The following is a 234,583-nucleotide window of genomic DNA, read 5'->3' on the forward strand; positions in this document are numbered from 1 at the left end:
ATGGCACAAATAGACTCATTGGCTTTTAGCACTTCAACCCCACCCATGAAGTCTTTGCTCTATGAGTACATCTCTCCATTGATTTTTATCAGGCTGCTAGTAATTAAGGTTGTTGATGTATATAGTCCCGCTTCCCCAATCCCTGTTTGCTGTGCCCATTGTGGAGCTCTCCCTGAGCATGCACAGTCCCTTCTCTATGCCTGGGAAGTTCTCAGCACGCTTCAGACACTGCAGTGAACAAAGCAGCTAATTTCAGCTAATCAGGCTGTGCTGCCATGAAGGGTAGGCAGAAACTGGCCCTTGGTCTGCAAGAAGCTCAAGACTTAGTTGGTACTTGGGCAGGTTGAGCAAGGTGAACTGTGTTCCTACCCTGCATTGCTTGCACTGTGCAACCTGAGCTGGAAAGCTCAAAGCCTTAAAGAGAAACACCTGTGCCCATATTTATTTGCAGAAGAGTGTATGGGGCATTTACCTGTCAAAGCAGGATTCATAGCTGGGAGCTGTGCTGCTTTGCAGGAGGCTACACATCATGAGCTCTTCATGTTTCCATGACTTTGACACAGCTTTCAAGATAAAAAGCTGATGTGAAGAAGCACCCATCAAAAACCCCTGGGAGATGCTTTTTGTGATTTCTAAAATAATCCTCTGCAGTTTCAAATTATGATCTAAGCCTGAGCTGTGGAACTCATGCATTTTTTCAAAGAGATGAGCCTAATTTAGAAAGAGTGTGTCACATATTAGACATAGCATCTTTTAACTGGTTGTGTTTCCATGCCCGTAAGACATTTCACTTGCTTTAAGAAGTTTACAATACGCTTCAACTCAAACAATATATTCATAATTAGTCATACAGCTTTAATTGCAAAGAGGGCTAACCACACCAAGACATAGAATTTTTCTAAGGTAGGACAGTGATGCTCCTTTTTAAAATTACTTGGCATTATTTTAAAAGCTAAACTCTCAGGATATCTACAGTAAAGTTTCATTTATCAAATTCCACTAAAAGTTCAACCAGTGCAATTCTGATGAAGACCACTGCATTCGGTAAAATCACCTTGGGTTCCAGCCCTCATCTACCCTTTTGCATCCTGCTGTCCGTCCATCCATCCTCTTGCTATCAAGGCTCCCAGCAGCTTCTGAACAAAGCACAGGCCGGACACATTAGCTGTACATGCACCAACCACATATTGACACCGAGGTGGCATTTGCTAGTTGAACACACTCCCTAGGGAGGCAGGCACTCCAAAGCCTGTCCAGATCTCCAGTTTCTGATCTTTGGGTTCTCTAAGCCCCTAGAATTACCTCTCTCTTGAAACTATGGAGAGTCTGTGGTCCCAGATTTGGTTCTGCAAGTTAGGAATTTAAAATATAAGAAAGATGAGCAGAAGTTTCTGTGACTTCTTGGCCCCGCAGACTGAAAAACACACCTGCAAACACTGATGGCAGACCTTTATGTCAGCAGGTTCCTTCACCTGCAAGAGTGTGACTCCACTGCACATCCGTGAAAGTCACCGCTCCAAAGCACCCACTGGGTGAACAACTACTGTCCTGGAGTTTTCAAAACAGTGCCCAAGTAGTACAGAAGAGTTTGTCTAAACCTCTCAGTGAATTTGCCTCCAAATTAACTCAGCCTTCACAACAGAAAGCTGTTGGGTTTTTTAGAGTTGGCTAGTCAGAGCTCCAAGCATCCATTAGTGAACACCGTTAGCGAGAGCTAACACCAGGGCACTAGGTCACAGGAACTGAAGAAAAAAACGAAGTAGGTCAGACTCACTGGGAAGGCCAATTCAGACTTAACTGTTCATCGCATCAAGCACCTCTGACATTCCCAGGACATTCCTGCAGCTCCTTTGAGAACCTATGGCTCACAGAGCTGTCTGGTGGTCCCAGTTAGGGATACACAAATTAGAAATATCCTTATCTCTACTCTGCATGTCATCCCCTTAGGTGTTAACACTGCAGACATTTGGGATTCTAAAAGGGAAGAAAGTAAATTATAAAGATAGTAGAAAGAAGGGGAGAGGGAGAAGGCGAATAGGGCACAAGGATGTCCTACTACAAGAAGAAGATAGAAACATTGGATGGAAAAAAGTTAAGGCAAAGAAAATGAACAAGGACATAGTCATAAGCACTGACCCAGAAAATGTATAAAGGGAGAACAATTAGAGTTATTACTTTAAGCTTAATATGGAGTTAGGTACAAGATCTTAGACTACAGTGGGCTTGGCTGCACTGGCTGAGATTCATTTCACCCCATTATTATTATTATTTTTTTTTTAACTATTCAGAAATAAAGTCTGACATAGCATAAGATGTCAATAAAGGCTCATTTTCGAGCAAACAGAAAGGGAGAACTAGAGGGAAAGGAACCTCTCCCATCCAACAAGAGGCATCAGAGCAAGACGGGATGAATCCTGTGAGTGCAGAAGGAAACAAACTCCCCCTGCTTGGCTGGATGCCATCAGCTGGAGTTAACCTCTCCCTGTCAACAGGGTCCTGGTCCAGGAACATTACTCTAGGACACCACAATACAGATACCATCAGCAGATGGGACTGATGGGTTTACTGGAGGAATGAGAAACACCTTGCACAGATCCGTTTGAAAGATATCTCCAGAGCTCACATTCATGTCAGCAAGCTTGTGGCAGGATGAGCCTCTGTTCTATACGTGTGCCTAGCCTATTATAAGGTTTGAATCATCTCATGCCAAGACAGTGGCAGGCCAGCTTTCAAACTTATATTTAATTTATTTCTTGGCCTGCACAACGATGTTGGAGCTTGGTGATCTAGCTGACCCATCAAAATCTGCAAGAGCTGCTTCCTCCTCAGAGCTCTCTTTCATTGCTTTATCCAGAGCATGAAGTGGAGATGGTGAAGTCTAAATTTAGACTAACTTGAGCAGCACGGTACATCGATCCATGCTTGCATTCCATTTTCTGAAAAGACAATGACCAAGCCAAATCCAAATTTCCTTTTAATCTTGCCTATTTTAAATCAACCTGAAAAGAAATATATTAAAGCTGTTACTGTGAAACGTGCTTCTTCATGAATTAGTAATTGTGTTTACCTTCTACATTGGGATTTTTTTTTGCCTGTGTTGCTGTTTCTTACTGCCACTCAATGTGAGGAGCTTTTATTTGAATGAGACTATTTCAAAGCACTTTTACACTCACGTAGAGTCAGGGACTTATTTATTTTCTGACAGTTATTTACTTCCAGTAAATATTTCACAGCCACAGGATCTCCCAGATGAAAGCAGAGTTTGCTCTGCGCTCCTGTTCAGGAGCCTAATTAAAAACTGAATAAAATGTGAGGGACAGAGCCTAAGTGCTAACTGCAATGGATGTGTCTGGAGGGAATTCAGCAAGGAAAGTCTGTTCTCCTTGGCACAAGCATTGGAGCATCCACATAAAAGCAGAAAAATAATGTCCAGCACATGAACCAAAAACCCTAAGATAGATAAGTGTGTAGTGGAGAGGCTTTCAGAAAGGCTCCTGCTGACACAGAGCAGTCAGTGCTGGTTGCCATCACCAAAGCCAACCTTTTTCTTTTGCCTGAACACCCCTCTCACAGCACATGCAAAGTCATGGGCAGCATCTCCCAGCACCTGCAATCTCTCCAGCCCAGATCCACTGCCCTGGGGACAAGGCTGTCATGCCCCACCTGCAAAAGCTGAACCTCTCCTCTGGGTTTACAGAGGTGCCATGATAAACCCTTACACTGGGATAAGGGTCTTTCCACAGGGCAAAATCACACTTCACTGTGTTTCTCACTTTGTACAACCAGAAGTAATTACAGAGCTCTACATTGTCTCTAGCCATAAAATGACTACATTTTATTTTCAGTGGCTACAAAATGCGAGGGAATACCCTCACCTGGGGTAGATCGCTAATGCCGTTGATGTCCAAATGCACCTTAGCATCTTCAGTGGCTACAGGACATTTAACACAACTGGTACTTTCTCCAGGACATTAATCATTGCAACATAATGATAGGCACTGCAAAGGGCCTGACGGCTGTGCTGCCTCTGTATTTGGATAACTTCCCACAATCATTGCTCTAGAAAAAGCCAGGGACTTCAAACTAATCAAATAAAGGAAGAAAATAAAGATCAAGCATTACTTTCACTGTTATTTCAGAAATAGCTTGTTTGCTGTTGGTTAAGGAAAGATTACTTACCACAGCTGTCTAGAGGGCAAAAGCAAATTGTAATTTGCTTAAGGTTTTGAGGGAGCATTTTTTGCTTAAAAGAGTGCATTTGGAGACAAGTGAGATTATGAACAATCCTTTAACAAGATCCTCAAGCCATCAAGCTGTTTAACATTATTGATCAGTGCAGCCAGAGCACATTAAAAAAAAATAAAAAATAAAAAAATCTCTCAGATCAAAATGGAAATAGCTTTCTTGTTCTGACTTCTCATAAACTTAATTTCGCTTTGCAGCAGAAAGCTTCTCTGGAAGATAGGCAGTTCCTAGGCCCATGGTGGTGGCCCTGATGGGAACATGATGCCCTGCAGCCCTGCCAGCTCCTGCACCTCCCTGCACTGCTGCATCTTCCAGCCCAGCACACTGACCTCAAACCAAGCCCTACCAATTTTGGGTAGGTAGTTCTTCAGGCCAGAAAAGTTCATGCTGCCTTCCAAGAAAAGTTTTGCCTCTTCCTTTCCAACTGTGGACACCTAAAAAGAACCTGAATTCCAACAGACAAGCCTATGAGACCCAAAAACAAAGAGGGAGGCAGAAAAGTGAAGCGCTGTGCTACCTCAGCCACGCCAGCACCGTGGGCTCCCCACAGCCCAGGCACGGCAGCAGGCGTTCCAGGGAGTTTGGCAGGTGCTGAACCTAAACATCCTGGTGGGGACACACTGGGCAAAGTGCATTTCTCATCAAAATATGCCACTCGGGAAGAGCTGAAATAGTTTAAACTCGTGTCAGCTTTACTCAGACAGAGCTGTTTCTGTGTTCCTGACTCGTGTCACTTCCAATGGATGAGAAATTCAAGCTGAAAACTTTATGTTTTTGATGCAAAAATGAACATTTTGATGCAGGTGCAACTTTGAAACAATCACATGCCCAGCAGCTACATTCACAGGAAGGTTCTGTTCTGACAAAAACCCAGGATGTTTCAACCAAAAATAGCCCAAAGCCTAACAACTCAGACTAGAAGGGACATCTCCTAACAGCTCATTGCTACAGAAAGCCTTTCAATAGGAAGGAGCATGACTTGGTTGTGCATTTTCAATAGGCTTCTTTTGAGAACATAGAACACCAAGTCAAAACAAACCCAGATAAGGTATTTAATTGATGTCATCCACCTAAACAACAAAGCTTTCATCTCCAAAGTGCTCATTGTGGCAATCACAACTCTGGGGATTTGTTTTTCAAACTAAATAAAAATGAACACTTTGCTTTCTGTTTGGTGCCCCAGAAGTTGACAGCAATAGTAGTAAACAATAGAAATTATTTGTATCAATAGCCTTGTTTATTCTAATGATGTTGGCATTTTCTGTGAAGATTAATTAGCAATAATGTTGCAAATACTATTACACGTAAAATATACACCATAAAACAAAAATAATTTGACTGACCTATGTTTTAAAGTAAAATATTTACAGTAATGAGATTCTAATTATCCTTTGTTATGGCAGGCCATTCTCTACACTCTTCTATATTGATAGGAGATGTATTGTTTCAGCATTTTAGCTCAATTTATTTTCTCACATTTGCATTTTCTTATGCACAGAAAATGAGAGATGATCATTACCTTCTTCACTTTGCATTCAATTTACATCAATAGCACATTACCTCATGCAAACTCATTTATCTGCCACAGAAATTTGATAACAAAAGCTGCTGTCAGTGATGAATAAAGATCATTTCAAATGGAGCAAGAGGAAACAAGATGAATTATAGATTTCGAGACCTTTTGTTTACTCAAGAAAAAGGAAAATAAAGGATTTTTTCCCATCCAGGCAGCACAGATCTCACAAGGTTGTAGCTCAAATTCAGCATCCCATATTTACCTACAGCTGCCCTTTCTGCATGCAGAAGTAACTCCAAATACCCACACAACCATAAATATCTCTCACATTTAAGGCACGAAGGAACGTTTTTAAATTTTGGACTTAGCGCACAGGATTTATGTTTCATAAGCGCAAACTCTCTAACAACTACCCAAGGGCTATTGTATCCTCTTAGCAACTAATAGCTCTCCAGCCTGCGAGACGCAGGCACATCCAACACAGAACGCCCTCTGCTTCTCACCAAGCGCAGCCAGTCTGTTTGCGAGCGCTTGCGGCGCTGGGAATGGCACTGTGGGATTCTCTCACATTGACAATAGCACAATATCCATCTTGCTTTGCTGGAAACTAGTGAGACCTGCCAGCTTCTCTCCTCTGGTTCTTCTGCTTTAATAAGCCATCAGGGCGTGCGAGCATCTCCCCACTCTTCTTTTAAATGTGGTATTAGAGTGAATTCAACACCAAAAGGCAATAGTACTGACACCATGCCTCTGTCATGCATGGATGCAGTGATGGATTTCAGTTCTGACATCCAGAAATCTGAAATTCACTCCCCAGAGTGGAGAAAATGCCTTCAGCCTACTTTCCCTACAACTCCTCAAGGAAGGAGAAGGGTAAAGGGGTGCGTGTGCTTATTTTGACCTGTCCAGAAGTGAATGTTGCTTTTCTTTTTTTTTTTTTTTTTTTTTTTTTACAGTGTTCAGTATTTTCCCAACAGAAATTCTTCAGTAATGTCACCTAGATAGGAGTGGGAAATGCAGTGCTCTGAAGAGGGTCACAGAGGCTGGGTTAACGTATTCTTGTGTCTTGCTCAGCCTCCAAACAAGCAATCCTATAGGGCAGAAGATGACCCCAAGGACTGCAGTTACCTAACAGGTTTCTTATACGTGGATGTGCCTCTTCAAATCTCATCCCAGCTGCCATTTCACGTGTCAGCAACGGCACATCTGGGGACCTTAAATTAAAGGGTTACCCAGCGTAAATAAACAAGAGCTTGCACTTTGGAACTATTGACCGAGTTCCACCACCTGAACAATTTGTTAACGAGAGGTTTGGGCACTGGGAGGACGATGGCAAAAATCCCCCTCCTACTCTCCATTTGTCTTCTGGGAGCTTTTCTTGGTGCCGAAAGTACAGGTGGGTTCTTTTAAAAACCTAGGGAGTCTTTCACTTTTAGCAGGGGGGACTGGGAGGAGTTACAGGTTCGGGGACAGTTTGTCACTTGACGCAGCAGCAACTTGTGCTGCCTCGTGAGAGACAAGGGGTCGGAGGGACGGCAGCATTTGATATCTTCTCTATTTAAAGTTCTGACTCTTTTATCAGGAATAAAATAACAGCTTTTATGCTGACTTTACACAAAGTGTCACAGGGATTAATTTTAAGAATGGTATTTCTCTGAAATTCATACAGCATTTAAGCTTTCAGAGCTCGATTCAGCCATTCTGGAACACACACGCAAAAGGAAAAATGGGAAGCACGTCACTGGTGGAGTAACATCCACAGCCCCTGTGCGCCATTGCTTTGTCCCGGAATACAAACAAGTACTTGCATCTATAAAACAGTCATTGGGCTTGCCAATGTGAGAAACGTTTAAAGCCAAACCCAGCATGAATTTAACAAAGACTGTAAGGTGCAGTCAACACTGTAGACAAGATAGAGGAGTTGATGGATGTGGGCAATTGCACATAGTAATGCAGGCAGTCGCATGATTTATCTGTAGCAGCAACACTTCCAGCAGAGGCTGGTTTGCATCCAGTGCAAGTACTTGTCTGGTGCAAGGCTTTCTTCTTTCATTAAAGCGTTGCAAGTAACAGCTTAAAAAAAAAAAAAAAAAAAAAAAAAAAAAAGTGAGCAGACTTTCAAGTATATCAGCACCGTCATCCACCCAGGGGTATTTCCTAGAAAACACTACATTCACGTGGCAGAGCAGGTCTCTTCCCCAGCCCCTTGGCCCAGAAACCCATCTCACTCTCTCCAGCACTGGTTTAGAAGTTGCTAAGTCACACATGAGTGTGTGCTTGGTGTGAGGATCGCTTCCAGCCAGGGTGAGTGCAATGCTCGTGACCCCATGGGACCTGCCACCTTCAGTTCAAAGCAAGTTTGGCTTGTAAAGTAGCATGTGGGATCGGTAAGATACCAAGAAAGCCTAGGGGGATCTGATGGAGGTAAAGCTGCATTCATTAAAATAAGTTTTCAACATTAACTGGGTTAATTAGGGCAGATGCCTGGCACATCCCACTGGGCAGAGCTGAAGGAGCAGGCCTAACGCACTGGTATCACATCGTGCTGGGCCGCGTGCAGCTGTGCCCATGCCTGGCTCCCCCAGTGCTAACCACACAGAGAGCCCAGCAGCGCCACAGAACCAGAGCTGCTCTGTCCCTCTCACTCCAGACTTTTCTGCCCAGCTCAGGCTGATGCTCACGTTGTAGGGAAAAGGGTTTCCTCCAGTGAAACTTCCTCCTTCCTTCATGTCCCACACATGAAACCCAAGACTTGTGGCTCTGGTCGGGTTTCAGCAGACTACTCCATGGGGGCTGCAGTGTTTAAACCAAGCCTGGCTTCTTCAGAGGCCAGTGCTTTACCCATCAATATCTACTGCCAAACAATTAGATTAAGGTCAAGAGTTTAATGCATTCCCCTTCTTTTTTTTTTTTTTTTTTTAAAAAAAAAAAAAAAAAACTGAAAGCGTGAGGAATGCAGAGGTGCAAGCCTGCTTTATAATGATTAAAATCATTGCAAAAACAATTAGTAGAGTCTCTGGCAAAGAAAGTGCTAGGAGAAAGGCAGGATTATACTGCTGGTGGCATGGTATAAATAAAGCAACCCCTCCTGGGCTCATGAGAATCCAATTAACCTCTGTGGCTTTGGAGAGGCTGGGATCTGGTCTCAACTGAGAGCAGAAGTTATGCCTGAGCAGCAATGACCTATACATGCCCAAAGCCCTTCCAGCACATGGCTCACAGACAAAGACCCATGTCCCAGGAGGCCACCACCAACTCCAAGAAGAGCTGCTCTGCCATGCCATCTGGTGACAAAAAGGGACACGGCTGTGAGTGCTAAGGGAGGCTGGAGAGACAAAGCAGTAAGCCATTCTGGGCAATTCATGTCTTTTCTGGAGCGGTGGTAGGGGGAAACAGTGCTCAGCAGAGGCTGGTGTCTCTGGGAGGTGGGGCAGAAGTTTACAGAGGTTCATAACCTGACAGGTAAATCCTCCAGTGGTTACAGACACAGAAACGCCTCCTCCAGCTTGGGGAGCAAGGCCAGTGCCAGCTGGGAGAACATGTGGTGGCACCACGATGGGACTGCATGTCCTTGTAGCCTTCACGAGGTGGCAACCACAGGGAGGCTGGTGGCCACCACAGGGAGGCTGGTGGCCACCTGGACATCCCCTCTGACCCAGGGACAGCAGGTTGGAGTCAGCGGGGCACAGACCTCCTCACCTGCATGACCCAGCTGCCTTCCCCTGAAGTGCTGAGGAGGGCTTGTGTCACCCTCTGGCCAGCACAGCCACAGGGACAGTGGTGCCAGGGCACTTGGGCAAGAGTGAGAAGCAGAGTGAGAAGCACATGGCCCCAGGCTTTCAAGAGCCACAGCTGCTTGCAGAGGTAAACGGCCTATTACAGCCAACACGGGCACAGAGTTTAAGTAGGATAATTTCTGTGTTCAAACAAGACCTCACTAAGCAGCAGCATGAAAAAGCCTATTATTCTCCCCTCTTGAATAGCTTATTCCAGTCTGTGCATCTATGATAGGAAGTATTCACACCATCTGCTTCAGGGTATTTTAAGCATCAAACTTCAGTGCTCCTAATCACCCTCTCGCCATCAGCCATTTCTGTCTATTGACTGCTTTGACTCCAGGTTCCCCAGATCTGATCCCCTGGATTGCAGTTACGTTTGACACCAAAGAAATCTCAAGTAGATGATGATAACAGTCCTGAAATGTCCCTGGCCATGGGGCAATAGGGGATGAACCCATGAAAAGGGCTTGCTTTCTGGGAGAGCAGAGCCCTGACAGCCCATCCCAGCTGCATTGCATGGTGCGTGCTCCTCTGTAGCCTAAATTTCTTTTCAAATTGCAGTCTTTATCGAGAACAAAGAGGCAAGTGCAGTTCTGCACAGGCAAAGGCGAGCCAATTCAAACAGACTGGAAGAGGTTATTTCTGGGAACCTGGAGCGAGAATGCATAGAAGAAAAGTGCAGCTTTGAAGAAGCCCGAGAAGTATTTGAAAACACAGAGAAAACTGTGAGTATCTCTGCTGCAAAATGGCAACACCTTTTTCACCCCAGTCCTCACTCACATGAACAGTTCAGGCGAGGCACAGAGGGAGAAGGAGGAGCAAAGAGCAAGGGGGAAAGGGGCAGGAGCCAGGTGTAGCATCCATCACTTCTTGATTCTCAGTCACGATCCATCTGTTGGACTGGGGAAAAGCTTTAGAAGCTTGGTCACTACCAAGGCTACTGAAACAGTTCTTTTCCTTCAAGGTTTTTGCTTTAGCTTTGGAGTTGTCCCTTTACTACTCTAGCCCAGGAATTAGAAATTGAGTGAAATTTTATTTTTTTTTCTTCTTTGCAGATGGAGTTTTGGAAGACTTACATTGGTAAGAGCTGCTTTCTTCATGTTCACTTGCATAATATTCATCTCTCAGTGCATAAGTAGCAGGTGCTTATTGAAATGTGTTTCAGAATTCCAAAATTGTTTTATCACAGAATTGGTCAGAGTCATAAGCCCTAAATGCTGTAGCCACCCAGCCTGTGCTTGTCTCATTTGCACACAAATTGCAAGGAAAAAAATACTTAGCATTTTCTATGTCAAGCAGGGGTGTTTTTTTGTTTGTTTGTTTGTTTGTTTGTTTTGTTTTTTTTTAACAAACTGCCCAAACCTCACAGAACAAAACCAGTTTGCACGAAGTGCTGGATCCAACGAGCCCAGCTCACATTCTGGGCTTCTAGTGTCAGCCAGAGCGCAGCGTAGAACAAGACATTAGTAATTAACCCACCCCTGCCCCTCCAAGTAGTAAACGCTCTGCTCTCAAGCACAGGTCTCCAGATATGGCACAGCTTCATGCAAGCACAGTGTGAATCCCTGGAAATGCCAGATTAAAGCAGAGCCTCAACATGATCACAAACAGCATTGCAAACAGTTGTTTGCAATTCACATCATTGGTCCCAAACCTTTACTTCTCCACCATTTTCTTTCTGGTATCTATTTTCTTCCCTTTCAACCTCAGTCCCCCACGACTCCTTGGTCCCTTACAAGAAAGATTTCAATGACTACTAACACCTCTGAAACAAATTTTAAGGACATTTTGGTAAATGAACTGCTTTGTACACTGGCAAAGCGCCCAGAACATCTCACTATAAAGCCTTAAATAATTCAGATTAGTCTGTCCAGACTATAAAACAAATAAATTAATTGAATTTGCGTTTTAGGACTGTCCTCTGAAAAACTACCTGATGAAACTCAACGCTGCTTTTGTTTCCCTGTCACTGTAACCAATTAGCCCACCAAAAATAACGAATGCCATCTATTTCCCAGTCATTCAGAGCACCTGTTCAGCTTACAAGCTGTTGCTCCCAGCACGTGCAGCCCACAGGAGCTCATCCGCTTCCACCTTGGGGTACCAAAGCCCGATTGTCCTCACCAGGCAGCAACAGCAGCCACCACACAAACCTTATACGCAAACCCTGACATGCCTTAAGCAAGACAAAACCATTCTGTCCCAGTTTGCAAACTGCCTTCTACGTTCCAGTACCTCAAGGCATCAGCAACAGCCACACTTACTGGTGGGACACAAACGCATCAGGATGTTCCACTTCCTCGTTGCTTTTGCATCACCATTTCAGAGCACCTTTCCCTGTGTTTTAACATTACTGATTTACTCTTTGAAAGTGTTGGAGCGCCAACTTTGCAATACTGGGAATTTTTACTCTAGCCTCAGTTACCCAACTGTAGGCAGCTGTGAAAATAAAAACCTTGACATGTAAGGAAAAATCTAGACCAGTTAATAGTAGTAAAATATTTAGAAAGAAAGAGCAATGACCTAGACTCACAGATCTAATAAACCGAGAAGTCTCCAGACCCAACCTGCAGGGAAAGTGGAGGTTTAGTGAAGGACTTGTTAGTGTTAGGTCAGAGGTTGGACTCGATGATCCTGAGGTCTCTTCCAACCTAGAAATTCTGTGATTCTGTGAAAGACTGGAGTGTCAGAACAATTCAGATTAGGAAATCCTAATCACTCTTGAGGAAGCAAGTCTTCCAACTTCAGCTATCCAACCTAGCCAAGACATGAAATCCTGCTAAGATGTCTTTAGGGAGATGAAACAAGCAGAATTAACCCATAGGAGACAGTGTATGTAATTGGGCCTGCTGTAAAGCACTGCTGCTGCTGTTACCCTAGCGCTGATGCTGGCTATTATGTTTTTGTGTGCCAGAATGTGATTTATTTTCCATTATGAAGATGGAAGGCACACAGCCTTCTGCTCATCTTTAGCAGGAGGCTTGCACACAGAAGGCTCCAGTGCTTGGCTGGCACTGGCTGTGGTGGACACTCACGTTTGTTAATTCTCCTGTCTTCTCACCAAGATGGAGATCAATGTGACCCCAATCCATGCAAAAATGGAGCTGTTTGCGAGGATGCCGTAAGTTCCTACACATGCTGGTGCCCAGCTGGGTATGAAGGCAAGAACTGTGAGATAGGTACGTATGGGGGGCTTATCCTGTGATTATTTTGCTCTTTTTGAAATCGCACCTCATCAAAGCGGGCATAAAGACTTTCATCCTACTCAAGGGCTGGTTTGGACACACATTGCCTTGCTGTGAGACACTGTGTGAATGTGCAGATGTAGCCCATTGGCAGTGGGATAGCAGGGGGACACACCTTGGGATACAGGAACAGATGTGTCCCTCCTCTTCCATCCCCAGCAGAGCCCCAGCTCCACCTCCACCAAGCCCCGCGATGCCTGCTCGTACGCAGAGCTCAGCAGAGACCCAGGCTCAAGGTCTGTTCGGTGTGCTACAGCTGCCAGAGCACATGTTGACACAGACCTTCCTTTATCTCCCCAGCACAAGCCTTTCCAGGGCTGTTCATCAGCCAGGGATGACACACGCCCACTGAAAGCAAGAGTTTTACACCAGCCCCAGTGCAGCCCCCACGATTTCACTCCTCCTTCCCGTTCTCACACCAGGTGCTGAGGGGGTAGGACTAGCACAACTTCCTCACAACGGCACTCTGCTAAATTCATAATTATGATTATCACCAGCAACCTTGAGTCTACGGGCAAACAAAAGGCAAATATTTTCCTGATGGGTTGAGGAGTTTATGAAAACCAAACAGATGATAATTTAAACAAGAGGGATATTCAGCTCTTATATTTATAATATAATCAGGGGCTGTGCAACTCACATAGTGTGCTAGACTCACTGCACTAATAAAAGATTCCCTTTCTAGTTGTGCTTCTGCTCTGGCAAGAGAGGAGTGTACGTTAAAAAGAGCATTTCAAAGCTGCATCAAATTTAAATAGTCTCATTGCAGATTTCTCATGGAAGTGAGACAGGAGCAAAAATAGCACTAGAAGTGAGGCGTGAAAAGGATCTCAGTAAAAATAGTAAATGATGGCATTAAAATGGCTACAGGAAGGGAGGTGTCCTTGAGGAGGTAGGAGTGGAGTTAATCTGCTGTGAAGCTATTTGAAAACTCCCTGAGAATTAATAGGGTACCTGCAGATTAGTGGATTTCCACTTCCAAGGGGTGGTGTTCCCATAGCAGAGCGAGAGGTGGGATGGGAGAAGGCACACCCAACGTGCTGGGACTCTCACTGAGCCTTGGGTTGCCCTACAAACACTGGGAATCATTGCATCAAAAGTCCTGCTGAAATGGGTCCTCCACGTCAGGCTGCAATGATTTGTAGGTATGTCAGGACGAGCATGTGGTTTTGCTTGAGGTTTCAAATTCAGACACCAGCAAGAATCCCGAGACAAAGCTTTCCTGGGGCTCAGGCTTCGCTCCCACTGGATATGCAGTGCTCTCCACTGGCATCTGTGCCGCGGTTGGATTTCCGTGAGCAGAGGGGAGGAGGGGAACATGATGGTGGGGAAATCACATGGCTCGTAACCAAATATTTGCAGCAGTCCTTGGGGGTCAGGCTGCCAAATTTCAGGCAGCTCTGCAGGGCTGAGCAGCGCCAATCACATCGGTCTGTCACGCAGGGATTGCTGGAGGTCAGAGGCTGTGCCGGAGCTGAGAGACACCTCACGTAGGACCGTGGCCATTTCCTCATCCTGCCTTCTCAAAGAGGTGCCTGGCCCTGTGTCAATATGAACAGGGATGGGATTTGCAAAGAAGAGAATTCTCTTTGCAAACAAGCATCCATTTTGCAGTCTAGAACAACTGGAGTGAGCTATAGGCTGAGCCCAAAAGCCCAGGTACAACGACCCTGATCTGTCATATGTCACAGGTTTCACATTTTCTTTTTAATTTCTTTCAGACTTCACTTGTGCAATTAAAAATGGAGGCTGCAAGCACTTTTGCAGGCACGACCCACCGCAGAAAGTCGTATGCTCCTGCGCCGCTGGCTATAAACTTCAGGAAGATGGAAAGTCCTGTGAACCTGCAGGTTAAACTTTAAAGCATTTTTAAGAGATTTGGGTTAAAGTTTCTAAGGTCTTCTCCTGGATTTAGACACATGAATCTCACAGAAATGCTATATACAGGAAGCCAACCTTGTTCTCTGGCTTAGCAAACGTAAAGAGCCTGATGCTGCACTTTCCTAATGCCAGATGTAGGGTCACACTGGAAAGATGTGATCCGAGCCCCCTTTTTTTAGCCTAGGTGTAAAAGAGGAGGTTACGTATCTGAGACTATTGCACACAAGGCAAATTCCTGTTTCAGAGGGCTGCTCACATGGGCACATCTCACACTTGCAGCTATTCTATAGTTCCAGGTACGGATCAATAGTTTTCTGCCTGAATACTGTCCTGGAGGTCTCTCTGCTGTGAGCTGTGCTGTGTCCCATAACTACTTGAGTCCAGCAGAGACAAGTGAAGCTTTTTGGTGGTGCTGCCCTCCTGTCAGCATGAAGACACACACAAAGACCCTCAACAGGAATTGCACTGTGTGGGTCACTTGTGGTGCTAAGGAGCAAAACGAAAGCAGCCAAACAGGGTGGAGAAATACAGTACTTGAGGTTGCTAAGGAATAACTAGTTCTTGTCATATTCCCCCCTGACTTTCAGGGATCAGACTCTCAGCCCAAGACACTTGCAATGCTTTCTGCTAATGGAGATTATTGAGATCTAGGGCCTGTGTTGCCCCACTTCCAATGGGCCAGAAAGGTTTACTTTTAGCAACAAGATCACCTTCCAGGTTAGGTAATTGCCATTTCTTCAAAAGCTTAGCTTTTGTTGGCTCTGAAACTCCCATTTTGTAGTCTAACTTCACGACAGTGCCTTCCCTCACTGAGCACTTATTTGAGCCCTACTCCTAAAGTAGACTGTTTAAGGAAATGCAAAATCTCTGTAGGCCACACTTACATCTGATTTTACACTAATGTTTGTTTGCACAGTGCTGTCAAAAGCTTTTCAGATGAAAGACAATGCCTGATGCTATTTACTATTTTGACTGCCACTATCAGCAGGGATTTGGCACACACTGCGTAGGAGAGAAATGGGAAGAGCTCGTCTAAAATGAGCTTACAGATGAGGTCTTCATTAACAGGAAAATCTACAGCCCTAGCATGAGTTTATTAATGTTTTCCTCACCTTGGTGCCAAGCAGGATTATCTGTACAATTGGCAGATATTATTTCCTGCCCTCTCCCAGCTGGACTTTTATTGTTCTGGAGTAACTTGCTGTAGAAATGTCAGCCAAACAGCCGGGCTGCCCAGCACAAAAAGCCTCCCGGGCACGCTCCTCAGCATCCCACTAAATAAAGGCACAGCTGCACCATCCCATCCAACATATCCCCTCTCTCACAAGCTTCCTTCTTTTTAAAAGCTGTTCAGAACTCGTATCTAAGGCCCGGGAAGCCTTTATGCTTTTGCTACTCTTGCATATTGATTGCACTGCTGCTCTGGGTCCTGGTCAGTTCATTTACACACCCACTCATCCCCAAACAGGGTGCTGGGAGGAGACAGCATCTGTCTCCTCTCCTGCTCCTTCAGTTGCTGTCACTGTCAGTGTGATACACAACCAAGGATAACCATGTCCATTTCTCTCCCAGTGCCATATCCATGCGGGAGGATCACAGCTCCTGATGTGAAGAGAAAGCTCACCCGAACCATAAACACCTTCGAGTACTGGAACATCACCACCAATGATGAGGATGACATTCATGATGAGGCTCTCAACATCACGGAAACCCCCACCGCTGCCACCACCAAGAAAATCATACCGATAAATAAGACGGACACCCGGGTGGTCGGGGGATCAGACAGCATGAAGGGCCAGGTGCCCTGGCAGGTACTGGCTGTTTCTGCCTCCCCCTCATAATCCCAGCAGTCGCTCTGTCTAGGCAGTTCTGAACTCAGGATCTTCTTACTTTGACATACTCGAAACCTGTCTTTGAGGATAGTTTAGCAATAGATCTCAAGTCTACTAGGAATACAGCTTCTTTTTGTACATGGTTTCATGCCACAGCAACAAAACTTGCATGGCTGGAGGCCTACCCTAGAAGTCAGAGTCAAAGCAGTTTCCTCTGGGGAGCACAGCTTTGCAAGGAAAAATGCAGCTCATTTTTCAGTGAAGCCACACTGAATGGTTGGGAAATACCATTTAAGTGCAATATTCTGATTCTGTTCCATTGCAAACCCTGGCATAGACCGACAGCGCTGATGGCAAAGGAAAGTGGCTTACGCAGGGAGGCCCATTTGTGCAGCTCAGACAAGAGAAGAACCAGAAAGTTAAGTATAAGAAATCAGACCCTGCAACGAAAGTCAACGTGCACGCTAGCAGCCCACCAAGCCTGGCGAGAGCTGGCTGTGCTCACGGAGACCTCCACCTCTCCAGGCACCCCCCAGGACAGCTCTGCTTGCCCAGATGAAGAAGCCTGGCCTGCGGGGGATTCGGGCAGAGGGGCTGATGCCTGCTCGCTGGGGTTGGGGCTGCGAGAAGGGTCTCGGAAGCCGGGCAAGGAGCAGCCAGGGAATGCTGCCCCCCAGCCGGGTGCCCGCAGCAGGGGTGCGGTGCTGCCCTCCCGCGGCCGGCGCTGCGCTGGAGCTCGGAGCTCCACCAGCCGATGATGCCAGGGCATGGGGGGCACCGGGCAGCTTACAGGGTACGAGCAGTGCCACTGGGAAGGGGCGAAACGTAAGGGAAATCTGTTTCCAGACAGGCCGCCGAGGTGGCTGATCGATTTAGTTAGAGAAGTTTCAGCGTAAGGGATGTTCTGGCTTGTGCCCGGGGGAGCTAGGTGCTCATGTGGCATGGGTAGTCAGCACCTTGCCCCCAGCTTCACCAGTCGGTAGGTATGGAAGTGAATGGATTTGGGAAACTCCATGTTTTAAGCTGAGGTGTGTGTTTGGGCCATCTGCCCCCCCCCCAGCCTGGAGCAGGGAGAAGCAGAGCAGGACATCAGCTCGTGCGCAGGACAGCATCGGGCACCCCTGCACAGCACCGAGGTGGGAGCATAGGGGCTCCTCGAGGAGCAAAGCCTGGCACACAGTGAGGTGGCTGGGGCAGCACTGGCTCCGTACAATTTAAATGCAACCCACCCTACAGCCAGACCAACGCTGTGCATCTCCCTCTTCCCCCCCCTGCCGATTAGCATGAACCCCACAGCTGTGGTTTCCCTCTGCTCCCGCAGGTTCATCTGGTGGACAGCGAAGGCTCGGGCTTCTGTGGCGGGTCCATCGTCAACGAGAAATGGGTGGTGACAGCAGCACACTGCCTGCAGCCAGGGGACAACGTCACGGCCGTGGCAGGTGAGCACCGCAGGCAGCATTGGGACAGCATGGGCAAGGGACAGGCCTCAGCACCAGAACCACAGGCTGCTGGCCCATCTGGCAACAGCTCAGCGTCACTGCAGAGAGGCCAGAGAGAAACTGAGGCTGCCTAGAAGCCCACTAGGCACCAGTGAAGATGCTGCCGATCAGCCAGGGTGGTGTATGTTGGTCTCTGCTGCCGACACGGGACCTCAGCAGGGATTTCTGCTCTTCCCGGGGTCATGCCGAATTTCCACTCGACTCTCAGAGAACAGTTTAGTGTGGATGGTGCAAGAGTGGCACTAGCAGCCTGACTAACTCCTTGCAAACTGCTTTTGCTCTTAACTCTTTTAGAAGTAAATAGAATTATGGAATAAAGTAGAGAACCCAGGCTGGCATGTGGGCAAGCGTGCTTTTCCAGCAGGCTCTCTGGGGAGTTAGGCAGGGGCAGCATGACCAGACCACACAGCAAGGAATGGTACAGCTTTGCAAAACAAATGTATCTTTGCTGGAAAAATGGTATTTCCCTGTGATTCTTGTACCCAGCTGCTACAGGCTGCCTGCTGATAATTCAGTGCAGGGCCTTGGCAAAGTGGTGCAGTGCAATGTTTCACAGCTGTGCCAGAATCATCTTCCCAAATTGTTTCTTCCCTCTATGAATACCTAGTATAGGAGGCACACTGATAGAGTTGGTAATAGCTACGGGCAACGTTTGCAGGAGGCGGGAAAGTATTTCACTTTCTGTTTAAACACTATCAAATGTATTACTGATAAGAATGAGGTTCTACTTGAGCCTTGAAACACAGAGTTCATATCTACATAAGTCAATTTATCTTGGGGGCTCCATCTGCACCTTCTGCCACATTGGCACAGCTGAGCTCTTGGCTGTGCCTGGTTGGCCTGCAGAGCAGCTCGCCATAGGGCTGGGAACCCCCTTCCCCGCACTGACAGGATGAGGTACACAGCTTGTTTTTGCTACTGACTTTCAGGCAGCTCTGCTTGAGAGCCCAGCACAAACCCACAAACATGAGACAGTACAAAATTCCCGATACAACAAGAACCATCCCCCAGAAAAGTACGTTTCTGCTAGACAGAGGTTTTGCGTCTGCAGCATCTGCATGCAAACAGCCTCCCCTTTCCAGCTTGCTCACGCACAGCACACCCCTCTCTGCTCAGGATCCGCTCCCAGCCAGCCCCCCTCACACTACCTGCACACTGCTCTGCAGCACAGCAGCATCTCCAGGGCAAGGTTTGGGGCAGGCAGCAAGTCAAGAAAGCAAAACACAGTTTTACAGGGCTGGTTCAATTTGTGTTCATACAATATATGGATAATATCTGAATCATTCACCTCCATTCATGCTAGGTGTTCAGCTTTGTTTGTAGCATCCTGGGAGGCCCAAAAACAATAGCAGGGGGTGGAAGAAGCATTCCAATCCCTTGTCCTTCTTTGTCTCTACACTGTCATAACTGAAGCATATTTCCAGGTCCCCAGCAATAGTAAGCAGCTGTAGCACACACACAAAAAAACAAACCTCTCAAACTCTCCCCCACTTCTGTCTTGCACTTACACTCTAGAAACACAGCCTGCAAGGAAGCTGACATTCACACTCTGCTGGAAAAAAAAAAAAAAAAAAAAAACCACTTTCAGAGAGCACAGCAGCAGCACCAGCCGCCAAAACCGCCTTCACCAGGCGACAGCCTCCCCATAAACACAGAAAGCTGCCTCACCTCTCTCGGCAGGGTCCTCGCTGCTCCTCGCAGGCAGATGCAGCAGACACAGGACACAGCCAGGGCCAGGGGCGCTGCAGATATTGTTTAGAGGAGATCGTATATTCTGGAGATTACAGCAAAGCGTGTGGAAGTACTGCGGCGGGGGTTAAACACACCCTGCGCCTCTTGGGCTGCAGGAGAAGCCATCCTGCTCACAGCCCTCGGCATCACCAGGTCGTGGGCAAGGCAGGGACTCAGCTCCAGGCACAGCCCAGCCACCAGCCAGAGCCCCCAGAGCTTCCCTCTCCCTCTACCTGTTGTCACAGGACTGGGAAGGGATGCAATCAGCTGCTGGCAACTTAATCACGGGGCTGGCATTTGGGGCTGGCTGCTGATGCCATCCCTGAGTCCTGTGCTGCCCTGCCATGGTGTAGGGTACTCTGTGGGTTTGGAAAAGGGATGATCAGGTTCCTTTCCACTAATCGGTGATGTTTTTAAACACAGACTTTTAATTCTGGAGGCTTTCCCCTTGGATGCCAGGGCAACACATGCCTTGCACCCTGTGGAAGTGCTAAATCCCGAGAACAGCCACGCTGCTACAAACCTCAGCAAAGGCCCCTAGCCCGTCTGTACTGTGAGGTGCTGTGGGTCTCGCAGCCACGGTTGCTGCCACATGCAGAGGGGATTTGGTGCTTGCTCAGCCACTGCGTGTCCAGTGCCACATCCAGCAGCTGTGGGGACCCAGTAGGTGCTGCTGCGTGAGGCCCCCCAGGGCTAGGGTGTACAGAGCTCATCCCCCCTGTGCTAGGCTAGGGTGCTATTGTATCACGACAGCACTATCACAGTGTCAGCTTGGCCAGGGCCTGCACACATCCTCTGCAGCACCCTCACACTACTGGGGTGACCAGCCCAAGCCCATTTTTCTCTGCAGGTGAATACAACACGAAGGAGGACGACAGCACCGAGCAGCGGCGTAAGGTGGTGAAAATTCTCCCACACCCCACGTACAACGCCTCTGTCAACAAGCACCACAACGACATCGCCCTGCTGGAGCTGGACCAGCCCCTCACCTTCAACAGCTACGTCACCCCCATCTGCATCGGCAGCCGGGAGTTCACCAACATGCTGCTGAAGCACGGGCAGGGCACGGTGAGCGGCTGGGGCAGCACCCTCTACCGTGGCAGGCCCGCTGTCGTCCTCCAGGTCCTCACGGTGCCCTTCGTTGACCGGCTGACCTGCCTGAAGAGCACCTCCACCTCCATCCAGCAGAACATGTTCTGCGCGGGCTTCTCGGCCGGTGGCAGGGACACCTGCGGAGGGGACAGCGGGGGTCCCCACGCCACCGAGATCGAGGGCACCTGGTTTCTGACGGGGGTCACCAGCTGGGGTGAGGAGTGTGCTAAGCCGGGCAAATACGGCATCTACACCAAGGTCTCCAAGTATGTGAAGTGGATAAAAGAAAACACGAGGCTTACCTAACCCAGGCGACATTCCTGGTGGATGGACTGGTTAGGTGGAGACCGCAGCCATCGCTGCCTGTTTTTCAGAAATCATTGCGTTTTAATGATCATTTCTAAATGAACTAATTTCTGCTTTTTGAAGGCAACAGTTGAGAAAACTCAGTGTAAATGTGGTAACAGGGAAATAAAAAGCCTTTTTAATCACCCGCGACTGCATTCCTGAACACACCGACACTGCTGAGGTCAGGTAGATCCCCAAGCCCTGTGTGCCCACAGCTGACACACAGCCTGGGGCTGCAGCACAGGCACCAAGCCCCCCTCCCTTTCCACATTCCTCACCCCTAAAGGGGCTGTCACTGCCTGCCAGTGCCCCCCACGGTCCCACTGCAGCCAGTACCCGGGATGGGACGCAGGGCAGGACAGTGATGGAGACAGCCTGAGCCAAGGCAGGACTGCAGCAGCCGCCACTTCAGTCTTCTTGCCACCACATCCAGCAAGGAGTTAACCAGATCATCTGCCACTACTTATTTTAAAATCAAAACATATGTGCGAATGTTATATTTACTCCAAAGAAATTAAATAAAACCAACACTGAGATTTTTTTCTTTTTCAGAATTGTAGCAGAGGTGTCTTTGGAACAAACTGCATATTCTCGTATGAATTTATTTAACAACTTTTTAATCTTTAAATATAGATTTAACACATTTTTTACAGGTACATATACAATATAGTTCATTTAAACTTGCAGTCAGAAAATTCCCTACTGTAATTTATAATAACATGTACATGAAGAGCCTAGTTCAACAGCATACTTAAGGTAACATACCATGTCATGTGCAAAGTTTCAAATGTTAAAAATCTCAGACTGTACATTCAGATTTGCAGAACTAATCAATCTCATAAATTAATAAAAGCTTAGATTTAAAACTATGGAAGACAAAAAGATTAAAACCATTTAATATGCAATGTGTGCTATGCTTGAGACAAGTATTTACAGTTGTACCTCAAAATGTGTACTGTTACCACAAGAATTGTTACCACTATAAACAGCCCCCATAACTTCAGAGAATCCTACTTTTCCACCTAACAAGTGCATCATGACCAGCTTTAAAACAGACAGAAATAAACTTCAGTGACTTAAAACCTCCCTGGCTTGATTTCCAGTGGCTGAAGAATACTGGGATCTTTCTAGGTCTTGCAGCGTTGTTCAGCTCAGACTCAGCTGGTCTCGTTTTTGGCGGTGTATGGGGGTTGCCCACAATGCTGGCCACCCACACTGCAGAGATGCCCACGGTGGTGTGGCAGCGTGGCAGGGAACCCCCGGGCAGCAACAGCCAGGAAGCAGTTCAACAAGTCCTCTGTACAAAAGTGGTCACCAGAAAAAAACCCAGTATGTTTGAACTTAACAACTTGGTACTGCAGCTAAGAATTCATGGTTCACAAATCAAAGTCAGATCACAAAGGTCCCCCTTCAGTCCGTGGTATAAAACATTTTGTTTTGACAGGACAGAGCAAGTCCACTACCGCATGCATACTATTAACCCTGTTCTCAACATAGTCAGATGCTCTTTGCACACATCTGCTTAAAAGTCAAACCACCTGTACTTATCATCTACAAAAGCAAATCTAGACAAAGAAACACAAAATTAAATTGAGTGTTCAATATTCTTTTTCTTTCCTGAAAATTCAACTGATGCATTACTGTTAAAGATGCTGAAAAGTAGTCTTGTCACAAGAACATCCTTAGTGCAAACATGGACATTTAACTTTGATTTATGGCACGTGTTCCAAAAGTACATACATTAAATGTAAACTTCAACACTTGCTTGATACAGGTTTCAGTTTTGGGACACTTTGGGACCCTAAGCGATTGGCGACAACCCTGAGTTGTCAGTTTGACCTGATCCAAACCTCACTGAAATCAGTGGGACTGACTGCAATGGGCTGGATTCAGACCCTAAGTGCAAAAAAAGGATCTTTAGCATTATTGCATCTTCGCATGTGAGTCAGCCAGATGATGCTCTTACAGAACATTACATTCACAAAGCTGAAATAGATATTTATGAAAAATCCATCCATAAAATCAATTAAGCAGGACATACAGCTCTTTGATGGTTTTTGTTTGTTTTTGGTTTACCAAAACTCAACTGTTTGATTTGAAATCAACTTCAGCAGTTGTCAGCTAGTAAGTAGATAAAGCCTTCAACCTGTAGAGGAAATTTCAAGCATCTAAACCAAATGTCAGGAAACCGTAGTGTACTTCTCTGATGAAACGTGATGGATGCCATGAAAAAACAGCAGGTAAAAATAATAAAATACTGTACTTTCCATAGTGAGAGAAAAAAAAAAAAAAAAAAAGGAAAAAATAAAAGAGCAGAGAATGGCTTCCTTTATGACTATGAGAAGCTGCTTAGGACCCCGGTCCCGTTCAGTGCAGATGAAGCTGTGGAGCTCTGTGAATGTGATGAATAGTACTGGACAACTCCAACTACTGTGCTATTTCTCTGTAACACTTAGTTGAAAGCTTCCAAGAGCATCAAAATCAGGATGCTACTAGTTCACCCTTAATTCAAGGGGAACTAAACTTTCTTGTGTTACACAGGGCAGCATCTATAAAGTAATGAAGAATGATGTTAATATTAAAGCATCTTATTCCAAGAAATACATTGTTCCCTGTAATCACATAACATTTGTATAACATTAAAAACAGCACACTCCTGTGGTTCTCCCTAAAAGCTGAACGCCCATTACCTTCAGTGAGAGCCTTGCCTGAGGCAGGACCACAGGGTTTGACTCGTTTCCATAACCTATCGCTTGATTATCACAGCATGGTCAGAGGTTATCTTCTCTAGACTCCTTATTTTGTCAGGCTCAAAATGGCTTTCTACACAGTTACAAAATAGCTGTTCTATGAAGCTGGCTGGCATCACAAGTTGTGAAAGTAGACCCTGTTTTATGTTTCAAAGGCAAAAAATCAGCATTATCTTTAATGGACCCTGCATAATAATTCTGCTCACATAAAGCCTGCGGCTGCAATAATTAAAGTGCATGAGTAACAGTGCAAACAGCTGTGCTACATCTGCAAAACTACAAGTGGCATTTTAAACAGAACTTACACAAGACTTGCACTTTTCAGCTAGCATGCTTATGCCAGCTTGCAAGAACTCAAGAGTTCAGCCATGTACAATATTCTGATGAGGCTAATTAAACCCACGTGGCCCAAGACACCAGGTAAAGGGTTGCCTCAAGCTCACCGTAATCAAGAGAATGGTCCCAGTGCCCCAGCCAGCCAGGGCACAGCATGCATGGAACTCAGTCCTTTGGGTGCTAGAAGTGAGGGAAAGCTTTGCTCTGCTTTGCATGAAGAGCACCCACACACACGCACACACACACACGCCTAGGGATGCCCTTAAGGCTTGGAAGAGATGATCTGGCAAGTGGGATGTTGAATAAAACTGGAAGAGGGTCTGGCATGTAACACAGGAGCAGAAACCTGGCCAGACCTACAGCACACCACAGAGTGAGAGCATTGCTGCTGCCTGCACCCTCCTTGAAACAAGCGGGTGTGTGCATTTGCCCTGGCAACGGAGCATTCTCCCATCACAGCTCTGAATGCTCCTTCATTTTGGGCTCAAATCAAATTCTGCCATGTAACTTTTTCTGCTGTTTAGAAAGACTTAGAAGTTGCAGCAATATTTATTTTTTATATATAGTCTAATAAGTAGAGGCATTTATCACTGTTTATGTTCTTCACTTGAATCTTTGTATTTTTTATTTTTTTTTTTAATTTGGGCTGCTCTATTTCATGCTCTCTTCTAAAAGAACTGTCTCATGCAACGTTCATGCAGTGAGTGAAAATCAGAAACCTGCCCTTCTCTCTGTCCTGATTTTAAAGGTCAGATGAAAAAGGCTGAAAATTTATTGGCCTCATTTTGCTCTGACGTGAAAATTCTGGAGTGAATAAAACACTTCCTTTGCTTGCACTTGTTTACCACTGCTGAGAGAAAAGAAGAGCAAAGCAAAAGCTTAGCCTCCATGGGAGGGGAGCTGTGGTGCTCCTGCAGTGAACACTGTGTCACTGAGATGAAAACGTCACACATCTGCTTTAGGTTTTGGCAAGGACCTCATCATCTCTGCTCTCCCAGCTTTCAGTTTGCTGAACTGGGTGCTGCAGCACAGCTGGGAGGTGATGTGATTTGTCCTTCAGTGACACAGGTGCTGTCAGTTCTGTAAATCACAGGAGCAGGTGATCTTTGGCATATTAGCAACCTGGGAACTTGCAGAGATTTTTTGTTTCCTGCCCTGCCGTGGAAGAGAAGTTTGGATACTAACACCACAGCCTTGACCTTTAAAAGAATGTGTCTTACACAAGGGACTACTTCTTCTTAATTCATACCAAAGTCAAGTCAGTTAACCAGGCGATACCTGACCACTTCAGCAAGGCATCTTAAACTAGCAACACACGGTTAAATTTCAGCAGTAACTATTTTCTTAATACTGCTTTTTCTGAGCAGAGTTCTCCCCAGACTTTCTCTGAGTTTTACGTATTATCACCTGCAATACAGAACTGTTTCTATGGCATGCACATTAAAAAAACACACCATAGATTGCACAGGAAACAAAATAAATCTATTCAGAAGACAGAAGCAAGGACTAATCTCAGAAATTATAGCTAGAAGCATGACAGAGGGGAAAACTGTTTTTCAAAATGACCTCAAAGCCTTCTGAGTTAGGTCCAGGCCAAGATTTACACAAAGTTTAATGAGGTTTTCCATCTCACCTTTGCAATAGAAGATTTAGATGAAAATGATGAAAAACCGTGACATGGCATTGTCAATAGGAACCACTCATCCATAAGGCAAAATAACTATGCAACCAGGTAAGTAAAGCAAGAAAATCATCTGCATTGTCAGGATTCATATGGATGTTTGAAATTCTCCCTTGCACAGAAGATCTTCCTTGGCAGGCCTGGTGCAGGAGGACGGTGTATTTGCAAAGCTGACAATGGCAGCGTAGTAGGACATTTACCAAATACTTATCAGATAACTTCAAATGGGCAGAAAAGTTCTCTATAACTTCCTTATGCTTTGTAATAGTCCTGCATTGGACCAACTGGCAGGAAGTGAGAGGAATAGTATGTAAGCATGAGTAAAATTAGCTATACTGGGTGGGAGGTTTTGGTAACAGCCACAGTGTAAATCAAAGAAAAAACATTAAGGTAAGGGAATCATTTAATCTATTCATTTAAAGACTTGGCACTGAAAAAATAGACCTCCGATTCTTCTCCATGCTGACTGTGAAATTCTGTGATGGGAGATAAGTTTGTTATTGACTGTGGGGACTGGGAACTGAGCACTACCAGAAGCACCAGCCCCATGAGGGGCTGGGGCTGCCCCACATGCTTTGAGATCCTAGGGACCCCACACCACTTTTATCAAGGTTACTCCCTGACGTGTCAAACAGCACTTCTACACAGCCAGCTGAGAAAATCTGAAGGTTACAGTATGCCCTCCTGCCCCTACTTTGTTCTTCGGCTGCCAAATTTTGTCTCTACTATATCAGGATTGGCCTGTCTTTGCTCTAAGGAAGACCGACTAGAAGATCTTCTTGCAGCACTGGAGCAAGAGCTCCATCTTCTGAAGAAGCAGAAAACAGCCCAATGCACACCACATCCCTGAGCAGTTAGTGCTGCGAAGTCACCCACAGCATAAAATGATCAATCCACAAAGGGAATGGCATTGCTAAATACAAAGGTGCTGCCACAGAATCAGTTTTCAGAGTGCAAGGTGCATGACGGCTGTAAGGACACGTCACTGAAAAGCTCTAGGAATAGCTCTAGGAAACGGAGAGAAAACATCCTACATCATCCTACAATGTTGCCTGAAGTGCATGTAAAATTAGAACCATGCCTAGAGACTGCATACACAATCAGCACCAGAGTGTAAGATCGAAGTTAATCTGAACAGGGAAAATCGAATGCCTCAGCACTGCCACCAGACCCTGGCGACACAGCTTCAAAGCATCTGGGCAGCAGTGTGAGACTTACAGCAGCAGCTTTCTGGGGTTTTGTCTTGTGGAATTCTTCTCACTTTGCACTCAGTGACTCTGTAAACTAGCTTGGAGCTGCAAGTCTCTAGGAACTGGGGGATGTGACCCCTGGCAAAACAAACCAAAGTTCAAAGTCTACTGGCATCCCATGTTCAGGGTGCTTTTAGGGTTGGAGAAACCTCACGCATAGGTTGTGGTTTGGGACCAGTGGGAAGCAACAGACAGCCTTCCTCTCACCTGTGTGGGGCAGCTGTTAGACCACTACAAACTGTCCCAGATGTAAAATCAGAAAGAAGTCTGTGAAATTTGACTGCCCTAAAGAAAATGAGATAAAAAATAACTTCCTGCATAGCAAGGATTTTTCTGAAAAATACTGGAAAGCCATCAGTGTTTTGTGATAAGGGCTGACTAGAATTTTAAGCCTTTCAGAAGGCCTTGTTCATATTCATCAAAATAGGAAATTTTTACCAAAAAAAATAAGTATTTAACAATAAATCTACTCAAAACATATTTCACATGGTCATACCTGGTGGTTTCTTTTTTTTTTTTTTTTTTTTTTTTTTTTTTAACGGACTGAATCTGTGTGGGTTTTCTCTGTATTTTCTGAGCCACAACCACCAGCCCCCTACTTCCAGCATGATGATGAATAAGCATGGAGCGGTGATACTGAATACATGGCAAGGGTGACAGGCTGCTCTTAAGGCATTTTCTGCTATGCTTCTATTTCTATGTGTACATTTATGACTAGAAAAAGAGAAACACAGATTAAAGACTTTTTTAAGACTAAAGCCTTTTGCTAAAACCTGGTAACCTGTTATAAACTTTATTCTAACAATGGATTAACAAGCAGGCCTGCAGCAGTCAGCAGTGAGTGCAAGAGTGAGGCTTGGCCTGGTGCAGAACCGAAGCATTGCAATTCACGTGCTTAGGATCAGGCCACGGCGTCTTTTGCAGCACAAGGTGTTTTTTACTAGGTACATCCTATTCACATGGGGTTTCAGCTACAGCAACAAGAAAGCAGAAACAGTCACAGGAATCCTTGATCAGACTCCATTTCTTCTCCTAGATCTTCTACCCAGTGCTCTTGCAATGAAACCTACATTTTAAGTGCTCCTTTTTAATTTACTAGTGCCCAAAGTTCTTAAGGTGCTAACAAAAACAAAAGTAAAAAAAAAAAAAAAAAAGAGCAGGAGCTTAATTTACTACTTTTTGCAGGCTTTATGGAGTAGCTGCTTTTTTTTTTTTAACCTGCAGAGGCATATACAGCCAGATTTAATACATCAAGTATAATACAAATGGCTTAAGAGACCTGAATCGAGTTTTCAGCTATTTTTGCTATGCGTATTATATGATACCTGCGACTTTGGCATTCCGAAATCTACAGTCACCGACTACTATCTGCAGACTGTGGACGGGAATCCAGCCTTCTTTTCTTCTGTTTAGGTTTTTCACCAGCCTTTGAACAACAATGGTATAAGTAAAAGAAACAAACCACGCCACGAACATTTTTGTTTCAGCACTGGGCATGCTTTTCACCACTGTCAGTGCAACCAACAATTTGTTCAAACCAGGGGAGCACTGTAACAGAAGCTGTGCATGCATTTAAGTATTCCTCCCCACTAAATTTAGGCACCTAATTAAAAAAACCACCTTGGGAACATGGTTGCCTTGGGCCCCTCTCTAGTTAATTGAGGGGAACAGTCTCTCCAGAGCATGAGTTACCCTACCTGGAACCTGCATCATTCCCCAGAGACACCCATTTCCCTCCACTGGCTGCCAATGAAGCTGAGAACAATTACTTTCCTACTCATGTAGTGAAATCTGTGCTAAGAAAAAAGCTTGGTACCAGAAATCTTTGCCTGGCACTGGCCAAAACTGCCATGAGAGGTGGTGAGCATTCACCAAAACTGAGATGCTTTATATCTTCTATTTGCTAACAACAAACTGAATTTCCCATGAAGTGTAAGGTTCTGTAGTTATTGGCCAGGAATCCTCCATGGGGCAGTTGTATCTGTGCATTTACAGGCTAGGCCCTGCACAAATCTGATTCAAGTAACTGCTGATATTGCCCTTCCATCTCCAGAAAAAAACAATGGTGTGCTGCACTCTTGCACTCAGGCCTCAGGGAGAATGTGCAGGGCTGGCTGAAGAGAGCTAGTCAGAAATCAGCCTGAAAAAGAACAACAGGCAGGAATCTCAGCCAAATTGCTGGAAAAATCAGAAGAGGGCATGCTGCCCTCTGAGACAGTGAAACTAATGGTTCAACAGGCAAGACACGGCTATGGTAATTTCCCAGGCAATGCTCCCAGCTATAAGGAGAGAACCAGCTGTGAGTTGCTATCCTGCAAGCCACAGCTTTAAATACAACTGAAAAATAGTCTGCAGCCATTAACCAGTTAGCACTGGTTCAATACAGCCGTTTGAGGGAAGAAATTGTCTTGTAATTACTCAATATTGCTATTAATAAACCCAGATGAACAAAGCCAACAGCTGAGCTGGGGAAGGCAGTCAGTGGACGGAGTTCTCACTCAAATCATCATTCTGAGCTAGAAGAATATGACTGGGGTTGTTAAGAAGTTAATACAACAAGGCTCACCCAGACACCCATGGCAAGGGAAGTCTAGACATGTTTTCCAAGGCTAAACCAGTGAGTATGGCCTCTAGCCTTGGCAAGGGAATGAATTCTCTAGCTTTCTGGAATAGACTGAAACCTAATCAGAAGCTGCAAGGAGTCCACAATCAGGCAGGCGAGGCTGCATGGCACTGCCTTCCAGGCTTGTAGAGATAAGGCAAAGTAATCCTAAAATACCTACCACTGTCCCTCACCATCTTCATGCAAAAGCTGGATTTCATCCCCATTTTTCACCAGCAGGTCCTCTGATCCTCTCTTCTTGCAGTCTGCAAGAGCTTTATATCTTCCTGGAGACTGTAGTAAAAAGAAAAAATTATCTTACTGAGCTACATTTGATATCATGCAGCTATTATTTCTGACTGCCGCAGAGAACACGATAGAGCACTAACAGCTACCTTAATTAAAATTATTTCAAGAAACTGTGGCTGAGACTTCTCCTCATTCTCCAAATTGAGATATGGAAAAACTGAGACATGGAGAAGATACACCCATTATCCAGTGAAGCTTAGCAAAGCAAGACAACCAAAATCAGCAGCACCTCCAGCTTTGGTGCTACTGCACTTCTGTACTAACCAGCTGGTTCCCTTCCTCCTCCTCGGTGTCTGAGCAATTGGACAGGTACTGGTTACCGGACCACTCCTCTAGCCCCTCACAGATTTCCAGGGACTGTGACATTCCTGGCCAGCCTGCAAGATAGCATGCAGCTCAGGTTGGGGTACCCCAGAGCCTGCAAAGCACCCCAAAGGAAGGGAGATGCCATACTTCTGTGGGGCTTGCTCTGGGGAGACAGGAGCACACTGTCCAGTGGCACCGGGCTGGTGCGCTCCGAGTCATTCTCTTCTGAGCTTATGGAGGCTCTCTGCTGCTTTCTGAAAGATTAAAAAAATAAATAAAAAGTAGAATACATCGATCTGAGTTTTAATTTGTAAATTAAATCAAACTCCATGAGGCTTTGTAGAACAGGGTTATAAATAATAAGGGTACTTTCTAACATATGCTTTTATAAATGTAAAGGATCTTAGTGACCAGTTTTGACTTTTTAGGGTAGGTAAAAACAAGCTGCAGCTCAGGTCACACTGCCCAACAAGTGCTCCATGGTGCTGCCCACCTGGGGCTGTTTCTGGGACTCACCCGTCACTCAGCTGGGAGGAGAGGTGGAGCTGGTCCGTGCATGAGCCAGGTTGCTGCTTCTCCACTGCAGGGAGGTCAGACACCAGTTTAACATCTTTTTTTTTTTTTTTTTTATTAGCAGCCATCACACTTGAAGCATTATTTTAAAAGCAAGACCTTTTGCAGAACTCTAGTGATTATTGTTTAGAGAGAACCAGACCTAAACACTATTGTGAAGCACAGACTGACTTATGATTAAGATGGTATGTTAGCACAAATCCAATAGCAAGCATGCCACTGAAGTCTATGGGACTATAATATGCTTAAAACAAGGCATCTGCTATGTATCTTGTTGAATTAAGCCTATGAGAACAAATGTGAAATAACCTCCCATGGTAACGACAAAAAGATGTACTTCTGTAACTCATTTCTACATGAGTACCTGGCCTTTACAGCTCTAACTTATGTTATTTCCCTGTAATATAAGACCTCACTCCAGTATTCTGCTACTAGGCTTCTTCTGAAAATCAATTCTCTAGTGAGAATTAGTGGATTTGAAGATTAGTAATGTGAAAATGGGAAAAGTCTGCTGCAGAGTGAATGCCACAGAGAAATTGGTCAAATGTACCTTTTATAAGCTCCTGCTGCTTGAACAAAATTTTTCTTATTTCATTTAACCACGCCATCTTCAGATCTACTGTTTGAGCCTGGAAAAGAAGAAAATTGTCTGAATTTTGAATTATGAATCACCATTATATCGTATGAATAGAATTTCACTTTTCAATGCTGCAACTATCTGAAATCTTCTTTCATCCAAAGCCACCATTAAATTTAAAACACTCTCAATCTTTAAAAATTGATGACCCCCACTACATCCAGGCAACACAGTGAAAATGGTGGAGACATCACTACAACACAAGAAGTGCAGGCAAAAGCACATTTGAGCTTGTATCTTGTCTCTTCTTAAAAACATCCAAAGGGTCAGACCTGCCTTTTGAATATCTGCATACTCTGCTACATACATCTGCTTTATGAATTTAAGTTGGCTACTGTGTTGTAACATGGAGGAAAAAAAGCTGGGCAGACAACTAATTCAAAAAAATGTCAACCACTAATATTTTCATAACAGGTTTCCTGTGAACACCTCATTAGGCAAACATTTCACCTTCATAAATTTCTATTCAAAATGCTACAAAAGGGGAAAAAATAAACAGAAAGAAATTAGGCCAATCAGGCTCCTATTTTGTAGATGAGTTGAAATACTACTGGAAATAGCACCACAGAGGCCATGCTTTCGCTCTGGGAGTAGTTCTGACATCTAATTGTAGTGGAACATGTGGTTGTATTCATTAAAGAATGAGGCCCATTTCCCAGCTCAATTCATGTAAGCTGTTAAGCACAGTAAAATGTTTTTTGTTTTTTTTCAACTACTGGCCTATTTGAGATTTCATCTGGAATAAAAGGCTCTATTTCCAAGGAGCAATTCTGTCTCCACTTTAAGATAACTTTTGCAGTCCTGGCCTGGACACTGAGGGGCAGCCACTTGGACAGCTCTGTAAACACAGGCATGGTGAAAAAGGAAGAAGAAATACAAGCTAAATGTCTGATAATCTTACATCACATAAAGATCAAAGAGAGATGTTTCTGTAACACTATTACAAGGATGCACAAATATTGAGATTCTTGAAACTACAAACCTGCACAACGTATACTTCTTCTCGTCCACTATACCAGATTTCAAATTTTCGATGATCTCCTTTCACATTCTCAGTTATTCCAACTGCATTCATCTGCAAAGAAAAAAGACCAAAAAAAATTACACATGCTACAAACCTTTTCCTCTTACTTATGAATCCAGACATCTTGCAACATGTTAAACAAATCTATTTTCATCCAATTTAACACATTTAATCAACTTTAATTTCAGTAGCAACTCAAAGTCATTATCTGACTTATTCCCCCCCCTCCTGATGTTCCATCAGCTTGCTGTATTTGCAAAAGCTTTCTTATATCATCCAATAAACCTGAGGGGACTTTTCATTCAGGAATCCATGGAACTGAAAAGGCATGTCATACCTCTTTCAGCATAAAATTTCTCAGATGAGGTATATGAAGCTTTATAAACACATGGTGCATTATTTTTCCACATACTTTATTTGTGCTGCATTATTCTTTATTTACTTGCTGAATTCGGTATTTCATTCTTTCATTGATCTTTAAAAAACATATGTGAAGTCTTTAGCTCCTTCAGGAATTTCAGTTCAATGTCTTTTATCTCTGACCTTTCAATGTAGTTGACACATTATTCCCAGGTTTTCTAAAGAAGGATTAATTTTTGGATATGCAGACTGAGCTGCCATAAATCTGGCATTGAGGAAGCAGGCAGATTTCAAGCTAGATGTGGCTGAATGCTGCTGTATGTAGGTACCCATTATCACAGCCCATTTTTGATTATTTGAATGGAAGTGCCAAAGGCACAAACAATTCAAGACCTGCACAATGTGACCCAACTGAAACAGTAGCTCAAACTATGATTAGAGACCAAGAAATTCTTCGGTAACAGGAGACCTCTGACCCATCTGCTAAGTATGCCATGCATTTACTGCCCCATTGGCTTTGTAAGCTGAAAAATACCTTAATTCCCAATATTACATAAACCTGCTTCTTGTTTAAAGCATAGCTTGCTAGCAACTTATCACTGATTAACAGATGGTCTAGAAAAAGCTAAGTATCCCACTCAAATGTTTTAAAACAAATCTAATAATAATGGTATCATATATCACAAATTATTCACCCAGACTATATTAGGTAAATCCAGTATAAATATAAATAAAGCCTTAGAAAGAACATCTGTTAAACACTGCTGTTCCTGTTTGTTAATGTGCAGACTCAGAGCTTTTTGTCTGAAAGGCTGGAACATTTACAGATGGGTTCACCTAGGCAAACTCTTTGTTACTACTTACTTTTTCAAATGCTAGTACCCATTTTTAGTGACTATGAACAGCCTCGGGAAAAAGGAAGCAAGTTGCTAATTAGCTTTCCTCATTTCTTCACTGGTATAAATAACAGAGCTCTTCTGAACTTGTGAGAAAGCTTTTGCTTCCAGATTTATAAAGGAAGGGCACTGAATAGCAATCAGTATTTCCTTGTCCCTCTTTGCCTTGCAGCTCTCTCTCTCATCCCAGTCCTGCACATTCAGGTTTCACAGAAGTCTAGAGATCTGCACTGATGCTCAGGACTGAGATTGATTGCAAGAGTGTGACTAAAGCCAGAGCCTGTTCACACATTTACAGTTTTCCACATATCCATTTCTATCTTAAAATGAATACATTAAAACCTGCAGAATAGTCTTGTTATGAGGGTATGAAATTTTTGAAAAATTTTGGCCCCTGCGGTATAGTGCTGTAATGCTGCAGAAAGCCAGATCAGGCTCTGTTCTGACTTTAAGAAAATGCAACACTAAGATGTTGAAAGGGCAGCCTAGAGAGCACCTTATCCAGATGCTGCAATTTTCAGTTCTGTGCAGCTCTTTTGGCTTGGTGATTCATACGGTGCCTGCTCTAAAATTGCCCAGGCATCAAGATATGAGAAATTTCAGATTATCTACCTCAAGGATGTGAAGGAAAGTGCCAGGAATAGATATATTTAAGGTCTGTTCATTCATATTGGTGTATTTTAGAGTTCTTTTTCCTCCCCCTGAGCAGGATTTACTGTCCCTTCGGCTGTGGTTCACTGCAATGCAGATTGAGGTGGGTTAGAGCTTAAAGCTCTGGGATGGCATTCATCTGCATCAGCTTCCACTGTGACAAAAGGCAGACCGATCTACTTCACACTGTAGCGAGTTATGAACCTGCATGTTCTAAGTTAGGGAATCTCAGCTGAAGAGATATTTGCTTCTGGCTATTTTATATAGCATGTAAATGCTATCCTGGGGGGTTTTGTTTATTTGCATGCTTGTTTTGGGGAAGTTTTGTTTTTTTGTTTTGTTGTTGGTTTTTTTTGTGTGTGTTTTTTTGTTTTGTTGTTTGTTTGTTTGTTTTTACAGATGGCCAGTTACACAACTTCTGTGAAACAGCTTTATTTCATGCTGAATCTCTGCAAAACATTCTTGCAATTAAAAATAATTCCCTGATACTATTACCAATCAAACAAATATCAAGTTTCAGAAACATGACTTTGCCCTCAGGTCAGCAAATGCATGTGTCGGGAGACATACATGTAACCCTGCAGCATCCATGTATTCTCTAACCCCAACTTCTCAGCTTGGCAACCCAAACAGCTGAAAAATGAGCTAGATAAACACTGGCCAAATCGCCTGGACTCACTTGGAATCACTTGGCAAAACAAGTACTACAGGGAAAGCAAGCTCCCCAGAAAGAAAGTGATGCTGTTTGGGAAAAACATTTAAGTACCTAAACATATGGCCTGGGACTTGTTTTTAATACACAATTTGTGATGGGCACTGGAGCTGAACTTTAACACCTTTGAAGGTATTTGACTACTCCTAGCATCCCTCCCCCCAGACTCCATGGAGGTCAGGGGACCCGCAGCATCTCAGCCTGAAGGCTCAGCCTCTGAATGCCCACTTTTCCACTCTCTCGTACACCTACATTGTTCCTTTATTTATCAAGAAAAATAAGGCAGAGTACTGAGACAAAATGCTCATGTTAGAAGGGCTCATCACACACAATATGCCAAAAGGTCTCTTTCAGAGGAGCAGTTTGTGATTTTTATTGATAATAGTTGGCATTTATACACTTGGGACAGTTGTTTATGTTGCTCATATTTTGCCAGAGACTATTCTCTTTGTCTAATAATTGTACTTTAGCTGCAGCTAGGACTTGCTGAAGGAGAAGGGTGTGGGAGAGGAAGATGAGTGATCCCCATCCTCCTGGCTGGGGGACAGGGCTCAGCAGCAGCCAGGATCCTGCTGGCTATGCAACAGGAGGATGCCAGCCCAAGGGGCCTCCTTGGAGACTGGGGGCATGACGTGCCCCCTTACTGTCCCAGGCGGCTAGGGACAATGTCAGGACCCCCTGTCAGGCCCCTCAGTTTCCTGACCTCACTCCCAGACCTGGAAAGTGGAGTAGGGGAGGGAGAAAGGCATGTTCCCATCCCTGGGACTCGCCCACAGCACTGCTGCCCTGGCAGATGCCATCACATATCCCACTCAGCCCATGTGCTCCCCAGCTGCTGCTTCAGCTACAGAAGTCCTCACAGCTTATTAAAACCACCAGCCTTTCAAAGTCACTTCCATCTGGGGCAATATAGTCCTTTACAGAAGAAACCAAACACCGTGTTAGAGAAAAAATACTTTCTGGGTTCATAAAATTATCAGCTTACAACACACATGGCCATGGTCCCAACGAGAAAGTCCTTACTTTCAAAAAATGCTTAAAACTGTAAGATGAAGTTTTATCATATCCATCTCCATGATCCTCTCGCTTCTTGCAGAAGACCAAAGCTTTCTCGTACAGGAAGAGATGCCTCTGCATTGGCTTGAACCTGGCAAGATCCTTCATTTTTGTTGGACCTTTTCGATGTCCCGTCCAAACACTGAAAGATCCTTGCATTAATACTTTCCCTAGTTCACTCAAGTCGCCCTGGTGAAAATATGGAGAGAAAAAAAAGAAATCAATAAGAGGATTGTCCAAGCAATGAAGGGCAATAAGGCCAGCCCTGTTCCAAGGCACACCACTCTAAGAATAGGTCTTCCTGGAAGGATCAGATGATCTTTCGGGAGCAGTGGCGTGGTGCCAGGGGGGAAGAAGAGGTCTCAGACACAGGCCTACAGCTAGTCTTTGCAAAGAAATACAAGTCAATAATTGAAAGAAATAGGAAACTAAGAAAATTTGGCAGCTCCTACAAAAGTCCAGGTCAAGGGCTCTGGACAAACTAATTTTGTGGGAGGGGACAGATGAGAGTTGGGCCTAAACAGAGGTCTTGGAGAATGGGAAGAAAAGGGCTCTTCGAGGAGGACAGGACTGGGACCGGCAGCTCAGCCATACCCTCGTCCTTCCTTGAAGCTCTAGGGAAGACAATCACCTCAATGGGTAAGGATCAACATCAGCCTCAGGGAGTATTTAATTAAATGTTGAATGAGAAATGCTATGAAGACACCCTGGCTAAATCATAAGGTAAGCCATTAGAGAACTAAGGTGGATGATGGAAAAATGCTCTCAGGAACCACAAGGTGGCAAGTGTGGGCACCATGCAACTCCATGTGTTGTTTGGATGCAAATAGTTTCCAAAATCCTGAAATCAAATGGAAGACTGTCACCTGTAAGAGCTTCCTGATGCTATTCACTTTGTAACTGTTCTAAAGTAGTTTTTAGCTCATACATTCTGGGACACTATCCATTTCCAGTACATCATCCAGCATTGTACAAGGTTTCTTATTACCCAAATCTACTCACATCATATCCTGTTATTGAAATCTGATGCATAGAGTCATTGACTGACTTTAGCAAATCCAACATTGCAACCAGAGCTTCTTGAAGTTCCTGAACTCCATCACAGCTCGTGCTGTACTTTAGCAACTCCTGAAAATAGAAATGCAAGAGCACATGTTTGCACTTGAACAAAGCACACGTTTTTCCATCTCGCATGAAGTTTCCAATGCCCAAGAGCAACCTGCACTCCCTGAGTTTCTTTTTTCACATGTCACCAGAAAGACTCATTCTAAGCAACAGTCAGTATGAGGTGTGGAACATATCTGTGAGGGAGGTGAAGCTTGACAAGGATGAATGCATTAAAGATTATGGGAGTTGCAACGACCCAAGCAGAAGACACATTGGTATAGTGTATTTCATTCATCATGCTCTTACAATCACCTCTGGTTCATTTTTCTTACAAATGCTTCTGTCATTCTGCATCTCTGAACAGATTCAGTCCTTCTCCCCATAAAAATGACTTGTTAAAAGCACACATTCCTTTTTCAGGTATGCGATTTTCATCCTCACTGAATGTCACAATGGAGGGCCAAGTTATGCAATATTTAATCTAAGGCTTGGTGCTGATTTACAGATAACCTTTAATTGAAAAATAAAATGGAAAACAGATCTATCTCCCAACGTCTTTTCACAAACAACTTATGAAATACCTTCAGAAGCAACTGGTATTTTGTCAGGCGCTGCACTGGCTTGAGCAAATAGGAATCCAGCCCGAGTTTGTGCTCTAATTTTCTTTGGCACTCCTGGAACAAAGGACTCAGATTAAGTAAGTCAGGTGCTAACTATAAGTACTTATTCCAACAGCATGAGTGATATAGATTGAGGACTTCACAGGTTTCATGTCAAAATTTCCTAAAGAAATTTCACAAAAACATGTAAAATAATATAATGAATGGTTGTGCTTTAAATTGTTTGTGTACAAGAAACTCCAACTGCTATTTTTGTCAGGCTTCCATGCAATGGTAAACAGAATATGCTGCAAAAACAGTGCAATGCTGAGGACAGTGTTTAGGACAAGTGTCCCAGGATGATGCCTGCCTTGATAGGAACCAATAGCTCACCTGGAAGAAGGTGCTTTCAGAGCACTGCCTCCACAGGGACTCTGACCGGGGCTTGTTCTGACAGTATTTCTCATACATCTGAAAATCCTCTCGCTGTAAGGAAAACCAAAATGCAAGTTAGAGACATGCATGCAAATCTGCCAGGCAGCTAAAGAGGGTGAACACCCAAACTGCAACTTTGCTTTTATCTCTGCTGCCAACTGTAACATCTGAAAGTCACAGAGTTTGGGTAAAAGAACCACTGCTGGGAACCAGAAGTCTCCTCACAGCAAACCACGGTGTAGCCGTGACTGCTGCTTTCCCCCATCTGCTGCTGTCCACACAGTTGCATTCCCTGCCTTGCTGTTGGTATTACATATCAAAAGCACCTCACTCAGCTGACACAACTGAGATGTTGCAGAGTGCAAAGCACAGCAGAAACATTGGCCTTAAAGTCTGCCTTATATGTGAAAATGAGTCACCAACCCTGTCTAGGAAACAAAATCCCACTCTCTCGGGTGCTCCCAGGCAGCTTTCCAAACTGTGCAGGAAAATTCTGCAAGAGACAGGGGAAGAGACAAAATGCAGCTGTGAGCAAGGTACTACTTGGGTATTTAAGCATTATAAGAAATCAGTGTGGCAAAGAGGGGGAACAGAGCCAGCATCATACTTGTTGTGGAAGTCATATATCTCAGGCATGTTTCCAAAAAGGACATCCTTCCTGTTCCTCAAGATGGGAGGCAAGAGAATGACCATGGCAGGGTTGTCCATCTCTGCTCTGTAGCCCTGCAGGAGGCAAAAAAGGTTCATCACTACATTTTTAAGGCCTTGTGAGCAGACTTTCAATAAAATATACTTTGTTTCAAGTTTCAACATCCCTTTTATTTCTGTTTTTGTTTGTTTGTTTGTTTTGTTTGTTTGTCTCTCTAAATGCCTGTCTTTTAGCACATCACGCCTCAGTCCATGGGCATTTGTGGGCTGTGGACGAGCTGGGGAAGGGCTCCCATAGGGTGGGAAAACACCGCAGAGATGCTCTCTGTTCACAAAAGGCAAACTATTGCCACTTGCTGCTCACTACAGCCTGACTGCAGGAGAGAGGTCCTGAAGGAATACTTGTCTGGGTTAAATGCTTCTGCTGTTATGACCATGGGACACAAGTGACATCGTGTTTGTACAGAATGTGCAGTTACAGACACTCTCACGAGATCTGGTTTACAAGGTGATTTGTTACAAAGCAGAGATGGCTTGAGATCCTATACCAAAATCAATGAGTTTTTGCTTTAGCACAAGACACACTGAACACCAGGATCTCACTGTTCTTTGATTCTTGCTGCCTCAAGGATTCCTGTCCTCTCGCTCCACCTGCCTCTTGAAATCACAGCCTCCCAAAAAATGAGCCTCTGCTACGTACCAGGGAAGAGCTGTAAGGGACATTATTACACTACTGACTGCTGGGCGGAACTAGGAAACAACACAAAGCTCCCTGCAGGAAAATCACATTACTACACCAATGCAAAAACAGGTACCAGATGTGGTAAATATCCAACATGAAGAACAGGGGGGAGGCAGAGCCAGAGCTCAGGACCGTCTCTGCAAAGAAAACATCAAAAAGCTATCGGCTCCAGCTCAGGCAGATAATGCTAGTCACCAAGTGCTGCACAGAAGCGAGGTCAATTTCACACAAGTAGCGTATGTTTGCAAAAATTTATTTAGTATGTACAGCGTATCTTCTTTGACTTTTCTAATTAATCTCTTATCCTAATTATGGTTGGAATCAGTACTCCCTCTACTAAGCAGGCATTCTGCAGTTGATTAAGAGTGCAGTAGAAGATAAATATCTGGAAAAGCAGTCAGTCATTTATATTTAACCACTGCAATGAGGCTTCACTCTTTAAAGGAAATGCTATTTTCAGAAAAGTTAAGTCTACCTGTAATTTTTTTTTCTATCTGGACTTGATAAACACAGCAATAAATCTGCATACCTGCCAACTGCTTTATCACATCAAGTGTGGTTTAACAAAATAAAAAACAATCAGTGCAGGGCAATTATGTACAATTACCTGCAGTTGAACAGATTTACATGTTGTTTGCTCTTGAGTCAGAGGAATGTAAGGGAGAAGAGGTAATTAACAGAGATTTGTTTTGGTCATCAGCAAGTGTCATTGTGGAATAAAGTACAAGTGTCTAAAATGGCAGTACAAGAAATTATAATCTGGTTTCTAAACTAAGAAATGTGCTTTATACATTCACAAATCTCACAGCATTGAGAAAAAAACCTTTCAAAGATAAAATACAACTTTCTTTCTTTTGTCTCCAAAAGGTAAAAGAAATCAGGGAGCAGTTAAAAATACCAGCTTTTTGTACATTTTTACAAGCACTGATAAAACTAATTACCAGTGCATTTGTGTACAAACAGAAGGCTTCTTCCTTATTCTAGATGAAAAGTTCATCCTGACACCAACTGTTCCTGCAGATGCCTCCAACTCAGAAATAAATGGGAGAAAACTTGAAAATTCATGACTGGCTGGGGATCTGACAGTTTGGTAGAAACCTGTCCCATCACATTTTTGCTTAGTATGACAGAGTGGCAGGTGCCCTTTTGTACAAATCACCAGGGAACAGTAGTGAGCAATTTGAAGAAGTCACTCACCGTCAGAACAGTGAATAGCTCCTCTACATAAACTCTCTCCGTTTCTATAAGCTCATTTATGACATGGCTATAGCAAAGAAAAAAATAGAAGTATATTATTTCTATGCCTGTAAAAAAAAAGCACAAGCAATCTGCAGTTAAACAAGCCCAAAACATACTGTGATCTCATTAACAACCAATGTGGGGACGGCAGAATAGGCTAAAGGGCAAGAGGTGACATCCAGGACCAGATGGATGGTGCATGAGCTGGCCACAAATAGCCATCATTTTGAGTGATTTAAACAGGGTGAAAGCTTACCCTTTTAGTATATCTAAGTTGTCATCACTGTCTGAAATAAACGATTGTAAAGAATTCCTTTTTTCCTGATAGTCATGCATTACTTCAATCTGGAAAAGAAATGGGATAAAAGAAATGGGATGCACTAGAAAAAGCTGCAGAGAAGTCGCTGCAGGGGCAGGATGAGCCCAGCCCTTGATGTATAGGAACTTTGGGGGGGGAAAGGATGAAATACACTGCCTTTTAAGAAATCCTTTGTGCCACAGAACTTTAAAAGGGCATAGCCTATACTGGGTAGCCAAATATTCCTAGAAATTACTCTGCTACATAAAATCTGGACATACTGGCAACATTCATTCATGCAGAGACCAGGGAACAGGTTCCACAGGGGAAATATTTCTAGATGCGGAGTTTTCCAGACAGACATCACTGTTATGCAAATGCAGGCAATAGCACACAGGAGATCAATATCTGCGACTTGGAAAAACAATCCAAGAAGATCTAAGATGCTGGACAAATCAAATTAAACCCCAGGGATATGAAAGTGTAAATATTATTTAAAAACAAACAAAAAAAGAATATTAAGAAAAAAAAAAAAAGCTTCAAATCCAAAGTGTGAGCTCAATTTTTAGAAGGATTTCAACTGGGATCTTAATCTATGAAACTCGTTCAGATTTCACTAATAATTTTTACCTTGCGAGAACTTGGAGTTTTTCTTGATGTTTTCTTCCCAGGGAGAGACAGGTCAAATGAAAATTTCAAACTGGAATTAAAATCCACACCTTGGGTAGAGAAAATAAGAATCCCATAAGGTACCTTTATAGCGATGGAGATGATTCACAGAGAAACTAGTAAGTCACAAAGGAAAATGGGATACATTTTAGGAACAAATGATTAGTTAGCTAGTACTACAAGCAAAGTGACAAGGCAAAGGGTATCTCAAACAATGATACTGAATACCAAATAACACAGGTCGTGTGGATAGACATAAAGGCCATAAAGTAAAATCTAATCAGAAGAAACAAACTGTACATTTTTACCAAAAGGGAACACTGTAATCAACATCTAACGAAGTCTGTGAAGCTTTTGTGAGTGATAATGATAAAATCAAATCAACTACCAGAATACCACCTAGTGGGATACTGTATTAAAGTCCTTTTATTAACAGAGGATGAGATGCTCAGCTGATATAAACTGTTTGAACAATGCTGATGCAGAAGAGCCATGTTTGCAAAGCAATGAGCAAAAGATGCAGTGAATGAAATAAACACAGTGTAATGCAAACTGAAGTGGGCAGCAGGCACCCAAGCTTCAGCTTGTGCTGGTTAAATACAAACCATTACGTATCATCACACCAACAGGGCTTTAGACCCCCACTTGTGAGCATGCTGAATGCAGAAGGAGCGGACCGCTGGAGAGCAGGTCGGAGATGTGTGTGGGATGTGTCCCACCACAGACCCAAAGACCCAAAAGAAGCCCGGATTTGCCAGGGGTCCTACTGGGAGACACCCACTGGGAGCACGGATAAACAGGGCAGATGAGAGACCCATCAGCTGCAGCTCTGTTTTGCTGGCTGGGGAGCTCCTCCTGCAACAGAGGGACTTTACTACAGCGCTCAGGCTCTGCTGCAGCCTGCCATACTGCTGCCACACACCTCACTATGTTTTATGGCTCAAGGTGGGGTGGGTTTATTTCTTTTTTTTCTCCCCCCCAGAAAAAATAGGTTTCAAACTTAGAACCACACGTAGCAGCTAGGGCTTCAAATCCATGGCAAACATGAAAGAGGAAGTGTCTGTCCTCAGACAAAAAAAAAAAAAAAAAGAATAAAAAGAAAGGAAAAGAGGACGGCTGTAACACGCTCAGACGTGGTTTGGTTTCAATCCATGCCATAAAACTCATAAAACTCACACATCTCAAAGCACTCCCGGTGGAGCCCAGCATGCATCTTTGACACTGCACATCACACCAGCAGGACTGCAGCCTTTTGATGTTCTGTGTCAAACGGAGGCCTTATTAAAAAGCCCTCTTGGCATGATTTATGCAGAGAAGGGCCTTTTGTCTTTCCCCTCTTGCTGGCTATGCTCATTTCAACATATTTCATCACTTCTTTCAGGAATATGATTAATGGAGGATACCTGTGCTTTGCAGGTGATTGAGTGTCTGTGCTAAAAAAGCAAGCGTTGCATAAAGGTGTATTAAATAAGATCAGCCAAGTAATGATGGCCTCACAGCATCCCATGGAGGTGGCCATCCATTTACCCCTAATATTTAAATCACAGATTTCTCCTTAATACTTTCTTGTGTTTAGAAAGCTGAAAAAGTTCTGTTAAGGCAACATTTTAGTTTAAAGACTTGGAACTTTTTTCCTGTTTGAAAGGGGTTCAGAGGGTAGGGAATGTGGTACTGGCTGGGGAAAAAGAAAATCTGGGATTGATTTGCTGCACTGGCCTGTGCTCCATCCCACTCCATCTACTTTCGTTTCTACCCCTCCACCAGCATGGTTATTTTCCTTAGTAGCTCCCTGAATTGGAACCACTTTTACTGTTTTCATAGCACCTACCACAATCCACCATAACTGATATTTATTAATTAATCATAAACATATTTGTATTGCAGCAAATCACCAGTGTTTAACAGTTTTATGCCATCAGATCACCTAAGCTAATGTCCCCTAATAACTTAGCATATCCCTGATTTAAAATATGTGAACATTACTTTAAAATACTTCTGAATTCTGATACGTACAGGGCTGTTAAGGATGGAAATTTTAATGTTATCAATTAAAGCTAATATTGTGCCACATCCCATTAACAAAATCAAGGCAGAACATCCAGTGACATCAGTTCAATCAGAATTGGTACCTTTATGGGTATTAATTATTCCATAATTGGGATTTAAGGAAGACATTCTCAAAGAATCAAAGGGAGTTAAGCATCCAGCTTCTCATTTATGTTCATGAGATTTGAGCTTCTCATTTCTCCAGGCTCCTCTGCAAACGTCAGTCTAATTTTATGTCAGTTCCAGCTCAAGACAATTATGGAGATTGTCACTGAGAATAGGTATATAAATAGGCTTTAGGCTACAGAATAGGCTAAAGAATTTATACTACTTTTTCTCTTTTTGCCCTGCAGTACTAATTTCCCAGTTCATACCAGTAAGATGCTCAGAAAGCAGAAGATGCACGGCTTACAGCTGCCTTTTTTCACTGAGTAGAAAGTGAAAACAAATACCAAGCAACAAATACCTGAGCCAACCTGAGCTGCAAAATGTGCGTGATGCATTTCTACACATGGAGCGCAAAAAACATCGCATTCATTTTATCTACTCATCTTTCTCCTTTCTGCGTGGTCATCTCATACAAAAAAAAATAAAATATCCTAAGAATTTTGGAAGCTCTGATACTTCACGGTTTGGAAAAACAAGCAGCATCTGAGAAACTGCTCAAGCCCTTCTTGTGGCTAGGAAGTGCAAATGAAGCTAGCACAACGGCACAGAGCGGCTCATGACCAACTAGCCCATCCATTCAATATTTGGGTTCCACATCTCATTCCTCACACAGAAATGGAAAGCTGAACACAAACATTTGAAAGATAATAGATGATCTCATACATTTATGATTGCAAAACTCTGTATCTGCCAGAGCAAGGGCTGGCTGGCTCATCAAGTTGCGTTACTCTTCCTAGCTGAAAGCAAAATTACTATCTGAAAATACCATAAACTTGGAGATATTTTACCATGTTTAGGAGAGAATAATGGTGATTTTGATCGTGGAGGATTTTCTGGCCGAGGGGCTACTAACTGGACGGGACGCACGTGTTTATCCAATAGCTTCTTGAAGCAAGACTGCCGATTCTCAAACATGCTTCGAACATTTTCGAGTTTGACCTGCACTGACTGTATCTGGCACTGTAGAGTGAAAAAGATTTCTGTGATCACATAACTACTGTTATTATGCACTTTGACCCAAAACATAGAACTATAAAACCAACAACGCAGTCTAATCTTACTTTTTACTTATGTAATGAGGAATTTGGGGGGGGTTGCTTACCTTTAATTCAGGTGTTAAGACTGACTCAAAGTCATATTGTAGTGCTTGGGGATCATAGTTTAAGTATGATGAAGAGCTTTCTAGAAATCTTTCTATGTCCTGGAGAGCTTTCTGAGCACCTTCTTTAGACTGGCACTTGTCCATCTGCTGGTTGGCAAGCAGGTAGGCACCCTCATCACAGCACTGCAGGGCCTGGGGGCAAACACAGGGAGTGAGACTGTGAGCCCATACTAAACCAAGGTACTTGTGAAAAGTATCATTTACTGGATCTCCATCTTCAACATGGAGATGATTGGTACTCATAAATACTCATAATAGTCAAACTCATTCATGTTTAAAAGAAAAAATAGGGATTTTAAACTGGTCTACAGTTCTACATGTAATGTAACTGTGGTGGTGTGTGTAGGAGTTCAGCTGCCTAGCAAGGTAAAACCATCACAGTATCACATGCAGGTACCAGATGAATGCCAGGCTTGGGGTTCAGCCAGCCCTTGCACAGTGGCACACACTGGTGTGGAGAAGATGATGCATCCAGGAACTACAGAGGACTCCCAGTGCAAGGGCTGTTAGCAGGCAGGCAGCAGGAGCCACACTGTGCTCCAGCAGGACCACCAGCACCAACTGGGAGCGCAAGGAGCCCAGGAGAGGACACCGCCCTGCAGCAGAGAGGCTGCCAACAAATCCCTGCAGATTAATGCAACGTTAAAGTGAAGAACACAGGAAAAAAAAAAAACAAGTTCCTTAATCACCCTAAACAGTGAAATGGAACAGGGTCAAACTTCACTGCTTCTCTCAGTGGCCTTAAGCATACTACAGCTGTGTGCCTTCTGGCCTAATTAGCATTAATTTCCTTAAATGAATTTTTTATGCTGATTAAGATATCAAAGCGTGCTGGAGCCACATGACTCCACTTCCACACTAGCACGCAGCAGCTGCGTCTATCTACCTATCTGTCATCTTAGTTTACAGTCAGCTGTGTTCATTCTTAATAAATTGTTAATAAAAAAGAGATAGTTTATCTGAAAACATTACCTCTATTGCACTGGGTATGGAAACCTTGAAAGTCAATTGATACACCAATGCTCCATGAAAGCTAATTTTTGGCATTCTGAATTGCCCTCTGGAGATGCTCACATCTTTCTACTGAGAATTCATAGGACCAGCAGACACCTGTTTGCTAACTTAGCGAGGAGCAAAGCACTTGTCAGCCTCACAGTGGAGGAACACTTTCCTGAACTGCTGAAGTGAAGTTGCAAATTTCAGATGCTAACCATCCACTTCCCAGGGCACCAAATCTCTGAGCTCTACCTGCTGAAGGCGGGTATGAAGATCCAAGGTCTTCTGCAGTCGCATCTGCTTCCTTTTGATTTCATCAGACAAGACATCAGAATGGTGCCGCAGCTCGTTGCATTGCTGGCAGATTAAGTTGAGTGCGTAGTGATGATTTGCTGCTAGCTGGTGTCCATGTAGTATCACAACCTGAGCCTTCCCTATCAGATCCTTTAGTGAAAGGAAGAGAATAGATTGCACACTTACTGAAGTAATGCCAAAATACCTACATATAACAACATGCACTTGCTCTTCTTACCAGATTTCAGGTACGCATGGAGATGACTGCCATTAGGAGTAGCCAGAATGGGTGGCTTATGCAGGATAAAATGGCACCCATCATCTGGGAAAAAAAAACTTTTGCTATCCAAAAGGAGGATGAAGAAGAGGACAGTATTTCACCAAGCCAGCAATGCTGCAAATGGCTGCTGGCAACGTATAGCTGCCATTTCCAGGAACTGCATTCTAAAAAAAATGTAGCTGATGTCCAGTTTAGGCACAATATGCTCATAAGCATGAAAGGGAATTTGAGCAGCTAGGGTTTGTGGTGAAAACAAACCAGGTTCTTTACAGCAAAGCTTGATGCAAAGAACATGCTGTCTTGTCTGCACTTCCTGGTCAGCATAATGGTTACGTCTTCACCAGGCTTGGCTTTCTGCTGAGGCTGCTTCCCTGTTTGCACACTGTCTGCCAGGCCTTTTGTTCCTCCTCACTCTCTCAACAAAATTTCTTCCAAATGGCCAAAAGTCTTAGATATCTCCTCTCCCATGACTCCCATTTTCAAAGGAACCTCTGGGGGTTGTGCCCAAATCCCTCACATTCTCACTGCCCTGGCCCGCTTGCCAAGCACCACCTTTTGCAGAAGTCACATCCTCAGTTTGGCGCCTGTGAATCATCTCACTTCACCGTTCTCTCTGCTACATCTCTTAGCCTCCATCCATATGTTACGTTCAAATTGCAGACACTTCAAGATAGCAACTTTTTTGCCTCTCCATGTGCCTGGTAACAAGTCTGCCTATTAGCACTGCTAAAAGCACTTAACATATAAATAATTCTTCTTCCAGCTCATTAACTCCCACGCCTCCCCTATGTTCAGACATTTATCTGCTCTGGATTTTCGTGGTGGCTCAGCAATTTATTTTAACTGTGATAATTAAATACCCTGTTCCTGGTTTTCAGCGTGATCACAGTGTTGCTGCACAGAACAGAAAGACATGAAATCAATCCTGTCTTGCAGCCACTTACCAACAAATTACACCAGAATCAGGTCGTTTTAGAAAAACACCTACCACAAACATAGAATGTGCCTCTTTTGTTTCATTAGTGTATCTTTCAGTGGTAGATTGTCTCACCTGAGCCATACCATCAAAATGACTCAAATCCTTGAGCCTCTGTTTCACTTGTGAGACACTGTCTCCAGTGTCGGGCAGTTCCGCCTGCTGACCCATTAAAAATTCAATGGCATTCTTGACCTAGACATGAAAAAAAAAAAGACTGCTGCAAAATTATACAAAGCACAGACAGAAGATCATTCTCAGACCAAAATTAATCACACTTTAGCTGACTGTTAAATCCAGTAATAAAACTAGTGTCCAAGAGCTAATTTCTAAATTCAAAGATGCTTCTGTCAGCTAAATCTATGTGACTGCAGGGCAGTGATACCTAAATTAGCTCTGAATGAAGAAGCACAGTGGTTTTCCCAAGTTAGCTAGCGCTGCTATTCAGACGCAAGGAGCAGCAGCATAAATTAAACACTCAAAATAAAAAGACAAAAAAAAAAATCTCTCCCTTTTCCCCTCCTTTTCTTCCCCAACTACTTCTGCCAACAGAAGTAGTGCATCTGATCATACCTCTTGAAAACTTTGCTCAAACTTCCATAGTTGTAAATATTGCTCCATTTTTAACTGATGCTTTTCCCAGAAACCATCAAATGCAGTCTCCATCTCACGCAACTGACCAAGTAGCCTTGAGTACAGAAAAAGGACAGGATTAGAACAGCTTGTAAAAAGAGGACAAACAGATGGACAAACAATAGGAAGATCATCTATTCAGGACTCCATCTCTCAGGAGAAATCAACAGACATGCATATATGGCTTGTGAAGATCTCAGAGACTTTTCATGAAATCATCTCTGCAGACAACAGTATCTGGGTGAAGACGTTGTTGCCATCTCTGTTTTATCAGAATAATATCCGAGAGCCTTGCATGGGAGAACCCTTCATCTACCCCTCAGCCCCATCATATAAATTCAAAAAAATATCAGATTAAGTCCAAGGTGCTTGACAGAAGTTATCCAGCAATTCAGTGGGTCTGGAGCAAAACTCTGGTATTTCTGTCTGTACCTTATTGATAGGCTACCTAAGCAACACATCTGTATTCAAATAAATTGAGTGTTTCCATTGAAAAACAAGGCAAATTAGCAACATGTTGCACTTACCGATTCACAGTCTCCCAGTCCCCAGGCCTCTCGCGGTGCTGGTCCTGACTGCATTCACCCACCTCAGGCTCTTCTAAACTGCTTAAAAGCAAGTTTCCTTCTTTTGTGACTGCTGTAATATCTTCCTGTATAATGCAAAACATTTCTGGCTCAGGTTATTTCTGTGAGGTAAGGGTAAGTCATTTCACATTGCTCTTGCCTACATTTCCCTGACAAAAAGCAGAGCACTGGTATCCATCAGACCAAAGGACTCCCAGCAAACATTTTAGTTTCCTTAAACCTTGGAGCTGGGGGAGGCTAAACTATGAACTCGTCACCATGCTGGCTGGGAATTGGCATGCATAAAAACATGAAGCCATAAAATGATTCAAGATGCCAGAGGGCAGCATTACTACCAGTCTGTCTTGGTGAGCAGGACGGTTTATCTATCTACAGGTTCATGTTTTCAAGAAAGCATTTCTGCAGGTTAGGAATGTGCTTTTCCACCTAGGTCTTCATAGGAGGTTGCTAGAATAGCATCCCATAGTGGTGTAATGCCGGGACAGAGACAGAGCCTCTATGTAGAGAGGCAAATCAGCACTTTCAATGCAACCTACGCTTAGAGAAAATTCAAAAATGTAGTGTGTTCATCAGTATCAGATGAGGCACTCTGTCTGTCCTGCCATGACCACAGCCCCAAAGCAAACACGTGACAATTTATTCAATTATTTTCAGAAAGAAGAGACCATACGCAGAGATGAGAAGGAAGCAGAAAATAGATGTGGCTGATGAACTGAGCTGGAACAACCACTGAAAGAGAGTGCCACTTCCTGGAGGAGAAAGAGTCCATCCCAGACAATGACCAGATTTCTATTGCAAGAGAAACAATGGCAAAACAATTTTGGGGAGAAGATTCAGAAAGCACCGTCTTACTTAAACTTCTGCCTGCCCCAGATTGCTCACAGCAACCTAAACCTACGAGCATCTTCAGGGCAGCACAGCCTTCTTCCGAACACAGCAGCCCAGGAGTAGATGGCCATGGCCACAGGAGATTCTCCTCTCCTGCATGTGAAGTGTCCACTGCCAGTTTCCATCCCTGTCACTAAAACTTCATGGAAGATGACTGCAAGGAAAAACAACTAATCTTTTTGACACTACCATGCACAGCAGACTCAAAAGGAGTTGCACAGTATTCTTTAGACCATGGGTAGCTGCTATTTCATTGTGTTACACCTCACTCTCAGACACCAAAATTCTGCTTTTGATTCAAAGCCTTTCATTATATGTCAGACAAAGTAGCTGAACTCTCAAACAGGTGCTAACATGATCTTGTCCCATTCAGTATATTAAAGAGGTTAATTTTTCAGTTACTCTGTTTAATTAATTTCTGTCAATTCTTCATTGTGTTTTCAACTAGCTTCTGTTCAGTATCACAGCTACATAAATTATCCTGATCTACTCATTATTTGAATTCAGGAATCAGCTGTACCAATCTTTTGGTTGTAAAGAGAAATACAAAGATCCCATGTCTTGCTGTCACCACAATCTGTGCAGTTTCTCATCTGCTTTCATCTTTCATGGTCTTAGAAGGAACAAAAAAAGAAAAAAAAAAAGTCAATGGAACTGATTTTAGTTGGAAGCCAAAGAATGTTTTTGATATTTTAAATTAATAGATGAGGCATTAAAAGCAACAGATGCTTTGTATTGAGCACTGCTGTGCTTTATATGCAAATGAATACACATGACATGTTTTATTTCACCACAGAGAAAAGTATATATTACTGATTTGTTTATATACAGGACTAAATTGTGTAATCCATATTTCCTCCCTACGCTTTGGACATAATCCTAAGCACAAAGTCTAAGTCAGTCATACACCAACATACGTAGCAGCTGTTTTATGACAACCCTGTTCGTTTCCAAAGAAGAAATAAAGGACCTCTCATTAGCTATAATCTCACTTCCTGTACATATGTGCATGCCCATACATACGTACCTACACACAGAACCCTTCGGATGTCATTTTGCATATTTCTAACTGGTAGCCTCCTGGGAAATCACTGTCACTTGGACGACAAATGATTATAAATGAAAACAGATACACTTATTTGATTTATGTGAACGCATCCTGCCATAAAGCAGAGGACCTCATTCTTCAACTGCACAGCACTGCTATTAGCACAAGAATCATTTTGAAGTGAGGGCTTGGGGACGTGCCTATGCTGTCCCCAGAAAGATGCAGGAGCAGCAAAAACAACAGCGTGATAGCAGCAGCTGGCTGCTCTACAGCTTCCACTAAATCCTATAAAAATTTAATCAGTCAAAATAGTTGAAAAAAAATCTTAAAATATTAAAGAAAAAATGTTGTTTAATATGAAACATGAAGGCTCACAGGGGTCACGTAAGGAGTGCTCTGTACTGTACACTCACAAGAAATCTTCACCTTGCATGCTCTCAAACAGTTTCCTTAAGTCCCCCTGGGGAAGCAACACACAGTAAGTGTGCAGCCCTGCGTGAAGGTGGAGGGAGCTGGGGACAAATCATCCCTCTAGACCTGCTCATGGTCTCTGCTTGAAACTTTCTTCAGCAGTGGGAATGAAGCGGAGGGAACCCCAGCTGGGGCAAGCAATGAAGCCTCCCAGCTGCCTTGCTGCCAGAGGGGCAAGCAAACCCCAGAGGAGCAGCACATTTTAGACATCGTTTTCTGTATCAAGTAAGGAGGCATCTGCTTTCTGGATGGTAATTTACTTGAATGCATGACAAATGCATGTATAATATACAGACAGTCATGCTGTTTTATTTTGTCTCTCAACACAGACACATGCTTGGGAGGGATGGAGGAGCGGGCATCAAACACAGAGGCAGACCAGCCCCAGAAATTCCTTCGTGCTATGCAAACAGCGGCTGAGCTTGTGATGAGACATACCTTGAGCTGGTAGTACTTTTCAGTGCGCAGGGCCAGGATGCGCTCAATTGAATACATGTCGTCTGGTAGTTCGGTCTCTGCCAGCTCCGTGCCAAAAGATTGTAACATCTGTGCAATTTCCTTCACAGTTAGCGCAAAGCTCTCTATTGCCTGGTGGGAGACAATAACTGCAATCAGCTCGGCATTTGGGATATTCCTACAGCTCGCTAAGAGTGCACTAAGAGCCAAGGCTGCCGGTGAGTCTAGCAGCCTGCTCTGGAAGAGGTGGGTGGGAGGTCCACTGCTGATGCATCTGTTCTGTGCTGTGGTGTGCTAGCTAGTGGCCACCAACACACGGCCAGATGGCTTTTAACACAGTCTGAATCCACAGCGGGGACTTAAATTAATATTGGGGACAAATATCCCATGCTTTTTCTGCTGCCTGTTCTTGTGCACTGTGAGATTTTTCCTACCATGCTTTAGAGGTTTGTGGTAGAAGCCACCATAGGATCTGTCTTACAAATTCCTTTTCTACCATCATTCTCCTCTGGTTAACCCACACCTGGAACCACCTGCAGACAGAAGGACTTAGGGGATGCCTTTGGCTTCCTGCTGATGGATGTTTCCAGCTCTGCAAGCCAAAATAGCAGGTTACATCACAGCCACCTCACCCGCAGCTACACCAAGAAGACAAGGGACATCTGTCCAAACAACTAACCCCAGCTTTCTTTCAGGCATGGGCACAGACTTGCCACAGCTACGTGCTGTTAAGATGGCAGAGCTGCCCTGGCCCCCTGGTGAGACCCGTCCCCATTTGGCACTGTGCAACCCCAGCTCCTGGTGAGCTGCAGCCCCAGCAGCAGGGAGCTAAGCCGTGCACTGGAGACAAACTGCAGACACTGACATTGGGATGGAAATGAGTGCTGCTGGGAGCTGTGCACACCAGCCAGATCCCACGCTGCAGGGCGAGGTGGGGCACTCCCAGTCCCGTTCTTTGCTCTGATCTTCCCACTGGTTACACTAAAAGGAGAGGGCGAAACCTCTCGTTGCCTCAGCTGCTACCAGACGGTTACATCAGTGAGGAGCTACCCATCTCCTGCTCAGCTGGCAAAAAATTACTGTTTTGCGGCATGCCTGGAGGGTGCTGCGTGAGACCCACCTTCCATAGCCATGCTACATGACAAGTGGCACGGCTACAAAAACAAATGGTCACCCTGGACTTGAAACCCTGTCCATCAGGAACAAAGAAACAGCTTTGTCTCTACTTTTAGGAACAGGATAATATACTCAAACATAAGTGACTGCATTTGTGTTCCATTTAAACAGCATGTATTTCCCTTGGAAATTTCAGGAAATGTTTTATGAGCACCTTATAAGGACATTTTAGAAGATGTTTTTAATACGGACACTTATCTTAACACACACAGATATGTTCTAGAAGCTCATCTTTTTCTTAGATTAACCCTAGCATTTTTGTCATTCATTTTGTCACTTCTGTCTCAAAGTGTGAGAGCTATGTCATTGTCACTGTAACACATTGTGCAAAAGAACAAAACTAAGAGCCAAAAATCTTAAAAAATCATGGAAGTGGCAATGCGTCAGTGCAAATTGGCAAAAAGTTAATGGCAGAAGCAATAACTTGAACTATTCCAGCAACAATGTCTTGGCCTTTTGTCTTCATGCTGAGATGTACATCCTGTTGCTGCAGGACACGGGGCACAAGGATTAGTCTAGTAGTTATCTTCATTGCTATTTTATTACCAGTAAAGGTAACTGGGAACTCAACCTGCCATTAATCTGATAGACAAACTCACAGTAAAAACTAAGAACGTAGAGGAAGGACAGAAATGCATGGCAAGATGCAGCTCAGGGAATTACATGACCGATTCCACAAACATCCTGGCAACATTAAAGGAAAATTCTTGCAAAGGAAAACAAGAGGGAGAGGGGTGTCTGAATTCAGTATGCAGACAGCATTCTTACTGCCCTAGATCCCAAACACATTTGTGGTATTAATCACATGAAGCAACCATTATAAAAAAAGCCTATTTTGTATCTGCCATTAAGGGAAAGTTAATAAAGATTTAAGATGACATCTTTCAGTAGCCGCTTCAAAAGGAGCCTAGGGGAGCTCACCACCCAATTCCCCCATAAATCCATTAAGAGTCTTAACTCCGCCTGACACCTCTGTAAATCTTATCACGGAAACATAATTGCTCCAGGGGTTACTTTTAGCTATGCAATGCTCATTGCCTTATAGGAAATGTTTAGCATGGTCAGAAGGATCAGTGGATCCCCAATGCCCAAGCGCCCAGTGCCGAGCCCCAGTACGTACAGTCCTGAAGATGACCCACTCGCTGTGGCAGTATTCCAGGGTGCCTCCGAACTCCGGGGTCAGCTGCTGTTCATCAATGTATGTCAGCAGATCACTAACTGAGCTCAGCATAACCACCTACAAACAAAGCAACATCATGAGTTGGCTGATCACTTCCACCTAGGCAATATACAAAGCAAGCTTAGAAATATTTGATGTATCTACAAATTGGGTTTGCTCTATATATTGTTCTACAGCATGGCTTTCTTCTTATGCTTATGGCTTAACGCAGCTTTTATTTTACACGCATGACCATTTTTGTAAGCAAACCCTGATCTCCCAGGTGCTTTCTTCCTTAAATGAAAAGTACAGTGAGATGCTGCAGTACCTAACTGCCCATCAGAGCTGAAAGCAGAGGAAATAAAGGTTTTTTTCAAGAGATAACCAGTAATCTGGAAAAATACACAAATTTTACTACATCACAAAGCATTGGCCAACTTCACCTAAAAACACAGTTTTTAATATGAGTTTCTGTGTCTTATTCTTTCTTGTGATAAGTCATGAATTTCCAAAACTGTGGAAGTGACAATCACTCTAGAGTGAAAAATGCAGTTTGTAAAAATTGTATTATTTCCTAAAGGAAAACATTTGTTTGCTTTTTGGGTTTGTAATTGTGTTAGCCTTACATTCCATAAAAGTACTTTTCTTCCCTAAGTTATTCTTACCATGTCCATTAATCAAGGTGGCTTTAGAAGTCTTGGAAACTTTGACTTCAGAACATGAAACCATTTCAGTTGCTATTTTAGAAACAAATAGCAACACAAAGTTGGTATGGTGTTTACACTGCGATGAAAATTATGGTTACGGGTGGAATTCATAGCAAAAGCTTCTCTGGATGTGTGTCTTGACGTTTCAGACAACAAAAAAAAAATCCTGAGCCTGGCTTTATCTTTTATGGAGGCATGCACCCTCTTTGAGGGGTGAGGATGGGCTGGTGAGCCCACCACCTACTACTACCACTGACATGCTCTGCAGTGAACAAACCGAGCACAAGTAAACACAAAAACACTACAGGAGACATTTGGTAGTAGTAGGCATTACTGGCAGAGATGCTCCAGTTACTCTTCAAGTCAGTGCCTGCAGAGCTGGCCCAAGGCACAAAGGCAGCCACCAATCACACACAGGCAAAACGCCTCTGCACACTCATACCGGTAACTTGAGCAGAAAATCCTCCTGACTAAACCGAAATCCAATGTCAGTGAAGGTGCGCTGGAAAAACCCCGTGGGACGAAGAACCATCACTAAGTGCAGGTTCCCTGGGAACGACGCCTGCAAGAAAACAGAGATGACATTCAACCTGGGCATTCAACACATCCAATAACTGCTTTCAAACACCTTTAAAAGATGAAAAATTATTCACAACTTAGGATTCTTTTTTTCTGTTTGCCCCTGACAGCCTTTTCTGATTCTTGTCTATGCTAGGTTGGACAATGTGTTTCCTAAGGCAGGTGTAACATGACATCTACTGATGTTGGGCCAGCTCAAGAGCTTGCCTGCTGGGCTGCAATCCCACTGCATATCAGCAATTCTCCTTCAGGCTCACAGCTATGTATTTTCCAAATGAGAGGGAGACACTGTAAGTGGTTTAGAGATACAGGATTTCACTGCAGGAGGACTATGCAGTCCCGCTTCCCTTTGGAACAAGCAGTTGATCAGCCATGCACCTTGAAGGGCTGCTGATAATACACTCCAAAACTACATATTGCAGTGAGCATTATAACTTAGGGAGTGAAATTATGACTTAGAAGAGAACAGAGGTCTGAAATTTCAAGGGAAATGACAGACAAATTGGGAATGCAAAATTTATTTCCAACCTCAATAATCACCCCATAGCTGCACCAAGCATACCCTGCTTGTCCCCGCTCATTATCGGGCACCATTTCATTTGTGGTAAGATTTCGGAATTTCCTGTCTATGTTGCTAGCAACATTTTCAAGCATATGGTTGGCAGGTGCTTTTTTAAATAGATCTGTGAAAAGGGTGCTTGAGAATGAAAAAGAATTTTTAAGAAACTAGGAGTCATATCATTAAATAATGGATAAGCACATGATGCGAAGAGCTGAGTTAATTAAGATGTACAATTTTCTCTGAGATCCAGCCAGGCCAGGTTAGATTTCTCAATATGTTCCTCCTCATTTATTTTTTGATTCAAACCTACTTAAGAGCACTAAAGCTGTTAGATCCTCACATATTAAGGTGCAAACGTAATCCATTGGGCACTAAATGATATCAGAGTTCTCATCCTGTATTTTCATATGAAAAGTTTTCCTTGAGCAGATAAACAGCTAAATCTCATGAAAGGGCACTCTGTAAGCCCCCACACACACTGCACAAGTGCAACGTGTGCATGCCAAGAGCAAGACCATATAGGCAATTCCCCATCTCCTGCTCTCCAACTGCAACTACACACCAGATGCGATAGCAGTGCCTACACCAAGGGCAAGAGTACTGCACATATTTAGGTATTTTGCACTGCAGGACACTTAATCTATGCCTTCAAAACAAGGGTTGTTACCATAAACATGCACTAGTGTGTTCAAAAAAGCCATGATTTACAGTTGAGATCTGCTATCCATGAACTGCACTATAACGCACTCACTACGTTTTCTTTTGTAGGAAAGGTCAGGTTGTGGATTGCTCACAACTCATAAACAGTGACTTTTAGGATCAAATAAGCCACTTAGATTCATTACATTGATCTGCAGCTATTTTGAGTAGGAGCAGAAAAACTATAAATGAATGAATGTGAATGAAGCACCAAATTATTACCCTTTGGAAGTCAATGAGAACTGTGCCAGGGACAAAGACTTGGCATTAGAATGAAGAGTAAAGCATTAAATACCCAAGAAGTTTGTGCTGGCTCCAGGCCCTGGGTGCTGTACCCCTGCCACACAGCACTCGGCGAGCACACAGCGTTTCTGAAATGGCTGCCAGTCCCCCCGAGCAGTGATGGTTGCAGCACAGGAAAGCCGAGCAACCTGTGCTCACCCCTGTCAAGCCTGCAGATGGCCTGAGATCTCAACATGGTCTGGCCGTTGCAGCTGGGAGACAGGTCTTGTCTAAGGAAGTGTGGCTGAGAGGCTGCAGGAGATGCAGGTTTGGCTCCCTGCGTCAGTGCCTAATTTCCTTACCTCTGAAAGGAGGATCAGCTCTGCTGCAAGACCACCACAGACAGGCCCCACTAGAGGACACAGCTCTGTCTGAGGAGGGCCACACCTCTGAGACCCTGCTCAGCCTGGGATTTTTAAACTTGAGCTTCCCATATAACTGGGGAGAAAATCATCCCCAGGGTACTGGATATCCCTTGGATATGTCCAAGGACCTGGAGTGGTTCCTCACATTGAGATTGAGAAAAATCTCTATATGGGATGCAGAAAAACTTCACTGAGGAAAGCACCACCAGAAATGGCACGGCCTTGTAAACGTTTTGAATGGACTGAAAATTTGCAGCATGAATATTTCACTGGAAAGTTTTGGCAAGCTCAACACTTATCCTCCAGCGTGTCCCTGAGAAGCTGGCTGCCTCTCCCACCCCACTGCGCTGGCTGCCCGCTGGACCCAGTAAATGCTGCTATTGCTCTGTCCAGGTCTGTGGCTGGTCTGGCTGGTCCTTGACACTCTTCTCGCTCCAGCACACCCCCTGGCACAAGGAAGTCCCAAGGAAGAGGCTTGTCAACCTGTGTTTGTGGCAACAACATCCCTGCAGAACTGCAAGGATATCGTGGCATTCCTTCCCTTCTGCCCTCGAGTCCCCATTTTCTGCATTTTACAGCCTGGTGATTTCCCAACAGGCATTCCTCTCCAGACAGGACAAGAGCAGTAGCCACCAAGAAGATTTCAAAGATATCACCAAGGAGCCACCAGGAGCTGCAAATCCTGAAGGAGTGGACATTTCTGTTCCATGACAGGCCCTGACATGAATTGTCCAAACTGATTTGAGCCAAAGCCTTGTGAGGCCAGCGGTCTTACAGTGCTTTAAAGGAGCCTGGAGGATGTAATTTTAGGTCCTTCTGTATGGTTATCAGTCCCTCATAGGTGACTCCAGTGGTGAAGTCTTGCAGAGTCTGAGGACAGTCACTGTTTCTAGCTCAGGAACACAAAAGAGCGTTCAGGTCTCTGAACTTTAGGCTCCTAGCTTATTGAAAAAAACTGTCAGGAATATCTCTGAGAAGAAAAACCAGCCACAGATGCATCCTCCCCTGGCCTCATCTCCTTATCCCCCAGGAGGACCAGTCCCCTTCAGCCCTGCTTGGCACTTCATGCAGAGATGGGCCTGCCAAAACTATAGTACAACAGGCATAGGGCATTAAACACCCTTCTGAGAGCAAAGGTGCCTTTGGACGCCTTTGGCTTCATGACTGCAGGATGCCAGCACGCTGTGTGCAACATACAAGAAGGGCCCATAGCCTGACACTCACGTCCTTCTGTCATCTCCGCTACAGGGGCAAATTCTGCTCCAACATGACTTTATGGCCCATGCATGCACAGCTGTACCCCTTTTGCTGCTTGATATGCTTTACCTCAGAGGTAGCTGCGTTTCCAGGACAGGTTACTTGATTTCCATTTAGTTTAGAAAGCACTCGGGGAATTTTTAGCTGATCTTATACCTCTAAGTCCTGACCTTGATTTCATAAGTAGCTAAAAAACAAGAAATACAGCTTTGAAAATCATACCTAATGTATTTCCAGCATGGAAAAAACAAGTGAGCAAAAATATAATCTTGCTGAAAGACAGCTAGCAATTAACCCATGTCCTGTGCCTTCTTGCAGACTTAAGAGAAAGGATGAAAGTTAAAAATATGGATAGACAGACCAGTAATGCCCTGGATAACATTCCTGAAGGGACTATATATTTTTAATCACTACTACAATTCCAGTTCATCTAAGGAATGAAGTCTAGAGCAGTTACCTGCAAACTGAGCTCTAATAATACTAAAGTTAATGCTGGGGTGAGGAAGAAAACAAAAAAAAAAAAAAAAAACTTTCCCCATAACATACTGCAGAAAGCAGACAGAAGGGTCCTTAACCTTGCATTGTTTCATCTTATTTTTTATAATGCTATAAAGAATCTTGTGCATAATAAACTACCTAAGAGAACCCTCTAAACCTTTTGCCCTCTGGCATTCCTCTGCAGCACATTAGGGAAGACAAAAAACTATCGGCACGATTCCACTAAATCGGGCACTTGGCAACATTTCACTGCTATTAATTCACTGCCCAAAGAATGTGTTCAGAAAAATTCCTCCTGTCCTGAGGATGCAGATGTGCGTGCCTTAAGGCCCCAGTTCAGCAACTTGTTTAAATGCATGCTCAACTACAACCACACCGATAGCCCTGCTACAATCAAGGTAGACAACTGGGCTAAGGCAGCACAAGAAAGGGCATACCCTGAGAGCATCGCAGTTGTTAACTCCTTAGTGAATATCTCATCTCAACATAGCCAATGTGATTTTTCCTAATTTTAGGCATTTGTTTTGCAGAGAATATTCTTTGCAGTTCCCAGGGCTACGTGTGAGGCTGGAAATCAATAGGCCTAACGAAAAAAGTAGCATCTGTAAGTTCGGTCCCGAGCAACGGAAATTGACGCCGGTGGTCCTTCCAGGGATGCTCAAGTCCATGCCTTTCTCCTGCCCCTCGCGGGAAACACCAACACAACAAAACGCCAGGTACACCTCATCCGAGCTCTACCCTCCCGGAGAGCCAGAAGGAAAACCCCACCGCCTTCAGCCGCCTTGATTGCAGCGGGCTGCAGAATTAACCCCCAAAGCTGCCGGTGCGAGCAGGGAGGGCCTCGGGCTGCGCAGTGCTCCTTTCGCAGAGTGGGCAGACCCCTCTCCGCGGCAGCCCTGCGGGATCGCGGGGCACCCAGCCCGGAGCCCGAGGCTCCCCCGGAGGCTCCCCCGGCGGCTCCCCGCTCCCCAGCCAGCCGCCCTGCGGCGGGGCCGTCCCCGGCTCCCCTCTTTTCCTTGCCGCAGCGCAGCGCCGGGCGGAGCCTTACCGCAGTCCTGCGGGCTCTCCGCACGCCCCGTGCGGGGCTCGCCTCGGCCATGGCCCCGGGCCCGCGGCGGAGCAGCGGCTGCAGCGGGCGGGATGCCCCGGGCAGAGCTGCGGAGGCTCCCTCCCGGCGCTCCCGCAGCCCCCGGCTGGCAGCCCCGCTCCGCGCCGCTCCGCTCCCCAGCGCCGGCTTCGGTTTAAGGTGGAATGCCCAAAATCAGCCGCTCTGCGGGGCCGGCTCCTTTCTGCCAGGGCTGAGCCTGAGCACTGAGTCTACGGCTAGTCGCTTTTTTTTTTTTTTTTTTTTCCTCTCCCTCCCCCCCTTTTTTTTTTCCCCTACTGGGATCTGAAATGTGCATGCAAAAGTTGTTCTGTATTTTGCGTGCGAAGGAAAAGCCCATGGCAAAAGCCGAGGCTTGATCCTGGCACTGGGGTCTCGCTTGCCAAAGCCAACAGGACAAGCAGGAGCCTGTTTTGCCCACGTTGTTAGCATAGCTCTGAGAGGGAACAGCAACATACACAAGGAGTTAAACAAAAATCTGTGTTCTGATCTAAAAAAAAAAAAAAAAAAAAAAAAAAAAAAAGAAAAATCTGGATCAGATGCATGACTGCAGAGCTGCAATTGCATTTTCTTACACTGAAAAAATAGGGCACTGTATTCCAAATGCAGCACATTTGCACTTCTCTATTCTAAATTTGTACAAAGATCAGGAAAAAAAATATTTTTCTATTGCAGGATGGGCTATGATTTATGACTGGAAATAAATCAAGATCTAAACTTTTGTGTTATAAAGGCAAGTCTAGCAAAAGACCTCCTGCAGACAAGGACAGCCTTCTAGGGCTGGACCCTCTATGTTTTAAGGCAAGATTCCCAAGTTTCAAGATTTAGCAAGCACAGATTTCCTGCTTCTCATTCCCCTTTGTACAGAGCTCCTCCACATTATTTACACGGACAGCCCTGATACTACAAAGTCACTTCCCTGTGTGGACACAGGTACACAAACAGGGTGTGTGCTCAAAGGTCACACAATTATTATATTTTCTTATTAAACACAGAAGGAATGACATTTCTGTAGAAGCTACAAATTAGGACAGACAGGATTTTTTCATATTTGAAACTTCCAAACTATGCAAAGCACCTACATCATCCTTAAAGGAAGCTCTTAGTACTAGCACTGGTTCAAGCACTGGCAGCAGAACTGAATTTTGATGATCCCTTTAAAGAATTCCTTTTCAAATGCTGCTGTTTCTCTAATGGTTACCATATGTGGAAATTCACTTTGTAAAGTTGAGGGGAAAAAAATCAGTGCCCCAAATATTGACAGCAGTATTTTATGCACCCTGCAAAAAGGCAATGGGTAATCCTCTCTTCCTTCCACTAGATGCCTATGAGCATTGCCTATGGCAAAATGTCATTAAATCTCAAATATCTTTAATGCCAAGTTCAGCCGGACCAATACCAAATTCTTAAATTAGGAGGAGATCTAACTTTACTAGATCTAAGCAGAATCAGGTAAGAGCCCTCTTTCTCAGTACATATTGTTGACTTAATTCTCTATCAGATGGATCAATGCATGTAACTGTTCAATAGTTACAAGAAGAAACAAAGGCAATAACAATACACCCATAAAATTGTCATCAACTTACCTACGTGGCATGGTCCAGGTGGAAAAGCATTTATCAGTTAGTTCCTATATATTTGTGCACCCATAACAGTGACTTTCCTACACATGCATACACTACTGTAATACCACGCTGTATTTTCTGAAGACACAATGCATTGTTGAGCTGTAAAAACCTTACTTTTGAGTTATGCTCAGACTGTAATGATGGATAGTACATAAACACTTGTAAAAGATATTTAAAAATATGAATGCATACATACATTTCAAGACAGATTTTTTTTTTTTCCACCCATGCCCACAAACAAATGATTGTGAAGCCTGTTTTAAGAATCTAACACTTTCAGTCACCGACAATTAGGTAAAATATAGTCACACTAAGAAACAGTGTCTAGAAAGGACATATATGAAGCCAAATTCTCCACCCATCAAAATGGCACAAAGCACATTTGGACCGCTAAGAGGAAGTACAAAAACAAGCAAATGAATCAGTTAATGCTCAAACAGCCCATTTATGCATTCAAATGAAGCACAGAGCCATGACTGAATTAATTTGAGGGCCATAAAGCAGAATACTACCTAGAGACACAGTATGAGCATCATTGTTCCTGACTCCTGATGTTTTCTGTGATATGTAAGTGATACGTAATGGGAACGATGACTTAGTACACTGAAAGAAACTATCATTAAAGAGGACTTACTGCTATTTTTTGGAGAGTCATTTTGACCGATGTCCATGTGTCCAATCTTCTATCCAGGATTAGGATAAATTTGGTGTCAGGCTCATGTTGACTATGAAATGAGAAAACACCAAGCAGCCAGATAACATTTTGAGGGAATGTGACTCTGTTCCCTGCCCTTCCTCCCCTCCACCCCCATCCCAAATAACCAAAAAAAAAAAAAAAAAAAAAAGCAAAGCCCGTTTTGACATTTCTGCAGTTGTCAAATCCATTCAAAAATATTTCCTAGACCAGACTCCAGCGAGAAATTTGGGAAGCCCAGGGCTAAGCATCACCTCTGACACGGACAACACTATTGGCACTCCGGTGGGAGCCACAGGAGACAGTGCCAGGTGATCAGCCCAGGTTACACGTCCCTGCCCTCATCACTGAGCTCCTCCCTCTGAGGGAGCTTGCTACCCACCTGCCTGGGTTACAGCAACCAAGCAAAGCCCCCTGGTTTGTTTTGGCACAAGGCGGCACAGGCGACAGCAGCCCCAGGGAAGGGCTGTGCCAGGCTGGATAGAGACAGGGAGCTGACAGTCAAACAGCCCTTTGGGGTATCGCTGGCACTCACTGAGCCCTGGTTCATTTTGCAAGTGCAGGCTTCGTGACACCCTTTTTGACACCCAAATTCTCCAAGTCGATTTGAATTCCCCAGTCTTGCTAACCAAGTAAGCAAGCAGCCCAGGGGATCTGCATCCTGTCAGGTTACCTAATGCACAGGAGTCAATAACTCAAATACACCCTGCCTCTAACTCAAACAGGCCCTCATCAGGCTATCTGGTTACAACTCCAACAGCAGACACACAAAGGACAGCCAGAGCTGCAAACCGGAGTTGTGTTGTACGCAGGTAAAGGTACACCACCTTGTAACCAAGCCCTCTGACGGGAGTGTATTTACAGGATGCTTAGGCCATGTTTACAATATTTATTTGGCAGATGCTGGAACAGGATAGCTGTGTCCCGTGCCACCCCACTGGGGCACCACAGTGTCGCAGAGAAGCTCCGGTACCTGTGCTCATCCTGAGAGCTGTGCTGGCTGCTGGCACCAGGCACAACCCCACGCAAGCAGCCTGCCACAAGCACTGGCTTCAGCAGCCCTGGAGTTTGGCAAGTGCAAACACAAGGGATTACTCACAAGTATCACATGGCAGACAACACTTGGCAACTCCAATGCAGAGAAAAGACACTTAAAGCCAGTGCAGGAGTATTCATTCAGTGCACATCTTACTACTCTAGCCACACCTTTTACAAATACATTTGAAAAAAATAAGCTGTGGTGCTGACAGCAACAATGAAAAAAATCCTTTTTGGCCCACAACAGCAATTAGATGAAATACAAAGAGGCATCCGGCTCCCAACCTGTCCTACAAATATACCTTATGGATCTGTAATGCCATACTCAAAGAGCAAAGGTTTCATGCCTATTTATGTATTGTCATTGAGGCATACCAGAAAAGAGCAAAGAAAATGAAATCTGTTTTACACATGGGTCATAAACAAAACTTCTGAATATAATAAAGTCTGAGGTGAATTTATGCATTGTCATCTGGAATTGGGCATAACTTTTCAGCCTTTTTTAGTCAAAATAGTCTCGGCAGCATTAGAAGACTCTGTACATTTATGTCAGCTCCGTGACTTGCCAGCAAACCCCCACCAAGAATTTAACAACAGTGGTGCTGGGAGGGGGTCAAAATGATCTTTTTATATGAGGATCATTTTGATAATGAGGATAAAACTGGTTGTTTTTTCAACATACCCTAAAACTTTACAAGGTAGGTCTCTGTCCAAGGAGAATTAAGTTCCCAACTCCCCATGTTATTACACAACAGGCTGCAATTGAGAAAAATACAGCATTTACACACTGCTGTCATTATAATAAATCCCAAAGAAAAACCCAGAACCCAAGCAATTTAGAGAAAGCAGCCAGATCGTAATGCATTGTCAGTTCGTAAGAGTATGCCTAAGTATGTTATTTACTCAGGACAAGGTTACATTCAGAGAGTAGCCTCTCAGCAAGTAAATTTACTTTTATTGGTTCCATTACAGTCACAAAAAAAGAAAGTTCCAAGCTGTACAAAACCCTTGAAATCTACTATGGGAAATTTTTAATTTATGTTCGGGGAAGTGGACCTAGTCTATGACTACTTGTAATTAGGCCTTGTAGGTTTATCAGATTTCCAGTCCCGCAATGTACCTTTCAGACTGACAATAAAAATAAATCAATGTGTTCTCACAATTGCTTGCAAGGGGCAAGTTCATTTGCATCCGGCAGCAGAAAGATGGAGACAGATCACTGGATCAAGACTTAGTTCTCTCCAGGTGCTTCTTGTCACTTTTTTCCTTACCCCTAATTTTGTACATGTTGCAGGACTCACCAGACTAAAAATAAAGACTTGTGATGTTTTGCAGGAGGACTTGAAATCGGATCCCTGACTCTGCAGCTGTGAGCTTTTTCACAGGGCCGGGAGGCTGCTGGTGAGATCAGAGTATTCCCCAGCACTCTGAATTATCGCTGTTTCACTACTTCGTGTCACCAGCCAGGGCTGTAAATCACTTTACTCCAACGTGATGATGTGAAATAGGCAAAGTTTGTCTAAATACCTAAAAAACTGTAGAGTTGAGATCCCCATCAGGGTTTCCTTTCTGCAAAGATCAGGATCTGCCACTCTCCTGTACTTCTCCTTCCAGCATGCCACCCTGCAGTGCTATTCAACAAAGCCCACCTGAGTGCCAGCGGGCAGCCCCGCGGCACACAGCCCACCACGAGCATTTTGACTGGGGTGCACGGGTCGCTGAATATGGGGACACCCTACTTATTTTTCTGTGCAGCTCTTCCACACAACCCCGTCCTGCAGTGTGGTTCTCAGGAATCCCAAAGTAAAATTAGCTTGCCTACAAGACTCATCTTCCACCTGGCTCTATCATTAACATGCTCACCTTGCTGAGTGAATAGCTTACAGCAGCCATCTGCTTTACCTGCAGTCGTCTCCAGGAAAAAAGTACTTTGTGAAATTCAGGTCCCCATAACACTATAGGCCTAGCATTCCATGTGATTCCCTCAGACCAGTTTCAGCAGGACAACTCACAGTCCTTGCTACTGATTGCATAGGAAAGGCAGCGTGTGTGTGGTTTTGATAAACGTATGCCTGTCCATAGGTATGCAGCAGGGAGGTGTCAGTGCATCTACAGCTGACTCTGACATGCACGTCAAGTATCTCTCTTCTTTAGGGAACTTCTGGCCCAAAACCTGAGCCCCAGTGCCATGCTGTGATGCTGCTGAGGGACATGTACCCAGGGTAGCAGAGCTGACACGTGCCTTGTAGCCCTTTCAGCATCACTGCCATGACACTTCTCTTTGCTCCCTGACACCACCACTTTTCAGACTCCAAAGTGTTAAAATGCACATATTGTTCAGACGGTCGGGCATCGGAGCAGGCTGCTATGGTGGTAGGAAGACCACAGAAGCATGATTAAAGTGGTTTTGCAAATAACATGCTGAGCATGTTTGAATCACCGGCAAGCTTGCAGCTCTCATTAGTTTCTTGATTGAGTTTGACCTATTACAGGGACAGCAAGACTGCTAATCATGCTAATGCTGGGCTGTTTACAGTCACATGGAATAAAAAGCCCTGAAGAAACCAAGCAGAGCTGAGAAGCACGCACACATGGACATGGGCAACCTGCACAGCAAGAAGGTGAGCTGCTGCCAAAGTGTGTGGAGGGGAGAGCCCCCTCTGGCCTGTGCCCACCACCACGTGCACGCAAGCCACGAGCTTGACCCAGGAGCCTACAGAATTTCACAGTTGGTCAAAAGAGAGGATGGAGGAACTGGGGGCCCTTTTTATTCCTGCAGAGGTGGCAAAACATAGTGCTTCTTCCAAAGCAGCTGCTGATGGAAAGCTCCCATCTAGCTGCTGTTAACCTGCTCTCCCTGAAAGAATAAATTTGCCAAAACAGGCATTATTCAATGAAATTACACATGCCAGGTAACTGAGTCACCAGTCTCAGCAGCAAGAAATGGGAGGGCCATTAATCTAAGTACACAGCCCTGCATGTGGTACAGACAGATTGCCAGCTGCTTAACCCTGAGATACAGGAGCATAATGGAGCTGCAGCACGCTGCTGAGCGATCGTGTATAATTGGGACCCCAAATGGTTTTGTTCCTGTAATTATTCTCTTCCTCTGGTTACATTTCTCTTTTTCCACAGTAATGACTCTCTATTTGTAGACGTCAAAATATTACTCTGCAGAGACCTGGCGTATTTAAGTGATGACACATGTCAAAGCTTAGGGAAAGCTTGCTGCTAATTAGAAACTTAATAAACTGAATTTATGATACATGCAGGCTGACAAGTAATAGGGATGATGTCCATTTTGACTCTGCAGATACCGACACATTAAATATCACACTTGGACACTTCAAGAACTTGCAATTAATTGCTTGTTTTTTCCCTTGCTCTGGGAGCTGAAGACATCCCTTGCCCTCACGTGTGGTGTTGCACTGAAGATCCCATGCCCGACCCTGGTCAGACCGACACTGCGCATCACAGGTGAGAGCTGGAAGGGAGCCACATACCTTGGGACTGACGTGAGGTACGTTAAGACTTTAGTTACAGTCTCCTCGGGCACATCGTTGAACCGAGAGTTGTCGGGGAAGGTGATAATCCAAGCCTTATCCTTCCCTCGGCCACCTGGAATGAAGACAAGAATGCTTCCTTGGATGTGTTTTCTAGGAGGGCAGCACCAACACCCAGGTGCATAATTCAGGTCAAAAACCACCCCGAACCCATTAGCCTGTCCTTTTTACAGAGGCTTTTTACACCACCAGAAAAGCCAAAATAGGTCAGATTCTGGAACTGATTTCAAGCACAACACACATACACAGGTGGCAGAAGCAAAACTACCAAGTAGCGAATATTTCCTTTATTTACTGAGCATACTTTACATGAGAAAGAAAAGAAGTTCCAAGGAAAATCCAAACAAGCTATTCTTGAACTTACACATTTCATTGCAAAATGATTGTTAATGCGTTGAGTGTTTTGAAGGTAAGAATATTTTACAGCATGTCTTGAGAGAGAAATTTAATATGCTCTTTCAAACCACCCCAATGTTTTATTAACAACATTTCTAGTGGCAATGGAGACTACTTGATGGATAACATCCCGTATGGAGTATCATTTTGCCAAACGGTTCATCTGGAGTATTTAATTACCACATAGAGAGAGAACATGGAAAAGTTCATCGTACACACCAGAAAGGAAAGCAAACTGTTTCATCAAATCATCACTGATGTCCTTTGCACAGATGGGTATTGCAGTTTCTGGAAAAAAAAAAAATAAATAAAGCAGCAGTCAAAAAGGAAGCAAAACTCCAAAGCAAACACATTTAGCAATGTGTCAACTCAAAGGCAGGACTCAAACCCAGCGCACCTTCCCTGAACTATCTGTGAAAGCTAGTAACAAAGAACATATAGAATCAATAGCAACACCGGAGAGCTAACAGGGCAAATGCCCTAAGTCATTAGTAAATGTGTTCTATCAGGTGTACTCAGGGAGAACTCCTGGGGAGCGGGAGTCTTCTCCCCTCACCAGTGTATTTCTAATATAACTTTTATGTTTTGCAGTTAGAAATTTTGCCCCCATTTTGCAAACTCCTTCAGTGCTTTCCAGCCTTGGCAGTATAATGGGCTGAGGTTTCTGCTGGGAACAGCAACAGCCAGGACTGCTGCACTGCGAACAAATTTGGGGTTTCATATTGTCTTTAATTCTGAGTAAATAAGCTTCCGAAATCAGCCTGGCTGTTTTCAGCTGGCTTGGGGCCACACACACTGGAAAGGAAAGGCTGTTGTTCTTATGCTCGCAATTAGATTTCTTTTTAATTAAATAATGGGAGGGGTTGTTTTAATACCATATTTAGCACGCTGTTACCATTTCAGTGGCAATGATGCACATCAGAACAATATATATAATTTTACCTTTCACTGGGAAAAGCAAACATAAAGCAGACTCACTGAACACAATGGGAGCCTATAGCTGGTGGACATCATTCTAGATTATCTATAAATGGAAAGATAGCTAAAAATTAAACATCCTTGTTCCTGCAAATAGATGTTTTGAAACACATCTATACAGATTAAGGTCATTTTGCTTTCTGATAATTACATTTTAAACACTGATTGTTTTACGGAGTCAGTCCTAGGGAGCAATCTGTTGGCTGTTCTAAATCAGACAGGACAATTCTTCAGAACACTTCACCATAATCAATATTTATTCTATTTTACTTTTTCCCAAAAGCTTTCTGGTCACTTGTACTTTATCTAAGGATTTTTCAAGTGTTTTGTTAGCCGCACCATGACAGCCCTGAGTGCACAGTACTCTGCCTTCTGCCATCCACGCCAGCCACCTGCTGCTCTCCTTTTACGTGTGCATTGTTATTTCTTCTCTTGTAGATAAAAATATTATTTTTGTTCATTAAGGGCTGGCATTCGCAGCAACGTTCTTGATTTTAACAGGCCTCAGAACTGGTAAGGAAGAAGTTTGTTCCGCAAGGATACTTCAAATAGCTCTCCCTTAAATAACTGCCTCACCTAACTGGAGGACAAACAGGGGTGATCACTTTCTTCTCTATTTGTTAATTTGTTTTCCATGTCAAAACTTTCTAACTGATAAAAATCACATGAATAAGTTAATAAGCTCCAACACATGGAATATAATATAATAAACATTTCAGTCTTTGAAAACAGAAGACAAAAGCCCCAAGGCTGTGCACACACATTTGTCTTCACAACATCAAGGAGGAGTGGGGCTGTTCAGCAGCAACGTGGACGTTTCCAGCTCAGTAAAGCCTTTCCCTAAAGCCAGCTCACCCCTGCGGCCCAGACCTCATGTTTGCTTTCCTGAAGATGCAGCCATGGGGAAGCCGGGCAAAGTTTTGCTGGTAATATAATGCCCTCGCATGACTCACATGCACAACAGTAAAACCAAAGACAGTTCGAAGTTTACAATAATGCCACTTTTGTCTGCTGTTCTGTAGTGATATGGAAGGGAAATGCCGGCTTATTAATAGGTGTCCAGTAAACAGGTTGAAAAAAGGAGGTTAATGCACGGACCATTTTTGGTTTTGACGTGCAAAGCATCATAGGACAGGGGCTGTACCATGCTCAGGAGTGACCACTTTGAGCATCGGGGTTTCCAGCAAGGATTTTGCTCCCAAACATTCTTTGTCCACAGAAGGCTTCGTTCTTGACTTCAGCATGGAGGTGGAGACCTAGATTCCTACAGCATCCTCACAAATCTGAGTTCCTTGCTTTTCAAGGGACCACATTTTTGGAAGAGGGCACTCAGCACCTTCAGAGAAATTAGGTCCTTCCGGGCAGTCTCAAGTTGAGCACTCAAAATAACCCATTTGAGGAAGAACTGGGCGGGAGAACTTTGCTTCAGGCAGCGAAGGCTCGGGGAGCATTTCCCTGACAAACCCTCCCCATCTCCCGCGGGCACGAGGCTTCAACGCAGGCCAGAGGAGCAGGAGCACTGCCCTTTGGTAAGGTCAGAGCACAGCAGGCTGATTGTATTCTCACTGGAACCTCTCCTGGGCCAATTCATCCCTGTGCTTGGTCTGCATTTGTCATCAAATCCAGCTTCCTGGACAAACATTAAGGAAAAGCAAGCGCTGGCATCGGGTTCGCAAGCACGTTGCTGTGCCTACAACACATCAATTGGATGTTACCATCCTATACAAAAGAGCAACCTTCGTCATCAAATATTCATCCCTGGAAAAAGAGTGGTGAAAGGCAACAAAGGGCAACAAAGATATCTGCCTCTCAAACAAGGCTTCAGTTGATGTTCGTTAGCAAACTGCTGATTTCTTAATTGACAGACCCTCTTGGGACAGTACGGACAAGACCACAGGGTACTGCCTAGCACTGGCTATGAACAGCTCAGCCAGCCCACACGAGGTGGAAGATGTCAAGGTTTCATGCAAGTCCACTTGTTCCTCTTAAAAAGAGGCTTTGTGTCCACCAGTTAGTGCAGGACAGAGCAGTGCCATTAGCAAATCATGCCTGAACCCCTCGCATTACTGCACCCCAGAGCACTTCACAAACTACACCTGCACAGCTGGTGTGACCTCAGCTTTTAGGGTCTTACTGAAAACAAACAGCTCCTGGGTGATAAATGGCCATAACAGTGTAATAACATTTTTTTATATAGGCTCTAAGGTGGGTGTTTATAAAACACTGCTGCAACTACTACGTTCAGAGGCACATAACTGAAAGGTCCTACTCTGCAGAGCAGACTGTCACCATGACACGGAGTTTCAGAGGATGGGTGAAGCCAAGCAGGACAAGGGGGAAATGCAGAGCTCTCTGCCCTTTGGAGGAAAACTCATGTGGGCTATGCAGGGAACCTGCTGGCTCTATCCTGTCCCCATCATTTGGTTTACGCTGACCAGGATATTTTGCTGGATCCTCTCCATAGCACAGCACCTCACAGCCAGCACACAGACTGCAGGTGTAAGGCTAATGCTTATTCTTAGAGGTCTTCCCTTTTGAGGTGATTTGAGCACAGAGGCATGCTTGCATATAGTAGAAGTCTGCAGTGAGGTTCAGAGAGAGGGTGGCTATCGTCTGAGTCCAAGTTCACTCACAAAACACAGCAGCCAAGAGACTCAATTAAACTCTGAAGTGCTTTGCTCTCTGGCAACTTGTTTTCTTTTCTATTCTAAACTTTGCAGGCTCACTGCATCTGCTAACAGCAGCTGTGCAACACATCTGCCAAGTTGATGTAATAGTGCCTTACATTTTACAACACCGGCCAAACACTGTTTGCAACTATAAAATACACTTGGAGACGGCTTTGTTGTGAATGAAGAATAATAGCTCTTCATTTGAGGGTTGCTGCCGTAGCCTAGGAAACAAAACCGAACCACACCAAAAAAAGCGTAAAGGATCACGTTGAGCTTCTCCATGATCTGCTTGTTCTCTGCTTTTTGTCCATTTGGATGCCTGGATCCAAAGAAGAAGCGGTTATTTGGTGTCAAGGGAGCCTGTAAATGAGCACATTTGTAACCTATGTCCACGCCTCGTGGTGACTCTCTAGGTTAACTGGGGCCATCAGCCTTCATCTGCCAAAGGACACCCCACCGGCTTCAAATTTTACCCTAAGTATTAATCAGTGCAGTGCAATGAACACCCTTTCAGCTTTTCCTGTTGAATTTTTTTCCTCTTTGCAAAATTAAATATTCACAGGGGCAAAGAACTGAAACACAGTCCTACATCCAGGCAGAAAGACCAAAGCACCAGCCTGCAATTTGTCCCTCTAACTCAGTCCGGATTGTTTTACCCCACTCCTATAAAGAAGCACCCAAAAGGAGCAAGCCTGCAGCCCATCGCTCAGGGCACTCACTCTGGATAAGCAGAAGTTTCGCTTGAAATATCATCACCTGCAAAAGCTAAGAGCCCCACCAGGAAGAACGGAAAAAATCCATGCCACAGCAGTGGACAGAGCCTCCCTTTGCTGCAGGAAACCCGAGTCTCCATCGCCCCAGCAGCAAGCTGCTGAGCCGCTCTCGGCTTTCTCACGGAGTAATTTGAAAAGATCTTGAATCCAATCCAACACACGACAAGAACCATCGCCATTCTCTCCACCAGCACATCACGTCCAGAAAGCAAGGTAGAGGGAGTTATTAGGAAAAAAAAAGAATACCTCTTTATCCTGCTTGCAAACTGCCCTACCGTGAACAAGACGCTTGCACGAGGAGTTCTCCCGGCAGCTTCCCCAGCCAGCTTACACCTGGAGAAGGATCCCGACTGCCACCGTCCCCCCCGAGGAGCAGCACCTGCACGAGGCTGAACCTAACACACCCGGCAGCCAGGGCTCCTGGCCACGGGCCAGCCAGCATAAAGCTGGTGGTTCTGCTCGTGCTGTTCAGCACAATGTCTCTGTTAAAGAACATATACTGAAGAATAGGACATTGTACTCCTCGGAACACAAGGCCCATTGTATTTACAAAAGGCTTATTTGCAGGACCAGGTCTGAGCAGAGGACTGACAGCCAAGGTCCCGAGGCTCCTTCCTGGTTTTGAGATGAAATTCTTCAGTAGCTGGGAGTAAATCGTGTCTCCCCCAGCTCCAGTTCCTCGTTTGCAGACAGGAGCAGGCAGGCTGTGGCCACACACTACCAAGACTCGGCACTGCCAAAGGGTCACAAGCATGGCTGGCGACAGGAATGGAAAGGCTGCAGCCCCCATCCTGCTGGCTGATGTAGGAGTTCGTGTCCATACAAAAACCAGCATCAACAGGCGAGTGTTTCATGGGACCAGCTTCTGGGTACATCAGAAAACCAAAGCTCTCGGGGTCAGATGTGAATTCCACCAAACGTTTGTGGCTCCTCCCCTGGGACCTGAGGCCAAGGCACCATTCTCCATAACCAGGTCTGCGGCAAGCGGGCCCACAGGGCTTGTGGGTCACACACCAAGGGGCCTCCAAAATTCACAGGGCAAAAGAGCAGAGGAGCCCGCTAGCAAGACATGTTTCCACTCAGTTCCACCAAAGACCTCGGAGCTGCAGAGCACGTGCAGCGTAACAGCTGGATGGCAGAATTACACCTTTACACCCGGGGTAACCGCCTGACCACAGGTTGAGACCTGCGGGAACTCTTCCCCATGTGCTGAACACCCTGCAATAAAGCAGAGCCTGCATCAAACTTCCTTCTCTCCGCAGCCCAGAAATTCAGTTGCAAAAGGAACTTAGTGACCGGACTCAGCAAAGTGTGAGAACTGCTGCGGTCCTCTTCTGCGTTTGCAAGTAATCAAAGATACTTTGCATTAGCTATATAGGTAACCCCTAGTCAATTCTGACAGCACACAGCTTTGTAAGCTTTGTAAGCACCAGAACACGTCCAGCTGCTCTCGTGACCCGCCCTGACACACATATGCTCTTGCACGAGGACTTCCAGGGAAGCTGCTGGGGGCGAGCGGTGCACAGTCGAGGCACCGTTACTGTAACGGGGGAGCCATGTGGCCCAAATCCACCTCTAGTCACGTAGCTGGAAGTACAGCAGTTTCTGCTGCTGTACTAAAACCACACACATCCAGCAGTTTCCAAGCAGTGCAGCCATTCCCCTTGCCAAGCAAGAGACCCAAAAGACCCATTAGAATAGTTATGGCAGAAGGCTTCAACACCCTTGACTGCTGCAAGCCCTGCTGTCCAGCAGCACCAACACCCTGCGTGGGGACAGCTCGTGTCCTGCAGCAGCCGCGGGCAGCACGGGAGCATCCGTGTCCCTGGGCAAGGGCCTGCAGCCCACAGCTGCCTGCTTCTTAATTAGAGCCAGCGGAAACCAGATTGTCATTTGGAGGGAAAGATTAGCAGTTAGATAAGATTTTTAAATGCCTATTTTTCTGTAAGATGTGATGGATTCATCTCCTCAGCCAGTCCTGTTGATAAGGTGGCAAACCTCCATGTCACATGTGAGCCTAACAGTAAAACCCTGACGCAGCAGACACTCTTGCAAAACCCCTTCTACATTATAAAACAATTCGCAGGCAACTAATCCCCAGAGAGCTTCTCAATCCACGTGGCTCCCACGGGTTTGACAGAGGAAGGAGCCACACACCGGCACGTGTCCAGCACCAGCAGTGGGATGGCACAGAGCACACAGCTGGCAGAGCTATGGGGTGAGACACTCGCTTCCGAGCCCGCGGGGTGGCAGACGGGACAGACCTCACCAGAAGGGTTGTCTCATCTCACAGGTGGGGAGCTGAGGCAGTGACATCTGGCAGGAGCACAACAAAACCGCCCAGGGATTCCAAAAGCCCTACAAAGCCCCAGCAGGGTTAGTGCACTGCTATGTGGGATGCTTTGGTCACCCTGCCTGGTTCAAGGATGCCTTAAATTATCTTTAGCCAGACTGGGGAGGATTTTTTAAGGAAAGGCTTGCTCCATTTGCAAGTTTGTTCCTTTATCTTTCCCTAAGCACCCACCCCGGCAGAGTGTAGGAGGCAGGATACGGCACCAGATGGTCCTCTCTCCTGACCTAGTGGCTGCGCTTCTTCTCCAGGGCCTTCCAGGGTTTATCTGCAAATGATGCTTCAGCTCAGGCACAGATCCCTACCACCCAAACCTGGAAGCATCTGCAGTTACCAGTATCTAAGAAACCACACAGCCAAAAAAAAAAAAAAAAAAGAAGGAAGCTTTTGTAAAACTCGAATGACCTTTCAAAAGGCTGAGATTTAGACAGACTGATGGTAAGCGTAAAAATGTAAAAGAAAATGCTGGGAAAGAAATAAAGGTAACAAATAGGGAGATAATATTAAGACAGCACAGCTGAGGCTTGTGGACCAGCATGCAGGCAGCATGCCGACCCGCAAGGAATGTCCCTGCTGCTGATCCTTACGGGAGGAGCTGAATCATCACCTTACCGTAGGAGGTGCTCGGCAGGGCCGTGTGGAGGCCACCCTGTGCAGAGCAGCACCAAGGATCCTGTAGCACCGAGCCCTGGGCAGCCCTCTGGCAGGGGACGCTGTCCATCCGGACACCCACACATCCTGGCTACAGCCACTCATTAACATAGGAAACCAGCAAAACCTCATTCCTGCTGACCACGGCCATGGCTTTGAGGACAGGCTGCAGCCATCTGAGGCTCTCAGGCAAGGTGCAGCTACCCAAGGACCTGGCACACACGGGAACGCTGTCCTCTGATACAATTTTGGGAGCCAGAGTGAACAAAGAGGTTGCTGGTAGCTGACATCAAGCCGTGCTGCCACCAAGGAGGAGGATGCTCAGCCTGAAATGTTTGGGGCATCCCTGCACACTGGTGACCAAGGGGTTTCTCATGGGTGAGTCTCTCCCAACCTAGAGGGGACAGCAGGCAAACTGCAGGAGCTTCGCTCAGAAAAGGCTAGCCTAGAGAAAACTAAACGACAGCAAGGCTTACAAACTATCTCCTGTTATTGTTGCGGCTAATCTCCTAATGCGAGGAGCGGGATACTGGATGCTCTGATCTGCTCACATCCGAGCAGGCAACCTACTTCTCATATCACCCCTAACTAAGCAAAAATTGGGAAAGATAAAAGCCAGCTCAACTTTCCATGAATTTGCATCTATTGCAAGAAATGTAATAAAAGTTTCTCAACGCCCACCCGTGCGGATTCAAACTCAGTGTGGGAGTTGAGAAAATCTAGTTTCTTGAATTTCTAATACTTACAAACCTCGATGTACTTTTAATTCTCTGCTATTCCCACTTTGAGTCCTTTCTTATTTATGGCAGGCTCCAGGACGAGCACACAGGTGTTTTGCACATCAGCTCTGTGGTGCGCTTGCCAGCTGTGCCCAGCAATGTTCAGCATCTGCCGTCAGAAGGCACCTTCCCAGCCAGTGCCACCAGCCTCCAAAGCAGATCACTTTCAGCACAAAGGACTTCAAAAGCCGAGCCAAATAAAAGCATGCACACGTCAATAGCTTTCACATCATCATTCGATACCACTGAAGTGTTGTTTTTTCCAAGCCAAATTCCAGCCTCATGCACAAAGTAACTCATCACACGTGTAATTGCAGTAAATCCTTGGGCCCAAGGATACCTGCTTAGAAACCCAGATTTAAGATCGCTTAAGTCACTGGAACAATTTATTTCCTTTCACTGCCCACGTAGCCAGGAAACTAAATTGCACAGCCAGGTTCCCACAATGGCAGAACCTGGAAAGTCTGCTGCAAAGTTAAGGAAACTAAAACCAATTTTCCTGAGCTGAAGATGAAAACATGTAATTTTGTCTTTCCACCGATGAGCAAAAGCACATATCCAAATCCAGCCAGCTGCTGTCCTGGGGCAGGAAGAAGTCAGTGGCATGGAAGTGGAGGTGGGGAGCACGCTGCCAGCGCTCGCAGCCTGGCTCACAGCACCCAGCCCTCGGACAGACGTCCAGGCAGCAGCAGATGGATAATTGCACCTTGCAGGTGGCCCAGCCAGCGCAGCTTCCCAGGGAACTACAACTCTGCCCCGGGAGCTGCCGTCAGCCAGAGCTCCTGACTCAGCCGTGCTGCAAAACCAAGCCTAGCATCGCCTGGGAGGAAAGGGGCTCGGGAGCCAGGGCAGCCCCACCCCGCCGCTTCCACCACAACACGGCAATCTGCACGCCGGTCCTCCCACTCCTGCTCCTCTGCCCCCCAATTTGCAACGGCCTTCAATTTGGCTGCGCTGGGGAAGCTGTCAGATGAGACGATTGAGGCTTTTGGCAGCCGAGCAAACAGGGAGAGGAGCGGCGTGGGAGCCAAGCTGCGATTGCCACGCGTGCCGAAGCGACCACCTTTGCTGCGACACGCAGCAGCACGAAGCGGCCCGCTCGCAGCAGGAGGCTGAGGGCACTCGCTTGACTCCTGGCTCCCAGACTGCCCTACAAGCCCCACTTGCCAAAACCAACAGTCGGGCCCTGTTCCAAGTCCTGTGGCGGTGATGTCTGAGCTCCGTGCTCCTGTGTGACCCCGTCCCCAGGAGCTCCGGGGAAGCGACGCGTCTCTAAGCATCCTGCAGCTCCCTGGCGAAGCCAGCATTTTGGAAGACTTTCTTTCCCCCACCGTATTTTACACTTCAGTTCCTTCCCTCCCACACAGCCCTGCTGTCACTTCGCTTTTGTCACTGTAAATGAATGATAAACGATTAAACTGCAGTTGTAGCAAGTGTGACTTATCAAGAGGAAGCACATCCCACGTACTACCGACGCTCCCCCGCTACTATTCCCCTGGGGTCCCCCTGCGGCCGCAGCACCTGGAGAGGCTTGGACCAGTGTGCAGCTCTCAGAGGGTGCTGGTCCCCTGTTCCCAAGCCTCTCTGAGGGAGTCCAAGCCTTTTTGAAGGTCGGAGTAGCTATAAAAGTCTTGGAATGCACATAGGCGTAAATCCCACTGTGAGGCAAGCACAGGGGAAAATCACCTTGTACTAGAAACACCCAACAAGTTTCCTGCACTGATGTGCAAAGAGAAACTGCATGACCCCAGAGAAAAACATGACCCCAGATCGGGCTGAATGCTCAGAATCAGCGATGAAGGAAAAAAACTATTTATTATGTCACGATCTGGAGAACCTTACTCATTTTTTTGTTTCATTTTAAGGATCTATGTATATCCCAAATCATGTGTCCAGATCCCGCAGCTATAACCACACAAGTGTGCCTTTGTGCTTCTGTGGAGATATTTTGATTTCGTGCGAGCATTATACAAAGGTCATCTGCCAAGAGGGGTTAGAAGACAAGACTCACACTCACAAGAAACCCGGTGCCTGCTTTCACCCATTTTCCACAGCATCTCTCCTAGAACATGCTCACCATCCGCATCTCCATCCCTGTTCTGACACTAGTGCAAGGAGGAACAGTTTTTTTGCTTGTTTGTTTTTGTTTTTTGTTTTTTAAACCACACATATTCAAGCAGCATCCTTTGCTACCTGACCACGCTCACCTCTTTCTGCACCTCCCTACTCTGTTTGCAGGTGTGGACGAACAACAGGACCAGTGAAGGCACAGCGGGCAGGCAGCGTCACCAGAAGCAGGTGACGGTCTGATAAGTCCCCACCCGTGACTGCACCCTGATAAATTCCTCCCGCTCCCTAAAATGCGCTTTGCACGGAGGCCAAGGAAACCGGGATTAAGACTGCAAGCTTTTTTGGGTCAGTGTGTCTTTCTTGTGCCTGGCGTGGCTCCAAGCGCGCTGCCAGCTGTGAGCTAATAAGGAATAATGAGCACCTTCGCCTTCCGACAAGGTACGCATCCTCTGGTGGTGACAGAGTCACCCGGGATGCCACCGCCTTCCCCAGGTTATTAAGGGCCTCGCTGCAAAAAAAAACAGTTCTCCCCACAAACACACAAAATAACAACAACAACAACAACAAAAAAAAAAGTCAAGGCTCCAAACAGTTTATGAGCAGATCATTGTCCATCAAAGGAAACATTGTTGAGGCACAAGAGCAGCTTACAGCCCCGGGGTAGCAGATCAGATTGCGTTTGCTTCTCATCAGCGCGCTGCATTCGGGGTGTGCAGCCATATAACCACAGCGGCAGCACCACAGCCCTGGGCATCCCCAGCACTGCCGCGATGAAGTGATGTGGGAAGACCCGCGGATGAGGGAGAGGGGCCGTCTGACAGCCGCACACGCTTTACACACACCCACCGCTTTTCTACTTCGGAAACTAGGAAAGGGCACGTCGCAGACACCAGGCTGGCACGCGGCTTTGCAGGGAAGGCTTCTTTAGTTTTAGACCACCGGCAAACACCCTATTGCTTACCAAAACCTCTTGGATTCATTTGGAGCGACGTTTCCCGGTAACAAAAAGGGATGTCGGCAGCACAGCGTGAAACACTCTCTCCTTTTTTTTTAAAAAAAAAAAAAAAACGAGGCCATTCCACACCGCTAATGCAATCCGCCAAAAAAAAAAACGCCCAGAGCCCTCAATAAGCAATCGCGCTACAAACCCCACCGGCACCGTGCCCGCACAGCCTGAGAGCGGCTCGGGAGTTCCCCGAGGTGAGGAGCTGGGCACCTGTGGGCTCCGCTCGCTCCCCTCCGCCTGGCCCCAGCACCCCCGGCTGCCTCCGGGCTCCCGGGCTGAGCACAGCGGCGGGGGGCAACTCCGAGGGGAAGCCCCCGGGACCCCCGAGCGGGCAGGGCACAGCCCGGCACGGCACGGGACAGCCGGCAGGCACCGACGGGCTCCCCCAGCCCCGTCCCCAGCCCGGACGCTCGGATCACCGGCACCCCCCGGGAGCCCTTCCCCGTGCCCCCTCCCGGTCCCCGCTGGGGGACTCACCGGCGGCGGCGGCCTCCAGCAGCGCGGCGGCCCGCAGCAGGCAGTAGTAGCGCTCCATCTCCCCCGCCGAGGTGCCCCCCGGCGGGGGGCCGGCCGGGGCCGGCGCCGGGGCCGGGGCCGGGGCCAGGGCCATGCCCCGCGGCAGGGCTCCGCCGCCGGCCGCGCTCCGCCGCCGCCGCCCCGGGCCCGGACCCGTGCTGCTGCCGCCGCCGCCGCCGCCGCCGAGGCGGGGCTGGGGAATGGGGGAGCCGCCTCCGCCCGCCCCGTGCCCGCCCCCCCGCTGCCAGCGCCCGGTTGAGGCGGCGGCTGCCGCCCGGTGCCCCCCCCCCCACTCCATGCGAGGGGCGCCCAAGCCGCCGCTGGGTTCCCCGAGTCTCTCCAGTCCTAGCTCGGCATCGCTTGGTGGCATTGACAAAGCCATACATCGGGTTTTCATTGACACCCCCCCCCAAAAAAAAAAAGAAAAAAAAAGTGTTTTCATCCTCTGCAAGAAGCATTCTAGCGAATTCCTTCAACAGTATCTGAGAACCATGCTAAACTATCCCATGGCCAAAGCTGGCCAGCCTTCAGCCAAGGCCAGCCTGACCCATCGCTCCTCAGCTCCCCGATGCTGAGGTTCAAACGATGCCAGCTCATTCTCAGCAGCAGCCAGAGCTGCCCAGGAAGCCAGCGCAGAGAAGTGGATGTTCCTGTTTTTCCAAAACAACCTTTTAATTATGCTCCTTACTATAATAGCAGCCTTTTTCCAACACTTCAGCAGTCAGGGCTATTAATTTAGGACCCAAGGCCTAACCATGGTAATGTGAAAAACACCGTCTTTTTGGTAGACCTTGTCCCTTCTTGCACTGATGCAGAATTTTTCAAGGAAAAACTACCCCTTCAGTCAGTGCTCCTCGTCTGTCACAGCAGATTCTCAGGTTTCACAGTCTGAACAGTTTTCTCTTCGGTCATAAAGCATGTCCTGCACAAAGAGGGAGAGTTCATGTGCAGTTACTCATCAAGAAAAAAACAGCTCGTGCACAGCGCTAAACGTGGTTATAAAATAGCCGTGTGCCAGGCTACAGGCATGGTATGACAGACATGCTGCATTCCTCTTTTATTCGCACCACAGAAATGCTGTTTTCCTCAAACTGCATCAGCTCGTGCAGAACTGAGGCCCGTCCACACAGACCACAGGACCTGGTTTGGGTTGGAAGGGGCCTCCAAGCCCACCCAGTTCCAACCCCCTGCCACGGGCAGGGACACCTCCCACTGCACCCGGGTGCCCTCCGTGCAACCTTGGCTTGAACGCTCCCAGGGATGGGGCATCCACAGCTGCTCTGGGCAGCTGGTGCCAGTGCCCCACCACCCTCATAGTAAATGTTTTCTTTCTAATATCTAATCTAAATCTCCCCTCTTCTAGTGCTCCTTTACTCCGTGTCCTATCACTGCACTCCCTGACAAAGAGTCCCTCCCCAGCCTTCCTGTAGGCCCCTTTAGGTACTGAAAGGCTCCGATGAGGTCTGCCCGCAGCCTTCTCTTCAACCCCTGCTCCCTCAGCCTGTCCCAGGAACAATAAGCAGAGACAGAGGGAACAAGGAGAAGATAAAAAGGAAACAATGACAGCCAGAAACACTGGCGTTTCCTTTTCAAGGATTTTCCTCCCCAGACCTCATAACAACATTCATCACCCTGAGCAGCACATACATGTACATGGCTGTGTGTGAAGGAAAGGCCCCTTTGGAGAGGGGGAGCTCTCATCAGAAGGGAAATCCTGGCAGAGTTTTATTCCATGTGGGTGCTCTTCCTTATCCCCCAGTTTTTGGGAGGTGTAGGGAGAATTCCCAGTTATTTCGTTAATTCCAGTTCAGCTGCTGGGGAAAAAGCAAAACAAAACAACAAACAAACAAACAAACAACATTGTATCACATAAAGGCAGTTTTTGCTGGGAGTGGTACCACTATTTATTTTTTAGAAATTGCCTTTCAAAAGCGTCTGCTTAGTCAAACAGGTATGCTTAGTTTTAGGCAACCACAGGCATGAGTCCTCGTGGTGATATGATCTTTTTGAGATTGTTCTGAATAGACTTATCAGTTATTTCTCCCCAGCCTCTATTTTTATTCTAATTTGGGGAAAACCATAGGTTGTATTTCTGCCCCTCCTGAAAGCTGCTGCTCGCACACCTCATGGCGTGGCTGTGCAGAAAGCAATGGCTGGGGCAGTACGCCCGGCTGCAGCTGCTCCAGCCCCAGATCCGCTTGGAGAAGTCACCTGCTTAGAGGCTTCCCTATACGCCCTGAGAAGTACACCTCGGTCACCTTCAGCCTTGGGTGGCCAAGAGCCCATCTAGCCTCCTAGTCTCTTCTTCAAGAAATAGCTTCTGGTTGAATGGGGTAATCTAACTTGTCACCCTCAGGTCAGACCTCTGTTCAGGTCTCACACACGGTCCTGCAGCTGCACATATCTCAAAGCTACAGGCACTGCTGCCCAGCCCCGCTCTCATCCTTCCAGATCGCCGTTGCTGCAACATATTCCCCTGGCTTGGCCAAATCCCAGTTTCTTCTGCCGCACCATCTGGCAGGCTGCTACAGGCACCTTTGCTGTGCTCCGCCACATCAGCCTCAGCAGCTTTGTGCCTGCAATTCCCCCGCTGAGTCTCTCCTCGCCCACACGTCTGATCTATGAGACCTGCCTGCACTGCAAAGCCCCACGCTTAGCCACGAGCCCAGCCGCTTCATCTTCCACGCCCCGACTCCAGTGGCCAAAACGGGATGGAACAGATTTAATGTTTTAGGGTGGTGCTGGGAACTGGAAAACCTGAGCTAGCTAAATGCCATTTGGAGCCTCCCCAGCCAGGAGAGACCCTGGCCCCTCTGACGCCAGTTTGAGCCTGCCACTGCTTTCATCAGGATGGGATTTACTTCACCTGCTGCCTCAGTGTGAAATACAGAAGGGACTCCCCCGTGCTCTCCTACTCTCACTTTTTTTCTGCCTAAGCCAGACCTACCTTGTTTATTTCTCTAACCCGTTTTTGGACGGAAGCACACTCACAGGTGCACACACGCCCTTTCTCCAGGCCACAGCGTATTTTCCAGCTTAGCAGGTTACCTCCAGACACCTGAAGACGTTAGCAGCAAGCCGAGCAGAGGTCCCTGCTGCCCTCCTGTCAGCAGCCTGACCCCTAAGAAAGTGGCTGTCCTTGCTGAAAACCATCTTACAAAGCTGCATTGCTTCTCCTTTTGAATGTGAGGTGGTACACAGCTGTTTTAAATGCAAATTTGGAGCTTTCTGAAGCAGCTCTGAACCACAGTGCTTACGCTGACTGCTGTGTCCCGTCAGCCGGGACTGCCAGCTCAAAGCCTCCAAGTCCTTCAGCTGATTTTCACCATCACTCCACATAAGCTATTAAGAGTCTTGATGCATGTATCTAGTTTCCAGTGGTACAAGCTTCTTCTTAAAGGTTATAGTTTGTTTTAAATAGCACAGCCATCTGTCCTACAGCGGCTCATGGGAGCTGCAGAAATTAAAGCAGCCAAAACTGAATTTATCAAATTGACTGTCAGTTTTCATTATGAACGTTTCAGTTTGAATCAGACATCCTAAAGAAATAAAGTATATGTTTTTCATGTCTTACACAAGCACTGAGAGACTCACTTTTCATTATACTGTTGGAATCTCAGCAATGCAAATATGTGGCCTGCACTTCACCAGCTCCAGGCACCTTACCAACCACAGAATAAGCCTCATTTATGTGTTTCTAGTCTTTCAACTAAAAAAAAACAAAACAACAAAAAAAAAAAGCGCCTTGGTACAGGTTAGCCATGACACACAGAACCAATGCACAGCATTAAGAAAAAATCATGCATACATGTATATGGAAGCTGGACACATGGACCTGCATTTTATTTTTCACCCTAAATGTCCTGGTCAGATAAAGCTCTGAGTTTAACTCTTCTAAAAAGTTAAATCAATTTATTCACTTAATTCATGGGACTTGTTTTCTTAATTTGACAGATTATTGTTCAGGAAAATTGCCAGATACATGCGGCAGCTGGCACTGGCTACCCCACACTGAAAATGCCCACAGCCCCACTTGTAAAAGCCCACGTATAGATCATTGCAAGACAGGTGTAGGAGCATCCAAGGAGACAAGACACAACAGATATTTATTAATCAGAACAACATACCAAAGTTTATTGATTACTTCAAACAAAAGTTTTCATAATGAAAAAAGAGCAAGTTGCATTCATAAAAGGTAACATTCACATTCAATTTCCTTTATATAAAGCAACATAAATGTATAAAATTGCATTTAAGTGAAAAAAATGTAAGGTTGCAGTCCTTTTTTGCAAGAAGCTGAAAATGTATCTTCTCATTGCCTGTATATAATTTACACTTTCTATATACTATATGTTGTGTTGTTTTTTGTTTTTTTAAAAAAAAATCCATAGCTGGGAAATTGGATGAATAGTGCAGTATTAGGTAAGTTTTTCAACTGTGTGTACCCAAATTCAAATTTAAGCCTGTATGCAATTCCAAGTCATTTATAATATTCTCATAACAATTAGGATTAGTTTTTTGAAAAGTAGCTATGAATACAGCGAGTTTTCCCATTATCACATTACATTTTTGGAGGGAATCTTAATTACTTTGCTTATCTTTCAGTGTCACTAGACAGTGATTAAACTTCAGTGGATTACTATGAAAAACCCCAGCCTTTTCCTTCAAGTTTCCCCACCGATAAGCCTGTACTGACCTTTTAGCTCACTAATGAGCACTGTAACAGTGCAGCTTGTGTTATGGCATATGAACAATCACAGCATTGCTGTCAGATTACTGCCACTGCCCCCAGCCTGACAGCTGATACCTTACGCTTAATATCACTGCCTTTTCTCTCCTTCTGTTACTCCAGCACGTGTGTCCCATTCCCCCTGATTTCATGATGCATCCACAGCAACAGAAATTTCACTTCTGCTGCTGCTGAACAAGGAGGGGCAGCTCTTCTGGCCCATAGCAGCACAGCAGTCCTGGAACTACATTCATACCCTAGCTGAAAATCCAAGCCCAAGAAAACCTGCTTTTCCCCAAAGGAGCTGCTATTTCTGACATTTTAATACCACCCTGCTTTTCAGCGTACATGCCTTGGGGTTGAATTTACAGCTACAGCTATGGCTTGCTCCATACTGAGACTGGATACTTGGAAATGGGAAGATTTGATTCCTAGAAGGCTTCAGCTTAACACAGGCTGCAGCAATCAGCCTGTTTCAGTGGCTTTATTCAGACAGGTCACACGTTGCACATACATGGCAAGCTTCGCTCCGTTCCCACTAACATCAACAGCGAGACCTCCAGCTGAATCTCACAGGAACAGAATTTGACCCTAGAAGTAGAATACAACAGAAAACAAACTGAGAAGCAGGTTGTCAGGCTTGGGACAACTGGGGCTTGGAATGGTTTTGAATCACAGGAATTGCGCGGTTTAGCGCCTGCGTTTTAAAGGTTATGTAAACACAAGTCAGCAACTGTATATTTAGGTAGGAAGGTTAGATTTGGCATAAAGAGCGCATCTTCATTGTATTCATCGCATACTTGATCTGTAGGCACCACCTTTTAGCAGTTAAAGTTGAGAATCGGGAAAGGTCTGCAAGTTGAATTCTAGGTCCGTGAGGTGAGGTGAGCTAGAAAAAGGAAAAAGAAAAAAAGCTTTGCCCATGGGACACATGCTGGAAGCGCAGCTCCTTACTTGCATGCCGCAAGGAGTCGAGCTGCGGTTGCTCACAAGGTGACAGACACCACTTGCGTTGAGGCCAGTGCAGAGCATATAATACAGCAGTCCTGTCCGCAGGCCCCTGCTGTGCAGGATGGTTCAAGGGCAGCCACAGGGACTCCGCCCGTCCCTCTGCTCCTTCCATCCCTATCCCCTCCCACACAGGTAGGGCCACCACAGCGTCCTTGTCACATATGGCAAATGTGCCTGCAGCCTATCCGGATCCTGCTTGAATTTTTTTGAAAAAGATGAATTTTGCAGCCAGAGAGCAAGAGACTCTTCAGAGAATTAACAGTCCACTCTTTAGCAAAATTTGATGAAGGGAATGTTTGATCTAGCCCCAGTTTGTTGTTCCCTTGCACGGAAGCAAAACTAAACCTAAGAGACATAGCAGGAGGTAAAAACCCAGCTGCAGTGTAGAGCTCGTTGCTCCTGAAGGTAGATGTGAGTGTGTATCACAGTATTTCTGCGCAAGCCTCCGACCGCAGGCTGTGCCCACAGGGCAAGGGGAAGGCAGCACGAGGGAGGACCTTCACACGTCGGGCGGTGGCACGCAGGGTGCTCCGTGACTGCTTATGACTCAACACGATGAAAAAGCTGCTTTTTCCACATATGAAGTGTCAGAGAAAATTGAGAGTCAGGCATCTTGCTTCTGCTGCGCAAACTTAAAAGAAAAGTTCCCACTACCTTGCTGAAGGTAGATTGAAAAAGAACATACCAATCAAAAACCAAATGAAGTGTAAAATGAAATCAGATTAATGTACTTTTATTTTTAAAACCAACTTCTGTTTTCTTAGTGCAAATAACTCAAGATGCAGTTTTATGCCTGCAAGTTCACAGGCACCATCCAGGTCCCTGGGACTGGCCAAGGACTGCGCTGTCACTCAGACCTTCCAAGTGTTTCACCAACTGCACGCTGCAGTAACGCAAGCACAGCCACAGGAGCCAGGGCAAACCTGGGCTGGAAGTCCGGCACAGCTGAGCTTTCAAGGTTCTTCCCTCCCCAGGAAAGTTTCCTTACTCCATGAACAGTCCTGGTACACTTCCAAAACAAGGGAAAACCATCCTGACTTCACTTGCCACCAGGAGCAAACCCACCAGCACAGAGCAAACCAACACAGGAGGACGCCCAGCACCACACTGTCTGCACGCTGCCGCTGCTTATGGGTCACTGATTGCTTCCAACCATCCCGGAGGGACGTGTGACTGAACACTGTGCTGCCAGCGGTGATTTTTCCCGAGTCTTCAAGTATTTCTGCCACATGCATCTGGCCACCCAACGCCAGGAGGGGGCAGCCCTCGCGGCACCAGGCAAGATGCTTGCAGGGATGCATCTGGCTTCTGCGCTGGGGGAGCGGGCTCTCCCCTGCGCCTTCGGGGAGCCGGCCAGGGCTGTTATTGGGTTACAGTCTGTGCTACTTCTTTGGTCAGGCGAAGCAAGAGACTTCAGCAACTCTCTGCTGCTCCCAGGCAGATCTGCAGCGGTGAGAGGAAGCCCCCATGTGACGTAGGGAGGCATTTCTCTCTTGCACTTTGATCATGCTGTTTTAGAACAATTCCAGAAGATGCTTTCCCAGTCTCCAAATACCATAGTCTTCTGATTTGGCAGATTTTTTTTTTTTGGGGGGGGCGGGGAGGAGGAAGGGAAGGAAGAAGCAACAAGACCAAAGACAAACAGGTACCGCGGCCAGTGCCTGGCTACTGCTTCATCAGCATGGCTGCTTACATACTTGGTAATATTAAACGGAACTGTTACGTTAAAAAACACGTGGTTTTGTTTGCTTGTTGTTTTTTTCCTACAGGATGACAATATGCACTGTTTGCATGGAGCATTTTAAAGTATCCTGAGGGGATATCTTTCTGCCGAATTAGTAACAGCATCTTCAGTCTTCACATAGCCATTCTCTATACGTTTGTATGACACTAACATAGGCAGATCAAATGGGCCAGTCTGCAAAAATCAGAAGGAAAACACACGCATTGCAATTGTTACATTGCCAAAATCATAACCCTTTTTGCATCGTTATTTTTAGAAAGAGAAAAAGAATTTATGGGAGAGGAAGAATGATTAGAGTAGGATAAAAGTGCCAAACTCCATTCACAACAGGGGGGTGAACACCAGGACAATAAATCATGGTGCAGAGCCCAGCCCCACAGGGCGGCGAGCACCACCTGCTGCCTGCCGTGGCAGCGCCCGTGCAGGGCATGAAGCCCAGCTGTGGGCTGCCGCCCTCGGCCGCTTTCCCTGCCACTCTGATGATGAGATTGGATTCTCTGCAAGCAGGTGGGGGCCACAGAAAATCTGCATTTTAATGCTTGCAGCTGACACCACACAGCTATGTAACATCTCAGCTAAAAGCTACGTTGTGAATTCAATTCGGCACTTTTAATTTTTTTTCTGTAGCAAGAAGACAGCTTTTGGCTTACTACGATGTTTAGAATCAAATAAGCTTGTACCAGGATGTTCCCAGTGTATGTATATGCATACAGACACAGAGACATGCCTGCCATACGCTACGTTGACAAACAGACGAGTACACGTGTTTAGTTTCAATCTATTAAGATGAATTAAAATTTACTTATTTCTATCTGACGACAGCATGCGCCCTAGAAAATTGGATTTTTGTACTATTCAGATGCAATCTGGGAATCATTTTAATGGCTTAGACTTGAATACTTCATTGCAAGCACATCAGTGCTAGCTTTTATAGCCAGTCAGCACAATTCACCACCTGTATTCTCGTGCTGTTAATGTTAGACCAAAATATCAGTTATACTGAAGGATTTGTTTTGAATACAGCAAAGTATTTCAGATGGAGTGCATCTTTGCGTGTATGGGCTTCTGCAAACACTAGATAGGAAATGTCCCCACATTAAAATGCCTCCCAAGTATTGCATCCCCATTTCACAAAGACAGGTGCCCCACACCAATAATCAAGAAGATTACAAGAACCACAGTTTAATTGATTTGGGAAGTTACATTTGGTTAATCAACACCTTTTAAAACCATCCCAACTCCTTAGGACAGGGTACCTGTTACAACACATTAGACTCATCTGAGAATGTTCTTAAAAGGAGTGGTCTGGCAGAAGGTCTGGACGACAATGAATCAGGTGCCTTCCTACTGCTCTGCAACAGCGAGGCAAAAATACTTGTAGCACATGCAACACTTTAACCTACCTAGTGGTCCAACAAGAAACACACACATCTTTTTACAGGCAACTAAATCATACCACAAGGGATGTAACAATACACACTCCCTGAATACCACTGTGATCAATACTGGCTGGGTTTTTCAGTGCAAGGAGCACAGATGGCACTCGGCAAAGAGCTCTGCTTCCCAAAATGTTTACCTTCAGGCTTGGAGGTTTATGTTAGAGGTGCTTTTGAGAGGGAAACATCTTCACTCTCCTTAGAACCAGTATTTTTTAAAACAATGAGTGACACCAGGGAAACCAAGCCCTAGGGGCATGTATCCAAGGCACTTAGCACTGGGGTGAGCCACCTCTGCCACTTGTGGTGTGAGTGCTAAGGCTTACGTGCTTGCCCAAAGGGCAGCTGTAGCGTCAGCAGGAACTGTCTGCTGGGCAAGAAGGGTGCCCGAGCAGCTCCTACACTATCAAACAAGCATATCCAACAAACAACCTGTCCGTTTGCAAGGTCATCCAGTAGGATGATCAGAATTGAGTCCACTTTGTTCTACGCTTCAGTGCAATTTGTATCTAGCCCACTAAAACAAACCTACAGAGGGGAGGGAGAAACTGGGAGACAGATCCATGACTAGACAAAATTATGCAGCAGCACCAATTTCCATGAACAGGAACAATTCACCCCAGCTGAGGACCTGGTAGAAACCCCAGCATCACGACTGATACCTGCCTGAATTCCCCTGAGCACCTAGAGGGACACCGGGCACAAAAGCATCACCTGCACCCATGTCACAGGTGCTGAGCATGAGCAGCTCAGCCACCAGGTGTACAGCTGGACCTGAGCATCTGAACAGCAGGAGGCCAAAGGGGCAGAGACAGACAAAACATTTAAGCAAAAGATTGAAATTAAAGCAATGGGGGGTAGAGGGAAGCAGGCTCTTGCTGGGTGAGCAAATCTAAACACCAGTTTTTAGCAGTTATGCATTAGAAGAAGGAAAAAGCAAGAGAGCAAGCAACACGTACTGACTCAGAAAGGAAATCACCTTATTCGCTCCAAGAAAAGCTGTGATTGCTGGAAGTTTGAGAAAGCATGAAGATAGTGGATGTTCCTGAGGAAGGAAGGCGCTTCGTTACCTAGTTCACAACAGCACAAAAGACAGAAAATTGCAGTACAAGAGAGAGAGAAAGGCAGAAACCAAAGAAAATAAGAATGCGCCTTGCAGTTAAAAAAAAAAACAAACAACAACAAAAACAAAACAAAAAAATTCCACACAGAAAATTTAATAAAAACTGAACAGAGCTGCTGTGTTGTGTCATACAGAAACTCAGTCCCATACAGGTCAAGGGCAAGCTCCTATCAGCCTGGCCTTGGTCCATCTTTTCCTTCCCGAGGGGACCCTGAGCTGTCAAGCTGGGTGTTCAGGCAGCTAAACAAGGACACTGATCTGGTTTTGTACGTAACGCTCCCCTTGGGAAACCTGTATCTATCTTTTCCAATATTAAGCTTAGGATTCTCAGAAAGGATCTCAATTTAAAATCCTCTACCTAGTCTTGATTGCCTTTGAAAAACTGGGTGGCTGACTTCAATGTCTGACAGCCAGCACGGACATCTAGAGCTGGTATCTGCTCCAGGCATTTCATAAAGCTCTTCACTTGAAATGTACTTTTCAATAAGGCTCAGCCTGCATTTAGTTTAGAATGCACATACGAAGAGACTTTTCTAGTTGACACTTGGTGTTGATTTGCTAAACGATTTCACAAGAGCTGTTTTTAACGCATTTAAAGCGCACTTGAAAGCGAGCATTAAATGCGAGAATGGATCTTCTGGCCAAGAGCTGGAAGCAAAAATGGGTCTCCTCTTGGGTAGATTGAGCTGGGGTTTAGTAACCCCCAGGTTTCCCTTCAGGGACAGTGGGCTCAAACTGCCCTATGACTAGAGCTGAGAGCAAATCATTTCTATCCTCCCTAATCAGGGTGTCAATCCAGAAACTATTAAGTCATGCTTACAAGGAAGAAATAACATGGAAATGGGAAGAATTTAGCTATACTTATTTTACGATCTGTATTGCTTTCAAATTTAATGGTTTGGGTGGTGTTTTTTTTTCATTCTTGCAGACACATGTTTTAATTCACTGATACTTTGCCAAGCTTGTACTTCAAGGGTTATGGGGGAAAAAAAAAACTTACTACTTCATTGGATATTTAGAAAAGATTAGCTCTATTAAAAAGTATATGAGTACCAAAAATAACAGGCTATCCCAGGTGAAGAAAGTGCACTGAAACCTCACAGGACCCACCAGCTTCAGGAGAGAAGCCTGTTCTGCACCTGAGTATTTGAAAAATCACCCAGTGTTTTTGTGTGACACAGAGCCCTGCCCAAGATAGATAAAATCAGCTCTGCATAGCCCTGCGGGGACAGTGGAGCCAGTTCAGGGTACAGCTGGCAAAGGAGTCACCTCTGCTGTGCCATCAGCTTGCAGCAATGGAGATACCCAGGCCAAAATGAGCCGTGACAGTGCACACTGCTGCCTCCTGCCCCTTGGGCTGCATCGACAGGCTGTACTCCATTGCTGCTTGAGAAAACACAAAGCTGATGGCAAGAGGGCAGGAGTGGCTGGCAGCTCGCCGCTTGCTGACCTGCTGCAAAACTTGCTAAAATCGCAGGAGGGAAGAGAGGCACTGCAGGAGGGAGGCGAGGCAGACAGAGCGACAGGTGGCAGAGCACGGCCAGGGAGCAGGCGCTGCCCAGGAGGACGATGCTGCAGGGATGCTCGTCACCTCTGGGCAAGCACATGGCAAGGGACAGGGACTGTCTCCATGGGGTCACGCTCTGTGTAGAGTAACCCTGAGCACTACTGAGGAGAGCTGGACACTGTCATCTCACACTGCTGCACTGGCCCCCAGTTATTAGGGAGATGGGCAGATGTGACAAGACCTGCCTGAATTGCTCCCCTGGTGCTGGCACCTGGAGGGCATATGCAAGCAGAACGTCTTGACTTAAAATCAAGTTGCTTTTGTCAGTACACAATGTGGTTTGGTTGATCAGTTTGGATTGGAAAAGGGTTATAGTACTTTTATAAGAGAGAAGCTTTCCATCCAGCCCAGGTAATTAAGGAAAGGCACTGGTTGAGTCTCACCACACTAGAGATCTAGGCTGTATTTTTAGATGAGCTTCGTGACATTTCTGGCATGTGAAAGAGCAAGACGCGACTCTAGCAAGCCTCCCTCAAGATGTGAATGGCACACAGTGCTATTACAGGCTCATCTGGTGCTTAAGAATAGAAGAGGCCTTTATGATACATCACACAGTATTTTCACCTTGCTCCTTACCTGATGACTTTTCTCTTTTATATTTTTTAAAACTATTAGAAGAATTTCTGGGAAAAGGCTGATAAAGATCAGGAGAATTATTGCCAGCCACGTGGAAACAGAAGTCAGCATATGGGCAAATACAAAATACATTCTTTGCTGCTTCAAGAAAGGCCTGAAAAAGAAAAGATAGAAACACATTCTGGTTAACACTGTCAGCCACACGAGTTTCCCAACTAGGTCAGACTGGGATCAAACTGTTTGCAGTAACACCTCCCTTCCCAAGGCAGATGGGTACAGCCTGCACAGAGACAGGCTGCCCCTTCCTCTCCCATCTCCTGCCCTCAGCTGCGCTAATTCTGGAGGACTGTCCAGCAGCCTCCTGGGACTACTCTTATGTTTCTCCCATCTTCATACTGCCTCTTTCCCTCACTTCTTGGCCAAGCCACTGTTCTTCCTTGTTGCAGCAGCAGCTGGACCTGTGCTTTCTCCTGCTTACCTCCCCCTCGGCTGCCCCACAGTGCCGGGCCCTATAGCTCTGAGTCTGTCTGTTCTTCCCTTTCCTATTCCCAGGTTTTTTCCAACATAATTTTTTTCCTTTCTTTCCCACCCACGTGCACAAATGGATGCTGAAATATTTACACTGGCACCTCCCTGTGAAGAAAGCAGCCTCAGCACCAGAAATGCCCCTGTGGGCAGAAAGGCAAACTGCCTCTCGCCAGAACCAAGCTCCTGGGCTGCAAGCGGGTGCCACCTGCCTCCAGGCTGCTGCACAGATCTTGTCACACAACAGCCCTCTTCCGGCAGTGCTGTGTGGAGAGAGCATCCCTTCCCCTCCCCAGGAACAAACCCCACCATGACAGCATTAGAATATTCCATCTGAAGACATAAAAAAGCAAACCTGTGCTGCCTACCACTATTAATCGCCATGATCAGTACTAACTCGTGCTTATCACAGCTGCAAACACCCCGCTGTCCCCAAATCTTTGGATAACCCAAATGAGGAGACATGGCAGTCACATCCAACACAAAGCAGGTGATGGACATTGCCCTAGAAAGTACCATTGAAAGAAAAGATACTTGCCAAATGACTCCTCCCCAAAAGAACGAGAAAAACACATAGAAGGCAAGGGAGCCCCATATCACAAAGTGGTTCATCCACGTCCAGAATCGAGTATCTAATGCTAGCTGTGTAAATAAAAATTAAAAATAAAAATAAACAGGCAGAACAAGCATTACAAGCAGAACATATTCAATTATATTTATATAAAATTTGTCTGCTTTCAGAGTACGGCTGAAGTTTTCCAGTCAGCTACCTCTCTGTGTATGAACACCTGGGAAACACTTTCAATATCTACAGACTGGCACAACATCAACAGGGAGGCAGCAAGTTTCTAATTGCAGCTGATACTTTTTAACAGAATAAGTTTGATGCAACCTCTGATGCTACATGAAACAAATGTGTAAAGGTTGCAGTAATTGTAATTGCCTTCTATCACCACCTGCTGTCCTGAACCAAACATAAAAGACCTATTGTAAGGCCTTATGCAAACTGTTCATTCTGGAAAGCTCCGTGAAACAAAGCAGTTTGGCTGTTATTGTTTGACAGATGTGCTTTTGTGATCCCTATGGTGCTGAGCAGCATCTGAAAGAAGGCAGTCAGACCCGAGTACTCAGTTGTTCCTTTCCTCTTTCTGGAGCTGAAAGCCAAGGGGCGTTAAGCGTGGGGAAAAAAGTCAATTGTAATGAACCGAAGTTCTCAGAAGAGGGCAAAACATAGGGAAATAATTTACCAGAGCATAAGCACTTGTCATAAGCACACACAGACCAGAGGCTACACAAAGAACAGCAGCCACTAAGCGACTTATAAATTCCTGCCTGTCTGGAGGAACAGAAGATATAAAGTGTGGGGGGAAAGGTATTCATAAAATACATCTTCAACATATTCACCCCATGGGGTAAACGCTTTTATACTGCACCATATACACAACATTCAAAAAGGACTGCAAGAAGAAGGGAAGAAGGAGGCTAACCTTCAGAGTGACGGTGAACACCAACACAGTGAAAACAATCGTTCCGAAGGTCCAATTTCCGAACACCTGGAAAACACGTTGAGTTGCCACATGCGCCTCTGTCCACCTCGTTGAAGAGGAACAGAAACGACGACAATGACAACGGTGCAAGCAAGGACAGGGAGGGGAAGGAGGGATGGCGCGACTGCTACTCGGGCCGCGCGCCGGGCGCTCAGCACGCCAGCCGCCCGCTACTCTAACCCTGTGCCATGCACTACCACGGACAAGTGACCCGGTGTCGTGACAGTGACAGGTACAACCTCCTACTAACAGCAATGTTGACTGAGAACACAAGTCATTTGGACCACCTGCATTTCATGACTTCTTGGTCATTTACTCAGTTTCTGCTTTCTCGTGACACAGAACTATCGCAGCACCTCTGGTTATCGTGCCATTTCAGTCCCACTTGCAGGACACACCAGTGGGTGCTTCTCCATACGAGAATACACTGGTTTGGTTTGCAGATACTAGTGACTACGCACAACAAAGAAAAGCAGATACTGTATATAAATCCAAATGATGGCAATGAATGGGACAGATGCTTACCAAAGGCTGTCAAGATCTGAATGCATACATTAAAACAGAAAGTGAAATGTAAAAGTTTTTAAAAAATGCAAAAAAATTAAAGTCAATAGGAGCGAAAAAGGAGTCAATCAAACATACATGGATATTATGAGCAATTGCTGGTAGCAGTTCTTTACAGGCATAAGTGCTTACAAAACAGGACCAAACCACAGGTCTTATTTTAGTGCCACATGGACTTGACCTCTCAAGGCATCTGCAGTGCTTACACGTTTTATTCAAATGCAATCAGAATGGCTATAAATACAGAAAGGCACTGAATCTACAGTACATGTGCGTGACTACACATAGCCAGGGCCATAAATGGTGGCACTGATGCAATGTATGCAAATCTCAGCTGTCCTCCAAGTGTTGTCCCTTAAAAAAATAAATAAATAAATAAAAGCTAAGGTGTTTTCAAGGATCACAAGTGATGGTGTAAAGCTCTCCATCAGCTGAGAACTGCCAACATCTCCCTTCAGTGGAGGGCGTCCCCAGACAGCGCAGACCACCACGTGCAAGGCAGCTGCACTGCACCGATGCTTTGCTCTGTTCTCAGCTAACCAGCAAAAAAATCTTAAGTTCTTTCCCCCTCCCCATCTTTCTATGCAAGTTTGCCTGGGCCAGCTCGCACACCTCGCTCACATGGTGATGCAAACAACAGTCCCAGTGTGAGAGGCACGAACAAGCAGAGAGCAGGGACAAGGAGAGCAGCCTGCTCCCTTTTGACGGCAGCGCTAACTTGTGCTGGCTTCGGCACAGCAGCAAGCTGCCAGCACCAGCCTTCCCCCTCGCAACAGTAAGCGGGGGGCTGGATCAGGCTTCGTGCAGGCACTGTTTTGGTCCCTTGTGGCCTGAGCAGGGTTTCCTCGCTGGCAGGTCCTGCCCTGCACCCAGCCAACTCCTGGGACCACATGGAGGGGTGAAAGTGCACTGTGCAAAGCACAGGCTGGAGACATCACTAGGGTGGAATAAAAGTTTTTTGTAAGACTACTTATTGTGCCTAGAGAGCATAACCACCTCTACACTGTTTCCATGGCGATTTGGAAAATGTCTCGTTTTAAGCATTTGCTGCAGAATCACACCATAAGCAATGCTACACCGTTGGACGAGACTCGAGACACAGCGCACAGACTAAGCGTGTAGATATTCACTGACAGGCATATAAAAGAGGCAGGGCACAAAAGAAACACTCATCTTTCTTTCTTTTTTGGTGTTGTTACCTTTCCGTTATCTTCCAATGATGAATTTTGAAAAAGAAAATAAACCCCAAAGAAAAACACGAGTCCTTCAAAGGCGCCCAGGAAGGTCCAGTACAAGAAAGGCCTCCACTGCAGCATTGCATTATCGGAAACTTTCCTGCCAAGAAAACAAGCAACAAGAAAATCACCATCATGTAGGTCCTGCTGCAAAGCCCAGGGTTTCCCTGGGCTCGGAGCGGGCCCTTGCAGTAGAAGACAAGAAGATAAAACACAAATACCTGCCAGTACACAGGACTTAAACATTTACTATATGCACATACTGGTCCTAAGAAATCAAAAGACACTCAGCATATTTTTTTTATCCTTCTCCAGGTAATGCAGACAAAAATCCAACCCCATCCAAATGAAGCAAGCAGCTGTAATGCAGTCCCAAGCATCTCGTACAAACACCTTGCTGCCTCCCCTATCCACAATTAACAACTGCTGAATTTCAAAACCAGGGCTATGTCGAAGAAGAAATGCGTAAGATGCAAAGAACTTGTGGCACGCTTCCCTCTCTTTTTGTTGAATGTGAAAACTCACTTTTTGGGAAAGCTCTGTGAGTGCTGTTCCTGGAAGTGGTGTTGTTCTGTACAGGCTGAAAATAAACTCCCGAATCGTACCGTGGGTTTTTAGCACGGGGGTTTTAGCAGGAGGCTCTTGGCTGAGAACAGGAATAAGATCTGGCACGGAGGCAGCAGCAGCAGGTTGATGCACGTTGACAGGGCCCTGTGAGGACATGCTCCAAGGCCACTGTCACAGCCACAGAGCTGCAAACCCAGGACCACATCCAGCCTTGGTTCCTTTGGTCCCTGCTGCAGGTCTCCAGCAGCAACCCCAGGGACCTATGCTTTTGACTACACCTCAAACAGCCTGACACTTGCTAGACATGAGAAAGAAATACTGTTCCAGAAGTCTTTCCCCAAAATAGTTGAAAACCGCTGCTTATGCTTAAAAAAGCTTCTTGCATCACTGTATTTTCTGATGACCTTCTTTAAAACTTGAAGATTGATGGGGGATGAAAGCATGTTTATGGCAAAACAAAAAATTCTCTCTTCTCTTTTTTTTTTTTTCTTAACTGTTCAAGCAATACATCTATTATCAGCAATATGCACCCTGTAAACAGGTGTGATGCTGAGCTCCAGTAATTGCAATTTCTAAAGCAAAACACTACTGGAATCCTATGCATGATATTCTCTAACATACTGTAATTTGGGTATGAGTAAGGAGCACAGATAAATCAGACCAAGAGCTATTTTTGCAAGGAGAGAAAATGCAAAGAGCCTCCTCAGTGCAATCTGTTTTGCATTCACATTTATGGCCTGCAGCACTCATCGTAAACAGACTTTTTACTGTGCCTCAGACTAGAGATCTGCACTGCAGCAACTCAGCACTTCATACAGCAGAGGCACAGCAGTCATTCTGTATTCAGCAGCACATGCATAGTCCTGAATATTCAAAGTGAAGCTTTGACTGCACAATTAATCTGTTTTCCCTCAACTCACATACACCAGTGATCAGACAGCTCACCAGGTGAATGCTCAGGGGGCTGCTGTTATTGGTCTATGCTGCACAATATTCAATTACAAATTTATTTAGAAATACGTGTGTTTTGCCATATGAGTGGAGGAACACAGAAGTTTAATCAATCAGAACTGAGTAGCTATTTCAGAAATACTCAAATCCCCTGAAGGGCTGCACTCATGTGCGTGTATGGGCAGGGGTGGGAGGAAGACATGAAGTATTTCAGGTTCTGCGGGAGGTCAGGGACTCCCCCAGTTGCAATGAAGTAGAAAAAGAAGCCAGTAAAGCAGGGAGAGGTCGTCTCCTCTTAACCTCTACTTTCCACCTGCAATGTGGAGGAAACTCTGAACACAAAGAGCATGGCTCCCAGGTAACTCGTTTTGAAATGGAGATTTGGCCTTTGGGGGATATCCATCCAGACCAGCTGAGAAACTACCTGCTTGAGTTGTATTTCATGAGCATTCACTTTCCTGTAAATTAATAGATCTCTCTGCTCCTGAAAGATAGATTTTCCCTCCATCTGTTGCATGCTCCATCACGGGCTTGGCTCACGCCGCCTGGCTCAGAACTAATGTGAGTGAATGCTCTGGCCAGAGTTGCAACTTGCTTTACTATAGAGGAATAATTCCATCTACAGACCCCCCCCTCTTTTTTTTTTTTTTTTAATGCAGACAGAAGGGCAATTTACTGGACCAGATACTGTGAGAGGGCATAAATAGAAATAAGCATTAAACACGTAAGCAGCGGGGACATAAAAAAAAAAATCTTTTCTGCAGTTCCATGGCTACCTTGTCACCATCACAGGGCAGGTACACCAACCAGCTCAAGTGATCCCTGATGGATTGTTTCAGGCACCAACAAAGCTTAAACTGTGGCCAACAAAGCAGTGCTGAGGCTTACCCTGTCCTTTGCTACTTACATATACAATTGTGGATCTGAGGTCAGCGTGTCAATGTTGATGTGCTGCTCCAGGAGGCTGTAAGCCAGGATAGGTAGTGACGTGAAGCAGATGTTGTACATGGTAAGGTAAGCAGCATCATACAGAGGCTGAGAAGAGGGAGAAGGGCAAAATGAGACAGAAACTTGGCTTTAAAAGTCTCCCCATAAACAGATTTACAGTTTCCAGCCCTTGCCTCCATACATAACCCATGGAGGCACCCCTTTGTCACAGACACAAATCACGCCCCGGGCAATGCCAGCGGGGCCGAGGCACCCACAGGCTGCGTGGCCAGAACCCTATGGCCACCGAGGGCAGCCCCACTGCCAGCAGCTCCATACCTGCCTGGGCTGGGCCCCATCTTGACCTCCAGGAAAACATGATTAAACAGTCCTTATTGCAGCTTTTCTGTAGCTGTTCTTGTGCTGCCGTTTCTATTAATACATTTGATGTCTCCTGTGACTCTCTAAAGACTAGACTTTTTTTAGACTATGATTTTTCTTTTCTCTTTTTTTTTTTACAGCAAGTGTTTCTGCTGAGACATGCAGAGAATAATCTCCTATGATTGCTTTTAAGACCAAGCAGACACAAAAGCACACAAGTGAACACAAAACCCAAAGAATTGTCTCCAAACACCCAAGCCCACACCTCACAGAAATCCATCCTTCTGACACTCATTTGGACAAAGCAAGTGTTTGATGACACTCATCATGTGTCTTACTTTAAAGGCTCTGATAAAAGAACAAACTGTTCCTTCTTTTGAAAGACAACTTTAATACAGAGAAATACCGCAGAGAGAAAAAGACCAGGAAGTCTTCAAAAAACTTTTCTCTTAAGTGTAGCAAAATTAGGTGTTGGCAAACCAGCTAAGCCACCCTCCTGTTACTTTGGGAAGGCATCCATCCGTGTTTAAACAACAAAAATGGGTCATGGATGGAAGTAGAAAGCAAGCCAATTTATTTATTTTCAATTGTAGGTTTAAAAATATTATGCTGCAGACATGGTGCTGAGCAAGGTCAATTTGTACTATCACCTAAAGAAAGAAGAGGAAGAGACAGGATGCTCACAAGTCAAATCTCTGCTACAAAGCCTTATGACGTGACTTGCTTTTTCCCTGTCTTTTTAGATATATTACTGGAAGTTACCTGCTGTGAGAATCCACAGAAGAACTGGTATAAAAATTGTGGTAAAATGAAGCAAAGGTTCTAGAAAAATGAAAAAAGAAGGGTTAGCAGGGAAGCATTTATGCACTCAGTGAATGCTTGACTTTTCATTCTAAATCCAAATATTTTTCCCCTATTATCAGATGGTAATACCTGATATTATGATATCAGGTAAAGCAGGTGTCCTGGTTTCGGCTGGGATGGAATTACTTTTCCTCCTAGTAGCTGCTGTGTTTTGGATTTAGGATGAGAATAATGCTGATAACACACTGATGGCTTAGTTGCTGTAGAGCAGTGCTTACACGGAGTTATGGACTCCTCAGCTCTTCACACCATCCTGCCAGTGAGGAGGCCAGGGGTACATAAGGAGCTGGGATGGGACAGAACCAGGGCAGCTGACCCATACTGGCCAAGGGGATATTCCCTACCATATGATGTCATGCAGAAAAATTCATGTGGGGTGGCTGGCTGGGGCTGGGGAAAGGCTGCTCAGGAAAAGGCTGGGCATCAGTCAGTAGGTCGTGAGATATTGCCTTGTGTATCACTTGCTCTGTACATTCTCTTATCATTATCGTCACCATCATCATTATTTCTCATCCTTTTCTGTCCTATTAAACTGTCTTTATCTCAACCCATTAGCTTTTGCTTTTGTTTTCCTTCTGATTCTCTCCCCCATCCCACTGGAAGGCAGGGGGAGCGAATGGCTGTGAGGTGCTTAGCTGTCTGCTGGTTAAAGCACAACATCAGGCCACTGTGTTCAACCAAATGTTATACTAATCCCAGCTTCTACTATCTGCAGAAGACACTGGAAGAAGTAACAACCTTGCATTCCCTTATACATAGCTCAAACAACAGGCACATGGGAGACACACACCCTTTTTCTAGGTAAACACAGCAGAGTATCCTATACATGTTTTTTCTTTTTCCATTTTTTTTCTACTGTTAAAGAAACCTGTATTACAAACAACAAAATGAGCTGAACACACATCCTTACCTTATAGAAGAAATACTGTACAAGGTGTGCTATTCTCACATAATACAAATGCCCATGTGCTAGTAGCAATTTTCTTAAGTGTTTAAACTTTGGGACAGCATAGTCACTGTTTCTCGCAGCCTGCCGTCCTTCTTTGCCTTTTATACCTGAAGACAGAAGAATTGCAAGGGATTAATCCATAGGGGACTGGAATTTGGACTAATGCTACCCGTGTTTGTTCACATCAGTCTGTCTCAAGCCACGATAAAGGCCATACTTCATGCTTGCTTCTACAAGGACTTTACATTTCAAACACTTCCATGCATCCACCATGCATGCCCACTCGTGGCATTTTGGGGACTGTGCCTGCAGGCACAGAGTGGCAGGCAGACACCCCAGGAGAGCAAAACACTAAAGCTCTTCAAGACTTGACATTGCCTTGGCTCTAGGACAATCAGATGTGCCTCTGGAGTTTTTAATTTATATTTAGTTTGCTATCCAATTTTCTATGTAAGAGAATGTGGTGAAGACTATCTAAATCCGATGAAAGATACCTAATTGGTTTCCCCAGGGGCTTGCCTGCATCTAGCAGTCTGGTTATTTCACTGCAGATGCTCAGGCTCCCCAGAAATCCCCTCAGAGAAAAACTCAAGAAAGCCAGTTTTGTTCGCTCAGAAACCACATTCAAATGAACTACAACTAACATGCCATTTCCAACAGCCAGAAATAAAGAGGTTATCCTTTCTCTTCTATCTTTACCCTCTTCAATACCCTTTTTAGTAATATTAAAAAAATATCCAGTACTTTCAGAACCTCTGAAAACAATCTGCAGAAATTTAGACAGTTTGCATATGATGTCAGTCATATGGACAGGGCAGACAACACAGCAGAGCATCAGCCCCTGCAAGATGCATGAGATACTAGCAGCTGCGATCAGCACTGCCAGGCAAACCCAGGTAAAGGATGAAGGCCAGCTTCAGCTCAGCTGAGATAAGCAGGTACAATCCCACTGAAATTCTCAGCACTGAATTTAACAGCGAAGAGAAGACTAGCGGAAATTATGTATTTCATTTAAGCTAGCATCAACCTTGTTTGTGCAGAGGACAGCAGAAAAACTCAGGTGTTTCACCACTGGGAATGAAGGAGGTGTAAACAGGGTCATGTGAAGATGCAAGACAGAACCAAGTCTTTAATGCTTCTTTACTTTTCCCCCTTACAAGTTATCCCTACTAAAGCCTGATGTTTTAACTGTACTGCATTTGCAATGGCTGCCATTAATCACACATCAGTTTGCTACACATGCCTTTCCTTCTGACCAGTAAGCAACTTTTACCCATGATTATGCCAAGTACTTATCTGGAGCAAAACCTTGCTGAAAGCAGCAGCACTTCCCACATTTTTCTGTGGGATCAGTTCAGCTCCCGGCAGAGATGCTGACCGTGCCTCAGCACTGAACCTCAGCAACACCGAGGGACAGCAGACAAGTCGTAGGTGTTAGATGTTTGTTATCAGCGGTCTTACCTATTCCCACATGTGCTTCCAAAATCATACTAACATCATTCGCACCATCCCCTATTGATAGTGTTATTGGGCTCCCTTTTGTGTTCTTCACCATTCGCACAATCTAAAAAATTTAGAAAAGGATAGCAGAAGAAATAAAAACTTCAGAGAAAACAAGAAAACTATTAAAGAGATCCCTGCTGCCTCATCTGCAAGAACACTCCTCAGCAAGTAACCTGACTTCTGTGGCAACAAAATAACACCAAGGGAGTTCAAATTAATAAAAATCCCTCCTTGTTTCCTTTGTAGTCACTAACTAGAGCAAAAGCCAAGACTAAGCTTTAAAGGGCCAAAGGACAGTGCTTAAAAAGGAACCACTCACAGCAGTGTCCTCCCCTTCCCTCCTGCCAGATCCTGCTCTCCTACAATGAAGTGAGTCAATCATGCCCCGGAACAGGACTAAACATGCTGTTTATCGTCCTTTTGATACCATCAGCCAGTGTGAGGAAATCATGGACTACGCATTTAGAAATGAAAAAAAGAACAATCGGGTTTTGTTTATTTCTAATTAGTTTGAGTTTGTGGCTTCCTGAAGGCATATTTAAGACAGGGTTATGTTCGTATTTGAAAGACTGGTGTTTCCATAACACTCTGAAGTTCAGACAAGGCTTATACATAGCCTGGAGAAGTCCTAGCTGATTAAGATGAGTAAGTTTTATTTAAAGCAGCACTGCAGGAAATGTAGCCTCACACCATTACACAGAAATAATCACAGTTTACATCTAAAGGCTACTTCCAAAAAAACATACCTTTCAGAAAAGGAAAGGAGTACTTGGCTACAACTTGTTGAAGGTTTGCTGCTACCTCACAATTCTTCATACTTGCTTCATCTTCCTGCCAAATCTCTAAGTCAGACTGTTACAGCAATACTGCTGCATTTTAAATTGGTGAACTCCTGTGCCATTTGCATTGTTTCCTACTCCCCAGGGAATAACATGCTGCTTTGCAATGCCCCTCCAGGAGCCTTTTCCTGAACATTGATATCTACCACTCAGTGCAGTAAGTTCTATGATGGCAGCCAACCTCTCAAATCAAGAAGCCAGATCTGAACTAGTTTGCAACGTTTTCAGCACCTTCTGGTGAACGAGGCAGCACTTTGTACTTACATTTCTCACAACAGGTTTTGAAGCCCACCTACAGATCAGGTCAAGCCCTGCTAACGGATTAAGGGCATGTCATATCACTTCACGACAGCTTCAGTTGGTTAAAAAAAAGTAAATACCTGTGCTTTCTGCAACGGAGCCATTCGGCAGCAGAGAACTGCAGTACACTTCAAGCAGATTTGTAGAAATATGTTTTTGTAATTACTAGAACTGGAATCCTGTGAAGGATTGAGTATCAGCGACAGCGTTGAGCCATCTATAATCAGTCCATAGTCTTGACTCAACGTCCAGCTTCTAGAGCACAATGAGGAACAGATTTGTGTTATGGGAAAAAAGTTACACTTTAAGAAGTCAACCTAGCTGCTTACAACATCGTAGTAGAAAAGCAACTGCTCTTGTATTAATCTTTTCCCCAACCCTTTTGGGGGGGAGGTCTTAGCAATCTTAAAAAGCTTGGATTTAATACACGCCCTTCAGTAAGGGAACTGCATAATTAGGTTAAAAAACAACTAATACTAGAGACAATGAACAACGCAAAGGAGCCAGCAGCAGCGTGTGCCAGTAGTGCATCCCCAGTGCCACAACATGGTGTAATTTCTCTATCAGGTTTGCATCCGTGCCCAGTACTATAATCCAAATGCATGCAGGCTGGGTCCTCCTCATCACTCACCTCTTCAGGCCACCCCGGTGTTTGGGAACATCCTGAATCAGCTTTTTGTGGTACTCCAGCAGTAGCTCATGGAGCCGGTCCTCCTTTCTCTCGCTCTCCCCCACTGTTTTCACTGTCAGCTCCAGCAGCTCGGTGCTGGTCTGGAAGAGCCTGCAGGCGTAGCAGGTGGACTTGGCTGTTTCCATCTTGTCTCCCGTCAGCACCCACACCTTCATGCCAGCAGCATGCAGAGCTTCAATCGTCTCTGCTGACTGTTCTTGCAGTCTGAACACGGAGAGGAAACGAGACTGATCAGATTTGCTTCGGAGGCAAGGCAGACCCTGGGCAGCTCCACACTGCTGGTAGCATGCCAGAGAGCCCCCAGTGAGATCCCTGGCCAGGTCACAGAGCTGGACTCTCAGCACTGGCCACGTCCTGGCCACCTGGTGAGAGGATCAGCCACAGCTGCGTGCTGATGGACCACAAGCACCCACCTTCAAACCTGCCAGTGCACAACCCAGAGTGCAAAAGCACCATCGGTGAAAAACATCTCACACTTCCAGACAGAAGCAGAAAGAGCTTGGAGCAGCTCTACACTAGGTGTAAATTGAGAAAATATGACGGCCCAGGCAGGCAGGAGCCTCAGAAATATGTTCCTGAGATACAACACTCCATGGGTGTAAAGAGGCTTAGCCTACATTGCCACTTAATCCACACTGCCTCAGTCCCCTCACCCCCAGGTATCCTTATTTTACAGGTAGGAAACATAAGATAGAGAGAAGTTAATTGATTGTCCCCATGGTAATCAGAGTACTGCCACAGGAATAAGGATTAGAACTCGGCAATCCCAATCTTTAAAGTGCAGCCAAAATTCACTGCATTATACTCAATTTGTTTTGATATGCAAATTAACACTGCGTGCATTCATTCACTTTCTGGAAGTGCAAGTACTTCTGTGGTTTCATTAATAAATCCAAACTTCTACACTAGCCAATTTTAGCAACTAGGGCAGTGTGTAATGGGTTGTGCCACAGAGTAATTGCCCTGGACACTTCCAACGTCTGCCTCGCTGCTCAGCAATCACAGACTGTTCTGGGTTTTAATTCCCATGGCTCTCAGGCTGTCCTGTAACCACAGGTAAAGCCATCCCAGGCTGCACAGGAACCTCACTGCAGCTCACGTGAGAGATCGTGGGTGCACCACAACACAAAGTCATGGAGAAACCGTGGGTACCACGGTGCCTAACAGTGCCTGGTCTGTGTGCTCTTTACCTGTCTTCTACAGCAGTTGCTCCAATCAAGTGCATGTCTGCTTCTGTGTCTTCAAAAACCTTTGCCATCTTTTCTTCTCTGTCCTGCAGAGCCATCTTTGCTTCATTAAGCTGTCGGTCTATTTTATCATACTCCTTCTGAGTCAGTTCTTTGAATGCCACACAAAGTGTTCGGTAGCCATCCTTGCAGGAGGGGGAAAAAAAAAAGTGGACAAATGCCCTAAAATCATATTTTCTGAAGCTCCCCACATTAGGCTCAGTACTTTTCCCCACTGTTAGTACTTTCAGTGAGTACTGAACCTGACGGCAATGATGCTTTGTTAGCTTAACACAGAAAACCAATTTGTCTATGTTTATACAGGAGCTTCCTCACATCAGAGTACATTCACATGCACGTAACGCAGCAGACAGAGCAGATATCCTGCACCTAACACAGCAAGTGGGAATCAAGTGTCCCCACATCCAGGACCAAGGAAGGGACATACTCCCACGTGCGACCACCTCTGCCAAAGAGGCCTCCCAGGAAATGCTCCTCTTCCACCTTTGCATACAAATCACAAGTGATTGAAAGACTTCTCCCACCAGAGAAAAAAAAAGTCTGCTATTGTTATTTTCTATTTTTAACTTGCTTTGGAGATGCTTGGACACAACTGCAATCAAGCCCATATAAGTATATCAAAAGTCAAATAAACATGGAAGTCAAAGAAACAAAAAAGGAAAGAAGCCAGGCTTCAAAACAATAAGAAGTGGCACTCAGATTTTCAATACTTCCCTCCAAAGCAAGGTCACAACCCTATTTTTGGCATAAGGCTTTCCTGACCCCAGGAGCCAGCCAAGTTCCATCTGCGTGCTTACCATAGCATTGCGGTCCACATGTACTTTAGTTTGTTGGATTTCTTCTTGCTGCACCCTTGGAAAAATAGAGGAATCTGCTCCTTTACAGAAGAGAAGTAGCTTTCCTAAAAGCAGAGTTATAAATAGTTTATCACATTCAAAAGCCATAGAAAGACTTAACAGACACTGGCTTCAATAGCCAGCTAACTATGCAGAGGAAGAATTCTGTCAGGACTAAAGAAGGAACTGCTAGAAGCCTGGCTGACTACTAAAAGTGGCGTGACACCTGTACAAAACCTGCTTTGACCTCTGGGTGAACCATCTGATGTCTCTATCTGCCCAGAGAAAACTTTCTGCAGAAGGCTGGACAAAGCAGTTTATTTCTCCCTATTTAGAAGCCTTGGAAACCTTTGTGGGGATGGGACAAAGCCTATGTCCTAGAACTTACAGGACTGAACTTTAAGAAGGATGACCCCTGAATTTTTGTCTGCTAACCCCACGAAAACCCATCCTACTCAGGTGAAGGTCTCAGACCTCCTCCTGTAGTTATACCACCAGGCTGGGGCAAGGCAAGCAAAAACAAGGTCCCTGTCCATGTCCCCTCCCCTAATCTGCAGCTGGCTCCAAGCATCTCCTATGAAGAAAATCAACATTATCCCAAGCCAGACCTACTAACAGAATTAATGTGTCTAGACCAGTCCAGAGAACCTAAGAGCTTAGACTCGCTGGGTTACAGTGCGCTGTGTTACACACATTCAGAAAAGAATGAAGGGGATGGGTTTTATATTTGTGCACAGGTGCACACATGTCCACGAGTCTAGAAATGCCTTTTAACTGTACCTGTGATGGTCCTCACAATGACACTCATACGGCGACGGACAGGATCAAAGTTCAATATATGGAGAAGCTGGTACCTTAAAATTAAAAAAAAAAAAAAAAAAAAAAAAAAAGAAAGTGAGCTTTAAGACAACTCAATGCCAACTCCCCAGAATAAGAAGTGAATTTTGATTGTGGGGGCGAGTTGTAGGGGAGCACTGGGATTAGGTAATTCACTCTCAGTTGCTCACATACTTGCAGATATCACAGTAACTGTTACCGAAGCATAAAACCTAATTATTTTGAGTTTGGGAGGGGGAACAAGAAGCCTTGTCACACAGCTTAAGCCATGCCCTGCTTGGAGGTCCAGCTGCTATCCTTAATGCTGGCGACCAATCTCAAATCTGGTGAGCCACCTGTGGTGTCAGGCACTGGGGAAGGAGACACGCAAGGGACTGGGCACACTCAAGGGACCTGAATGAAGGCTTCCGTAGAGCTGACAGCAGGTTTTTGCAAGCAAGCCTCTCAGCCTTCTCTTTGCAAGAAGGAGCAGTGTCTGTGCAGGTCGGTAGCTGGTCTTACAACCCTTGCTGAGCAGTTTTGACCTTGCCCGGCTTGCCACATTGACCAAAGTTAATTAACCCACATGGGAGCCGGTGCTGAGCAGAATCCATTCAATTACCAGCAGCAATATTACTTGGCAGACCCCACGGCACTTACATTTCAGTTTCATTCTTTTGGTTTCGTATTTTCATGAAATCATTTTCAAGTCCTAGAAAAGTGAAACCATACCTGTCAATAAACAAGAGGACAGAACAACAGTGAGAGCACCCGTTGGCACAAATTAATCATTAACTGCGTTCTCATTTCACTTTCTGTACTGCAGAGGAGAGACAAAGAAGTTATCGAGCCCAAGCTAGAAAGCCTGGCCAGACGTTTGCTTGCTCCTTGCAGAGCCAGCTGTGACATTTTGTCATCACTCCTGTAACCCAGCGAGCTGGACACTTCAGTGCACAGATGCCAAGAGGCTCCGGATGTGGTCCCCTGGGTCTCTAGCAGATTTACCATCCACAAGCTAGTACACATCTGCAGTAGCCTCAGTCTAAAACTCAGGGCTGACAACAACATCTTCTAAGGATTGAAACACATGTTTCACAGAAGTAACTCATCTTATTATTTTGCCACTGCACAGAAAGGAAGCAAACTGGCTGCAATGCCATGCTTTAGGGGCTGCTCTCAGCAGTGAACATAAACTTTGGCCTCCTGAAAAGCTACTCAGCATGGCCCTTTGTAGACTTCTGCTTTTTTGGAGAACTCTTTCCAACTCAAATACTCATGTGGCTTCCCAGAAGAGGAAGAAAAACACCTTCACATTCTTACTTTTCTGCGCCTTTCACCAAAGCGATTTCATCTGGGGAAGAGGAGATGTAGGTGTGTTTGCATTCGGGATGTCCTATCAGCCCATCCACCTGGTCTGCTTCCTTGATTTGAACGGTGTGGCACAGGCACAAGGCTCGCAGGAACAGCTCTTCTCGGCTCTAGGCAGGATGGAGAAAGGACTCGTTACCAGCTTCATGCCACGCACCCAGTCCAACTCAAAGCAGCTGCTTACCATCATTGTGCATTTGTATTTTAAAACCAAAAATAACCCCCACCCCTGAGATGTCAGCAGTAATAGATCACATTTATCCAGCCAGGAGCTGCCAATAAAACCCCAGCATTAACCAACGAGCTGATTTCTTACCTTTTCTGCTTTGCCATAGTATTTGAGGGGCCCATCAGTCTGGGAGAAGCCATCAACCTCTGAAATGCAGTCTTTGTACTTGTGCCCGTCTATGCAGCACTCGATGAACTCCATGCTGTTCTCCGTCAGGGTTCCTGTTTTGTCTGTGAAGACGAACTCCACCTAGAAGCAAGGGGACCCCCACCTCGCTGTACTCCCTGCCTCCACTGCTGCACCAAAGCCTCACCAGGGAAGCAGCCCCACAGATGGAAAGGTTGGGGCATTTTGATACATCTGGACCCATTCTGAAGAGTACTTTGCTGCTTTCCTGACCTGGCATCCAAAAACATGCAGGTGCTGCATGGGGGTTACACCAGTGTATGGTTTTACTGTTTCCATCCTCCCTTGTTTTCCCATCCATTAAACACATGACAGCTCCTGAAGACTTAAAATCTGTTTCAAGGCCCTTCAATTTTCCCTCATCCTCTTTATTGGTTACTTTGCTGCAGCTCCCAGTGCTTATACAGCTGCTGCTGCAGGTCTGCTGCCTCCTTTGGGGGACTTCCATTTTGGTGCTGTATATGAGGCAGGTAATTGCTACTCCAAACTGATTTTTTTTTTAAGCAAAATAAAAAGCAGGAGGCACTGTACATACCCCACACTCAGCCTCTCCTGACACAGATAAGAGAGAGAAGCTAGCAGCTCTCTAACTGCTCCAGCAAGGCCTGCAGCAGCCTGGTTGCATGTACATTACATGCCCAGAGAGATGACTGGGCAGTCATTTCTGTTAATCCTTGAAGACACAGAGGATTTTTCATTTTTAATTGAAGTGGAGAAAGCAAGCCACCCTGACATGCAGAGTACTGTGCCTGATTTTCCCCAGTATGGAAACAATTGGCGTGACCCAATTCCTACTCCTTCATACACTATTTATAACCTTATCCATTTCATGCAGCGAGTAGAATCATGTTAAATGGAAAGTGTCACCAGACTGGCTGAAGCTCTGCCCTGCTGGGACAGCCAGTAACTGCCACAATAAGGTTTCTTATTAGGGAAAATCTTACAGGCTCCAGTGGCAGTGGCCCACGAACTGTTTTTCAGAGCTATCAAGAATTGTGGTGTTGGAATAAAAACTGCAATCAATTTTCTTCCTGCCTGTGATTTTCTTCTGCCTTAATTAAATACAGCAAGGCTTTTAATTTCTGTTTAAGGTGCACTGATAAGAAGTAATGTAATAACACTGCAATGCTCAACTTAGGTCAACTTTCCAAATGCTTTGTATATCTTTTTTTTTTAATGCAACATCATAATAGCTGTGGTGGGGAGAACCATCAAGTTGGAGAGAGTAAGCAATGCACAACCAGTGAAGCCAAGAGATGCACAAAGACCACCACAGCCCCACCACGGTAGGACGGGATGATGTATGGTGTGCATGCTGGTAGCAGAAGTGGACTCCTGTGGCCCTCCTCCCCATGCCAGCTGCTCCCCTGCCAACACAGATGATGTTCCTCACAGCAGATGCTAACAGAGCTCGTTCTGACCTGCCCAAGCTCTTCATTCAGGTCCGAGGTGTTCACCAACGCTCCCTCTTTTATTTCTTCATCGTACATTTCCTTGTCCCAAGAGATGAAGAAGGAACCCAGGAACTTCTGCATCTCTACTGTAACATACATGGAGACTGGGATAATAAAATTGAAGAGGACCATAAATGATAAGAAGTCTGTGAACATCCGCAACACCTGCAATGGAGAGACAAGAGGAAGATACAGTCTGTGCATAACTCAGGGATGAGACAGTTTACAACAACAAATCTGAGGTTTTAGACAGCATTTCCTTAAAGGTTAAATAGACAAAAAAATCCTGAAAATAACTGAGTGCAGTTAAGGTATGGCCAAATTCTATTTTCCTTTGATGTAGAAAATCTTGCTGCCTTCTACAGCTATATGAGGGTATAATAGAAGAGCACATCTTACTGTTTCAAGGTGACCAAATCTCCATTTTATTCAGGTATATATTCCTTTTCAGAACATACTGTTACAGGCTGATTCTCATCTCAGATACCTGGAGCAAGTGCTTTGAGACCAGTCAAGCTATGTCAAGGGTACAACCAATTCAGTGACATGTCTGAAGTCCTACTCAACAATCAACTGAATCAGATGACTTCCACCCACTCCCACTCACTCCTTCAGGCTTGGCTGCCTGTGTCTCAGCAAGTTTAAAAACCTGGCTGATGTGGCCTCAATTTATCTACTCAAAGCTGAAAGATAGCTCAAGTTCAGATAAGGATCCAGGTTAAATCAGCTGCTGCATTTATATAATGTCTCTGCATGGTGGAAATGATGTTATCCGCCTGCTGCCAGTAGCCTGCATGTATTCACTTGTCCCCAGGGTGATGGGGATGCCAGTGCACAAGCAGGGTTAGCAGCAAGCCTTGCTACGAGCATCACTGTGCCCCGCTCCATGCAAGCACTGCAGTGCACAAGTATGAGAGATGCAGGTAGTAACTGAGACAGGAGACAAACACAAACACGGAGAGACCGCAGTAAGTGGCAGCACTTCTGAAGAGCAAACAGGCATCACAGGGTTGGCAGCAGACATGATCAGATTAAATAAAACTGTCAGAATAAATAAAGCTGGAGGAGGTGCTGAAACACAAATCCATTTACCTTGAATGTCTCTCTCTCTTTTTTAGTCTTTTCATTGTACCAAGGCTCATCATTAAATGGATTACTCTGCCAGACATATTTCAGAGTCGTGCACACAGTAGCTTTGCTCAATAGGATGCATAAATACACTATCAGGAAAGCGTTGATAGATCTGAAAAATAGGTTTCTTTTTAGAATTCTTGCAACTATTTCTATAAAGAAAATCATGCAAATAAGCAGGAACAGAACTTCCTTAATCTTAAGAAGGGAATTGCAGAACAAGTGCTTTTGACAGTGCTGATACTCAGGGTCAATTCATACATTCTAACATTTCTTTTTTTTTTTTTTTTTTTTTTTTAAATAAAAAAGCTACTAAATGATGCAGCTCCTTGAAAGATATGTTTAATGAAATCCACAGATTGCATGGAAAATCAGAGAGCATCTGAAACAAAAAGCAGCAGATTAGGGGATTATTTTTGTGCAAGTCATCCATGACAAAACCCAACAGCTTATACCAATTTTTGCCTACTATAAATACTCACTTTTCTACAGCAGAGCGTTTCTGAGATTTCCCTTGGTAGTTCAAAGCCATTTTTGTTTCCATACCAGTATAGACTGCCACACCTACAGAGGATTAAAGCAGAGCTCATCAGGGACTCACAAGCCAGAAGGGACCCAGCTTTCACTGAGCCATCGGAGGCATCAGCGTGTACATGGGAACCTGACTCCCAGTTCAAGAAATCGACATTACCCAAGGGCTGCTCAACTGCAGAAAGCTCAGTGGCTGCTAAGTAATGTTAATTGCACATATCCCTGAGCACTGACCAGCAGCCCAAGGGTCACACACAGTTAGAAAAAATATCAGTCTTCCCTACCAGCCTTCATTCTAAATTACTGATGTCTAGGACTGTGATTCTAGCAAAAGTGTTTGGCCAAGGATTTGGAAACAAGTCCCTTTTCTTTGTAACTCAGGCACGAAGAAAAGCTTGCTTAGGTGTATTAACACAACCTGCATAGCATGGCAGCACTGCAGATAGAACCAGCACCTCCAGATTTTACCCTAGAAACTTTTCAAGCAGCTGGCATATAAATGCAACTGTAGAACCCTGGCAGACAGGCTACAGGTAAGTATTTTCTCTTTCTAGATACAGTGATAATGACAAATGAAGATGTTCATCAGAACTATGACAAAAAAAAATGTTCACCATAGATCTTCTTGGTATTTTTGAGGGTAGCACCTTTCAGCAACAAGTTTTCAGGACCCAAAGACCTAAACATAAAAGAAGTTATAATAGCACATCACTAAAAGAACATTAAACCTTCTTTGCTGTTTAAACACAGAGATAAACTATTAAGCTAAACTCATGATTTTTTTAGAGGTGATCACTTGATTTGTATGTTAAATTAGACTTTCCTTATTTTTCCACGTATGTACTTTTATTTCCATTTCACCTTATGTAGACCATCCTTGGTGCTCAGAGTCCCAAATTTAACGGTGTGTTCTCAGTGAAGTTTTGGAGGAACAAGTACAAAACATTCACATGTAACACATTCTAGTAATTATATAAAAACCCCCTGTTTTTAAAATCTTAGAAAATCCATCAATTTGAGCAAAGCTTATCAATAGCACCAAAGACAGCTTATTTTGCTACCACTCCTGTTTTTATTTCTCTTTGAACGTCCCACCCATGACTCTCTGCTGCTTCTCTTTCTTTAGGAGGCTGCTGGCAGGACTACAGTGGCTAAGGAGCATCGTGGGTTTTCTTCCAGCACATGAGCACTCATGCTGGAAACCTCGACCCTGTGTCCTGGGCCATTCCCTGGGGGCTCGACGGGCTGTCACTTGGAGACTGTCTACAGCTCTCCCTCACAGCTACAGAAAGCTTCCCCAGTCCCTAGGTGGGCTCACATGAGTCACCAGGTGGCAGAAGCAAGCAAGCAGAGGGATTAATCACAGGTCTCCTTTAATAAAGGGGATATTTGGAACAGCTAAAGAGAAACAAGACATTCACTAGTGATGGCAACAGGAGTTCAGATCCTTGAAATCCGGGGTAAATGCCTCATATCTTTGAGGGGGGAGACAGCTGCAAGACTAACCTGGCTATGGGCTCTTGGTTACTTCTGTAGATAATAATTCTTCCAACAAATCTGCAATTAAAAAGTACATAAGAAACTTGAAATACAAACATCTGAACATTAAAAAGAGCCACTACAAACACACTAAAATGTCATCATCAGGAGACGGGAACATGGTAATTCATGCACCTGAGAGGTCAAGGCTTCAGAAGGGACAAACCACAGCCCACCACCCCAGGTGTCTCCCCACTACCATCCTCAGCACAGCAGGAACTGACTGTGCCTGGGCACCCCCAGCTCATCTCAGTCACGGCATAAAACACATGGCAGCAAGCCTCCTTCAAAGGATTTAACCACCAAGACAGCTTAATCCTGGAACGCATTTTACTTGGAAGGTACGCTGGCCTAAAAATAGGTGCATGCACCACTACTAGAGCTGAGCTGACAAAAATATAACTCATTATACCACGATGAGTGTTTCATCGGAGAGGCTTTGCTGCAAAGGAACTGAGACCTGAAGCAACCCAGCATTGACTTTGCCACCCTCATCCAGAAGAAGCCCCATAGCTCATTGCTGCCTCCAGAAACCTGTCATTTTCTGACAAGAAAACACCCCTCGCTTTATTGAGCTTTAACTTATATTTACAGAAGTGGTTGAGGCTTTGGTAGCAGGCTAGGAGGAGCAGCGAGGATGCCCGCACTCACTTGTAGAGGTCTGGCTGCGGCTGTTCACACTCAATCGTGGCTGTGAGGGCATCTATGGCTTCATCCGTACAGAGCACGGTGGTATCCCGCACCGCGTAGTGGGTCTGGCAAGAGAAGCACACACTTTTCAGCAGCAGCCCCAGCAATGCAGCTCAGGCTGCAGGAGGGCTTGCACTCAGCATCTCTGCATCTCCCTAGGGGGATGCAGGTGCCCTCAGGACACCAGAGGTAACGAGAGGCCAGCCCCAGCATCGGCAGGCTCAAAGCTGTTTCTAGGCACTGCGAAGGTTCGTCGCTCGCAATTAGCTGGGAAGCCCGTGGAGGATCAGCTCGCTGCCTGCGAGCGCTATTTATAGGAGCTGCTGGCAGCTCCAAACCACTGCAGGCTGTACGACAGGCTGCCTTAATCCGTCTTCATAAACAAAGTCATTAAAAAGCTTCCTCAGCTCATTGCCTTTGTATTCCTCTCATCGTGCATTGCAGGAGGAGCTGCCATGCTACATACGTAGCCGTGACGTTACAGATGCCCACCTTAATGCCTGTTTGGGAACCTGCCTGGGCTTTCATACTGAAAGCACACCCACACCTCTGCTATAAATCGCAGCTTCTGTGAAACCATTCAGAACTGTTCATACAATGCCCAATATCAAATCATGCCCCTGTGCGGAGTTTTGCATCCAACGCTCCTGTCACCATGGACACCGTGCAATTACTGAGCGATACAGCCTCCTAATCAATTCCTCAATCCTCACATCCACGGTCCCTTAGCCTATTTGGACAACACATGCTCTTTCAGATAACATATGGCAGAAGCTTCTTGCTTCAAAGACAGAGCCCTGCCCATTTTATAACCCTGCCCCAGTTTCACGTAACAAGGCATCCTTCACACATGCACAGCCTAATACACACCAGAAAAACATACAACGTGGCAGGCAGCAGCTATTAGTTCAGAGGAGGTTTTATGACTACCTGGGTGTGCTTCCCTTACCCTAGTTTTGCAGCACAGCCTTGTTCCTAATGTTAGATATATTTCCCCAAACAGCATTTGCTTTTCTATTCCCTCCTAGCACATTTTAATTCATTTTCCATCTTCACCTTGTCAAGAAACTCGGGATAGCTCCCCTTTACCTACAGGAATCCACAAACCAGTAAAAATATAGTGCTTAATATAGAAATTTAGCATTCCACTTAAAGAGTCAAGTTAGTAAAAGCCAAGACTGAAAAAGTTACATTAACTCATGCATATAATGCACCTGACACTACTAAGCAACTGCCCATTTAATATGGATATCTATTTTTAGCCTCATGCCACTTCAAAGCTCTTACTAGTATAACCACTCTGGTACGTCAATACTGCACCAGCTCCTACATAAACTTTTCAGTACCAATTAACAGCCGCCAATAAAGATATGAGCTGCAAACCCCACACAGTCAGATCAACACTGGTAATTCCCACTGACTTCAGAGTGTGCCACAATGTATCATGAAATTTTAAAGTAACTTCCACTCTTACTACTGCAGTTGCTAATATCTGTATAAATATTTATCAAACACAAGTGAAAACAAATTTTCATGTCTTATGACAAATGTAATTCTCTTTTTGTCATTGCTTCTTTCCCTTGGAGAAGGGGAAAAAAATAAAGGAAGAAAACACAATAAAGAAGAGATTCATCTTTAACAAGAATAATATCTAATTTCACTTCTTGGTTCAGTAAAGGGGAAAGCAAAAAAATATATGTATAAAAATCCCCTTCCCACCCTCACCTCCAAAAAACAAAAAACAAAGGGTTTTTTTTTCTCACTGGTGAAAAATTCCCCAAATCATACGACTCAACACACAGTGCCTCAGAAAGCCCCAGATGTCACTGAAATAGCTCAGTTAAGTAAGAGAAGTGCTGGCAGGTACTGAAAAGGGAGCTATACGCTGAAGCAGCTGTGGTTGCTGCATTACCTACGCACCAGACTTCGTGACATGCAATAGGAGCAGGGAGCAGTAAGACATTGCCCAGGATGGACGGTAATGTGGCAAAGTCATATTATTATTTATTGATATTGGTTTTTTATTGGTGTTTGTTTTGATAACGATGGAATCAACTTGGAGCAGCGCCAGCAAGAATAGCTGTTTAAAAAAAAAAAAAAAGAAAAATAAACAATCCACAGAGCACTTCAGTGCTGACTCACTGATGAGCAGACGGAGGGAGGAAATGTTAAATATAGCCACACAGCCGTGGGGACAGGTTACACGGGAGCATCTTCCAGTTAATCTCACTCTCTCTCTCTCACACACACACCCCATACAGGCACTAGCTTCAGCCACAGCTGCCCCAGCACACCAGAGCACCAGTCCTGCACGCCACCCAGCCATCCCCATCACCTTGAAATTCGACTCGCCATCCAGGCTCGCTGTAGTGACGTAACAGGTCCCATCAACACTACTTGAGGCCAAAAATATCAAGTCACAGGGGAAGGTCTCATCTGCTTTCACTTCTACGATGTCTCCAACCTGGAAGAAAAGAAACATTTCAACAAAAAGCCCTCTAAGTTATTATTAGATACTCACAGATTTAGCTTCTCTCAAAGCCTAGAAGAAATCACCTTGGCTAAAAGGGACATCAGGGAGTTCAAGATCATGATTGGAGTCGCAATGACTCCAACAACCCAGCTTGTTCCCCCAGGGCTCCCCTCTGAGCATCCCAGCAGCCTGCTGGGCAGCCCCGATGCCCACGGGGTGGGCATGTGTCCCAGCACTGGACCACAGCCCAACGGGTCAATCCCACCCAGCACCAACACAGACTGCCCGTGCAGTGAGGTTATTATTTATTTCTCTGCTGAATCTTGATGAAGCCAGAGACTCTGTACTAATCTGAAGTGCTGGGTGATAAATTTATGTCAAAGCTAGTGTGCTTTCCTGGTGTCCTTGGGAGAGTTGGAAATAGAAGAGGACTGCCTGTCCCAGACAAACGCAGAACGCTGACAGATCTGTCATTTGTCAGCCCTGGCACAGCTTTTGTAAGACAGCCTCTCAAAAGCAGTCAAACAAAGGAAGCTTCACTTATTAACAGGGAAGGGCTCTCAGAGCATCTTGTGCAAAAGCCAGAGACTTTGTGCAGCTCGGCAAGAATGCAGCACAGCCCTCCTGCGGGCACCAGTGCCTATCACCCACCCTAGTGCCCCATCCATTTCCCTCATAACTACATGTGACTTCTCTACTAACGATTACCTTGATTTTTTCACTCTCCTTCTGCACTTGCTTTGCATTTTCAACAATGAAGACAGTACTCTTGTTCACTTCGTTGTCAGCTCTGTGTCTCAACCAGTCCTCATATCCCTAGGCACATAAATACAGGCAACACAAACTTGTAACAGAGCAAGTAAACGAATGAAATAGGATGAATGGAGATGGAGAGAGAGGGAGAGAGAGAGAAAAAAAAGTTTAACAGTCCTAAAAACTCCTTCATGCCTGACTAAACATCAACCAGAGCAGCTCAAACTGAATCAATTTATTTTAAAAACTTCATATGCATATTTGACAGATTCGGAACAGATTAAAATAACATAAAAATAATCTATATGCAGTGCATGCAACGATCAGCTAAATTACTGTAACATGTTTCTATTATTCTCAGTGTTGGCAAGAACAGACTGATAATACGAATAACACACTTAGCACCCTGTGACTCTTTCTACTATGGTAATGCAGGACAAGACTCTTCCTCTTCTGTCTTCACTAAAAGAATAAAACATTCATACTTGAAGCAGATGGATTTTACTCTCGCTCTCCCTTTCTGGCTCCTGCAGAAGAAACTTACTTTATTATTTAATACTTCTGAGTAGGAAATTTAAAACGGCACATGTGCATATGATGGGAGGAAAGTGGTCTCTCAGCACTGCAAGAAAGAGGACTACATAGTTTCAAGACTGAGTTTGAACAGAACCTGTCTTTTCCATTTACTAACAAGGGAGTGGAGCACAGGCTATATTTGGAGCACGTCTCTGTATTCTGCAAAGAGTCAGAGAACATTTCTAAAAAGAGAAGAAAAATTCAAGTAAAGGCAGAACTAGAGAGGCAGCCACAGTGGTAACCTTTACTATCCACCACAGTTTGCTTTCAACAATATATAGAGATGCTTTACATTGCCAAAACAGAATACACACCAGCATCCATATTCAGCGTGCAGTCTCTCTTGAAGAGGACCAATACACACATCTGAGCTCTTGAAGGGGTTACCAAACTTATCAGCCCATTTTGATGATATTCTGAATATATTCAAATATACATTCATCTTTTTCTCCATCGTATGTCCCAAAGAGCACAAGAACATCCCTACAGGAAGGCAATCTTCCTCTCCCCAAATTACTGCTTTTACCTGTTTGATGGCTGTGACGGTGATGACAAAGAAGAGAGGAAGGCCACTGGTTATCGGACTGGTTGGGGTGTCCACTATCACCTGCGGACAGAAGGAACATACTGGTGACAACTTGCTTTTAGGCAGCAGAAGAAACAAAAGCTCTGGCCACTGGTGTAAAAGGGTGTTTGGTACACTTGGATATAAAGTGTACTATCGCACCCCAGCACAGAAGGAGGGAAGGAAGGGGCACACAAGAAGGGCTAGCAAAGGCATCCTGAGGATGCTCTCCTCCATCTCAAGACAGATACACCTTCTCCTGAAGGCCATGGGATGTCCTCACATGGGAAAAAGTCTTTCAGAAGTAGTTTAAAATCTCAGTTTGACCTCACCCTCGTGGGAAGTAAAAGGCTAGATGAAAGGATTGCTGGTGATGGGTTACAAAAATGCAACCACTCAAGTGTTGAGGCAAAGAAGTCTCCTCCTGCCATGGGGTGTGCTGGAGAGGACAAAGGCAGGGAAGAAGGATGGTGCAGAGGCAGCAGCAATGCACGAAGAGAAAAACACCTCAGGAAGACCACTTCTTCTCTTTGGCCATAAAGGGGGGGAACAACCAAACCCCAAAACACGGGCAGTTGTGAGCAGGAGGGCAGTACCAGTCCTCTTGAACCACTGACACTGAGAGGTTAAAAGCAACATGCACCAGCCCAATTTACCAAGGAAATATATTGTGCACATGAATACTTAAGTAAAACAGAAATTAACATTTAGACTTCGAGCTCTGAAACGTGGAGTTAAGAGCGTGATTTAAACAGCAAAAAGACCACGCAAGGGCCTTCAGGTCAATAGTTGGAGTCCTTGAGCTAGATGCAGTGCTTGCTGTACCTTGAGCTAGCGCTGTGGCAAAAACAGTTCCCTAAGACCAAAGCCCAGCAGAGCCCCTTCAACATTCAGACAACCTCTGGGCTGTGGGAAACCAGTGTTTCTATTGACTGCATCATGACTTGGCCTGAAGGGGAAGAACAGCAGAAGAGGTTCATAATTAGGAGGGATTCATGTACGAGCAGGAAAAGCTGCACTGTTTGCCCACTGAAAAGATTCATCATGAAGGTGTCCTCTCCCAAACGACAACACAAAAAGCCTTTCACCTCATGGCAGGTGAGCCCAAGGGTGTTGCCCAGGGCAGGTATCAGGTGCCTGCCCCAGCTGCTCCATGCATGCATCATTCTGGCAGCAGGAGGGCAGCAGCCCAAAAGCAAACAGAGAATTCAGCCCCAACAATTTCTGCGCCGAGACGCAGCCATCCATCTGTGCACATCTCATAGCTCCCTGCCAGCAGGCACTGCCAGCAGTGATGCTTGCAGCGTCACTCAAAATACTGTGCGGGGACCAAAGCCACTAGGGCAGACCCCAAGGGTTTCCCCTGGGGCACCTTTAAATCAGGGCACAAAAATTTGGCCATTTTCCTGGCATCCCCAGAGAGGATGGGAGCATAAGGGGCAGATGCGGAGAGCTATGACGGCAAGGGACTGGGAAGCTCAGCAGAAAGGCTTTGTGTCCCCACAAAGGGACTTTGTCGTGCTCTGTTTGTTTGCGCTTCCCTGGCACGCTCACAAACAGCATCTGCATGTTTGTTGTTTTAGGCTCTCTGTTAAAAGCCACGTTAAGCACAGAACCGCTCTTATCAGCTGGGAGGAAGCCATGTGGAATTTTTTAACTCTTTGAAATGCTGCATGTTGTATTCTTACCCTGCAGGACTGGACCCAAACTGAGAACAGCTACATCACAAGTAGGCAGGTAAGCAGAAGGAGGGCAAACCAAGATAAACACAACAAATACTTCCAGGAACACAACACCCTGCTTCACTCAAATGGATGTAGCATGTTTACAGCCAGAAAGCTGTAGATACCAGACTTTGGAGAACTTCAAGTGAGGATGGTGTAAAGCATTGCACAGACACATCACACAAAGCCCCGCACGTCCAGATGGCCTCTTAGAAGAGGCACCACAAAGTGCAGGTCAGTCAACCAAAATTTATCTTACTAGAAGTGGACAGATCTTGTAAACACAAGAGGAACTTTTAGCTAAGCAGAGCAAGGCAGAGGGAAAGGATACCTACCCTGGGCTTCCTGAGACTCCCACTGCTACCCCATGGGAGTTTTCTGCACCAGACAAGATGCAGCTGTATGTATTTATTTAAACAAACAGTACGATTACTGTCCACACAAATGCTGTATTACAGAGGTATGAACACAAGTACTGGGTAGAGTCCCTGGAATAACTCATTTATACACTTGGAGATCGTTACTGCACTCTGTACGCAGCCTGTGGCTCAACACGGTTCTTCTGCCTGTCACTGCTGGTGGAAAGCAGAGGGACACAAGAGCAGCGTGCCAAAACATCAAAGGCAGACTCCTTTGAAGCTATTTTTGACATGCTTTAGGACTTCAACAGCTTAATTTGGATCCACTTAAGAGTGACAAAATCCTTCTGTTACTTAACAGTTTCTCCCAAATTCATTGTTTACCATACTGAAGACCACAGTCCAGGAGTCATCTTTATCTATCTAAAAGAACACTTTTATTTATTTATTTATTTATTCCTGGCACCTCCTAAATAAGGTGATGGCTATCAGCTTGGTCCCTCTACAAATACACCTTGACCACACTTACTTCACACCATCTGTCTCCTCCAGGAGTTAACTTCGTTTCCTTTGAGTGTTGCAATAGATGGAGCAACAGAACAGTTATTCATATCCCTGTTAGTGCACTCATTAGCGTCTTAGGTTTAATGTGTGTACTTTCTCTTCCTCTCTCTACCAAGAGCTGTATTTGGAGTCACAGCAGGTAGAGGAGATGCAGCAGGCGATGCCCAGCGGGGCTTACTGGGCACACACTGCTCAGCTACAAATCCACCGTGCAGAGAACAGCCCAAGTGCTGCCATACTGCACCCTTAACGCAGCACTTGCGACAATTCTAATAATTTTAAGTAATTTAAACACCAACATTTAAGCTATAGATGCCGTTTTACTAAGGAATAACCCTTGATATTTTATGTGAGTGGAATTACCTTCAGTGCTTTTCTTAGGGTAAGTGAAGTCTCCAGCAGCTCCAGGACAATGTTTACCAAGGGCTGTTAGCTACTTCATGGGGCGGTGAGTGCTGCCAGAGTGTGTTTGGTTGGGTTTGTTTTTCCCTCTCTAATGGAGCATGAGGATTGCTTCCTTATTTTAGAGGCGGTCACAGGTCACAGGATTACAACGAGGAGGAAGAGCAAGGCTTTTATTTCACCTGCATGCATCCGTGTCTAAAATGGGCAAGCAGCTAAACTACAGGGAGCTCTGTAAGCAGGATCAAGAATACAGTGTTCTTACCGACCAGAGGGTCAGCAGACAAAATGCAATGCTGCGTCACTAAATGGCCATCTCCACAAGAAGGGCATTCTGCCTCCAGGGCATCACTTCAGTACAAGGCGAGTTACAAATTCACTCTGACAAAAGGGAGCAGTGCCAGTGAAATCAAGCGATGGCCGAGAGCCAGCTGATGCCAGGGTGAGCTGGCCTTCCTGCAGTGCTGCCAGGAGGAGCCACGCACAGCCGTTACCTCAGGATCCCCCGTTTCTGCGGCAGGCACTGAAATGGCTGTAAACCATAACTCTTTACTGTCAGGTTAAAAAAAATGAGGTCTTTTAAACATGCACACCAGGAGAGAGAGTGATACCCTGAGACCTGAATCAACAAAATTCCGGAGAAGCCGTCTACGATCAGGCTGTTTGCAGTAGCTCTACAGTGCTGTTTTTGAGGTTGGTGGGGTAGGAGTTCGGATGCCTGTTTCTAGTCCTAGAGTAAGCTGTCTACTAAGCCTTGGGTCTGAGTATTGGGTTTTAGAAGGTGAGTGAAAGCACTGTGGTGACTCTTCCAAACTTTCCACCTCTTCCCCCAAATGCATTTTGACAGCCTGCTTTTCTTTTTGGATGACAGAACAAAAAACAAATATTCAGGTTTGCTTAGAATTTGTTCCTTAGCAAAGCCACAAAGCAGAGAGATAAGGCTCATCTGTGTATAAAATCTGTTGTTTTGTCTGTGGAGAATAGCATCCTGAAACTCCAAATTCCCAAAGCACATGCTATGCCTCTTCCAAATTCTGTTGAGTACTGCCTCTCTGCCCTGGGCTGCCCTGAAAGTCACTATAAATAAGATGTATGAACATCACATAACCTGGGAAAATGCACGTTGTTATGCGGCAGAAGTAATAAAGGTGATAAAAAACTAGATCTTAATTCTGCAGCATTAAACATACATATTTTCACTGGTTGACTGATCTTAATGGTTAGAGTTAAATGGTTTTTAAATCATTTCGGCAGTCATTCGAACACTGCCTCAGCCAGGCCCAAATATTTAATTGTTAGTATGTGCTGAATGGCTTACCAGAATTATAACACAGCTTCCAATTTAAAAACAAAACAAAACAAAAAAAAAAAAACAAACACAAAGAGAGTAAGTTTTGAACCTCAATTCTTGCTGTTCCATCTGTGCTTACAAACAATATGCAAATAAAACCACCCTAGCATCTTACCTGCACGAGGAAGATGATAAGGAAGTAGAAGTTGGCAATTCTCCGAAACTGCTCAAAAAGGTTTTTCGGGAGGAAGTTCCAGATTGTGTACTGTGGAGAGAGAGGAGCAGAAGCTGTTGGGCACATTGCAGCTTACCAGATGCCAACACAAACAGACCAAGACACAGCGCTTGATGCAGACTACAAAATGGGAGGTATCTGCACAGAGCAGGAAATGAGTTTTCTCTTTAAACTGAAACAAACTGGTGGCAGCAGGTACACGAACTGCTGCCGTCATCTCCCTGAAGCTGCAGCTGGGGCCACAGCCTCCTCTTCCTCCCAGCAAGGCAAGGCAGCAGGTCCCAGCATCACCAGGCAGCTGCTGCTACTGGTGCAGCTGTGTGCTGCGATGCAGCCGAGCTCCAGCTCCCACCTCCAGCATCACACCGCAAACTCTGGCTCTCTCCACCAGCTCATTACACAGTTGAAAGCGTTTTGCAGTAATGTGGGGCTTTTTTGTTTGTTTGTTTTAAAGTAGTCAACTGCTTCTCTTTTGTTAAAATATCCCAAACCACTCAGCTGGAGACAGTAGAGGAAAAAGAAGATAAACACCATGGGATTTGTTTCAGGAAGCAACTTCTACGTAGGCATTTCAAGAGACACAATTTAACAAAGAAGTAAGGCACAGTGCAGAGATTTTTTTCCAAATTAAATCTTGGAGTTGCTGTTCTGCTCAGAAAAAAGTCATGCTGCCCATACAAATCTGTTATTAGGCTGTGCTTCGTTATCATTTTAAGACGGCTGCTGAATCATTTGCATTGGAAAACATGGAATTGAAGAACAGCGTGGAAAATAACAGGTCTAATATGTGATCTTTCAGTGTGACTTGAATAAACAATGAATAATAAGCAGCCAAGTCTCAAGGCCAACATTCATTTAATTAAAAAATGATACTGGTCAGGTAAGAACAGTCCATGACAAGCAAATAAAAATTAAAAAAGACAATACTAAAAAATAAACCAGAGAAGAGCTACAGAATTAGTGCTAAAACAAACAGTTTATCAGAAATAGAACTGAAGTACTGGAAAGTGTTTTCCAAAGGACTCTCTTGCATGTCAAGGAAAAGTCACTGGGAATGCTACACACGTTAAGGGTGTTTAGACTTCAAACTTGCCTGCAATATAAATGCAGACAGCATAGAGTCTTAAAAAACAAACAAGGTCCAAGTTGTATAAAAAAAAAGGAGTGAAAGAAAACCCTTTCAGCTCATCTACAGTAAAACTGAAGCCTAGCAGTATGCTGAGCATCATGACTCCTAAGCAGCATAACATGCATCCAGCTGTGTTGACAATATTGGATGCCACTTGCTTGATATTTTACTTGAATTGGCTTCAAATCTTTTGAAATAGCTTCATGAATGTCATGGAAAAAAGCTAAGCAGAAGGCAGACGGGTGTCATCACAGTTTTCCACAATAAACAAAAGCTAGATTAATACAGCATGAATGTTTCCCCTTTCTTCTAAAGGAATAAGCCAAGCATGGTTATTTTTGTCCTGGTTGAGGAGAAAAAAAAAGCCACAAAACAAAAAATAGGTGAATCACATGAATCTATCCATTTACAAAATAATCCCCACTCTCTTTCACAAACCTAAATTGCTGTCATCTCACAATCTGTACTGCACTTAACTGGAAAGTAAGATCAGGCTGATGCACACGTGTAGGGAACACACGCATGCTGCCCACCCGTGCAGAGAGACAGCTCACCTTGGACGAGACGATCCTGTTATCGCAGAACTTCTGTGCCACGTATGCATCTGTTTCCGACACCGTCCGGTGCCCAACCACCACGGTGCGCGTACCAACCCGCTTCTCCTCCCCGGCACACTGTTGGGGCAACAGGAAAGGGAAAATTTAGCTTCTGTCTCAAAAAAAAAAAAAAAAAAAAAAAAACACTAATATTTGTATTAACAGCTTACAGCTTCACCATGTTGCTCTTCAGTCCACTTCTCTGCCCCATCAAAAGCAGGAAGACCAAGAGAATAACTCAGAGACACCAAGGCAAAGCTGAGCCAGCAGCCCAGGAACCCCACTGCTGCCAGCCATCCACCCCCAGCCCCCGTGGCTGTGTGGAGACCCCCTCCTGCACACATCAAACCCTTCCTCATGCCAGCACAGACTGCACAAAAGCAGTTTTAGCTCTGGGGCTCAACAGGCTCCAGGCTTCTCCCCAAGATCCCACAGAAGGTGGGAGCTGCACCCTTCTTTGCGCTTTTCTCCTGCCAAACCCTCAAGCCTGCCTGAAACATCTCCCTGCCTCCCTTGGACATACAGACTTCAGACTGAACTTAAAAAAAGGTGTATTTCTGCTGGTTTTGCATCCAAAATAAAAACACAAATAATGAAGCAGACAGTTTCACATCAGAAGCTCACTGCCTGGAAAGCCTATTTTAAAAGAAAAAGCATACATTTTAATTTTTATACACACGCCAGTCATGTCAACAGAACGTCAGGAGAATTAATGGCTCGTCTCCTCAAGCGGCCGATCACTTCAGCATCATTTGTTCTGCACAGGGGCAAAAGCAAGCACGCAGCCCCCATGTGCATCACCCCCGTGAAGGCCAAAAGAAAAAGAGATTAAGGCACAAAGCTGGAGGCAGCCTCAGCACACCCGGGCACCTCCAGGTCACCCCTGGCTGTTGGTGCACCCTGCTGCCGGGTCACACAGCACAGGAGGAGCAATCCTGCTGCTTGCTTTGCCTGTGTAAGTTCGTTTGGTGTTGGGTTTGTGGTTGTTTTTTGGTTTGCTTTTAAAGCAGAATGAGATGTCACAAGGGAATGATAACCTGTCGCCACGGTGTCACAGGGGCTTAACGACAGGCTCTTCGCTCGGCAGTGGCCAGGGGACAGATAAGAGAATACCAGGAAGGGAAGTATTTATAGCCTGGTAGATCCGGGTCAGGCAAGGGAAGAATCCGTGGAAGCCAAGCACCAAGCAGTGCCTGTGCACCACAGACACCTCTGACACCTTGGTGCCAAACCTCAGTGTCCGTGCATGGGGTGCAGGACTCGCTCTGGCACAAACACACATCCCTGGAGCAAGGCAAGAGATACCTACAGCCTCTCCCTCCCCGGGGCATTTCTCCCAGCCCTGCCTGTCTCAGGATGCCTCTGCCCAGGTGGGCATCGCCTGCCTGCAAGGCCTTCTGCTAAAAGAAGGTGATGGAGAGAGGAGCAGCAAACAGCACAAGAGAGCCGCTCACAGGTAGCTGCAGCTGAAACCAAGACAGTTCAACACAATGGGATTAAAATAGTTCTAACCACAGTTCATAACTGTGGTTATGCAGGTTACAAGCAAAGTATTTTGTCCTTCCGACACCCCGACTCCCAGCAGTAGCACCAGACTGACACCAGGGTGTGTTTTGCGGGGTTGGACTTATAATTATAAAGTGAATTTAAAATACCCGTTAAGAGGATATGGAATGGGGAAAAAAAAAAAAAAAGGACCTTATTAGACCAGGCTTAGGTTTTCTTAGAATTAGGTTTGGGGATTTTAAAACAGGAAAGAATTTGTCACTGTTCATAGTCCAAGGGCATTATCAGGCGGCAGGGCTGCTGAAACACCAGCAGATGTTGTCTGTACTCCCATTCATTCCCAACCCTTGATCCTGTTTGTTTTGCAGCCCTACCAGGGCAGGTGCCAAAAATGCAAAGGATGCAGAGGAGCAGAAGCAGCCGGCAGCCTCCCACCTCTGCCGCACAGAGGGACTCCCAAAATGGGATCAGGCTGGCAGCCAGGGCGAGCCTTCAGCTCCAGCCTCCCAGCTTCCCCTCACCACATGCTGGGGTTGGGGGAAACAGCACATCATCTGGACCAGCAACCTCACCAAAAGCCAGGAGCTCCCTGCCTCGCCTGCTGCAGCAGCAGCCCCACGCTGCTGGGAGAGCACCGGGAAACCCAAGAGAGGTGAGGATTTGCCAAACAAATGGCTGAGCACAAGGAGCAGAGACTGGGAAAACTCTCCCAGAAAAATCTACAAATGCAATTACTCTGCAAGATTGTTGGTATTTAGCTATGGAAAACATGGAATATGGAGTGTGCAATGCCCCGCAGCAGAGGAGACCCAAAATCCTAGTTACGGTGTGTTAACTAAGTTAACCAAGTCCAAAAAATGTGAGCCGAAAAATGCTTAGGATAAACACGAGCTGGCCGCTCACCTTTGCTGTCAGCCCTGGGGCAGCGGCCATGCACGCAGGGCAGCACACACAGCAGCACACCATAGGGAATTCGGGTGGGCATCTCTCTTCTAAATATTGTTGTAACACAACCTGCCCGTACCTTACAGTGCCTATTTTAACAGAGATTGACTGACGTTATAGAAAGCCCACGTATTGCCATAAGCAGCAGTTCTGAAAAAAAGGCATCAGGGACAATAGCTGTTTTCTTACCTTGTCCAAATTCTAAAAGCCTATCTATCTGTCAATAAGCCCATGACAGGTCAATTGAGGCTTGGCATTTTGCTACCGCATTTTTTTTTTTGGATGAGTTAGAAACAGGTACTGTCTGATGGCAATGGTCCAGGGCATGGCTGGGGCTACAATAGTCTGTGGATGCGGCTAATTAACAAACGGCATTTATGACTTGAAGCACTCAGAACACAAACTCAAGCCAGAGGGATTAGGTTTGCAGCTCCCAGCGCTCCCTAAACCCTCAGCCTGAATTTGGGCAGGCCTCCCTTGGAACCTCTTTCCCTCTCCATCTGTGCAACTCCCACCTCTCTTCTGCCCTTCCCACTCAAACCGTGACTCCAACACGGCAGGCGGGCCCAGGGGGAGCCGGGAGCAGCACCCAGGAGAGCCCCTTCTTTGCCAGGTCCCCCACACTTGTGGACATTACTGCAGCACCAGTACAGGGCATGGCAACGGTAACCTTGGCAAAAATGAGCAAACCTGGGTAAAAATTAACGGAGTAACCCAGTTCAGCACAAGATGAGCTTGTGCTTCACGGAAATGGGCTACAGAAAACAAGAAGGGAAAACGAGTGGCTCTGCTGCCTGCTTTCCTCATGTTCAGAAAAAGAAGTGGTAAATCAAATGTGTTGTTTGTTTTTTTTCCCCACTATAGTGGCAGCAAGCACCTCAACCAAAAAATTAATCAAAAGGAATTCCTTTCATGTGTGCTGGAGATATCTTCAAGCCACAGAGTAAAGACAAATAACTCACAGAAACAGATCTAACAAAACCCACAGGCATTAAAAAAAAAAAGTCATCTGGTAAACCCTGAGATAATTATACTGTTCAAGTACAAAGCTCAACCATTTGAATGAAATCACAGCTTATATTAAATATATGCAGAAGAAAGATTAAATCACATTACTTGGCTTAGATCTCATGAATAGTTTAAAGTCTAATCTCTCCTGTATTGTTCCATTTACCACAGAAGTAGTGGAGAAGGCAACCTGATTTACAAAAAAAAGAAAAACAGCAAAAATAACAATTCCCAAAACAGCCTGTTCTGTTTCATTTATTCGCTGAACCAAGAAAAACACACGTACGATTTTAAAAAGCTTCCACAAATTTAACATAACCTCCCCAAACCGTCAGGCAGCCTCAAAAAAGTCGCTCAGCACGCCGACTCCCCCACCCGCTCGGTCCTGGTGCCCAACCGATGTATTTTTAATTGAAATTCTCCTTGCCAATTTTTATATTACTCTTTGTACTTAGTCATTTCTCTGCGAGTACAAGCCATGCTTTGACACAACGCTTAATAATTCAGCAGCGAAGGCTCTGCTTACCCACACGGACCACATGTTAGGCAGCCCTCCTGATTTATGGAGAGAACTCCATCGATCCGAATCAATCGCACTCTCCCCTGCATCTGCGGGAGAGAGCTGATAACCTCAACAGTCCTCGGGGGAAAAAAAATGCTGCATTTCAAACGCCGAGAGCCCATAGGTCCAGAAGAAAGTCAGCTGAAGCTGAGCAAAGCTCGGGGCGGGCTTGCTCTGGCTGATGCCCAGGGGAGCAGGGCACAGCCTGCCTGGGCTCATTGTTGGTGAGGTGACTTCTGCTGGGTGTCCTTGAGGGGAGGAGGGATGGCCAGTACCATAGGACAGCAAAAAGCTGGCGTTTAAACAAGTGCCCTTTCTCCTACACGAAGGCTAAAGCTTCTATGGATGTTTTCAGCGGGGAGAGAACAGTGACAGCATGGGGCAAACCAGCTCCAGAGGGGTGCTCAGTGGGTCTGTCCCGCCAACCACCAGACCAAGCACAACAACACACAGGAGCAAAAGGCATGGAGAAAGGACCAACAATCCTTGACCATGAGCGAGGTCAGCATGGTCAACACGTAACCATGCTGCGACGGGGCTTGACTCCCAAACCTTGTCCTTTGTCCCCACCAGGAATGACGAGGCGTGCTCTAGCAGAGCATCACCTACCCAAATCGCCTTTTTCTTAATGAAAGTCCACGCACAGCCAAGTGACACAAAGGGACCCAGCCAGGCAAGCCCATTCCTGCCTCCTCTCTGCTCCAAGGACGTGCCGCCTCACTGCACGCACCCATGGGTAGGTCACTGCCACCTTCAGCAAGGACAACGGGCTGGAGAACAGCAGAGCCCAACTGGCTGAGTTTCCCAGAAAAGTTAACTTTGCAGATAAAGCCAGCATGAAAAGCCCGGAGAGCAACACAGGGTGGAGAGAACAGGGGAAAAGGCTACTTGAAAGACTTAAGAAGGGCGGAGGGAGGAAATCCAAACTTTTTTTTTTCCCCAGATAGAAACTTCACAGGCAGCCAGCCCTTTCCTGGAGCAGAGGAGCACAGCCCAGCCTCCGGGGAGCATCGCACACATGGGCGGCAGTGCCAGCGGCACGGGTCCTGTCCCAGCCACTGCTAAGAGCACGTGGGGAAGCGAGCCGTGCCAGACAGCCTGGAAATAGAGCACTTACAGCTTTGATTAATCTGCTGCAAGAGGAGCCAGAGACAGGCAGTAACCCTTATTTCTCCTAATGATAGCCCCTGGCTGTGTTACCTGCTACACGAGCAGGAGCCAGGAGACGTGCCTCTCCTCCCCTTAGCTGAGGGGTCGCCATCTCATCAGCACACACTGGCAAGTGGGGAAATAAGAGAGTGGAAGAGACTATCCTCTGAAAACACAGAAGGATGGATGGACAGACACAGTGCCCCTAGCACCCAGGAGGGGCAGCTGGTTGGATGCACCCCCTCACAGTCCTCAGTTACCATCTGGAAAATCGCCCAGGAGAAATGGGTCATCTGCAGACCTGGCTCATCTGGGCCTTCTGCAGACACCGCGCATCCACAGGGCAGTGACACCGGTCAGGAATACAAGGGATCACCTCATGGCTCCCAGCCCAGCCGGGGGGACATGGGGCAGAGGGTGGAGAAAGCTCTGCCCAGGCCCCAGGGACAGAGCTGGCGGCAGTGGTGCCCAAGTTACCGGCTCTCACAAATCACTTGCTTCCTCTGAAAGTGCTACATTACCGGGCAAACCCAGTCCCCTCCTTTCCTGGCATCTTGGAGAGCTTCCCCACAGACACGAACTGCTCTGTGCTAGCAGCTGGGGCACCACAGGGATCTCAGCCCTCGCCTACTGGCGAGTCAGCTCACCGCACGTCCCGCAGGAGCTGCTGTCCTGCCCCTCGGTCAGCGGCTCCGCGTGGTCAGTCGCTGCCTTTTAATTAACTCTCTTCCTCCAAACCTGGTAGTTTGACTTACAGAAAGAGCCGGGAGGTTAGAAAAGGGCACGGTTTGTGCAGTCCTGAGTCCTACGTCCCAAGGGAGACGAAGCACCATCCCCTTCGCAGGGATGAAAAAGCCTAAATGCTTTTTGGGTGCTTTTTTGCCAATCCATGAATCACACAACACTGCATTTTTCCCAGCAAATATGCCACATCGTCTGTAATTATAGCTTCAGTTCAGCAGCTATTCGCAGAAAGTCGGGGTAGTATGTGATGCAGAAAGCCAAACAGACCAAAGCCAGCAGATACTGACTGGGAAAGCATTACTTAATTGATGCTATTTTGTGGAAAGTATGTTGCTACTGTTCAAACACAACCACTGCCCTTTGGAAGTTTTCAGGACCTCAGCTCTTCCCCTGCCCTGCTGGCAGCTGGGGTTACGAAACCCTCGTTCACAGTGCTGCAGCATTTTATTTTTTTTTTTTGGCAGACCAAAATAAAAGTTCGACCAGCATGCTGCTGGCATCTCAAATTCAGCATCACAGGAACACTCCAGAGCAGAGAACAGAAAAAGGCTTTTGAACAAGAGCCTAAACGCTTTTGCAGCAGTCACAAAGAAAATATAGCGAGGTCTTCTCTCCTTCGGACCTCTTTCCTCTCCGTTCCCCAGCTCAAGCTGTGCACACACGTCTGCTTGCGGAGCAGCTATTTTAGAAAGGCAGCGAGCTCGTCAGAGCACAGGCAGCGATTTGCCCTGACAAAAATTAGTGTAAGAGCAAAGTGGAAAAAAGAAAGCTCCAAGTTTGCAACTGTCAGTGCTTGCATCAGCCTGAAGAGCTATAATTTGCTGGTTTTCTAGTTGTTTTCTGTTCCTTCAAAAGCCTGAGCTCTTCGGTTATAGAAGCAAACAAACAACAAAATCTGAATGCCACGTTATGCTTCTCTGCTTGGTGACACTTCTTTAACCCCGTGCCCCTGTTCCAGCTCTGCCAGCGGTTCAGAGGTGGGCTGCAGGTGAGCAGCCCCTGTGCACGGGGGGGGGGTTTGGGCATAGCCCCCCGGTGAGAGCAGCCAGGGGCACAGCTGGCTCTCTCTGACTGCTCCATATTAAGTTCTTCCCCCTCCACACAAGCTCAAGCTGTTGCGTTCTAACCTGCCCCTGCTGTTCCACAGGAAAACATTTCTACAGAAGTAACGGGGAAAAAAAGGGGGATGAAATGGAGACATCACCTGGCTCAGCCCTCGCTCCCAGGCAGAATCAGCTCCAGGTGCCCCAGACCCCATCCGCAGTATTTTCTCCTCCGGGTCACTACAGCAACCAGATTTCTCCTCCAGGCTGCACACGCAGCTACACTAGGCAGCGGAGCAGTGCAATTAGCCCAGCGAGAGAGAAACCCTCAACACGTGGCCTATAATAGTTTATCCTCAGGAAATCCTTTTGGCTCTTGTTCCTGTCAGGCTGGGTAATGCAGCCGCAGAGTCAATCCAGCCTAGCACACGTTATCCCATCTGCAGCAGCAGGATCTGACAGAGCCCCCAGGCTGAGCACAACCAGCTGTACGGCAGCCGGGGGGGGGAAGAAATCAGCTCATGCATGGGAACCGAAACCTCCCGGAGCAGGGGACTGAGCCAGCTGCTTGTAGGGATGCTGGTGCACGGCCGTGGGTGCCAGGCTCAGCGCACGAGGGCTTGCGGTGCAAATCAGCCACGGCTGCGGAAGCCAGCGGGGTGCAGGCTGGACTGCTGTGTCTAGGAGAGCGGGGCAGGAGCCTGGCTGGGACACGGCCCCGGTGACTCACGGCACATGCAGCCCAGCCATTCCCACCCTGCCTGACCCAAAAGCCTCTTTCCATAGGCAGGGAAAGGAACAAGGGCGCCGTTATCCTCCCCGTTATCAAGACAAGTTCCTTCACACGCGAGGTTTCCTCTCCCTGCGCATCTGAGCTTCCCACCCGGCACTTACCGGAATGGTATCTGTCAAGTGGAAAGTCCCACTTCCATCCATTCAACTTCATTGGAAGAAGCCACCCTGCAGAAAGCGCTCAGAACGAGGTACTCCACAAAATTAATTTGCCCGACGCAGGGACGGCAGCCCTCTGGCCATCGCAGCCAACCTCACCGCGCTCCCTCCCTGAGCAAACATTCACCAGAAAAGGTGAGCTGGAAGTAAGGGAGAGGGGAGGAAAAAAAAAAAGCAACCCCCTTCCACAACTCAGAGAGCAAAAACCCAGCATGCAAACAGCGCTCTCCGTGCTGGTAAATCAACGCTGCATCCGAGGCTGGGCTGTGCAGCCCCGGCCGAGCATCCTGGCTGCCCCAGCCCCGCAGGACGTTACATCACCGCCCAGCCCCAGCGGCCGTGCTTTGTTCCAGCCCCGGGGAGGAATTACAGGGAAATCATCATAAAAGATGGCAGGGCTGCTCACGAAGTGGATTTTTTTTTTTCCCCTTCATTTAATTTCCCGGCAGTGAGATTTTCCCCTCCCTCTCGCCACCAAGCCAATTGAAACGCAGGCAGCGGAGCACAGCTTCACCGTAGTCTAGCAGCACTTAATTTTTATTACTGCTGAAAATAGCCTGGATCACAACAGCAAAGCAATGCTTTATATCATCTAGTCCTGCTTGTTGCACACCTTACTCAGCTTTTACGTATCCTGGATTGTTCAAGAAAAAAAGTGCTTGTTTTGCAGATCTGTGCATTTGCCACAATATTTCAAAAAATATTTATCTATCAAATAAGTGTTGCCACTGTTTTCTATTTTGTGATAGGCTTATAAAATGTTATAAGTAGTACACGGCATACTTTAAGATAAGGCCAGGTAAGACAACTGCTTGCCTATCCTTGGAAGATAAACAGCAAGAAATTACCAGCCCCTCCAGACATAGCCCTACGAGAGCAAGACTGGGGCTGGATCAAGGACTCTTCCACTCACAAATCCTGCAACCTTCGGCTGAAATCACCGAGAAAAAGCCTACAACAAAGCATTGCTTGTTCAAGGCTACAGAAAAGGCATAACAGGAATCTTGGTCAACAAAAGTAACGAGCCTGGTTCACCCCCAAAATGGCCCACCAGGTGCTTAGCCTCGATTTCAGCTGCAGGAGAAAAACAAAAAGCCCTTTCCAAACAGCCATATCAAAGATAAGTGCATTAACCTTTCATTAAGGAGAACGGAACAAATGTCTCTGAACTACAAATGCTATCAATTACAGCTTAATGTCAGGAGTGGGCATGATTTTTTAGACTAAACTGGCTTCAGTTGAAATTCTACCTCAAACAGAATGACTGAAGTTCTGAAAAAATGCCTGCGGTCAGCAAGATGCAACAGGTCCCCCAAAAAGACAGCTGAACTTACTGCAAATCACAACTTTAAGATATTGCATAATAAGCTAAAAAAGCCATTTACAGAGTACTGGTTCTGAAGAGCAGCCGTGCTCTCTCAGCAGAAAGCACCGAGATGCGAGCATGGCCAAAAAGGAGGCAGCTCCTGTTTTGTAGGGTTACTGCTCCACCAGCCTGCCCCCTTTACTGCCTCACAGCATGACGTGATGAGCAACAGCACTGGTGAAAGCGGGCGAAAAAAGCCAACACCAACAAAAACCAAACACCAACCAACAGACAAAAAAGAAGCGAAGTCACATCCCACAGCAGCCAGGCTGAGCCGTGCAGGGCGCCCCTCCCATGCAGCCAGGGATCAACCCGAAGAGCTCACCCCAAATCACTTTCAGCTAAACCCCTCAGGGAGGCACATCCCCTGCCAGCACACAAACTGAGGCTTTACTAACGGTTTCATTTCTGAATGAGGAAGGAGAGGAGGAAAAACCCGCCCCTGACTGATACCTTTGTACCAGCCCCATCCTTTGCCCGAGCTGCACAGGATGCAACCTGTGTGGTGCCTTACACCAGCCACCAGCATTCACCAGCCTGGATTTCAGCTAAACCGAAGAAGAACCCATAAGCAAATACATCTATTTATTTATATTTAATGCATCTATATTCATATATACTTAATGCATGTATATTTAATGCAGAAAGATTTTTTAAATGCACATCTCTATTGACATCTGGGAGTGCAATCCTGGGGAGTTTCACTCGGAGCCGCTGCAGACGGTCAGCAAACGGGCCCTGCATGGCCCAGCCATGGGGCAGGAAGATGCAGCCCTGCAGAACAGGACCAGGACATTTCGCTGTCCCCCCACACTACACACCAGTCACAGGGAGCCTGGCCTGTGGCAGCTCTCACATGCACAACCCGATCCTGACACACCACCACAGCGACTCACGTTCATCCCACAAAGCACACTGATTTGCAGGGCTCTGTTTTGTGCTATTTCAATTTTTGAAAGGTTAAACTACTTTAAAAGGACTCACTCTTACTGCAGTATTACTTGCACTTATGAAATCACTGGGCTTTGCTCCCCATTTTTCTATGTATTTTTCAAGAGTCAGCTTGCACCGTGGACCCCCTGCAGCAGGACAGGACCACCTCCTCCCTGCCCAGCAGCAGGACACTTGGGCACTTCACACCCACACACTTCAGCAGCAGCTCTATGCCCTCGAGAAAGCACAGGACAGACACTGCTGAGGGGCTCTCATCCCCACAACAGTGGCACGAGGTGTTTTCTGCTCAAGAAAGTTCCCTGTTAAGGCAAATTTCAATTACAGTCTCTGACTGCTGCAGCATGACAAGATACAATAAAGCAAAAGAGTACAGAACATTTTGAAAGCCAACATATTGCTATTGCAGCAACTTCACATCCAGGACAGTCCGTGAAAGGAGATTTTAAATGCGTATTGATGTTTTTCCTTCTCACTTGTGACAAAGCCACTTTAAAGGAAGCTTCTAGATAACTTTCTGGTCACAACCTGGTGGTGCTGGGATCCCTGAAGGCGAAGTCCAAAATCCACAGGACCATCTGCCACCACCCTAACCACATGCCCAAAGGAGGAAAATATAGAAATGATGCTGTGTTGTCTTTTATCCTCCTCTTGCTTTATAAAATCTGTTCCCATGCGCTCATATCCCACTGTCCACTGGAAGCACAGTGGTTAGAGAGCAGCAGGGCTGCACTGCATTAGTGGAGCCATCCTGTTGAGAGGGTGCAGAGCCACGGGAGAGCAAAGCTACAGCAGAGTACAGAGCATCATTGTGAATGGAGTTAAATCCAGTTGGTGGCTGGTCACAACCAGTGCTCCCCAGGGCTCATTACTGGGGCCAGTTTTAATAGTTTTATCAGTGCTCTTGATGAGGGGATCGAGTGCACCCTCAGAAAGTTTGCAGGTGATACCAAGTTGGGTGGGAGCACTGATGTGGGCAGGAAGGGCTTGCAGAGAGATCTGGATGGGCTGTGTCCAGTCGTATGGCATTCACCAAGGCCTGGTGCGTGTGCTGCACTTGGGTCACAACAACCCCATGTGCTGGGGTAGGTTCAGGGAAGAGCAGCTAGGTGTGCAGAGGAGAGCAACAAAGCTGGTGAAGGGCCTGGAAAACAAGTGTTATGAGGAGAGATTGAGGAAGAGGGGCAGTTCACTCTGGAGAAAAGGAGTCTGAGGGGAGACCTCGTGGCTCTCTGTAACTGCCAGAAAGGAGGCTGCAGCAAGCAGGGTGTCAGTCTCTTTTCTCAGGTGACAAGAGATAGGATGCAAGGCGATCACTCAAGTTGCACCAGGGGAGGGGTAGATTAGATCTCAGGAAGAGTTTCTTCACGGAAAAATGTGGTTATAGGTAAGGACAGGCTGCCCAGGGAGGCAGGGAGTTGCCATCCCTGGAGGTATTTAAGACACGTGGATGTAGGGACATGGTTTATTAGTGGACTTGGTAGTGTTAGGTTAATAGACTTGATGATCTTGAGGGTCTTTTTCAACCTCAATGATTTTGATGTTATTGTTGCCATAAGTGACTTAGCATCACCCTTCCCAATCCCCACCCGCAGGACACGCTCTGATGGGCACAGTGTCCCAGAGGCAAGGGGCAGTCTGAGCACGGCATGCTCCACCACAAATCACTGCCACAGCACTCACAATTAACAGAAGCACAATGGTGTCAAACTCCACAGCAGCACCTGCTCATCCCCTGCAGGAACAAGAAGAGCCACAGCTGCACACCCCAAAGCTGGTGGTGGTCACAGCCCTACAATCTCCTAGTAATTCAAATGGTGGAGACCAAGCAAGGCACTGCCTATTCACCAGAGATGAGAGGAGCAGAGGTTGCAGATGACAAGCGCAGTTCTCCCAGCTGGCCTGTGCTGGTATTTAATCAGTTGTAGAGATCAAAGCTCAAATCTCCTGATGCAAGTCCACTGGCTGAGGAGAGAACCAAGCAGCTAAAGTCCACAACTTGTGTGCTTTCAGTGGGCTGCAGCATTGGGGAAACTGCTGGGCAAAAACCAGCCCACCCTTCCCACTGCTAGGCCTCAGCAAGCACAGAAATATTTCCGAGATGAAGTACCAGGAGAAGCAGTGTTCAACCTAAACTCACACATAAGGTAATGCCTAAGCTCACCTCGGGACAGATTGTGCCAGCAGAGCACAAGGGTTGCAGCCTGCTCCTGCCCTGACCCGTCAGCGGGACCGTGGTGGACACTTTCCAGCAGAGGGCCACCGACAGGTGCTGGGAAAGCTCTGCGGCTCCCACCAGCCTCACCACATCCCAAACACGATTAAATACCAGGAACTCCCTTGAAAAATCCCCCAAGATAACATTTTCTGGGAAAGACAAACGGCTTAGCAGCACACTTGAATGACCCCACTTCCAAGTTTCTTGGGAGACAGAAAATCCACCCTTCCTAGGCAGCGTGACCCAAGGGCTACCTCCTGCCTGCAGAAGTCCTCCGACCGCACGCAGCATCCTGGAGAACTGACAGCCAGCAGCAGGGGCTGCTGCACATGGGATCCTGGGGGAAGGATGCTCCCAGGCAGCCAGCTCACATGGCTGGAAGCGCGGTCACTGTCTGCACAGCCCTTGTTTCAGGGCATTCTCAACCAGCTTTGCTTAAGCTAACATTTCAGCATTAAGCCAGCCTCCCCTGCAGCGAGGATATAAGCCGTTACAGACAGAAAGCAGGAGCTTTAATCAGAAAGGAAGTGCATAAACCAAGGGCAACAGGATGAAATTAAAGACAAGTCTGAAAACCCTGCTATTAATAGACGGCCTGTCTGCTTTTACGATTTCCATTGTTAAAAGCAAATTGCCGTGCTTACGGATGCAATTCAGTGCGAAGCAAAGCTCCAAACCTTGTCTGTACAACCCAGCAAATCACTGTTATTCTTTGCAAAATACCAACTGGAGACAGAAAGGGTTTTAAGTGAAGAATAAAATACAGCCCCTGCACACATCTAGATCTCGGCAGAAAAGTTGCTACGCACAATGGACTTCAATTGGTAGCACCACTTTACCCACCAGTGCTTGACCTGTGCTGCCCAGCCCCTCCTCACAGCAGTTTCTTACCTCTCTGGACTTTAACTATACACTTGAACACTTCCATACAGCTGCTTGTCCGAGGCTGGTTTTCTTTGTTTTGTTTGAATTTATTTATTTTTAGACAAAAAGTTGAGCTATTTCTGGGACAATAAGGCTCCAGTTAGGAGCTTTGCAATTTTAAAGAGAAACTGTTACAGGAATTTGAGAAACTCCTGTTTTCCAGGGTATGGACGTTGACAGGGGACTTCAGGCCTGGAAAGAACCATCTGCAGCTGGCAGGCACCGACCCAAAGCAGTGATGCTGTTGCAAGCAGGAGGCTGCTCCCAGCTCTCACACTTTTAGGGAGCACGTGGCCTCTTGGGGCTGCTCCCCATGAGCAGGCTGCGCCCCAGCAGCAGGTGGGAGCCTCTCTCCCTGGTGTCCATAAGCACATTTCCAACAGCCTTCCAGGGAGCAAAGTCCCACCTTGCATCAGATAACAGCGGATATGGCAGTACAACATACCAAAAGCAGGAGCTGGGAAAAATGGGGCTCACTGCTTGACCGAACAGGTCTGCACCGTGGGAGAGCAACACACTCCCCCCCATCCAAAAAAAAAAACAACACAAAGGGAAAAGCAGGAGCCCCAGCATCACGAGCCATGCCAGCCCACGTGGCTGTCCCACTGCACTTGTTCCTTATTTCTAGCTTCCCGATTTGAGACTCCAGTGTCCTCTCTGCGGTAACACGCAGCCTGCGCTGTGGCTGCTGCCAGCAGAACTCACCCTGAGCCATGAAACAGCCTTATCATGTTAAGGACACTACAAGATAAACTCCAGCAACAAAGCTTTTATTCAGGAGAAGTTAGTCGCTTCATTAGAATCCATGCTCTCTTGAAGTATGGGATTTAGTCAAGCAGAACTGCCACTCGGTGTCACAGGGACACCCCGCAGCGCTGCATGCCCAGACCCAGCCTTCACTGCTTGCAGGTTTTTGTCACTTTAATGAGAGCAAAATGCTCGACTTGGCAGTCGTACACAAGGTATTTGACACGCAGCCTCGCTCTCGAGGTGCTAGCACAGCAGAATGGGAAAAAAAAAAAAGCGATTCTCAAGACTTCTTCCTCCTACCTCTGCTCCTCTTTATTAGAATAGGAACTGCAGTCACACGCTGTAGTGTTTGGTTCGCACTATTTCACAAAAAAGGCAAGTGTGAAAGAAAACCGCAGATGTGCTCCACGTCCCGGAATAGACTATTACATATTTGCTGCAAAAACTCGAGATAAGCATGTAATGCAGCACCCTCCGCCCCACGTGCTCCGGCACAGTTTGCACTCCCACACCCCCCAGAGCTGGGCACGGCTGAGGGCAGCAGCACCCTGCTGCTGTGAAACCTGCCCCTCTGTGTACACAGGGGGGTTTATTTTCCTTCTAAGAAGGGACTTTGGGCTTTTTCCTCATTTTCTGCTGTTTCAGTGCATCTCTGTGGGGCACTGCTCTCCTGCAAAGCATCAGGTGAGACCAACCCCAGGAGCAGCACCCACCTGCCCCTGCTCCTTCCCACTACTGCAGGAGCACCACAGCTTCCCAGGCAGGATCTAATCAGCCCATCAACCTCCGGCACACGCCTCTCAGAGTCAACACATGCCTTCTCTCAGGCCTTTCTTCTGTCTTTGTTCTTCCCCAAAGGTGAGAGGGGCTGGGCAGCAACAGCTTCGGTGACACAATGGGACAAAACGCTCCGATCCCAGGGTTTTGTGCCCTGGGGAAGGTGGAGGAGCCTCAGGGCTCTGGGTGTGTGGGGCAGGGCAGCAGAAATGCACCCAGGCTGCCCCCACCCAAACCTTGCAACACCAGACTTCCCCTGCACGCTCCCCTGCTGTAGGTTTAACGCCAACAGCGGGCAAAACTCAGCCTAGGGGACACAGAGCAGGTGGTGGAGCACAGCCAGGGCTGCACGGAGGGGAGCGGGCTGGCAGCCACAGGTGATGAGCCCGGCTCCTGCACACCCATCCTCTGCATCCCCGCTCTGCAGCAGCCTGCACGCGATTTTGTAATTAAATAAAATGAGCCCCAGATGGAAAACCTCCACATTAAAGCAGCGCTACGCACGCAAATTAGAAGTAACAGCCTGCTACAAGGGCTGCACAAAGCAAACCCGGTTACCTTCCCTCTCCAATAACAAGCAGCAGCCTGGCCTCAGGCACTGCACCAGGGACACGCGAGGGACAGGCTGCTTTTCCAGCGACAGGCTGACTTTCCTGAGCTGTGGGCTGCTAGCAGCCATGTGGCAGAGGCAGGACTGAGACCCAGGGAGGAGGCAGGTGAGACATTATCATCACCAACCTGCAGGAAGACAAAGACACGATAAAATTGGTTTGACTGCACAAGGGATTCCTTCTTAAATAAAAGCAAACGTTCTAAGAGCCAACAACAACAGGGTCATGAGTAATTTCTCTGTCTGGGTTTCTTCATTTGTTCTTACAAAGTTCAAACCCGTGCTAACCCCGCCACATTGGCAATCCAGATTCCCCGCCTGCCAGCCACAGCCTCATAGCTGTGGCCCGGAGGTATGGCTGTCTGCAACTTCAGAAGAATCCAGGGAAGGTAATTAAGAGAAAAAGCACGTTATCTTTGATCCGCCACACAGGGACCTGCGCCTCCAACCTCTAGGCGTGCTGGGAGGAAGCTGCTGCTGCTCCTGGACCTGCTGCGCCCACCCCAGTGTGCGTGGAGACCTCCCCTGGTTGCCATCACGGGCACCCCATCCGCTTCTGCAGCCTTCCCACTAAAGGGATGCACGCAGAGCTAGGCTATAAGTGAGACCCCAATGCCAAAATCTGTTCGCAGAAGATAATTGAAGTTGTATTTCTAGTTGACAGTATCTCCTTAAAGTGGATTAACCGTGGCAATCCAATCCTGCCTCCCCACAGCGATCCTGTCCGATTCTCATCCTGACAGCAGTGATCTCACTGGTGTAAACTGAAGCTCAGAAACCAGTTTGTTCCTGCAGGAAGCACACATCTGTATCCTGGAGTAGCAGCACAGCCCCTAACACACATCTCCCCTGTTGCTCTTTCAGCATCCCATTTCGTACCCTATGCAGGATAAGGAAGTTTATAGAAGGGAAAAACAGAGCCACAGAATGGCCATATTGGCAGGGTAAGAAACATTCATCACCCATAAGCTGTGAAATACACCTGAAAACCGTATGTTTAATATCCATTAGCATTTACGAGCCTCTGGCAGAGGCCACACCGGGGAGAAGCGACACCATTTGTCAGAGGATCCTTACGGACACCTCAGTGCCAGATCACCTTCAGCCCTCAGTAACTGCAGTGAGTTTCCCACAGTGCCACAGCCCAAGCATCTCTATGCCCTGTGCTGCCCATGTACTCGGCCACGGGGCTGAGGGCACCCCTGTGGCCTCTAAGGAGATGTACATGGAGCCCTCTCCTCCCAGGGAGCAGGAGGGGCCCTGACTAACCCAGACGGGCTGGGGACAGGGCAGAGCAGAGCCACTATCTGCCCGAGTCCTGGCTGCGTTGGCAGGGACGTGCACCTGCCTGATAACAAGCACAGCACGCTGCCACTCTCATTGTACTTGCAAAGCTGGGAAAGGCGTTCAACAGCCTGCTGCCCCTGAGCTTTAGCAAAGGCCTCCTATTCCTTCACGCACGAGGATGATACCGCCAGGCACCCAGGGATCCCACCGCCACCTCTGCAGCTCCCCAGCACCTGCTTACACCAGGCAGCCACCCAAAGGAGCTTTTAGCTGAACTCGGTAGCACCAGAAGCTGCTTCAGACCTCAAGTGCCTGCTGATGTGTGTTAGAGAAAGCCTCCGACTCGGTACAGGTAGGAAACGCACAGCAGCAGGCAGAGCTAAGCCTCAAGTCAGGAACTTGGGGCACGGAGATCAGGTCTGATGAATTTGTCCCTAGGGTTGTAAAACGCGAGCTGCATTTTCTGCAGGGCTAACCCACAATCTTAAACTGAAACGCAACCTCAAAGTGCAAAAGACAGAAACCAACCATCTGTGCTCCCAGCGCTGCTGTCGTGCAACCTCCCGACTTCAAAGGGAAGCCAGCCCCTTGTGCTAAAAGCACCAACAGCTCTCCCCAAACCATCCCCCAGTACAAAAACTCATTTTCCAGGGGCTTTGCCCCTCGCAGGCGCATTGCCCTGGCAAACACCCGGGTGCCAGGAGGTGCAGGGTGCCTTGCAAGCAGCTCCCGGCCCCCACGGGTGTGTGTTGTGTGTGTGTCCGAGCAGGAGCAGCCACGCACTGCGCAACCAGCAACAGCACGAAACACAGAGGAGCTGCCGAAATGATGTCAAAACGCCGGGTCCGCCACACTCGCTGCGGAAGAGGGAGGGAAAAAAATAAAATGAGTAATTACGGAGCCCGCTCCAAGCAGTGAGGTCACGGTGCGATCTCCGAGCAGCTCATGCGGCCCCGGGGGGGGGTGCTCGGCGTGTTAGCCGGGGACACGAGGCACTCAGCACCCAGCCGGAAAGCATGGGCTGCCGCCGTGCACAGGGAAGTCCCTTTTCGGGGGGGAGAGAGAAAAAAAATGAAAAGATAAAAATATTTCATTTTTTTTTTCCCGAGGGGGGAGAGTGTTTTTTTTTTTTTTTTTTTTTTGCAAAGAGGAAAAAAAAAAACCCTGGGCTCTCGCAGCAAAGCCTAGCACCAGCAGCACGAGGCCGAGAGCCGCCCCACGGCCCCGACAATCCAACGCAGGGAAATAAAATCCCCCCACCACCATCAGCATCACCTCCAGCCCCCCGGCCCCGCACTCACCAGGCGGCTCAGGCTGCGGCGGAGCATCGCGGCAGCGCCCGGCTCGGCTCGGCCCGGCCCGGCTCAGGCTGCCCGCGGGCCCCGCCGCCGGCCGCGCACCATGCCCGCCGCGGGGCCCCGCCGGCCGGCCCGCTGCGGGCGCTGGGCTCGGTAGGGCGCTCCCCGGCCCGGCCCAGCTCGGCTCCGCCGCCGGGCGCTTTCCCCTCGCCCCCGCGCCGCTCTTTTGTCCGGCCGCGCCCGGGAGGCGGAACCGCTGTGCCCGGAGCAGCCTGGGAGCTGTAGTGCTGCGGGGAGCACAGCGCTGCCCACCCCCTTGCTCCGTCCTGAGCCCGCACGCAGCACACCCCCGGCAGGGCCACGCTGCTGCTGCCCCAGCCCCGGGGCAGCTCTCCCGTGCAGCTGTTACCTGCGAGAAAGCAGAGCCCCGATAGAGGAAACCAGCAAACAATGCCGGGCGGCGCTGTAAAATACCGAGTGGAAGCCGAACACAGCAGCCGTGGCTGTTCTTGGAGGCTTCCCAGCGCTCTGCAGTGGGCAATGAGCTGATAAACGACGCCCAGCAAAACTTTAGGACCAGGCCCCTTCGTGCCTCCAAAGGCTATGTCCTACCAGGCTCACCCAGAGCAGAAATTCCCCCCCCCGTGTTTATCCCTGCAGGCGCGGTTATTCAGCTCCCTGTCATTAAGCTGGGAGGGGAAATTGGTCTCAGCAGCACCACAGGAGCAGCCCTGCAGCTACGCTTTACCCTTTGTGACTTGCAAACCAGACGGGGAGCGTTTTGTACAGCATAGCCTGAAACGCTGCTGTCATCATCTTTAAAAGCTGCATTAAAATGCAAGATTCGGGCTGCGATACGGGATTAAGCAGCAGACAGTTCATTTTCCCCAGAAAGACGTCAGAGAAACCGAGGCCATCAGCACTCCCCCGCTGCTGCAGCCTGGCCCGGGGGCAGCAAAAACCCCTGGCTCAGCAGAAGCCGTCCAGGCACGGAGGAAGTGAGGCCATCCCCTGGGCTTCCCCACACCCCAAACAGCCTGAATTGCACTGCTCACGGCCTTCCCCAAAGCACCCTTCCCAAGGCATCCAGCCCCAGAGGACCCCCGACAGTGGGAGCACCTCGGCTGGCCTCAGATGCCGGGCAGGGGGCTCCAGACAGAGGCAACGGAGCCGGGCAGAGCACAAGGATGCTGCACAGCCCCCTTGTCCTGCAGCCCCTGCTTTGAAGTGTGGGCACAGCTCGCCCCCGCTGCTCTTGCACATTGCTCGGCAGGGCAAGAGGAGTCTTTGCTTCTCCTGCCACCCTGTGGCCGTTCCGAGGATGTCCTCGCGGAGAAAAAGCAAAATTGGCCCCAAACCTGCTGTTGTCAATGGCAGTGTGCTGGCTAACTCCTCCTCAAGGGCCATTCCACCTCCTGAGTGCTGATGCACGTTTGTCAGCAGCGTTGTGATGGCCTGGAGCCCATCTCATTAACCCAACTCATCAGGTTCACGTAGGTGCTCATTTGCCAGCAAGGCACAACCTGCTGGTTGACATACAGAGCTCCTCCTTGCACAAGGCAGAAGCACACCACAGCCCCCAGCTCTCAAGGTGATTTTTTTTCCCCAGAGAACCATCCCAGGGCCATCTCCATCTGGGAAGTTCTTGCAGAGACTGGCAGGGTCTGACCTTCCCAGGGGGAGGTGGCCGCATGCCAGGAGCATTTCTGTGCCTTACTGATGGGGAAGGCAAGGAGGAACTGACAACTGTATTTTTCCCTTCCCTTTTCTTGAGAGGGGGCAGATCCTGTACTCATTCAGTGACAAGTGTTCTTTCATAAGAAATGAGAAAGCTTTTGCCAGCAGATCTCAAGCCAGAAGCCCTGTTGAGAATTTCAAATCCACTTTGGGGTCTGTGCTTGCCCTGCCAGCACAAGGCTGACCAACTGGCACAGGCAAGCACTGACCCTGCTGGAGTCCCACTTGGAGCTGCTGACATTTCTGGGTATTTCTGGGTATTTCTGCTCACCTTTCACCAGGACAGGGTGCAGGCTCCCTCCTCCTCTAGTACTCGCCTCCCTGGAAAAAGCAAGTCTTGGCTAGGCTCGAGGGGCCAGCAAGCTCCACATACCACAGTTACAAGGAAGGATGGCTTCATGTTTCCAAAACATGCATGAGGGAAGGAGGTCATGGAAAAGCAAATCTGTCTGTTGAGGGGTTTGCATGCCACAAAATTTGCTTGGGAGTGGTGCGCAGTGCCAGGTCCCAGCCATATCCCACACCAAAACCACCTGCTTTGGACCATGGCCCCCTCTGGGAAGCCAAAGTATGCAGCAAGCACCTCCTGGGGAGTGCCTTAAGGAGCTGGGCTGCCACAGGCCAAGCTTTTTGCAACTGTCACAGAGAAAAGGAAGGAAAAGGCAAAAGTTCAGTCTGTGCTGTGCTCTACAGAGTTGACTCAGCAGCAGCACGCATGCCGCGGTGTCAGTTGAGCAAGGGGATTTACACATGCCTTTTTTTCCTTTGTAAAGTCCATTTCAAATCAATTTATCACTCCACAAGCAGCTTCCTTTGCTAGAGCAGGGCATAAAGTTCAGATGCTTGTAGCTGCAAGCCTGCATCCCAGTAGGTACCTTGCAACCTAAGTACACAATCCTAGCCAAATAAGCAAAAACACCTAAGACCTACAAAATCAACCCTAAACCCCTTCCTGCAGCTGTGCAATGTATGGAGGATGGATTGGAGTGTCTAAGGCAGAGCACACATGGGTAGCCAAAAAAAGACCTACACAACAGATCAGGGATTTGTGCTAGAGTCTTGCTAAACCCATCTGTGCTGAAGTGTAAATGCAGTTTAATAAGGTATAAGCTCTTCCACATACAAGGCATGAGTTCTGATTGCTACAGAAGACTAAAATGAAAACTTTTGGTTAATAAATTAGCTCTTGATCCTTTTTCCAGCAATATTCCACAGCAAAAGCCCTTCTAATTAGTGCACTATCAGCCTTTCTCAAGAGACACTTTCCCCTTAGTCTGAAATAACCTATTCAACTATACAATGACTTAAAGTGATAATCTATGAAGAAAAAAGACTACCAATTTTAGTTAACAATATCCTTTTGATGAAAAAAATTTTGGGGAGTAGGGGACATGAAGCATATTTGGTACACGATGTGATAAATCTATATACCTCAGCCTCTAGCATATTCCCTCGTGCCAGGAAACAAATACAACCATTAAATGTGATTATATCCTTCCTCCTCTTGCCAACAGTAATGTCTCCAATAAGGCTCATTTAACCTAGAAAGGGAAAATTCTTTTATTTTCTAAGTTTCCCGTCCTCATTATCTTCCCTTTCCCTGCAAAGTCTTAATAGCCTCTTTCATAACAATCAGGAGAAGCTTAGGGAGCTACTCTCACCTAATTAAATCTGTGGGTTTTTTTTTGTTAACAACTCTGTAGAGTACATGACAGTAAATAACCTGACTTGTTTTTAATGCAATACAACAGGAGATCTATAACCAATAGCAGAAACTCTAAGGAAACACCGTGCATGGCTGCTCACTATTCAAAGCATGCTGACACCCCCAGGCGAGGCACAATGCCACCCATGTCTGCCAGCCAGCACAGCCCTTGAGAACTCCGGAGGGGATTGATCAGCTGCCCAATATCGGGCACCAGCAGTTCTCAGCTCAATATGCTGAATGACCTTACAGAAAGAGGCTGTGAGGCTGTGCCCTGGTGTGCTCACCCAGGGGAAAGAAAAACAGAAAGAAAAAAGCTGCATTTCCCCACATTTCCGTTTTTATGACTGAGCTAGAAAGAGCCAAAACAGCATGCTGGCACCCAGCCCAGTGGGCTGCCGGTGAGGCACAGGGTAGCAACTGCAAGTGTGAGAAAGTTTCCTTCTCACACAGCTTTTCGAGCTCTAAACACTCCCACTTTGGACATTTATCAACCCAACCGTCCCTTCTGGGGTTTCAGATCCACTCACCTTGCCACACAAAGCACTTACTTGCAGCAATTGGCTTTCATCCACATCCTGAGAAAAAGGCACACACCTTAGCTGTGTTTGAGCAGCACATTTGTGATATCTGCAGCTATAACCCAAAGAATTACAAAGCCAACGCAGCAAGGACAGCACATCTTAGAGGCTAGTCAAGTCCCCCTGAACCTCAGCTGCCCTGGGGCAAATTTTCTTATTGCTATTTTTTTTTTTTTTTTAACCTTTGGTCCAGCTCAGTGAGAAGACAGCTATACAGGAACAGCCTTCACCATGCTCCAGGTCTCACCTCCCTCCCCAAGGAAAGGGAGCTTTTTGCCCTCCCTCTATATATGCCCTACAAAATGTGGCTGGCCACCTGTTGAGCATTAGAGGGATGCTAACAGGGAACAAGGAGCACCTGCAGGCAGCCTGCGGGGATGGGACCTGTTGCATTCACCTGGCAAAACATTCATTAGCTATGATCTTGCACTTAGTTGCCTTCACAACACTAAAACTGTGTCCAGAATCAGTGTCTGGGAGGCTTTCTCGCCAGTCACCTTCTGGATCACTCTTTGATCAGAGTTAATGGAGGGGTGGACAAAACAACCATTGTGCTTCCAACGTAACCACAAGTCCGTGTCCCTCCTCAGGCCTGGATGCTGCTGGACTGTGCCCCCCGCCCCACAGCTCCCCAGTACATGGTGCACCCCACTCTCCCTGCCTCTCACAAGTGCTCCTGCACCATTGGTTTGCAACAAATGAAGCCACAGCATGAGCTGAGGCAGGGCAGCCCCACAAAAATCACAATGGAAGGAGGCTCCAGGTTTTGCCTAACCTGATACTCCTGAGATAAGTCCTCTGTAAACATGAAAACTGGGAGGTGTTAGACAATATACAAAAAAATAAAAACTAAATGCCAAGTGCAGTTATATCACCCAGCTGGCTCCAGCCCTCCTGCAGAAAATGTTATTAACACCATTTACTTTCGGTGTCGGTGGATTGAAGATGAGTCTCCACTGGCAGGTGCTGTTGCATTGCTTCATGCTTCCCAGCACATTTCCCCACAGCCCGGCACTTTGCAACAAACCAGAGATGTGTGGGAGGATGTCACTCTCCACTACCTCATTTCTGGGACACCCACTCAAGCCAAGCAGCCCTGCTTGCAGCACACCTCCATCAGATCAGACATGCTGGGACCAGACCGGGCAGGGCTGTGCCTTGCCTTCAGCAGTGCCATTGAGGCCCGTTCCTTCTTCCCTTGCTATTTATTCAGCTGCTGGGCTGTAAACTCAAAAGCAAGAGGAAAATGATAGGAAAAGCTCTGCATACCTGCTCTGCATGCCCCAGGCGTGCACCCTCCTGGTACAGCAGCTGCTCCTCACATGCTGCAGGAACAGACCGCTACCCAGTGGCATGGAATAACCTTTAATTAGTATCTTTTGGCTTATCTGCTGAATATTTGATCAAATAGGTCTTCAGAATCTCATTTCTGAGATGGTTCTGATTTTGAGATAGAACTTTTTAAACACAGAGTTCTTGCTGCTTAACTTTTGAAGAAGCTGAAAGCCTTATTTTCAGTTGGGATAGGCCAGGCTTGTCTCCTGGTTTGTTACAGGGATTAGCTGCTCTACAGCCGCTGAAACACCAGGGGAAAGGGGGCTGATTTTGAAATATATTTGAACTGCCTATCTGCACTTCTACTTGACATCGTTATTTTATGAATCACAGCATCACAGTACCTCCCATGTTGGAAGAGATCCACAAGGGTCCAACTCCTGGCTCCACACCAGATCACCCCCAAATCAGACCCTGTATCTGAGAGTGGTGCCCAAACACTGCTTGAACTCTGGCAGCTCGGTGCTGTGACCACTGCCCTGGAGCCCAGTCCAGTGCCCAACCACCCTCTGGGTGAAAAAGTGGGGGTCTCTAGCAGGTTTCTTATGGCTGGCTCCCATGGGAAGCATCCTTTAGCTGACCAGTAACACCAGCCAGGCCCTGGACTCTCCCCACTGGCCAGCTTCTCAGGTTGTGTGTTACACATGGCACAAGAGGAGGACTTCTTCCTCTTAAAAAAATAAACAACATCCCGTATCGTCCCAGGAGCTCCACGGAGCACAGAGAAGGGTGTAGTTGTACTGCAAGGGCTGTATTTACACACCGGTGTTAATTTGCTGCTGCACTTAGTCACTGTAGTCACTGGCAGTTGAATCTAACAGAGTTAAACAAAGCTTTACAGCACACTAGCAAGGCAGAATAGCCAAAGTTTTTCTTCTTTTCCCTTTTTTATCCCAACCGAAGGAAGGGCTTTAGCGATATCTCTTGCCCTGGACCTGGCAGGCATGGCCTGTTAATCAGCAACCAGGGAAGCGGCGGTGATTCACGGCCCGGTTTCTGAGCACAGTTCAAGTCCTCACCTTGTTGTGGCCACGGAAGGAAAACTGCTGCACCTGTGACCTAACGTGCAGTGCTCCCAGGTCTGGCAGCCGTTTCTTCGCACACGTGCCCAGCCGCGGCTGCCGGAGCAGGGCAGCAGGGTGCTGCTGCACATCAAAGTCCTGGGGGGAGTGCAGCCCTGCCCAGGAGGGTTGTGCTGGCAGGCAGGTGCTGCTCGGTGTCCTGGCTCAGCCCCGAGCTGAGCACAGCTCTGGAACCACCCTGCAAATGATCCAGGCATCCCCAGCCTCCACCAGGCGGGGAGGCTCCTGATGCTGTGCTGCTGGATGGGGATGGGGATGGGAGTCCCCCCCTGGGAGGGCTTTCCTGGCCTCAGCAGCAGGAAACAACTCACCCAGGAAGCAGGCAGGGGCTGAACGAGTGGCCGAGCTAATCCCCAACCTGTGTTGACAGCTTTGCCTGGGCACGTGTCAATTCAGGAGATGGGCTTTCCCCTTGGGGTATTCACTCTGATCTTCCTCTCTTCTACAGACTCGGTCGTGCTCAGAGCAAGTCCTACACAGATATTAACACACGGTCAGAAAGTGCCTGACCTTTTCAGGAGGGTTTGCAGCCTGGCTGCCAGAGAGGCTTTCTACAAAAGGACTTTTGGCTCGTTCCTGCAGATCCTGATTTTCAAGTCATGCAGAGGATAGAAACGCTGTTCTTCCTGCCCTAGGACCCACTGCCCAGGACTGCCAGCCCTGGCCAAGCACCCCAGGAGCCCTGCACAAGCCGCAGGTCCCAGAGCCACTGCGACACAGCCTGGGGTCCTTGGGAGCTTGCACCCCGCTCAGGGGGCGATGGCAGACGGCTGCTTCCTCTGCTCCTGCCGCATCTTCAGAGCCAGCATCGCCCGGCGGTACAGGTCTGGGGGAGGAAGGGAAGCGGTCAGGCACTAACCCAGGGACTCTAACCCAGGGACTAATCTCTGGGGCCAAGCCTGGCAGCCTGTGTTGAGCAAGGGCTGCAAGGACGCCCCAGACCCCAGCACAGTGCACTCACGTGCCCTTGCTGCATCCCACCTGAAGGCTGCGGCACTCACCTCCCCAGCAGCCCCCCCCTTGCCCTGCAGCAGCATTTGTTCCTGCCTGTGCTTGTGCCCCTGCATCAAGCACGGTGTGGCCAAGGGCTTCTAGGCAGCTCACATCCCGCTGCCAGCAGGCCAACCCCCTGATGCTTCTCAGCAAAATCTGCCCTGGGAAATACCAACCAAAGGTGCTGGAGACCTCCTCCCGCTGCTGCTCCACGGCAGGCTCCTGCGACTTGATTTTATTCTTAATTTTCTTCTTCTTTTTCTTTTTCATGCCCTGCGCTGGATGGAGAAATACAAAATTTCAGACGTTACATTTGGGCAAGGATGCCTCTGACACCAAACCAGCCGAGAGGACGGCTGCTGGATGGTGGATCCGCAGTCCTCCTGCTGAGATGCCCCGAGATGTCTCTCCTCTTTCCTGGCCAGACTCCTGCAGCTCCACTCTGCGCCCAGCTGATCTGCAAGCAAAGCTAAGGGAGACCACGGGGTCTGGTGCTCCAGCACACCACCACATTTCGGGGTCCCCAAACCACCCCTTGGGGTGGCTCTGAGGATCCTGATGTGCCCGTGCCAGCAGCCCTCACAGCCCCCTCTCACCTGGGTGGGGGGCAGCCATCCCGGGGGGCAGAGGTTCCTCCTGCCCGACCCTGTTGGGGGCCAGCAGCCCCACAGCAGAGCTGGCTCGGCTGTCACCCCCTCCTCCTGGTCTGTCCGGTTCCTCGGCCAGGCTTGGCTGCCCCGAGCCCTTCTTCCTCACCTTCACCTTCCTCTTCCTCTTCCCGGGACCCTTTGCGCTCTCCTCCTGGGCAGGGAGAGGAGGGGATGAGGGGAAGGCAGTGGCAGCCCCCTCCAGCCTGGCCCACTCTTGCTGTGTCCAGGGGGGCTCTCACCTTGGGGAGGAGACGGCGGGCGGCCCGGTGCTCCCCCATCTTCCCCACGCCGTCCTGGTTATCCGGGGCATCCCTGGTGGGACGAGAGCACAGCCCACGGGCTGTCCGGGGGCTGGGGTCGGCCATCGGGGAGCGGGTGGCAGGGAGCAATGAGGAGCGCTCGGCAGCGGCACGCAGGAGCCAGCGCAGCCCCTGCAGGGTGCTGCGGGCCAGGCCGGCGGCCGCACACGGCTCCTGGGGATGGGGGAGCTCGGTCAGCCCCTGAGACCCCCCCCAGTGCCCGGCAAGGGGAGCAGGGTCGTGCAGCCTGCCTGCAACTCACGATGCGGCAGGGCGAGCGGTTCTCGTTGACCAGCCGCTCCAGCGCCAGGCGCTCGATCAGCTCGCAGGGCAGCAGGGCGGCCGCCACGTCCTGCTTGTTCGCCAGCCTGGGGCATGGGGAGACAGCGGGCAGTCACCCCCGGCACCCTGCTGCACCGTGTGGGGGAGACCCGCTGCTTTCTCCCAGTTTGGCTGTGGTTGGGTGAAGCATTGCCCCAAGCCGTGCCCAATGCTGGAGCCCCTCTCCAGGTGCTCTCAGCACCCCAGCACTGCAGGGGTCCCCATGTGCTGGCACCCCTTGGTACCACATCCCCACGGCAGCCTTGCTGCACTGCCCGCAACCCCATCCACGGGCTCCCACTCCTCTCCCCAACCCCAAACCCCGCGGGTCACAGCCAGGAGACTCAGCCTTACAGTAAGAGGGGCTTTCCAGAGACATCAGGGTGACTCAGGACACGGCTCAGAGCCTTGCGGGCCTCCTCCATCCGCGCCAGGTCACTGGAGTCCAGCACGAAGAGCAGCCCGTGGGCTGTGCTGTAGTGGCTGCGCCAGGCGCTGCGGAAGCGCTGACCCCCGGGCAGGTCCACCAGCGTCACCTCGAATCTGTCCACCCGCAGGCAGATCTGGCCAGGCTGTGTTGTGGGCAGCACCTCACAGGCCAGGGCTGTTTGTGGGGAGAGGGCAGAGGCCAGTTGTGGGAGCATCCCCACCACGCTCATCCTCTTCCTCCAGCCCCAGCCCTGTTCCTGCTTGCAAGGATACCCGGAGCACAGCCAGCACCCCGTGCCCCAGGCCAGCAGCTTCCCTTCTTCATTTCAAAGCCCAGTTTTCCTCACTGGTACCAGACTGGGATAGCCCAGCCATGAGAGATTTGTGGGGCAGAGCCCCCGGCAGTGATCCTGCTGGGATCCTGGGGACGGTATCACCCGCTGCAGCCCACAGGCACACTGCGTGCAAGGGAGCACAACCTCCCCCCACCACGCTCCTTGTGGGACCCCCCCAGCAGAAGTCAGCTTCCTCACCTCTCCCTATGTCCATGATGACAGAGCTCTTCCCTGCATTGTCCAGCCCCACGACGAGCAGGGTCACCTTCCTGGGGGGCAACAACAAGGGGTGAGCAGCCCGCAGGCACGCTGCGCCCCACACAGCTCTGTGTGAGCCACCATCCTCAGGGAACAGTGCTGCCCCTGGGCAAAGGACCGCCTGCAGCAGCTCTATTTTGGCTGGGAGAGGGGCAGGGCAGTGACATGGGCTTTCGCCCGGGATGGGGGAGAGGGGAGGGATGGTCCCTGGTGCCTGGGGAGACAGCGACGGCAGAGCTGTCAGCACAGCCCTCAGGTGTGTGCGGGCACCTGGAGCCACCCCGACACCGCAGGAGCCCTCCGCACGCTTCCTACGACCACCATTTCCTCTCAGGCTCTATGGGATTAAGCAGCAGTATGCACAGGCTGTTACTTGTATGGAAGCAGTTAATGATTTTTCTTAGTACTCTTCCGCGTTAGTGCATTATGGCAACACACAGAAATAGCAAGGACGTTTTATGAGCTTCGGCCTGGACCCAGGAGGTTTTTCCTGTTCCTCAACAGTCATGCTTGCTCCGCAGTGACACGCTTCATCTGAGCCACCAGCAGAGCGATTTCCCTTTGCTTTACATGTCAACAACGTTAGTCACTTTCAGTATCTTTTCCATAAATATACACAGGAGTCTGCGTGGGCAGCGAGCTCCTCCTCCAGCGTTACGGTACGGCACCGCACCGTCGCTGGTGGGAAAGGACCATAAACCCCCTTACTGCCCGCAACGCCTGCCTGCCCGGCTCCTCCCCGAGAGAATTAGGTCTGGCCTCACGACACACGCAGGCAGCTCGGTTTCACCTTGCCCTGTAATTCGGGGGCCCTCTCACTCGGTGCCACGGGGCCGGTGCCCTCGCTGATAAATGCGCACCCGAGCGCTGAGCTCTCCGGAGAGCCCCTGGAGCGAGCGCACGGATTTACCTGATGGGCTCCTGTACGGCCTGCAGCCAGGACCAGCAGTGGGAGAAGAGGTGGAACATGCTCTGCAGCCCTGCGCCGAGGGGGTGGCCTCTCTTTGGCACCTGCAGAACGAGCAGCCCGGTGTGGCTTTGTCCCCCTGCCCGCAGCCACCCGCACCTTCTTGCATCTCAGGGGTGTGATTCAGCCTCTCACCTGCTTGCTCTCCTGCCCGGCTCCCGCTCGCATCTCCTCTGCGTAGCATCTGCTTAAATCTAATCTGGATTTACACGATTTACTCCTTGCAGGCTCCCTAATCCTGGTGGGTCAGCCCAGGCCGGTGGCCACTGGGAAATGGAGTGCTGCAGCCCCTGTGTGGCTGCTCCTCTCGGCACCTCCAGCAGCAGATGTGGCGTTCAGAACAGAAATAAAGCCCGGCTGAGCAGTGCCTGGCTGGGAGCAGGGAGCTGTTGGGGACCCTGAGAAATACCCAAGAGTTTCTCGGGCTCTACTGAAGGCACTGGGCCGTTCTGCACACACACAGCTCCTGAGCAGGGCCCCAAGGAGGTGGTCCTGGCCTCAAGGCCCCCAGGCACAGATGCCTGGGCACCCCCAGGCCAGCTACAAGGCTCTGAAGCAGAGGAGGGTCTGGCTGAGAGTGGCACAGGGCTGGGAAGCGGTGACAGTAGGGCGAGGAGCTGAGCCAGCAAAAAGCACCAGCTCCTTGATCTGCAGCCCCAAACCTCTTATGAGGCTCTTCGGGTTTCCTGTTGCTTCCCACAGCTGAGGCTGCCTTCTCTGAAGCCAGGGGAGAGGCCCCAAGGGGATTTCCGAGCCACAGGGACTTTCGGTGTGGAGCACAGGGTCCAGAGGGACGAGGACACCAGACCTGGTGAAAGGCACATCGGGGAGCTCCCACAGACTGATGGGGTCCCAGCAGCCCGTGCCATACAGCAGCTGGCAGCAGTGAGCTGGGTTGCAGAGGCAGTGCCGGGCACCCCGCAGCACCCAGGCACTGGGGCACAAAGCGAGGTGCCTGGGAGCTCTGCAGCGAGCAGGGAGCTGCAGCAGGTTAATGATTGACCGAGGAAGTTTCCACACCCATCTCATGGCCAGACAACACAGCCGCACGGTTTGGGGTGACTGTTCGTGTGCCCCACGTACGTGGCACCACCCTAGCTGTGTCAGGCAGAGGGAGAGGTGACCGGGCAGCACCCAGGGCACTGCAGGGCTGTCGTGAACACCTATTAGCTGAGCGTTTGTCTCATTTCTGCATGCCAGTAAACAACCTGCTTCCTGGTCTCCACAGCTTCCTTGCCTGCCCCTCGTGCTCATCCCCTCCTCCTACACCGAGGTGCTGCAGGACGGGTCAGCACCTCTGCCACAGCCCTGCTCCACTTCCCAGGGCCCAGCGGTGGCCGTGTCCCCCGGTCCCCAGCCTTTCCCTGCTGCTCCTGTGCTCACGGCCTCACCGGTACCAGGGGCAGTGCCAGCTTTTGCAGGCAGCACGGGGCTGGGAAGCTTTTTGCTGATCTATCTGTGCCTGTAGTGCACGGGCACTCTGGGGACGGCAGCATCTTCCTGTGCCTGGGGATGGCACTCGCCAGGTGACAGCCGGGCCAGGTGGCAGGAAGAGGCACGACCACGGGTGCTATAAATAGAGGAGAGCAATGTGGCAGACAGCTGCACAGCCTCCCAGGGGACAGCAGAGCGGGTCTCCCTCCCTGCACCAGCACATTTTGAGAGGTCTCCGCTGTTGTAACGCCTCTGTCTGAAATTCCTGGCTGCAGGGACTGGGAAAAACCCCAGGCAGCAACAAAACCACCCCTCCTGACGTGCCCACAGCCAGGAAAACCTCAGAGAAACACCCCCAAAAACAGCGAAACCTGCACTCAGCTCTAGAAAGACGAGAGAGGGCCAAGCCCTCGTCGATGGGCGGTTTGCTCCTGCCCGGGACTTGGCTCGGAGAGCCGGGGCTCATGTTACAGAGCAGGCGGCTGGCAGGGTGCCCGCCTGCGCACCCGGCGCCTTGGGTGGCAGAGGGACACGCGCGTCCCCTCTCCCTGCACGCCCCGCGGCTTGGGGACACCCCCGGGCAGTGCCAACGGGGACCCAACGGGAGCCGTCCGGGTTTCCTTGGTGACTGTTGCCAGGTGAGAAACTCCGAGGCAGAATTTATTATCTTGGTGGATAAGAGGAGATGTTCCTCGCCGGGGCTGCTACCGGACCCTGTCCCGGCACCACGCTGCGCTGGACGCCCCAGTGACACCGGTGACAGCGGGGTCCCCGAGAGCAGGCTGTGCCTGACGAGCCGGGGCTGTGCAGCCCCTGGTATCTCTACCCGGAAGGCAGCACGTGTTTTAGGGCTATTTCTGCCTGCTGGAGAGTGGCAGGAGAGGGAAGGAGGCAAAAACCACAGGGACCGCGGAGAAGCACAGATGGACGTGGGCTGGTGGGCTGCCCTGCCTCGGCTTCCCTAGACCCCGTGAGTATGCACCGAGCGGCTGTGGGTGCACCGGGACCACCACATGGGGCCCCTGGGGTGAGGAGCAGAGCGGGGAGACAGCGGTGGCAGGGCTGGGGAAGGCTGCGCATGGGGAATCACAGCTTGCACCAGGCAGCTCTGACCAGAGGTGACCAGGGCTGCCTTCAGCACTGAGCTGGGGTGGCAGTAAAAACCAGGTGAGGGCGAGGACTGGAGTCCCAGCAAGTGTCTGCAAGCTGTCCTGGTCTTCTTGGGACTGCTTCGTCTCTGGACCTGCCCAAAAAGGCAGGGGCACAGCAACCGCAGCAGGGCAACGACGTGCCTGAGCTCTGGGGAGCTCAGGTGTTGGACAACAGCAGCAGGCCAGTATGCAAATATCTGCATCGCTCCTTTAATCCCCACACGGCTCTGGTGGCTAACGATAAAGCCGATCATATGGGCTTGCAAATCCTAGGAGCTAATTACACCCCAGTGCCTGGCAGTCAGGCTGGAATCGCAAGATAATTGCCACCTCCGCTGTGGAAACCTGTTGTCAGTGAATCAGGGCCCTTGCAATGTTTGCTAGCAGAGTGTGGCAGGCCAGCAGCTGCTCTGCAGCTATTTTAGGAGAGGGAGGCCATTTTTCTGGATCTCTTTTGCCCCCCCCCAGCAGACGGCACGGCTGCCCTGAGCCCCACGGCGAACGCAGAAGCAGGGAGATGTTGATTTCAGAGCAGGCAGGTAAGTGCCCTTCTGGCCTGTGCAAACATCAGCAAGCCCCAAACAAGTTGAAACACGGCGAAGGCAGCTGAACACCGGCTCCTCCGCTGGGTTTTCTCATCCTGTCCCCGCTCCCTGCTGCAAGGGGAAGCTGACAGCTCACTCCTGCACCGTGCACAGAGCTCGGTGATGCCCCTGCGGCAGCTGCACGCGCTCCCCGTGCTTGCACGGTGGTTTTGCTGAGTGCAGTTCAAGGCTGCTGCTCTTTCTGCTTTCCTGCACCAGGGCGTGGGCAAGAGGAGGTGAGCGGAAAGCGTGCCTGCAGGATGCCCCCAGCCAGGTCAGCCGCTGGCAGGGCCAGGCACCGAACACCTGGTGGGAGCAGGGGAATTGGGTAATTAAAAGGAACTTTAAGTCCTCCCACCTGGTTTACAGCCTCTCAGCTGGGACTGTAGCCAAAGGGCCATGATTTCAAAATGTATAAATATCACTAAGATAAATCCACCAAACAGAGGCAGCTCTATTTTCTTGGGAAGCATTCAAGCCACGAGGCAGCACAAGATGCCCCGTGCTGGGACCGTCTCCAGGGCCCCACCGACCCCCAGCAATGCCGAGCCTCACGCAGCCCCCAGAGGACTTAGAGGGGTGAAGTCCTCAGACAGACCCAGGTTTTCCTCCCAGTAAATGCCTGCTTGCAGGGTAAAGGAGTGAAGCTGCAGAAGGAAAATGAAAAGGAGCAGCAAGAGCAGTCACATGAAACTGCAAAGCAAATGGAAAAAAATATTTTCCCAACCAAAAAATATTCCACAGACAGGGCAGGAAAAAAAAATTACAGCTGAGTTCTTGAGAATGCAATGCAAAGTCCAAACAGTTTAAGCTGGGAAGACTGGTCAATTGCAAAGTTATTTCCAAACTAAGTAAAAAGTTCCTGGCTCACAAATTCCTCTAAGCCCCTCCAGCTGCTCCATCTGGCCACTGCAAGGGCACAGAGTGCAGGCTGCTTCTCCTGCTCACAGCACGTCTGGCTGGGAAGCGTTTTGTGATCTCCGTCCAGCGTTTTGTGATCTCCACAGGGTCTCCTGGGGATCCTCATGTCCCCACCGCCACCCCGTGCAGCACCAGCTGGATGTTAACTCCTCGGCACAAAGTGCATCCCAGGGAGGTTTCTGATCTGAGCGGGCAGCGGGGGGGAAGCACTGCCATCCTGCACCCCGAGCAGCTGCCTCCACCGCTGCGTGCAGGGCTATATTTGGGAAGCTGGCAGCGCGCTGCTTGGCATGTCCCAGAGACTTATTGGGAGCGATGTCTGCTCCGGGGTCCTAGTGCGGTGAGGGGGGGAAAGGAGAGGGAACCAATTTCAGGAGCCTGTGGGTAGTTCTCCTGCATCTGGGCTCTTTAAGGGCTGTTGCAAGTTATTCCCTGCCATCTCCATTTTTCTTCTGCTCTCCTTTTACAGGAGCTGAGCTGCTGGGCAGGCATGTGTAAGCGAGACGTGCCTATTTTCAGTGTCAGAGCTGGTGAGGGAGGCTGTTCCTACCTCTATGTATAGCCCGGGCTGTCACACACAAATGCCCTCACTCATCCACAGGCATGCAAGGGGCTGGAAAAGCTGTACAGCAAATCCCGATTTCACACGGTGCATAGGCACTGTTGCTACATCCCCGTGTTCAAAGCGCATTGTGTGAACACTGGGATTAATAAAATAATGAAGTCTGGGATTAAGAGAATAATGAAGCTGGGTTGTGCTCCAGGACAAGGCAGCCGTTTCTGAAAACAGGAGAAGTGACAGTCTCATGTGGGGACAGCGCCCGGGGATGGCACCTTGGGCATCCTCGAGTGGTGGGACACACAAACGGTGATGCCCACAGCAAGGCAGGGGGCAGGACTGCCCGCGGGCAGCACTGCAGTGGCCAGGTCCAGGGTGTTTGTGCCACTGTGCCCACACTGGGTTTGCAGAGGAACTAATCCCAGGTAGAGGGAGTGGTAGCAGGGAAGGATCACCCTCTGATACTCTGCAGACATAGATCACTTTTATGACCTGTTGTTTACCGTGCTGAGCTCTGGACAGGTAGGCTTAGGCTTGAGGGGTGACTCACAGCCTGAACCAGAAAACATCCCTCTGCCTCTCCGTGCTCGAACAGAAAATAGGATAATAACTGGTGTGGGGAAGCGCTGTGAGGCTTTGTCCATCCATTCCTCTGATGGGTACTGAGGCTCTGGGACACGGGACTGGAATTCTTGACTTCTTAAACAATTGCTCTTAAATATTTCATCATGAACCAGGGGAAGATGAAATTAAAAATACGATGACTCTGAGCCCAGGCATTGCTCAGCCGAGGGCTTGGTGACCTGCCAGACTCCTGGGGGATGCTTTTAATTTGGATAAATGGAAGTTGCATAAATGATTTAAATTGCACGTCGCCCTTGCTGCTAATACGGAGGTGTGGGAGCAGTTGGCAGTGCCACAATTTGTGCTGTCACCGGCTGAGCTCCTGGACACGCTGCGTGCTGGGGCCAGCGCAGCCACTGCCTGCGCACAGCTCCCACCCTGGGTGTCCGCAGGAGCTGCCCGGCTGGTGGCAGGCTCGCTCGCTTGGACCCTGCTCCCTTTGCACTCTGTCCTGCTGGTTTTTTTTGGGGGAGGCTCTTTTCCAGAAACACCTTGAAAATATGTAACTATCATACCAGAGCTGAGAGGGAAACATGTAGGCTTCCCGTCCCCTCCGGTCGGGCCAGTCTGCGTGAGCTCAGAGTGTTTGTGGGCTCCTCAAGCAGCTGTTTGGTGCTGGGAGGGAAAGAGTGGAGCAGCCGCAGCAGGCGGGGCTGCTGGTCTGCGGGAGCTGCCATCGGGGAGATGCATCCTCCGAGGTCTCGGGCGGTTTCAGTCTCAGCTCAGCCTCTGATAAGCCCAATAGCCCTGGAAACGCTTCCATCCCGGTAACGTGGGGGCAGCTCTCACTTGTGGGGTTCGTGGGGTTTCATGCTGCAGGGGAAATGAGCTTGTGCTGTGCGTGGGGCCGGGCAAGTGATGGGCACAGCATCGCCACTGGCTGCTCCCCTGCTGTCAGCGTGGGCACCTGCCGAGGGCTGAACACCCAGTTGCTCTTAAAAGATACCTGAGGCTTCCCGGTTGTTCTAAAGCAGGGAGAACTGGCTGACCTCAAGCACTCCTTGCCTCGTCATGTCTGTCCCAGCCAGCCGGCGTGTGCCCAGCCCGGGTTGAGTAATCTGGCAGGCAGAGAGCTCTTGGGGCAGGCAGCTCACAAGCATCGCCGCAGAGGCTGCTGCCTGCGCTTGCACTAGCTCATGGGGGAGGCTGGCAGAGACCTGGGTAGGCAATGGGGGCTCTGGGGGCAGAGCAGGGAGCCCAATGACCACTGGTGTTGGGAGCAGCTCAGCCAGCCTGTGCTTTCCCATCACCTTGAAGGCAATGGGAAAGGCACTCTACTCTAAGCCATCATGGTCTCCCACCTGGATGCTTGCAGGAGCCACATCTCCTCTGTAACATCCGACCCAAATCCTCAGGCCAGCCCTACACACATACCCTGTCCCTCCCAGCCACAAACTGGGGCAGCAGCTGGACTTGTGAGACAGCAAAATGCTCCCTGCCCTGGTGTTGCCCTTGCTCTCACGTACTGACCCACAAAGTGGGGGAGGTCACAGGCAGTGGGTGCCGTGGCCCAGCCCCACGCACCCTTCTCCTGGGCTGGAGCTCATGGTTAGCCCCAGAACTGCAAGGTATTGGGTGCAACTGGCCTGCCTGTGGGGCAGGGTTGGCACGCGTGCTGGGGACCCCGCTGTCCCCAGGACACAGCCTGACACCTCTGCCCTTGGGGACCCCCCATGCTGCTGCACCTTGGGCTGCTGCGAGCTGGGAGGACTTGGTGAATGCGGGTGGTCCCGGGGGGCACCCGAGATGCTCAGGGCACGCAGGGGACAGCACAGGGGACAGCAGGGCTGGGGTTCCCGGGGAGGGTGTCCTGGGCGCGGCAGGGGGGCGTCCCCAGCAGGGATGGGGGAGTCATGGGGTGGAAAGCCCCCGGCAAAGCTAGGGGGCGTCCTGGGGAGGGGGCTCCGGGGCAGAGCGGGGGGCCCGGGGAGGAAGGTCCGCATCCCTCCCCTCCCCGTCGGGGCGGGCCCGGGAGCGCTGCCGGCGCCGCCCGCCCCCGCCCCAACCGGGGCCCGGCCTGGCCCGGCCCGGTACAGCACGGTGTGGCGGGGCCGTGCCGTGCCGGAGCAGCGGCTGCCCGTCGGGGCACCCTGCGGCGGGGGCGCTGCGCTCCTCCCCGCCCCGCAGCGCGGCTCCTCTCTCTCCGCTGCAGCCCGGGATGGCGCCGCCGCGAGGCTGAGCCGGGCCGGGCCGTGCCGGGCCCCGGTTGGGCCGGGATGGACGGTCCGGGAGGGGGGCAGCTGCCCACCGCCGCCCCGTCGCGGGCGAAGCTGCCGCTGGGCATCGTTTTCTCGACGGCGCTGTTCTGCGGGGAGAGCGCGGCGGCCGCCGTCCTCTGCTTCTCCTACAGCCACTCCGACGACCGCTTCTGGCTGGCGCTCACCGTCTTCTTCATGCTCTGCCCCTCCGTCCTGGTGCAGCTCACCCTCATCTTCGTGCACCGCGACCTCAGCCGCGACCGCCCCCTCGTCCTGCTCATGCACCTGCTGCAGCTCGGGCCCATCATCAGGTGAGCGCCGCGGGGACCCCGGCACGGCACGGACCGGCACGGCACGGCACGGCGCGACCACCTTTTCCTCCCCCATCCCCGGGCACCCGCTGCCAGCAGAGCCCCCCCCCCTGCAGCAGGTGCCCAGCACAACGGGACAGCCCCCGGGGGCTCCCCGGTCCCCTCCCCGGTCCCACTCCGGTGCCGGCTGCCTGCCGGACCCCTCTGGGCACAACCCGGCTCTCCCAGCCTGTTGCATGTCCGCTGCCAGAAGTGCTCCTCAGGCAGCTGCTTTTTGGAGATAGCGCTTCTCTTCCCCTCCCACTTTGGGTTTTGCCATCGCCTCGCTCGGGTTCACGCTCGGAGCACAGATGCAAATCCCTGCCGGGGTGTCCGAGGGTGAACAGCAACCAGGGTCCTGCCTCGAGAAAAGGTCCTGGGACTTGGGGAAGGTGGGGGGCTACGGGACACGGAGGAGAGGAGCTGGGGACTGCCACACCCCCGTGGGGAGAGGAAGGCGAGGGGGTGGATGTTGCACAAGCCGGAGAGGTGCCGCTCTCTCACTCCTCGGGAATGCCGCCGTGCCTCCCCAGCTGGCTTCACCCGCCGTGCACGGGCAGGAACATCGCGCTGGCCCCAGAGCTTACCAAGATCCCTGGCACACGGGGCTCCTTTGACATCAGCAGCCACGTTTTGGGGAGCACCGGCAGCAGCAGAAGGGCTGTGGGTTTATGTCGGACCATGCTGGCCCGTGGTGGTGGCGTGGCTCTTGCCACACTGACCACAGCCACTTGGAATTGCTACGCTGGGGCTTGGATGCTTACAAGAGGTGTGCAGAGCTGCTGCAGCCGGCTCCTCGCGCAGCAGAGCGAGCCCAGCCTGCTGAGAAGGTCTGGCAGGGCACCACACGCCCGCTTTGTTGCCCTTGAAGCCAGGCCGCTTGGATGAAATCATTTTCCCGTTAGAGTCTGGAATAAGCCGCGAGCACCGACTCGATGTGGCAAAAGCATTGATCCAAAAACCCTCCTTCCATTTAATGGGTCTGAAACAGAACGACTGCTGCTCTCCTCATAAATAATTACCTCCTGCCGGACCCCGAGCCAGCTTGTCCCGGGCAGAAGCCAAGCCTGCCGCATCAGTCCTCCACTGGTTGCTCCTTGTCCACGCACGCTGCTGGCGTGGGTGTGAGGCCCAAGGAGAGCAGAGGGGCTGGAGGCTGCTGTGCCGCAGGGGCCTGGCATCGGGGAGGCTGCAGTGGAGCAGTGCGGAAGGGACCAGCCTCTCCAGAGACGTGCGGGTGCTCTGCAGGGACGGGCTCAGGAAGCGCCGTGTTATCTGCCCATCGCAACCCCCTTCCACCCAGCTGTCTGCTTCCTGCCTCCACCGAGGAGGAAGCGCAGAAGACTTTTGGTCAAGAGATCAAACACAGTAGCAAATCGTATTTGTTGCCTCCACATATGGAAAGAGGCATTTTTTTGTGCCTGTGGGGTGCACAGCAGCAGAAAAACAGAGCCAGGTGTGATAAATCCCATCCCTTATGTCCCTTTCACTCCCAAAAGAGCTACTGTTCCTGTATCACCTAAGCTGCACCCTCCTCACTGCCAGTCCCTTGTTGTCCCTGCGCCCCCGAGCACCAGAGCAGGACGAGGGGCCGGGGAGCAGCATGGTGACAGTGGCCATGTCCCCGCAGGTGCGTGGAGGCCCTGGTAGTGTACTGCAGGTCGGGGAGGCAGGAGGAGCCCTACGTCACCATCACGCGCAAGAGGCGGCTGCGGAAGGGCTATGAGGTGGAGATGGAGCAGGAGGTGGGCCACTCCATGCGCCGGCTGGCCACCCACCGCAACGCCTTCAAGCGCATGGCGGTCATCCAGGCCTTCCTGGGCTCCACCCCGCAGCTCACCTTGCAGCTCTACATCAGCATCCTGGAGAAGTACGTCCCTGCTGCCCGAGGTAAGGGGGTCGGGGCCATGTGCCGGGCACGTGGGGTGCAGCCTGCTGTCTGCAATGGGCACGCAGGTGGGGAGGGCATGGTGGCACCTCCTCGGCTGCTTGTGGTGCTGTGGCATCCATGTCACACTCCACGGGTGCACCCTGGCCATCCCTGCCTGCCCTGAATGGGGAGCACAACCTGCAGAAGTTGGCACCTGCCTGTTCCTGGTTTGCTTTGGCCGTGCCAGCTCTCTGCTTGCCATCTTGGAGTAAAGCTGGGGAGGGGTGACAAGAGCTAGCTGTGACCGAGGTGCTCCCAGCTCAGGTGCTTGCCCAGCAGAGCTGTGTAACCCCCCTGACACTGTGCCCCATATAAACGCTGTGCTCCTGCCCCACAGGCAGCAGCCTTTGGGTGAGCTGTACCGTCAGCCACCTTTGGAAGCCAGGCTGCTCCTGCTCTGCTTTGGTTACTTGATTTTTCAGGCTATTGCAGGTCCCCAGCACAGCAGCTCAGGGGTTCTGCCACCTGCTCGTGGGGTCAGTAATGTGCTCTGGTGCTCCCTGCATCAGACCCAGCTTCTAACCTCTGCTGCAGTGTGCCAATGAGCCACGTGTGCAGGGGGGCCCTTGTACCTTCTCAGATCTGAGCATCTGGTGAAGAATGCTGACCCTCTCTCTCCTGCTGTGCTGAATGCCCAAATATTTGCACAGACTCCAGAACAGGTAGCAGGGTAGAAACCCAAATAAACCTCATGGCTGATGAGGAGGAAGGTGGTTTCGTTTGTGCTGGCTGCTCTGCTGGGGACCCAGTGCACTGCAGCCATGAGCATCCCCCAGCACTGCCTGACTCCCCTGCCCTCTCCCTCTGCAGCCGTCCTCATGGGGATCTGCCTGGTGTCCGTCACCTACGGGGCGCTCGTCTGCAACATCCTGGCCATCCAGGTCAAGTACGATGACTACAAGGTCCAGCTGCGGCCGCTGGCCTTCCTCTGCATCGTGCTGTGGCGCAGCCTGGAGATCTCCACCCGCGTGGTCGTCCTGGTGCTCTTCAGCACCGTCTTCAAGCACTGGATCATCCCCATCGCCTTGGCCAACCTGCTGGTGGTCTTCTTCCTGCCCTGGGTGCAGTTCTGGCGGAGCGGCACGCGGCTGCCCGACAACATTGAGAAGAACTTCAGCCGGGTGGGCACGGTGGTGGTGCTCTTCGCCTTCACGCTGCTCTACGCCAGCATCAACATGTTCTGCTGGTCGGCCGTGCAGCTCAAGCTGGCCGACCGGGACCTCATTGACAAGTCGCAAAACTGGGGCCTCCTGGCCGTGTACTACGTGGTTCGGCTGGCGGAGAACGCGGCGCTCGTCATCCTTTGGTACTTCTTCAAGACGGACGTCTACGAGAACATCTGCACGCCGCTGCTGGTGGTGCAGCTGCTGCTCGGCTACTGCCTGGGCATCTACTTCATGCTGCTCTTCTTCCAGTACCTGCACCCGTGCCGACAGCTCTTCCGACGCAACGTTGCTGATTTCCTGCACTGCGTCTGCTGCCGGCGGTCCCCAGGCAGCCCGGAGCGCCTTGAGGCGCCCCACGAGCCCGGCGTGAGGCACAGCATCGTGTGAGGCACGGCCTGGGGCTGCAGGCTACAGACAAAAGGGGATGGGGCAGCATGAACCATGCTGAAGACAGCCGCTCCCTGGCCCTACAGTGGCCACGGGTCCAGGTGCCCTCAGCTGAGCACCGGCAGATCCCCGTGGTGGCAGGGGACAGGAGGGCGCCTGCCTGGGCCACGTGCCCTGGCACGCACAGGAGGGACCTTTGGGGTGTCCAGACCCCACAGGGCAGCAAGCGGGGTGCGGGGCATTGGGGTGCTTGGTCCCCACCCTGGTGCCTTTGGTGACCCCAGGGACGCAAGGGCTGCTCCGGGACTGTTTTGAGCAGTAAAGAAACTTTGCTGTGGCTCCGCGTCCGGGTGCTGGCAGGCGGCTGGTGACTCACGTGCGGGTGGGGATCGTTGAGACGGGGCTGGCCTGGGTGCACGTAGCCCTTGCTCAGGCTGCCTGCGGGCCCCAGGAGGGAGCAGGATGCAGCCGGGCCCTTTCCAGAGCAGTGGAGGTCCCACAGCCCACCACCCGTCCTGCCCAAATGCTGCGGGATAGCGCTTGCCCTGCTCTGGGGCTGATAAGGTGCAGGAAGGCTGTGGGGTAGGGAACGGCCTCATCCTGCACCTCTGCCAGCATGGCCCTGGCTGCCGGCCAGGAGCGACCCCGACTCCAGCATGGAGTGATCCTGCCCACGCTGTTCCCACAGGGGCCAGGCCCTGGCACCAGTTGACATCGCTGACACCAGGTCAGGGCCCTGCTGCTGAGTGTGGCCCCCCCAGCAGCCTTTTGTAGGGACACAGCTGTCTGGGAGGTGCTGGGTGCCCGCAGGGGCTCAGCGCCACGGGGCACTCACTGGGAAGGAGCTCACTGCCCTGGTGCTGAGCCCAGGTGTGATCCTGGTGGCAGCATGGCCGTGCCCCTATGACACTTGTCCTCCTTTTGCATTTTTTTTCCTCTTGAAACGTGACAGCAAAGGTCGGCCCACGCCAGCAGGGAGGGCTGTGTTTGCGGAATAGAGCACGTTACTGACCCTCCGCAACTTCCTGGCACCAGGAAGTTCCTACCTTAAAAAAAAAATAATAAATAAAACACTTTGTCCCCAAAGGCCTCGAAGGAAGGAGAGGAGCGGGGCAATGCCCCGAAGCACCCGCCCCAGCGGCGGTGTGGCCGGGAGGGACCCCTCCTTGGAGGGAAGCCCCAGCACCCTGCCCCGCCGGGGCTGCAGCGCAGCTTTCCTGGAAGGTGGCCTTTGAAACCGTGCCGGCATTTCCTCCAAGATGCTGTGGGGGAAAGTCCCCGCAGTGCCGTTCCCAGGGCCGGGGCCATTTCCAGGGCCTGCTGCCTCCATAAAACGCGGGGAGGGCGGCAGCAGGCGGCAGCAGGCAGGGGCAGACAGGCACCTCACAGCATGGGCAACTGGCTGGTCAACCACTGGTTCTCGGCCGCCGTCCTCGTGAGTCCCTGGGGCTTGGGGTGCTGGGGTGATGGAGGGGCAGGGGCTGCGTGTGGACCGGGGGCTTTGGGGGGAAATTGGGGCTGTCCTGGCTCGGTCTGTCAGCCACGGAGGAACAAATATCCCCTCGGTTTGTGCGCGGTCCCGAGGGTGGCGGAGGGGTGGCTGTGGGTCCCATCTGAAGGAAACCGGGAATGAAAGGAAAGCTGGGTCCTGGTGCTCAGGGTGCTGGGTGAAGCCCGCAGGGGTTCTTGAGGTCTTGGCCGCCTGTTCCCAGTCGCAGCCCAAATGCCAAAAATCATCAAAGCCCTACAGCAGGGTGGGGAGGTAGTGCACCCTTCCCTGAGGTGTTCCCCCAAAACTCACGAGCAGAGAAGAGTGAGAATTAAAAATCCCGCTGCTTTTCTCAGCTGTTTTGGCCGGGGAGACTTCCATTTGCATTTTCTTCCCATGTGAGAGTGGGAACCTCCCACACGAGCCCTTACTGGGGCTGGGAGCCTGCAGCCAACAGGAAAATCCCCTGGTGCTGCGCTGCACGGTGCCCGAGGAGCTGGAGCATCCACAGCGCTGCCGCCACAACAGCCAGCTGCAAATACTTGGGAAAAAGATGGGGGGAGGGTTTACAGAAAATTGGGTTATTTGCTTTTTTAAAAGTGTTAAACGAAAACTGAACCCAAGGCAGAGTAGCTGTGGGAGCTCTGCAAAAATTTACCAACGTGAAATAGCCCAGCTCCAGTGCCATACGGAGACTGGCACAGCGGAGCAGGGCTTTGCCACAGGGACAGCAGCACTGTGGGACCAGGGCAGATGAGTTCCTGCAACATTTCCTCCTCCCGGCCCTTTCCCGCTCAGTCCCTGCCACCCTCGGTGCCTGCCCTGGGCCCTTCCCACTCGCAACAGCCCCACGTCGTGCAGATATTTCCTTTATCAGTCTTTCCTCATTCCCCGTGTGAGGGTGATGCACAAGGATGTGAGTGACAAGACAGTTATTTTGCAAGACTTCCCGCACCTCTCCTCACCTTCGCTCCCCCGTCCCATCGATTCCATGCTGATGCAGCAATCACCATAAGGAAGCGGGACGGGACGCAGTCCTGACGTCCTCTGTCTGTGCCGGCACCCATGTGCTGCAGCGTGAGGGGGTCCTGGGGCCAGGGTCCCTCACAAGCCCTTGGCTTCCCCCTGCAGGCAGCCTGGCTGGGCATCAACGTCTTCCTCTTCACGTACTACTTTCTGTTCTTCGACCAGGATGAGCGGTACTTCTACACCAGGGCCATCCTTGGGGTAAGGTGCTCCCGGCAGCACCCTGCCTGTCCCAGAGCCCTCCTGGCTGGGCTGTAGCGGGGCAGGGGCTGTAGCACCCCAAAACTCTTCCTTATCCTATCCTCTACCATTGCTCCATCCCAGTCCCTGCCTTGATCCCAGTCCCTGCTCCCAGCCCAGCATCACTCCGTACCAGTACCCATCCTGCACCCTGCGTCACACAGCCCCAGCCCAGGATCGCTTGGTCCCAGCTCAACATCACTTGATCCCATCCCATCCCATCCCATCCCATCCCATCCCATCCCATCCCATCCCACCATGACTTTTCCCAGCACGGGGCAGCAAGGCTGTAGGTGGACGCACCGTGCCCGAGGCACAGTGACGCTCACCCCATCCGCACCTCCCCTCTCCCCAGTCTGCCTTGGCGTGGGCACGGGCATCGGCCAAGTGCCTCAACTTCAACAGCATGCTGATCCTGCTGCCCGTCTGCCGCAACCTGCTCTCCTTCCTCCGTGGGACCTGCTCGGTGAGTGCCCCGCAGGCAGCCCCCTTGCGTGGCCGTCCCTGTCCCCGTCCCTGCCCCAACCCCGCTGTCTCTCCTTGCAGTGCTGCAGGCGAACGCTGCGGAAGCAGCTCGACCACAACCTCACCTTCCACAAGCTGGTGGCCTACGCGCTGGCCCTGTTCACAGGTACCGTCCTGCCCCTGCCCTGCGTCCCCTCCGAGCACCGCGGGGCTGAGGGCAGCGGGTGACCGCCTGTCCCCCTCCCAGCCGTGCACACCATCGCCCACCTCTTCAACCTGGAGCGCTACAACGACAGCCAGCAAGCCACCGACGGCAGCCTCGCTGCCATCCTCTCCAAGATGCACCTGAAGAACAGCAACAAGTGGCTCAACCCCATCCACTCCAACCAGACGGTGAGCGCCGGTCCGCTGCCCGCTGCCCCCTGTCCCGTGCCCTCGCTCACCCCGTCCCTCTGCCACCCCTGCAGACCGTGGAGTACGTGGCCTTCACCACCATCCCGGGGCTGACCGGGGTCATCATCACGCTGGCGCTCATCCTCATGGTCACGTCCTCCACCGAGTTCATCCGGAGGAACTACTTTGAGGTTTTCTGGTACACACACCACCTCTTCATCGTCTACTTTGCTGGCCTCGTCATCCACGGCATTGCGTAAGGCTCCCAAAATGCTCCCAAAACAGCAGCAGGCAGCATAGCAAGGGGCAGTGGCCATAAATAGCTGCCTGGGGGGCTGGAGTGGCCTTGGCTGCCTCAGAAGGCTGGTGCAGCGCTGGATGGGGTGCAGCAGGGTGGTGAGATCGCCATGCAAGGGGGGTTCCAAGCCTCAGCTAGCTTAAGGCCAGCTGGCCCTATGCAGCCCATGACTGGGGTGGGAGAGGGTCCCTGCGCTCACCCCCTGCCTCCCTGCAGCGGGCTGGTGCGCGGGCAGACGGAGGACAGCATGGAGGAGGTGCACCCACGGCGCTGTGCCGAGTACCTGGTACAGAAGCACGAGGAGTGCAGGCACGTCTGCTGCAAAAACCCCGAGTTCAGCAGCATCCCTGCAGAGGTAGGGCAGCGGCGGGATGGGATTGGGGCTGCGGGGTGCCCGGCTCCCTTAGTGGAAGTGCACAGCCCAGGATGCTCCAGCCCTTTGCTCTCCTCCATCCTACAGTCCTGGAAATGGGTTCTGGCTCCCGTCATCCTCTACGTATTTGAACGGATCCTGCGGGTCTGGCGTGCGCGGCAGAAGGTGGTGGTCACCAAGGTAGGTGGTGCTGGAGCCAGGGAGGGAGGAGACGGTGCTGCAGCCCTCGCTGGGGTGGCTGCACGGAGGTGAGCAGGGGCAGGGGCCGCTGCCAAAGCCCAGGTGGCGCGGACAGGTTGGGTGCTGAGCCCTGCTCCCTGCCCCCCAGGCGATCATGCACCCTGCCAAAGTGCTGGAGCTGCAGATGCAGAAGAAGGGCTTCCGCATGGAGGTGGGGCAGTACATCTTCGTCAACTGCCCCGCCATCTCCCTCCTGGAGTGGCACCCCTTCACCCTCACCTCGGCGCCCGAGGAGGATTTCTTCTCCATCCACATCCGGGCAGCGGGGGACTGGACGGAGCGCATCATTGACACCTTCCAGCAGCAGAAGCCGGAGATGCCCAGGTAGGCTGGGGAGCTCCCAGATGGACCATCCCAAAGGTTCGGGGAGGCCGTGCCTCTCACCCCGGCCCTCCCTTGGCCAGGATTGAGGTGGACGGCCCCTTTGGCACGGCCAGCGAAGACGTGTTCCAGTACGAGGTGGCCATGCTGGTGGGAGCAGGCATCGGTGTCACCCCCTTCGCCTCCATCCTGAAGTCCATCTGGTACAAGTTCCAGCAGGCTGACCAGACCCTCAAGACCAAGAAGGTACCGGCTGCAGGACCAGCTGGCCCCAGCCCATGGGTTTCTCCAAGCTCAGAAGTGCTTGGAAGGGGAAATTCCTCAGCATCACGTCCTTCCCCTGCTCCTGCTCCGCTCCACCTTGAGTAACGCTGCTTCCCTGTGCCATCGCATCCCAGATTTACTTCTACTGGCTCTGCCGGGACACGGGTGCCTTCGCCTGGTTCAACGACCTGCTCGCCTCGCTGGAGCAGAAGATGGTCGAGTCGGGCAAGGCAGACTTCCTCACCTACCGGCTCTTCCTCACCGGCTGGGACACCAGCATCGTGAGTTGGCTGTGGGTGGGCATGACAACAAGGGGGGGACACCTCGTAGCTGAGCCCAGGAGGAAAGGCAGGGAAAGGCTTTGCCTCTCAGGCATTTGGTGCTCCTCCAGGGGAAGGGACTTGCGGGAGGGCTGCTGGTGGTTGGTGTCCTCACCCTCCCCGCTCCGTGCAGGCCAACAACGCGGCGCTCAACTACGACACTGCCACGGACACGGTGACGGGCCTGAGACACAAAACCATCTTCGGGCGGCCCATGTGGAACGCCGAGTTTTCAGCAGTGGCCACGGCACACCCCAGGTCAGAGCTGGGACGTGGGCGCTTGGGGTGCTGGTGTTTGGAGGCCTCCCCTCCTCCCCAGCACCCACAGCCCCTCGCTGCATGCAGGTCGGTGGTCGGTGTCTTCCTGTGCGGGCCGGGGGCGTTGGCAAAGGACCTGCAGAGATCTTGTCACCAGCACTCCAGCCTGGACCCCAGAAAGGTCAAATTCTACTTCAACAAGGAGAACTTCTAAGAGGAGCCAGGCTGGGACCGCAGCCATTGGAGAACAGACAGCCTGCTGCTCTTGCATCTCTTTTTGGAACAAGTCTGCCTGAGCAGGGACGAGCATCAGCCGAAAAACACACGCACTGAAACCAGGCAAGACAGCAAGGCCCTCCCTCACAAGGACAAACTCCAGGTTCCAGGACTGCTGCCTTCTTGACCCAACCTACAAAGGGTTCCTGTGAGGGGAACGAGCCCAGCGCACAGCACAGCCCACGAGGAAACCAGAGACACGTCGTGATGGTGGCACTGGGGCAGCACAAAGGCTCGCACACCAGCCAGAGGCAGGGGGAGTGCCCAGCGGGCTGGGCAGAGCGGGTGGGAGATGGACACGCCGAGCAGGCACCGGGGACCACACCTGCCCCTCGGGGTTTAAACAGTTATTTCCCTACACTGGTAAATTAAACTTGCTTTCCTTTGCGGTAAAAGCCACGGGTGGTGGCTCAGTCTGTGCAGGTAAAGGGGGGCAAAGAGTGGGTGCCCTTCATACAGGGCTGCCATAAAAAGGCAGGGTTTGTAATAAACCTTATGGGGTAAAGTGTAGGATGTTGGGGCTGCCTGCCTGCCAGCCCTCTTCCTCCACAGGGGCTGAGCAGTACCAGCGAGCCAAGCTTGCACAATCCACAAACCAGTGCAGCCAGACTTTAAATGCAAGGGCAAATTCTGCTCGAGCACATGCAGAGGGGAGGGAAAAAGCACCCTCGTGGAGCAGGCAGGTATGGTAAGCGATACAGCAATCGGATATGGAGCCCTCCTGCCCTCACTGGCGGGAACAGAAAGCTGAGCTCTGCAGCAGGGTGCTCAGCCCGTGCCACGGGACGCTCACTGCTTGGGCCCACGGGCTGCCTTCATCAGCCAGACACCTCCTCCCTGCAGTCTGCTTGCCTGGTTCGATGGCAAGTCATCTTCCAGCAGGGAAACACAACAAGACAGTACCTTTGCTGCAAAGAAGCCCTCAGGAAGGCAGACGGAATTTGCCTCCAGCACTTGTTACCCACGCCTGGTCTCCCATCAGTCTCTCCAGGTGACAACTTCAGCTTCCTGCAGGCCGATGTTTTCTACCGTATTCCTAGCGAATATATAATAAATCCCAAGAGTATTTCTGGCCCTATTGCTGGGAAAAGAGTGGTCTGGACTAGCCTGGAGCCAGGTCAGACTGTTCCCAGCAGTCCTCCCCTTGCCTCCATGACCATACAAGGCAGCCTGAGACATGGCTTTACTCAAACCCTCCTCCCACTTTATTCCAAACATCATAAAATATACACACAGAAAAAGGGACGGATGGGAGGGAAAACACTGGGTAGCAAAGAGGAACGTCTCCGAAAACGCAGCATCAACTTGGACAACAACAGGAAGCAGCTGCCATGGAGCACCTTCCATGTCCAGGCAGATGGCATCTCCACCACACACCTGCCAGGCCTGCAAGAAGGAGAGGGATGGGCGTGAGCCGTCGCACGGAGGGGAAAGGCAGGGCAGCCCCGTACTGAGCAGCTCCCTGATCTACTGAAGGAGAGCAGGCACAGGCTGCAGCAGGGTTAAGGATGTCACCTGTTAGGGTGCCCCCGTGGATTTCTGGATTTGCTCCTTTAGAATAAGGATGCTTTGGCGCTGCTCTGGGGGCAGCATGGCGATCTGGTCTGCTGTCAGCTGCAGAACCTGCATGATCAGGGCTGCCTGTGGGGAGAAGGGAGAATCAGAGGTGCTCTGCCTGAGCAGCTATGGGTTACCACAGCCAGGAGGTGGATGCTGGAAGGACAGAGTTTCCTCTGCAGCAGGACTTGCAAGCTGCCCAGGCTCCGAGCAGAGCAGGGCAAAATAACCACCTGCTCTAAACGTGGCAGGATTGGCACCTCTGGAGCACAAACTCCCTGAGGCACAGTGGTCCTCTGATGTGGTAAGGCACGCAGAAAGTGCTGTCCCCAGCGTCTCATCCCTTCCCAACTGCCCACTCACCTTCTCATGATCCTGGGGGGTGACCTGACTCTGTCCAGGACTAAAGCCTCCCGGCTGACCAGCTCCCTGGACCCCTGCTCCAGGAATGCCTCCTCCTTGCATGCCTGCCCCTGCCATGTTAGGAACCTGTGGGCACAAGAAAACGACTGAGGGGTCTCTGGGCTCAGCTCAACAACTACAAGAACACAGAGGAAATGATCAGATGGAGGCCCACACAGCCAGCCCCAACCCGTGAGATGCTGCGGGTGCCCCATCAGCCAAGCAGAGGTGTTGCAGTACCTGGCGGGGCCCCTGTGGGCCACTGGCTCCCATATTAAGCGGTCCAGGACCCTGGATCCCACCAGGCATCGGGCCACGTGGGTTGGGACCAGGCCCGCGAGGCTCCAGGCCACGGGGCTCCATGACCCTGGCCTCCATGGCCCTGGCTTCCAGCACTCGTGGCTCCAGGACCCGCGGCTCCAGGCCTCGTGCCTCCAGGCCTCGCGCCTCCATCACCCGGGGCTCCAGCCCCCGTGGCTCCAATCCTCGTGGCTCCAGCCCTCGGGGATCCCTTCCAACTACAGAGGAAAGACAAGGCAAGCTGTAGAAGGGAGCAGCGCTGGGGGAGGTGGGGTGGGAGCGAGCCCGCTGCCTCCTCAGCCAGGGGGTTTAGTAAATGCCAGGAAGATGCAGGGCCAGGGACAAAGGAGGCATGCCTGGAGGAAGTCCCTTGCTCTGTGGGACTCTTCCTCCTTGCCTTGGGGTCATTTCACTGCCCAAATCCCCTTCCTATGTCCTGCGTTGAGGCAGCGGGCTCCACTCTGCCCCCTCAGCTGTTTGCTTTCAGCCACCCGTTGTTTCATGCCCCCTCTCTCACCTCGAGCATCCATCAAGGGCCCCCGCGGCTCTCCCATCAGTGGTCGGGGTTCTCCCATGGGTCCCCCCCTCATCTCATGGGGGGGGCCACGGCTGTCGTGGCCCGGCATGTGGTGCATAGGGGCTCCTTGGTGGGGCGGCCCAAGGTAACCTCTGGCGCAGAGAGACGAGGAGAGCAAAGCAGGAGGAAGAGAAAAAGCGAGAGTGTGAATCAGACACTGGCTTGGCACGGTCTGGGCAGAGCGCTGGATTGCTCCCAAAGCCGGCCGCAGGGGAGGAGGGCGAGGCTGGCACGGGGACGAGTGCTGTCAGTCCCATGTCACAGGGCTGCTGGCATCACCCTGGGGATGTCCCATCCCCGGGGAAAGGGGGCTGGCCCCTGTGGTCAGCAGCACACAGGCCTCCGAGCGGGCAGATGTGACTCCCGGAAGGCTCAAGCCATCCCTGTCCTCAGCAAGAGGTCACCCTTGGGCAGGGGGCAGTGCGAAGGGCTCTTCTCCTTCCCTCTCCCCTCACCTGGGCTCCACTTCTCCAGTGACTGAGAGCAGCGTCCCTCCGCGAGGGTCATTCGGGGCATCTCCCAAAAGGCCTCGCGGCGGCGGGCCACTAGCAGGTAGAGGTCCACGCTGCATGGGGGCCCTCGGATCTGGCATGGGCACTGCCAGGAAGACACACAAGAACTTGTGAGGATCTGCACAACCAGTGCTCTGCTCAGACTGTCCCCCAGCACCCTCGGGGCCGGGATGTGGACAGCCTCCCTGCTCCCCGGCACAGGCAGATGTGCTGTATGGACTGCCGGGGGAGCAGCCCCTCGCACAAGGCCAGAGCCCTTTCCCTAGGTGCTCAAAACCCCTTTCCCTAGGTGCTTGTTTCATCCCTTTCTCTCCCTCTCTGGTTCTACCTCAGGCTCCTTACAGCACCAGGTGGCCAAACTGAGTGTGGGTGCCCCCGTGGTGATCCCTACGAGTGCGGGCATCAACGCCGTGCTGATGTGGGGCCAGGAGCAAAGCAAGACTTGGAAGGCTCCTGGCAGTAAGGTGTCAGAGGGGGCTGGATCCTAGGTGAAGACCTCCAAGCAGGCTCTCTTTTCCACTGGTGACTCTCCATGCACAGCACTAGTGCGTTCTCTGCCCCTGGAGAAGATCCTGCCTCCTCCTAACTCTGCCAGACTACACAGAAGGGTATGCCAGTCCCCGGCCCTCAGCACAGCGGGGTGACAGCTGCTCTCTGCACACCCCATAACGAGCTCCACGACAGCGGGGAGCTGGCAAGTGCCGGGATACCTTGAACGCGTTCGATAGACGCAGGCCTGGCAGGTCCCACGGGCGAAAGCTGAAGGTTCCCTGGGCAAGCAGCAGGAAAAGAGGGAGAAGAGCAGACACGTAAATAGTGTATGCACACATGCACTCAGCCTCGGGGACAGCGCTGCCTCAGCCTGCGGGGGCCTGCTGAATCACCTCCGCTCCCTGGCGTCCCCCAGGACGCCCATCGAGAAGATGCTGCCTGCTGCCCATCTGGCTGTATCAGCCTCTTCCACTAACGCCACCGCTGTCATCGTGGGCACGGCAGCCAGCTCGGCAGCGTGCCGGACTGGGCAGAGCTTTCCCTCGCTCACCATGTGAGCACGCAGGGCAGGAGAGCGAAGCGCCCTGCCAAGAGAGATCAGCACAGCTGCAGGGCCACGCTGTGCCCCACAGCGCAGTGAGTCAGCTCCTGCCCACAGCTCCCCACGGCGCTCCTCAGCACCAGCTTTCTGCCTGCTCTTCGAAACCTTCTGGGTACCAGCAAAACTGCCAGGAATTACAGGACCGCTCTCAGGAAGATGGTGCTCACCCCGCGAAAAACGACAGGCAGCTGCCCTAAAGATATCTAAGGCTGGAGGATCTCAGAACAGGTTCGCCACCTTCCTGAAACAAGGCCTAAGATACAAATCTAGGCGAGAGGTGTTCGCTCCCTGCATGCCTTACTACTGGAAGAACAGGAACGCCTTGCCTTGTTTGCGCTACCCTCGGCACATGGCTTGATGGGGCAGCCACGCAATTTGTGGAACGGAAAGGAATCCGGCTCCAGGGCTGGGCTGCACAGACCGTGCCTGCAGAGGGAGGGAGGGAGGAAGGGCCAAGCAACTGCTCGCTGCAAAATTCCCTGCCAAGCCTTGCACTCACTATCACAAGCAAAAGCAAAGACTCAGCTCCCTCTGCTGGGCACGGCACGGGGAGCACAGGGAGACACGGGCAGACACCGCGGCAGCACAGCTGCTTCCCAGCACCCAGGCAGCAAAGAAGGACAGGGACTGGAGAAGAGCAAGCTCTGCCTGCCTGCACAAGCACAGGGACAGATGCGGGCTCAAAGAGAGACAGAAAACACAGGCACAACCCACCCTCTGGGGCTCTGTGGGGACTGGCAGCTCTCCTGGTTTCCAGGACATGTCTGCACAACGCAGTGCAAAACAAGCTGGGAACAAACTGGTGCATGGGCTGAAGCCCTGGAAGCAGGAGAGCCGTTACCACAGCCTTGCGCCTAAGCGAACAAACCCAGACGTGGCCCAGTGCTACAGGAGCTGCCCCATCTCCAAACAAGGCTGCAGGCAGGGGCTCTCCTGGTGCAGCACTGCTCAGTACCTGTAGCCTGGGCCCCTGCTGGAGCGAGGCTCTCGTAACACACAGCAAGAACTTAACCTCTGTTTTACCTTGTCCACGCTCCAAGGGCACAGGCCCTCCTCCTGGTATGCCGACCTGCGGCTGCAGCCCACCTGAGAGGGAAAAGGCACGGGTCAGATCCCTCCTTGGCTGTCCCTGCGCAGCTGACCAATTCCTTCGGCCCCAAATACCTACCCCCTCCCAGATCCTGGGGTAGCATCCGGAAGCTTATTTTCTTGCTGTTGGTTCCCCACGGAGATAAGCCAACTGTCTGACCTGCTGCTGGCAGCAGCCACAACCACAGTCCACAGCCACGGGAGCACAAATGCTCCCACAGGGCCGAGCCCTCCGGTCACGGGAAGGTACAGGGGGGCTGTCTGCAGGACCCGCCTGCCCGGGGCAGCCCAGGCACCGTTCAGCCCAACACCACGCACTCACCTCCTGGAGCCATGGGGCCAGGGCCAGGGCCCTGCACAGCAGCTGCCATCTGTCCTGGTGCTGGCACTCCTCCCTGCATAGGTGGCTGCATCAGAGGGGGAGCGCCGTTGACGTGCATGCCACCCTGCCCGGGAGAGAAACCAGGCCTCAGCAAAGCCCTGTCACCCAGGCACACGCAGCCCAGCTGGGAAAGCCAGTGCTGGCAATGCCTGTCACTTCCAGCACGGTGAGTGCAGCTCCGAGGCTCTTACTATGGGCTGAGGCTGGGACGATGGGGTATTCTGGGGGTTCAGCTGGGCATTCGGCCCCGGCCCTGGTCCCGGCCCAGGTCCTGGCACTGGCTGCTGGTTGCCTGGGATCAGAGGAGGAACACTGGTCTGGCGATGCAGGATTTTCTAGGAGCAGAAGGAGGAGAAAGGAGTCTTCTTCCACCCCCGGCAACAGGCTGCCACCAATATCCTACCAGCCCCAGAAGAGGCAGCAAGGGACAAACCAGTGCGATCTCCGGGTCGACGATCCTCATTACCACCTGGGCCTGCAGCAGGGCATAAGCCAGCTGGGGGTTCTGCAGCAGCATGTTCCTGGCTTCCTGGGGGCTGTTCTGGACGCACAACTGAGGATACACACACACAGATCACAGCTCTGACAAGGCACGACATAGGTCGCGAGGGCATGGGCAGCTGTGATAGAAGGTGCTGAGCTCAGGCAGAAAGCAGGGAGCGCAGCCCTCCCCTTCACTCACCTTCATCTGCTTCATCAGCTCAAACATCTGCTCGGGTGGCAGGCTGGCAACCGCTCGGCTGATGGACTCAGGAGCATCTTCAGGATTGACAGGGTCCCCATAGGGTGACTCTATGATGGGTGCACCGGTGCCCAAGCCTGCAACACAGTTTGGGACAGAAGCTGTGATCTCACACAACAACATGAACTATCTTTAACTGTCTGTTCACCAGAAGGGAAGTGCCATGCCATTAAGAAGAGGCAGCAAAAACAGGCAGAACATGGAGGAAACAGAAAACCCAGCTCAGCCCCAGCACCCCTCTAGCAAAGCTGCTTGCTGTGCTGCTTGGAGCATGTTGGCTCCACGAGGCTCCCCTTTCACCAGACTCACGGAACAGGCACCCACTGTAACACCAAAAAGGCCAGAGCCAGCGCAACACCAGTTCTCTGCGCTACCAAATTGAGACTCACTCTTCAGCTCCTCCTTGTTCTTCTCGCTGGCCGCGTTGTCGACACGCAGGGCCCTCCCGCTGAACTCTCGCCCGTTGAGGTTCCGCATGGCGCTGAGGGCCGTCTCCTGGTCTTGGTACTCGCAGAAGCCATAGCCCTTCGGCTTTCCCGTCTCCCTGTCATACACCAACCTGCGCAGCGAGGGGGAGAGAAGCGTCAGCGCTACGGGTGGCACAGGCACAGGCACAGAGCCCGGCTGTCAGGATAGGCCACGCAGGAGCCCTGGGAGCAGCATAAAGGTGGCTGAGACAGCTCAGGGTGTGTGCCAGCAGACCCTCAGCCCGACCCAAAACACCTCCTGTGTGCAGGCCCATGGGTGCCCCCAGGACAGCCCCCAGCTGCAGTGCTGTGCCTCCCGGGGCACCTCCCGCTCCCTGCCTGTCCCTGCGGGGCTCCAGCTGCCCCCGAGCCCCTCATCCACAGCCGTTTGCAGCCCAGCCCCCCCCCAGCGCCTCACCTGAAGCTGACCACGGGCCCGACCTCGGAGAAGATGTCCTTCAGCTGCTCCTCGGTGGCCTCGTACGGGATGTTCCCCACTGCGGACACAGACACAGAAACGCTGCCTCTCAGCCCCGGCGCCCCCTCCCCCCCCCGCACACCTCCCCGTGGCTCCCCGAGGAGCCCAGCCCCGCCACCCCTCACCGAAAACCGAGCGCAGGGAGCGATCCACGGCCGGGTCCCGCACCGCCAGCCCCGCCATGCCGCCCGCACAGCGCCGCCCCCCGCTTCCGCCGGGCCCCAAGGAGGAGGCGGCGGCGGCGGCGCCGTGCTCCGGGAAGGCGCTCCGGGGAGAAACGGAGCCCGGCCACAGCGCGGTCCCCCCGCTGCCCTACGAGCTGGATGCCCCCTCATGCCCCCCGTGTAGGCTCCGCGGGGTCCCTCGGGTCCTCACAGGCGCTGTCCCCAACGTCCCCGCTGCCCCCATGGCCGCCCGGGAGCGAGGTGGCTCCGTCCTGGCGCTGGTCACGGAGCCGCGCTTCGCACAGCGGCTGAGGTGAGCCCACAAAGGGTGGCCCTGAGCATCAAAGCCACTGCTGTGCCCCACGGGGGAGAGGTGCCTGAGGTGGCCTCGGCCTTGCAGGCGGCATTTGGAAGAGGAGCGGCTGCTGGATGCGCGGTACCGGCTGCAGGAGGTGGCGGGGGGCAGCGTGGCCCTGCCGGTGCTGGAGGTGGCGGAGCAGCGGCTGCGGGAGCTGCAGGAGAGCGGGGCCCTGGAGCTGCCCTGCAGGCTGCTCCGCATCCAGGTGGGTGCTGCCCGCACACGGGCTCAGGCTGCTGGTGGTAGCAGTGAAGGATTTGTGGCATTTTTACTTGTCCACGTCCCACCCGCAGAGCCCCATCCCCTCCAAGGCGGCCAGCGTGCGGACGCCCGCCCAGAAGCTGCGCGGCGAGCTGCGAAGGATGGTGCTGGGCTTGGGGGAGAGCTGGTCGGAGGAGCTGGAGCACGACATGCCCCGCTCGTGGCAGCGCCACGGAGACCTGGTCCTGCTGAGCGAGGACAGCTTCAGCGCTGCGCTGTGGACGAAGCTGGGTAAGGGGAGCAAAGCTTGCTCGCGTGGCTGCGGCTCACAGAGCTGCCCGGCCTCTCCCAGCACGGCTGTGTTGCAGGCCCAGCGCTCTGGGAGACGGTTGCCTCCGCTCTGGGTGCCCAGCGTCTGGCCAGGCGAGGACGGGTGCTGCCAGGCGGGATGCGGTCCCCGAGTGTCGCCCTGCTGCTGGGCCAGGACGGCTGGGTGGAGCACGTGGACAACGGCATCAGGTAGGCAGGAGCATGCTGCAGTGTGTTGCATCGGCTCCGGGGAAGGGGCTGCTGTCAGCAGGCTGGTGGTGTCCCCGTAGGTATACATTCGACGTGACCAAGTGCATGTTCTCCCCGGGCAACATCACGGAGAAGCTGCGGGTGGCCTCGCTGCCGTGCGCTGGGGAGGTTCTGGTGGATCTCTATGCAGGTACCAGCCCTCGGGGACAGCAGGGAGGTTTGGCAAGGCAGGCTTGCAGGGGAGAGCAGGCAGAGAGCGGTGATGCAGGTATTGATAGCATCCAGATGGAGGTGAACCATCACGAATTCTGGATTGAAAAATGCCCTGGATTGGAAAAATACTCTGGGATGTGACTTAGAGCTCCTGCCCCATCTGGAAGCCCTTGGGTGACCTGGCCAGTGTCCCTGTTGCCTTTGTACACTCCAGCTGACCTTGTGCTCAGGCTCCACAGCGTGCTGCTCTGTAGTTAGTGCTGGTCAGAGGAACTGTTTGCATCCAGGGAGAAGATTTGCCCTCTTTTTGAACCATGGATGTTGTTTCTGTAAAGCTCCCATTGATGATCTGACTGTATTGAGTGCGATGTGCTTCTATGACAAGCTGGTGATAACTGAAGTGTGCAGATGGTGTGACTGTTCCTGTGCTGTAAGGTGACTGGGGACATTGTGTCAGGCTTCTGTGCGCGTGAAGAGCTGTGTTTTGTACTTAGGGAAGTTAGTGTTTCCAGTCTGTCTCACAGAGAAAGGATGTGGCGCTCACAAAGCTGCTCTTGGTTAATTAAAATAAATGTTGGTCTTGACACTTTTTACATAGGCTGGAAACAGAGCAGGACAGGGTAGGTCTCGAACCAGTGGGTAAAGACTGAACATAAAATAAGTTCCTCTGTAAACATTTTTCAAGATGAATTTTGCTTTTACAAGGATGAGGGAGAAACAAAATTCCATTTTGTGAGCATTTCCCCAGTGTCTAGGTTTGTTCCAACCCAAAAAGCAGATTCATAGAGCCAGGGCAGTCATCTGCACCCTGACCTGCCTCCCTGGAGGAGTGCAGAGCTCAGGAGACACCTGCACCGTGCCCACTGCTGCTGCCACCTCTTCTGCCCCCAGGGATCGGCTATTTCACATTGCCCTACCTGGTTCACGCAGCGGCTGCCTTCGTCCACGCCTGCGAGTGGAACCACCATGCTGTGGAGGCCCTGCGGAGGAACCTGGCACTGAACGGCGTGCAGGACCGCTGCCACATCCACCACGGGGACAACAGGCAGGTGAGCAGCACCCCCTGGACACGGCATCCTTCTCCTTCGTGGTCCCTGCTCACCACCCTTCTCTTCCCAGCTGCGGCTGCAGGACGTAGCTGACCGGGTGAACCTGGGGCTGATCCCCAGTTCTGAGGAGGGCTGGCCTGTGGCCTGCCGTGTCCTGAAGAAGGGCACAGGAGGGGTTCTCCACATCCACCACAACGTGGAGGCTCTCCCCGCACCATCCTGCCTGCAGCCTGCGGTTCCAAGGAATGAGCAGAGACCTCCAGGGGACAGCAGCTCTGGAGAATGGGAGGACGGACAGCGGGAGATGCAGAGTCCCGAGGAGACTGAAGGCGGTGGGAAGGAGATGCCAGCAGCCAGGGTCAGGCCAGAGTGGCAGAGGTGGGCTGAGGCCACTGCAGCACGGATACGGGAGCTGCTGGAAGAGCTGCACGGGCAGCCGTGGCGGACCAGCATCCTGCACATTGAGGCAGTGAAATCCTACGCACCACACGTGCATCACATCGTGCTGGACCTCGAGTGCCGTCCAGCACTGCCTGCCTAGCTGGCTGTGGGGCCTTGGCGTGGCCCAAGGGCATGCGAAACAGAGGTGGCAGCGTTGGTGGCAGGGAGATGTGATGGTTGTCTCCAGAGTGCCAGCTCAGGACAAGCAACACAAGCTCAGGACAAGCAGTGGGCTGGGTCCCTGCCATCCCTGCCCCGCACAAGCTACATTAGGCAAGAGCCAAGAGCTGCACAGGAGCTGTGTCACGGCTGAGCTGGGGCTGAGTGCACCCAGGTCCTACCCTAGCTCTGCCTGCTGCTGCTTAGTGCAGGAGCATCACGCTGGCACCTGGAGCTTCTGCTTTGGATACATGCTGGCACTTTCAGCCCCATTTTCACAAGGAAGAAAGCTGCAGGACCAAATAAACCTCAGCATTCATGCTGGGCTTTGTTTCAGTGCATCAGGTACAGACTCTATTCTTATCTTTACCAGCATGCTTTTTTTTTTTTTTTTTTTACTGAAAACAAGTTTGTTCGTTTCAGTTTCTTCTTACTTTTTTTTTGTTTGTTTGTTTTCAGAAATAAAAACGTTTCCCACATTTCTAGCTGGCGTCCAGTTAAAATGCAAACATGGGTGCAAGTGTGGGGTCCTGCCTGGTGATGCTACCACCTTCTACCACCCCCCCTTTATGGTGCACGGCGAGGAGCTGTGTCCCCACACGCCCAGCCCCACTCCTTGCTGTGCCCCATCTGCTCCCAGTTACACCAGTGGGTCCAGGAGCCACGGTGGCCCTACTGGCCGCCTGCCAGAGCACCCATTCCCATGCAGCCCCTTGCCGGGACGAGGGGATGCAGGGAGGGGGGGGCCAGGAGCCGTGCCAGCCGCTCCTCCCCGTCCCTCGCCCACCTCCCCCGGAGCCCAGCCGGCGGCTTTATGGCTGCGTGTGTGTGCTCTTGGGGAGGAGCCGCCTTTCCGACGGCGCTGCGAGCAGGCACGCCTGCAAACACCGGGGCGAAGCGGGGCGGCTCTGCCCAGCCCTGCCGGAGCTTTGGGGCACGGCAGCGACCGGAGGAGCGCAGCCCCTGCACCGTGCGTCCCGGGACCGGGGCTGGGAACCGGGGACACCTCGGGGACAGCTCGGGGACAGCCCGGCGAGACGAGGGGCGGGCAGCCGGGGGCCGCCCCCCGGGGCCGGGCCAGGCGGGGCCGCGCAGGTGCCTGGGGAGGTTGGGGCCGTCCCCGCTGCCGGGACCCGCAACAGGTACCGGGGGGGGGCGACGTGGGGCCGGGCCGGGGGGGGTCGCAGCTCCTGGGAGTGCGAGCGGGTAAGAGGGGCGACTTTCCCGGGGGGCGGCACACCGCTGGTAGCACCCCCTGCCCCGCTTTCCCTTTTCTCCATCCCCTAAATCTCCAGCTTGGCTTTCGCTCCGCTGCTGGAAGCCCTGGGCTGGGGGGGGTCTGGGGATGCGGGGAGCAGCCCCGCCGGGCCGGCTCCGAGCCGTAGAGCCGCGGAACTCGTTCTGCCCGGCCAGCCGGGGCCGGAGGCGCTGGGCGGAGAGCTGGGAGCAGCAGGCGGCCCGGCACGGCACGGCCCGGCACGGCCCTGCCCTGCAGCCGGGCTGCAAACCGCGCCCGGGCGCTGCGCTGCGCTGCGCTCTGCTGCCCGCACGGGGCTTGCTCGGCTTCGGGGTCTCCAGGAGGGGTCCCGCTGCTGCAGCTCTTCTCCCCGCACTTCTCCTCTCCGGCTGCTTTGCTCGGGGAGGTGGCAAACAGCTTTTCACGCTGCTGCTCCGCTTGTGCGTGGGGTGTGGGTCACAGCCCCTGCGCTCTGTTCTTCCCTCTCCCAGGGTGCTGGGTGCAGGTGGGGATCACAGGGGAGAGCTGGAGGCTCGAGAGCCGTGCCCTGCGTGGTCAAGCAGGAGGGTGATGTGGGCTGGGGGTGTCAGCTGGCTTGGGGACCCCACAGTGTGACTATCGGGGCTGGGGGTGGCCTCCAGCCCAGGGATGGCGGCGAGTCCTGCCCGTGCCACGTGGGGTTGGGGTGTGACCCCGCGGTGTGGTTTGCTTTGTCCCCAGCACAGACGCATCCAGCTCCTTCTGGCAAGGGCGAGCGATTGCTGGGCCAGGTGATGTCGGAGGCTGTGGACCTGTCCTTCCTGTCGGATGTCGAGAAGGATTTGATCCTGCAGGTCCTGCAGCGCGATGAGGAGCTCCGCAAAGCAGAGGAGAGGAGAATCAGGTGGGGATGCGTCTGGGCAGGCAGGGTTCACCCAGGGGGTGGCTGGAGGGGCGAGGACTGCTGCGGTGGGGCTGGCTGGGAGCTTTGTGCCGGTCTCGGGGTCCTCCTGCAGCTCTGACTCTCCTGGTTTGAGCAGGCGCCTGAAGAATGAGCTGCTGGAGATCCGGCGCAAGGGGGCCAAGCGGAGCAGCCAGCGCTACAGCGAGAGGACCTGCGCTCGCTGCCAGCAGAGCCTGGGCCGCATCAGCCCCAAGGCCAACACCTGCCGGGGCTGCAACCACTTGGTGTGCCGGGAGTGCCGATCCTATGGCCCCAACAGCTCCTGGCGCTGCAAAGTCTGCACCAAGGAGGCGTGAGTACCCAGGGGCCGACTGGCACGGACCTTCCGTGTGCTGCTCTGTCCCCTTCCTCTGCTCAGTCGCCCCAACTTGATGCCCCGTGGCCACCTTCTGTAGTCCAGCTCTCAGCTTGGTCTTCTCCACCACAGGGTAGCTGCCTGTTGTAGCTTCCCCAGGCTGCTCAAGGTGGGCAACCTTGGTTGGGCAATTGAGCTGGGCCATGCCCTGCTCTTGGGTCTCCTTTGTGCCCACCCTGCGCCTTTCCCCCCTTTATGTGACTCCAGCCTGTGTTTCATGCAGCCCACTTTCCTCTCTCTCCTTTGCTTCACCTGCCATACAGAACCCCCCCTCACTGTGTTTCCTGATGGTGCAGCTGGCCCATCATTTGCCCAGCGCACAGTCTCTGCTCAGCCTCCCGCTGGCTTTGCTCCTCTTGGCTGGTTCCCAGCACCATGGGCATTTGAAGGGTGCGGTGGGATGCAGGGAACGGCCCCTCACTGCCCCTCTGCCCTGCAGGGAGCTGAAGAAGACAACAGGGGACTGGTTCTACGACCAGAGGGTCAACCGCTTCGCCAACAGGCTGGGCAGTGACATCGTGCGGCTGTCTCTGCGGCACAAGTCTGCAGGTAGGGTGAGGTGGTGCTGTGCCACCAGGTCTTGGAGCGATGCCTTCTTCCCCAGCCTGTCCCTCCAGGATGCTTCAGCTTTCCCTGGCCTGTGCCCAGATTGGGGTTGGCCAGGAAGAGCCTCTCTTTGAGGCTGTGGGCTTCTGTGTTGGGGAACGAGCCCCTCCTGAGTCCTCTCTGCTTTCAGCCAGCAAGAGGGAGACCGTGGGACAAACCCTCCTCCAGAAAGCACAGCTCGGTGATCCCAAGAACATCTCTGCACCCCGGCAGAAGAGCCCCCAGGAGCCGCGGAAGGCCCACAGGTGAGGAGGAGCTGTTCTGAGGACCCTGTGTTTGGGGAGGGGTCACCGATAGCCCATCCGGGTGCAGGGGAGACAGCTGTGGGGACGAGAGAGAAGCTGCCACCCTGCTCTGAAGGTCTCTCTCAGACCAGCTTCCTCGCCAAACGGGATGTACCTGTGGTTTCGTTTGTCTGCAGTTTGTTTCCTGATGCCTCAGACCCTCGGGACGGCAAGAGTGACACAGAGTCCATGGAAAACATGAGCCTGGATGGCTACAGACCTGGTCCTGGTGCTGCTGGGGGCAGGTAAGGGCAAGGCTGGGACTGGTTGTCCATGGCAGTGCTGGCCTGGCAGAGAACGAGGACCTGCATCTGAAGGCTGTCTTTGTCTGTGCGCTGCCTTGGCTTGAGGAGGGAGATGCTGGCTCTTCTTGCCAGCCCGAAACCTCGCACTGGGCAGACAGGTCCTCTGCTCCCTGCACTGTTCCAGGCTTGTTCATGCAGCTCTTCGGAGCTTGTGGCGAGAGCAGTTCCCAGCCAAAACTTGGCTTCCTGGCCGTGCTTCTTTTGGCTGGGGTGCCGGCCCGAGACAGACCTTTTCTGTGTCCTCTGCAGGAGAAACTCTCTGGAGAAAGCTGCTGCTGTCAAAGAGGGCAAACAGGTTGCTGCACCAGCAGGACCCGCGGTGGCCAGCCTGACCCTCCCTCTCCCCTCCAGAAGCGTGCTTTCTGCCTCCAATGGACGGGTGAGTGCCGCTGCTCTGCCGGGGCTCAGGGCTGGGAGCCCTGCGCTGCCCCCTCTGCCCTGCTCTGCACCGGGCTTCTCCCTCCTAGGAGGCTCCCGTGGGAAGCCGCAGCAGCGTGTTGGCGGATGAGCATGCAGCCTTATTCAAGAAGAACCCCCGGCGGGTGGTGAGACCGGCGGGTGAGAGCCGCGTGGAGCCCGGGGAGGCTTTGGTGCGGGTGCACGAGGTCTGGGCAGCTCCTCGCGGTGACGGAGCTGCAGGGCTGTGCTAATCCTGCAGCCTCCTTGTCTTATCTCCCCATCTTCCGTGCAGATTACACCAAGTCGGTGATTGACCTGCGCCCAGAAGACTTTGTGGGTGAAGGCAGCACCTTGGGAGACAGGAGCAAGTCGGTCCCTGGCCTCAACACGGAGCTGGTGAGACCCCCAGTGGTGATGGTGCTGGCTGAGGAGTGGAGCTGGCTGCACTGCTCATGTGCCTCCCTGCTGCTTCCCATGCAGACGGTCTCTGTCTCGTTGCAGGATGAGGAGGAGGAGGACATCGATAACCTGGTGGAGATCCATCGCCAGAGGGTGGCCCGGGGCAGCATGCGCAGCGGCACCTCCTCGGTGAGTCCCGCGGCTTGGCTGTGCCCTGTAAAATGGGGGAGCTCCCAGCTGTTTCCCAGGGAGCCTGCATCTTAGTGGGGCACCCAGTGACCGTCCCCAGCCAGGAAGGGCTGGTGTTGGGCTAGGAGAGGGGCTTTGTGGCAGAGCTGTCAAGAATCCCCTTGCTGAGCACAAACAGGGGATGGTGAGGCTGCCCAGCTCAGGCCAGCCGTGCCTTCCAGAGCACGCTGGGGAGCATGGTCAGCATCTACAGCGAGGCCGGCGACTTCGGGAACATCACGGTCACCGGGGGCATCTCCTTCTCCCTGAGCTACGAGCTGAAAACGCAGACCTTGTTCATCCACGTGAAGGAGTGTCGCCAGCTGGCCTACGGGGACGAGGCGAAGAAGCGCTCCAACCCGTGAGTGCTGGGAGGGGAAAAAGTGGCAGCGAGCTGGGGAGGGACAGGCTGGTGGTGCTGCAGGGACCCGTGGCTCTGCTGGTGGTGCTCAGCAGTGCGTGGGGTGCCCACGGGAGATGGGAGCTGTAAGTGGGGGTTTTTGGTGAGCTGGGAGGCCTGGGCTGTCCACAGGGGCTTGGGGGTGAGGAACTCCACCTGCTGCTCCCCTCAGGTATGTGAAAACCTACCTGCTGCCTGACAAATCCCGGCAAGGGAAGCGCAAGACGACCATCAAACGCAACACCGTGAACCCCTTGTACAATGAGCTGCTGAAGGTGAGCGGGGATGGGCTGGGGGCTACCAGCTCCCCTCCGCTGGGGGCCAGGCAGACGCTCAGCCCCTGGGGATGCAGCTTGAACAGCACCGCGACAAGGGGTTCAGGGGTTCTCCTCTGCCGTGATTCTGCTTTCCTAGCCCTGGCAAAAAGGGGAGCCCTGAGGGAGTGGGCTCCAAACCCTGATGTGGAGGCTTGGTGGGGGGTGTTCTACATACAGACGTTGTGCCCTGAAAGCTGGGGAGAAAAAAAAAAAAACAAACAAAAAAAAACCGCAAACATTTCCAGGCTGGGTCACTGCTGTAGTATCACTGTGGTGCCTGTCCTTGGGTGCTGTGGAGGCACATCTGAAGATGTGTGTGTGTCCTTCACAGCCAGCATTCCTGGCTCCTGCACCATCCCCCAGGGCAGAGGGTGCTTATCCATGGACGTGGCTTTCCCTTGGAGAAGGCTCCTTACCACCAGGGCATGGCAGCCTGGCTGTGCAAGCCGGAGGGCAGCACGGCTGCAGAGGCAGAGATAAGGCAGTTCTGGCCCCAGCAGCAGAAGCACTCAGCGCTGCCCTTTAGCTCCTGGTCCCCGCTGTGGCTGGCACAGGGCGGTGGGAAGGGCTGGCCCTTCCCCGAGCCCTGCTGAAAGGAGGTGGTGCGTCCCGGCACTCTCCGACAGGAAGGAAGTGGGAGCTGGAAAGCATGGTTTGGTTTCCAGGCTCCTGTGGCTCAGCTTGCCCCAGCCCCAGGTTTGCTGAGGTCTTGTGCTCTGACCACCTGAGGCTCGGTGGACTGGCAGAGCTAACCCTGCGGTGGGAAGGAGCGGGGTGGCTGGGTGCCACAAGCCCTGGATGCGCTCTGAGGGCTGCCCACCTGCACGCTGGCACTGCTGCCCTACACCCGGGGTCTTCTGCAGGCTTTCCCCCCTCTGTTCTGGGGGCTGCCTCTGGCTCACCTGTCTCTTTGCTGCCTCTCTTCCCAGTATGAGATCAACAAGTCCCTCCTGCTGGCAAGGACGCTGCAGTTTTCGGTCTGGCACCACGATCGTTTCGGCCGGAACACGTTCCTGGGGGAGGTGGAGATCCCCATGGACTCCTGGAACTTCGACAGCCACCGGGAGGAGTTTCTGCCCCTGCACGGCAAGGTACCTGCCGCAGCCCTCCTGTGTCATTCCTGCGTGTGAGGATGGCCCTGAGCGGGCAGAGGGGTGCAGGCATCTTGGTCGAGCTCCTGAATGGCTTGTGCCTAAACAAGTCTTTGGAGAAACAAAGACCCCAGGTCAGATAGCAGCGCTGTCAGAGTGAAAAAGGCTGATCTAGGCTTAAGCCTGGCTTCTCTTTTCCTCAGTATATCCCGTGTGATGCAGTCAGATGTCTCTCTGCCCAGTCAGGTATTTTTATTCAGTTTGCTTGTTTGCTCCAAGACTGCAGCTCTTCCTGCCTCCCTGCCCCAGTAAGGAAGGATGGGAGCCAACTTCAGGGAAACAAATAGGGGAAACTGGGCTCAGCATCCTGTTGTGGGCTGCGGAACAGTGCAGTGAGAGGATGTTGTGCAGCTGGATGGCAACAGCAGATGCTTTTGCTGTTGGGACTTACTCAGGAGCCTGGATCTCTTGATGAGCTCCCGATGCAGACTCGGCCCTTTGCATCGCTGGGACTCAAGTGGCTGCTGAGCTAAAAGGGGTTTCCTAAAGGATGCAGTTAAAGCAGAATAATCCCAAAGGAGCTGCTCTCTTAGCCTGAGCTGGTGACTGCTGGAGAGGGCCTGCAGGCATTTGTGCTGTGGTAACCTGGTCATTGCCTCTTTGCAGACTGGGGCAGATGCTGCTGGCCTCCACCAGTACAAGGGGGAGCTGGTTGTCTCCATGAAGTACATCCCATCCTCCAAGCACCCTGTGGCTGGCAGTGGCAGAAAGGGTGAGTGCTGGAGCTCCACCATCTTTGTGTAACCTGGCAGTGTTCACTGCCCTCTACAACGTGCTGGGAATTCCCAGCTCCAGATACCTTGCACTCCTCTGGGAACTGCCTGTGGGCGGGCAAGCTGGGTGGATTTGTTGGGTTGTGCAACTTGAGGTGTCTGAAATGCCTGTGAGCTGCTGGCTGCTCTGGGTCACAGCAGACCTGGCTGCCCTCAGGCTGCCTGAGCAGCTCCAGTGCTTTCCTGACACTGGACCACTGTCACCAGTGCTGGTCCCTGGTCCAGGCTGGACTTTCGGGCCCCACATGGAGCTATTTGTCTTGGCAGTCAGGGCCAGCAAGGAAGGAGGCAGGAGGAGTTACCACCCTGGGATCTGTACCTGCCTCTGAGCTGGAAGTCCTTCTGCAGAACCTTTTGCACTGGGGGTGAAGCAGTGGTGACAGTTGGTTAAATCTTGCTCTGCTGTTTTGTTTTGTTTTTTGTTTTTCCAGGCAAAACAGGAGAAGGTGGTGAGCTCCAGGTCTGGATCAAAGAAGCCAAGAACCTCACAGCTGCCAAATCTGGGGGGACATCAGACAGCTTTGTGAAGGGGTGAGTGTGGGTACTGGATGAAATGGGTGAAATACTGAAAATAATGGGTGAAAGCACTGCCCTCCCTGGCTGCCTCCCATGACACTTCCTGGAGCTGGTGCTGAGATCCAGGGGAAGGAAGTGTCTCTTCATTAACTGCCCTGTGCTGGCTGTGCTTGTACCCTGAAAGTCGCTGTCTGCCCGTCTCTTGCTAGAGACAAGTTTTCAGTAGCGAACACGTTCCTGGGTTTGGGCCAGCTGAGAAGAGCTGCTCAGGGTCTGTGAGGCCCGTGCCTGTTTGTCATGGCTGGAGGCTGCGCAGAGGGGTCCCCTGAGCTGGGGAGGTGCTTGTGCTCTTCCTGCAGGCTTGGCCCTTTTCCCAGGCTAGCAGGGCTATCTGCCAGGACTGGCTCCTCCAAAAGCTGCCATCAAATTGCCTTCCCCGAGGTCACCAAGCAGCCAGGCAGCTGTGACTTGGGCTACCTGTGGAGGTAGTTGCGTGTGTGTGTTGCTAACTCCAATGGGGCTGCTTCCCCCAGCTACCTCCTGCCACACAAAAACAAGGCCTCCAAGAGGAAGACGCCTGTGGTAAAGAAGACCCTGAACCCTCATTACAACCACACCTTCGTCTACAACGGCATCAACCCCGAGGACCTGCAGCACATCTGCCTGGAGCTGACTGTGTGGGACCGGGAGCCTCTGTCCAGCAATGACTTCCTTGGAGGCGTCCGCCTGGGTGTGGGCAATGGTGAGGAGCCCTGGGGCTGTCGGGAGGAGTTGCAATCTGCACAGGGGTGTGGGGGTGAGGAAGGCTGCTGTGGTGGTGGGAGAGGCCCTACAGAGCCTATCACAGATATAGGACCAGCACTTTTGCTGAGGGCTGCCTCTGCTGCAGGGAAGCCGCTCCTGCGCGGAGGCTGTCTGTAACGTCTCCCTCTCTCCTTTTTCCAAGGCATGAGCAACGGGCAGGCTGTGGACTGGATGGACTCCACGGGTGAGGAGCTGAACCTGTGGCAGAAGATGTGCCAGTACCCGGGCTCCTGGGCGGAGGGCACGCTCCAGCTCCGTTCCACCATGGCCAAGCTGAGGCCGTAGGCAGCAGCACAGGCAGCAGGCCTCACCCTGGGGCTGGCACGGCTGCTCTGGAGCTGCAGCACAGCCAAACTTAATTATTTTTCGCCTGTATTTTAATAAACATGACCTTCTCTAAACAGGCTTGGGCAGAAAATCGTCTTGGCCTAGCTTCTCTTTAAAGGTTTTTGCATTTGTTGTAAGCTTTGGACCAAATTTCAGGCTGAACTGGAGTCCTGGTGGGCCCTCCCTTCTTTCCCCCAGGCACGCTGCTTTGAAACCACTTTGAGTGGTTGGGTTTCTTTATTCTTTTTTCTTCTTTTCCTCCTCCCACCCTCTCTGTTTCACAATCTGCTCCCTCTTTGTCTTCTCCACCCTCTTCCTCAAGGAAGTTGCTGGCACTGGGGCTCTGTGGTAGCGAGCAGCCCAGCTCGAGCCCCAGTGCTGGGGCTGGAGAGGAGCAGCAGTGGGGCCATGCTGGACAAGATGTGCAGGGTCAGCGGCTGTGTGTGGGGCTGTGCATGGGGATGTGGGGCAGCACAGCACAGCTTACTGGGGGCAGTTGCCCAGTCCCTGCATGAAGGATGAGTTTTCCCGTGCCTCTCTGGAATACTCTTTCTACCAGCACTGTTATTTTTTTATACAAATTTATTAATTTCAAGTTTAATATTCTACTGCCAAAATAGTTCCCAGGAAGGGCGCCACAGTGCTGGGTGGAAGGGGAAGCAAGTGGTAGGGTGCAGATCACGAGCCTCGGGGGTACTCTGTGCACTGGATGTCTCTTACTGTCTGCTGAGCATGGGGCCATGTGCTACTAATAAAGGCTTTCTGATGGTTCTGGCAGGAGCCTGGCATCAGTGCCTGGCCAGCAGGACTGAGCCCAGGCAGGGAGGGAGCAGGTTTAAGTTGTGTATGAGGTGAGGACGGCCACAATGAGGGTGAAGCTGCTGCGATAGAGGCATTTGTAACATCGCCCTGCCTGCTCTTCCCTCCCCTCCCTCCTCTGCTCTGGCAGCTTTCCTAGGATATGGGGCACTCACATGTTCACAGTCTGTCCTCCCGCTGGGTTCCCTTTTCCCTCCTGCCCTGGAGTTTGAACAGAGGCACTCCAGCATCTCCTGGTGTGGTCCTGGCTGGGGCTGAGGCATCCTGCCCTGCAGCCAGCGGGGGCTCCTGGCTGCTGCACAGTGGGCACGCTGTTAGCACGTGGCCCCTGTCCCGTTGTGTCCCTGCTCACTTCTCAGTGCCAGAGCAGCCTGAGAGTGGCTCCCTTCCCTCTGGAAGTCCTTGGCATCCCGGTCCTCCTCTACAGTGGGCGACTAGAAAAGCAGAAAGGAAGGTGTCCGTCCTCTGAGGGGGGTGGCAGGGGTCTCCCTGGCGCTGCCTCAATCGCAGGGGTCCCCGCTCTGTGCCCGCTGGGCTGCCTCCTGCTCGCTCAGCAGGTAGGTGTCGATGAAGTCGAAGATCTCATCCGGGCTGATGGGCAAGATGTAGCGCTCACGATCGGTGCCCGCTTTGTCCAGCAGCACCATGTTGAAGTGGTAGCGGGTGAGGTGCAGGAACTGCCTGGGGGTGCAGAGGGGAGCTGGTGGTTAGGACCGGGGCCCCTGCTTTGGGGCTGAGCCTTCCTACCCCACCCAGCCATGGTCAGGCCCTCCTGAGGGTGGTTGCTTCTACCTCCTGAGGGCCACGTGTCAGAAGGGCCACGTACCCTGCAGCCAGCCTGCCCCGTCCCGTGGTACCTGAGCTCCTCCATGATGCCAACAGACAGCTGATGCTCCCGGATGCGCCCCACTTCGTGCGGGGGCTGCCCCACCAGCTCAATGATGGTGACGTGCCGCAGGTCCAGCCCACACGTGGCTTGCTGCAGAGGAGAAGGGGAGGTGGTGAGAGGGTGCTGGCGGGGCACAAGAAGGGGGCGGTGCGAGGCCTCACCTGCAGCATGGAGATCTGCATCTTGTAGTAGCGGTTAGCGGAGTCGGGGGCTGAGATGACAAGGAGCCGGCGTTTCTCGTAGAACTGATCCAGCAGGCTGGCTGCCGAGTTCACAGCTGTGTTGATCTGCATGGCTGGGGCACGAAGCAAGCGCGTGAGCACAAGGAGAAATGCCATTCTGCACCCTCTCTTCCCCTGCCCCTCGCCACTTACGTGCACAAAGGGGCTGGGAGCCTGTCCATTGCTGGGTGGACTGGCAGACCCGCAGGGAGGTGCCCTGGCGCTCGTAGCCCCCGTCGCAGAGGTACTCGCACGTGGCACCGTAGTTGTTGCCGTCAGAAGTGCAGGAGAGGTAGCCGTGCTGCGGAGGCTTCAGCACAGGGCAGCGTCTCACTGAGAAGGAGGAGGCCAGGTGAGATCAGGCGGCCGAGGAGGCTAGGGGTGTAGGACACGGCCCCGGGCAGGGAGCCTGCAGCCCGAGGGAGCCCTCTTCACCTTGGACACGGATCCTGAACTTGCAGCTGGCCCGGTTGTACGCCTGGTCGTAGGTGGTGTAGCGGATCACGTGCTCTCCTTCAGGGAACTCTGAGCCAGGTTCTGGGCCCCGCAGCATCACCCTGCAGCCAGCAGATGGGTTTCTCGATCAGGGCCCCAGGAGGGACATTCAGCTGTCACCAATGCAGCCCCCAGCCTTGGCTGGAGATACCAGCAGCGCCTCCGTGCTCACCTCTTGATGACACCATCGGCAGAGTCCTTCACGCGCGGTGGGTCCCAGTACACCGTGGCAGTCAGCTTGCCTGGCTCTGCTATCCGTTCACGGGAATCCGGGCAGCGGATCTTGGGAGGTTCAACATCTGCCCGCAGGAATGAGGAATAAGCTTGGGGAACCTGGGGATGTCGGGGCTGTGCTACCAGAGCAGGCCACTGAGTGCCCAGCAACCCCACAACTGCTGAGCACAGCCTGGCACCCGCAGCAAGCAAAGCCTGGTGTAACGCCAGTACTGAGTGCCCGGGCTTGGCCCCAGCCCTGAAGTGATGTGCCCTGCACCAGCCTGAGCTCTGAGGCTAACAGCACCTGGGTTAGGCACTGGGGGGTGACGCCTGCAGGCACAGAGGGGACAGAGGGCAGCCCTGCCCACGGGGGTGCGTGCCCCAGCAGCATCGGGCTGGGAGGGCGGCAGGGCGAGAATTTACCTACACAGATTGGCTCGCTGCCGCTCCAGCGCCCGTCCTCCATGCACGTGCGGCTCCGGTCGCCCTCCAGCTGGTAGCCGGGCAGGCAGGTGTAGTCGCAGCGAGAATCCATCTGCACTCCGGCCGAGCACACGTAGGAGCCCCGCAGCACCGCCGGCAGCACGTGGCATCGGATCTCTGGGCCAGACGGAACAAAAAGGAGAGGGAAGAGGCTGGGCTGGCCGTGCCAGCGGGCAAAGCGCCCGGGGCTGGCTGCCACAGGGCTGGTGATGCCTTGGGGGAGGCCGGCGAGCCGGATCAGCGCGGCATACTCACGTCGGCAGTACGCCATCCCGGACCAGCGGCGGCTGGGCAGGCACTGCACGGCGCTGCGCCCCACCAGCCGGTAGCCGCGGGCGCAGCTCAGCTCGCAGCGCGTCCCCAGGCTGCTGCGGTAGGAGCCCCCCTGGGGCGAGTAGCAGGTCGCCTCTCCGCGGTGGATGTTCAGCGTGGCGCACCACTGGGGCACTGGAGGGGGGTAAAGGGAAGGAAGGGAGGCACTCGGCTGTGCTGTGCCTCGGTTTCCCCATGGGGAGCTGAGGAACAGGCCTGGGGTGCCGTTACCTCGGCGGTAGTCCAGGGCAGGCTCAGGGGGGGCTTCTTCCACGTACACTTCATTGGTGTGGCTCTCAGCGGTGTAGTAGCCGGACCCTGGCGAGGAGGAGAGAGATGAGGGGGCTGTGCAGCCCAGGTGATGCTGCCTCCCCGTGCAGCAGCACAATCCAGTCCCAAACTGTCCCGCGAGTCCCCAGAGGGAAATCTCACCTCCAGTTTGACTTTGCCCTGTTGTCCCAGTGCCCTGCTGGGTCTGGCACTGCTGGGAAGGGTTAAGCAGGGCAGACAATGAGCCCCGTTCCCAGGGACGTGGTGCACGCTGGCACCAGCCCGCAGACTAAACAGCCACAAGGGCAGACGTGATTACTGCAGGAAATGGGTGCTGGCCTGAAACGGGCTGGCAGAGACCCCCGGCCTTTCACTGCCAGGAAGCCATCCTCCAACCGATCCTATTGAACTCTCCCTGCCGCTGTGCCATGGGTACAACCAGCTCTGGTCCAGGGGGAAGGAAGAAAACCTCTCTCCTGCCCGTCCCAGCAGAGCAAGGGAGGAGAAGCGCACCACCTCGCTGGAGAGGGCCGGGCAGAGATGCAGCCCTTGCGTTCCAGGGCAGGACGGAGCTGCTGGAGGGACGGTGCTGGAGGAGCTTGGCCGGAGCTGCTGGACCCACGCCACCCCTGCTGTGCAGAGCAGCCCCTGGCCCCATGGGAAGGGGGAGGACAGCCCGGTGAGGGCCTCGCACCAGCGGGGACCCTCTGGCCCGCACAACCCCGATGTCCCCACGGCAAAGCGAGCGGTGGGGGCAGGCAGGGAGGCGCGGGGGGCTGGGGAGGAAGCCCTGCACGTAGAGAGAGCTGGCGCCCTTCCCTGCGGCCCCTCGGCACGCCGGCCGGCCGCGGCATTCCCCAGCACTGAGCTCACGTTTCCGCCGCTTTTCCGCTGGCCCCCGCCAGCGCTGCCCCCTCCTCGCCCCCCCATTGCTGCGGGGAGCCCATCCCACCGCACCCCCTGCTTCGGTCCCGCTGCTGGGGCTGGGAGGGCTCGTCCCCTGGCCGTGCTGTGCTGCGGGCACTACCCAGCCTGGCAGCACCCATCTCCCCTTCCCCCCTCCTGCTTTTGGCAAAGGGGGGGGGGGGGATGAAAGCCGAGGCCAACCCAACCCGCAGCCCCTCCGTCACGTGGAGGAAACTTTTATTGCAAACCTCTCCTGCGAGAGCCTTACTACAGAGCGGCTCCCCCCTCTGCTTCCCACAAACTTGTGAAGTCACCCACTCGTTTCCACAAAGCCTTTTATCCTGCTGCCCTTCCCACGCTGTCTGGCGCCAAAGAAATACGGCTGCCTCTGGGGAGCCCAGCACCAGGGCTGGCACCGGCGGGGCCAGCAGCGGGGCCAGCAGCGGGGCTCCCACCCGGCAAGCAGGGCTGTGCAGCTCTGCCCCATGGCCCTGGGAGCTGCCCCTTCCTAGCAGATGTACCGTATCATTGCAGATGCTCACCTGGGACCATCCCAGCCCAGCAGGAGCATCCCCTGGCAGCACCACGAGGGGAAGGGGAAAGGGACCGGGAAGGGGAAGGGAGGACGAGAGCCCCGGCCCAGCTGCCCAGCCGCGGGTGGGCTTGGGGCTGAGCTCTCCATCCAGGCAGACATCTGCTCGCCGATGGCTCCAGCGGGAGCATGGAGTCAACGGAAAAGTTTAGCTCTCACAAGCCGGGCTGTGATGGAGAGGCTGGTTATTTGCTCATCTCTGGATGCTTCCCAGCCCCGTGGCGGTGTCAGCTCTCCGCTCCTCTCCCCCCCCCGGGCTCAGAGGAGCAAGCCCCGATGCTCTCCCTGGCGGCACCGCACCAGGACCCCTCTCCTTCCACCCCCCAGCCTCTTGCCTCCACCCTCACCCACCCCAATGTTTGCTGTCCCCCTGCAGGCCCCCGCAAGGGGACCCGTGCAGGTGGCAGCCCGCGATCCCCGCGGCACCCACCTTCGTGCCACGTGGATGACACCAGCCTGGTGAGGAACACCAGCAGGACGGGGGCCGCCTCCTGCGCCATGCAGCGGGCCGGGGCCAGGCCAGGCCTCCTGCAAAGACGGGAACAGGCTCGGATCGGCACGCGGCTCCCTCCTTCGCCCCGTCCCTACACCGCCGGCTCACGCTCCCGCTTGGCCGCGCTGCCTCTGCTGAGCAAACCCACTTTTTCCCCCTCCGCTGCCTATCCCAAACATTCAAAAGGCGTGAGTCAGGCCCCAAAACGACGAGATCGTCAAAAGCAATAAATCCCAGGGCTGCCTGTTTTTCCGTGCACCTTCTCCTTCTCCAAGGCTTCGAAAGCTTTGCAGATGTTTCCCTGCGAGCAGCAGAGCCAGGAGCCGCTTTCCGAGAGGGAGCGAGCGGAGGAGCTTCCCACCAGCCTGGCCAGACTCCTGCAACGGGAGCTCCGGCGACGGCAGAATGAGGACAAAACCACAGGAATCAGGACCCTTTTTATTTTTTTTATTTATTTATTTTTTTTTCCACCGGGGAAGGGCTGGCTCGTGCGGGACGAGCCGAGGCTGCGACGAGAGAGGAGGGAACCTCGCCACGAAGCCCAGCCTTTGAACCCAGGCCCGGGGGCGAGCGCTTCCAGCTGGGCTCTGGCTCCCAGCTGCAGCCCAGCCCCCGGCAGCGAATGGAGCCGGGCAGGGGGCTGCGACCCCCGGGGCACCCCGCGCCCCGACGGGGCGGGCAGGTAAGCGCTAATTAGGTGGCCAAAGCTAATTAGCGCGCTAATTAGTAACACAGCCGGGCCGAGCAAGCAGGGCTGCTGCTCCAGCTGCCGGGATTCGGGGGGCAGCCGCACGACGTGGGTGCTGCGAAGGCGGCTGCCGCCCCTGCCCTCCCCCGTGGGCCCCTCCGATGGGGCCCACGCGTGGGGCGGTGCGGGGGGAGGCGGCCTCCTTCGGGCTCGCCCGGCCTTTTCCGTGAGCTTTCGGCCCCGCCCGGGAGGCTTCGGCTCGGGGCGGGCCGCGGCCACCCCCGACGGGGCGGGCCGGGGCGGAGCTGGGCTGGGCTCGGCGGGGCTCGGCGCGGCAGGACGCGGCTCGGCCCGGCCCGGCCATGGCGTCTCCGTCGCGGCGGCTGCAGACGAAGCCGGTGATCACCTGCCTGAAGAGCGTGCTGCTCACCTACACCTTCGTCTTCTGGGTGAGAGCCGAACCGGGGCCGTCCCGCCCCGTCCAGTCCAGTCCCGTCCCGTCTCGCCCGAGCCCGCGGGCGCGTCGCGGCCGCGCTGCCCTGTCGCGACAGGCGCCGATCTCAGCGGCTTCCCCTCTTTCCCTAGGTATCGGGCATTGTGCTGCTGGCCGTGGGCGTCTGGGGCAGGGTGAGCCTGGCCGTCTACTTCTCCCTGCTGGACGAGAAGGCCACCAACGTGCCCTTCGTCCTGGTGGGCGCCGGCGTCGTCGTGGTCCTGCTAGGCACCTTTGGCTGCTTCGCCACCTGCCGTGGCAGCACCTGGATGCTCAAGCTGGTAGGTGCCCGATGGGGGGGGCAGGGAAGGGACCGTGTCCCACTGGGACGCCCGTCCCAGCCCGCTCCTCCTGCCCGCAGTACGCCATGCTCCTGTCTCTCATCTTCCTCATCGTCCTGGTGGCCGCCGTCGTTGGCTTTGTCTTCAGGCACGAGGTGAGTCGGGGGCGGCTGCTCCCACCCTGTGGGGTGGCCGCTGCCAATGGGTCAGGTCCCTGGGGTGCCTTGGGCTGGGCTGACCCCATGGGGCTCAGCCACACACTGCCTGCAGGGATGGAGGCACTGCCTAGTTACAGATGGGGTCGGCGTGGCTGGGTGAGCAGCCTGGTCCCCAGCAGGACCCCATAAAGCCCAGGCTGAGCGTCTGGCTTCCCGAGGGCAAGGGCTGCATCTGCTGGAGGCAGCCTTCCTCCCTCTGCCTCTGACAGCATGAGCAGCGTGACCCTGGACCTTAACTCCTGCCTTCGGTCTGCCTTCCGAAGTACAACTGAAAGTGTCATTTTGCTTGCTTTCTGTAAGTAAAGCTCCTCCGAGCGTTTTCATGCTGTGGAGCAACCTGCTAGTAGGGGGAGTTGGCACCGTGTAGGTCCTTGTTATTACACGCGGCATCCCCGCCACCGCAGGGATACAAGCCTGCCTTTTATTAGAGCGTTTAATTGCCTGGGTTCCTGGGGAATGTCCACAGGCTGTGGCCGGAGTCATTCCTGCCGTCGCCGAGAGGTGACTAACGTGGGGCCACGGCGTTGTGGGGCCGTGGCTCTGGGAGCTGCAGTTCCCAAAGCACGCGAGCGCGCAGGAGGGGGACAGCACCGTGGCACTGTGTTCCTCCTGTGGCTGCTGAGACCTCTCTTTTGCAGATCAAGACAAACTTTGAGAGCAACCTCAACCTGGCCTTGAAGAACTACAACGTGACAGCGGATCAGCACAGTGAGGCGGTCGACACCATCCAGAGAACCGTGAGTGCCCCTGTCTGCCTCCTGGTTCCTGGTGGGTAGGTGTGCACGTCTCACCCACCTGCATCCTCCGAGCCCCTGGATGTTACCAGCTGGGTGTTCCCCTCCATCGCAGTGATAGTTTTGCACCACAGGACGTTAGGTGGAGTGTTTGGGGCCCTCTTGCTGTTTCCTTGCACGGCAGGGCTGCCTGCAGGAGGGATAAGTGGGTGCCCGTGGGAAGCATCTGTTCTGAGTTAGGGCTGGCGAGTGCTGCCGGGAGGGTCTCTGGAGGGTGTACTGAGTGCTGGCCACATGCAGAGCACAGGCAGCCCCTGTCTGTAAGGTTAGGGCATCCTGGTGAGGGTCAGAAGGCTGCTGAGTTTGGGAGGAAAGCCGTTTTAGGGAAGAGATGAGCATGAGGTCACGGGCAGTTCCTAGATGGGAGCTGGGATATAGAGTGGTAAAGACACAGGAGCTGCAAGAGCCCCTGTAGGGCTGGGGGATTGGTAGGCTGGCATGACCATACTCCCCAAATTTTCTTCCCCCTCCAGCTGCACTGCTGTGGGGTGCAGAACTACTCAGACTGGGAGAAGACCGATTACTTCGCCCAGAGGGGAATCCCTCGGAGCTGCTGCAAGAACCAGGACGACTGCTCAGTGGAGGATCTGAGAGACCCAAATAAAGCCAAGCTGAAAGTGTTTGTGGATGTAAGTTAAGCTCACAAAAATCCCCTGCAGGTCCTGGAGGTGGGGAAGGGAGAGCTAGGTAAATAGGGAAGGGTTTGGCCTTCACTTGAAGGGAGAACTGCTTTCTAGATGCAGGCACCCTGTGGCTCAGGGATTCCTCTGGGATGGGTATAGGCACAAAATATGTGAGAACGAGCCTCTACTCCCCTCTAAAGTCTCCCCTGCTCCTTCCCTGAAGGTCAGGGACCAGCCTGCCCCCAGTATTTGCACTTGGGGCTGTGCATTTTGGAGAACGGGTAAATGAGGAGGTAACTTCCTGGTCAAGCTCGTTGCAGGGCGCTGACGTCTCTCAGCTGCTGTGCAAAGTCCTGCTCCACGGTGAGCACAGGTGACTTCATCCCGCGGGGATCCCTCGTGATGTGTGCGAGGGGGTTACGCGGAGGACATTCCTCTGCTGAGTCACTTTGTTTAACCCAACACTCACACTGAGCAAAACCAAGGGCGGCGTTGCCTTTGATAGCGCTGGGCTGGGTGCTGATCTCACCATGTGGATCGGGGTGGTTTTGCTCCAGCCAGGCAGGAGGGTGGTGGGCCAGCGGGGACCCTTAGACCTCGGCCTCCTGCACCAGAGCATCTTCCCCGGGAGCTGCGTGCGCTCCGGGGAGAGGCAGGTTGGTGCTTGGGGGAAGGAAAGCAGTGGGCCCACATGCTTGCTCTCTGTCCCCTGCAGGGTTGTTTTTTCCTGGTAACGTCAACGATGGAGTCAAAAATGAGTGTGGTGGCTGGAATCTCCTTTGGCATCGCGTGCTTTCAGGTAAATCTCTGCTGCCTAGCACGGGAGCAGTGCGGAGTGAGGCTAGCATGCCTCCAGAGGCATTCAATTTCTGTGCAGGATATGTATGTGTACAAAAGGCACGGCCTGTCTCAGCCAGAGAGGAACAGCTTTTCTGCAGCTATCCAGTGTTTAACCTCACCCCCTGTGCAATCTCCAGGGTTCTTTAAACCCAAGGCTGAAGCACCAACTCTGTTCCCCTGATCCCGGGTTGTTTGGGAAGAGCTCCTTTCTGCAACAGCTGACTTAAAGAAAAACCAAAGCCTGTGCTGCCCTGGATAAAGTCCCTGCACTCGCTGTTGGGAGGGCAATACTTAGTGCCCCTCCTTTATCAGGGAATCACTGTGGGCTCCCTTCTGTGCAGCTGGGTCCCTCAGAGCATGTATCCCTTGTGCTGTTGGCCCTGACGAGGAGCACCTCACACCCCACACACCACCTCAACCTGCAACTGCTTCCTCCCCCCCTGGCTCCTCTACCTCCAGTTTACTTTGTGCTGTAGGACACTTCCTGCAGGGGCTTCGGGCAACAATGTGCTTAGTGTCCTGTAATCTGACAGGCAGATCCCAGCAGGAAACAAGAGGCCTCTGCCCCTGAGTTCCTGGCTAAATTGGGCTTTGTGCACGGTGAATGCTATAGCCTGGCTTTCCCAAGGAGCTGTGCACAATAGGGCTGAGCGCTTGGGAAATCCAGATCCGATGTGTCACAGCAGGAGCTGTAGGGTGTGCAACTGGCCCTTATTTAGCTGGCTTCTGGAAACTTGCTCGGCTCTAGGTGCTAGGCACTTGCTGAGCAAGCGTGGCAGGCCCTCACTTTGGAGGGAAGTGAATTCGCTCTTTACATGGTCCAGCACCCAGCAGCAGTGGGGTGACCTCTGAGGCACAGGACCAACAGGTAACAGCACCAGGGGAGGGTGCGGAACCTCACCAGGATACCGCTGCCAGAACAAGCATGTTACCCTGCCTTTCCTGTAACAGAACCAGTAAAATGGGGGAGAGGCTGCAGACAGCGGGGCTCTGGCTGCAGTCTGCGCTAGCAAACGCTTTCAGCTGAGGCTGGGAGCTGGGACCGGTCTCTGTGCTCCTCCCGCAGTGGTGTGAGCTGTGCTCTGCTCACCATGCTCCGCATGGGGTGGCTGAGACGTGACTGACACGCAAATGGTGAGCTGCCTGCTTCCCCCGGCTCTGGCCGTGCAATTATCTCAGCTAATGCTGGGCTGGGGAATTGTAGCCATTTCCTGGTTTTTATCACCCGTTCAGCAAGTGTTTGCTGTCGTGCAGCCAGCAGGGGCCAATCATGTAAATGTGCCTCTAACTTGGCTTGTGTAGGTCAAACTCCTGCAGGATCCAGCCCTGAATGTCTGTGCCGGGGCCGGGAGGCCACGTTGCGATAACAGCAGCGCGTCCTCCGTGTGTTGTTGATGGGAAACAGCAACCTTGCTTCCCCGCTGTCCTTGCAACGGGGAGAGGTGGTTGCTGTTCTCTGGTGGTTGTGTAATTGGCTGTGACGCTCCTGATATCTGTGTAATCTCTGAAATTACTGTATAACAGTAGATGCTTCGTAAAGCAAAATGTAACAGGATGGGATATGGAGCGTTGCTTGCGAGGAGCTTGCTTGGCATATGCCTGCCAGGATCCTCTGCTTCAGTCTCTCTCTTTCCCTGCAGCGGGGCGCAGCAGCCCGTGTTGTGGTTTGTAAATCCCCACTGCCTATCTTTGCATGTTATAAAACTGAGATGGAAGTGCCTGATGTTCTGGAGCGATTTTTCAGGCTTTCTCCAAAAAAAAAAAAAAAAGTCTTGGTTTGGGCCACCTCTAACGTGTCTTTTCTATTTTTTTTTATTTATTTATTTTTTTTTTTCAGTTGGTTGGCATCATTCTCGCCTGCTGCCTGTCCCAGTACATCACAAACAATCAGTATGAGATGGTGTAGCTGGCCCCCAGCGTGCTGTGGCTGTGACCAAGGTACGTCTGTCCCGTGACATGAGCTGGGGGTGTACCTGTGTTGGGTCGGGCACTGCTCTGCTGCGAGCTTCTCCCAGCTGTGTGTGCTGCTCCTGTAGCAGCAGGTGGGCAGCGTGGGTGCTCCTGTGGTGATGGATGGGGTGGAAGTGAGGGGGAGGTGACCGCTTCGAGGTCAAGGACAGCAGGGGCAGGTCTCTCATGGTCCTGCTAATGCTTCCTGATCCTTGATTTATCTACTCTTGTCCCATTAACCCCGGGCTTCCCCCCTGAGCCGTGGAGCAGGCTGTCCTTGGCTACTGCCACTGTCACCTGCGGCGTGCCGCTGCCTGCTGAGCTGTGCAAGAGGGCTCCTGCTAAGCCCTGTCTGCTGCATCATCCTGTGCCGTGTATAAATGCGGGCCTCCCGATGCCATGTTTGTTAACACTGTCTTCTGAACGGCAGGGTATTCCTCGTGCTCTCTGTGTCGGGGAAGACCGCACCACCTCCAGTTTTCCTCTGGACGCTGCTTCGTGAAGTCTTGCTTTGAATTGACTGATCCTCTTCTCAACTAGCTCATAGAAACGAGTGCAACAGCTGTTCTGCTGCGCTCAGGGACTTGTCCTAACACTACTCTGCTGTACCACTGAGTGGGATAATTAGCGTAGCCGAGGTGGTTGTAGTAGCTGCGTTCCTCCGGGCGCCGGGCTCTTCCCTCAGCTGAAAGCTGAAGCGCCGTGCTCCAGCAGCCGCTGCTCATCCGCAGCCCTCGCTGGCTGCCCTGCGAGGTGGCCACGTGGGACGGGATGCTCCTGGGCAGGAGCTGCTCTCACCCAGTGCCTCCCTCGGGAAAGCAGCGCTTTCTCTCATCTCTGACCTCTGTTCTCAGCCCTCGGCATCCCCTCACTGTTCAGGCTCGCTCACTGGACACGTTTCCTCTTCAGATGGGGCTGTTGCCCTGTTTCAGCACTGCCCTGCCTGCTGCAGCTCTTTGCTCAGCAAGGTCTCGGCTTATTGCCAAGCTCTCTCTCATCCCCATGCTGGGTTTTATATACTTTTTTAGAGTTGTACTTTTTTAAGTACAGGCTGTAGCGATTCTTTGTAAGCTGTAGCGAGGTTTGGTGATGTAGCTCCTGGTGCCTTTACCTTGGTAGGTGTCCTTGCACCGAGTCAGCTGTGACTTGATTGTCAGTATTATATGCTGCTTTAACTCATTTTGTGTATTGAGTAGAATTCTTTTGTCCTGAGACACAATAAATATTAAGATATTTTACTCTATGAAACTGCCCGGCCTTTTCATTTAATCTCCTGGAAATTCTTCTGCTCAAGTCCCTGCAAGCAGCAGCAAAAACCCAGCTGCAAGGTAATCTGCTGACCCCAGGCCAGCCGGTAAGCTCTGGGCCATGCAGCTCATGTTTCTCAAATGCTCACTGGTGCACTTGGGCTTACAAATAACTTTTGTAATTGAATTTTCCTCATAAAAAAAAACTGTTGTGCAACTCTGCTGAAGCAAAAGGCCTTCAGCATCCCAGCCCAGGAGCCGGGTGGAGGAATGCAGAGGCCGGAGTTCAGCCCTGGTGCAAGCGTGTCCATCCTCAGCTGTCCTGTGCTCAGAGCAAAGTGTGCTGCAGCACCACCGAGCCAGGAGAAACACGGATGGAAGCTTTGTGTTAGCTTGGTAGCGCTGTTCCCTGCGCAGTGTCACTGGTGAGTGTCTGCCTGGCTGAGCTAGGCATCGCTGCCCTGGACACAGGGCTTTGAGACAGCACAGGAAAGCTCCCCTTTCATGGAATTCGGGGTGTTTTCAATTCTTAAGCACCAAACCTGCAAGGGCTGTGGGATGAAGCCATGGGTATGAGTGGCAGCGCTTTGTCATCGCCAGCCCACGGGCAAGAGCTGCTCCTGAGCTGGGTGAGGTGCCCCAGCACCCCGTGGTGCAGCGGCGGAGCAGGCATGGGGCAGCTTCACTGCTGACGGAGGAATCTGAAGGGGAACACCCTGAAATGCTTGCGTCTCATTTAACCTCGCTGAATAAATCAAGCTGGTGCCAGCGCCTGGCTGGCCGCTGAGAGCCTCGCTGATTTGGAAGGCGAGGCAGAGTGCGTCAGAGCATGGGAACAGCAGTGGAGAGACTGGCCGAATGCAATTAATGGATGGATGGAGACCGGGCAGGGACACGTGAGAAGCTGGGCAGTGTTTGGATACACCCATCTCCTCAGTAAAACCTGTGCAGAGGCAAGCAAACCTGGAATGAACTCTTTCTAGCTCGGCAGAGCTGCCTTTACCCTGCTGGGGCTTTACCTGCCTGGGCATGCATGTAAGCGTGGACGTGCATGCGAAACACTGCTCTGCTTGTGCTGCTGGGCTGTAGAAACGCCTTTAATAGAGAAATCCCCACACAGGGAGACTTGTCACAAATGCCTGGCTATCCCCGAGGCTGGCTGGTGTCCTCGGGGATGGCAGTGCAGGGAGCCCTGCTGCACCTCCTGCACGCACGGCTGAGCAGGCAGCTCAGCTCGTTTCTGCCTGCCCGGGCGTTCCTGTGACCCGCGCTCCTCTTACGATCAGAAATCCTGCGGGGAGCTCTGTGCCCTGCCCCACGCGGACGACACACACGTTCCTGATGAGCGGGGCGGACACAGCGTGTGTTCCCTCGGTGACACAGGGCGGGTTTTGGCCGGTGACGACCACAGGACGTCAGAGGCGCTTGGCAGCAGTCGGCTCCCAGGGAGGAGAGAAAACTCAGGATGTGGCTCAAGCACCGGGGCCGTGAGCCACAGGAAGGCTTTAGGGGGATGTGTGGGGCTGGCCTGTGCCTCAGGCCCGTGTTTGGAGGGCGACCTAGGTCCTTGGACACGTTTTGGCTAACAAGGCAAAGGGCTCTGGGGAGCTGAGCCAAGCTGCCAAAGGACCTGAGGATGTTTTCTTGTTATTTGTCTAAGCCTATTAACAGCCTTGCTGATACACAGAGGGAAGGAAATAAATTCACTCCTGAGCTGTGTGTTTGCCCGGGGCTGGATAAGTGGCAGGCTGCTGGCCAGCCCCGTGATGGGGAGCAGAACACAAGAATTGGGGACAGGCAGGGACAAAGGGTCCTGGGGGGCTGCACCAGCCTCTAGCAGCACCCGGGCTGAGCTCTTGGCACCTCCTGCTCGCTGGTGCACATCCTCCTTTGCTGGAGCAAGTGTTTTGGGTGGCTTGAATCGGAACAAAGTTAGGGATTTTGGCCACGAAGGCTGAGTGTCCTGGTGAGTGCAGCAGCAGTTTCAAGGACTACTTTTTGCATCCTGCAGCTTGGGTTTTGCCTGTTTGTTGGTTGGGATGGGGGACAGCTGATAGCACTCGGCTTCCTCCAACTTTGGCCACCCGTTTCCTTGCTGGCTCTGTTTTCGGTGCTGTGTGCAGGGGGCTCTGCCTGCCCTGCTGCACTGTCTGGTGCTCCCTGAGGGCTGGTGGCACCTGGGAACTGTCACCAGTGACTGCCAGACACCCCAGCGCACCAGAGCCTCAGCAGTGTGTGCTGAACAGCTGCCGGCACTGCCAGGAGCACGGCAGGGCCCTCAGCACGTTCCCAGCGAGGCAAGCACTGGCAGTCCCAGTACCTGAGTTACAGATGCTCGTGACGAGGCAGCCGAGCAATTAGATCATTTCTCAGACCCATTAAGCATCACAGACTGAGACTAAACGACTTTCCATTTTCTCTGCAATCGCTCATACAAGACGTTTATTGTTTGCCTCTTGCCGCTCAGCGTGGCGACGACGCGCTCGAGCGCAGCCTTCCCCGCCCCTCGGGAGCCGTGCAGGACGCAGAGGGACAGGCTGGCTGCTCGGGGAGGGTGCCATGGCCAGTGGCCGGTGGCTCACGTGCTTGTGGTACTCGAGCAGGTGCCCACCAGCGTGCCAACTACATCAGGGCACAGTGGGGTGGCTCGCGGGGAGGCAGGCGGGTGCTGGGTGCTACACCCTGCCCAGCATGCGCGCGATCCACCAGTTGCAGGGCATGATGATCCGGCAGATCACCCTGCCGCCCTGGTAGCAGTAAGGGTAGGGGTAGTAGCCCAGGAGGGGCTCGCACACCCGCCGGCAGTAGCGGTTGGCGCGGCGGCACTGGGCGCAGCAGTAGCCTCGCTCGTCCCACAGGGGGTGGAACTCCAGCCCGTTCTCCGTCTGCCGGGAAGAGCCAGCATCAGCGTGGCCAGGGTGTCCGTGGGCACCCCAGGAGTATAAACAGGGCACCCCGACATGCATTTCCCCACACTCACGTAGTCGTTGACGGGCAGGTCCTCCTCGGTGAGCTGCCGTGCCCGGCGCTTGGGTGCAGGCTGTGCGCCCTTCTCCACCTCCTGCTCACCCCCGCCGTCCAGCCAGCTCTGGTTGTCCACGAGCAGCTCTGGGTCTTCTTCTTCTGCCCCTTCAAGGTCGGCCAGCTCAGGAGCTGTGGGAAGAGCTCAAGTGCTGTTGTCAATAGTCAGGGAGCAGGGGGACAAAAGACAGCAGGCTCTGCCAAAATTTGGTACCATAAGAAGAGGAAGAAAGTACCCTGACCTGAACGGCTCAACCAGCAACCCGGATCTAACTCCGTTGCCTCCTGCTCTTATGAGCTGGCTGGTACCCGCCCAGGATGGGGCGCTGTGCCTCTGCTGAGCAGAGTTTTCTTGGTAGGGGTTTTAAACTAGCTCGTTCTGATAGAAGCCGGCTAGAGAGAGCGGGTAATTACGGCGGTGGATCTCAGAGGCCACAACCTCTGCGAGGGATGTGTGGTGAGCAGCTGGAGGTGGCAACCCCGTTGTGTGATTGAGATGCGGATGTCTGCTCCTGCTCTGATGTTCATGCGGTGACAAGAATTTAGGCGGCCCAGTTTCCAGCAGCGCTGCCTTCCTTGCAGGTACAAAGGGGTTTTCTGCCTCGTTACGAGGAGGGTGGCCACTCTGCAAAGCGCGGGGCGGCAGGGAGCCGATACAGACAAACTCTTCTCAGAGAGAAACGTCAGCCCACACTGTTATTACATTGGACATGTTCTCTCATGGTTGTGGCGAGCACTGAGCTCATGTCTGAGATTTACAGCAAATGGGTTCCCACCATGTCGGAGCAGGGATAGGGAGAAAGGGGACACGGGGGGGTGGTCCTGAGGCACCTGTGTGGCACTTCAGGGAGGAGATGGCTCCTTGTACCTGCTATTGGCGTTGGGTGGATCCAGTAGATGGTCACATTTCTGCAGATGTCAAAAATCTTGGAGCTCTTCAGGAATTCCTTGTTCTGAATGGGCTTTTCGCCGGGCACCCAGACCATGGACTGTTCAAAGTAGGTGGTGGTGATTTCTTCTCCCTGGAAGAAGAGTGAGATTTCACCCCGGCGTGGTGAGACACCCTCTCTGCACCGCTGTGCCCCTCTTCTCCTCCGTTCCCCAGTGCAGCCCTCCCCGCCAAGCAGCTAGATTTGTCTGCCTCAGCCCCTAGGTCAGGGTGCTCACCGGCTGGGTGTGCAATACCTGCTGGTCCCCGTGGAGAAGCCCTGCCATGGGCCTTGTCCTGCTGCCCACACTTGGCCAGCACCGCCCTGCTCTCCCCTCGCTCCGCTCACTGTGCTGCAGGAGCCTTCTCCTTTGCAGTCCCCACCATCTGGAACAGCCTTCTGTAGCTCCCCAGCTCATTTAAAACCAAAGATTAAAACATCTCTCTGCTTTGCTCTTACTACTTAATTTGCCTCTCCTTCTGCTACTGATTTTGTGATCGAACGCTTTAATTTATTCCTCACAAAAATTCTTCGCACGGCCATATTCTGTAATTTATACCACATGTCTCTGCCAGTGCGTTATTCCATGGTGTGCTTTGGCAGGCACTTGGGGAGGGAGATATATAAAGATTATTGGATGGGTCTGCGCTGAGCTATCTGCCAAGGCAACGCGGTGGATGTTGGTGGCGGTAGCCCATAGAGCAAGCTGGCAAATGGCATTTTTCTCTCCAGAAGGTGTCTGGAGCTGCATTTCTCTTTTATAGAATTTTCCCTTATGGCTTTGGGAAGTCTTAGTCAAGAGCCAGCAACACCTGACCGATTCTGAGTCGTTTTCAGCATCTTTGCTGAAAGCCGTCCCGTTGGCAAGGTGGCCTAAAAGAGCTGGCAGCGCTGGGGCTCCAGCACCGGTATGTTTTCCCAATTCATGTGGAGGGGTTTGCCTCCTTTTGTGCTTCCTCCTCAAAACTGCAGAGAGCCAGGGGAGGGAAGAGAGCAGAGATTGCTGCTGAAGATACCGAGCACGTGCTTCCCAATTTCTCCAAAGGCAGCCAGGCTCCCCGGAAGAAATGGAACTTCCTAAATCTACATTTATCTCACTGGGTTTTACATCTCAGCTCTCTACCTGGGGCAATGTTCTGCTAAAGATTGAACAGTCATATCCGTTTTGTGATGGGAGCAGAAAAGATCTATTAGCTTCTTATGGCATAATCAAAGAATCTGTGTCTCGGAATTTGGGTCATGATTCAGGGAAATGTTCCTGCACGCGCTTTGTTTTAAACACATGTTCTGCCGGCATTTCATGTACAGTGGCTTCCTGGGGAGGGGGAATGGCATCGGCCTTCATCCTGGGAGCAGGCAGGTGGGGCTGTGCCACCACCACAGCCTCGGTGAGGGGGCCCGAACAGCTCCTGCCCCATGCACCGGGGAGCGAGCCAGCACGTCAGCCTGCACTGGCAGAATGGGGCTAAAATATGGATTTTTTTTTTTTTCCATGCCACACACACTTTTTCCATGCCACGCACAAAGCGTGCACCTTGCTGCAGCAGGGCTGGGGCTCTCCCTGGCGCAGAAGGGCTTTCTGCAAGCACGGTGGTGGCAGCGCTCGGCTGGGCTGTATGCAAGTGGCGAAGCGCTTTCCCAAATTGCATTTCTTCAATGCGGCTGCTCTTTTAAATTCATTACTTCTGCCTCATTCTGCTTGAGAACAGGAGGCTCAGCTCTTGGAGAAAACAATTTGATTGACTTTTTGGTGTCTGCTAATCCTGAGCTGTCTTGCGACCTTTTGACTACAACAGGATTATTGTTCTTGATCTTCGGTATTGTGCTGAGAGGTTTTTGTCTGTTGGCTGCCTAATCCCGTTTCTTTCGACTTGTTGTTTTCAGAAGCAATCCTCTGAAATAAGATAATTTTATGAAGCGATCACAGCTCGTTATTTCTTTATTGCGGATTCTCCGGGCAGGCTGGCGCGGATGGGGCTGCAGGGGGAGCGCTGGCCTTGCCGGGGTGCCTGGCAGATCCACGTGCTGTTCTACTCACGTACCTCGAGTTCAGGGATCTTGGCCTCTGTAGTCTCAGGTATGACTTTAGTCTGAGTTTTGATGAAGCATTTTTGAAGCCCCACAAAGAAGATGCCAGTTATTCCCTGCAGCATCAAAACAAAGAGCAGGCAAGCAGTCACGGCAAAGCAGGAGGGTAAATAAAAGGATCCTACAGGGAGTGCAGCTGGATCAGAGTTTAGTCATATTTTTCCTGTTGATGTTTTTGTGCAAACTCTGTTCAGCAGCAGAGCTAAGATGTACTAACAGGTTCTCCTAAGGGATATTGTATTTTATGGTTTGGGAGAATTGGGCTTTTTACAAATATTTTCAGGCGGATAGTCATAAAACTCTACTTTGCTCCCCTTCTCCTTATTACTATCATGAGCTCTAGTTACATAAATAAAAATATGCAGAATAGTGTTTGACCATTATGGTTATATGAACATTCAGCCCTCAGTTCCTGCTAGGCTATTAGATGAAAATTTTGCCATATGTCACTGCACAGGGTATTTCCCTACAAATTTTAATTAGGTTTCAGAGAGAGCCTACAACATTGTCACAATGTTTTAATGCTCTCCAGACAGACAAATGTACTGGATTTGGATAGATTTATGATGATTGCATTCCTTTGCAAGGGTAAATCCAATAACTAGGTCTTGCTTTTAAAATGTATTTCATTGGAACTGAACCACGCTGCTATTAAATACTTGTGAAAGCTTACGTAGGCACACAGCTCCTTTCCTTTGAGAGGGTGCCCAGACAGCCTGCAGATAGGCATTGCTCTCCCTGATGCAGAACAAAACCGTCCTGGGGCCTGCTCCAGCGACACCGCAGCATCCTAAGGGATCCTGTCACTCCTCTTGCAGCTGGGCTATTAAGCACGTTGTGTTTTTAAGCACCCATGTGGCCCCAGCTGGGTCCCCTCCTGGTGGGGTGCCAGGCCCGGTCCCACTGAGCATCCCCAAGGGCTCTCTAGCAAGGGGCCGGGGTCTTGGCAGGGCTCCCACCACAAATGCTGCTGCACTCACGTTCTTGAAGTCATGAATCTCCAGGATTTCCTCACTGCCATTTCCACTCCTGAAGGTCTCTGTCCTGGCCAGCGGGTCAATCTCCATCACAATCTTCTTCTTCTCACCATGGCTGAAGAAGGTGTGCTCCACGTCATAGACCTGTGAAGGACAAAAACGCGCCGGCTGAGCCCCCACTAGTTTTCACAGCCTTCCCCGCACCCGGGCTCCCAAAGGGAGCCAGGACAATTTTCTGGATATTGCAAGGACAGGCAGCTCCCAGGGAAGAAGGGCAGCATGGGGCCAAGTGTGTGTGGCTGCAGCTTGAACACCCAGACCTATGGTTGGCCGTGGGATAATGGGGCACCTGAATAGGAGCGGGCAGACATGAGGCTGGGAGAAGGTGCTCATCCCACACCCATTTACAACACAGGCTGGATTGAAGCCCTGACCAAGGGACTTTGCCTTCCCCTGTCCCTTACTCACTTACTCCATCATCGTACCCCTGGCTTGCGTGCTCCATCACCGCACCCCCATCTCATGGCTCTTGCTCTGTGCCCTCTGCTTTCCCTGGGAAGCGCTTCCCTCTGCCTCAAGGAGGTCAGGGATCACCTGCGGATCAAAGCCCTCCTTGAGGGCTGCTGAAGAGCTGCAGGGTGTTAGCAGCCTGCTTCCCGGCGTGCTCGTCCCCACCGGGAGCTGCAGGGAGCAGCCCTCTCCTCCTCGCAGGTGCTCACCGTGCTCAGCAAGCCTGGCAGCCCTCCTGTCTCTGCGGATGCCCGACCCTTAAAGGATGAGTAGTGGCAGGTGCTGTTTGAAGCACAGCAATGATCCTGCTGGCACAGCGAGAGCTGGAGGGCTTACGGGAGGCTCCTTTCCTGAATCAAACAGTGGCATGCGGAAGCAATGGGCCTGTGCAAAACCCTTCTCAGGGTCAGCATCCCCCATTTTGCAACTGCTGGAAGAAGGCTTGGTGCAGGACCCAGCTGTGCAATGCAGTAACTACCGGGGTACCTTTGCCCCTGGTAAAAATTTGAAGAATGATATGTTCCTTGGCAGTCGTGAGCATCTCCTGTTAGTCAGCAGGAGGCTTTTATAAAGATATATATATGTCAATAGATTTTATGGTATGGAAGAAGTAGTGCAAAGCCTAAAATGGCTGGAAGGCTGCCCATTTTGACTGACAAACTGCACACAGTGCCATAAATCAGTTATAGGAGGGTATGATCCCGGGTGGCACCTTACTCTCAAGTTCCTCTCCATTTACAAAGAATTATTCGTGCCAGCACTGTGGCCAACTAACCCATTTGGGCTTGGCTAGCTCCCTGCTGCTTGGAGAGATGGTTTATAGGCCTAAAAATTACTCTTGCTTGCCAGTCCTTGAAATATGTCCCCCTGCGAGGACACGACGAGGCCCTTGCTAGCAGGCTCGCCGCCTCCGCACGCGGCAGCACTGCCAAGGGGATGCTGCCGTGCAGAGGGCAGCACCAGGCCAAGGAAATATTGGAGGAAATATTCTTTAAGACTTTTTTTTTTTTTTCTCCTCTCTTTGGATGTTTGAAGGGAGCTCAAAGGGCTTTTTGTTCTTTAAAGAGTTCAATTCCCTTTGGTTCGTGATGTTGAGCCTCTCCATCCTGATTTCCTGGCAGAATAAGGGCCGGTTGGTGGAACTGCTGCCCTGCCTGCCCCTTCCCTTGCCCACCCATCAGGGCTGGCGCAGAAAAGCTTTCAGAAACAATGAAACCCCTCCGTCCTTCTCCAGAGTCACTGGCGAGGTCATGGGAGCCCAGGGCTGGCATTTCAGCTGCTGGGAGCAGGACTCCCCCCAGCGTCTCTTTCCTTGCCAAGCTAGCACAGGCAGAGCCTGAAAGTAACTTTTCTTACTCCCCGTGGTCATTTCGATGCAAGAGCATCCTCTCCTTGCCGCCAGGAACATTTCCCTTAAACGGCTTCGTTTCGAAAGGGTAAATGACCATTCGTGAGCCCTGGGTGGTCCCTACCCTTCATCGCTTGCTAACAACAGCCCCGTCCCTGCTGGTTTCAACCACGCTGCGTTTGGCCAGCGCTGGGGTTTCCTTGTGCCTCACCCCTCTGCCCCGACCCCCCGATGTTCCCTTGATGTCCGGCCAGCGCCCCCGCACCGCTGCTGCCCGGGGCTGGGGTTAGCAGCCTCCCCCCGGTTGGCACGCACCGTGCTTTTCGAGGAACAGTAGAGACTTTATAAACGTCTTGGCAGGAGCCTGGCCGCACATATGGCTTTTATTGCTTTGATTTTCGGTATTTTGTTCTTCTTGCTGATAAAAAGACAAAGCTTCTGGCGCCTGAGGGCCCACAGGGCAGCAAGGAGAGAGGGGATGCCGCTGTGGGACAGGGGATGCACATGGGGGTTTTGGGGATGTCGCCGCTCTTGGGACTCAGCAAAAAATCCCAAAGTGAGGTGCACCCCAGGGCCTCCTGACTGACCCTGGGCACGCAGAGCCCGACTATCAGCGTGCGTGTTGGGAGCGGGGAATAGAGGAGCACAATCCAGTTAGCAGGAGCTCCCTCTCCAAAAGCTAATCCGTCTCACCGTCCCCTCGCATTGCAGACACATTAAAGTAAGAAATATAATCCATGACAATCAATCACCACTGCGTCCTGGCTTTCTCTCCTCTTTATGCGGTGGCATAATGACTTTTCCACCGGTTTCTGGCAAGATAATTGAAATGAAATGGAAAATATTTTCTTACTTGTCATAAAATTTGCTGCCGGTGAAATAGAGTAACTTTAACTCTTCATGGCACAGCTCCCGTACCCTTTAATTGTCAGTTAGGGAAGGAATGTGGGGACAGAGAAAAAAGCCAGCCCAGAGAAAGTAAAAGCTAGTTATGAATGATACAAGGATTTTTAAAAGTTCCCACAAATACCGACGGTGTAAGCAAAGCCATTCTGCAAACGTGCCTGGATTTCAGGGTGTAGTTAAAAGTGAAGCGAGTAGGGGAAGAGCCCCAGCTGGGGAAAGCGGAGCTCTGAGACGCTGGACCCGAGAGGTCGTACTTACTTTTCTGGGTGTTGGGTTCCAGAGGTATTTGACACCGAAAAATATGAGAATCAGAGAAATGACCAGCACGCTGAAGAGCAGTCCACAGATCTTGTACCTGCTGCAGGTCTTCTTTCGGGTCTTGGATGCTTCTGCCTGATTAATTACAAAAGAGCGATCTCCAGAGGGCTGCTACCCGTTCACGGAGGGGCGAGTACACGCACATCAGACACTTATCGCGCTCGCCAACACCGGGTCGCGAGCTGCCCCGCGGTGAAGCACGCCGTGAACTTACGTCCAGAAAGCGGCACTCCTCGGGGCCGAGCCGCGACGTCCCTCCCATGATCTCCGCGGCTGGCTGCTCCCTGCGCGCGAGGACGAGCCGGCTCCGAGGTGGAGTTACAGAGGCTCTGGGCTGCACATGCAGGGGGAAGGCTGGGTTTCTGCGGCTCCGATGACGGCTGCAGCCAGCTTTCCCCCGCAGGCTGCCTGCCCCAGCCCCTGCACCACGCTGGAGGCCCTCCTGGCTCCCGAGGCTGCGGCTGGGCACACGGGCGGGCGAGAGGGAGCATCTGCAGCTTGCAGGGTGCAAGCGATTTGCACCGTTTTGGAGGTGCACCCGCGCTCACCTCCACTGTCTGGTGTCCATCAGCCCTGTCTGGGGTCCCAGCTGAGGCTTCGGGGCTTTTCCTTTAAGCTCTGCTCCTGCTTCTGCTCCCAGCCCTGCACCGACCTGCTGGATGCACCTGGGCTGTGCAAGGGGGCTCCCGGGGGCTCTGGGGCCATGGGTCCCTGCAGGGCAGGGATCTGTGGGCACAGCAGGGGTGCAGGGGTGTACGTGGGCATGTGCTCATTTTTGTGTGCCTGCATGTGTGTGCATGGGCATGTGTTGCATGGGTGTGCGTATCTGGGTATGTGCATTTGCTTGCATGCACAGGCGTGCACAAACATCCGTGTGTGTGCGTGCATGTGTGAGCACCCCTTCAGCAGCACAGTGGGAAGCCTGAGCTCTCCCCACGGAGGGGTCTGGCACCCCACACTCACTTTGTGCAGCTCCTGCGTTGCCCCAAAGTCAGCCTAGTCAGGAATTTCCTGACTAAATAGTTTTGTATGGAAACAATTTCCATTTGTTGAAATCGTCCCATTTCTTCATGGAAATAAACCCATTCTAAGACAAGCTTCAGTACTCCAGTGTTAAGTTTCTGGTCTGAACAGGAAGGAGGCTCCCTGGTGCGGAGGAGCTGGCATGCACTGTTTTTTTGAGCTCTTTGTGCTAATAAAAGCCCTGAGAGCATCATGCGCTAATTAAAACTGCACCGAAAGGATGAAAATCCGCATTGAGTTTTGTTCTGGGTGAGAAACAGAGGAAGAAATGGCAGCGATGGGGATGGCACAGTGAGGCCAGGTCTGGTGCTGGTGCTGTGGGCCCTGGGCAGGCATGCACCAGAGCTGCCCCTCCCCACTGAAGCTGCAGCAAGCCCACAGGAATGCAAATACTCAGGGCTTTAATATTTGAGAGGCCAAAAGCAGAAGGGAGTCGTATTGACAAGTGAGAGACAGAAGGTTATTTGGAGGAGAAAAATAACTTTTTAATGGAAAGCAATCGCAGTCAGCCTTCAAAAACATCTAAAATATTTTGGAAATCTGAGTGCAGCAAATACGTGCAGCCACCGTATTTATATTTCTGCACTTTTCTTTTCAGCAGAAAGTTTCACCTCTAAAGCTTTTGTTCTTCACTGAAAACTGAAGTATCTGTTTTGGACTGAAAACATTTTTATTTTTTTTTCCTGTCAAAATTACTGCTTCAGAGAAGAACTTTGGAGCTGCTCTACTGAAAGACGGTTATGATTACAGGAAAGAATTACAGCAGCGTTGTTAACCAGACATAATTGATCAACATAGCAGCCATCTTCACAATATCCCCCACTCCAGGCACAGGAAACACTGCAAATACCACTCATAAACCAAATTAGGCATTATTATTTTATTACTGTTGTAAGGTAAATGTCAAGTTTTTTAATGGCAATCACTGTAACTCCGGCAGGAGTCAGGCAGCTGAATTAGCTCGAAGAGGCGAGAACCTCCCAGGGCTGGAAGTTAATAAAACTCAATAAATATAATCACCCCCCACCTCCCCGCTTGCCCCCAGCACCCACGCTGTGCAGGGAGCAGGATGAGACCCCTGTGCACCACTGCTCTCTGTAGGGAGCTTTACAAATACTCAGCCTCGAGCTATGGGTTTGGCAAGAGGAAAACCCCATCTGAACAAAACTGTCCTTGCTGTCAGCAGCTCTGACACTTGCAGAGGCTGCGGTGGCCGCAGTCCACAGGTCAGTGCAGCCCCTTCAGGTCCTGCTCCTTCGGGGTGCATGGAGGGATCTCAGGCTCAGCATAGAGGTTTTCAGAGAATAATCTGTTTTTTCCATGAAAAGGCAACAATTCCAGGGGAAAAAAAAATCAATTGCTTTAAGACCACAATTAGGTTCTCTGTAAAAAAAAAGCATTTCTGATGAAAATCTCCCATCAGTGCCAATGAAGAGGTAACAATTACTAATTTTCCTTGAAGCTAATAAGTGCAAGTCCATATGACAACGGAGAATTAATCTGATGTGAAGTGAGGAAGAGAAGCAATGCTGATATTAATGTGTGACTAATTGATACCCAGAAGAACATTTGAAATTATTAAAAGGCTTTTGATTTTTGCACAGGACAGTAAGAGGCTCATTGCCTATGATCGGTGCATCCTTTCCTTTCCTGCTTCAATTTGCCCAGAAAAAAATCTATCATGTCTGCAGTGTAGCTTGAGTGCTGCATAAAATCCCTGTGTCTGGAAATGTTATACCAAGAAATTCCTCCTGGACAGTGCGGAGGTTTGTGCGCAGCGTGAGCAGGGCCGAGAAGCCCAGCAGAAATAAAATAGGCCCCGAACCACTGAAGCAGTTCCCCAAAGCAGCGCGGCTTGGACAGCAACCTCTAGCCGAAAACGAACCGTGATTAATAGGGTGCTCTTTGTTCTAATGAAAAACCCATTAAGGTCAGTGGCAGCATCTCTGAGCAGCACTAAATTGGAACGATGGAGACAGTAAAGTTAAAAATGAGCCATAATATTAATGTGGATAGTGAATTAATTGGGCAATTCCATAGGCAGTAAGTAAATCACACCGTTTAGTGTGGGATGGGGCGTCTCGTGGCTCTCACTGCAGGGCAGCAGCACCGGTGACCCTGGCCCCCTGACCACCTTCACCCCCACTTGTGTGCTGCTGGGGGTCTCCCCGCGGGGACGCGCCTCTCGTGCTGCTCTCCTGGGTCCTCCCCTACTGAGCAATGTGTCTGCTCCCAGCTGCCCAACTGCTGCTTCCAGCGTCCCAGCCAGCAAACGGAGAAAGGGAGCTATCCCCTATAAACTGAGCTCGTTTGCCCCTGGGCTGATTACTTAGAGCCATTTCTGCTTCAACCTCTCCCATTTTCTGCAACTTTTGGCAGATGAGCGGCTGCGTTATCTCCTCTTATCAATTAGCCACGTATGACCCCTGTTGAAAGGAGGTTTCAGTAATCAGCCTACTCATCGTTCGCTGTTTATCTTAAGTTCACAGCGTGGTAGAAAACTCCAGAGACATACTTGATGTAAGTTAAGAAACTTAATCATTGTGATAAAACTGCTCCGGGAATTGGACTTCACGTTTGAGGTGCACGTGGCACGTGGCGCTCTCGCAGCCGCTAGCTGCAGCAGATTATGCAGAGCTGACAAACCTTTCGGAAACAATACAAAAGATGAATTCGCGGTGGCCATTCTGAAGGAGCCTCTCAGAAAGTGATTACCGACGACACGCTTCTCCTTGTTCACAGCCTATGAAAAATCCTGCTTCTCAGAGCTGCGCGGCTGGCTCGGGGGACAGCTACCTCATTGCTGCCGTTGTGGCTCCCTCGTCAACAGAAGTTATTAACGGAGCCGGAGAATTTTATCCAAATGCCGGTTTCATCTTGATAAATAACAATTTCATGTCTGTGTTCTACTAGATGACTGCACGGTTTTATTTCAAATACTTAACTTCTTCAGAAACGCTTCCCCGTGCACGAGGTTTACCTCATCCACAGAGTATGTGCCGAACCGCTTTTTTCGCCCAGCTTTGAATATCCTTGATGCAAAGACCGAAGCCATAATCCTCCACTATCATAAGTCACTTCTCCCAATAAAGAGCTACTTCCTACTGGGAGTGCTAAAATGTAATTGAAAGCTACGCGTGTGTTGGTGTCGCACAGAAAACCATTTTATTAAAAATAGTTTAAGGCTGAAAGGGTTGTTAAGATCCAAAGTAATATTCCAGAGCTCCTCTCCGACGTGCACGCAAGGAAACAGCAGAGCCGTAATGTCGGAAGCGAGCGGTCGGCGCCCCCACCCTCGCTGCTGCCAAGCCTGCCCCTCTGTCACAGCCACACCAGTAGCCCCGGGGTGATCGAGCCACACACCCGTCCTGTCAAAAAGCGTATTTTTATCTGAGATAAAAACACGTGTCACTCGGAGCTGCCGTACAGGTGCTAGCACTGGATTCTGTGCTTGTGGCACTGGGTGGCTGCTCAGGGTAACGCGGGCATTCCCCTGCCAGCAGTTAATTTCTGCGTGCCTAGTTAGAGGCAGGTACGTTTGTGATTTCTGAGCTTGGCAGGAAGGAGTGGATGAGGTCAAGCCCGTGCTGTGGGCACAGCGTGGGGTTTCCCTCTGGGGACAGCAGAGCCCGAATGGCACCAGTTGGGAGCTCTGCAGTGGGAAACCTGCAGGCAGAAGGCAACTTTGGTGAAGATTGCTGCATTGTGCTGAGACTGTGCGAAGGGCCTAGACAGATCATTATCATCGCTTAGTAAACCTAAAGTGTTAACATGTTAAAAATTTCCATCCGAATCAATTGAGTTTAGAGTCGCATGGGCCTCTTGCATTGCTTTACGCTGCCATCTGATATGTGCATTAACGTTGTTTACTTCCTAAAGCAAGTAAAGGCAAAGTTGAATGTGACTAATCAGGAAGGAATCCATTAAACTGAAGAATTTTGACACAGCTAATTTTTCTTTGATTGTCATCAAATCTTCCACTGATAGTCTTTGCAATTAATCGCGCTGCAGTGGTGCAAGCATCATTTTCCCTTGTCCTCGGAGAGCACACATGTTTGGCAGGCTCAGTGTCGCGGGGAAGGGAGGATGGTGTCCTGGTCTCTCGGGTGCGTCGAGGTTTTTACTGAGTTCCTGCGGCTCAGAGGATGGGGTTTTTGCCTGGTCCTTTCTTGTAATGTCTCCACGCAGCTCTGGCTGCTTCCCTGCACCACTGGCTCTGCACTATGTACAGCCAAGCCATGCACAGCTTCAGGGGCCTTTTAGCAAAAAACAACAAACAGCTATTTTAAAAATCAATAACACAAATAAAGTGAAACAAGATCAACACGATTGCCCATCTCTGTCCCAAACAGGACGAAGCTGTGGAAAGCTCTGGAGATCAGTGTTGGGGTTCATTCAGCAAAAACGTGGAGCTGTGGCTGCTGAGGGTTGGTTCCTATCTGGGTGCTTGCCAGGGGGCCCTGTGGGTGCTTGGGGGGGGGGCACACAGACACCTGGGGCACCAGCTGCTGCCATCAGCAGAGCCTGAAGGTCTCTGGAGCCAATGCTGCACAGCTGCCCCCACTTGGGTGGGTATATAGGGGATGGGGTGGCAGCTCCATGGGGTTATTAGGGGTCTTGGCTAGGTTGTTTCTGGGAGCAAGGAGGTTTGGGCTGTGGGGCTGCTGGCTCCTGACTGGACAGGAGGGGGCTGCAGGCAGGGCTCAGTGTGTCCGGGCTTGCAGGGTGCTGAGAAGCAAGGATCAGCAAGAGGAAACTGGGAGAAATGCAGAGAAAAGGTAGGAAACGGAGGAAGCCGTGGTGCCTGGGGGTGAGGTGGGAGCTGTGCTGGCTGCTGCCTGGATGGGGTTACCGCAGTGCTGTGTTACCTGTTCCTGTTCCCATTGAGGGAACGGCACCTGGGCTGTGTGCCTGTGCTCTGGCAGTGGTTGGCCTGGGCTTTGTGTGCTGGGTCCTTCCCTGGAGAGGCCTCAGCCAGCGGGTGGGAATTCCTGGGAGATTGCTGCTGGCTCTGCGGCAGCCGTTGGTTTGAGTTCTTGCATTTTTTGCCCTCTGAGAAACTGCTCGCTAAGGAAAGCACATTTTTCTTGCTTACTGGGAGTTCCTGTTTGTCATTTTTATAAATCAGTGTTTATTGGCCTAATTATTGTAAATGCAGAGCCCAATAAAGGTGACTGTGATTGCAATATCTGGTAATGAATTTTATAACAAACCTGCTGAGCTTGAAAGCTGCCAGCAGGAAAGACATTATGTCAGGCTAATGACAGACAGGAGAAATGCTCCCCGCTAAGCTCTTTCCAGAGCATGAAGGATCTCTGGAGGAGGCTGCTGGGGTCCTGCAGGGCTCCCGGTGCTGCACCCCAAAGCTCTGGGGTCTGCTTTCAAGTGCCCCCCTCCTCCTGGGGGTTGCTCCAGGTACCCAGGAGGGAGGGCTGTGGGAAGGGATGGCTCCTGCCAGGCCTGGGCCCTGCTGTGGGCACCCAGACGCAGGCCAGCAACACCCAGGGGTGCTCCTCTCCCTGCTCCAGCTCCCCCGATTTCCTTAATTGCAGCATGCAAGCACTGAACGCAAGGCATGAGGAAAGCAGCTTAAACAGCACCTAAAGCTAGCTCAACTCAAACTGCTGTAAATAGATTAATTTAAAAAAAATCAATTGAGCTCTGCAGGGGCAGGCTTTCCAATAGAGATGCACGTTAGCATGCTGGTGCCTGCTCTCACCTCCTGCCCTTACCCGTGCCCTGCTGTGGGAGCAGCATCCCCTTCCTGCCCTGTGTCCCCCCAGCCTGTGCCTGGCCCTGTATGGGGCTGCCCTATGGCCACCCTTATCCCCTGCCCATACAGCTGAGGAGCTCCTTCCCTGGGGAAAGGGATGCTGCTCTGGAAAGGTGATGGCGTGGGGCAGTTATGGGCTGGCTGGGGGTGTTTAGGAAGCCCTGAGTGGTCGTGCTATCAAATGCAATCACAAGTGTGTCATCTCCAGGCAGCATAAAGCTCTGCTGCTTCCCAAAGTCTCCCAGTGTGGATCTGCATCTGTGTTTCAAAGCTACAAGTGCTTGGCTCTAGGCTTTCAGTCCATGCGTTACAGCTGTCAGCTCTGCTGAGCCCAGCTTTGGGCTGCTCCATGTCTGGTCAGCACAGAAATTGGGGTGACTTGCTAGGTGTGGATCAGACCTGGAGCATGGTTTCACGCAGCTTCAGAGCCTGGGTTTGGGTGGTTTGATTTAATTCACCCACCAGCTGGAATCGAGTGCAGAAGGGAAAGAATAAAGACTAGAAGAGAACACATTTTCTCTTAAATAATGCAGAGAAACACGGGGGAGGAGGTTGTACAAATGTGATTTAGCCCTCTGCCCCTGTGTTATTTGCTCCCAGTTGCAAGCATGCCCCATCTGCGTCCCGTGGGGCTGAGGGAATTGCTTGCCCTCTGCAATGCACAGGTGCTGCAGGCATGGCGCTGCCTCTCCCAAACCACCACTGAGGGACTTGAGCTGCTTTTTTTTTTTTTTTTTGTATCTTTCATATTTGGTTGGCAGCTGCTGTGTTTGACGCTACCCGATGTGAGACCAAATTGCATTAACTGGAACATATTTAGTGGAATAAGCTGGGGGCGGGGGGGAGATCGTGCTCAGGGGCTGTCTGCAGAAACCTGTGCCTGTACAAGGTGCCTGAGCTCCTTGGGGGGCTCCTAGAGTGGCGGGCAGGAGAAACCTAATCCCTGGCTTGTTCAGGGGGTGGGGGTGCTCACCCAACACCTGCTGCCCTTGCAGCCCCTCCCCATTCCTCCACGGATCTCCCAGCGAGACCCGGTGATGTATTTGTCAGTGCTATCTGCTCTGCAGTGAGGGCGCTCGGTCTCCAGCGGATGACATCTTCAGTAGTGTGCTGATAAGCAGCAGACGTGGGCACCTCAAGAACGCGTGCAGAGAAGTATTGGAGATGGCTGGATAAACATGTAGCAAGCGCTGTACTAGTAGCACTAACAAAAAAACAAGCTGTGGATCTAGCGTTCGTGCACCTAAAACTTGCCTAGGAGGGAACAACAGCACAGAAAAGATGCAGACAGAAGAAATCCTTGCTGCTGGAAGCAAGAAATCAGAGGCAGGAGGCCAGTGTATGTGGTTGTGCTCAGCTACCTGCCAAGAATATTGTCAGGGCAATATCCTGCCCTGCTCCACCTCTGAGCGCTGCTATTTCATTAATCTCGTGTCATCTCCGTCTTTGTTGATACGGTTGCAATATTGCAGAAGTCCCTGCTCGCGGCTCCCAGGGAGGAGTGGACCCGAAATGCTGGCAAAAGTGCTTCCCCCTGCCCTGTGCAGCAAGCAGCTGTGAGCCCCACGGCTGCCAGCAGGCTGGCTGTGTCTCGTGTCCTCCTGAGCTCTTGCAGGGAGGGGTGTCTGTAAAACAGCTCACACAAACACAACCGGTTCTTGTCATCAAGCCCTTCAAAAATCTCAGGGACATTCAGCAAGGTCTAGGTGAAGACGCATCCCCATAGCAGACACCAAAATGTCATAGCACGTTGGCCAGTGCTGGCAGTGGTTATTGGTGGTGCTGAGCGTCACTTCCAATTCTGTGTGCACAGCTCCCTCAGATGCACCTTCTCCTCCTCAGTTCCCTACACAGACCTTGTGCTGCTCTTGCTCTTTCTGCTGTGCCAGCCTCCCGGGGTGGCCCTGCTGGCTCTTCCACCTGCTGGTGGCTGGGGATGGCCCCTGTCGTTGTGGTCGTGATTTGTGGAGCCTCATTAGCTGCAGACAGATGAGGAGTCAGGTGAATTCTTCCCTCTGACTCCTAAAATGCCATTTTAATGCATAATATGTCTGGGAGTAGATCTGTTCTCATCTAGATGTGGGGCAGAGCATGCTGCTGCATCGTAAGTGCGTTGTTACAGGACCCAGTGCCTGTGCCGTGTGAATGACAAGCCTAACGAGTGCTGTGCGGGGAGCAGGGCTGACACCTCCCCTCCGTCACGCCAGCGCAGCCTCCGCTAGCTGCACGAGGGATTTCTCTCCCAAGCACAGTAGTGACAAATTACAGGATCGATACGGAGGCTGATCTGTGGTCTAATCTTGCTCAGCCCTGGTAAGCCCAGAATTGATCCAGATCTAATCTTGCTGATCCTGGGCAAACCCAGGAGCAGATCCAGATTCTAATGTAACATATCCTGTGCAAATCCAGAATAGCTCGATCGATGTCCTCGTGTCATCGCTCCAGTTCCTCCTCCCTTTGAAGGGGTTTATCTGCGTTATCTGCCCCTTGATGTGTAAGGCAATTGAACCGGTCATCCTGATTAATTCCCAGTCATTAGTGACTGGTGGCTCCTTCCAGAGACTGCAGTGCCTTGCTCCAACTGTGGAGCAGTGGGATTTCTGTGTGCAATCCTGATATCACAGAGCTGCGATAGAGCTCTGCGTGGCTAAAGATGGTGTACTCTGTAGATAAGGCTTCTGTGCACATCTGGAGTGCTCCTTGGTCTCCTCTCAGGCTGTGGAAGTCTCCTTTGTCCTCTGCCCATGCCTTCAGTGGGGAGAAGGGCTGTGACATCTGTCTCCTTGCTTTGCCACCTTGCCCTGAAAAGCTGGTCATCGCAGCCTGCTGGCCTTGCACACAGCCTGTGACAGTGGCTTGGGCTCCTCCAGAGGGAGGAGCAGCAGACCTGCGTGCAAGTCAAGGGCCTTCTGCTGCAGGGCCCTCTTGCAACTCTAATAACTTCAGGGAGGAGGAAAAAAAAAAAAAAGCAATTACCTTCTGGGCAGAATTTCTCCAGCCTTTACTTAGCTCACTGGGGAATTTGTCAGGAACTAGTACTGCAGTTTTATTCAGCTATTCCTGAGTTATACCAGCACAGGGAAAATGGCATGTCTCACAGCTTGATGTTTTTCTGATGTCTTTCTTTGCTCTCAGGTTTAAAAAAAATAAAATAAAAAATACCAGACCCCAAAGATCACTCTTCAAAACGTAAAACTTGTCCTTAGCTTAATTCAGTGGAGACTCAAGCAGCTGCTCCTGCATCTTGGAGAAAAGAGGCCTCGTGCTATTAATATGTCTACAGAAATTGGAAGTAGAAATATGATGGTCCCCTGCCTCCAGCAAGCCCATCCCTGCGCCTGTGGCCCTGCGACACAGAGGGATGTGGCTGTGTGTGGGGCTCATCCTGGTGTGAGCATCCTGCCCCTGCTGGGCTTTGCCATGGTGCTGGTGGTCGTGGTGCTGTCACAGCAGGATGGAGCTCTGAGGGTCCCTGCCCTATGCCATGGGGGGCTGTGCTTGGGTAACGGGTGGCGGTGGGGACTGGATCCTGGTGGCTTTGTGCCATGGAAGGCTACAGCTGCAGCCTGGACCCGTGTCCTGCAGAGTGGTTGGAGCTGGAAAGTGCTTTGGTGGAGTAAATATAGCCTGGGAGGTTCTCAAATCCTCCAGAAGTGTTCTCGCAGAAAGCAGGCTGTCCCCCCTCCCTCCCCTCAAACAGGAAATAATTCCAAATCCATCCAAGTGTGCTTTTCTAATCAAACGGGCTACTTTGTGCTCCTGAATCCAAGGGAGGGGGCTGGAGCCCAAATAAACAGACCTCCTTCTCAGCGCTGTGTTGGCGAGATGGCTCTCCCGTGGCCGAATCCATCTGCATTCCTTCTCGGCGTTAGCAGGGGGACCTTCCCCTGCAGCTGGGCACTTCCCTTCCCAGACTTCGCTGCTGCACGAGGAGGAGGCTGAACGCTGGAGCAGCCCAGGTTTCTATGGCAGTGCGCGCGGCAGCCGCTCTCCTTATCTTTCCAACTTGATCGGGAGAAATTGCTTTTGTCAATTTTAATTTCAGCTGAGCTGAGCAGGATAAACAAAGGGAGGTGCAGGCAAAGCAGATGGTTTGTCACAGAGCAAGGAGCGAGCAGGAAGACTGCAGCTTTTTACAGCCTATAATGGCCTTTCCTTGCATCTAGCTATCCATCACCATATAGTTCCTGAAATAACTGGGCTTCTGCAATATATCTGAAGTACCCAAATACTACAGCAGGTCTGGAATACCCAGCCCGTGGAAATTTTGGCAAAGGCTGGGAGCATCCACACCAGCCTTCTGCTGCAGGTGCCAGCTCCTCACCTGGAAACCCCCGTGCTGGGGGATGTGGCTGGGTGCTGGGTGCCTGCCCCACAGCACAGGGGGCTCGGGCAGCGCTGGCTGCGGCCAGGCGGCTGTTCCCACTCCGACACTTCTGCCATGGCACCGTGTCCCAAGCAGCTGGGGGGATGTGGTTTTTCTCAGAGCTTGTGCTCTCTGAGCGCAGTGCAGATTGGTGGATATTTGTTTCAATAAGAACCATGCTGGTGTTTGCAAACCCTTTTAAATTGCTCTCAGCAAGCGCTTCTGCATCTGCAGAAAAGCCGGCTTGCAGAAAAGCCTGCAGAAAGAGGAGGTCTTGGGGGCGGCAGTAGGAGCCTGAATCCTTGCCAGGTTTCCATCCCGCAGAGTGCTGGGGCCGGAACGGGGACGAGCTGTGTCTCTGGCTGCTGCGAGCAGTGGCAGGCAGTCTCTGTGCCAAAACGTCCCCATTAAAGCATCCCCGTGCAATTTCAAATAATGAGCAAATATGAAGAAAACCAAAGTATGTTTGAACTTTATTAATGAACAGAAAGAGGGCTAAATGTTTCCAATAAACTGTTTGCTGCAAACACACAGAATACCAAGCATAGCTCTGGCCTCTGGAGCTCACGTTTCTGCAAGTGCCCTAAGCTGTGAAAATCTCCCCACATTCGTGATGGCAGCAGCCAGCTCCTGGCGGGCAGAGCTGCTGGGGGTGGCTGTGATTTCGTGAGATAGGTGGCTGCTCGTCAGAATCTGAGCCAGTGCCTTGCACTTGCACACCGTGCAGGCAAGAATGACCCCCTTGGGGAGAGTGGCAGGGGGACTGGTGTGGGGGGCTGGTGCCTGCTGCCAGCCTTGCTTGTGCACAGCAGGGAAAGCAAGGGTACAGTCCTGGGCTTGGAAGAAAACAGTTCAAAGGAGAGCTTTTTGAGTGCTGCTCCTGGGGGCAAAATGGCACGCATTAAAGAGGACGGTCCCCATGGCACTTGTGTGCATTGCGAGATACCTATTTATTTATTTCCCCTTGCCTGCTGTTTACAGGAGGCTGAGCAGCAGCATTGCTGGTGCCTGTTCAGATAAGCGAGGTCCTTGGGTCTGGGGCACCACGCAAAGGCACAGCGGTGGTGGCTGGGAGTGCCTGCAGGGATCTTGTACCGCCAGCCTCGCTGGCACAGCTGGGCACCCTGAGCAGAGCCCGGACGAGGCTTTGTTTGCAGAGGCAGGCGGAATTTCAGCGAGCTGCATTTCCATTATTCAGGGCTTCAAACCTGATCTTGGCAGGGACTGGTCGCTCTGTCTGTCCCCATGGATGGCTGCAGCAGGATGCATCAGACCTCACTGCCCTGCTCCAGTCCCTGCACCCTTCCTGGGTCAGATACGGGCTTAGGGATGTCCCCTGAGGGTCCACGGAGCCCCTGCAGGCAATGGGTTGTGCTGGTGGCTTCCTCCCCCGGGAGCCTCAGCTGTGACCCAGTGGCAGTCCTGGCTCCGTGTCCCCCCCCAGTTTGACTGCTGAGCTAATTAGGTTGATAATTAAAGTAAATGATGATGGTAGAGTTGGGGTGCATTTTAAATCTGAGTGTATTTTCATGTAGCGTTTCACATAACTCCGCCACGCGCTCTGGTCTGTAATTGCTGCTTTTCCCTTTGAACGTGGTACTTGCCTTAACTTTAATGATTATTTATTACGGGGCTGCAGCAGAGCTCACTGGGCTGAATCACGGTCTCCACGCCTGCTGTGTGAGGGCTGTTGGAGCGGGGTGGAGAGCAGGCCCAGGAGGGGATGCTTCAGGTGCATGAAGCACCAAGCTGTGGTACCGCGTTCTCTAGGATCTCCACCCAAATCGATGGCAAACGTAGAGCCTCACAGTGAAGAGTGTTTGGGACTTGAAGGGGCTGGAGAAATGCATGGAGGGAGGCAGCTGAAGTTATTCTCCCATCAGACAGCTCTTGCAGAAAACCATATGGGTCATATGGGAAACGAGTGGAGGTGGGCAGTGCTTTGCCCTTGCATAGTGCCTTCAGGTGAAGAAGGATTTCTGCTCCTTCCCTTGCAGACATCTGGCATGAGAGGATCCTGGCCACTGTGGCAGTGTCTGTGCTCTGCATCTTGCTACTCTAATCAGGGCAGTGGTGATGGCAGCGGTGTCTTGTCCTTGTGGAAGCTGCCCAGCAGCATCCATGGGGTGTGCTTTGCTGCTCCTGGGCACGCAACGCATCAGAGCCAGTCCTGCTTAAAAGGCAGCTCCTCTGTCAGGTGTGGTGCCACATCTCCCCAGGTGCCTCCCCCCTTGCTTTCAGGGGTGGCTCACAATTGTGCAAATACTGATTTTCTGCAAATGCCCTCGAATGATCCCCCTGGGATCATATTACCTATAAACAAGACAAACTTGGAGAACAGATGCATCTCTTACTGTTAATAGATTAAAATTATAGATGATCACAAAATAGCAGTGTACAGAATAAATATAGCTGTGATGTAAATTACTTTTTCCTCTATTTCCTTCCATTAGCCAGGGACCATTTACCCTGGCAGAGCTCTGTCCCTGGGAAGCGTCCGAGCTGGATGTGGAGCTGCAGGCGATGTAAGTGCTGTGTAAGGTAGCGCTCCTGATGGACTGAGACGAGGGGAAGTGTGGAAATCACAGGGGCTGTGGGATGGAGGACTCTACCTGCCACATTATCTCCAGTTCTTTTTGAGGGGAGGGAGCGGTTCCTATCTGATTTGTGCTCTTCTGTCCTGGTCATCCCTTTCTCCAGAAAGGGTTTTGGCCAGCAGACCAGCAAGGAGAGGTTGCAGCATTGGCAATAACAGTGCGGATCCCTTGAACAAGATTATTGCTCATTTTACCAGGCACAGCTATCCATTATGGTTAATAAAACACTGCATAAGTAATTCTCAGCCTGATCCAAACAATGTATCCTGTGGCCCAGCTGGACTCCCTTCTATCTTTAGCTTCATGTTGGAAGATAGGTTGGCATTAACAGAGGGAGACATTTGTACCTGACCGCGTGGGCAGCCAAGATCTTCTTCTTATTGTCCAAGGGGACGAGTGAGGTGAGCGGTTGGATGGGCTCAGGCGCTGCTGCCACCTCCCTGCTGTGTCCTCTGAAGGACAGAGCTGATGGGGCAGCTCTGTCCTGCATCAGGCACCCTGGACACTTGCCCTACAGCATGAAGGGTGTCCTGTCCAGGGACTGTGTTTTCCTGTGTTCAGCCCACAGGTGCCAGAGCTGACGTCCTGTTGCCGGCAGGAGCGGGAGCAGATGCAGTCCATGGGAAGGGGAGTGGGAGAGCGGGCTGGGCTGCTGGAGGAGCACTTTGTCCTGGCATTCCTGCTAGAAATGAGTCCAGGAATTTGTTGTGAGGATGCACCTGAGACAAGGATGGAGACAAAGCTGCTGCGGTGTGCCTGTGCCTCAGCAGGACAGGAGCCAGCAATCCTACATGCACACTGGTGCTCGGATCAGACACACTGAGTGTTTTGCATGGCACTGGGTGGGTGCAAAGGCTGCTAACATCGGCTCGGGGAGTCCTGGGCAGGAGCCGGCCCCTGCTGGGATGCTGTTGTCCCACAGCTAAGGAGCAAGTGCTGCTACCGGTACCCCAGGCTGGGGCCTCTGCTCCACGCTGTCCATCTGGCATCTTTCTGAGACACCGTGCTCGGTTTTTTGCAACGCCAAAATAAATCCTAGCAGACTATTAATCATTGGCTTGGAACAGCATCCACCCCAGGTTCAGCACGGTGAGCTATGCCAGCCCTTTCCCCCACACTGTGTCTGACATCATGTAGCTGTTTGAAAAGGCCATAATTACAGCAATTGTTAGGCGTTTTTCCTAGCCTCTTCTCCCTTCTCTTGTAGGTACCGTTACTTGACAAAATGCTTTCCCTGCTGTGCACGTCCCCACGTGCTCTCCTGGGCATGGCCAGTAGCCCTGCTGCGTTACTGGGTGGGAACGGCAGGCTCACTGTGGGCAGGGTGCGAATCTCAGTTTTGTGGGGGAAAATGATGCATGCAGCAATGCGGGGAGGAAAAGCTGGAGTTTTGTGTCATTTTCATACATCTGCATTTGCAGAAGTGGCAGGAGGGGGTGGGAGGGGGAGAGGGAAGCACTGGGACTGGTGCCTGGGCTGCTAATTGACGGTTGTAGGATACAGGCAGGCAGGGCTGGAAATGCCGAACCGCGGGATGCTGCTAAGTCAATACCAGTGAGGAACCACAGCCAAATTCCCTGATATGGGCACCCTGGTGGGATGGAGCTGGGGTCTGCTCCTCAGCTGGTGCTGCGTGTTTCCATCGGCTTCTCCGGAGCCGGGACAAAGCGTACCAGCTGAGGAGCGCTTCCGAAATCTCCCTCTTGGCTTTCAGCGCTGCGGTGGCAGGAGGTACTGTCCCAGAAATGCTCTCTCCTGCCTGTTGGCATGCTGGGCAAGTGTGTTGTGGCTTGGGACTATCTCCAGGTAAAAGCAAGAGAACATTTGGGAGCTGTCAGCTCTCTGCCGGTGCCAGGTATTTAATTTCTGCTGGAAGAAGGGAGCATCACAGTCTATTTCCCATCCCGCAGGGTCATCAGCAGAGTAAATAGTGTGCTCCAACAAAGGGAGGAGAAAAGAAGAAAGAAAAATGTAGAATAAGGGATTTAGTTATGTTTGCAACAATTCTGAAAGGTGGCATGGCTGCTGCTGGAGCTGCTGTGCAGTTTGCTAGCCTCTGCGCTAGTCATGTAGCAGTGCAGACTGGAGATATTACACTGCGCAGTTTCTCTAAATCATTCTCCTTCCTCAGGTGCCTCTATTCCCCCAACCTTCACGATGTTTTTGTCCATTCAAGGACCTGGAGACTGAATAAGAGATGCTGTTTGTGAGCGAAGTAGAAAGCAGCGATTCTCCCATCACCTCGGATAACCTTCATTGTCAGGCAGATCTCCAGCAGAGGGAAGTTTGGTTGCCTCTTAATTCATCCATGGCATCGCTGCCTTGTAAACCTAAGGCCGTCTGTTCTTCACCTGCGTGGGTAACCATGCGCACGGTCTGTAAGTCAGGCAGGCATCCAAGGAGCGATCCTGAAGGCCCGGCACGCGATGGAGCACCAGGCTGCACTGCAGCACTCCCCCGGCTGCGCTCCTGCACTCAGACTGAGGGCGCAGATTGCAATTTCATTGGGCTTAGTTTTCTGCCCTCCCTCATCTCTCCTCCTTGCTTTTAATCTTTGCTTAACTTGTTGTGCAGGCAATTGCATGGCAGTTAGTGCGCAGTGATGTGTGTTTGGGGCCTGAGCTGGAAATACAGCTCATTATCTGGAGTGGATAATATTAAGCACTTTTCTCTGTTGGCCATTTGATCACAAGGTTATCCTGTTTGATGGTTTTATACGCTGGAATTGATTGCATGGGAAATATTTAGCCGGCGCGGCTGGAACGCCTGCTTCCCTGCAGGCTGCAGGTGCAGGTGTGCCGCTGTGCCCCGATGCCAGAGGGGACAGGGGAGTGACTCGGGGCTGACCGGTGACTCTGGTGGCCCTGCTCAGCCCCCACGCTGGGGCCAGGCAGCCGTGTGCTGTGGGCTTGCAGCTGGAGCAGGGCAGGGGTTCTCTTTCACTGCCTTTGCAGTGTGCTGGCACAGGGGCAAGGGGTACCCATGGGACACCTCTGCACCCCACTCAGTCACGGCTGCTTTGCTGACACAGCCTGCACAGATGCCCATTACGGCGGTAGCTTTTCATAACGTGTCCTCTGGGAGCTGGCCTGGGAAGCTGTGATGGCTGTTTTACACGGGCCACTGAGCAGCCATCAGGTGATAAACGCTGGGTACCAGCAGCTAGGCATGGGCCAGCGAGGCGGAGGTGAAAGGCTGCGTTGCCCTCTGTGGCCCCCTAAATTGCACAGCGTTTCTTCGTTTCTATCCTTAATAGACCATATTGGAAGCAGAGTGGTTAATCACGCAGGCTGCCCTCTCATTAATATTGCCCCATGCCTGCTGCTGAGGGCAAATGCCTATTGAGCCCCTTGGCTGCCCGTGTTTGGGCTGGCAGACACAGAGGTGCCAGGTGCAGCACGGCTTCGCGGCACTGCTCATACCACATGCATCCTCGCTGGGTCTGCTGGACCTGGTTTTGAGCTCGGTCCCGCTGGTCAGCCTGCTGGAACCGACTGCATCCTCCCAAAATCGAAGTGGCTGCTGGGGGCAGCTGGCCTTCTGCCTGTGAAGCTGCCCGTCACTGAGCACACCAGAGCTGCCTTGGGGCCTCCGGCTGTGCAGGTGTCCCCCCGAGACCTTTATTTCATCTGCAGCACCACGGCTTGCTGCAGGCAGGCTGTGTACGCTGGCAGCGGGTCCAGTGTGCTTTGTCTGGACCGACACCAGCACGAGAGCGGAGAATTAGCCCTGCACCTGCCACTTTTTTAATATAGGCTTTAAATCTGATTATAACTGCCTGTCTGGCTCTGTATTATGTGCTTCATGATTATTCAGCATTATGTAATCTTTGATAAAAGATGCTGCATCAGTAAAAGTGAATTAAACTATTGAGTGATAGGAGTTTATCGAATTCCTCGGAGTGATGCTGTCCTGTCTTTGGCACTTTAACCTCTCCTGCAGAAGGAGCGTGCCAGACGCTGCCCTTGCTAACAGCCAGAAAACCCTGCTGACTTTGGGGGAATTGCAGGAGTACAAATAAAGTTAGATTTCAGCTTACAAAGACAGTTTTTTATGGTCTAAAGACTCAATATTTCACAGCTGCGGTCCCTTATCTGTGCTATGTGCAAACAGCTAGCAGAGTTACTGGGATGGATGTCTGCAAGTACCGCAGATGTCCGAGTGCTCAATAAAGTTTGGCTCTTAGAGGGCTGACAGGCAGCGCTGCTCAGGCTGTCCTCACTCCAAGACCCCTTGAGAGTGGACATGCACTGAACTTCCATATGATAGGCAACAAAGTGTTTAATTGTAAGCTAAATATTTTGTCTTACTTTCCAAACAACCCCCAACAAATATAAAATGTATTTTTCTCCTTTTTAGGTCTCCCCTTTCTCCACGCATGGCTGATGTCTGAACAGTCTAGGCATTTTGCTCTGAGTTTTCCTTTTTCTTCATTTCATTTTTATATGCTATAGTTTTTCTAGTTTGCTGTAATATTAGAAACATTGCTAGGGGAAAAAAAAAAAAAGCACAAACCTAAACCGTAACTCCTGACACCCAGATGCTTTGAAAAGCTTTCAAGTTGTTCAGAACTGGATAAGCAAAGAAAGGAAGAAATAAACCTACATCATTTATTTTCCTTCACTTAGTAGCTAAAAGGAAAAGGTGCCAGAAAGGGGAAAAACAACTGTTCAGAAATGCTACATGCAGAATCATAAGAATGGTTCAAAAAAAAAATTAAAAAGATAAAGTTCTTCTTTGATGTTTAAAATGAATTTTAAAATTTTAAAATATGTCTTGCGCAGGGTCTGCGTTTCCACATCGCAGGCAGCGAGATGGACTGGGGGGGCTGTGCCTGCCCTGTGCTGCAGCAGGGGCCCTCTTGGTGGCTCGGTGTCCCAGGGCACTGGGGTGGGTGCCCAAAAAGCCTCCCAGCTTTTACTTGGTGCGTCATGGAGGACAGTAGGAGGCCCCTAGGGGCAAGGCTGCTGGTGGCAGAGGCTGCTGCCCTCCTGGTCCCCCTCCCTTGCTGCCACAGCCTTACCCCATGCCTGGCCTTCTCCCTCTGCGCAAGGAAGTTTTAATGAAAAAAATCCCCAGCTTGACAGCCTGCTGATACCATAGCTTTCAATACACATGGTTTAGATCCTGAGATTTACTTTTTGACAGGTATGAGAGAGACAGCTTTAAACGCTGGGCTGGGAAGAACTCATTCGCATTAGTGCTCAAACAAAGGGCTGCAAGCTGCACCGCTCGCTTTTAATTAAAAGCTTTCCTTATTTTACAGCGTGGGCAGAACCAGAACCAATATCTCCATTACACGCTGCCCATACCTATCAAGGAGTCAGCAGCACGACAGGCTCCAGCTCTGCACCGTCTGTGAGGGGCCTGGGCTGGCTGTGCAGCCCCCAGGCTGATGCCAGGAGAGGAGGGGGCTGCAATGGGGCAGAGCCTGGGGGGTCAGGACTTATTGGGGTATTCGTGGTGAGGGGGCCAAGGCAGCTCCCTGGTGGTCCTGCACGGGGCTGGGACCAGGGGTACAAGGGCAGCAGGTGGGGTAGTCAGTGCTGTTCCCCCAGTCCCTCTCTGCCAGGCCACTGTGGGCTGGTGCTGGGGCCATCAGGTGCATCGTGATGGGAGCGTTGGGCTTAGGGTAGGCTAATTCTGCTGCAAGGAGCAGAGCGAAGCTTTTAGATTTCAGAGCCAACATGTGGCATCTTTATTAATGTGCCTACTTGAGTTCCCTGGGACGCGATGTTTTCTCCTCACCCCGGCCATCCATCTGAACTGATAATGGGACTATTAATCCATTTTGTTGACAGCACTCAGACCTCCGGTGAGGCAGGAGATGTGGAGGGGTGGGAATCAATGCCTGTTTTACTCCACGGGGATCCTGTCGCAGCCTCTGGCAAGCTGGGTACTGAATGTTAACCCAGGGTGAGAGGCCGGAGCGCTGGCCAAGGCTGTGGGTGCTGGGCAGCGAGGCCTGGCGAGTGCTGCAGAAAGTGGCTGAGATGTGGTGCTGTGCAGAAGCCGAGCCTGCAGGAGGCTCCAGGCACGTTGTACAGCACATGGGTCGGCCAGGGGCCCCCTCAGCCCACCTCTAACCCCTCTCCACTGCTATGTGTGGGTGCAGGTTTTCAGGGCCCTTGTCCGCCTGACTGGCTACAAGGCGCCCGGCTCAGTATTCATCACACCGGTGATCTCCTTTATCGCAGTCGCAGAAGGACATGCATGCCATAAATAAACATTGCAGGCCTTTTGTATGTGTGATTTAATAAAAAAATACTTCAGTAGAAAAAGAGCTGGAAAATGAGGTGTGTCCCTGCCCGGCTCCGGCTCCTCCGCGCATCCCCTGTCAGTGGCTGATCCTGGTGCTTTTATATTCAGCCTGATCCTGTCTGGTTTTAAATATCTCAAGCCGCAGAACTTTCTCCCTCCAGGGAACAACGTCGCAGCCTCATAATTTTCACTGTCAGCAGAGGGGATTTTTTCCCCTGTGACATTCAACCTAAATGCTCCATTTCTTCATTTCCTGTCACCCCTTCTGGTGATGCCCCTTGTACTGTATTAAATAATTCCTTCCCTCCCTCTCTATTTACACCATCCAGATCTGTAAGGCTCTTAGTTTGTCTCCCCACAGACAGCTCTTAGCCAACCAATATATATATTTAAGCCTTTTAATCTTCCTTCAGATATCAGACTCTCCGTGCCTTTGATCATTTGCGTGGCCTCCCTCCGCACTGCCGCCAACACGTGTGCACAGAGGCAGCCCCACGTCCTGAGCATCCCAGCGCCTCCACACCGCCCTTGGGAGGCTGATCCTCCCCTCCTGTCCTCATGCTCAGCAGCCTCGCGGGCTCCCCTTGCTGACCCAGCTCCAACCCCTTCATGCTTGGGGCACGGCTCTGGTGCTGCTGTGGTGCGGGGCAGTGTCATCATCCTGCTCTGGGCAAACATCACCTCTTCCTCCCAGATGCCCTCACTTGCATTTTTCCGGGGCCCAGCTCCTTCTGCTGTTTCCTTCCCATGTTTCTAATCTCACTAGGCCCTTTTGTGTTAATTTTCTATGCTTGCTGGAGCTCACAGCACCTCCCAGTATAGCATCATCTGCCAAATTCATTAATGTGCAGTTTACTCCCTCTTTCCAGGTCATTAATGAGGGTATTAAATGAGCGCAGACCTAACCTAGATCCCTGCAGTACCCCATAAACACCTCCCCCTGTTTCTAATTACCCTTTGTTTATGATCCTTCAGCCAGCTTTTCAATCTGCACGGCACAGTTCAAGTCATCAGAATTAATTTTTCTGAGGAAGACGTCGCGAGCATGGTAGCGGAGCTTTCACCAGCTGCCCGGTGCCCACCACCTGCTGCGTCCCTTCTGCCTGCAGGACCCCCACTGCTGCCTCCCGGGGGGCTGCGGGAACCCTTGGCGACATGCATGGGGGGGAGCCCACTGGGAAGTCCCACCTCGGGTGCCCCGGGGATGGTGTCCCAGGGGGTGGTGTCCCAAGGGATGATATCCTGGGGGTGGTGTCCCTGGGGGTGGTGTCCCGAGGGATGATGTCCCTGGTGATGATGTCCCTAGGGATGATGTCCCAAGGGGTGGTGTCCCAGGGGGTGGTGTCCCGAGGGATGATGTCCCAGGGGGTGGTGTCCCAAGGGACGATGTCCCTGGGAATGATGTCTCTAGGGGTGGTGTCCCTGGGGGTAGTGTCCCAAAGGATGATGTCCTGGGGGTGGTGTCTCTGGGGGTGGTGACCCTGGAGATGGTGTCCCAAGGGATGATGTCCCTGGGGGTGGTGTCTCTGGGGGTGGTGTCCCTGGTGATGATGTCCCAAGGG

General features: G+C 50.6%; 12 protein-coding genes across 15 annotated transcripts; 6 read left to right on the forward strand and 6 right to left on the reverse strand.

The window, feature by feature from the left end:
- Positions 1-7,090: 7,090 nt before the first annotated feature.
- F9 (coagulation factor IX) lies at positions 7,091-21,126 on the forward strand (the record flags this gene model as incomplete). Its single annotated transcript, XM_084294322.1, has 8 exons — positions 7,091-7,157; positions 10,102-10,265; positions 10,596-10,620; positions 12,606-12,719; positions 14,507-14,635; positions 16,239-16,477; positions 17,820-17,937; positions 20,579-21,126. 8 exons carry the CDS (start codon positions 7,091-7,093, stop codon positions 21,124-21,126), a joined length of 1,404 nt encoding a protein of 467 aa, XP_084150448.1.
- A 638-nt stretch (positions 21,127-21,764) lies between these two features.
- Positions 21,765-79,695, reverse strand: MCF2 (MCF.2 cell line derived transforming sequence). Of its 2 annotated transcripts, XM_084294016.1 has the most exons (31): positions 79,518-79,695; positions 78,996-79,076; positions 67,981-68,049; positions 67,306-67,420; positions 62,705-62,795; positions 55,538-55,657; positions 54,350-54,466; positions 52,036-52,185; positions 49,131-49,255; positions 48,544-48,658; positions 48,046-48,165; positions 46,673-46,864; positions 45,365-45,556; positions 45,051-45,222; positions 42,010-42,098; positions 41,338-41,426; positions 41,040-41,106; positions 39,060-39,175; positions 38,876-38,945; positions 38,411-38,503; positions 38,000-38,092; positions 37,314-37,439; positions 36,279-36,500; positions 32,595-32,687; positions 31,526-31,604; positions 30,919-30,982; positions 30,550-30,656; positions 30,361-30,473; positions 29,969-30,081; positions 28,511-28,611; positions 21,765-23,717 (listed from the first exon to the last, which is right to left on the reverse strand). In XM_084294016.1, exons 1-31 carry the CDS (start codon positions 79,648-79,650, stop codon positions 23,677-23,679), a joined length of 3,468 nt encoding a protein of 1,155 aa, XP_084150142.1. In that variant the 5' UTR covers positions 79,651-79,695; the 3' UTR covers positions 21,765-23,676. The 2 variants fall into 2 exon arrangements, with proteins under 2 accessions (XP_084150142.1, XP_084150143.1); XM_084294017.1 differs by lacking the exon at positions 78,996-79,076.
- Positions 79,696-86,008: 6,313 nt separating this feature from the next.
- Positions 86,009-142,493, reverse strand: ATP11C (ATPase phospholipid transporting 11C (ATP11C blood group)). Of its 3 annotated transcripts, none has more exons than XM_084293824.1 (30): positions 142,372-142,493; positions 124,238-124,357; positions 122,495-122,584; positions 117,941-118,021; positions 116,794-116,901; positions 115,948-116,076; positions 113,574-113,677; positions 112,890-112,940; positions 111,998-112,062; positions 111,335-111,416; positions 110,814-110,964; positions 109,689-109,886; positions 108,169-108,330; positions 107,805-107,962; positions 107,145-107,216; positions 106,449-106,522; positions 105,630-105,733; positions 104,776-104,957; positions 103,526-103,789; positions 102,975-103,149; positions 101,714-101,816; positions 100,214-100,359; positions 99,202-99,261; positions 98,039-98,166; positions 95,578-95,713; positions 93,755-93,820; positions 92,806-92,909; positions 91,743-91,896; positions 88,297-88,392; positions 87,109-87,214 (listed from the first exon to the last, which is right to left on the reverse strand). In XM_084293824.1, exons 1-29 carry the CDS (start codon positions 142,396-142,398, stop codon positions 88,300-88,302), a joined length of 3,387 nt encoding a protein of 1,128 aa, XP_084149950.1. In that variant the 5' UTR covers positions 142,399-142,493; the 3' UTR covers positions 87,109-87,214; positions 88,297-88,299. The 3 variants fall into 3 exon arrangements, with proteins under 3 accessions (XP_084149949.1, XP_084149950.1, XP_084149951.1); XM_084293825.1 differs by lacking the exon at positions 88,297-88,392 and adding an exon at positions 89,456-89,546 and having other exon boundaries at positions 87,121-87,214; XM_084293823.1 differs by lacking the exon at positions 88,297-88,392 and having other exon boundaries at positions 86,009-87,214.
- Positions 142,494-149,557: 7,064 nt separating this feature from the next.
- On the reverse strand, positions 149,558-153,065 carry ARL13A (ARF like GTPase 13A; the record flags this gene model as incomplete). Its single annotated transcript, XM_084294276.1, has 8 exons — positions 153,004-153,065; positions 152,034-152,104; positions 151,426-151,675; positions 151,013-151,118; positions 150,691-150,924; positions 150,398-150,602; positions 149,978-150,079; positions 149,558-149,634 (listed from the first exon to the last, which is right to left on the reverse strand). The coding sequence occupies exons 1-8, from the start codon at positions 153,060-153,062 to the stop codon at positions 149,558-149,560; spliced, it is 1,104 nt and encodes a 367-aa protein (XP_084150402.1). The 5' UTR covers positions 153,063-153,065.
- A 1,992-nt stretch (positions 153,066-155,057) lies between these two features.
- On the forward strand, positions 155,058-165,726 carry XKRX (XK related X-linked). Its single transcript, XM_084294351.1, is given in 6 exon segments — positions 155,058-155,464; positions 156,114-156,184; positions 160,486-160,523; positions 160,526-160,842; positions 162,512-162,771; positions 163,622-165,726. Coding segments are annotated over 5 exon segments (1,380 nt in total). The 5' UTR covers positions 155,058-155,464; positions 156,114-156,162; the 3' UTR covers positions 164,365-165,726.
- Positions 165,727-165,754: 28 nt separating this feature from the next.
- Positions 165,755-170,560, forward strand: NOX1 (NADPH oxidase 1; the record flags this gene model as incomplete). Its single annotated transcript, XM_084294350.1, has 13 exons — positions 165,755-165,799; positions 166,985-167,080; positions 167,475-167,585; positions 167,666-167,750; positions 167,832-167,977; positions 168,052-168,233; positions 168,492-168,630; positions 168,736-168,828; positions 168,977-169,212; positions 169,293-169,455; positions 169,608-169,754; positions 169,927-170,051; positions 170,139-170,560. 13 exons carry the CDS (start codon positions 165,755-165,757, stop codon positions 170,263-170,265), a joined length of 1,695 nt encoding a protein of 564 aa, XP_084150476.1. The 3' UTR covers positions 170,266-170,560.
- Positions 170,561-171,529: 969 nt separating this feature from the next.
- On the reverse strand, positions 171,530-178,138 carry CSTF2 (cleavage stimulation factor subunit 2). Its single transcript, XM_084293972.1, has 14 exons — positions 178,052-178,138; positions 177,867-177,945; positions 177,371-177,540; positions 176,922-177,058; positions 176,673-176,792; positions 176,431-176,574; positions 176,180-176,303; positions 175,792-175,854; positions 173,619-173,760; positions 173,104-173,255; positions 172,527-172,804; positions 172,248-172,373; positions 171,843-171,968; positions 171,530-171,713 (listed from the first exon to the last, which is right to left on the reverse strand). The coding sequence occupies exons 1-13, from the start codon at positions 178,107-178,109 to the stop codon at positions 171,846-171,848; spliced, it is 1,716 nt and encodes a 571-aa protein (XP_084150098.1). The 5' UTR covers positions 178,110-178,138; the 3' UTR covers positions 171,530-171,713; positions 171,843-171,845.
- A 194-nt stretch (positions 178,139-178,332) lies between these two features.
- TRMT12 (tRNA methyltransferase 12 homolog) lies at positions 178,333-180,971 on the forward strand (the record flags this gene model as incomplete). The annotated part of the gene is made up of 6 exons (XM_084294323.1): positions 178,333-178,403; positions 178,495-178,940; positions 179,018-179,168; positions 179,249-179,358; positions 180,273-180,430; positions 180,501-180,971. The coding sequence occupies 6 exons, from the start codon at positions 178,333-178,335 to the stop codon at positions 180,969-180,971; spliced, it is 1,407 nt and encodes a 468-aa protein (XP_084150449.1).
- Positions 180,972-182,138: 1,167 nt separating this feature from the next.
- On the forward strand, positions 182,139-190,068 carry SYTL4 (synaptotagmin like 4). The gene is made up of 17 exons (XM_084293852.1): positions 182,139-182,172; positions 182,988-183,150; positions 183,287-183,502; positions 184,005-184,114; positions 184,302-184,416; positions 184,593-184,700; positions 185,010-185,139; positions 185,228-185,318; positions 185,452-185,555; positions 185,661-185,747; positions 185,969-186,147; positions 186,359-186,461; positions 187,433-187,594; positions 188,261-188,366; positions 188,859-188,958; positions 189,477-189,685; positions 189,890-190,068. Exons 2-17 carry the CDS (start codon positions 183,041-183,043, stop codon positions 190,030-190,032), a joined length of 2,073 nt encoding a protein of 690 aa, XP_084149978.1. The 5' UTR covers positions 182,139-182,172; positions 182,988-183,040; the 3' UTR covers positions 190,033-190,068.
- A 1,325-nt stretch (positions 190,069-191,393) lies between these two features.
- On the reverse strand, positions 191,394-195,787 carry SRPX2 (sushi repeat containing protein X-linked 2; the record flags this gene model as incomplete). The annotated part of the gene is made up of 10 exons (XM_084294342.1): positions 195,708-195,787; positions 193,741-193,827; positions 193,453-193,644; positions 193,138-193,314; positions 192,671-192,797; positions 192,439-192,560; positions 192,157-192,336; positions 191,944-192,077; positions 191,751-191,872; positions 191,394-191,574 (listed from the first exon to the last, which is right to left on the reverse strand). The coding sequence occupies exons 1-10, from the start codon at positions 195,775-195,777 to the stop codon at positions 191,394-191,396; spliced, it is 1,392 nt and encodes a 463-aa protein (XP_084150468.1). The 5' UTR covers positions 195,778-195,787.
- Positions 195,788-196,774: 987 nt separating this feature from the next.
- On the forward strand, positions 196,775-202,860 carry TSPAN6 (tetraspanin 6). The gene is made up of 8 exons (XM_084293962.1): positions 196,775-196,907; positions 197,044-197,232; positions 197,313-197,387; positions 198,089-198,187; positions 198,718-198,873; positions 199,583-199,666; positions 201,545-201,645; positions 202,088-202,860. The coding sequence occupies exons 1-7, from the start codon at positions 196,821-196,823 to the stop codon at positions 201,611-201,613; spliced, it is 759 nt and encodes a 252-aa protein (XP_084150088.1). The 5' UTR covers positions 196,775-196,820; the 3' UTR covers positions 201,614-201,645; positions 202,088-202,860.
- A 2,719-nt stretch (positions 202,861-205,579) lies between these two features.
- TNMD (tenomodulin) lies at positions 205,580-213,343 on the reverse strand (the record flags this gene model as incomplete). The annotated part of the gene is given in 8 exon segments (XM_084294177.1): positions 205,580-205,789; positions 205,885-206,057; positions 206,794-206,947; positions 208,897-208,998; positions 209,923-210,063; positions 212,942-213,076; positions 213,216-213,323; positions 213,326-213,343. Coding segments are annotated over 8 exon segments (1,041 nt in total).
- Positions 213,344-234,583: the final 21,240 nt, after the last annotated feature.

Source organism: Netta rufina, assembly GCF_964035555.1.
Source record: "Netta rufina genome assembly, chromosome: 12".
NCBI classification, from domain to species: domain Eukaryota; kingdom Metazoa; phylum Chordata; class Aves; order Anseriformes; family Anatidae; genus Netta; species Netta rufina.

What these genes read in the sequence shown, in the direction of transcription:
- MCF2 (XM_084294016.1), bottom strand. Translation starts at nt 79,650, where the DNA reads ATGGCCCTGGCCCCGGCCCCGGCCCCGGCGCCGGCCCCGGCCGGCCCC. An exon ending in ATTTTGATGGTATGGCTCAG is followed by an intron (nt 46,865 to 48,045) that starts GTGAGACAATCT and finishes CTTTCACTAAAG; the next exon opens with GATCTGATAGGGAAGGCTCA. An exon ending in CTGAAAGCACCTTCTTCCAG is followed by an intron (nt 38,093 to 38,410) that starts GTGAGCTATTGG and finishes CCTTTGTTCCAG; the next exon opens with GAGTGCCAAAGAAAATTAGA.
- ATP11C (XM_084293823.1), bottom strand. Translation starts at nt 142,398, where the DNA reads ATGCTCCGCCGCAGCCTGAGCCGCCTG. An exon ending in CCGCAGCCAGACCTCTACAA is followed by an intron (nt 112,941 to 113,573) that starts GTGAGTGCGGGC and finishes TTTTAATTGCAG; the next exon opens with ATTTGTTGGAAGAATTATTA. An exon ending in ATGTGGACCGCAATGCTATG is followed by an intron (nt 104,958 to 105,629) that starts GTAAGCACGCAG and finishes CCCTCCTGCAAG; the next exon opens with GATGGCTACCGAACACTTTG.
- CSTF2 (XM_084293972.1), bottom strand. Translation starts at nt 178,109, where the DNA reads ATGGCGGGGCTGGCGGTGCGGGACCCGGCCGTGGATCGCTCCCTGCGC. An exon ending in GAACAAGGAGGAGCTGAAGA is followed by an intron (nt 177,059 to 177,370) that starts GTGAGTCTCAAT and finishes ACTGTGTTGCAG; the next exon opens with GCTTGGGCACCGGTGCACCC. An exon ending in ACTGGAGAAGTGGAGCCCAG is followed by an intron (nt 173,256 to 173,618) that starts GTGAGGGGAGAG and finishes TCTCTGCGCCAG; the next exon opens with AGGTTACCTTGGGCCGCCCC.
- SYTL4 (XM_084293852.1), top strand. Translation starts at nt 183,041, where the DNA reads ATGTCGGAGGCTGTGGACCTGTCCTTCCTGTCGGATGTCGAGAAGGAT. An exon ending in TGCGCAGCGGCACCTCCTCG is followed by an intron (nt 185,748 to 185,968) that starts GTGAGTCCCGCG and finishes CGTGCCTTCCAG; the next exon opens with AGCACGCTGGGGAGCATGGT. An exon ending in GCGAAGAAGCGCTCCAACCC is followed by an intron (nt 186,148 to 186,358) that starts GTGAGTGCTGGG and finishes TGCTCCCCTCAG; the next exon opens with GTATGTGAAAACCTACCTGC.
- TSPAN6 (XM_084293962.1), top strand. Translation starts at nt 196,821, where the DNA reads ATGGCGTCTCCGTCGCGGCGGCTGCAGACGAAGCCGGTGATCACCTGC. An exon ending in GCACCTGGATGCTCAAGCTG is followed by an intron (nt 197,233 to 197,312) that starts GTAGGTGCCCGA and finishes TCCTGCCCGCAG; the next exon opens with TACGCCATGCTCCTGTCTCT. An exon ending in TCGACACCATCCAGAGAACC is followed by an intron (nt 198,188 to 198,717) that starts GTGAGTGCCCCT and finishes TTCCCCCTCCAG; the next exon opens with CTGCACTGCTGTGGGGTGCA.